The sequence below is a fragment of the Puma concolor genome, chromosome B2 (genome assembly GCF_028749965.1).
Source record: "Puma concolor isolate L17-30 chromosome B2, mPumCon1.1.hap2, whole genome shotgun sequence".
Taxonomy (NCBI): domain Eukaryota; kingdom Metazoa; phylum Chordata; class Mammalia; order Carnivora; family Felidae; genus Puma; species Puma concolor.
In genome coordinates this window covers 118,871,703-119,160,060 of record NC_141671.1, presented here as the reverse complement: position 1 = coordinate 119,160,060, position 288,358 = coordinate 118,871,703, and the positions used below count along the sequence as shown (strand labels likewise).

The window sequence follows — 288,358 nt, the reverse complement described above, 5'->3', positions numbered from 1 at the left end:
GCATTGGGGAAAAAAAATCTTACACTGACAACTCTTGTAAGGCTGAAAAATGTTTAGCACAATGAAGACAATAGAACTGAGTTTTTTTTAGAAAACATATTTTTCTCATAAATCATTTGTAAATGACTGTGTAAATGCTTCTAAAGCAACTTGAAGCTTATTGTGACTTGCTAAAGTGCCAAAGTTTTGTATAAATCTGGCTCTGTCTTACCTGATATTAGATGCACCAGACGGCCTTTACAGCAATCTCAGCCCGAGTGTCAGCTTACTGACATGCTGTGTACTAAAAAAATGACAAAGCTAGTAAGGCATACAGATAAGCACTACCATGTGTTTTTCTTAAAATCATGCTTTAGTTATCGTCCCCACTGATTTTAATTTTGTTTAGGTGAGAGAGAAAAATGGCCAGCAAATAAAACACCCTCTCAGCATCAGGTGTGCACCCACCTCATACCCATGGCACGGAGCATTTGTAGTCTCAGAACTACTGTCCCCATTCGATTTAGACTTGCTCTTGAACACCCTTCCCTGATCCCTTGGAAAGCTGGCGCTTCTCTGTAGAACTTGCTAGCTGCTTTACGGACAGTATTCCGTATCTTCATTAAATTACAATTAGGTCATTTTTATTCCTTTTTTTTTTTTTTGAGTGCAGTTTATAAAAATGAAAGAATTTGGAACAGTTTTGCATACACCAAAGCACCTCAGATTATTTCTCAAGTGTTTTTGGTTGGGTAAAATCTCAAACTCATCTTGCCAAGTGCCCTTTTCTCCATGACTTCCAAATCCATGCAAATTCAGGGAAAATTTAATCCGTATGTTTCTGATTCATTCACTCTTAACTCATCATATTGTTGTTTTCAAAAAACAATTTTATATCCAAGAAACCCTAGGGGCAGTTTTTAGTATAATCTGTTCTTAGTCAAATTTTTCCCCAGTTGGAAGATGGAAGTTGTGCATTTTCAAGTATTAAGCATTGAACTTTAACTTCCTCCCACCCCCATTTTAACTTCAAATTATTCACGTAAGAGGTAAGTTCCAGTCAGAATATGGAGAATGTGAAATGCCTGCACATTTCTGCCAGCAGCTGCCTTGCCAGGACCGAGGCTGACTCAGCCCGAGCCTGCTGAACAAAGCCAAGTGCGCCCCTTAATCGCCCTCAGCGCTCTCAGGTCTCAGGCAAACTTCCCTCCGCTGAGTCACCGTTAAAAAAAGTTGCACTTGTGGATCTGAATCTGCCATTTTGCAAAAAGTACAGGCTGATGCACTTCTGAACTGTTTTGGAACAATGGAGTATCACACTTCGTGACCATTAGCTTTGAAAGGAGGTGGGGAGCCTGTCTATAGTTCCCTGCATCTACCATAATATTGTTTGTCTACTCTTTTATACATCATTTTAGGGTCATCAAATCACATTACAGAGGATTTCAGATTTCTTGCAAAAAGACAAAAATACGTAAAGATGCTGAACACATTAACAAGTAAATAACAAATACATGTTTATGCATTGGCTTCTAGTTGAAGCAATCTGGTTGGCATTTTCTCAAGGGAGTTATTTAAATTTTAAATGGAACAACATCTCATTTAGATTTCTGCAAATATGCTAGGGCACAGAAGTAATTTATATGTACATGAAACTCTTCACTGGAGCACCTGGGTACTTGACAATAATTAAAATACAAAGTAGACTTATTAACTTTCCTTTCAAACTTTCTACCCTTTGGCTTCTTCACAGGGAGGGAGAGGACATTTCTAAGGTAGATTGTCAAGTACGTAGAGGTCCTTTTTCCTACCTCCACAAAATGCCTGACTGCAATTTGCCGCTGAATCTCTTTCCGTTGCATCCTTCAAAAGTTATGTGTGGCTCTTCCCTTCTACATTTATTGTCTATTTTCAGAACGAGTGTTTTTATTTCTTAAACTTTCAGTCCCTTTTATTCCAGCTGCCAGAGACTGAACACTTATTTCACTTTAATGCTAGCGATATAATTAAGGAAACAGATGATAGAGAGCATAAAAATGATGGAAGGGGCTGTAAATCAGAAATTCCCCCAACATAGTTTCACCAATGGCCTGGGTGTGGATAATTCCCATATTTATGCCATTGGCCCCAGACCCCCCATCCTCACCTTCATCGTCACTGTCTTTGAGTACGTGATTTAAAGCCATGGTTCTCCAAATGTGGTTACCAGAAATGCAAGGGCTGAGTCTGTCCCAGACCTACTGAATCAGAAACTCCTTCAATCTGTGCTGCAACAGAGCCTTCAGGGGATTCCCACGCCCCCTGAAATTTGCCCTGGCCCCAAACGTAATGTGTTCACTCTGCCAGTTTGCTTCTTATTTCCAACTTTCCTTAACCTTACCCTTCTTTTAATTTTTTTTAAATCAATTTATTTATTTTGAGAAAGACAGAAACAGCCCAAGTGGGAGAGGGGCAGAGAGGGGGGCGGACAGAGCATCCCAAATAGGCTCTGCTCTGTTAGCTCAGAGCCCAATGCAGCTCAAACTCACAAACCATGAGATCATGACCTGAGCAGAAATCAAGAGTCTGGCACTCAACCAGCTGAGCCACCCAGGCGCCTCTAACCTCACTATTCTTATCAACAGCTTGGCAAACACCTTAGTTTGTTGTCAAAATCTGGAGGCCATTTTTCCTCTTCATCATTTTGCCTTCTTCCTCAGTGCCTCGCAAGAAGACTGGCCCATTTTGTCACCGAGGTGTTTTTAAACATCAAATCCTCCTCATTCACTCTAGGTCCACAGAAACTCAAGTCCCAAGCCTTTTTCCAATAAGCCAACTGTTATCCTCTCCATAGTGCTTCATGCCATACTACCATTAGAATAATTTTCCTTCGATGCTAGTTTTTACCTGTCTTGCTGCTGCTCAAAAACAGCACTATTTTATTTTGAACCCAAATCCAATTCTCTGCCTTGTCCTTTGTAGCCTCCAGGGATCAGCATTTCTCTGCTGCCTCGGGTTCATTCCTCCTTCTCTAACAAAGCAGTTCTCATTGGCTCACTTTCATTACCTTCATATTTTCTGTTTGTCTTGGTTGGAATGCCCTCCCTCTCCTTCTATAGCCTCTTCCGATTGAAAACCCAATTCACATTCTCCGACTCAGGACTCTAACTTTATCCTTCAGTATTTATATTAACTCTGTGATCACTGTACTGAGTTTGCTTTAAGTCCTAGGTTTCTTTCCCAGGCTTTATTTCAAGTTGATACAATGTATCGACTCTATAGATTTTTTTTTTTTCCCACCTGTATCTTCCTAATGTCCTTCCACTCTGTAATGCCATTTCAGGCCAGATCTGTGGTCAACTGACTTAAAAGTAGGTCAAGTGACATACTGAGACTCTAGTGTCTACGTTTACAGTTACTAGTAGCCCTGGCTTAGGTTTATGTGAGAGAGTATGAAAATTACTGTCTGATTGGGGTTTGGATATACATAACTACTCGCCCCTCCAACTATTTTTTTATTCTGTGCTGTAACCGTTTAGAGGTGCTGTCCCTTATTGTGACTTTACCTTTCAAGACATAGTTTATTACCCAGTAAATCTGAAACAATGAAATCAGTGTGTACTTATACGTACATACATATATCTTCTCTTTAACATAGACCCAAACCTAAAGGAAACTCCATTAAGGCTATAAACAGAAAAAAAATTTACCTCAACTCTGATTGGTATTTCGGCTCCCTGAAATAGAGTCTTTTTGTTCCTAATATTTTTTTTTCTGATTTAGTGATATCCTATAGAGTATTTTAATTTCAAAAAGGCACTGAACAACAGATGTGGTAGAAGGCCATGAAAGGGAGAAATGGGTTAGAGAAAATCAGTCGAACTAAAAATACACAGCACCAGGCTTCCAGAGCAAAGCCGGCTATAATGGAAGGAACAGAAAGCATTAATGGGAACCAGTTTCATTTCATTCGGGCACGGAGAGCAAAGGAATTTTATTTTTTTACTTCTTATGGATAATCAGACTACGTTAACACAGCATATTCATCTTTATAATTTCATTTAACATTATATGTGGAGTTGTATCATCAATAGCAATCTTCAGATTTTTTTTAAATATTTTATTTTTAAGTCGTCTCTACACCAAATGTGGGGCTTGAACTCACAAACGTGAATCAAGAGTCACATTTCATACTGAATGAGCCAGCCAGGCGCCCCTCAATCTTCAGCTTCTTATTATTAAATTGGTACACGTCCAGAATTTGTTATCTATGAACCCTAAATCTAAAAGCTCTGAAAACTATTTTTAAAACTCTTACGGTGGTAGAATATTACCTGCCCTGAATCAATTTGGTGTCAAAACCTTACATAAACCAACATAAAATTATTTACGGTTTTTGTTTATCCCACTTGGGGTGAATTTTCATACCTTTAGCTGTTCAAACAAAATCTGTGAATACAGAGTGAAGTCCTAGACCCCTCGGACGTATGATGCAACATATTATATGGATCCTATTATCTGTTTAAAATTTAAAATTTTCTGAATTTGGAAACATATCTGGCCTGGAAGATTTAGGATCGTGGACCTGAACTCATTTTCTCCTCTGACTTTATCAGGAAGCAGTTCTAAATTATGTACTATTGTCTTGAAAATATCTATTTAATACCCTGAAGTTTCTGAATGTCTCTACTATGAAACAAATAGCTAAGCTGGGTTTCGAGAAAGAACTCTGAGTACAAGTTACACGAAGGGACTGAAAATACTTTAAAACATGATAAAACGCCAAGGGGCACAAGTCAGAATACAGGAATGTGAAGAGATTTCCACATTTCATTCCTTAACTTCCATATGGATGTGCTGAATGAAAGGTATACACACGTACACCTACAATAGGTACATGTGCATATATTGTATCAATCTAATGGCGAACTTGGCTGTCGCCTGGGTGTGTGTCTGTCATACTCTACTCTCACAAGAGATTATAGTTGTAGCTAAAATAAAAGATATTTATTGTTGTAGAAGCAGCTACCCACACATACACACAGTCTCCACACAATATACTTCACTGGCCCCCTAAGTTTTCCAGTGTAAGTATAGAAAACTAGTGCTTTTCAATATTTTATCCAGTGGAGTGGTTATCATGAAATTCGTGTTGGCTCCCCAGGTGTGATGCCAGCTTCCTGAGAGGATCGGTTTGTTGTGACTACAGAGCTGAATAATTATGACAGAGTATGTATTGCACACAAAACTTGTCTTTTGGGTACGTGTTGGGAAACGTGTTGGAAAGCACAGGTCCTTTGCTCTGCACTGGGCTGTGACTCCCAGAGAGCTCTCCCTGGATTTTTTTTTTTTTTTTTTTTTTTTTTTTTTTTTGCAGGGTTGGGGGAGTGGGGGAGAAAGGCTGGCTCACTGCTGTCACAGACAGGGCAAGGCTCAGGATTCAAACAGTCCAACATTTACTGAGGGTTCCCGGTGGGTAGCGGAGGGGCGAGCTGTTACAAAGTTACTAGCAGGCAGGAGGGTCTGTCCTCTACAAGAACTCACAATGGAAACAGAGATGCAGGGCAGCTGCCTACTAAAAGGATTATCAAAGTCCTATTAATACAAGAGCATTGATAATATTATCAATAACCATCATGAGAGTCAAATTTTAAACATTTCCATAAGAAAACCCCCGAACCCTGGGTTTGCTAAAGACGATCTTTTCCCCCTTTCCCAGAGCTGTGCTCTGATGTATGGGGGTATGCATTACAGAATGTGATCAATAAGAGGTTATGAAGGTGCTGTACTAGCAAAAGGACTACAGAAACAAGGGAATTGCCATCTACACGTTGGAAGTTGGTGCCAATCAAAAGATGTGATGAAGTGTGGTAAGTGAAGGACTGGTTCTGGAGCCCTGGGGCACAGAGAGATACAGAGTTCTGGTACTGAATGCATCCTGGCAATTCGTGGAAACATTTCACTCTCTGTGTAAAGGCCTTTATTTTAGAGCATGAGGATCACTCTCTTTCCCAACCCCAAATCAGAATTTTTATATTGCTTTGCCGTGATGTGAAGGGTCTAATGATTTCTTTCCTCGGCAGGCGGAAGCTCCTGCGGGGGGAAGAAAGAACAGGCCATGCTTCAACATGAATGCCAGTAGCATCCTTTGGAGACAGTCTCAGGACCTCCTAACTGAAAATCCATGTTTCTAATTTAAGTATGAGCCCATAATTACTCATACAGCCAGGGAGAGTTTCAAATCCCTGCCCATTTGCCGTGCTGTCTAAAAACAATCAACTCATCTTTCAAACTTGACCAAACTACAAATGGAATGAGAACTCGGTCGTCTAATAAGGTTGTTCATCCCGGCGCTCAGCAGCTTACGTGTGGCTCACAGATGGCTTCTGTCTCATTCTGTGTAATCCAATCATCCTGCACTACTGTGTCTCACACTTAGTCTTCAGGAGTAATTGGGAAGCTCACAGCGACAATTGTCTCTCCTTCCAGATGTTGTCAATAGAAAGAGAGTGTCTGTCACCACCGCTCTGACTAGGATGTGTCCATGGCTCTCCAGACCAGAGTTGCTGCAAGCAAGGTAAAGAGGAATGACTTCTTCGCATTGGCTTTCAGTTACTGCCTAGCACGGGTGTAAGCAAATATGTTCTATAAATGGCCTCTCTGTCAGCAGGCGACTTGTTTCACTTTTGGCTGGGAACTATGCAGAAAACATTCTGCGGCAATGCTTGCGTCCTGTGGTAATGGTGGCAATCTAGAGACACCCATGCCCAAGAGAAGATTCTAAAACATTCAGAGAATGGTTGTTTAGGAGAGACCGTTTCACCTTCTAGTGTTAACACCTGCACCTCTGCTATCGGTTTCTGAAATCATGACAGTTTGGCCTTGCTCTGTTTTTGGCAGGGGATGGCTTTCATTTCTCCCACTTCTAAAAGATGTGCAAGATTTTAAAGGAAAAGTATTGAAACATTTTAAGCTGTAGGTTTGTTAGTTTCTTTTTCCCTTGAGGCTAGTGTTAATAGTTGTGTTTTATTTCAGTATAAAAATACCCCTTTAAAAAAATCAAAGCACCTAAAACAAGGAAATATGCAAAGCCTCAAAGCAGCTGTGTAAATTCACACAGGCTTTGGGCCTATAAAGATCTAGCCTTAAGGGAATGACACTCTGGAAAGTCAGATTTTTACTTAAAAATTAAATTATGTTTTATGAATTAGTGCTACATTCGTTTTAGTAAAATATCAGCACTGTGTGTATTTCCTCAAGCTTTTTCTGCTCACTGCCATCATCACAACGTACATCATCAGTTAGAAATGTTAAGTATGGCAACAGCTAAGAAAAATTTTCTAGGTCAGTGAAAATATTATCTCAGGGAAAATATTTTTTTAAAACTTATTTTTAAGAGCATTTCAAACTATTCATAATTTATATATAGTTTGGGGATTGAACAAGCAATAATAACTTTTACTGGAGAGAAAAAAATTAAAAGGTAATATCCTTTTCCTTAAGTAGCTTACATAAAGAATGGGGACTCTATATTTAGTCTGGGCTTACACACACACACACACACACACAGAGACACACACACACACACACTCCTTCCAGGGTAAATATTCAGGTAATTGCTACAGGTCTTCCTTTTTTATAATCCCAGAGCTTTAGGTGTTAGAATCCCAGCTATAGAACATTAGGCCAACAGTGAATACATTCAAAATAGGTGAGTTGTTGAAAATCTGGTCTCATGATACATGCCTGTAAGTTATGAGTTAACTTTCCTTAAGTCCTTGTTCATTGTCAATATCATCATCACAGGAACTATTCAAATGCTCATAAATTAATACTAATGGCAAAAGTGACCTTTATCCAAAGAGAATTTCAAGACTTAACAAACATTTATTGAGTGTATGCAATGTGCCAGCCATTGGAATAATTAAATCCCCCCTGTCTCTATACTTTAAATGAGAGAAAAGCTGACTCAAGGGAAAGAGCCATGGCCAAAGGCCATTTAATTAATTTGCTGTCTGGGGAACTAGCACAGGAACTGGGAAGAAAGCCCAGGTATGAGGACTGCTAAATTGTTGTTCAGAATACAATGTATTGTTATTCAGAACTCCAGTAGGATACACATTTCATAACTACACTGAACTAATGTAAAGTTACAATTGTAAAACAAACACTGAATTTAAAAATCTCAGGGACACACCACATTCCTGTGTGTGGTTATTGACATGACCTAGAGAGTTTCATCCATGCAGACACTTTCAGAGGGAACCACTATCTGAAGGCTGGACTGTGCTCCGTGGTACTACAGGCTAGAGAGATGTATTTCATGATTGCTCTGGAATTGCCCAAAGAACTGAGAAGTAAGCTTTCATGTGGGGAGTAATAGGGCAAGGTATTATCTGTGGAGCACATATAGTACTTAATGCTAGGAGTTTTACACGTGTTCTGAATACAAAACCCCTATGAGATTTTACCTATATTTTATAGATGAGTAAAACCAAACACAGAGTAATTGGCCAATGTCATAGCCTTGCCAGTGAGAAACTGGAAAAGAAACCCTAGTGTCTCTCACCCTGGAGCCTACATGTTTTACGAATAGACTATGGTTCATACTGAAGTGAAATTTTGTTATTATTTTTACTGCTCTTCCCTCATCATTATTCAAAACATATTTATCGCATACTTACCACAAACTAAGCAATAGCTTTGTGGCTGGAGAATTAAACATGATTAAATTTGTGTCTCTCTCCTGGAAAGTCTGGAGAAAAGGGAACCTCTATAAATAAGTATGCTACAAACAATGTGATCGGATCTGTAAGACATATACACAAGGCTATGGATGCAGAAGAAATAAGAAAGGATTGATTCTGTCCTACAGTAGGAGATGGAGTGGTAATAATGATACTTGAGCTAGACCTTGAAGAATACACATATATTTTCTCTGTAGTCAAGAGTAAAGCTCTTCTAGTTAATGGGAGCATTCTGCTTTGCAAAATCACATAAGGGCTCCCAGTTTTCATAGAATAAATAGAGCAAGTTATTATAAACGGACTAGACCCAGAATTCCCATAGGGGACTTCTATACTCCAAAGATCATACATTCCTAATGCTACTTAAGATATTTCTGAGTAGAGAAAAAAAAGAAAAGCCACAGATATTTTTATGAAATAATAATTACATTGTCATCTAAACCTTATAAAGATAGCAAAAGAAATAAACTACAGCTCAATCTTACTTATGGAAATAAAAGTGAAAAGCAAAATAACATACATTAAGACCAAATAATATTTATTCTAAAAATGTGAGGGTGGTTCAATATTGGGTAATCTACTAACATAATTTATCTTGTTTATAAAACTAAGTAGGAAATTGTAGAATCATCTTCATAGATGCTGAAATGGCCTTTGACAAAAGTTAACAATGATTCCTGATTAAAACATTGAATAAAATAGGAAGTGATTATTTCTTTAGTGATAATATATATCTATAACAACATACACACAAACACAAACATTGCAATCCTAAATCCAGTATATTTCTTTCTTTAAAAATTTTTTTTAAACATTTATTCATTTTTGAGAGACAGAGCATGAGTAGGGGAGGGGCAGAGAGAGACAGGGAGACACAGAATCTGAAGCAAGCCCGAACTCATGGACTGCGAGATCATGACCTGAGCTGAAGTCAGATGCTTAACAGAATGAGCCACCCAGGCACCCTCAAGCCCGTATATTTCTTGATAGAGAATGTTAGAAGCATTCACAATAAGGCCAAGAACAAGGCAAGTATACTCACCAACTCCACCATTATTTGAAAATAAATTAGAGGTACTAGCCAATGCAATCAGACTACAATAAACAATGAAGCCATAAGAATTGGAGTAGAAGAGGGGCGCCTGGGTGGCTCAGTCGGTTAAGCGTCCGACTTCAGCTCAGGTCATGTTCTCACGGTCCATGAGTTCGAGCCCCGCGTCGGGCTCTGTGCTGACAGCTCAGAGCCTGGAGCCTGTTTCAGATTCTGTGTCTCCCTCTCTCTGACCCTCCCCTGTTTATGCTCTGTCTCTCTCTGTCTCAAAAATAAATAAAGGTTAAAAAAAATTAAAAAAAAAAAGAATTGGAGTAGAAGAAGTGAAACTATATTTACAGGTGATATTATTGTGTATTTGGGCAATCCAAGAGAATCAATAAAAACACTAACATAATTTTTAAAAACGATTCTGGGGGCCCCTGGGTGGCTCAGTTGGTTGGGCCAATGACTTCGGCTCAGGTCATGATCTTGCAGTTTGTGAGTTCGAGCCCCACATCGTGCTCTGTGCTGACAGCTCAGAGCCTGGAGCCTACTTCGGATTCTATGTCTCCCCCTCTCTCTGCCCCTACCCTGCTCATGCTCTGTGTCTCTCTGTCTCTCAATAATAAATAAGTGTTTAAAAAAAAAAAAGATTCTGTAAAGTGATAGAATGTTAAATTAAAAACAAAACCCAGAAATCTTTATGTACATAAACAATACCACTTAGATGGTACCATAAGATAAATCTTTGGTAACATTAGTGGCAAAAGCAGGATTATTTTAAGAATAAATTTCGGGGTGCCCAGGTGGCTCAGTCGCTTAGGCGTCTGACTTCGGCTCAGGTCCTGATCTCGCGGCTCATGAGTTCGAGTCCCGCGTCAGCTCTGTGCTGACTGCTCAGAGTCTGGAGCCTGCTTCAGATTCTATGTCTCTGTCTCTCTCTCTCTGCCCCTCCCCTGCTCATGCTCTGTCTCTCCTGTCTGTCAAAAATAAATAAACATTAAAAAAATAAATAAATTTAAAAGGGGCACTTGGGTGGCTCAGTCGGTTAAGCATCTGATGTTGGCTCAGGTCACAATCTCACGGTTGGTGAGTTTGAGCCCCTTGTCAGGCTCTGTGCTGACAGCTCGGAGCCTGGAGCCGACTTCAGATTCTGTGTCTTCCTCTCTCTCTGCTTCTTCCCCGTTCATGCTCTGTCTCTTTCTCTCTCTCAAAAATAAAATAGACATTGCAACAGGAAGTGTGTAAAATGTGTTATGAGGAAAAATTAAAATACTTTTGAAAGATACAAAAGCAAATTTGAATGAATTTGGAAATTTTTTTGTTTTGGTTTTTGGATAGCAGGAGTAAACATTATAAAGCCATCATTTATTCCCATCTTAATAATAAATTTAATATTATCCCAATAAAAATAACATAAAGTTGTTTTATAGAGCTATTTAAGTACATTTTGAAGTTTATTTAGAAACAAACATAAAACATAGTTATGAGACCTCTAACAAAGAACAATGAGGGGTGCCTATATTAAAACATACTATAAAGCTTCTATAATTAAAACAGTGTTACATTTATCTATGAATAGACAGAAAGTCAGGGAAATCAATGGAAGTGAATAGAAAGCTCACAAATAGATAAAAATGCATATAGAAATATAGTATAAAAAAAGCGAGTGTCTCACTGGCATGTCAGGCTGTGACAGAAAGCAAGGATGTACGAAGAAAATGATGACTATATGTAAAAAGAACATAGGAGGTATAGTGTAGGTGCTCAAATCGGTCAAATTTGGGACAATTTTAGCATCAACAAGAATCATGATTATTAATGTGTTGTAACATATGGAAAATAAAAAAACACTACAAGTTACCAAAAATAGATGAATAAATGATATATACATAAGTTCAAGGTAAGAAGGGAGATCTCTAGGGGTGCCTGGATGGTTCAGTTGGTTAGGCGTCTGACTTCGGCTCAGGTCATGATCCCAGGGTTTGTGAGTTCAAGCCCCACGTGGGTTTCTGTGCTGATAGCTCAGAGACTAGAGCCTGCTTCCAATTCTGTGTCTCCCTCTCTCTCCCCCCGTTTGTGCTCTGTCTCTCTCTCTCTCAAATATAAATAAACATTAAAAAAAAGTTTAAAAAGAAGGGAGAGCTCTATGAAAGAATGTGCACTAATATGTAGAAGAAAAAATAAAATGAGAAAATTACTATTTTACAACACCAATGTAAGTAATTGATTCAGACAAGGTATATCGCTGGATGCTAAAGCCAATAAATACAAAGTTTTAGGGGAACAGAACATTCACATAATCTCAAGCATCACTCCACAGATTACTTATTAGTTACAAAGGATAAAGACTACAATTAAAACAGAGACATCAGCAGGCATCATCTTTACCAAGTGATCAAACTGATGAGACAAAATAGTATAATGTGTCTCCTCATGAGGTACAATGGAAATATACAATATTACATATGTAGAATTCTTCCCCAAAGATTCTAATCAGAAGGAAACCATCAGACCAATCTAGGGTATGGCACGGAAGAAGTATGACAACCAAATGTAATGTGAAAATGTATTTGTTTGTTTTTAATTGTTCATTTATTTATTTTGAGAGAGAGAGAGAGAGCAAGTGTGCGTGGATATGCAAGCAGGGGAGTGCAGAGAGAGAGAGAGAGAGAGAGAGAGAGAGAAAATCCCAAGCAGACTCCATACTCAGCAAGGAGCCGGACACGAGACTTGATCTTATGATCATGAGATCATACCCTGAGCTGAAATCAAGAATTGGACACTTAACCAACCAAGCCACCCAGGTGCCCCTGGAATGTGAAAATTTAATTGATTCTAAGTTTTGGGGACAACTGGAGAAATTTGAATATGGATTCTGTATAAATAATATTGTGTATCCATTAAACTTTCTTGTGTATGATAATAATTGTGTAATTATATAGGAAATGTCCTTACTGTTTTGAGAGTTCAGGGAAAAAAATACCTAAATTCACCGACAATTTTGTTTCCACTTTCTGTGCTTGAGAAATATGTTATAATTTTCACATTGCCTTTTTACGGTTTACCTGCTTGACTTTTTCTTGCAAAGGCTGTAGTTAAATTTTAAGTTATTTAAATGGGGCAAAACCTAACATAAAAAGATCTCTTTTGAAAGTGTATGTTTTATGTAAAATACAAAATACTCTGGTATAATGTATTGTGAGATACGTGTGCATAGATTAAGCTTAATCTACACTCCAGTAGCTGCTGGTTAGCATCTGGAGTATCCTTGTCAGGAGACTACAGTTGAAAAGATTCTCAGGCAGTTGAAAAGCTATTAGTGAAACCTATGCCAGAGACTTTGTCAATGAGCGTAAGAAAGAAATTATAGTTTTTACTGATGGAATGAGTAGTGTTCAAAATAGGCAAAAAAAAAAAAAAAAAAAAATTGAACAGGCCTCACTATTCTTACATGAATGAGATATCAGAATCTGGGAAGGTCAACCACCTAAATACCATCACAGGAGCACCCAAGATCTAGAGCCCATATTCTTGTGTTGCCCCCCGTCCCACAACTCTACCTGCACCCCACCACACCCCCAACACACACACACTTCATGAAGAAATCTGTCAACTGATCTGGCCAAGATGGCTGACCCTGCCTTGAGGATATCATTGTGACATCCTCAGAGTAAACCTGGCAAACACCAAGTATTTGTCAAAGTGCTGGGAGACAGAGAGTGCAAACTCCCTATGTTTTCAAAAACAGGTTGTATAAGTGTTTTGGTGTTTGTCTGCTAATACATTTTTGTATATTTGGCGTGGGGTTAAGAATGACTTACTATGATTCTAGCATATGACATAGAAACCTGGTCTTTTCTCTTTCATTAAAAATTTATAAAATACAGAAAAAGTAGAAGGAAATGCCATGATTTTAGCATCTAAAGACAAACACTCTTAAGACATTTATGTTTCCTTTCAGATTTATAGTTTTTAGATACTGCATTAAGGGTATGGGAGAGAGATGGAAAGCCCCCACTTACTTCTTGTCTCTGGAAACTACAGGGGTTGACAAAAAGAACCTACAGCTCTGGATAGCAGTTTAACTTACATTTGTGAGAATAATGGATTGTGGGTGATTTCACTTTTTTTGTGCTTCATGTTTTTACGTTTTCCAAAATTTCCTCAGTGATGATTCAGTTCACAGATTTGTGTATACTTTTATCTTTTGTACTGAATACTTTGGGGGCTGAATTAATGACTGTGCATTATTTTAGTAAAAGCTGGAATTTAGAAAATCAAAGAGGCAACTGGGGTCCTAGAGTATTTTAGACCCTTTTGAACTTTAGAGATTGGAGAAGAAAGAGTGGAGACCTGCACTGACCAAAAACTGTTAACCACTACCTGAAAACAAGAGAATCTGTCTCATCTTCTCCCACCTCCCAGAACCACCCTCATCCTCATAACCTACGCTATCATATTAGTTTTAATAGAGACAAGTATCTGAACTTGTTTTCTACATGTTTGTCTTACAAACAGTCTTAGTTTAACAGCAGCAAATAAGCCAGAAGCCTTCTCTTTCTGAGAAGTATTCTGGGTACTGACCCTTACCTCAACCCTATTTGTGGGGTGCCTTTTACATAGGTCACCATGCTTTGTGTGAGGCGCATTCTATCATTAGACATCCCTGGCACTTTAGAAAAGTTCATTTGACTGAAAGACAGCCACCTATGGTCCAGTCAGCTGTCTACTAGCCCCTGTTAATAGCACTGTATCCACCCTGGAGGCCATATACCAGGTAGTGACTGGTTTATCTAACCAGGTTCTCTTTTTGTGTGTGAGAGAGTTCATTAACTGGGAGAAGACTTGAAAGAAGAAACAGAGAAACAGAGACCAGAAGAGGTTAGTCATCACGTGGAAGATTGTCGCAGTGTTGTTGGGTCTCCAGTGCCACCGTGTACTTAACTACTGAGTTGTGGCTCCTGAATGGTGGCTAAACAGCTAAATAGCTGCTGAGTCCATTTTCTAATTGATTCAGACATTATTCCAATAATCATCATTATGAAGCTTTTCTGTTCCCTTCAACTAGAGAAAGAGCCTAATGGACATATTGAAGTTTGAGATATAATTTAGAGTACTAATTCTACAAATAATATTTTTTATCACTTGTAGCATCTGCCATTGCTGTAGATATGATGACTAGGTTGATGGTTTCTTTAGTTCTTATAAAGGGGATGGGGACACTATCTCCCCCATAGGATTCTATGTGCTCATAGTTAGACTTGGAAATATCCTTCAAGATCAGAGATTCTTAGCCAGGGATCCATGCATGGATTTTAGCAGTCCTGTGAAAACCCTGAAATTGCACACAATGCCTTGTGTATTTGTGAGCATATCTATTTTTCTGCATAGTCCATACTTCGCATGAGACATTCAACAAAATAATGAGCCCCTAAGGGTTAAAAACACCATTGTTTTATTTTACACATAAAAACATTACTCAGAGTAACTTGCCTACAATCATACAAGATGTGATAGCTAGAAACTAGGTCTCTCTCTTTCATTACAAATTTATAAAATACAGAAAAAAAGGGGGAGAAATCACCAATGATTGCACCATGTAAAGATAGACACCTTTAAGACTTTTCTATTTCCTACCAGAATTTAGGTTCAGATCACACTTTTGAAAACTACATATTGATTTATTGCTTCCTATTACACTTGTACTAAATTCTACTCACACCAGCAGTCTAGAACAATGTCTTTTATGTTCACCAGAACAAATAAATCTTCTAAAGATATATATATATATGTATATATATATATATATATATATGTATGTGTGTGTACATATATACGTATACATGTACACATATATACGTATATATACACACACATATATACACATATATATGTATATATATCTTGCCTATAGGAGAACAATGGTATCTTACTGTTGTTTCAGTGTGCATTTCTTTATTATGAGTGAAGTAAAAGATTATATTTGTTCATTCTAGTTGGAATTCTGTCTCTCATCCATCTTGTCCATTTTGCTCAGGAATCCAGTTTTCCCAGCTGTCCATCCAATTCCCATTTAGACATTCTACCTGAGGAGGAAACGATAGGAGAAACCTACCTTCTGTTTATCACATGGACTTGTTCCTGTGTCCTCAGTAGATCTTTGCATTGCAATCATCTGAGAGGTTTGTTAAAATGCAGATACCCAGGCTCTACCCAATATCTAGAGAATCTTAATATCTAGATATGGAGTATGAGGATTTTGCACTCTTCACATGCAAACACTTGGTATTTCTTAAGAATAATAAAATTTGAATAGCATTTAAAGGGCATGTGGGCTGACACTGAATATGAAGAGTGTGGACCATTATGATTCTCACTAACAACAGCCCTCTATCATTGTGAATCCTAGGTTATCTCCCTTCTGAGGTAGTCTTGCCCTCATAATCAGAACTGCAAAGTTTATGTTTTGACTTGGAGTTAATAAACTTGATATAAAATTGCAACTTTTCCATTGATCAGCTTTGTGCATATCACTTCATTTCTCCCAACCTCTGTTTCTTCATTTGAAAAGAGGTGATTACAATCTTAGCTCAATTATAGTGTTTAGTTTGAAGTATGAGATAATCTTTACAGGTATACTTTAAATGGTCATGTAAATATTAGATATATTTACTTGTTCTAATTGTTTACTGTGTGATACTTTTGTTTGTCTCACTTCCTTTGTCATCCCAGCAAGTCTGAAATAGCTTTGGGCACAGTGTCAACACTCAATAACTATCTGGTGATTGATTATTATCTTATCGTTCAGCGAAGATTACTTTTATATGAGGTGGTGTTCCATGTGGCCTGGGCTCTGATCTGTCATAATTGTTACTCCTTAACACATGTGCAGGTTGAAAATCAGCCATGATTCTCTCACTCCTAAAACTGTAATGAGTGAGTCAACTCATATTCACTGAGAGCCCACCTGTGGCAGGAACCAGGCCAGCCACTGTGAATACCTTATTGAGCATAAAGGACGTGTCCCAGTCCTCCTCTAGGTAAAATGGGGTGTCATAGAACAGTTAGACCCCATATCTTTTAGCCAATTGCTTGAAGAAATACCACAAAATATGTGGAAAGTATCCTTCTGGGGCTGTTATGAAATGGTACAAGAAAATTCAAAAGACGAATGAAGACTAGGATGAAAGGTAGCTACTGACTCCAGAAGGATGGAATGAATATGAACTTCTCCTTTTTGAATTATGCCCAGAGTTAGAAGGTGGAGGAAGGACGGTAAAAGTATCCTCCAGACTGAGAAGGCTCTTTGAGACTGCCAAATGAAGCAAGCCACTCCATACCATTTTCACAGAGTTTTACTCAGGGTAACTTACTGACCGTGGGGATCAGGTGGGTAATGATCCACACGCTATGCAGCCAGGTCCAGACCTTAACCCACAGATTTTGTGGAGGAAAGGGTATAGTTATCTAAAGTGGGCAGATCCAACAAGCCTTCCCGCATTCTGGTCAGAGCATACGTTAACCTCCAAGGCGCCTGGAACACATAGCCCCAGGGGAGGGCACGAACAAGATGCAGGACCAAAGATGGAGTCAGTATTGTTAACACTCCTGGACCCAGTCAAACCAGTTTGGAAACTGGAAAGAAGGTTGAATGATTTATGTAGCTGGAGCACTCAGTCTGCACTAAAGCTCTGAGATCTCAGAGACACACCTGCATATAGTAGTTCTGGTCTGGGGGATTCTGAAATCTCAAACTAAAATAATTTTATTCCTTTCTAGAAGGTATAGTTGTTCCTTAAATTCAACGCGTTAAGAAAGGCTTTGTTGTTTAGGGCAGTAGAAGGAAAACTGGCATCACAATGCTTTTCATCAAAAAAGATGATTGTGAAGGTCACGTTTAGCAGACGGTTTTTTTGAAAGCAACTTACAAAGTATTTGCCATATCCTAAATTTGCACATGTTCCAGACTTGTGCAGATATATTCTACTCTCAAAATAGTCCTGCAATTATGCACAAATAAAACAACATGGGAGCTTTTTAATAAAGAAATTGCATTTATAATGATCTTGTATTTGCATATGATAAACCTCTAATCATTATAACACTGTGAAATATCAACAATAATGCTTTAACATCATCAAATATCCAGTCAAGTTCAAATAGCCAAATGTCATAAATGTCATATTTTTTTCACACTCTATTTGGTTCAGGATCCAAATATGTTTTTTTAAAGAGTAGTAAAGGGGCGCCTGGGGGCTAAGTTGGTTAAGTGTCCGACTTCTGCTCTGGTCATGATCTCGTAGTTCGTGAGTTCGAGCCCCTCGTCAGGCTCTGTGCTGACAGCTCAGAGCCTGGAACCTGCTTCAGCTTCTGTGTCTCCCTCTCTCCTTCTGCCCCTTCTCCACTCGTGCTCTGCCTCTCTCTCTCTCCCAAAAATAAATAAACATTAAAAAAATAAACTAACTAAATAAAAATTATTTAAATTTTAATATTAACATAGAAATAATAGTTTTGTGTTTGTATATTAGTATAGGGACCATATATTATTTTCTTTAATTTTTTTAAATGTTTTATTTATTTTTGAGACAGATAGAGAGAGAACATGAGCAGGGGAGGGGCAGAGAGAGAGGGAGACACAGAATCCAAAGCAGGCTCCAGGCTCTGAGCTGTCAGCACAGAGCCCAACACGGAGCTCGAGCTCACAAACCGCAACATCATGACCTGAGCCAAAGTCAGATGCTCAACCGACCAAGCCACCCAGATGCCCCAGGGACCATATGTTATTTATCTTATTTTGGATTGAATTGAAACAAAGCGATCATCTAGAAATATTTCAACTAGAGGCTATTAATGCTCAAATTAAAAGACAAACAAATTGATATTAATATATAGAATAAAGAGTAAAGCAAACTCAAAGACACATGACCCTTAAGAAAATTACAAGGCTGCAGAAGCATCAATGTTGTTGCCTACCACATCAGCAGATTCTTACCTCAACATTTGGGAAAGAATCCAACCAACTTAAATGTGGACACATTATTTGGACCTTCGACTCAGGCAAAGTTTTCACATGTTCTCATAACCGCTAAATAATCTCTACAAATGAGGGCTTTTTACTACTTCCATATTGATTCTACCACTTGGAAGACACTACTAGCTGCCTACATTGTAGCAGACCCCACTCCCCCTTTTTCCTTCTTTGTTAATAATTGCTAATAATTTTTATTTTATTACAGCAGTAGGTGCCAATCCCCAGAGGCAAAGTCTCAGTGTTCTAAACCTACCATGGTAAACCCCTTTACTCTTTGCCTGTGCTCGTTCAGGAAGTGACCACATGACCCCAAGTGGTGGTTAATGAGAGAGACATAATGGGACATCTGATGGGGGTTTCTAGAAAATATTTTTATTCCCTAATAAAATAAAGAATAAAGAGAGCTATGAGAAGAAGGTCTCATCCTTTTCATTATTCCCTTATAAAGGATTGTGTCAGCTTACATGAAACCACAAAGCCATGCAGGTCTTAAAGAAAATTGAGGTGCTAAGGGTACAAACTTGCAGCTAATCGTGAGTCCTAGAACTCTAAAGCACAGAATAGAGAGTATAGACAACAATATTGTATTACAATCACCAACTTGCTGACAGACTAGATCTTAAATGTTCCAACCACAAAAAAGAAATGATAATCATGTGACATGATGAAATGCTAACTATAGCTGCAATGCCACTTATAGTACAATATACAAATGTATCAAATCAACATGTTGCACAACTTAAATTTACAAATGTACCAAACATATTTCAGTTAAAAATAATAAAATCCAAAAATAAATGAATAAATAAAAGAATGGGGATAGGAGGAGATTAAGGATCATGAGGGAGGGGAGATTAGGCAACAAGGAGTGGGAGATACTGAAGGGCAAAAAGGGAGGAGAATGACGGGCAGAGGGAGAAGAGGCTTGGGCTAGGGGAAGTCGACAGGGAAAGAGTAGGGGGGAAATGCTAGGCATGGTATGAGTGTGGGCAGGCGGAGGGCATGGGACCCTGAAGGTGCTAGAACCCTTAAGTACTGATTTCTTGTGGTTCTCTTAGGCCAGACAATCCACCCATTTTTAGGTAGTTGAAAGAAGGAAGTTCTTGGTAAGCCCATAAAGATGGTCCAGTTAGCAAATTGGTTGTGGTGTGCTGGGCGCTAACTCTCTTCTCTTCTTGTCTCTAGCAGAGGGCTCCTCTGTGCCCAGGCCAATTAAAAGATTTGGTAGATTTGGTGAATTGGTGATTCAGAGAAGATGAATAATGCTCAAGTGTTATAAGAGTTGACCAAACAAGAAGACTTTTAAAAAGATTCAAAAGGGAAAAAGACAAACTAGAAAATTTCCATGTGAAATGCTGACATTTTTATTATATTCACAAGAATATATTTCAAAAGATTAATAGGGAGGTTCAGACATTTTCAATTGTTTATTGGCTTTTTAAATGTTTATTCATGTGAACTGCCTATTTATATTCGTTGTCCATTTTTCTCTTGGTTTGTTTGTTTGTTTTTTTTAATTTGTGTGTGTTTATGTATTATGGGTATCATTTTTTTGCTCTTAATATATATTGCAGATATTTTCTTCCACTTTATTTCTTGGCATTTAAGCCTTTAGTCCATTTCCAGTTTATTTTGGTGTCTGGTACGAGACTGGGATCTAATGGGATTTTTCTGTCTAGAAGTTAGACAATTTTCACAACACTGTTGAATAATCCATCTGGTCCCCATTAATCTGCAATGCTTCCTTGGTAAGTCTCATATGTGGTAGAGGCCATTTCAGGCCCCTCTCTGGTGCTTAGTCAATTGCTCTGTAAATTCTTGCACACAGGCTTAATTATTATTGTGCGATTATGTACTTTTTTGTTCACACTTTTCAAATTTTCTTAGCTGTTCTCATATTTTGACTATTATGATAGCTGAGATTTAAAATCATTTTGTCAGGGGCTTCTGGGTGGCTCAATCAGTTAAGCCTCCGACTTCAGCTCAGGTCATGATCTTACGGCTTATAAGTTTAAGCCCCGCATGGGGCTCTGTGCTGACAGCTCAGAGCCTGGAGCCTGCTTCGGATTCTGTGTCTCCCTCAATGTCTGCCCCTCCTCCGCTCTCTCTCTCTCTCTCTCAAAAATAAACATTAAAAAATTAAAAAAATAAAATCATTTTGTCAAATGAAACTATGAATGTTGGCATGAAGGAAGTATGTTATGGTAGATGGAAGGTAAGTGCTATGGATTTTTTTGTACTGCATTAATCCTTGGGGCAAATGTGGACCATGTCAGCCTTTCCAGTCCGAAAAACTTTCATTGTGGACTTTGAAGTCCTTCCCACCCGTGGGTCTCCAAGCAAAACAAAGGTAGCCAACACTATCTAGTGGTCATTCATCGTCTTTTGTTTGTCAGACTCGTTACCGACAACCGTGTGAAAAAGCCCAGGCTCTTGGACATCACGCCTCTGTTCTCCGCAGGTTGTTTTGCAGAATCTCCTTATATGTGTCATTCTCTTCTACACTGTGTACTACGCGGTTCTGGGCATGTGCTGCATGATGCTCAAGTAAGTAGCGCGTTTCCTTCAAACAGAATGAAAAAGCTGAGATTGAATATGAAAGGAGTTTATATTTAATTCTTGACATGTCTTTATGGAAGAGAGGATACAACTTAAATATGGTGTATTTTCATGCCATTCTTAAGCAAAAATAAGCAAATGTGCCATCTTCCAAAATGATCAAAGCACAATCTTGAAATGATGTGGATAGATAGGGCCAGACAGGACTGTCCCCCTTACTTCTTTGGAAGATGGTCATGGAAAGAAAATGAAGCTATTACTCCCTGGGCTGGTATTGAATCAGAGCAGTTTGAATGAGAAGGGAATTTAGAGATAATCTACATCAAATTTAAATATTCTGATATATACTGAAATATCTCTTGGACTCAAGTCAGGAGACCTAAATTCTAGCCCAGGTTCTTACTAACTTTCTGAAATATCTTAACTAAGCCATAGAACTTCTCTTATTTTAATTGTCTTCATTTGTCAAGTGGAAGTAATTGATCAAAAGAAGGTTATTATGAGGACAAAGTAAAACGTGTATTTTTAATGCTATTTCTATGTAAGTGGGAGGCAATTTTTTCAGGTAATTTTTTTAGTCTCGCTGTGATTTAATTTTGTCTCTACAGATTTAGGTTGCCAATACATTGACTGCCTTGAAATACATTACGTAGATTTACAAATAATTTCTAAGAAGCTGAGTGTTTATACAGTTTAATTTTATTGTGCAAGCAAGGAGTTAGGACCCTTTGATTTCAATATGCAAATGAGTACCCAAAAATAATTATACCAACTTCTGCAATGGGAATAATGCTATTCAGCACGCTTGGAGGCAAACCCACCGAGGAAGCATCTGCTGCTCTAACAGGGTCTCAGCTGTTGCTGGGACTGGAGATGGTGAGGCCATGCCTGGAACAGGCAGGAGCTGAGAATCTTTAGGGCTCTCTGAGCCTCATTTCAAGGATTTGTAGTTAATGTGAGTCAGAGGACAGGAATTTTAAGTTCTTGGGCCTTAAAGCTCCAGGAGGCAGCTAACTGATTGACCAGCTGCACACAACTACAAACAGGCACAGTAGAGGGGGTATATTTATAGACTCCAATTTTACAACAGGAAGAGGTCTCAGAGATTAACCTTTTCAGTTTACAGATGAGACACTGACGTTTGGCTCCAAATGGAACTGACTTGCCCAGATTCACAGTTTCACAGCACCATCAGGATTAGAACCCGGGTCTTGTGTGTTTCCATGCCTATGCTTTTGACACAGAATTAGATTCTCCTCCCATATTTGATGTCAAAGACCACCAAGATTACAGCGAAGACCCAAAATACAATGAAGTCCACTTGGTGGACAAAGTGCACTTAATTGGACAAATAAGACAATATGGATAAAAAGATTATTTGGTTGCCATGCAGGTCAGCCAGCTTCTAAATGTCCCACACATGGTAAAGCTAATGCATTATGTTGTATGTGAAGAGCGATATTCAAGGCCTTGATGTACGAAGCTGTGAACTGCCTCCTCCAGGGTAAACTATTTTCATTTGTAACATCTTCAGGGTGTATGAGTTGGATGTCCTGGCACCATTTGATTTCAAAACGAACCCCTCATGGCTCAACACAAATTATAAAGGTAATTGGTTTTAATTTCCAATCTTTGTCAATTAGTGAATCAAATGCCTCCAAAAATCAAAAATAGTTGTTGTTTCATAAAAATTTATAAAATATCAGGCTTTCCTCTCAGCCATCTGTATCTTATATCTGACTTAAGAAATTAATGTAGAAAAAATGCCATCACAAATTTTAAAGTGGCTATTCCTTAAAGATGGGATGGGATGGAATGGTGGAATAATTGAAAAGAATTACTATATGAATTTCTATTTGGTAATTTTATAGGTAAATTTTTTGTGCATTAAATATTTTTCAAAGGAAAGGAAGAATGATTTCATATGTTGATGTAAAAATGCTCATGAGATGTGGCATGGAAAATGAAGACAATAGTGTTTGTGTAGTGTAATTATTCATTTTTGTAGAACAGAGTAAAATACATGGTGTCAGTGGTAAGAAATCTGGAGAATTATGCAACAAACTGTTATCTCCCAGCTGGGATGACAGAGGACTTTCATTTTCTGCTTTGTACATTTCTGCTTAGTTTGATTTTTCTTCCCAAGATAGGAAAAAAGGAGGGGGGGGGAATGTTATGAAAGAGTATACTAAGGAAAAATTTATCTTTTTAAATTAATCATTTTTGTTGAAAAAGTAATTATTAATTAATACCTGCTATACTCATCACCCATATATATGTTAATAATAACAGCTATTTATATTGAATATATGTCAAACATACTTATTTGGTGGGTATTCGAGGTAAGTTTGTCTCATCTTTAGAAAAAGAAGATTTTAATGTTATTTCCATTATAAAATAATACACATAAATTAATGAAAGCTTATAAAATACCTACAAGTAGCAAGGAGAAAAACAGAAATTCAATCACAAACTTACATTCAAAATATAATCATTCTTAGCATTCTGTTAAATTTCTTCCTACTTTTTTTTTTTTTTTAAGTGAATTGTGGATTCTTTAAACATTACAATTCTTTAGAAAACCACTGGACGTGGTTTGTTTGGAACCAATATGCAAATATACAAAAATTGCCTGAAGCCAAAGAAACCTGGTTTTGAATATGACTTGTACAGGAAACTTGGTCAGTTAAAATTACTGCATTCAAGAAGAAAAGCTTTAGAACAACTTCCTCAAATGGGTAACCTTGTTTGGTGCTATTATGGATTCAAGTTTGGATAGACAAAGAATAAGTTAGGAAAAAGAGGCTTTCATTCTAATGAGACACAAGAGGTCTAACATTCTATTTTAACCTTCTCTTTATGCACTTCCCTATTGAACACAGAATTCACTTGTTTTCTATCAAAACTGTCCACAGTTGTTATCGTCACAGTAAAGAGTTAAGTAGGGGCTGTGTATGTGTTTTGGGGAGGGGATTTAAAACTCAACTGTTACTATTTAATTCTTGCCTTTGGGTCAGTCAATGAAAGATAGGAATGACACAGCTTATTGGAAAGGCTGTGTTTTTACATAGCAGAGATTAGTGAAAATCCCCAGGATGCCTGGCACGGTTTATATCGCTCTTTCCCCTCACAAAACACTAACATTTGTACAAAGATATCAATAAAACCTTAGCCTATTAGATCTTTAATTTTGGGCTTGGGGAGATAACTGCCATAACTCTTCAAAGTTGTTACTTTGAGAATTTAGACTAATCTCAGAGATAAAGTATAAGAGTAATCTCAGAGCCTTGGGCATGTATCTAGGGTCAAGTTTCTTGTCTGTTTCAATGATTTTGTCACCCAGGAGAGTCGCTTTAGCAAGGACACTGGAAAGTTTAAGTCTAGTTAAAACATTTTGATTACTAATAGCTTTCCTTTACATAGCAGAGAATAGGTTGCAAATTGCTTTCATTTTAAGTTAACATCCTCCCAACATTTTTTTTTTTTTGAGGTAGATAAGATAGCACTCCATTTCCCAATTATAGAGAAAGACTGACCCAGAGGTTAAAATTGTGCTCAAGGTTTTATAACTAAGCTATGAGGCAAGACTGTAACATTGGTATCCTGATTTTAAATTGTGTACTGCTTCTTTTACATCATGCTTTCTTTCATTTCATAAACAAAGCATAAGTCTTTTTTATCAACATATGCAAATATAGCTTGTTCAAGACAAAAATCAATGTCTCCAAGCAGCTGCAAGTTAACCTATAAAATCTGTAAATGCTGATAACGGAGGCATCTCTATTTCCCTATAATAATCTGGGGGCTCTATGAGCCACTAACAGAGGCAGCTGTGGAAATGTGGTAGAAAGACGTGGAGTCACTGTGACACAGCAATGCACTTCCTTCCACAACCTTGATTGTAGGGAATAGGACATACTGAACTGAACCTCATTCCCGTATGATAAAAAGGAGCTGGTGTGAATTCTCCATTCAACTTCTGAAACCTGTTAAGTTAAATTAAATAAAATCGAAGAGGAATAAGTGGAAGGCCTTTAAAAAGGATGGCAATTGGGACCTGCTTACTTGGTCGGTGTTTTGCTTGCCCATGAAACAATCACTGGCTCGTTGGTTAATAAATGACTTCTGCACGATAGCATATCATGTGATTATTTAACCCTTTGTTTTGAAAAATAGAGAGTTTGCCTGTCTGGATTCATTGATTCCTGAATTATAAGAACGTATAATCAATTGCTGTGTTTTGTTTTGTCTTGTTTTGTTTTCAAAAATAGAAAGGTAATTTTTATGGAAAGTGATACCATTGCAAAGGGACCTTGACGTGTGTCACGTATATTTGTCACATGCATTTGATGGATCTCTCCTTTGAAACCACTTTAAAGATCCATACCAAAGACAAAAGGCAAAGGTTGACCCTTCACACATTCAAGGCTCTTAGAGATTTGTGGTCCTGACCTATAAATAATGAGCTCTTTATACATGTTCAGGGAAAGCACTCCAAGACAATTGGGTGGATTTAGAAGAGTGCCTCCATCCACATGAGCCATTTATGAGGCTTCCTTTCATCCATGGTTATCAGTTATGTGTCCCAAATGACTATCTGGGCATGCCATTTTATTATAAAGACACAAAGGAATTCATTTCCAAGTTAGGCAATGATTGGTACCAAAGAAATGTTATAAATCAATGAACTCTTATGTTTCTTTTTTTCATTTCCTAAAACTGAGAACTGAATTTCTCATTAGTTTCTAATATATCTTAAATGGAGATTTGCAATCCAACTGTAGATCAGCAGGTATTGATTCCATTGTAACCTTCCTTTATTGTATTTTACCTTTTAAAATGGTAAGTACAAAGAAGTACAAAAGAGATACTGTTATTTTTCTATTAAGTCTGAGGATTATTAAGAAATAGAATATGTTAACAAGTTCTTATCCAAAGTTGAGGATTGTTAAAAGATGGGATATTTTAAAAATTCTTGCCAAAATGTCTTCACAGACATTGTTGTAATGGTCCTATTACTAATTGTGTTTCAGAGTTGTTAGTTCCTCTAGTTCCAAATAATTATATTCTCCATTCCATTTGCAGTCCTTTTAATCTCAACACAGGTTACCTACTTGGTGTGTGGATTGCTTTTCGTTCTGGTTGTAGAAGAATGGGTCTGGGATTATGCTATTTCAGTAACCATTCTTCATGTTGCCATCACTTCAACTGGTAAGCAAGATAAAATAAATAAATGTTAAATCTGATGTTGTACCTAAATTGATTCATAAGAGTAGAACTTTGTTATATGCATATTGCCCTCTGATGGCTAACTAATAAAACTGGTTAGAGTTCTTTATTCCTTCCCACACTACTCCTCCCCACCAAGTTCTCTTACCACTTCCTGGGAAAGATTTTGATTGGCTACACCTTCTAATTCAAAATGGTACTGAAATGTAGATAGATGTGTCCTATTCTCCTCTCATGTTCAATTTGCCAACAGCTTGTACAGGCTTTGCCTCTGTTTGGAATACTTTTGCTCCAAAACCCTCCCTTGAGGCAGAAATTGACCAAATCCTGGGACCTGGGACCTGAGGAAACTCATACTGGTAGGCTGGCAAACTTCCCAACAGTAGTTAATTTACCAAGAATACTAGGTTCTTAAACTAAAGGGTTTTATTTCTACCTGTGATCTTTGGAGTCAAAAGAAAATGGATTAAATTCCAATCCTACCTTTTTAAGAAGTGTATGGTCTTAAGGAAAGTCACAACATCATTCACATTAGTTGTCTCCTGTGTAGATGGGGGAGACCCAGTGACATGTCAATGAGAATGAGAAATTTTCTGACTAGTGTCTAAGCATATATTTATTCAGTAAATGACAGTTCAAACATTCTTTCCTCTAGCCATTCAAAATGTACTCTTCTATTGTAACTTTTCTCCCTTCCTGTCTTCCATTGAAAAAAAGAAATACTAGTCAAGGTATGCGTGGTAATCAACCACAAGTTATAATTCAAAGTTATTATTTATTAGCAACTTAAATCACTCTTATATTTTCAGTGCTGTGGTCTATTAATGGTTTAATCAGTCTCCATCTTAAACAATTTCCAAATGAATTGCTACACCCCAGCATCACTATTATTAGAGAATGCTGGTATATCAATATCCTTGTCCCCTGGCATACACCCTCCCTTAGTAACTTTTGGAACCCCTGAACCCCATAACTCAAATTCTCTCTCTTACTTTGGGGACTAAGTTCAAATGGAAGACAGTCATAGGATATTTGCAAACGGGCTCTGGAGCATAGACTGGCTCAATCTTCAAGGCTGAGATAGGCAACAGGTTCTAGACCCAGAAAAGTTACAAGTTAATTGTCTGACACATGGCACAAAGAAAGTGCTTAACAAATATTGCTGAGTAGAATTGAGCTCAGAGCGAAGTGGCTCAGAACTCCAGGGTAAGTCAGGTTTTAAGGATGGTCTTAGGATCATCTCTGTTGCATAACACTCGAATCAACTCATAATCAAATCAACACTCAATCAATTCAAAACATCATTCCTAGAAGAGGAGTTTCAGGTATCTGATTTCACAAATGACTTTCTAGACTACGAATTAAATACAGCTTTGGGGATACCCAATTTTATGAATGTGGATAAAACTTCTCTTTGTTATGTGGATATGATCTGACCAAACAAGTATTCCTTCGTTGACTAAAAAGAAAAATAACATATATTTTAAAAATGAACAACATCCTTTTTTTCTTTCTTTTGCAGTTATGTTGGAATTCCCCTTGACATCACATTGGTGGGCTGCTTTAGGTATATACATATGATACCATATGTTATACACATGTGTGTATGTATTAGGTACAACATAAATATTTATATATACAGTGGGGGGCATCAAAATATTTTTTGTGTGGGTCAGGTAATTGGACCAGAAGACTGCTCAGAGTCTCCATCTTTCTAAAATTACATAGAGTAAAACACTGGATATAGATTTATGACATATTCTTTTGGTTCTCTTTCAATATGAATGACATTACTATTTTCATAGTAGCATTATTTCATCTATTTTTTTTTCTTCCCACAAATCAAACAACTGAATTAATCAATTGTGTATCTAGTAAGAAAATTAGCCAATTTACAGTGGACTTTTCTAAAGCTTTTCCTTTAGCTTAAGCCATGTATGGACCACAAAAATTTTTACCTTTCCTCTTTTCAGTAAGTTTGGCAATAGTTTTATCTAAATATTGTCATGCTTAATAGTGGAAAATAGAAATGCAGCATTTTACTACATTGTTTTCCCCAAAGCCAAGTTATCTGTTTATAGTATCAGTATTATTTATATTACTCATTAGCTCCCTTCACTAGAATTTAAATTTTCCACTTCCCTTACATCTCCATAAGCCTTAGTGTGTATTCTTCTCTAATATTGTTCAGTACATACAGAACACACATGAGAAAGTACTGAAATTTTATTTTGCATGAGGCTTTCAAAAAATGCACATTTTTAATAAATCAGAAAGAAAATCCCGAAAGACATGCTATAATTAGAAATGCTCTTATCTCTCCATGAAAAACAAGAACTTATCTCTTGGATTTTATTTGCAATACCACAAAATTTACTTTATTTAAAGCCCTAGGCATTTCAGTCACAGAGCAAATGCCACCTGATGACAGAGGAAGTCTGTTGGTGAACTGGAATGGCCAATAGAATTGCTAAAATAGTTGGGTCACTATTTCAGTTTTAAGAACTAGGGTTGGTTTACTCAGAGAATGGTGGCCAAATGACGTTTGAGGTAACCTTCTTCTGTTTGCGTTGAGTTAAAAATTTTAGATATAAATGAAATGTGGCTACACAGCTTGGAAATTCTATCTCATGGTCCCGCGCTAGATGTGTGTCTGAGTGAGGAAGTTGTCCAGTCCTGCTGAGCCTCTGATCCCCTAAGGGCTCTCACCTCTGGGAACTTTACCTTTCATGGGAGTTACACTGTTACCGGCATCCAAGGAATCACAGATTTATGGAAGCCCTGTTAGGCTGGATTAATATTAAAACAAAACAAAACAAAACACAAGAATCGCCGGGCCAATGAAATCAGAGCTAAAGGCATTTTCGTATAACCGAATAGCGCAGGTAGGTAGACTTCTGTTTTCAAAATCTCTTCTATGCTAAGAAATATTTTCCAAGTTAGAAGAGAGCATATCTTCCATTTATAATTAGAGAGGAAATACCTTATAAAATATTTTTAAATAACAACAACACAAACAAATGGCAGGTCTGAAGAGCTACAAGAATTGAGAATTGTGAAATCCCTGGCATGTGCTTTGACTTCATTGTCTTTGAATTTCTGAGTTTTAAGAGCTCCTTACTATTAATTTGACACAACCACGCATCTATTCCCTGAAGGAAGTTTTGAATTTCAACAATTTATCAGCACAGAATATATACCTACTGTCTCTTAGCTGAATCTATAAACTACCCTATTTCAAATGCTATGTCAGTTTCAGGAACATTATTTTAGTCATGACAATTGTTCTTATTCATAATCTCACCAATGAATTATTCATTATTGGTAGTTAACCAAAACTTCCCTTTCATTACTTGCAGGATCCGGCTTAATTTCAATGATATGTGGAGGCCAGGCTTTCGCATACTGTTTGTTCAAAGACAACTTTATCTATCCAGATCTGGATGAGTTTTAACAAAACAGCTGAATTAATTCGCCTCAGACTTTCTGCATTATTACATACATTGTGTCAGAGCTAAATTGTAGTTTTTTGGTTCACACCTTATATTCAAGGTTGAATGTATTCTAGATACTTTATAACTATGAAAAGAAAAGGAGAAGTTAATGGAGAGCAGAAGACTCCTAGTAAGATATTCATGAGCAGAATGTTGCAAATTCATAAAATGCAGTATTTACCAAAAAATGTTCCATAGGACACTAGTTTCAAAATATGTTAATAGTGCCATGCAAGGAAAAAAAAAGTTGCATGTTTAAGTATATTTGTAGAATCTTGGGTTTATGTAAAATATGTTTATTTTAGGACTTCTCAGAATCTTTAACATACTATTGAGAACAAGACGTGTCTAAGTAGTAGTATGCATTATGCACTGTTTCTCAGACATATTTGAGTAGGGACACACTTTATTTCTGAGACACAGAGAGAGAGACAGAGCACAAGTGGGGGAGGGGGAGAGAAAGAGGGAGACACAGAATCTGAAGCAGGCTCCAGACTCTGAGCTGTCAGCACAGAGCCCGATGGGGGGCTTGAACCCATGAACCGTGAGATCGTGACCTGAGCCAAAGTCGGAGGCTTAACTGACTGAGTCACCCAGGCACCCTGGGGACACACTAGAAAACGCTGATGTATCGTGTGGGTGTGGAAATTATAATATAGAAGAGAGTGGAGTTAAAACTACTACAAATCCCTATAAGCTGAATTAAATTCTATTACTGTCCCACAGTATTTGTTTTTGTGATAGAGCATTTCTTGTAAAATTATTGCCTTTTAAAAAATATCAGTGTCTATTTCTTTCCTTAGACTATGTTCTTTTAATATAGTGCTCCTCAAAATTTTGTATGCATTTGAATCACCTGGAAATCTTATCACAATGCCGATTTGGGTTTGGAAGGGCTGCGATGGAGCCTAAAATTCTGTATTTCTAACAATTCCGAGAAAATGACTGTGCTGTTGGTTCATGGGCCACAGTTTGAGTAGCAAGGTACAAGTGGTTGGGAGCAGATATTTTTAGAGGGTATATAGCTCTGTGCTGCCAGTCCTATGTTGTCGTTTTTTTTTTTTTTATATCATTGTTATGCAATGTTTGTTGAATTGGATTAATACTGAGACTAGTTAAATTTATATAATTGTCTTAAATATTTACCACTGGTAAATGTAGATTAAAGTCTCTTTTGATATAAAATAAGTGCATACCATGGTTACAGCTAAAATATAAATATAAGGAAAAGGATAGGAAAGTAACATATACCACTTCCCCTCCATCCACGTATTCCCACACACAAACATTTTGGGCAACAATTAGAAACTAAGTTAAACCAGCTCTAGAATTGTTTCCTAGATGACTCTTTTTTACTCTAAAAATCAAATTCTTCCATAAAGGTTTGCATTTAACCACTAAGAAATGTCATGCTAATTATATGTATTCATACATACACAAAAACTACACTGTGTTGATCAGTTACTGGTTAGATAATTCAAGCTTCTCATGCACATACAAGCACAAAAGTATTCCTACTTTCTTCCTTGCTTCTTTCTCACATTTACTTATTTCCACGAACTTTTGCCTTCCATCCATTATTCTCATTCTTTCCATTAATTTCCTCCAAAATATTTAGTCATGGAATTAGCAAAATATGTAATTCATCGAAATCAGTCAAAGGATTGTGAATTCCAATTATTAATAAAGATTTTTCTTTCATCTCTAAAAGAAGGCAGCATAAGGTAGCTATGAACGGGTCAGCATTATGATCTTTGATTCTCCAAATAAAACCCTACTGAAGCACCCAGAAAAGAGTGTTTGGTTATATATATAACAAAACTCAATCCTGCTCTACAAAAAATACAAATATCAAACAAACCGTGAATGAGAAAGTCTGCCCCTATAGAAACTCACACATGGAAGAAATTTACGGAAACATTAAAGCTGCCTAAATAAATTTGATAATTAAAAAAAGATTTGGTTGATTAAGTACTTTTTAATATATTGAGAATTAAGTTACACTAGTAAATTAGAATAACAATCTCTCCAGACTCAGAAGACCATAATATCTTATCATTCTGTAGTGTAGCTTAATTAGCATGTTTATTTCTAGGATTAGGAATCCATCTGCTCAGGTAATTACTATTGTGTGAATCCTCTTTATTTTTTTCTCCTGATCACAAGAATAATCTGTGATTTTCTTCTCTTACTCATTAAAATGATTATCATTATCTATTTGATGACACCACTTGACACACAAAAATTAAAAATACAATTACAGTACATATTTTAGCTTAAAATATTATATATCAGATATATCAACTAAATAGTTACTTTAACTTTTATTGCTTTAAATTGCATATAAACTAAAAGACCAAGAATTGTGCCCACTTAATGTACTTTTCCAGTGTCCCTTACAGAATCATAAGAAGATGGAACCCTATCCAGTATTTGGATGCATATTTTTCAGGACTGAAATTATGTACCCATTTAAAAAAAAAAAAACACTAATATTTTTACATCATGACCTTTCCATAAATGGCCTTTATTTATTTTTTTCAGGTTTTGTTTTGGTTTTGTTTTTTTTGAGAGCAAAAGCGAGAGCATGGGTGGGGCAGAGGGAGAAGGAGAGAGACAATCTTAAGCAGTCTCCACACCCAGGATAGAGCCCTACATGGGGCTCAATCTCACAAACTGTGAGATCATGCCCTGAGGCGAAATCAAGTGTTCAACTTAGCCACCCAGAAGGCCCTCCATAAATGTCCTGTTAAGTTATTATACCATTGTGACATAATGCAAATCAATTTGCATATTCCTTTAATAATGTTTTACTTAAAATAATTTTTTCCCAAATGAATGAATAATATCTTTACTTTTACTGACAATGATCTCAAAAAAAAATATATATATATATATACACACACACACATATATATATATATATATATATATATATATATATATATAGACTACTTTCATAGCTCTAGTATAAAGATTAGACACCTATATAAAATTTAATGGGCTTTATTAAGCCAATGTACCACAGTCGGTGAATTGATCATTTCAAAAGCTGTTTGGTATCACTGTAACATTGTAGGGATTATTCTACAGAAATGTGAACAAATAGGAGTGCCTGGGTGGCTTAGTTGGTTAAGTGTCTGACTTCAGCTCAGGTCATGATCTCTCAGTTCGTGAGTTCGAGCCCCACATCGGGCTCTGTGCTGACAGCTCAGAGCCTGGAGCTTGCTTCGGATTCTGTGGCTCCCTCTCTCTCTCTCTCTGCCCCTCCCCCACTCATGCTCTGTCTCTTTCTGTCTCAAAAATAAATAAATGTTAAAAAAAAGAACTTTTTTTAAAAAAAGAAAGAAATGTGAACATATACACTATGAGATAGAGAATTTTATGGCAAACATCCTGAGGAAAAACAAAGGCATTTCCTAAAGCTGTTGTTCCATAAACTTCAGAAACCTGAATACTAGGTAAATAAATCTATAACAACAGCATCTGTAGATATAGTTGTGGTAAAAATCTCTGAAAAGGGAGGGAATACAAATTTAGTTCAAATGAAAACAATGTAATTCATCTACAGAAATTTTCTACTGCAGAAAATGGCCACATAAAAGATGTAAAAATTTGAGAATGTTTCACATTTTTAATAGAGGACAATAAAGTTAAAACTTTCCCAAGTGTTATGCCTTACTTACCTTAGCGGTTTCTTTTAGATTTTCTTTTAGAAAATCCATTTAGGATCCATTTAGATGCTGGTCGTTCAGTAACAAGAGGACCAAATCATCTTTAAAAACAGAGTTAATAATTGGGGTGCCTGGGTGGCTCAGTTGGTTAAGCATCAAACTCAATTTCGGCTCAGGTCATGATCTCCTGGTTCAGGAGATCAAGCCCTGCTTCCGACTCTGCACTGAGAGTGCAGAGCCTGCTTGGGATTCTCTCTCTCTTCCACTCTCCCTACTCCTCCCCTGCTCATGCTCTTTCTCACTCTCTTTCAAAATAAATAAAGAAACATTAAAAAAAATAAAAAGAGTTAATTACCAACTGACTCTCTTCATGATGAAGAATATTCACTCTTTCCCACATGCCCAATAATTCAAACAGGAAGGAATTAAAAATATTACCCCAATAATTATCTTAAATGAACCCTGCACAAAGTATCAGTTTGTTAATTTAGCCAGTATTTTCAAAGCTGGCATCATAGTTATTTAAAACTGAGCCCATATCGCTTACTATTCCTGTATATCTCTTATATATTAACACTCATAAAAATCATCAGAGTAATATATTATTCATCATTCAAAATAGGAAAATATAAAAGGTTTGAAGAAGAAAATAAAAATAATTCATAATCTCGATACAGTATTTGTGTGTTTGTATGTGAGTTATGTGTGTGAAAACACAACTGAATAAAAACTTATATAGTCATTTCTTTATTATCGTTGCTTAAGTCCCTTGTAATTCTTTCTCATATTATGTAAATAGATAGACTTCACTTGCATTCACAGATACTTCTTTAAAATGGGCCACTTGGGGCGCCTGGGTCAGTTAAGTGTTTGACTTCGGCTCAGGTCATGATCTCACAGTTCATGCATTCAAGCCCCACATAGGGCTCTGTGCTGACAACTCAGAGTCTGGAGCCTGCTTCGGATTCTGTGTGTGTGTGTGTCTCTCTCTCTCTCTGCTCTCCCCACACTCATACTCTGTCTCTCTGTCTCTCTCTCAAAAAAGTCAATAAACATTTAAAAATTAAAAAAAAAAGGACCACTAAGCAGTGAAATTATTTGGTCATATGGTATGAATGTCTTTGAATTATTGAAAAAGATTTCCAAATTGCCTTTCAGAAAGCTTGAACCTATTCATTCTTCCACTAAAAGTCTGAAAGTCCCTATTTTACTATACTCCTCCAACATAAAAACTGTCATTTTTACACTATTAATATGCATGATATATTTACAATGCATATAACTCCTCAGTTATTACAACAAAATGATTTATATAATTGAGACCTAAATTAAGACTGTCTAATTTAGAGAATTTAATTTCATCCTATTTCTGGAGTAGCCCTTTAACAACAAACATAGATCAAGTGCCTACCGCGTACAGGACACCAGTTGCCCAGCCATCGATCCTTTCATTTAACCAGTGAGCAAATGTTTTGCTATGTTCTGGAGCGATCACGCTTGGCACTAGAAATGTTCAAATGCATCACAGGTAAAGCAACCTACTTTGCACTTGTTGTGTCTTTGACTGTCGTTGGGTAGATGATAGGACATAAAAGGAGAAGAGATTTAAGCTATTTGATGGCAGGGATATGGTTTGTCCGATGTCATAGAGCCAGCTCGTAGAACAGTGTTTGGACCATGGCAGGCATATCATGTGCACATAAATATTTGTTAAATGAGGAGAAAAAACATTTTTTCTTGTTTCTTTTTCCTTGCTTAGAAGCAGTCAACTACAGTCCATCAAATTAGTTGCATGTTGGAAGACTCTGGGAACGTGTCAAACACTGGCACACCTGGGGAGGGATTGATTGTTGTACTGACCCAGCCAAAGTCTTTAGTGTCAAAGGGAAAATACATGTACAGATTGCCCTTGGAGAAAGAAGATATCCAGTAGCAAGGAAATAAAGTGTTTAAGCTGAACATAATTGGACACATTGTACCTTCACCAATGTTAGAACAGACTCAGAACAAACATTTTCAACTCCCAAGGTATTGGTGAGTAACGTTTATTTTACACAAGATTTTGGGGGAAGATGGAAAAGAGGCTTGTTTTGCACTCATCACAGCACACTTAACTCGTCTCCTTGTTAGACATCCTGGCTCTCCTCCCTACCTGCTGCCAATGACCAGGTCTCTATTTTCTTCCTCACCTTGTCTCCCCAAAGGCTCTAAAAATGTTCTGAATGTTCCAAGCCGATCAGGTTCTGAACACAGATAATATATATCACAATAAATTCCGTATTGTTACTTAAAGAACAACTGTTCTTTGTTCTCCTGACATGTCCCTACAAGTTATTACTTAAACTATCCCAACTGACTTTGCAGAATATTCACCTCATCAAAAGACATCTAATCTCTTCTCAGGGCCAAATTTTGCCTCTGGAAAGGAAATGCTCCATGTATGTCTTAGAGTTGTTCTGCCTAACAAATTTCTGCAATGGCAAACATTTCCATTTCCATGTTCTATGAACATTTCTAGATCTGCGCTGCCCTGTACAGTAGCCACTAGCTACATGTGGCTATTGCTATATTCATAGCAATTTAAGAATTGAATTGTTGATTTAATTTTAATTATTTTAAAAGTAAACTAGTGGTTGCTGTACTGGGCAATGTAGATGTGGAGGCTCACCTTCCCATTTACAAAGTAAAAATAGTACCATCTGCAGATACTATATCTCCCAGTCACGTTGAGTTTTAGGCTACTATGAAGGGTAGAAAGACCCATTCACAAAAAGACCATTAAAGATAAAAGACACGCTTCCCTCCATGGTCATCACTAGATGGGATACCCTCGATTCTTTGAAAATTAGCTGTTTGACTGCCCTGGGAAACCAGAGGATTTAAAAGGCCATCAGTTGCATAGTAACAGATGGAGATGTACAAACTGGACACTGTCTTGGTGTGGGGGGAGATTTTGTTCTCTGCCACGGCCTGGCATGAACACACCAGCACCTGAACAATCTTGAAGTGGCTTATGAAACAGTCATTTTCCACCGTATACTACATTCTTCGAGGACTGTCAAAGGAGCAACGCCTAAGCAGGAATAGGAATGGAGCCCAGTCCAGTTTCCTGAAACTCAGGATGAACCAAAGGAAAAAGTGTATAGAAAACCCAGAGATTGTCATCCAGGCCAGTAGGCACAAAGACCGTGTGTACATTGTTCAGTAATGTATAATGTATTGGTGTCTTTATTCTCTTTCATATTAAAAATGTAACTTCTATCTTGGAGCTATGAATGAAATTTATTTTTTATTCTTTCATATGTCTCGTATCAACAATTCTTAAATGTGGAACTCAGCTGGCCATGCTTTTTAAAAAAAATCACAGAAATTTGTAATCTGGAAACCTAGCTTCTCTTTGCCTTCCCTTTAAAGTCCTCTTGATGTAGGGGCACCTGGGTGGCTCAGGTAAACGTCTGATTCTTGATTTTGGCTTGGGTCATAGTTTCACGGTCCGTGAGTTTGAGCCCCACATCAGGCTCTGCAGCGTCCTTGTGGAGCCTGCTTGGAATTCTCTCTCTCTCCCTCTCTCTCTCTCTCTCTCTCTCTCTCTTCCTGCCCCTCCCCCCATCTCAGAATAAACAAAAAAATAAAATTTTAGGGGCGCCTGGGTGGCGCAGTCGGTTAAGCGTCCGACTTCAGCCAGGTCACGATCTCGCGGTCCGTGAGTTCGAGCCCCGCGTCAGGCTCTGGGCTGATGGCTCGGAGCCTGGAGCCTGTTTCCGATTCTGTGTCTCCCTCTCTCTCTGCCCCTCCCCCGTTCATGCTCTCTCTCTGTCCCAAAAATAAATAAAAAACGTTGAAAAAAAAAATTTAAAAAAATAAAAAAAATAAATAAATAAAATAAAATTTTAAAGTCCTCTTGATCTTGCCCTGGATAACTAATACCATGTTTCAGATTGTGAGGAGCACTTCAGTGGTAGTGTATTACAAACTATCAGCTTCCAGTTGGATTAATGGAGTCAAGGAAAAAGCTGCATAGGAATTGGATGAGGGAGCGAGTATCCCATTATGTAACTGTATGTACCTATTATGGCTTTCACCACTGTGTATCACTCTGTATCTCGAATGGATTAAGAACCTAAGTTAGCTTTGAGAACAATTTAGGTTTTAACTGGTGGTTTCCAAAAGAGAATGCCAAATGTATTTGATCTCATTGTAATAACTACCCTCTTGGCTTTCTCCAAAAATGTTTTATAACATTTTCTTAATTTGCTGCTCTTCATTTTCTTTAGAGTTGATATTTTCAGTCTTTTGCTGGACACTGAAAATAATTTTAGCCAATCATGACTTAAATGCGACCTATCAAGTTGGATTTGCAATTTATTTTCTAGCAATTCAAAATAGTCAGCAGATCTTCTAATGAGGGTGCCAGCGGTACCTGGTTGTAAATTATAGGCAGCCCTTTCTCGGATACTGCTATAATAAGAGGACTAAGAAGCTATAGAATGAGGGTTGGCATTAGGCAGAACAATTAGTATTTGGTGCCTTTAAAAACTCAACGGAGCGCCTGGGTGGCGCAGTCGGTTAAGCGTCCGACTTCAGCCAGGTCACGATCTCGCGGTCCGTGAGTTCAAGCCCCGCGTCGGGCTCTGGGCTGATGGCTCAGAGCCTGGAGCCTGTTTCCGATTCTGTGTCTCCCTCTCTCTCTGCCCCTCCCCTGTTCATGCTCTGTCTCTCTCTGTCCCAAAAATAAATAAACGTTGAAAAAAAAAAAAATTAAAAAAAAAAAAAAAAAAAAACTTCTCAAAAACACTGAGCTTTTTCTGATTACCAAAGTTTGGTACAATATGTTAAGCACTGCAAACAACATATCATTGTTGTTGGTGCACTTGACACAGGTACTTGTTTATAGACAGATACAAAGACCAAAGTGGCGTTTCTGACCTTTCTGTTATCCTTCCATTGTGGAATTGTTATATTTATTTGATCCAGTGAGTTGATCACTGCTCTCCTCTTCTTTTTCCCATCCTTCTGTACCAAGTTTTTGGGCGAGATTATTCCTTTGCAAGTAGATTATTGCCTGCTTCAGGTCTTGGCAAATGCCAGGAAGTTTTGTGCCAAAGCCAGCAGATCTCAGCCACCAGGAAAACTTCCAGTCATAAAGGAAGATATTATTAGCATCAAGAGCGGGGCTTCGAACCAGCTGCCTTTGACAGACCAGGTTGACAAAGATCGTGGGAAGATTTGACACAAATCCAATTGTCTTTCAGATCAATGCCTTCACTTTATCTAGAATGGGCAGTCATCCTAAGTGTTTCTGCAGGTATAAGGCCTCCTGAAGGCCTTGGCTTGCCTGTCTGTCTCAGTACCATAAAAGAGATAATCTAACTCCCCCCTTCAGATCACCCTAGGTCTTAGCCCTGGGTATTATTTGAAGTGAAGTAACGACCCCAAGAATTGAGTGAAAAGCTTTTCATTTTTAGGAGCCACAAGCTCCATTATAACCATTGAAAGAATATAGCAAGGTTGTGGGAAACAAGATAAACATACAAAAATTTACAGTATCTCTCTCCAATAGCCAAGTAGAAAATATCTCAAATAAAGATCTTATTTAAAATAGCAATAAAATCTTAAGTTATCAGGAATAAAACTAAAGAATTATGTGTGGAAAACTTGTAAAACTATGTTGAAGCACATTAAAAAGGCACTGAATAGTTGAACAGGTGTCCATGAACTGGGAGATGTAATATCATAAAGAAGTCAATTTTCTCCAAGTTAATTTCTAAAACCAAGGGTTTTTTTTCAAATAATATTCCCAGTGAGATTTTCAATGAAATTGATCAAACTGATTCTAAAATTCACATAAAAGAGCAGAAGTCCAAGAATCACCTAGATAATTTTGAAAGGAAGTTCAAGAAAAGCAATTGCTGGGCAGGGGAGGAGCCAAGATGGCAGAACAGCATGGAAGCTTTTTGTGTGTCTCGCGTCCATGAAATACAGGCAGCCCAACACTAAGCCATCCTACACACCTAGAAAACTGACTGGAGGATTAACACAATCATCTGCACAACCTGAATCACAGAATTCAGCAGGTACACAGCGCGGAGAGGTGAACTCGGGGAGCGAGAAGGTGCAGGAAGGGAGGTGCTTTTGTGAGCGGAGAGAGGATGCAGATGGGGTACGGGGAGAACACGGGAAAATCACCCCTCCCCAAAAGCAGCTGGAGAGAAAGTAGAAAATTGGAAACAGCCACAGGGACTGAACTAAAAAGGGAGAAAGGAGAAAGGAGAGGGTTTAAATTCCATTAAGACTGTAAACAAGGGGAGCACAAAGGCTGCAACTCCACAGCTCGATACCTGGCGGTGCTCTGGTGGGAAGGCCGAATCCCCAGGAACAGAGTAGGGTCCAGGAGGTTCTCGGGCCACATGGAGAAAGCGGTTCCACTGCGGGAAGGAAATTTGGTAGAGACTGTTGAAGCCACCTGGTCTCAGCCGACCCCAGGGGACGGCCACACTCACTGGTGCTGGAACAGGGTCGTTGAGGGTGGGGCCTGGTGCCAGATGTGTGTTGTGATTTTCCATAATCCCTGAAGCGCTGCTTCTACACTATCTAGTGAACTTTTTCTGGGACAGGCTGGCACCTGGCCACAGTCTCAGGGCACCCGCAGCAACAGGGTCCAGCAAGCGTTCCTGGGTGCAGCTGACATTCGGCCATTGCTCATACAGCCATTGCTCGGTGAGACCCTCCCGCAGAGGGGTGTATTGGGTCAAAGCCGCAGTCCGTCAGAAGTAAGGGGCCGGGGAAAACAGCCGCATCTGAGACAAAACTCGAGAGAGAGGTACTGCCTGGGGCCTGGTCACGGAGAGTGAAAGAGCAGGGAGTAGATGAAAGCTGAAGACAGAGGACGGGTGCGCGATTGCTGATCCGGGAGAAGAGACTGGGAGAGCTGGGTGGCGCCATGCTAACCAGTTCCGCGCATGCGCATAAGCACCTAGGAGCGCTGCAACAATACACCCCAATAGGCTAGCAGCACCATCTAGTGGAGAGCAGAGCTGTTACACTGAGCCCCGCCCAACTGGGCCAACTTCGCTCTTCAAGAACACCAGCCTCACCACCGGCTTAATTTATGGACTATAAAGAGCTACATAGACTGACTTCTAGGGGAAAATGAAACAATTTCAGTCCTACTTCAATCTATTAGCAGGTTCATCTATTCAATTTTTTTGCTTTATTTTTTCTTTTTCCTTTTTCTCTTTTACAATTCTTTTTCTTGAATACAGAAAGAAAAAATTTTTGTTTTCAATTTTTATTAAAAAATATCTTTAATTTTTATTACTATATTTTTTACTTCTGTGTAAATTTTTTCAAATTCAACTTTACTTCCATCATTTTATTTTAGCCTACTTCAGTGTACTCACCTTTTCAAAAAATTTCCTTTTTTTTCTTTCTTTCTATTTTTGTCTCTTTTTCATTTCTTTTTCTTGAATGCAGAAAGAGAAAAACTTCATTTTTACTTTCAATCTCTTTTTAAAATATTTTTATTTAATTTTTTCTACTATATTATTTACTTTTATGTAAATTTTTTCAAACTCTATCTTACTCCCATAATTTTATTTTAGTCCATTACAGTATATTCACTTTTTCAAATTTTCAAATGATTTCTTTTTTCTTTTTTCTTTCTTTTTTAATCTTTTTTATCTTTTTCATTTCTTTTCTTTTTTCTTAAATACAGAAAATGAAAAAACTCAATTATTTTTAATTTTTATTAAAAATATTTTTCTTTAATTTTTTCCACTATATTTTTTACTTTTTTGAATATTTTTCCAAATTCTATTTTACCCCCATCATTTCATTTTAGTTTCAAACGATTCCCCACCCCCCTTTTTTTTCTCTAATCTGTCAAACCACTTTCAACACCCAGACTAAAATACACCTAGGATCTAGCATCATCTATTCGATTTTTGGGTGTGTGTGTTTTTAATTTTTAATTTTAATATTTTTTTAATCTTAATTTTTTTTAATTTCAATTTTTCTACCTCATTAATTCCTTTTCTCCGTTTAAAATGACAAAACAAAGGAATTCACCCTAAAAGAAAGAGCATGAAGAAATGACAGCCAGGGATTTAACCAACACAGATACAAGAAAGATGTCTGAACCAGAATTTAGAATCATGATAATAAGAATACTAGCTGGAGTCGAAAATAGATTAGAATCCCTTTCTGCAGAGATAAAAGAAATAAAAAATAGAATGAAATTAAAAATGCTATAACTGAGCTGCAATCATGGATGGATGCAGCAGTGGCAAGGATGGACGAGGCAAAACAGAGAATCAGTGATATAGAGGACAAACTTATAGAGAATAACGAAGCAGAAAAAAAGAGGGAGATTAAGGCAAAAGAGCATGATTTAAGAATTAGAGAAATCATGGGGCGCCTGGGTGGCGCAGTCGGTTAAGCGTCCGACTTCAGCCAGGTCACGATCTCCCGGTCTGTGAGTTCGAGCCCCGCGTCGGGCTCTGGGCTGATGGCTCAGAGCCTGGAGCCTGTTTCTGATTCTGTGTCTCCCTCTCTCTCTGCCCCTCCCCCATTCATGCTCTGTCTCTCTCTGTCCCAAAAAAATAAATAAACGTTAAAAAAAAAAAATTAAAAAAAAAAAAAAGAATTAGAGAAATCAATGACTCATTAAAAAGGAACAACATCAGAATCACAGGGGTCCCAGAGGAGGAAGAGAGAGAAATAGGAGTAGGAGGGTTATGTGAGCAAATCATAGCAGAATTTTCCTAACCTGGGGAAAGACACAGACATCAAAATCCAGGAATCACAGAGGACCCCCATTAGACTCAACAAAAACCGACCATCAACAAAGCATATCATAGTCAAATTCACAAAATACTCAGGCAAGGAAAGAATCATGAAAGCAGCAAGAGAAAAAAAGTCCTTAACCTACAAGGGAACACAGATCAGGTTTGCAGCAGACCTATCCACAGAAACTTGGCAGGCCAGAAAGGAGGGGCGGGATATATTCAGTGTGCTGAATCAGAAAAATATGCAGCCAAGAATTCTTTATCCAGAAAAGCTGTCCTTCAAAATAGAAGGAGAGATAAAAAGTTTCCCAGACAAACAAAAATTAAAGAGGTTTGTGACCACTAAACCAGCCCTGCAAGAAATTTTAAGGGGGACTCTCCGAGGGGAGAAAAGATGAAAAAATATATATATAAATAAATAAATACCAAAACAACAAAAGATTAGAAAGCACCAGAGAACACCACCAGAAACTCCAACTCTACAAGCATCATAATGGCAATAAATTCATATCTTTCAGTACTCACTCTAAATGTCAATGGACTCAGTGCTCCAATCAAAAGACATAGGGTAACAGAATGGATAAGAAAACAAGATCCATCTATATGCTGTTTACAAGAGACCCCCTTTAGACCTAAAGACACCTTCAGGGGTGCCTGGGTGGCTCAGTCGGTAAACGTCCAACTTCAGCTCAGGTCATGATCTCATGGTTCATGAGTTCGAGCCCTGCATCAGGCTCTGTGCTAACAGCTCAGAGCCTGGAGTCTGCTTCAGATTCTGTGTCTCCCTCTCTCTCTGCTCCTCCCCCACTCACACTCTGTCTCTCAAAAATAAATAAACATTTTTTAAAAATTTAAAAGAAAAGACACCTTCAGATTGAAAATAAGGGGATGGAGAACCATCTCTCATGCTAATGGTCAACAAAAGAAAGCCAGCATAGCCATACTTATATCAGACAATCTAGACTTTAAAAGAAAGACTGTATCAAGAGATGCAGAAGGGCATTATATCATAATCAAGGGGTCTATAGACCAAGAAGACCTAACAATTGTAAACATTTATGTGCCAAATGTGGAAGAACCCAAATATATAAGTCAATTGATCACAAACATAAAGAAACTCGTCAATAGTAAATACCATAATAGTAAGAGACTTCAACACCCCACTCACAACAATGGACAGATCATCTAATCAAAAAATCAACAAGGAAACAATGGCTTTGAATAACACACTGAACCAGATGAACTTAACAGATATATTCAGAACATTTCATCCTAAAGCAGCAGAATATACATTCTTCTCCAGCGCACATGGAACATTCTCCAGAATAGATATACTTGGACACAAATCAGCCCTAAGTAAGTACAAAAAGATCGAGATCATACCATGCATATTTTCAGACCACAACACTATGAAACTCGAAATCAACCACAAGAAAAAATTTGGAAAGGTAACAAATACTTGGAGACTACAGAACATCCTACTAAAGAATGAATGGACTAACCAAGCAGTTAAAGAGGAAATTAAAAAGTATATGGAAGTCAATGAAAATGATAACACCACAACCCAAAACCTCTGGGACGCAGCAAAGGCGATCATAAGAGGAAAGTATATAGCAATCCAAGCCTTACTAAAGAAGGAAGAAAGATCTCAGATACACAACCTAACCTTACATCTTAAGGAGCTGGAAAAAGAACAGCAAATAAAACCCAAAACCAGCAGAAGACAGGAAATAACAAAGATTAGAGCAGAAATTAGTGCTATCGAAACCAAAAAAACAGTAGAACAGATCAATGAAACCAGAAGCTGGTTTTTTGAAACAATTAACAAAATTGATAAACCACTAGCCAGTTTGATCAAAAAGAAAAAAGAAAGGACCCAAATAAATAAAATCAAGAATGAAAGAGGAGAGATCACAACCAATACAACAGAAATAAAAACAATAATAACAGAACATTATGACCAATTATATGCCAATAAAATGGGTAATCTGGAAGAAATGGACAAATTCCTAGAAACATATACACTACCAAAACTGAAACAGGAAGAAATAGAAAATTTGAACAGACCCATAACCAGTAAGGAAATCTAATTAGTAATCAAAAATCTGCCAAAAAACAAGAGTCCAGGGCCAGATGGCTTTCCAGGGGAATTCTACCAAACATTTAAGGAAGAGTTAACACCTATTCTCTTGAAGGTGTTCCAAAAACTAGAAATGGAAGGAAAACTTCCAAACTCTTTCTATGAATCCAGCATTACCTTGATTCCAAAACCAGACAGAGGCCCAACAAAATATGAGAACCATAGACCGATTTCCCTGATGAACATGGATGCAAAAATCCTCAACAAGATATTAGCCAACCGGCTCCAACAACCGATCTCCAACCAAGTGAGATTTATGCCTGGGATGCAGGGCTGGTTCAATATCCAAAAAACAATTAACGTGATTCATCACATCAATAAAAGAAAGGACAAGAACCATATGATCCTCTCAATACATGCAGAGAAAGCATTTGACAAAATACAGCATCCTTTCTTCATAAAAACCCTCAAGAAAGTAGGGATAGAAGGAATATACCTCAAGATCATAAAAGCCATATATGAACAACCCAATGCTAATATCATCCTCAATGGGGAAACACTGAGAGCTTTCCCCCTAAGGTCAGGAAGAAGACAGGGATGTCCACTTTTGCTACTGTTATTCAACATAGTATTGGAAGTCTTAGCCTCAGCAATCAAACACACACACACACACACACACACACACACACACACAGGCATCCAAATTGGCCAGGAGGAGATCAAACTTTCACTCTTTGCAGATGACATGATACTTTTGAGAAAATCCAAAAGATTCCACCAAAAAACTGCTAGAACTGATCTATGAGTTCAGCAAAGTTGCAGGATATAAAATCAATGCACAGAAATCAGTTGCATTCCTATATACCAATAATGAAGCAGCAGAAAGAGAAATCAAGGAATCGATCCCATTTACAGTTGCACCAAAAACCATAAAATACCTAGGAATAAATCTAACCAAAAAGGTGAAAAATCTATACATTGAAAACCATAGAAAGCTTATGAAAGAAATTGAAGAAGACCCCCCCAAAAATTGAAAAATATTCCATGCTCCTGGATACAAAGAACAAATATTGTTAAAATGTCAATACTACCCACAGCAGTCTACATATTCAATGCAATCCATATCAAAATAACACCAGCATTCTTCACAGAGCTAGAACATACAATCCTAAAATTTGTGTGGAACCAGAAAAGACCTTGAATAGCCAAAGCAATCTGGAAAAAGAAAACCAAAGCAGGAGGCAACACAATCCCAGACTTTAAGCTATACTACAAAGCTGTAATCATCAAGACAGTATGGTACTGGTACAAGAACAGACACTCAGATCAATGGAACAGAATAGAGAACCCAGAAATGGACCTACAAACGTATGGCCAACTAATCTTTGACCAAGCAGGAAAGAATATCCAATGGTATAAAGACAGACTCTTCAGCAAATGGTGCTGGGAAAACTGGACAGCAACATGCAGAAGAATGAACCTGGACCAATTTTTTACACCATACACAAAAATAAACTAAAAATGGATGAAAGACCTCAATGTAAGACAGGAATCCATCAAAATCCTCGAGGAGAAAGCAGGCAAAAACCTCTTTGATGTTGGCCGCAGCAGCTTCTTAACACATCTCTGGAGGCAAGGGAAACAAAAGCAAAAATGAACTACTGGGACCTCATCAAAATAAAAAGCTTCTGCACAGAGAAGGAAACAATCAGCAAAACTAAAAGGCAACCGACAGAATGGGAGAAAATATTTGCAAATGACATATCAGATACATGGTTAGTATCCAAAATCTATAAAGAATATATCAAACTCAACACCCAAAAAACAAATAATCCAGTGAAGAAATGGGCAAAAGACATGAATAGACACTTCTCTGAGGAAGACATCCAGATGGCCAACCGACACATGATAAAACGCTCAACATCACTCATCATCAGGGAAATACAAATCAAAACCACAATGAGATACCACTTACACCTGTCAGAATGGCTCACATTAACAACTCAGGCAACAACAGATGTTGGCAAGGATGTGGAGAAAGAGGATCTCTTTCGCATTGTTGGTGGCAATGCAAGCTGGTGCAGCCACTCTGGAAAACAGTATGGAGGTTCCTCAAAAAACAAAAAATAGAACTACCCTACGACCCAGCAATTGAACTAGTAGGCATTTATCCACGGGATACAGGTGTGCTCTTTCAAAGGGACACATGCAACCCCATGTTTATAGCAGCACTATCAACAAAGTATGGAAAGAGCCCAAACGTCCATCGATGGATGAATGGATAAAGAAAATGTGGTATACACACACACACACACACACACACACACACACACAACGGAATATTCCTCAGCCATCAAAAAGAATGAAATCTTGCCATTTGCAACTACATGGATGGAACTGGAGGGTATTATGCTAAGTGAAATTAGTCAGTCAGAGAAAGACAAAAATCATATGACTTCACTCATATGAGGACTTTAAGAGACAAAACAGATGAACATAAGGGAAGGGAAACAAAAATAATATAAAAACAGGGAGGGGGACAAAACAGAGAGACTCATAAATATGGAGAACAAACTGAGGGTTACTGGAGGGGTTGTGGGGGGGGGATGGGCTAAATGGGTAAAGGGCATTAAGGAATCTACTCCTGAAATCATTGTTTCACTATATTCTAACTAATTTGGATGTAAATTAAAAAAAAATAAATAATTAAATTAAAAAAACTTAATTGGAGGCTTAGAAAATAAAACACATTTGAAAGGAGCTTGAAAAAAAAAAAAGAAAAGGAATTGCTACACCTGATACCAAAATTTGCTATTAGGCTATAGTAATCAAAACTTTCATTTTGGGTTTGGAACACTTAAATAGATCAATGAGGCAAAATAAATTATGTATAAACCCAAGCAAGTTCTGGACTTACTGTAAAAGAGAAATATATGATAAATTAGTGGAAGAAATACATACCATTCCATGCATGATTTTCCATTTAGAAAAATACATAAACTAGGCTTCTTCTTTAAATCATAAAAAAAATCCAAGTTTCAAAAAATTAAATAATACTTTATAATAAGAAGAAAAATCAAGACCAAAAAGAACAAAGGCATCACAACCAAAGTTAAAAGATAAAAAAATACATTGTGAAGTTACTTGCATATAAATACAAAGGAATACTACACTGAATATAGAAAGCATTTGTACATTTGAGGAAGAAAATACAAGTAACTCAACAGAAAAATGAACAGAGAATATAAGCTGGAAATCAAGAAAAAGAAAAGAAAGCCAATATACCTTTGAGAAGATGTCCAACCACATTAGAAATGAAGAAAAATTAATTTAAAAGTTACAAAACATAACTTTTTACTAAATGAATAAGTGCCTAAAATAAAAAGTTGACACAATCAAGGTATATTTGCAATTTTACTCGAGGTGGCCAAATGGAACATCAAAGTCAATTAGCACTTCCATTAGCAATACATAAGAGTGACTGTGCCCCCACATCCTGGCCAACACTTATTCCTCTCCTTTTTCCTGTTAATTGTACCCCATGGAGAATGACGCTGAGGGCCTGCACAAGACATCACACATGTTTAATTGAAGTTCTTTAATGACTAAATTTATAAGGTTGATGAAAATAGGATTTTCAAATGGAAATACTTGGTGACTGGACTTATGAACCTATGTCTCAGGCAGTCCATTTCAAAGAGCATTTCTAATGTTGCCTGTGAATCTAAAGTTAATAATGACTGATCAAACTATTATAATAAAAAGACAATTTGCAGAGGTCTGTCAAAATTTGAAAACTTACTAATGTTATAAACTCACTGAAGATTCTAATCCTTAGGAATTTCCATTCCAAGTGTAGCTTCAAAATATATTATGGCACAAAAGAGATAGATTATATATCATATTGTTTAAGATAAACATAGGTGAAATTCATTATCATCGTTATGTGATTTTTTTTTTTTTTTTTTTTTTTTGCTTTGAGGACAAATGTGCTGTTGACCAATGTACTTGGTGTTATGAAGTCAGGCCTTAACATATTACAATTTTTACAGCATGTATTTGTATAAATGAAATATGATGTTTAAAGACTTGGGTATTTTTTTTATCATTTATAAAATCCAAACTGAATCTTATTTGATAATTTTATGAAAGCTTAAATTAAAATGTTCATTTTCCTTTTCTCTGCTCCTATTTATACACTAAAAAGAGCTAGGGGTGCTTGGATGGCTCATTAAGTGGCCGACTCTTGATCTTGGCTCAGGTCATGATCTCATGGTTTGTGGGTTTGAGCCCTGCATCAGGCTCTGTGCTGACAATGCAGAGCCTGCTTGGGATTCTGTCTCTCCCTCTCTCTGCCCCTCCTCAGCTCTCTCTCTCTCTCTCTCTCTCAAAATAAATAAATAAACTTAAAAATAAAGAAAAAGTTGGATAAGTGGTGCAAAGTTTTGGCTTTGTCATTTGGACTGGAATGTGAATTCATTTTCATGGTTATCAACTGATACTTTTCCTACAAATGAGTCCTCCTGGTCACAAAGGAAATTGTCCTTTATTGACTTACATGTTTGAAAAGTCTAAAACTATGCTGGCTTTAGGTAAGGTTTAAAATCGTAGCTCAAGATTTACTTTATTGTTCTCTGTTTTCTAATCTGCTTCCTTGTAGATGCTCCATTCTTGGCACATTCCACCTCATGTTTCCTATTTGGTTGCTTCTCTTCCTTGTTAGACACAATGGGAAAAAGCAAGGATGTTTCTTTCCCAGAAGTCTCTGGTCTTCTTGGTTCACATTGAGTCCTGAGCCAATCACTGTGACCAGAATAATGGGATGTGTTGTTGGCATAAGACAATCTGAGCTCACCTTTGTCTGGAGAGTAGGGGATGTCAGCTTCTCTTGAAACCCATGAGCTACTTGATGGAAATTGAATACAAGAATGAAGATTGGTTTCTGTAAATAAGAAGTATAAACATCAAATGTGTAGCCTACCTATCAAAGGGAGCTACAGTTTCATTGTAAATATAAGAAAAACATAAATGAAACAATGAATGGACTATATGGTATCCTATAAAACAATACTACACATTGGTAATACTTGTTTAATTACAAAATGCACAATAATAGAGTAACAGAAGGAAGTACCAAAAAACACACAAAGTTCTACTCTGGTTTTGATTGATCAAAAAATGCCCCAAATATTTATCAAACACCCACTCTGTGCCAGGACCTGTGCTAGACTCTGTCACTTACTCATAAAGTTTTTGCCTTCTCTGACCTTAAGACTGAGATAACACCCACACCACCTCCCACTTAGAATCAAAGAAACTAATATAGGTAAAAGTGTCAACTGTTATATCTCTACTATATATCATAAAATCAGTAAATTTTACAATCATAAGCTTCGATGCCTTTACTTATGCTCTTTCTTTCACCTGGAATATTTACTTCTTAGTTCAATAAAATCCTATTTCTCATTCAAAACCTAACTAAGAGATACTTTCTATGAGATCTTCTTAAGTATCCATCTCTTTCCCAACGGAGGCAGATTCAATTTACCCATTCTGCATTACACTTTATTCTTACCCATGTAATAATTATCATATGGCTAGTGATGTGCTATTTGTAAAGCATATCCAAGTTCATCAACTGAACTGATTTCATAACTCCTTGGAAGGAAATATTATAATGGATCTCATTTTGTGCTAGAGAGCTGAAAATCACTACCAAACCTTCAGAGATCACATAGTCCCAATGCTCCACTGTTATATGTTACTGAGCATTGAAAATGAAGGAAAACATTCCAATTTTTTATGAAGCAAGTATAACATTAACAATTAACCCTGAGAGGGACAGTACAGAAAGAGAAAATTGTAACCTAATAAGACTTATGAATATTGATGCAAAAGTTGTAAATATTAGCAAAAAGAATTCAATGCCACATTAAAAAAATTCAACACAACCAAGTAAAACTTATCTCGAGAATATAAGGTTATTTCAAATTAGAGAATTTATTAGTAGAATATGCCATTTAAGAATGTTTAAGAAGAAAAAATTGTATAATTATCTCCAAAGTTATTAGAAAAAAGAGCTCTTGAAAAACATCATCTTTTCCTGAGAAAAATAGTCAAAGTATAGGAATTCATAAATACTTTCTTAAGATGACAAAATATACATTCCTTACTCCCAAAGCCAGCATCTTACTTAATGGGAAACACTAAAGAAGAGGAACAAAATAAACACTTCCATCAACACTGTGCCAGCATTGTTAGTCAAGCAATTAGATGAAAATAATCAGAAGCATAAGAATTGGAGAAGAAATAAAATTTTCTCTATTTGCAGATGTTATGATCTTATACCAGAAAACCCTACACAGCTAATGATAAACTCAGATAATCAAAGAACTTAGTAATGTAGCAGGCTATAAAATTAACATATATAAATCAATAACAATTATTTATAAAAATGATAATCAGCTAGAGAACACATTGTTAGAGAAAATCTCATTCACATTAACAACAAGAAGATAAAGCACATTGGAATAGATATAACAGTACATGTTCAAAACCTGCATGAGCAAAACTTTAAACACTCCTGAAAAACACAAATGTAGACTTAAACAAGTGGAAAACATTCCTATTCTTGGATAGGAAAGCTAACCATCATGGAAATGTCAGTCCCCTATGCAAATTTATAAATTGAGCTCAATCTCAATAAAATACATCCATAAACTTCATGTATAAACAGAACCCTGCAAGATATTAAACTAATTAGTGACCGGAATTGCTTCAGATTTGCTTTCCCACTCCCCCAGAAACACAGGTTAGTAATTCTGAAATTACTTTTTATATATTCTATTGTTTGAATATACATATATATACGTATATATGTATACATATATACATGTGTATACATATGTATATATGTCTTCTTCTCTCTCTGCCCCTCCCCCACTCATGCTGTCTCTGTCTCTCAAAAATAAATAAACATTAAAAAAAAATTTTTTTAAATAGAAAGGACACAGGAGCCTAACTGAAGGGGCTCCCACTGTCAAAATCCAGGACAATTTGACTATCAAAATAAAGATAGTAAATTTAAGGATTATACACTATTAACAAAATAAGATTTCATGAGTAAAATCAACAAACAAACAAGCAAGAAACTGGGTAAAAGGGTAAACTCTTCCTACAGATCCTCATAAATCTAGAAAGATTGATGGAATTTTTAATTGTCATTTTCCAGCCATTATAATAATAATTGATTCATGTAGTTTAAGGAGTAATAGATATTCCCACAAGATCTTTAATTGCAAAGGGTAAAATATCACAGTAGAGAAAACTGGCAGATACCACATTAGACAAATGATCCCAGTTAACACTGCTAGTAATGGGACTAATCAACAGCATGTACTTTCTTTATGATGCGCTAGGAAGAACCCAGCATCATTTCTGTGACATTCCTGCCACAAATGAATAATCTGGATCTAATCATAAGGATTATATTTTTTTTTAATTTTTTTTAATGTTTATTATTGAGAGAGAGAGAGAGAGCATGCGCAGGGGAGGGGCAGAGAGAGGAGAAGACACAGAATCCGAAGCAGGCTTCAGGCTCCAAACCATCAGCACAGAGCCCGATGCGGGGCTCGAACCCACAGACTGTGAGATCATGACCTGAGCTGAAGTCGGAGGCTTAACCACTGAGCCACCCTGGTGCCCCTTAAGGATTATATTTTAAGGGTACAAGAGACAACCCCAAAGTTCAGGTACGTGCTACAAAATAATGGGGCTGTAGTTTTCAAAAATGCCAATTTCATAACATTCAAAGAAACACTCAAAAAATTTCCAGGTTAAAGGAGATTTAAAAGACATGATGTGGGCAATTTGTCAGAAAAAGAAACAAAAGGGATATAAATTGAAAAGGGACGAGTGAAATCGTTACTATTTCTGGAGACATGATTGTATATCTAGAAAACCCTAAAGATTTCACACAAAAAAATGTTAGAACTAATTAGTGAATTCAGTAAAGTTGCAAGGTACAAAACCCTGTTGTATTTTTAGACACTAATAATAAACCATCAGAAAGAAAAATTAAGAAAACAATTTCCTTTATAATTGTATCAAAAAGGATAAAATACCTGGGATGTTTGGGTGGCTCAGTCTGGTAAGCATCCAACTCTTGGTTTTGGCTCAGGTCATGATCTCACGGTTAATGAGATGGAGTCCTGGGTCAGGCTGCACTGGCAGTGCGGAGCCTGCTTGGGATCCTCTCTGTCCTTCTTTGTCTGCCTTTCCCCTGCTCATGCTTTTTCTCTCTCAAAATAAATAAATGAACTTAAAAAAAAAGCAAAAATACCTAGGAATAAACTTAACCAAGTTGGTGAAAGACCTGTACATGGAAAGACCAGTACACTACAAGACAATGATGAAAGAATTTGAAGAAGACATACATAAATGGAAAGACATACCATTCTTATAATTTGAAAGAATTAATATTATTAAAATGTCGGTATTACCCAAAGAAATCTACAGATTCAATGTAATTCCTATCAAAATTCCAATTGTATTTTCAGAGAAATATAACAACGTAAATTTTTATGGAACCACAGATCTCAGATATCCAAAGCAATCCTGAGAAAAAAGAACAAAGCATCATGCTCTCCAGTTTTAAACTATACTAAAAAGCTGTAGTAATTTAAACAGTATTGTATTGGCATAAAAATAGACACATAGATTCATGGAACAGAATAGAGAGCCCAGAAATAAACCCATGCATATACGGTCAGTTAATGTACCACAAAGGAGCCAAGAATACACAACAGGAAAAGGACTGTCTCTTTAACAAATGCTTTTGGGAAAACTGGACAGCCACACGCAAAAGAATGAAACTGGGCCACTATCTTACACTATACACAAAAATTAACTCAAAATGGGTTAAAGACTTGAATGTAAGACCTAAAACCATAAAACTCCTAGAAGAAAACATAGGTGGTAATCTCATTGACATTGGTCTTAGTGATATTTTGTTGGATCTAACTCCAGAAGCAATGGCAACAAAAGTGAGAATAAACAAATGGACTACATCAAACTAAAAAGCTTCTTCACAGAAAAGGAAACCATATACAAAATAAAAAGGCAACCTACTGAATGGGAAAAGATATCTGTAAATCACATATTCAACAAAGGGTTAATAACCAAACTATATGAAGAACTCATACAATTCAATATGAAAACAACAACAACAACAACACTCTGTTTTTAAAAAAAAATGGGAAGAGGATTTGGACAGACATTTTTCCAAAGAAGACATAGAGACAGCCAAGAAACACATGAAAAAATGCTCAATATCACGAATCGTTAGGGAACAGCAAATCAAAACCACCGTGAGACATCACCTCACACCTAGAATGGCTATTATCAAAAAGACAAGAAGTAAAAAAGTGTTGGCAAGGTTGTGGAGAAAAGGGAACTTTTGCGTATTGTGTAATATACGAATGTAAATTAATGTGGCCACTATGTAAAACAGTATGGAGGCTCCTCAAAAAATTAAAAATAGAAATAACATATGGTCCAGCAATATCTACTTCTGGAGTATTTATCTGAAAAAAAATAAAATACTAATTTGAGAAATTTATGCACTCTGTGTTTATTGCAGCATCATTTGCAATAGCCAAGCAATCCAAGTGTCCATTGGCAGATGAATGAGGAAAGACATGGAAGACGTATACGATAAAATATTACTCAACTATAAAAAAGAATGAGATCTTTCCATGTATGACAGTATGGATGGACTTGAGGTTACTATGCTAAGTTAAATAAGTCAAAGAAAGACAAATACTGTATGACTTCACTTATATCTAGAATCTAGAAAACAAGACAAATGAGCAAACAAAACAAAACCTATACATACAGAGAACAGATTGGTTGTTGCTAGAAGGGAGGAGAGTTGAGGGGTGAAGGAGATCAAGAGGTACAAACTTCCAGTTATAAAATAAGTCATGGAGATGTAATGTACAACATGGAACTATAGTCAATAATATTGTATCACAGGGGCACCTGAGTGCCTCAGTCGGTTAAGCGTCCGACTTCAGCTCAGGCCATGATCTCACAGTTTGTGAGTTCGAGCCCCATGTCTGGCTCTGTGCTGACAGCTTGGAGCCTGGAGTCTGTTTAGAATTCTGTGTCTCCCTCACTCTCTGCCCCTCCCCCACTCACGCTTTGTCCCTGTCTTTCTCTCCCTCAAGCATAAATAATAAACATCTAAATAATAATAATAATATTGTAAATAATACACATTAAAAAATAATAATATTGAAAGTTTCTAAGTAAATAAATCTTAACAGATCTCATCACAAGTAAAAATGTTGTAAATGTGTGTGGTGACAGATGAGAGAGTTAATGTGGTGAACATCTCACCATATATACAAATGGTGAATCACTATGTTGTACACGCAAAACTACTATCATGTTACATTTCAAAAATATTTTATTTTGTTTAAATAAATAAAAGAGATGATATAGGATTTTCTTTTGCTATCAAGAACATTATTGGGACAATTAACAAAATCTCAATAAAGTCTGTACAGTACACAATACTATTGTTTCAATGTTAATTTCCTGATTTTGATCATTGTGCCATAATTAAAGAAGTCCTTGTTTGAAAACAAACAAATAAAACAAAAGAACTTCTTGTTTCTAGAAAATATTCACTGAATAATTTATGGGAAAGAGGACATTGTATCTGCCACTTATTCTTAAATGTTTCAGGAAAAAAATTGATATGTATGGTGTGTGCATGCTCAAGTATGCACAGAGATTGAGAAAAAAAATAAAGCAACTAGAAACTGTTAACGTTTGGGGAATCTAGATGAAGGGTATATGGAAATGCTTTGTACTATTTTTGCAGCTTTTCTGTGAATCTGATATGTTAAAATAGAGAAAAATATGGGGCACCTGGCTGGCTCAGTTAGTGGAGCGTGTGACTCTTGATCTCAAGGCTGTGAATTCGAGCCCCACGTTGGGTGTAGAGATCACTTAAAAATAAAATCTTAAAAAAATATAGAGAAAAATAAAAAAAGGAAAGAGAGATGGAGAATCAGAATTTAAGTGACTTATCTAAGGTCACGCAAAAGCAGCAGAGGGTTGTCTGGGGCTCAGACTCTTGCACTTTCCACCATACTTGTCTCTGTGTCTCTGGGATGATATTTCTGTACTGTAGTGTCACGTTTGGGAGAAGGAATGATCTGGGCTAGCAGCTGGATTAATTCCTAGAGAACTTGCTTGAATACCCTGTGAGTCACACTGGGATTCTAAGGCATCTGGCACAGGGGGCAGGAGTGTGGCCAGTGCCAGAGACAGTCTTGGAAGCTTACTTTGGCCACAAGAGCATGTCTAGCTGTTCAAAATACAATGTCTAATGCAAGTATTCCATTTCGAGTATTGATCATTATTGGCAAGTCACTCCTTAGTGTTTTCATTAGTCCTGTTCGGTCCTATCCAAAAATTTCTTATAATTTAGGTACGCGGAAATCATTCTCTAATATTTGAAGATATGCCTATATTTTCTCTTTCTGAACACATAAATGCACCCATCTTTTCTTCCTGTCTTTCTCTTACCGTGAGATTCCTCCTCCCATCTGTGTTCTGCATTTCATCTCTACCCACCAGCACTGAGCTCCCAGTCACTTTTCAGCCTATTGCAATCATCATCCTACTGGAACTATTCTCATGACGCCTAAGACCTTCTCCAGTAGTACAATCAAGAGACAGTTTTAGCAACGATTTTGCTTAAGCCCTGCATGGCATTGCACTGGCACAGCTGACCACTTCCTCACACTTGGCTGACTTTCCTTCCCCCTCCCTGGCAACTCCTCTTAGCCTCTTGGTGGGCTCCTCTTCCTCCATTTCTTGCTTAAGATTTGCTTTCCTCAGGGTCCTGCCCTAAACCTTCTTCCCATTCCATACATTCTCACTCTGAGATTTTATTTATTCCCTTCACTTTGTTTAACACTTAACAAGAATAAGCTAGTAAGTCATAAATCTCTCTGTCTCTCCCAAATTACTTTCTGGGGTTCCAGATCTATTTATGCACCTGTTTGCTAGAGCTCTCCAAGAAGAAACCTTACTGGTCCTCAAATTCAGCACTTGTAGGATAGAAGTCTCCTGTGTTCCTTCACAAGCCAGGAATCTGGGTTTCTTTTTGGAATTCTCTCTCTTCTTGTCATATCCTCCACATATCCACTCATCACCAGGCCCTGTCAAGCATGTGATCTAAATATCTCAGGTCATTCTTGTAGGTCTACGTCCACCACCATTATGGCTCTTGCCTTGATGCCTGCAATAGCCTCCAATATTACTCCTTCTCGTCTGTCCCCCACATTCTGGCCCAGAGTAACTCTTCTAAATTCAAATAGATTTCCATCCTAGACCTACTAGGGTGGCTCTGCCTGCACAAGAGATTGACATGGACATACCTCTCTAGGAACAACAAGGCTCCTCAAGAGTTTCAACCTCATTTCCTTCCATTTTTCCATGGCATTCTATGCCAAAATTCCTCTAGTTTTCCAAAGTTACCCTTCTCTTACTTCTGTGTCTTTAAAAATTGCTGTTCCTTCTACCATAATGATTCTCCACATGCCATGTCTCTTGTCTTTACTCCACCTCTTCCTCTGCAACAATACAGGCTTATCCTTTGCCTGGGTAACACTGCTCGGTCTTAACTTGAATGTATAGCTTCCTTATATCAGACTACTGACAGTACCTCTTCTATGCATGCACACAGCACCCTAGTCTTTCCTCATCAAAGCATTTGTCACAGTACATTAGAATTGGCTACTTTCATTACTATCCTATACCCTGTGAGGCAGGAATAAGTCTCTTATTTAGCGCTGTGTCCTAGAGTCCAGCACAGTAGCTACTCTAAAATACATGCCAATACGTACTTACACATTCAAAACTACATGTTTTTTTTAAAAAAATATATGATTTATATATACATTCTGGACTCACAAAGAAAAGCTTAATTTTCTTTTTTTTTTTTTAATTTTAATGTTTATTTTTGAGAGAGACAGACAGAGTGTGAGCTGGGGAGGAGCAGAGAGAGGGAGACACAGAATCCAAAACAGGCTCCAGGCTCTGAGCTATCAGCACAGAGCCTGACGTGGGGCTTGAACCCACGAAGCACGAGATCATGACCTGAGCCGAAGTCAGACACTTAACCAACTGAGCCACCCAGACACCCCAGCTTGTTTAATTTTCTAAGGGAGTAGTTTTTATTTTTTTTTTTTAATTTTTTTTTTCAACGTTTATTTATTTTTAGGACAGAGAGAGACAGAGCATGAACGGGGGAGGGGCAGAGAGAGAGGGAGACACAGAATCGGAAACAGGCTCCAGGCTCTGAGCCATCAGCCCAGAGCCTGACGCGGGGCTCGAACTCACGGACCGCGAGATCGTGACCTGGCTGAAGTCGGACGCTTAACCGACTGCGCCACCCAGGCGCCCTCTTTTTTTTTTTTTTTTTTTTTTTTTTGTTTCTGCTTTGGTTTTTTTATTTATTTTTTTAATTTTTTTAAAATTTTATTATTATTTTTTTATTTTTTTCTAAGGGAGTAGTTTTTAATCTGCTTCTTGGAACACTGGGGATATCATGGAGATGCTTAGGGGTTATGCCAGTGGGAGGACAGGCAAAGTGGAGTGGCCAGCCCAAGTTTCTACTGCTTTGTGTACTAAAGGATTTTGCTCGGTTTTCTAAAGCTTTCATATATTCCAACACGGCAAGTTCTCACATAGCTGAATCTTCATCTGGGATACATGAATGGTGTATTAGTTTCCTATTGTCACTGTAACAAATTACCATAAACAGTGGTTTAACACAACACAAATTCATTGGGGATATCAAAAGTCTAAGGCAAGTCTCATTGGGCTAAAGTCAATGATGAGGGTGCTGTCATGTTGGGAACTACTGTTCTGCTTACCATAGATAGGCTTCCTCCTAACATGTGCATACATCTACATTTTCTTGAAAGCACATCAGAAAGACAGAGGTCCACGTTTTTCCAAAATGACCAAAAAGGGTCACGAACCCTGCTAAAACATAAACCATATCCCCAGTATATTTAATTTTAAAGGGTCTATTTTAACAACTTTTTTACATACACGTTTTCAGGACCATATCCAAATGCATAAAATACCAACAAAGTAAATTAGTGCAACCTTTTTGGGAAGGTAGTTCAGCAAAAGACATTTAAGTAAAAAAACACACATAGACTAATTCAGAAATTCCACTGCTAGGACTTTTCCTTACAGACATAATTGCAAAAACAAAAAAAAAAAAAACTGCAAAAGAAGATCAGTTATATGACTTAAGAGTTCATTTATAGACTGGAACATGACACAGTTATTATAGAGAATGAGGGTGATGTATAGGTGTGTGAGGAGAAAGACATTCAAGATAAAATATTAAGTGATAAAAGTACAAGATAGGGTTTAAAGTCTGATCTCTCTGTGTAGTTTTAGAACGGACGGTATATAGGCTGGTTCCCAAGCCAATTTGGGGGCAGGACACATGAGAAACTATTAATGGAGTGGGGGGCGGCAGAGGCAAGGAAAGATTATTTTATGCTTCTCTGCCATCTACATTTTCTATTGTGAGTAGATACGACTTTTATTTTATTTATTTACTTTTTAAATATTTATTTTTAGAGAGAGAGCATGTTAGTGCAAGCAGGTGCAAGTGGGAGAGGGGCACAGAGAGAGGGAGAGAGAGAATCCCAAGCAGCCTCTCCACTATCAGCACAGAGCCCAACATGAGACTCCATCTCACCAATCATGAGATCCCATGACCGGAGCCGAAACCGAGAGTCAGATGCTTAATCGACTGAGCCACCCAAGCGCCCTATACTACTTTATTTTGTAAAAGAAGGTCAGACGCAGTTCACAGAGCTCTAAGCACTTTACACAGATCATTTTATTCAATTCTCAAGACTGTATGAGACAGAAACATTATTATACCCACTTGCAGATGAGCAAATTCAGGCCTATGAAGGTTAAGCTAATGTTCAATGTCACACAAATTGAGGTCTATTGGACCTTCAACCAGTACTCTCAACTGTTGCTGCTCTTTTTTTTCTTGCTTCTATTCTTTCATGTTAAACTAAAAATCCTAATAAATATTATCACACATGTTTTAATACTGGTAAAAATGTTCTCACTTGTCAAAACCAAAAGCATCCTTTCCCTGAACATGTTGTAAATCCAAACAGAAATTACTATATCACAAAGACCCCAAATTTTTGAGGCTTAATGTGTTCAAGATGTGAAGAATATTTTTAAATTTTTAATGAGGAGTATTACTCAAAATGACAGCACAGATAAACATTCATAAGGAGAACAATAAAAAGAAATAAAGGGGAGGGGAAATGTAAACATGGAGAAGAAGGGAAGGAATGAGAAGAAAATTTATGAGATTGTGCTAACTCTGGTGATTTACGGCTTTAAGAAAATGCTTTACAAAAGTAGTCTAGGCTATCATTTCTGACAGCTGTAATTTTTTTCCATTATTGGCACTAAAGAAATACTCTATTTCCATTACAGATAGGCTGAGGTTGGGGTATTTTTCAATGAGCGGATGATACCACTAAGTCACATCTAGCATGCTCTGTTGCAATTGCTTCCCACATACTTTTTCTTTTTTAGGGAAAATAATAACAAAAATAAATAAGCAACTCATTGCCACTCCAAATTTGTATATAATCTAAAACTAATTTGCCCAAACCTTTTCCAGGTGAAAACTGTAATGAGTCCTTGTCAACTTTATTCAGCGTTTCGTGAAGGTTCTGATGTGAGCCCGTGATTGTGAGATCATTTTACGTGCATCGTTCCTTTTCCGATTCCTTTTACCCTAGCTGAATCTCTCAGGTTAATTTGCTTGCATTGTTGCTTTCAAAATGCTCCCAGTGTGGTTTTAAGGGTGGTTATCAGGTAGTTCTCTTGAATCCCTCGGTTAAATTAATGTGGTTAAGTTAATAGATTCTGATTTAATAACGGTTGATCAGTCTCTAGTCCAAGGCTAATTACTAAACTGTCTGTGGAAATAGTGCAAATGGAGACCCATAAACATTTAAACATTAAAACCAAGCTATCAAACTGTTAAACACCATATGTTTATTCCCTATCTTGACAAAAATGTCTTAACAATGAAGTTCTTTAAAATACGTAAAACATGGGGGTGCCTGGGTGGCTGGGTAGGTTAAGTGTCTGACTTCTGCTCAGGTCATGATCTCAAGGCTCCTGAGTTCCAGCCTCGCGTCGGGCTGTCTGATTATGTGTCTCCCTCTTTCTCTGTTTCTCCCCCGCTCACACTCTGTCTCTCTCTCTCTCTCTCAAAAATAAACATTAAAAATTTTTTAATATGTAAAACATGACTTTTATATAATAAAGGGGAGCAAACTTTCAAGAAAATGTAATTTTATTATTGTACAAGTTTGGATACTTTGTTGACTGCTGGTGATGTTTGAGTAACAAAATGAAGACACTTGATTATTCATAAATTATATAAGTATTCTATATAATTTACTTGTTGCTTTCATCGCAGGAAAAAATACTTATGGTTATTAAAATTAGGATTTTATCATAATTTGTGTTCTATTAACAGCAATGTCATATCAGGTCACTGTACTCTGACACCATTTTTAATCAAATTTCTCAGCTGAGTAATAGCATATAAAATTATTAATGAAATGTGCAATCTATATGCTTGGGAATGAAATGCAAATTTTACAAAATTTAAATATTATTAAAGAAACTTTTATGAAGTATTTTATTTTTATCACAGAAGTATCTCAATTAAGTAGTGATATTTACTATCTCATAAAATTGCAGGCATGTCATTTGATTTGTTCAAGTTGTTTATCTAATAAAAATAATTTTAGCTCATTTATATTGTTTTGTTCAATAATTAAATCTGTCTTTAATAAATAATTTATGATGTCCTGTTTGCAGATTTTATGTGGGTCGTCTCAATATAAAGTTCATTTTTGTTGTTTCCAGTTTTTAAAAACTTAAGCAAGCTGTCTCTTTGAACATTTTCTGGTTCTTTGTGCTTTTCAGCTTTTCCCCCTGAGCTCTACTTTTGTATTTTATATTTCTACTATGATCTCAGCATGAACTCATTCTCACTAACCTAAAGGATTAAGAAATAAAATGCAATTATATTCAAAGTGAACTTAATTTCAATGTATTTTCATTAAAAGTGTAAAATAAAATTTTATCTGTTTTCAAAAATGTTATGTTCTGAAATATTTAGAACATTTAGAAATATTTATTTATGTATTTATTTATTTATATAAAAATTAAAATGCAGAACAAACCATAACATTGATACACATTTTGGTGTAAATTATTTAAATGAATCTGAAGTGATTTATATTTGGGAAAATTAATAAACTCTCATTAAACACTTTCACAAAAACAATTTTTTTTTTTTGCAATTCCAGCATTTAACACCCATCTAGTCATCATTTAGAAAATTTAGGGGCACCTGGGTGGCTCAGTCGGTTAAGTGTCTGACTTCAGCTCAGGTCATGATCTCGCCATCTGTGAGTTTGAGCCTCGCATCAGGCTCCGTGCTGACAGCTCAGAGCCTGGAGCCTGCTTCGGATTCTGTGTCTCCCTCTCTGCCCCTCCCCTACTCATGCTCTGTCTGTCTCTGTCTCAGAAAAATGAATAAATGTTTAAAAAAAATTTTTTTAATTAAAAAAAGTTTAGATTATGTTTTACTCATAAGTAGATGTAGATGTATACACTCACAAATATAAGAGTGATACAAACTGTTAAACATCACAAACTGCTGCCTTGGTGCCGTGTGCAGCAATGAATTGCAGATAAACGTAATGAACGTGGAAGACCAGGAAAGGAAGAACATGGAGTTTTCATACCACTTCTTTTATCTGAGAGGAAGGATTGAACAAACGGGTTAATCTGTCTTTTCTGTTTCCTAAGTGCTTCCACATCCCAAATCTCGTGCTCAGAAGCAGTGCCAGCAACACAACGCACAAACTTTGATGGCATTCAGTGGCATCAACATTTGTCTAGAGGATGTAAAAAAAAAAAAAAAAAAAAAAAAAAAAAAAAAAAAAAAAAAAAAAAAAAAAAGAGAGACGCGAAGTGTTTGCCCGAGGATGGAAAGTGTTAGTCCCCAGAGCAGATGTTTAGGATTCTGCGTTCTGCCATTGTCAGCACTGAGTGCTGCTCCGATCCCAAGTGCCAGAAGTGACCTTGCCCTCTTTCACAGAAGTTCGTGATATGAGGGGCCCTCTGAAGTGTGAAGTTCAAGTTCCAGGGGAGATTGGTTGGGAATCCTGTTCTCATGGTGTGACCCAGTCATGGCTGTGTTTCCCCAATGCCTTCGTCAGACTGCTTTCCCCAGAGGTATACTAATTAGTCACCCAGTTTTTAGGACGAAATGCAATGACGAGTGTAGCTCTTCCATGATGAAAAGAGCCTGAAGTAACTGGATTTACATATGTTTCTGATCCCAGACATCGTGCTTTTCTATTATGATGCAGCCGGCTGTCTGCCATTTTCTGCTGAGAGATCTTGGGCAAGCTAGCAATTCTCTGACTCTTGATTTCTTCAGCCACAAAATGGGTTCAAGAAAACTACTTTCTAGAGTTGTTATAAAAGATTAAATGAGTTGACGAATCATAAAATAAATTGTTCATTGCCTAATACATAGCTATTTTCATTGTTCCTGGTGTAAAATTTACCCCTCCACTCTCTATCCCACTGTTTAACCAAATAAGCTCCATCAGTTCTTTCTGACATACCCTCAGATGAAAAAATACATAAGTTGTTTTCTAAAGAAAAATTGCATGCCCAAAAAAGCCACTCTGCTTCCCCCAAACTATAGAAAACAGTGACTGCCATTCTAGGTCAACACTGGACAACAGCTTTCCCCCTCTCCCTGCCCCCATCTTTGCTGCCCTCCCTCCTCTCCCCCTCACCCCCCCCCCCACACTGCTGGAGCAACTTCTTCAACCTGCAGAGCCTACTTCTTTAAATTCATGGATGCAACCTATCTAGGCCCAAACCCCCCCAATGATCCTGCCAACTGGTCTTGTTAGCCCAGTAACTATTTTAGATCTTGTCTACCTGGGTCTAATATTCCACCCCTCCTTATTCTCAGCAGCTAACCCTGCCTTATGTAACAGAGAAAATAAACCATAAGATAGGAACTCTCCCAACCAAACCTATAAAATCAACTTCATTGTACCCATCCATGTCTCCACCTTCTCACTTCTTACCTCAGTGCCCCTTTCTACTTGTGCTCCTGACCATGCTTCTCCTGATGCTCATGGATCTCTCATCCTAAATTATTAGATTCCTTTACTTCAATTTCTCTCTTTTCATTAGGTCTTTCCCATCAGTATATAATTATATTCATTCTTCTCTTTTCTTAAAACCAAAAACAACAAAAAGAAATACTCCATAGACCTGTCACCGTTAGCATCTATGTTAACTCTCTTTTACAAATCTACTACTTGAATGAGTTGTCCTATTCATTGCCTGAATGTCTCCATCTTGGACACATTCCTCAAGCCATTTCCAGCAGGTTCCACTTTACCAAAACTGCTCTCACCAATATTGCCTTCAATGTCAGCCCATGGTGCCCAAAACCAATTTTTCAACATGTTGATTGACCTGGGCAGCATTTAACACTATCGATCCCTCTCTGCTTCTCAAAACACTGTCTTCTTGTGACTCTCATGGAATGACCTTTCCTTTTTTTTTTTTTATCTATTTACCCAGCAGTGTCTTCTCTGTTGCTCCTGAGAGCTCCTCCTCTACTTGGCTCCAAGGCTTGCAGGGTGATCTTCTAGATACTGTTTCTACCTACTCCTCCTATTCTCACACAGCAATTGCCCCATGGCAAGACACTGTCAGGGGCAACCCAAACCATCATAGGAAGAAAAATTATCAGCTCACAAACATGGGAAATTCAAAGGATGAAACTTAGCTCTGTTCAGGAGGGCGACTAGTGATCACAAGAAACTGTCCTATTTTTTCTGTCCTTTATCCCTGTTTCCATAATGTTGTCTTCATTCTTAGCCAGGCTTTCTCCCTTAACAGCCAAGAGAGCCACTGGCAGCTCCAGATTTGCATGGCCCAGGATTCTAGAAGGTAAGAGACCAACATTCTTCTGGTATTTGTTCCCACTTTTCCCAAGAAGGTCTGATAAACTCACTTTGGTTCACATGCTCACCCTGAACCAAGCACTGTGGCCAGAGTGATGGGGTACTTAGAGAGTCAGTCTGGGTCCCACCCCTGAGGTAGGAGTAGGGCAGAGTGAATCCCAGCCAGGACACCTGAGTGTCCCCACAGGTCTTCTGAGTAAGGGAAAGAGATGCTGGTCAAGAAAACAAAATACACGTCCATGTCCTCATTTATCATTTTTTGTCAGTAATTTTCCTGCCTCAATTTCTGTTTTTTTCTTAAAAAAATTTGTTTAATGTTTATTTTTGAGAGAGACAGAGCATGAGCAGGGGAGGGACAGAGAGAGAGGGAGACACAGAATCCAAAGCAGACTCCAGGCTCTAAGGTGTCAGCACAGAGCCCAATGTGGGGCTCGAATTCACGAACTGTGAAATCATGACCTGAGCTGAAGTCAGAGGCTTAACTGACTGAGCCACCCAAGCGCCCCTTTCTTTCTTTCTTACTTCTGTTGTCTGTATCTTTCATATCAGATATGCTAACACTTGCTCTTCTGTATGTATTGGTGAGAGAAGAATGATTAGAACCTCTGCGTCCATGCACAGAGCTTGGGAAAGGAGAGCTTCACTGGCCTGTGATCTGACTAAGCCATTTAGTGGTGGAGCCTCTGGTGATGGTATTTTGGGGACTTATCCTGGGACCAGGAAGCTTTCCTGAAGGACACCGTTGCACCTCCTGCCTTGTGAACAACGGCCTCGACTTCAGCACTTCGGAGTGGAGAATAATGTCACCAGATCTCAGGATGCAGCCTCCTTAACATTTTCTTTCTTTCTTTCTTCCTTCCTTTTTTTTTTTTTTTAATTTGTAACGTTTATTTATATTTGAAGGACAGAGAGATAGGGCATGAGTGGGGGAGGGGTAGAGAGAGAGGGAGACACAGAAACCGAAGCAGGCTCCAGGCTCTGAGCTGTCAGCACAGAGCACTATGCGGGGCTCGAACTCACTGACCGCGATATCGTGACCTGAGCCGAAGTGGACGCTCAACCGACTGAGCCACCCCGGCGCCCCTCCTGACATTTTCCGATTGGCTGGTTTGTAGCCAGTCACCCCTTATCCTCAGCTGTGCCTAGGTGTCTCCAGTCCAGAAACCTCTCCAGGGAACAAGCCTCACTGTTTCTCTGGGGGGGGGGGGGGGGGGGGATGGGGGGTGGTGATCAGAGACAGGCGCCCAGTCTTGATCCCAAGGAGTGGTCTGACTGCTTCTTAAACAGAGGACACAAGGGTCCTCCAGTGTGCTTAATGAGCAAATGCTGCTTGTGATTAGGAAAAATATGGCAAAGGGCTAGCCCCAACTGGGAGGGGCAACCCTGAGGAGAACCTACAAATGAGTCAAGACAAAATCGTGGCACCGACATGTAAAGGTGCCAACATTCTGAGTAGAGAGAGATGAAACTGACTGAGAAACAGAGGGGCAAAGTTACAGAATGAACGGCATGGTAACTATGGAGGCACAGAATGTAATAAAACCGAAGATGCAGAATGGATGAAGTATTTGCATTCCGCTGAAGGAGGGTCATATATCACCTTTGTAGGGGGTGTTGTGACAGTTATAGATTGTATATGTAGCCTGTTTTTCATTTTAGGTTTTTAATAAATGGTAGTATTATATCATTTTTAGTTAAGATATTACCCCATTCACATTAAAAAAAAAACAAAAAAAACAAAACCAGGTATATTTTTAGATTACAACCAAGAAGAACCATCTGGAAAGTATTTAGGAAGGGAGATATATGCTCCTGCAAATAGATACCAGTAAAACATTTTAGCAGGAACCCATGGTCATCTGTATCTGAAATGACTCATGGTGCTTTCTTTCGTACCTGCTGTATCTCCACTGCAGATTCAGACACCCGTTAGGGAAAGTCTAGTTAGCTTGGCTCTTGGTACCCAACTTAAAAGGGTAGTTCCTTACATGATAATAATAAAATATTGATAATAATGTACAACTCAATGTTCCATACATAGATTCACACCTAAAAAAGGTAACGTCAATAAAATGTACCCCAAAATGCTATAACTGTGGGCTTTTTCTTAAATGGTAATCCTTTTAATTACTAGAAATTGAGTCATCTCATGTCAGTGTTTTAGTGCTTTCTTTACAAGTCGCATTCTAGGTAATAGTTCTCAAGGGACTGAAATGAACGTGCCTCAAATGCCTTTGTGAAATTCACGCTCCTCTGACATTACAGTGATGTTAGATGGAATAAAAACACCCTAAATTGTTTTGTAAGCTATGTATAACCCCCATCTCTGAAGTCTCTGCCTCAGTGCAGGGAAATTCTTGACTGAGGACCTTAGGCTACTCCAGTTTTGAGGACAATTTGTCTTTGGAATCATAGTAATAAAAGCAATGGTTGTTATTTTTTTTACAACTCTATCATGACAGTCCAATGCCCTATATATTTTAGTACATACCACTTTATTGAAATAATTATCTCTTCACTTGGAGAAGTTTTTTTAAAAAATCTGTTAATGAATAGAGAAATTTGCTAATTTTGTAAGTGTTCAGAAATCAGTTATAATACTTATGTTCTCATTTCAGCCAAACAAAAATGATGGAAAAGAAACCAGATTACATACTTATGAAACAAAAAGAAATAAAAGCAGGTCATGGTGACGTTGAGGGCCAGTATATTATATCCTTTCTTGACTGAGCTATTCATCTATGTTTAAGTTCTACTAATTTAAAAATTAATTCAATTTTATTGATGAAAATAATTGTGTTCTACTGAATTTTATGAGTACTTAATGCATTTATTATACATTTCTGATTTTTATACAAACACCAGTAGACTTTTTTTTAAATGTTTTTTTATTTTTATTTTTTGAGAGAGAGAGAGCACGCAAGTCAGGGAGGGGCAGGGAGGGCAGGGACAGGGGATCAGAAGCAGACTCCGCACTGTCAGCACAGAGCCCGACGTGGGGCTCGAACTCACAAACTGTGAGATCCTGACTGAGCCAAAGTCGGATGCTCAACCGACTGAGCCACCCAGGCTCCCCTACCAGTGGACATTTAATACCATGCTGAAGTCTGCCAGATTTTCCCAGAACATTCTATTTCATCAAAAAATAAAAGAAACAGCAGTGGCTTAAAATGAAGAATTTTTTGGTGTATATAAATGACAACAAACAAACAAAAACAAACAAAAATAAATGATATTCTTTATAGAATGTGATAATGTAAGTGATAGTAAAATACTTATTACTTATACCAGAAATGTCAGAGGAAGAAATTGACACTTTTATTCTGTTTTGTTTGTTTTTAGTTTGGTAATGTGGTGACATTGAGTTTTGAATAATAAACCAAATTTGCATTTCAGGGATGAACTCAACTTGGGTCATGATGGCTTTTTTAAATATTGCTGGATTCTTTTAGCAAGTATTCTGGTAATGTTCCTGAGTCTACATTCATAAGGGATATTAGAATGTAGTCTTCTTTTTTAGTAGTGTCTTTGTCTAATTTTACTATGAGGATAATGATGGTACCATAAAATGAGTTGGAAAGCATTCCCCCTCTTTTAATTCTTGAAGTGTTTGTGTATAATTGACATTATTTATATCTTAAATGCCTGATGAAACTCATCAAAGAAACCTCTGAGCTTGGAGTTTTCTTTATGGGGACATTTTCAACTATGAATTTTATTTCTTCAACACCTATTAAGGCTTTTCATGTAATTTAATTCATGTTTTCTTGAGTAGGTTTTGTTAGCTTGTGTCTTTCAAAGAACACATTTCAAAGAACAAAGAACTTCATCTTGGTTGTCAAATTTATTGGCAGTCTATTTTCCATATTATTTCCCTACTCCCTTTTTTAAAAACATTTTTAATGTTTATTTTTGACAGAGAGACAGACAGACAGACAGACAGAGCATGAGTTGGGAAGGGGCAGAGAGAGGAAGACACAGAATCTGAAGCAGGCTCCAGGCTCTGAACTGTCAGCTCTGAACCCAGTGAGGGACTCAGGGGAACCCATGAATCATGAGATCATGATCTGAGCTGAGGTTGGATACCCAACTGACTGAGCCACCCAGGCACCCCCTTTTTTTCCTTAAAAAAATTTTTTAATGTTTATTTTTGAGAGAGAGAACTTACTGCCTTTTTAATATCTGTAGCATGTGTAATGGTGTCTTCTCTCTCATTCTTAATATGGTAATTTGTGTCATCTCTATTTTCCTAAACAATGCATCTACAAGTTTATCAATTCTATTGATCTTTTTAAACATGATGGTTTCATTGATTTCCTGTATCATCTTCATTTTTATTATATTGGTTTCTGCTTTTATCTGTATTATTTGTTTACTTTTTTTATTTTAGGTTTAATTTGTTTTTCTGTTTCTAGTTTCTTAAGGTGGAAGTTTAAGTAATTGGTTTGAGATCTTTCTTTTCTTCTCCTATAAACACGTAATGTTCTGAGGTTTCTTCTAAGCACTCCTTTTGCTACATTGTATAAATGTTGATTTTAATTTTTACTCTGTTCAAAATATTTTATTATTTTTCTTGTGATGTCTTTTTTGTACCATGGATTACTAGAATTTTAGAAGTGTGTTTTTAAATTCTACCAGTGTCTTTTGAGTTATTGATTTCCAGTTTAACACCTCTGAGTTTTGACACCATAATTTGTATAATTTCAATCTTTTAAAGTGTATTGAAATTTGTTATTTGGTCCAGAATGTGGTCTATTTTGGTGACTGTCCCATTTGCCCTTGAAAAGAATGTGTATTCTATTTGTTGGGGGTAGTGGGCTGATAGCATTGTTCGAGTGTTCTGTATCCTTATGACTATCTATGTACTCTATCAATTATAGAGAGAGAAGTATAGTCTTTGTTTTGTCTATTTTTTCTTTGAGGTTTATCAATTTTTGTTTTATGTAATTGAATTTAAAGTTCTGTATTTAGATGAATGTATCAAGACTTTTTATATGTTCTTAATGGGCATATAAATGTTTATCTTTATCAATAAGAAATGTCCTTCTTTATCCTTGGTAATATTCCATGTTCTGAAATCTATGTAGGAGAAAAATATCTATTCTAACATTCTTCTGAATAATGTTAGTCTGATATATTCCTCTTCATCAATTAACTTTTCACCTGTTAGAAGTGTCATTTGTCTTTATATTTAAAGCAAGTTTTTCTTGAACTCAGCATCTAATTGTCCTGTTTTTTATTTAAATAATCTCTGCTTTTTAATGGAGTGTTAGGCCATTTACATTTAATGAAATTGTCAATACGTTGGTTTAAATCTACCATATTGCCATTCATTTTCTATTTGTCTTATCTGATCTTTGTTTCTTTTTACCTCTTTTCCTGCCTTATTGTTTAATAATTTTCAAGATTTCATTTTATCTTTTCTATTTATTAGCACTAAAATATTTTAAAGTCTTTGTTCTAGAGTTTACAACATAAGGATTCAATTTGTCCCAGTATACCGCCAAATAACACTTTACTATAGTATCCTTCCATCTTGCCTTATTAGCCTTTGTTGGAAACTGTTGTTGCATACATTTTACCTCTACATATATTATTAATCCCACAATATGCTATCTTTTGCTTTAGACCATTAATTACCTTTCAGATTTATTTTTAATGGTGAAATATGTTTTATATTTACCCACACTTTTACAATTTCTGGTGCTCTTCATTTCTTTGTATAGATCCAAATTTCTATCTGGTCTTATTCTCCTTCTACCTGAAGAATGTCCTTTAACATTTTTTTTTTTTTTTTGTAGTGAAGTTCTACAGGCAACTTCTCTTAGCTTTTGCTTGTCTAAAATAGACATTACCTTATATTTGAATGGTATTGTTTTGGTTTTTAAAAAATATTTATTTACTTATTTTGGGAGAGAGAAGGAAAGAGAGAGCGAGTGGGGGAGGGGCAGAGAGAGGGTAAGAGAGAATCCCAAGTAGGCCCCTCACTGTCAGCACAGTGTCTGATGTGGGGCTCCATCTCATGACCACGAGATTATGACCTGAGCCAAAATCAAGAATCAGATGCTTACCCGACAGCCACCCAGGAGCCCCTGACTGCTATATTCTTTGAATAAAGAATTCTAGGGTGACAGTATAATTTTTCCCTCTGCACTTCAAGATGTCCCTTCATCATCTTCTGGTTTACATTGTTTTCAGACAAGAAGTCTGTAAAATTGCTGTCATTCCTCTGTATGGAAGATGACTTTTTTCCTCTGGCTGCTTTTAAGATTTTCTCATTCTCACTGGTTCTCAGCAATTTGACTACAATACGACATGTAATTTTTGTTTGTTTTTTCTACTTGGAGTTTGTTAGATTTCTTAGATTTGCAGATTTATAGTTTTCATCAAATTTGGAAATTTTTGTTGCCTTTTTTTATTTCTCTTGCTCTTTCTGGGACTCCAATTACGTATATGGTAGACTGATAATTTTCTTCATGTCACTGTGCTCTGTTTATTATTTTCTGTCTTTTATCTCTGTACTTCATTCTACTCACCCTCCCCCCTTCCCCAGTACTTCATTTTTTTTTTTTTTCCTGGTTTAGGATGAGTCTTTATTTTATTTTTTTATTTTTTGCACAGAACATTTTATTTTTTTATTTTTATTTTTTTCAATATATGAAATTTATTGTCAAATTGGTTTCCATACAACACCCAGTGCTCATCCCAAAAGGTGCCCTCCTCAATACCCATCACCCACCCTCCCTTCCCTCCCACCCCCCATCAACCCTCAGTTTGTTCTCAGTTTTTAAGAGTCTCTTATGCTTTGGCTCTCTTCCACTGTAACCTCTTTTTTTTTTTTTCCCTTCCCCTCCCCTATGGGTTTCTGTTAAGTTTCTCAGGATCCACATAAGAGTGAAAACATATGGTATCTGTCTTTCTCTGTATGGCTTATTTCACTTAGCATAACACTCTCCAGTTCCTTCCACGTTGCTACAAAGGGCCATATTTCATTCTTTTCATTGCCACGTAGTACTCCATTGTGTATATAAACCACAATTTCTTTACCCATTCATCAGTTGATGGACATCCAGTACTTCATTTTGGATAGATTCTGTAACTAGGTCTTCTACTTCACTAATCTTTTATCTTTGCAAAGTCAAGTATGCTGTTCATTCCCTCCACTGTATTTTTAATTCAGAGATTGTGTTTTTCATCTTTAGGAATATCATTCTTTTAACACTTTCAATTTCCCTTTTCAGCATGATCGTACTTTCTTTTACATATTTGAGCATTTGTATCATGTTTGCAACAATGCCTCAATATTTTCTGCAAATTCTGTCATCTCTGTCATTTATTTTCTATTTCTGGTGACTGACTTTTCTCAGTCTTCACTTTTTCCTTCTTTCCTCACTGACTTTTGAGAGAATGCTGAATGTTATGAATTTTATATTGTTGGCTGCTGGATTTTCTTGTATTTTTAAAATACTATTTGATTAGTTTCTGGAAAGCAGTCAAGTTTCCTTTAGATTAGCTTATTCCTTGTGGGATTTATTTTTAAGCTCTTTTAAGTTGGGTCTAGAGTAGTCTTTACTATTAGGAACAATTTTGCTCTACTTCAAAGACGTGGCCCTTCTAGTCTCATGTTTTTAATGCACTGTCTCCACTCTGATTTAGACTGTATGTGAGCTCTGAGAATTGTCTGTCTTTCAAATTCTCAGTAATCACTCTTTTCTTGAAAGCTATTTTTGTCTGGCCTTATGGAGAATTCCCCCTATGTATGAACATTTTGGTATTCAAAGAAAGATTCAAGGGTTCCCTATTGTAGATTTCTGAAGATTTCTCTCTGTGTACCTCCCTTCTTCGGGTAATCTGTCCCATGAATTCTATTTGATTCATCCTCTTAGACCATCAACCTTGGTCTACCCAACACAGAATAATTGTCAGACTTTATTAGGTTTCCCCTACCTATGCTGCAGAGAATTACCTCTGGGCAGAAAGTATAGATGATGGTAGATTTAACATCAATTTTTTCACTTCAGAATTTACAGTCCTGTGTTGGCAGTTTTCCAATGTTTGAAAATAGTTTTCCTTATAATTTTTGACTATTTAGATACTTATGGCTGGAAGTTATTTTTGGCTATATTACTCCCTCATGGAAGAAACAGAATTCCACATATTCATTATTCATATTATTATTGTATTCTTTTGTATTGATGTTGGAGGAGCTGATGCAGAAAAAAATTTTCTGCTATAAATTATCAAGCTTTTAATATCTTTGTATATAATGCATCTCCTTGGGGGCAGGATATGAGTGTGAAGGTAGGAGGTGAAGTCTGTCATATAATTGAGCCTATGGTTTCTCAAGGGAAATAATCATTACTGGATTATCTTTCTGTTCACAGAGTAATAATAATACTTTGCAAATAATTGGCTCCCCAACACTATTGGCCAATGAGCAAAGGAAGAAAGGAATGAATGGATGAAAATGGAAGAATATATAATCAGAGATAGGATTCTTTTTCAAATAATATAAATACATTTTTTTTAAATTTTTTTTTCAACGTTTATTTATTTTTGGGACAGAGAGAGACAGAGCATGAACGGGCGAGGGGCAGAGAGAGAGGGAGACACAGAATCGGAAACAGGCTCCAGGCTCTGAGCCATCAGCCCAGAGCCCGACGCGGAGCTCGAACTCACGGACCGCGAGATCGTGACCTGGCTGAAGTCGGACGCTTAACCGACTGCGCCACCCAGGTGCCCCTATAAATACATTTTTAAGATCTTGTTACATATTGCTCTTTTGCTCTTTGAAAAAATGGCAGCCATTTATATTACATCAGTCATAAAAGCATTTACTCATTTTTTTACAGGTCTGCCAACATGTAGCTAAATCATTTTTATGATTCTAAGAACTGATGAACAGCAAACATCCAGAACCATTAATTTGCACACTAGACCTTCAAACGTCTATGCCAATTTTCTTCCTAGAATTAGGATCTCTTAATACAAAATTTTGCCTGAAAAGAGTTTTTCAAGTTATTTACACAATTATCCCTTGTCAATCATTTCTGTATTCACAGTTTTATTTCAAAGATATCAGTAGCAAAATTCTAGATTACTATTATGTTTATTAACCTAATATCAGCATTTTAGTCTTTTAACATGAACCATTTATTAGCCGTATTGTATAATTTTGTCCTGATCTGAAGTTATTAAAAATATCTCCAAAATTAATATCAAGATATTTTGAAGAGTTTGAAAGATGTGAGCAAATCAATGTATTTTAATATAATGTAAAAAAAGACTTCCTGAAAATTAGGGTAGTAAAGGGGCATCTGGGTGGCTCAGTTGGTTAAGCGTCCGACTTCAGCTCAGATCATGATCTTGTGGTTTGTGAGTTCGAGCCCTGTGTCAGGCTCTGTGCTGACAGCTCAGAGCCTGGAGCCTGCTTCAGATTCTGTGTCTCCCCCTCTCTCTGTCCCTCCCATGCTCATGCTCTGTCTCTCTATGTCTCTCAATAATAAATAAATGTTTAAAAAAAAATTTTTTTTAAATAAGTATGTTTAAATGATTAAGATATTATAAACTAAACAAATAAGAACATGAGAAAACTAGAAGTCACTGAAAATTGCCTGGCAAATTTTATATAAAAAAAGGGGTTTGTAGAAAAGAAATAGTCACTAGAATTGAACAATTACTAAACGTATTAAACATAAGATTTATGAATACAGAAAGAGATTTAGCAAATTGGTAGATTCTACTGAGAAAACTATCCCAAAAGCAACACAGTTAAAGAGATAATGTGAAAGAGCAGTGAACAGACAAAAGATAGAAGGAGAAAATGTAACATTTGTGTACTGGTATTCCATGAGAAGACAGTATAGAGAATAAAAGATAGGCAAATTTTTGAATAATATATGTGTAGAAGTTTTCCAAATTTAATGTAGATAGGAATCCATGGTTTGTAACTCAAACAAGTAATCAGTAAGATAACATCACTACATACTTAACACAAACTCCTACATGTCAGAAACAAAAAGAAGATTTTAGGCAATGAAGCACAAAAACCAGACATATAAACAGCATCAACAGAAGCAAAAAGTGGAATAATATATTCAAAATGTTCAGAGAAAAATAACTGAGACGCTAGATTTAATCTATTATTCAAGTGGAGGTCAAAATGAAGGACTATTAAGATAAATAAAACCCAAGAGAATTTACTGTTAACAAAAGTTGCTGAATGAATTATTAAGGAAAGTGCTGCAGAAAGAACGGTAATTGCAGAACGCAATGAGATGCAAGAAGGAAGAAAATAACTTTTTTACATATGGGTAAATCTTAAAAAGAGGGGATTGAATGTATAAAACAAAAATGGAATTTGATGACCAATTATTCGTGGCTATAAAAACAAGGTGATATGAACATCCTGGACAATATTAGCAGGTAAGACAGGTGGTGGATCATTAAAGTTAAATTATTCTTTAGGAAGAGAAAGCAGAGTAATATTTAAAAATATTTTTAAGCTTTATTTTTTAATTTACAAGATGTAAATTCACTCTATTTGCTGTACAGTTCTGAGCTTTGACAAATGCATAGTGTCATTTAGTGACACCGCCATCAAGATACAGAACAGCTCCATGTCTCAAAAAATTGCATTGAGCACGTCCTTTGTAGATAATCCCTCTCCCTACTCCTAACTGCTGACAACCACTGATCTGTTCGCCATCCCTGTAGTTTTGCCCTTTCCAGACGACCATACACATGGGATCATGCAGAATGCACTCTGCTGGGTCTGGCTTATTTCACTTAACATGTGCAGTTGAACTTCATCCACAGGGTTGCATACCTCACAATTCTCATCTGTTTTATTCCTGAGTAGTAGTCTGTCCAACAATTCCAATATCTCATCCTCTCAGGGTTGGCATCCAATGATTATCTCTTATGTATTTTTCCTTTATGTATCCTTTATGTATTTTCCTTTATGTATCTTTTCCTGGTGTCTTTTATAAAATTTGTATTGGATTATGGGCATTTGGAATATTATGCTGTGAGAGTCTGGGTTCTCTTAAAATCCTGTGGGCAATGTTGACTGGAATTGGTCAATATTAGATCGAAGGCTCTGTTGCAATCTGTGGGCTGTGGTTGTGCTGTTAGTTCAATTTTCAGACGTATGCTATACTATGGGGTCTGCTCTATGCACAAAGCACTCATGGTCCAGCCTGGAAATTGGGCACTGTTTTGTATCACAGTTCAGTTCTCTGAGACTTTGCTGTGCTTCTTTTTATCTGTTTTGTATATAGACAGATCAGGTGTGAGTTTGGTTTGTGTCAAATTACACACATAATTAGGGAGTCCCATTTCCCAGCGCTCTCATTTCAGGGATTCCCCTGCCTTCTCAGCATCTAAGACCCCCTTTTCTCAGTTCTTCTGGCCAGAAAAAAAAAAAAAAAAAAATTGGTCTAAGCTTTTACTAAGATAATCCTGTTTGTTTTTCTTTTTATCTTTTAACCTACTAATGGGATTAAACATATTTTGTGTTATTGACCGCTTTTTGCATGCATTCAATGAATTCCACTTGGTTATGTTACACCACTAATGTTCTGTTAAATTCTGTATGTTAATATTTTCTATAGGATTTTTGCACTTTCTTTCTTTCTCTCTCTCTCTCTCTCTCCCCTCCACACACATTGCTGTGGGCTGAATTGTATGCCCCCCCCCATTCATATGTTGAAGTTCTAACCCCCAATATGATGGTATTTGGAGATAGAGCTTTTGGGAAGTAAGTGGGTTTAAATGAGGTCATGAGGGTGGGGCCCCCATAATGAGATTGGTGGCCTTACCAGAAGGGACACCAAAGAACTTACTCTCTCCACCATCTGTCTCCACCGTATGAAAACACAGCAAGAAGGTGGCTATCTGCAAGTCAGCAAGAGGGGTCTCCCCAGAACCTGACCATGCTGGTACCCTGATCTCTGACTTCCAGCCTCCAGTTGGTTAAACCATCCAGTCTATGGTACTTTGTTATAGTAGCCTGAGCTGATCAATATACATCCTATTGATTGTATTTCTCTGGAGAACCCTGACAAATGCAGAAAACTTTCTTCTTCCCCTATGCTCTGAGACAATTTAAATAACATTGAAATTCTTTGTACCCTGAAAGTTATCTGATTGCTGAGTTTCTTATGTAGCTGTTCATCTGTTAGGTTTTCTATCTTTCTGGGATCAATTATTATTTTTTAATATTTCTAAAAAATCATCTACTTCAAGTTTTCACATTTGTTTGCATAGTGTAAACTATTTGCCATATAATATCTTATGCTTCTTTTTTCAATTGTGGTTATTTCTGTCTTTTTCCTTCAAACTGAATGTATCAGAGTGAGACTTCAAAACAATTTCAAATTGCATCTCTGTCCCTAATAGTTAATATCTTTGGTGTACCCTTGGGTAACATTTTTCAAATATTAATGAATGACCTTACAGCACCCCTCCCCCATATTGGTGTACTTTTCATTGTTGTTAAATAACTTTTGTCTTTCAACTTACATTTTGTACCTCTGCTCTTGGTCTATTTCTTTAGACATTTCTGATTTTTTAAATTTATTTTTTTAATGTGCTTATTTATTTCTTGGCACATTACTACCAATTTATTTTGTAAAGGTGAATGGTTTATATTTTTTTAGTGGCCTATATATTAATTTAATGGAACATGGTAACAGGAACTGTGAAGGCTGGACTCAATTCTCTGTCTAACGATTAAACATATTTAGAATAGTTAACATTATTTTTTAGTTAATAAGCTAATAATATAGAATTTAAGTATTCAACATGTTTCTAAACTGAGATTTATTTATTTATTTTATTATTTAAAAAAAATTTTTTTTTAACGTTTATTTTTGAGACAGAGAGAGACAGAGCACGAACAGGGGAGGGGCAGAGAGAGAGGGAGACACAGAATCTGAAACAGGCTCCAGGCTCTGAGCTGTCAGCACAGAGCCCGACGCGGGGCTCGAACTCACGGACCGTGAGATCATGACCTGAGCTGAAGTCGGACGCTTAACCGACCGAGCCACCCAGGCGCCCCTAAACTGAGAAGTATTTAAAACCAAGCAACAGTTTTAATGATATCACAATAAAGATCTTTGTGTAGTAGAGACTGCTAACTTTCTTTCTCTCTCACCTTCCCTTGGAAAACAAACCTCCCTCCAGTTAGAGGCTACATTTCCCATCCTACCTTGTAGAGAGTCGTGACCACATAACTATGTTCTAGCCAATGGAAGTCAGTGGAAGTGCAACATCAACATTCTCTCTCTCCAAGGGAATTATTTATCCTCTACTTTCCTTCCTTCCTCCTTTATGTGTCCTAGAACCAAGAGGTGCTGCTCAAAACAATATGAGCACAATGCATCTTTGTTCAGATTTTTTTAAAAAATGACTGCTCTGGGAAAGTAAAGATGTCCTTGCTTTGCCATTGAATTGATTAAAAACACTCTCCCTAAGATGATTTATAAAAAGGTGCCCTTTTGGATTGACTAATGAAAAACAGTTGCTGTTTCTCTCAATTTTCCCTAAGCTAGTGTGACAGCAGAGCATGGTCTGACTTTTGCCAATGAGCCACCTTCTACATTGGACAAGACGGTACCCGAGGGAATGGTCAAGCAACAAGAAAGAAGGAATCTGAATCCTGGAAGACTTTATGGAGCAGGGTCTACTCCATGAGAAAGAAACTGATTGATATCTTTTTTGAGCCATTGTATTTTGGGCTTCCATTATTGTAGTAGCTAAGTCTATACCTTAGTTATACTTCGGTTCCTATTCTATAGGAGTCACTGATTTAATACTTCGATATTGACTAAATAAATTCATCTCTTTATTCAATTTCCAAACTCATCGAGTGCAGATATCTTCAATGTAAGACAAAATTCAGTCTTTTAATTAGATCATCACAAAAAATGGATCTTGCTGACGCATACTTCTGTACAATGAACTTTTGTTATATATGCGAATAGTTTTAATTATATTTTTCCATGTTACTAGAGTCTATATAAGGAGGACATCATTTAGCTTACTAGTATAATTGCTTTTATCATTTTCTCAGTAAATTTGCACATAGAATAATTTGCCTCTAAAAAGAAGAAAGAGGTTTCTTTCCCTCTAGTGAATCATGGAAGATTTCCAGACAGTCAACCCTGACCAAAATTCTTAGGGACTACAAAAATCCCATTTTTAGAAAATAGTGACTTTACAGGTGTGTATTGTGTCAATTACCACCATTTCCAGTTTCCAAACAACGAAAGTAATGGTCTCCCTTCATGCCAACCAAATTTGGGCAGGCCTAGTGCTTGTCAGACCAAGTGAGTCTTTTAGTTCAGGGTGCAGTATTTCTATATGCAGCACCACATTTTCACAAATGTTTGTTAAACACATAGCATTAGCCAGGTACTATGCCACACATAAATTATAAAAATTATCCTTACCTTGCGACACTTACCTATCAGCTGTTTGTAGAAGAGATAAATGAATAAAGAGATAATTTCAATGTAAAGCAGTGATTTTGATAAAAGCACAGTACCAGTCAGTTATTAATTTATTGCCTTTGTGCTCCCAATCCACCTTCATTGCCTGCTTGTGACACGGAAACATTGGTCTCTTGCTAGCTGTTATGCTTTGTCAGTAGAGGGTGCTGGAGGGACACTGCAAGAGGGAGAGAGGTCCCTTCCTGGTTCAAGTGTGCATTCCAGCATTCTTGTGCTTGCTGTGTTGGGCTGGCATGTAGGACACTCAGTGGAGGTCACTTCTAGAGAGTTTCAACAGCATCGCCGTAAATATCTTTGTAGTAAGTTCCCAAAGTACTTCCATAGACTTTCCATCAGTAAGAATGGCAGTACCTCCCAGGCAGGTGGCAGGTAGTTCTGCAGGCTTTCCAGGGGGCAGGGCAGTTCAGTGGCATCTCCCCGTCTCCAGGTATCAGCCTCTGCATGAGTTCTGCAGTCTCTCCAGCTGGCCTCACATCAGCAAGTTCAATGGCACACCCTCACTGGCAGATTCAGGCAGGCTCTGTGGGTGCTCAGAGACTTCAACAGTACTTCTTGAAGGTGACTTCCTGGCGGTTTTCTGGTAAGTCCAGCCGGTATCTGCTTGGCTTTGCAACCAGTTCAACAGCAGCCTCTGGAGGCAGCCTCTCAGCAAAACTCAGCAGTAGCACAGTGGGCAATGTCCTGGTAACTAGCCTTAGCCCATTGGCACTGCTGCAGGAAACTTCCAGTTTGTGAGTCCCAGCCCCTACAGTTCATTCCCACCGGCCTCAGCTTGCGGATTGTGGACAGACTCTGGCCTGGGAAACCCAGCAAACCTCTCCAGCATCCAGTGAGCAGGAGCTATCCCAAAGAGGGCTGGATCCCAGGCTTGGGGAAGGCTTCCTTCCTTGAGTACCCCCCTCAGCCTTGGAGTTGAAGGGAAGAAGACCTTCCTTTACCCTTCTGGCTGGACTTATTAATGTTTATTTTATTTTTGAGAGAGTGAGAGACTGAGCATGGGCAGGGGAGGGGCAGAGAGAGAAGAAGACACAGAATCTGAAGCAGGCTCTAGGCTCTGAGCTGTCAGCACAGAGCCTGATAAGGGACTTGAACTCATGAACCTCGAGATCATGACCTGAGCTGAAGTCGGACACTCAACCGACTGAGCCACCCAGGCGTCCCCCTTCTAGCTGGACTCAGAATGAAATTGACATGAGACAGATAAACGGGAGAAAATCAAATTTAATAGGCGTACATATGTAGAATCCACACACACATGAAATTCCAAAGACAATGAGGCAAAAGGAAGCTTATAAGAGATAAGGAGAGGGGTAGAGATCTGGGAATACAAAGGGGAGAAAGCTCATCAGCAAGAAGGTGAAAGGCGATGTTTGGAAAAACAAGGTTGTCCTATTATGCAGATAAGTCCCTTAGGTAAGGAGGAGCCTCTGTTAATAGCTCTTTTCCGGGTACAGGCTCTCGGGTCCTAAGTAAATGTAGGCAATTGATGGGGAAGCAGAGGGCTTTTCTTGCATTTGCTGGGTTTTGATTACTTTTAACTCAAAATAATCGTATTTTTTTTTTAAGTTTATTTATTTATTTTAAGAGAGAGAGCAAGCAAGCATGCTAGCAAGGAAGGGGCAGAGAGAGAAGGAAAGAGAGAATTCTAAGCAGGCTCTGTGCTATCAGTAATCTCACAAACCCTGAGATCATGAACTAAGCTGAACTCAAGAGTCAGAGGCTTAACCAGCTGAGCCACTCAGGTGCAGCTTAACTCAAAATAATCTTTATGTCAAAGTGACCCATCTTGGGGTAGCCTGCCCTGAGTCCCTGCAGGGTATTCTTTACAGTTCTCTTTATTCCCTTTTAATAGTTTTCTTTGGAAATACAAAATAATTTTTCATATTAAGCCGTCTCTTTTCAAATTACTGTGAGGTTTTTGTCTCCTTACTGGAACCTGACTTAATAAGCACTATTATTAATTATCATCATCATCATCTTAACCATAAATTGGTTGTCCCTAAATTAACAATGATACATAGAACACTATTTATATGGAGTATAATGATATGCCAATATACCCATATTTACATGTTTTCCCTCTTTGCGTAATAAGGTATACCTTAAGTAATCACTATTTTTCTAACCTCTTTTTCCCACTTAGAGAATCACTTCTAACTTATTTTTATCTGAAAAGTTTACCTGAAAGATCCATTCTCATATCATCTAAAAATGAATGCTGAGGAAATAGTACAAAGTGTAGCATACTAGAGAAATTTATTTTCCTAGTCAAGAAGCGAAGTGCATTATAAATTTAACCCAAAAGTTCAGTAATCCACTGGCCTTGAGGATTGAGTTTGTGAAAAATGGGGGTATTAATCAGCCCATACTCAACTTCACTGCCTCATGGACACTGAAGGTTCTGAACAGAACTTCTGTGGGGAGACTCAGAAACCAATAGGAGTTTAGTAGCCAGTGGAGTGAGACCGTTAATTCCTTTTAAAAAATATTAATCATGGAATAGTATTTTATAGCTTCTGGAAGCAAGTTCTCATGGACTTTTGGGGGGGCATTGTCCCTATAGTTCTGTAGGGAGTTATGAATACAGAAGCTTGAGGCCACATATTCTAGAATTCAGCTTGAGTAACACAGTAACATTCAGCTGGGGCCCTACTATGTGAAACGTACAATGGGACAAAGATGGACCCATTTGCTGGGTTATAAACTCCTTAAGGAGTTTATAATCTAGTAAGACTCATACAGATGACAAATAGAATACAGGACAAGACCGAATGAGTGATCAATGAGAAGCATGGCAGCCATGGGAAAGTGCCTCCTACCCTCCGCTGCACAAAGCATAGATGACGAAGACCATAGCCCTTGATAGTCGTACAGCATTTTTTGGTGAAGCCACACATCCCACAGGCTTCTCCTAGGCAAAGGTGGCATTGATACTAAAGCATCTCATTTCTGGGAGAAGCTGGACTCCTCTATGGACGATTTTGGCTTTAGGATTCATCAACGGGCCTCACTGAACTTTCCTTAGAACTGCACCCATCCAGCTTCCTTCCTCACTTCTCTCTCCTTCACTCTGGGTCAGACTTGATTGTAATCTGAAGGCTCCCAGCCTTACCCAGCTCCCTCCCCCTTTTTTTCCCAGACATTTTTTTTAAATAAAGTTGTTGCATATTTAATCCCACCTTGGCTCAGCTGCTGGGAGGATCCAAGTTTACACACAGAGGTACACACAACATGTATGAAAATATTAATTCTGAACATTCATTTCAGAGAAAAGTATCTTTTAATCTGGACCTGGAAGGAAGAGTTGGATTTTAGTAGCAGAAAATGCAGGATGAAAGCAGACTGGGTTATGAGAGAGCAAATGACATGATTAGAGCAAGTAGCCCAGCATGGCCAAAATGTAAAATGCATAGCAGAATATAATGGGAAACAAATGTACAAACACAGAGGGGCCAGGAGAAAGTTCTCAAATGCTATGCTAAGAAATTTAGCTATTTCTTAATCACTTTAGCATTTTGAATAGGAAATTGAAATAAAAGCTTATCTCAGACCGGAGGCTTTCGACTGCCAGGAAAACCCAGTGTAAAGCGCCTTTAAACAGATTTTATTGGCTCCCATTCCAAGAGGTGAGGTAAGGTAGGCATTTGGGTAGGTGGATTAATTTAATGACATTCATCAAAGACCTGGGTTTTCCATCTGCTTTTCACTTTGTGCAATGTTGACAAGGCTGATCTTTTCAAGGTAGAAAGATGGTTCCTCATAGCATTAGGGGCTGGGTGCTTACCTGTTTAAAAAGGAGATATTAGGGGCGCCTGGGTGACTCATTCGGTTGGATGTCTGACTTCGGCTCAGGTCATGTTGTCAAGGTTCGTGGTTGGAGCCCTGCATCGGGCTCTGCTGACAGCTCAGGGCCTGGAGCCCGCTTCGGATTCTGAGTCTCCCTCTCTCTGGCCCTCCCCCGCTCACGCTCTGTCTCACTCTCTCTCTCAAAAATAAATAAACATTAAAAAAATAATAATAATAAATAAAAAGGAGATATTAGTGGATTTCCATAATTCTCACTTATGAGAAAAGAAGAACCTTCCTGATGTCTGTTGCAAACTTGCCTAGGCTCTTCATGAGTTAAAATTGAGTCACATACCCATCCCTTAACCAAAGAATGGTCAAGCTGTGGAAAATTAGACCAATCGGACCAGTCAACATATTATTGAGCAAATGGACTATTCGATGAATGAATAATCATCATTGGGCATCTGCTAGGAGAAAGTTGGGAGGACTCTCCCAAGGCAAGCAACAAAGTTCACTGTTAACGATAAAGAAATTTTAGGAAGAGATTTCAAACTCCAGGGGCAGTTTGGAAAAAGAAGAGAGAAAGAAAAAAAGAAGAGAGAAAGAAAAAAAAGAGAGAAAGAGATGAAAATAGAGGTGCCAGTTGGAAAACTTTTGAGAACCAGATTCACTGCACTATGATGAAGAGCAAAAAGAAAAAAAAAAAATGTAGGAGGTTAATGAGGGAGATGATATAAAGAATCTTTGCTACGAAATAAAATGTGTGTGTCCATAGAACCCATGGTAATGGTAGACGTGCCCCTACCTCTATTCCTATTTGGGGTAGAGAAACAGTCCAGACAGCTTGACCCTAGTTATCTGTATTTATCAGGTCTGCACAAACAGGCCTACTTCTTCCTTTCAGCTATGAAATCTTTGATTTAATTGAAAACAATTATTTTTCCTTCTGGAATCACTGCTAGGAAATGTCCCTAAATTAACCCCACCACTTTTGTAATTGACCACTTCAATTAGAAGGACTCCCTACGGTGCCTCAATTAATATGAAAACATATGAAAACCAGTGATTGTGCAAACCTATACAGTTGTATAGATGCAAAAGCCAGCATTGTCTCGGGTCTTAAAGAATTCACAGCTGGTGGTAGTTGAGGCACGATTTAGCAATTCAGAAAGTATGGTTAAAAGAGTATGCACTGGTGAGGCCCAGCAGAGGGGAGCCAGGAAAGGTTCTGGACTCCAGAGGCACTCATAGGCACAAGAGTCTTAACTGGAGAATAGAAGGTCAGGGGATGGAAAATCCAGGGAGGAGGGAGAGGATTTTCCTGCTTATGTGATTGGATCAATGGGCCAGGGCAACACCTGGCTGAGGATTCAAGAAACACCGGACTCCCAGCTCACTCATGTTTTCTGTATGGATTTTCACAGGCCAGCTTTCAGCCATGAATGCCTCTTGGATTCACCCTTCACAGACTTGGCAGAAATGACTGGCTAGATGTTTTTCAAAACAATTTTGTTATCTGCAAGCCATGTAGTCGGTGTCCCTGGTTTCAACAGTAGCAGAGAGAACATGCCCTGAGTTTGGCTCAGCTTGCCAAAGAGTATCTTAGAGGGCTGGAAAGAGAAGAAAGAGGGACACACACACAAAACAACACGAAAATGAAAATCATATTTAAAAAAAATTTGCTTATCATTGGACACCTATATGACAAAAATTTAGTGTACTCCTATTTTCTTTTTTTTCTTTAAAAAAATTTTTTTAATGTTTATTTTTGAGACAGAGAGTGAACAGGGGAGGGGCAGAGAGAGAGGGAGACACAGAATCTGAAACAGGCTCCAGGCTCTGAGCTGTCAGCACAGAGCCCGACTCGGGGCTCGAACTCACAGACCGTGAGATCATGACCTGAGCCGAAGTCAGACGCTTAACCGACCGAGCCACCCAGGCGCCCCTGTACTCCTATTTTCAAATACTTGGCTAGCCTAAAACAAAAAGCTGATAAGGTCAATAGTTCATACCAAGTTCAAGAACTTCAGCCTTCCCGTGTTATTTACAGATTTTACAGATTATCTAACCCACAATTCATTCTCACGCAAGCATTTATGGAGCACTTGTCATTTACCAAGCCCTGATAAATGATTTGGGTTTACAGTCATGAATAAACAACATTCCCTGCTGAATCTTGCCATCTGAAAGATTTAAAAATCAAAATGTAAGTTATAATATAAATTAACGTTTAAATCTCAAAAATTTCACGCTTTATAAAATACGTTTAACTAAAAGTCACTGTCTTTAGGCAGATTTCACTTATGTAGATATCAACTGATTGATTCATGACACATTGCTTAGACTTTCAAATATAGGCAATTCCATACCGAATCTTGAGTGCTAGTAACTTTCTAGGATTAGCATCCTTTCGCAGCTTACACTACATACTTGACCCCGCAGACAACTTAATTGTGCAGGGAGTGTTAAAGACTAAACAACAATCGATAGCTTCCAAACATCTCTATCAACCTATCAATAATATTTGTTCACTGCAATGCAATGCATCGTCTCGTCTTTCTTCTCTTCTTTTTCTTTTTTTGGTTGGGGGGCGGGGGAGGGTATCGGGAGAAGGTCATCTCCACGCTCAAAAAATCACCTCCACTGGATCTGACCCTCCGCACGCTTCTCCATTCTACCCCTTTTCTCAAATCAAGAGAAGTCACCGGTCGGAAGGCCCTCGTGGAGCCGAGGGAAGCCGAGCATGCTCAGTAGCTGGGGCCGCTTCCGGAGCTCCCCGCGAGCTTGGGCTTGCACTAGGCTCCGGGAAGCGCCGGGCTGTGCCGCATCTGGTCCTCGTTCCTGGAAAGCTCCGCTCCGCCCTGTAACGTGCGGCTTTAGGATCGTCAGCTGTGGCCGCGCAGCCCCGGGCTCCCCGGGAGGCACTCCGCCTGCTCCGCGCCGGGCTCGTGCTCAGCCGCCCGGTGTGCACGCTTATGCCGGGTGCTTCTGGCAGCTGCCGGATGATGGAGCAGAAATGACAGGCTTGTCGGTAACCGTGAAGGGCGAGCGGGAGCCACTTGCCTTCGGAGCCAGAGAGAGGAGGTGTGTCACGGGAGAAAGGGCCCTGGGAAGATTCTTGCAGCGGCTCCAACCTTCGCTTCCTTCTTCACTTCTTGCCACTCTGGCATTCCCGGCTCTTGACCTGGGAAGGATGGTTACGGTAGTCACGAAGCTGGTGCACCGCTTTCACTTCAGGTAAAGAAAACCCCATTTGCATGCTTTTCTCTTTTCCGTGCTTTTGCTAGCTCTGAAATCCACAGCCAGGAAAGATCTTGTAATTATTAGCCTTGTTCTCACACTGCAAGTTTGCTTTTAACGAAGACTGAGAAACAGGACTTTCTGTGTGATTTTAAAAAGCCTTTCAGGAGGACGTTGAAATAAGAATTGGTGTTCTTTATTACCTCTGTTATTCTTAACCGTGACCCTGACTTGCTTGGTAAAATTTAGGTCTCTATTTACAAGACGAGGTTTAAAAAAAAAAAAAAAGATTCTTTGCATATTCTAGGGAACGGTACTTTATGCCATATAGGCAAATGGATATAATTGGCAGCTTTTTCAAAATGATTATGATTTCACTTACGGCCAAGGGAGAATAATATTAAAATTCACCACAACCTTGCTCAGCATTGAACTTCAGCTGACTAGAAAGGAAACATTCATACTATAGTTATCTGGTTATTTGTAAAAACAAATGTTCAGGGTTTACTCCTGAGAAATCAACAGGAGTCCACGAATTTAAAGAAAAATAAAAAAAAAAAATTAACACCCTTCATATCCTGTGGGTATTGATCAGGCTAACTTCTTCACAGAAGCATCAGTTATAAAGTAAAGAAACACATAAATTAACTTTGCGGCTGCAAATGAATTATTTTTGATGAAAACTGGACTCACCATCTTCAGATGGATCTTCATGTAAAAGAAAAAAGAGGCTTTCAGAACATAAACAGATTCAATTACTATTAATTCCGCTGGAGGTTTTGAGAGAAGGGATCACTTTTCCAAGTAAACCCCAACTTAATAAGCAATAGTAGGTCTATAAGTATTCCCTAACGTTTAGCGATTGTAATCAAATGGGGCAGAAAAATGTTTTCTTGTCTGACATTAGATTTCTCTATTTCCTCTTTAAAGATAAGTTTATTAGTAACAATTCATTTAAAACAGCATATTATTTCTCTAAGACAGCATAGGACTTTTTTCTTATCAAAACTGAAACAAAAAAAAAATACACATCTTGCAGCGATCGAGGAAAAAATAGACAAGGAAATACTTCATGTGAATACTTGACTGAAAAAAAGTTAAAATTCCAGGACAGATCATTGCTAAGGCCTTCTTTTTATTTTCTTTCTTTATTTTGGGAGGGTTTGATGTTTAGTCATTAATTTGTACATTCCAGTATGATTAACATAGTGTTATATTAGTTTCAGGTGTACAGTATAATGACTCAACACTTCTATACGTTGGTTGGTCATCACAATAAGTGAACTCTTCATCCCCTTCACCTATTTCACCCATCCCCCCCTGCCCCCCCCAAGGCTTCTCTTTAATAGGTGTTGTGATGCATTCCCTTGGGGATCCATTAACTATGAACAAGTGAACAGCATCTAGTAAGAAAGGGTGAGGGATCAAGTTTGCCCAAAGGTAAAAATTCCTATTTCTAGTGTATTTTGCAGGGACTAGAACCAACAGTCTTGAGTTCAGCAGGCTTTGTTCTACAGAAGGGACAAAGTTCTTTAAAGTTGGATTACTAGCCTGGGAACTGGGAGAAATCCATTCCTTTCCTCCCTTTTCTGGTGTAAATATCCTGGCTCTTTACATTCAGAGCACCCCAAGTTCTGAACTCTCAGCTGATCTGTGGCAAGACAAAAGCTGCCTTTCCACCCGCCCCCCCCCCCCCCCCCCCCCCGCTCAGAGGTTAATAGTCTGGCCTCTGACCTTTACCTGTTCACCCTAGCTGACACCAACCCAGGTGTCCCTCAGTGGAATTAACATAAGAAGCACCCTTTTCAGAAGCTCCCAAAGACCCAGAATTTTACTGAGAAAAACCGTCTTCTGAGGCCTGCCTCTGCTTCTTGTTCTTGAACTCTTTCTGTGGAATGGTTTCTTTCTTTCTTTCTTTTTTTTTTTTTTTTAAGATGTTATTTTTAATCTCTTCACCTAACGGGAGCTCGAACTCACAGCCGCGAGATCAAGAGTCCGCACGCTCTACTGACTGAGCCCACCAGAGGCTCTTGGAATGGTTTCTGAGAGGTGCTTTTTTTTTTTTTTTTTTCTTAGCTAATTAGTAGTGATCATTTCTGTTTTAGTTGGACATAGAATTTGTTCTAATACTAAGAGCTGCTGTCAGCAATCGCCCAGAATGGTGTCTTAATTATCAGTTGGAAGAAGAAAACAGGAGAAAAAGTTATCGCACATGTGGATGTTAGGTAGTAGGTAGCCCTTCTGTTTCCTTCTCCTTCTCCTCTCCCCCAATATCCACTTATGACACATGATGAGTCCAGTGAAAGTCATGATGTTTCCCGTTTGAGGAGGTGAGAACGGGGGTGAGGCCATCTCATCCTTTCATGTCCATCACTAACTTGTACCCGCTGTTATTGTTAAGTGTCTCGTCCGTATCAGACAGAGGATTGGTGAGATGTCACAAACTCCCTTATAGTTTGTGAAGCAAACACTTGAAATATAGCGAATTTCATTTTTCCTCTTAATCAAATAGTACTAGAAGTTCAGTCCTAATATGTATGTATTTCCTGTCTTTTGCTTCATTAAAGAAGAACTTATGTCTGCTGCTTTGTTTCTGCCACTGTTTTGGAGATAGGCTCAAGTAGCGTTTAAGATTTGAACCCAGTTCAGCTGCAGTATGTTTAGACGAGGATAAATCCCACATATTTTCAATAGAGGAGCCACATAATCAGAGATGTTTTCATTTTAATAATTGTATAGAACTTTCTCAGCTGTCCTTCTCATCAGATTTTTTTGTAGCAGTCTAAAAAGAGCTAATCAACTCTCTTTGTATAGCATGAAAGGTGTTAGTCTTAGTCACTGATTGCTTTTGATTTAATAATTGAGTTTTTCATTATTTAGGACAACTCTTAGCTTTGGTTTTAGCAATTCAAGCAAAGGATAACTGTAACTGTACAGAACTAGAAATACTCGAGTATTAAGTGGAGTCTAGGCAAGAAGCCAGACATCAGACTAGCTCCAGAGTTGATATATTTATGTCCAGAATTCCAGGGATTCTGGGTCTTCTTCAAGGGCATACTCAGCTTTTACTCCAACCAGCAACTTATAGATTGTCACTGCTAGGAATTTAACTTGGGAATACAAACCCATCCTCAGGTTTGAGGATAAGCCCCGTGTTGTTTTTCTGTGACCTTGTTTTCTGCTGAATACCTCAGCAATGGGAGGATAAGAGAACAAATCAAGGTTGAATCTGAATCTCTGCATGGTTTGAAACATACCAGTGTGTATTTTCCACTCCCTCCTCCATCTTTAATTTTCTCATGTTATTTATGTTTGAATGTCTTGGTTATATGACATGTAAAAAAAAAAAAAAAAAAAAAGTAAGCTGTTGTAGGATTAACCTGGTGAATCTCTAAGAGACCTTCAGTTCCAAGCAGTCCTTCAGTAAAAGCATACAAAGGAACAGCCCTCATTAAATTCTCATTTTCTGCTTCTACTTCAGCATATCACACAGTCTGGTAATGGTGATGCCCTCGTGTGCTGCGAAAGAACATGCACCGTCTTTATCACTTCCTCAAACACAACATAAAATAAACTTGAAGGCAACGTTCAGGTAAAATCTTGCCAGCTGATCACCCCCACCACCTGCCAAAAGTTCCATTGTGCATCTGTATGACAAGCTCTGTTGTGATCCTCAGGATGGACCTTTGAAATAAGGTTCCTGCTCTCAAAGGGCTTATAGCATGGGAGAGATTGGTGGTTCAAATGGGGAAGGAGCCCATGAGTGAAATAACAGCAGGTCCTTGTAAGTGTTGTGAACAGCAGACCAAGAAATTGTATGGAGTGTGACTTCTGGTGGAGCACACAGGGAAGCCCTCTCTCTGAAGAGATAACATTTGATCTGGGATCAGTATGGGATTGAAGTCTGGGGACCTGTTCCTGGTTGCTTGGTTTGTTCTAGAGGCAGATATAAAGCAGTGTGGCTGGGTGGAGAAGGTTGGGGGGGGGGGGTTGGGTAGGGACTTAGAGACCAGTGTAGGGGGAGGGGTAAATTAGGAGATAAGATCAGAGAGACAGGCCAGGCCCTGCTCTTTGGGTCTTGTAGAGACTGAGATAGAGAATGTATGGACAGGCCCAAGCACAAGAGCACGGGGAAGGGCAGAGGGAGAGAGAGAATCTCAAGCAGGCTCTCCATTCAGACTCTGGCTAGAGCCTGCCTGGAGGCCAGATCCCATGACCTGAGCTCCACTGACTGTGCCACCCAGGTGCTCTGAGACTAAATTTTTTAAATGCAATGAACCTACTGGAGCACTTTACGGTTTAAAGGAGCATCATGGCTGCTCAATGGAGAAGGCACCATAGGGCCAGAGAGAAAGCTGGGAGATGTGTTGCAGACAGAAGATGTCTCTAACTTGAACTAAGGAGGTGTGGAGGCTGTGGAAGCTGGCATGTATAGACTTTCTTCAAATTATATTTCATTTCTTATTACAGAAGTAATATATTTCTGTTACAGAAAACCTATACCATTGATAAGTCCCCAAAGATATTGAATCCTAATCCTACCACCTAGACATAATCACTGTAATGTTTTTGGTATCTGTCTTATAGAAAACTTAGAAAATACAGGGACCTCTTCCCCAAAGACATGAAATATGCCACAATCTTACCATTCAATTTTACATATAATATTTTTGTTATCTATCGTGTGAATCCTTCTTGAAGCCAGTATATTATTTTTAGGAAACTAGTTTATTCTGGATGTTCTGATAAAACCTCTTAAATAAACTAGAAAATGTCTGCCCTAAGTCTGGTTGACAAAATTAGTTTATGTGCCATAGAATCACTCCCTTCTTTATTCATTAAATATTTTACTGTACCCCAGACACTGGGACTCAGTGATCTGTGGTGAATGCTGTCTTCATAAACCATCCCTTCCCATATCCCAAATCAATACCACAGACATTCCTTGGGGTTAGGAAAGCCAAATTTGACCTTTTGACCTTAGATGTAAATTGTGCCATTCGCTGTCCCCGCTTTTGAGAAAACATGGGCACTAGAACTCTTTGGCTGTTTCTGGAATCTTTTCACTCGAGGTAGCCCAGTAAGAAACTAAGCTTGTAGGGCTGGTCTGCCCTGGCCTGAACCAAGGGTTATTTGGAGCGGAGAGGACCAAAGATTTATTTTTTTTCTAGGTTTTTGCTCCGAGGCCTTCACCTTCCAGAGGTACTTATTGGTAAGGGAGAAGTCGGGCGCTTCCTAAAAATGTGACCATTCCACCTCTTACTCTGGGTTCAAAATGCATTACATTTTACAGGTGTGTCCTCTCTTGATTACTGTTAAAAATTTTAGCATTATGGGGCAGCTGGGTTGCTCAGCTGGTTGAGTGTGTGACCGGCTCAGGTCATGATCTCAGGGTTTTGGGGTTCGAGCCTGCATCAGGCTCTGTGCTGACTGGTCGCTCAGAGCCTGGAGCCTGGATTCTGTGTGTGTCTCTCTCTGTCCCTCCTCCGTTCACACTCTGTCTCTCTCTGGAAATAAATAAAACATTAAATGTATTACCAGTTTGCACTGTGTTCTCAAGCTTTCAGAGTGGTTTCATATAAGGTACTCTATTAAACATTTGAGACTGTATCTTTCCCCAACTGTCTGAAGTTCAATTTATTCACAACAGAATAGGGTCTGTCTTTGTATTCCAAACTTGCTTGATTCTCCTGCTTTATCCCCTGACTCAGGTAAGAGTCTTAACTGTTGTTGGTTTTTTTGTTTATTTTGAGAGAGAGAGAGAGAGAGAGAGAGAGAGAATATCCCAAGCAGGCTCCATGCTATCAACACAGAGCTCCATTGTAGGGCTCGATCTCCATGAACCATGAGATCATGACCTGAGCCTAAATCAAAAAAGCTTAACAGACTGAGCCATCCAGATGCCCCAAGAGTCTTACCTGTTCTGAAGTCTCCTAAATGAGAAAGGGGAGAACCTTACCTTAGCTTTTTCTTCCTTATTCTTTCCTAATTAAGGAAAGAATATCCATGCAAGTTCAGAAAAGCCTCTCAATTTTTTTTCTCCCATCTATTCTACTGGTCACTGTTTAGGTTCAGTCAACTTCTTTCATCGGGTCTGTTAAGCATCCTCCTGCAATACTTCTCTATTTGGGCTACAGCCAGAGTGATCCATTGGGGCTTTTTAAGTGTTTGATCATGACTGTTTCCAGGTTGCAGGATACAATGCCATATGTTTGGATAATCTCTGAATTTCTCAGATGTAAGGTACATCTCCTTTGCCTTCATTTTTTATCCCCCCCCCCCACTTTTTTTTCTCACTGTTTCACCCTATGGTCCAGCTTTGTTGATCTTTGTTTCCTGAAAGTGTTAATCTTGAACTTTATGCCTCTACACCTGCTGTTTTCTCTACCTGGAATATCTTTCTTCTTGTTCTCCAAGTGGCATAGTCTTATTCATTCCTGGAGATCCAGATCTAGTGTTATTTATTTCTTAGCTTCTTCAGGGAGTGCCAGTCATCCCTTCTATATTCCCAGAACAGTTTGATCCATTTGAAAGCATTTTTTTAGTGACCACTCAAATAATGGCAACTTATTCTTTTCATGGCATTGTACACTATTTATTATGTGCCTTCCATGTGCCTCATACTGTATTAATTCCTGAAGATACAAGGATGAATAAAATATAGACTTGCCCTCTATGAATGTACAGCCTAAACAGAAAGAACCCTACAAAGAGAGAAGCCATGATGGGTCATTGTTACTGTTGTTACAGAGTTTGGCCTGTCTTTGGACCAGGCTTCTTTCCTCAGCCCTATGGGCTCTCTTAAGCAATTAGTTTGCTTAATCCTGAAACCATGAGCTGAGGTCCATGAATTAATGGGTCAGTTGGTATAATTTACTGGAATAAAACCATCATGATCGGAACAACAATATAGTATCAGATGTCTCACTGATGTTATTTTTACATTCTAATATCCCTCTACTGATAATCCTATCAGATATATTTTTTCACTCTATGCATTGGGAATATTTTTTTTTAATGGGCTTTTCTTTTTATCATTTAAAAACATTTTTTAAAATGTTTATTTTAGAGAGAGACAGAGACAGTACAAGCAGGAGAGAGAGAGACACATAGAATCTGAAGCAGGCTTCAGGTTCTGAGCTGTCAGCACAGAGCCCGACGCGGGGTTTGAACTCGTGAACTGCAAGATCATGAGCCAAAGTCAGACGATCAGCTGACTGAGCCACTCAGGTGCCCCTCTTTTTATCACTTTTAAATTCAAGACAACACTGAGAAGGTTGTTATAGACATTTCTCCTGTACTCCCTGCCCCCACACATGCACAGCCTCCCCCTTTATCAGCATCCCTCACCAGAGAAGTAAATTTATTACAGTTGTTGAACCTAACACTGACACATCATCATCATCACCCAGAGCCCGTAGTTTACTTTAGGGTTCACTCTTAGTTTTGTACGTTCTGTGGGTTTGGACAAATACATAATGCATCTATCCCCCATTATAGTATCATACGGAGTAGTTTTACTTCCCTAAAAATCCTCTATGTGTGCTCTATTAATTTATCTACCTTCTCCCCTACCCCCTGACAACACTGATCTTTTTACTGTCTCCATTGTGCTGCCTTTTCCAGAATGTCTTAGAGTTAGAATCCCACAGTGTATAGTCTTTTCAGATTGGCTTCATTCATTTAGTAACATGCATTTGTTTTCCCTTTGCCTTTTCATGACATAATAGCTCATTCTTTGGAATGCTGAATAACATTTCATTGTCTGGCTGTATCACAGTGCATTGTTTCTAATTTTCATTTTTTCTTCTGTCGGACTTGGGTTTATGGGGGTAGGGCTTTGATGTTTGGTTCCAGGCACATGGAATGCACTAACTCTGTGAATAAATCCTAAGGGAATAAATGAGACACAATGCTTTTTCTTTTTCTTCTTTATAGTTTGCTGTCCTTCACCTGGAAGCAGCTTCCAGACTGGATAAGTTTGTGCTCATGGGAGAATGTACATTCATGGGTTGGGATGGCATGTTTCATTCCTCTACCCTACCCTCCCCAACTAGCCTGCCATTGGTTCTTAAACTCCGAGGTCAGCAAACTATAGCCCTTGGGCCAAATTTGGCCTAACACCTGTTTTTGTAAATAAAGTTTCATTGGAACACAGCCACACCCATCATTTGTGCATTGTAAATGGCAGAGTTGGGTGGCCATGACAGAGACCATATGGCCTGCTGGACTGAAAACATTTACTCTCTGGGCCTTTATAGCAACCGTTTGCTGACCTCTGTCCTAACCCAGGGAAGGAGCCAGAGACTGAGCTCAAGGTGGCCAAAGTGATTGCTTACAGAAACGTGTCCAAAGTAGCAGCTGTTAGGTCCTTTCAGGGAGAAATAAATTTCTAAGGTTTATTTTGATTTGCGTGTTGAATACAGAAACTATAAAAGAAAATCTGGTGAAAGGTCTGGTTGCTTTGTTTTGGTAATTACAAGACAAATGAATTTGACCTAACTCATTTTTGAATTAAACAGCTATTCTCCAACTTTAACACAAATCAGAATCACCTGGAGGGCTCGTTAAAGTGCAGCCTGCTGCCCCTCCTCCACTGAGGTTCGAATTTGGTGGGTCTGCGGGGTGATCCAGAAGCTGCAATCCAAACAGCTTGCCAGATTTTGCTCCTGATGCTGGTCTGGGGGCCACACTTTGAGAACCATTAGTTTAGAACGATGGCTCTGAGACTTGGCTGTGTCTCAGCATCACCTCGTAAATTTAAAAACAATTTATTAAAAAAAAAAAATGCTTGGGTCTTGCCCTAGACTTGCCAAGTCAGAATCCCCAGCATTGGTCTGTAACTTAAAAAGAATGATTCTGAAGAAAACTCAGTTGTCATGCTTTTGAAACTATCATATGGGCTTTGCTGAGTGAGGTATGTAGAAGATGTTTTGACTAATAAGTTTGAAATAATCATTAGATACAGATTGCATTACATTTCGGTTTTCAGGAAAACTCTAAGCTGGAATCTTGTTCAGTGCACGTATGTTACATTTCTCAGCGGACTTCAAAAAAAAAAACAAAACAAAAAACCAAAAAAACCAGTCCAAAAAGTACACTGTGTTCAATTTGGCGGAAATTTTTTTCTTTTCCTTAGCAAACTTGACATGTTCGTTTGTACACTTTTTTCCCCACTGTGTAAAATTAATTTGAAATCCGTCCTTGATGAGTTCCCTTTCTTCTTTTCTTGAAAGTGAGGGTTCCTTTTGAACAGCGTGAATAGCTCCTACTCCATCCCCCTTCCGTGGTTTCACGATAGCAAGTTTAAATGTACGAGTGCCTGCCAGAAATGGCACGAGAGGTCTTCTTGCCTGCTTCTTCCTCCCTGCGTGCAGGGAGAAGACATTCCTTAACGTGGGTAGGTGTTTTTAAAGCAATACCAGGCCCTGTTGCTCTGTATGTGCTTTTGCTTGGAGAACTTGTCTCCTTTCTTCCATGATTTCAGCAGGCTATAAAGCTGTTCATTTTAATTTTGTTGATTGCTATTTGTAATGTTCTGAAGCTGAGTATTCTGTCAGAATGCAAATAAGGCAAAGCAACCGTGAAATAGTAAATGTAGAAGAACCAAATCGTTGGCACTTTGGCAGCTAATGTAGTAACCTCAACCATCATTAGCTACACAAAGAACTCTTACGCTCTGTGTTTATGAAGGGCAAGCATTTTGGTCATGTTTTGGTCTGTACTTCCCGTCCCACCCCCCACCCCCAACCTTGGCCTTCAAAAGATAGGAATAAATACCAACATTTGGGTTTATAGACCCCCAGACCCATAAACAAAACAGTCATCAATGTCTTAAACTACATAATTCTATATTATGAAATCATGAGGATTGCTAACATGAAAATGTCAGAACATGAGTTTGACAAATGGCTTAAGAAGAATAATGTTCTAAAGTATGGAAGAGCTCATTTATTTAGTGCATTTGGATTAATTCAAGTTTCAGGCTGACTGTCTTGAGTGAAAATTTTCACATGTATTTGTTTATTTATTTATTGCATTTCCTTAGAAGATTAGAAAGGATATTAGCAAGCTATTGTGAGTTAAGTGGAAATGAAGACTCCTTTCCTTTTCATGAACTCATGGATATACCTTGCTATGCCTCTGTCATCTCTACAAAGAAGAGCTTTTATTCCTAAGGATCAATTTTTACACCTTCTAGAAAGCAGTAGCACCCAGGAAACCCCCAAAGTAATGGAGAACAGTAATTCATTATTCTGGGATTGCTATTATTTTAAGCTCCTTCCTTGGCAGTGTTAGGACTGGTTATTCAACTAGAAGAATCAATTGAAATGGAGACACTTTCTTAATGATCAGTATCTTTTGGTTACCTTGTCACTTTTTGCCTGTTTGAACTTCATTTCTCAGGTGGGAATGTTCTAAATTACTCCCTTATACATGGGCAAGCCCCTAGGCATAGCTGCGGGCTCTCCTTTTGAGAGCAAAAACGAAGTACTTCCTGTTGGTTTTTGCATTGCTCTTACGAATGCTCTTTTTAGGTCTGTGGGTTTCCAAAGTGAATATGTTTTGCCCATGTTCAGATGGGACCTATGCTGGGTTTAATGCTCTTCTGTCACTGTCTTGAAATGCTTAATACTTTTTGAACCAGAGGCCCTGCATTTTCATTTTGTACCAGACCCCATAGGACTATCATCAGTCCTGCCCTCAGGAACTACAATCTTACTCATTTTTAGTTCCCTACGGATTCGTAGCATGGTGCCTGACTCACAGATGAGTGAATGAATGAGAGCTCCCATTGTTCTGAGAGCACAATGACATAGTTATTGTTGCTTTTTGAATTGCTCGTAGGAGTGTGGTTTAGGTCAGTTAGTGGGTTCCCAAAATGAATATTCTTCAGATACAGTGAAGTGGATGCTTGAGTGGTTGGGTAAAAGCAGTAGTGAGCAAAGTTTTAAAGAATACAGTTTCTCTCTCTTCACTTCAATTTTCCTGAATCAAAATTTTCTGAGACTAAAGATTAGGAATCTGTGACTTACAAAGCTCCTTAGGTACTCTTGTGCCTGTGCTCGGACTATGGTCTTCTCCCATCGAGCTCTGGAAGGTCTGTAGGTCTGTTCTGCCATGGATGTGGGTTTCTGGTTTGTCTAGGTTGTCGAATTAAAAAAGGGCCTGATTCAAATGACATCAAGTGAAATTTAGGAGACAACAGGGCATAGCCAGGCTAAGAATTAGCACCACACACCCAGGTCCCTAATGATACTTAATGATAACCAACAAGGCTACCATTTGTCTGATTGTTTATGCCTTTGTTGGAGGGGATCTGATACTTTGTGCAGCTTATGCTCACCAACTCCCAAAGCAAGAGGTGAGGGTTGGCCTTATAAACCATGCCATAGCATAAAGTGCCTGTAGCCACTGCCCTCTCCTTGGGCTTAGCAACATGAGATCTACTTCCAAGTGGAAGTAACTAGAGGGCAATGGAGTACGGAGAGGCCCAATGGTCAGCCTAGTGCCTTTGTGTGCGATTTGGTTGTGGGCCTTCTACTACAGATTTGAGGGGGTTTGGGGTGGAACAGAGAAGGTCTAAAGGTAGCTGTGGATTGGATGTAGGCTGTCTATTGGATATAGGCTTGTCATTTAGAAAGCAGTGACTCAGTGCGGGAGTATATCTTACCCAAGTCATATGTCAGAATGGTGGAGATTATATGTATCCCTTAATGAAAGATGGTGCTTCTAAGATGCAAGTCTGTCAACCCATAAAGAACTTTGTAACTCTAAACATGGTGGAAATGAACAAAGTTCATGTTGCTGAATGAGAGCATCTAGTCTATAAGAAACACCTCAGAAAGAAGTTTCCAGAGGAGAGGTGGAACCATCTGGAAGTGTCTTTTGACCAGAAGGAAAGCTGTGTCCCTCAAGTGTAAGTGTCCTCAGAGCTCAGGAGCAGGCGGCTAACAGCTCACCACTAAATCATTCCTGGCTGTCCTTGGCTATGAAGAGTTTTCAGATTAAGACATACTTGTTAACCAAGGCAGGAGATTGCTTCTAGGGGGTGGAGCTATAGAAAGGACAACAACTGGGGCACCTGGGTGACTCTGTCAGTTGAGCGTCTGACTCTTGATTTTAGTTCAGGTCACGATCTCATGATGTGTGGGATCGAACCCTGCATCAGGCTCGGTGCTGAGCATGAAGCCTGCTTGGGATTCCCTCTCCCTCACTCCCTGTCTCTTCCCCCCCCCCCCATGCCCAGTCTCTGTCTCTCTCCCCCTTCCCCCTCCACCTCTCCCCCTCCCTCCTTCCCTCTCTCTCCCTCCCCCACTCATGCACACGCATGCAGCATGCTCTCTCAAAATAAATAAACATTTTTAAAAACACACCTAACAGCAAAGGGTTAGGGATAAGAAAAATATTTAGAAGCAGAAGGTCATTGTTTAACCACTCGCTTGATTTCATTCATTACTCAGTAACTATGTTTTGATCACCTTTAATGTGTCAGGCACTAGTAGGCACCAGGATACAGGAGTGAGAAGACAGCATAATTCCTGATTGGGGGTGGGGAACCTGAATTTTGATGGGAAAGAGGCACAATGAATGAACATGTCAGGGTTATGAGTGCTGTGAAGAGGTTGCAAACAGCCTTCTATGACAGATAATAGAGCTCACAGCGGTTGCTCAGGGATGGGGAGGAGTCTTCTTTATATAAATACGATTGCTACAGTAACATGTTAATTTGTCATGGGCTCAGTTCCCTTCTCTTGGAAACCACCACCAATTTCACATGTTTGGCCAGGCCATTGAACAGAGGTTGCTGTATAGGCTGATTTCTGGGGGATGAGAGTGAGTTTGGCACTGTCTATAGTTGCATCAGTACTATCATAGCAAGTAGCCCCTTTCCAGTTATTGAATATGTATTCACTGAGTGTTAAAGAGCGTATGGTTTCGGGGCTCCTGGCTGACTCAATAGGTAGAGCATGTGACTCTTGATCTTGGGGTTGTGAGTTCAAGCCTCACTTTGGGTGTAGAGCGTCCTTAAAAAGAGAATGTAAAGTTTCACTAATAAATATTGCTTTCTTTTTATTATAAATGTTTGGCTGACTTGACAAAAGTGAAAAACAAAATGGCCCACAGGTAATGTTTTCTTCTGCTAATGTTCAGGTTGACTTGTGGCAGATTTCCCCATTGTTTTGTGTTTACCTAAATAAAGAAATTGAGATTGGCTGATGAGTAAACAATTGAAGAGGTGACATTGTTAACATTAAATATTTAAATATTATAAAATAAGAATATGTGGGGTAAGTCAACCATCAAGTTTTAGGATATTATGTATTAGGATATTATATATATATAAAAATTTTATATATATATAATTTTTTTTATTCATTTATTTTGAAGGGGGAAGCAAGTGGGGGAGGGGCATAGAGAGAAAGGGAGAGAGAGAGAATTCCAAGCAGGCTCTGTGCTGTCAGTGCAGAACCCTATTTGGGGGCTTGATTCCAGTGAACTGTGAGATCATGACTTGAGCCAGAATCAAGAGTCGGACGCTTAATTGACTGAGCCGTGCTGATGCCCCTGTGTTTTCCTGACAGATGTAATACATTGTAGATTTTAACAAGTTAGACCATGTGGGATGATTGGTGTTTTTTTAATTCTAGGCTTGTAGAAAATTTGTGCATTATTAAAATGACCAAGTACAGAGTTAATATGCTATATGCATAAGAACAGATATCCTTATACCTTTTGAATTCTGAATGAGATAATACCAAATTTAAACTGTTGTTTTACTGATAAAGATAATTTATAACTTTTAGAGCAGCAATTAATTAGAGAATGCAACAGAAATATGAGTAGGGACGCCGGGGTGGCTCAGTTGGTTAAGTGTGGGATTCTTGATTTCGGCTCAAGTCATGATCTCAGAGTTCTGAGATCAAGCCCCACATTGGTCTCCACGCTGACAGAATGGAGCCTGTTTGGGATATTCTGTCTCTTTGTCTCTCTCTCTTATTCTCTCTCTCTGTCTCTCTCTCTCTCTGCCTCTCTCCCGCTCTCTATCTCTCCCCCATCAAATAAATAAATTTAAAAGAAAAAATCATGAGTGGATGTATTTTTAAATTTTAAATGAATAAATTTCTAGATTTACCAGCCAGATTTATAAAGTAAAAATATTGGCTTTAAATTCTAGTATTTTCAGGATCTTGGATCTAATCACTCTCATTTTATATGTAAGGAAAATAGCTTCTGTAGAGAAACTAAACAATTTGCTTTAAGATCTGGAGATTATTTCACTTTGAAGTACTTGCAGGGAGTGGTTTCAACCATTTTAGTGGAAAGGCTGTTTTACATACTAAACATTCCTGGATTGGGATTCTGGTTGTCTTTTTTTTTTTGTCTTGTTTTTCATACATACTAGCTCTGTAAACGTGTGTAAATTACTTAATTTCTCTAAGGCTTTAGTTCCTCATCAGTGCAGTCTGGAAAATGGTTATGCCCTTCCCCCTGAAAGCGTGGTCCCAGGGATTAAGTGAGAAAAGAACCACGAGCACTTAGTGTGGTATTGAGCAGAGAGAAAGAAATCAGGGAAAATTATTGTGAAACTAAAATCCTTCTATCAAACAGATCTTTGTTTTGACATTTTTGAGAAGACATTTAAGAAGATGACATTTTTAAACGTTATAAATTAGAAACCCCTAAAATATAGAACTTTTCCTACTTATTTCAGATGAAGGAAATCCACCTCTATACTGTAGGAATCTCTTTCTTGAGAATTTAGGTTTAGTTCAATTATCAGTTCTACAACAATTATTAGCACTTGTACCAAGTAAATGACTTGTTTTGTTTCGCTTTAAATTGCCGCTTTAGACTTAACAGAAGTTCTTAACAGAAATTCTATAGTGTTTGCTGTGTGCTTGGTACATGTGGCAACACATTAATCTTCACAAAAAGCCAATGTGCTAGGTATGATCATCATCCCTATATGACAGATGTTGAAACCTCACTGCAGAGAGGTCAAGGGGAAAGTCTGAGGTCATGTGGCTGATAGGCGAGGGTGGAGTGTGAGATCTACCTGAGCACGAGATCCCCTTCTTACTCGTTACACCATACTGACTACACCACAGGAGGAGGATTGCTGGTCGAGGGGAAGGATACTCCAGTTACTGTACAGATCCTTATTTGATTTGCCCAGATGGGTGCTGAACCAACCAAATACTGGCTTCTGAGAACCCCGTTTTATAGGGATACTCCTACCATATTAAAAATGGCTGCCACTAATGGACTACTCCCATGAATCATAGACTCTAATAGAGACTTCACCCGTTTTTCTTTCTCCATAATAGCTCTCTGAGATAGATATGATGATGATGGCGGTGATGGGTAGGATGATGTACATTTTACAGATGATGGAACTGAGTGAAGGGTATAACCTTCCCCAATCAGACTTACTTGTCTCACTGCAAAGCCACTATGATACTCAGGTTTCTATACTGAATAATGTGTCTATCTCAGTTCTGTGACACGGAAACTGTTAATAAATGTGATGATGAACAGTAAATAAAGGAAGTCAACGGAGCATTATGGAGAATGTCCGTCACTAGTCTAGAATAGAATAGAATCCCATGTATATCAGCAATTATCTGTGTTTCACCTCCATAAAGCAGTGAGTGCTTCATACAAAAAATGAGGGCAAAGGCTTTGGACATGCGGTCTGTATCCATACTAAGGCTTTCATCTCCGCAAGGATGAGAATGTAGCTGAATATTCCCTTACGTAACACTAGATGGCGCATGAGAACAAAAGAGATAGAAGACATTTATAGGACACATGCAACCCTTATTTGTAATTGCGGTAGAATTTATTTTCTGAAGTGGATCGTGGCGGATTTCAGGCTACTGATAACTAACAGGAACACCTGGCCTGATATTTTGCCAGAATAAAACTGTGCCTTATCTCCAGTTTGGAGTAGAATTTTGGTAAGTCTAATAGAAAGCCATTCTTTATTTTTGCCAGAATATTACCAAACCCATCTGGCATAATTTTGATTAAGTAACTCTACCCCTACTGTAGCAAAATTAAACTGAATATCTGAAAAAGGTGGTATAGTCAAGGAACACTCCTATGAGCTCTATAAAATGAATTTCTATGCTATTTTGGAAATTATAATGTATGTTATCAGAAACACAGGCTTGTGACATTATGTAAGGCACAAAGAAAATTAAAAGGGTACATAATTATTTCTAGAGATATTTTTTAGGTCATGAAACTTCTAGACTTTGGGCCCTATTAACTCAATTTATTTGTATTTTCAACTATTACTAAATTATTAGTCTGGATATTAAACTACTATTACCGAGTTTTTTCATTTCTCTTTCGATCATCCGTGCTTTCATTGAGGAGTTACAGAGCCTCATAAGGCAGAATAAAACAAAAGGGAGAAAACAGGAAAGAGACTGCAAGGGTAAGGACAATGAAGTATTCAGGTTAGATGCTGTAATGCAACCCAGGTCAATATGATTTCACCACATTTTCTGAATGTCTCTGAAGAAGTGAAAAATAATGGTGGACAGAAGGATTAGCTTAAGCCTTGTACCTTCAAATAAAACATCTGGGGTGTGCCCAAGTGGCTCAGACAGTTGAGCGTTTGGCTCTTAATTTCAGTTCAGGTCATGATCCCAGGGTTGTGGGATCGAGCCCCACATTGGGCTTCAGGCTGAGCATAGAGCCTGCTTAAGATTCTCTGTCTCTCTTCCTCCCCCCACTCCCCGCTTGCGTGCTCTCTTTCTCTCTAAAATAAAACAAAACAAAAATCATATGGAAGGGATACACTAGCCTATGTTAATTTTAAAAATAGCTTTCCTGGAAAGAAGAAAAATAGCCTTAAGGGAGTGCTTCAAGAGTGTCTTTGCTTTTCACACTGCATGGACCATTAAGGGCTAAGCACTCGGAGTAAGGTTGGTCTAGTTATTCTGAAGCATGTTTAAGAGTTAATTTACTGGGGCACCTGGGTGGCTCAGTCGGTTAAGCGTCAAACTTCGGCTCAGGTCATGATCTCACAGTTCATGGGTTCGAGCCCTGCATTGGGCTCTGTGCTGTCACCTCAGAGCCTGGATTCTGCTTCAGATTCTGTGTCCCTCTCTCTCTCTCTCTGCCCCTCCCCCACTTTCACTTGGTCGGTCTCTCTCTGTCTCAAAAATAAACATTAAAAAAATTTTTTTTAAAAGAGTTAACTTATTGAGTACTTATTATGTGCCTAATGTTTGCTACTGTTTATTTGTGTTATCTCCTTTAATTTTTTCAACAGTTCCATGAGGGAGATTCAGTTATTATACCCACTTTATAGATGAGAAAACTGAGTCTTAAGGGGGGTAAAGTATCAAGGGTCACATGGCTACAGAATTGGAGGAAGCAGGTCTATCTGATTCTTAATGTCCAACTTTAAACCATGTTGATATGGTCTTCTTGGAGATTTGTATCATTTGAGTGCCAGACTTAGGCCGTGTTGTGGATTAATTGGAATATTTTTTAGACATTCTCTCAATGCTGTCCTATTTCTTCCTCTGTTATACTCCAGTGTCCTTACCTCCCACCTTAGTGGCCCACTCTTTCTCAGAGAACTTTGGGCTCTATAGGTCACTTTATAACAAACCAAACCAACTTCATCGTATTGTGACCTCTAACCGGTAACCTAGTATTTGAACCCAGGTTCTAGTGTTACTAGCCAGATAAAGTAGACTTTTGGTGTTTGGAGGCTGCTTTCTTGGACTTGAGCACACTTTACCTCATCCAACTCCAAAGTTGAATGCAACTCATCACCTAGAGATGATTGAGCTAATCTTAATTACCCTCATTTTGAGAGGGTGCGACAAATGTCAAAAATTTCGGGAAGAAAAAGGTGTTTTGTTTAGGCTCTCGGGCCATCCAGTGAATGGCAGCAGGCGTTCCCACCTACGTGTTGGCCTTGTCTCTAAGAAAGTTATTCATAAGCTAATTTTTATTTTTTTAGTAACTTAGGCGAATGGGTAAAAGATTATTATGAAATATGTTATTTTGGCACACGCTCAAGTGAGGCCCCGGAGAACAGGATGTGGTTATTGTATGCTAAGTCTGTTTGCGGCTAGCCAGGTGAAATCCACTCTGTCCCTTAACCTTGGTAGCCTCAGAACCTCCGTCTGTAAGACGTGAAGTGGACCTTGATGAGCACTGACATCTGTCCAAGCTCTAACCTTCTAGGATTTATTATTATTATTTTTTTTAGGTTTCACACATAAAGAGAGTAACCAAATGTAGGGCATGGAATTTTAATCACAGCCCCAAATTATTTCAGGACGGTGTTGTTATAATTAATATTCAAAAGTTCTTAGAGATACTTAGATGAAAGCTCAAAAGGAAAGATGATCATGGGTTAGAAAATTCAATGAGTAATTAATTGGAAATGACTGAGGCTCTTCCCCCTGCTTCACGAGCACAGGAATAGCAGAAGCAGTAAAAGCGACTTAGATTCTTCCTGGCACGCCTGAAAGAGCCAAAGGAAATTTCTGATGTGATTTAGCATGCTTCGTTTTCTCTCCTTGTTAATTATTGTGAAATAGAATCTGCTTAATATCTAAGAGTACTTCTAACCTTGTTTGTGATTCTGAGTAGCCTAATAACATCCTTTGCCAACAGAATCAACAAGCCACAAATTTCATTTTGCATAGAAGTTGGTGTCGTACTTCAGATCTCCTCCTTCCTCAGTTCTGTATTTCTTTACTGTACCTGTAGGATCTCACTCATAGGAGAATTTTTTTTTTTAATTTTTTTTTCAACGTTTATTTATTTTTGGGACAGAGAGAGACAGAGCATGAACGGGGGAGGGGCAGAGAGAGAGGGAGACACAGAATCGGAAACAGGCTCCAGGCTCCGAGCCATCAGCCCAGAGCCCGACGCGGGGCTCGAACTCACGGACCGCGAGATCGTGACCTGGCTGAAGTCGGACGCTTAACCGACTGCGCCACCCAGGCGCCCCTTTAGGAGAATTCTTAAAAAAAAAATGGAATTCATAGAAACAGAACAGATGGGCATTCCTGGAGGGTGGGGGAAATGGGTACAAAATGTATAAACATCCAGGTATAAGATAAATAAGATAAATCTTGGGATGTAGTTTACAGCATGGTGACTATAGTTAATAATACCGCATGGCCAGTTGAAAGTTGCTAAGAGTCCATCCTTAAAGTTCTTATCACAAGAAAAAAAAATCATAACTATGCAAGGTGATGAATGTTAACTATATTTGTGGTAACGACTTCACAATGTATACATATATCAAAATCATATTGTGTACCTTAAACCAATGCAACATAATATATCGATTACATCTCAGTGAAATGGGGGAAAAAGAGCAGATGTTTGGTTAGTCTTGTAGCAGAGTGGTCTTTTTTTCCTAATGGCGATGCCGGAGAATGATAACAAAAATTCATAATTAGTTCCAATAGAAGTTTAGAGTAGGAAAAAAAAAAAGTTTAAAGTAGAGAAGAAGCATTGTTATAGGTTGGGTCAGTGGGCTCCAAAGTAGAAAGTAGAATTGGAAGAGATTATTAGACTGGAAGAGATCTTAGAAGTTCTTTGTTCATCCTTCTTCCTTTCCACATGTAAGGGAACTAAGGAGAGAAGTTCAGGGATGGGTCCATGCTCATATGACACGTTAGTATTAGAGCCGGGACTAGAATCTAGGACTCATGGCCCCCAACTTCAGAATTCCTCCTCCACATCACATTGCCTGTTTTTGCAGTAATTTTTTTTAAGATTTTATTTTTAAGTAATCTCTATACCCAACATGGGGCTTGAACTCAAACCCCAAGGTCAAGAGTTGCATGCTCTACCAACTGAACTAGCCAGGTGCCCCTACAGTAATTTGATATAGAGAAGAAAAATGGAAAGCAGATAATTTGCAAACTAAGCCTACTGAACGAGTTGATTTTTGTGTTTGACTTCATTTGGCACTGACACTCAAAGTTCTGGTTTTGTGCATTACAGAGTGTATGTAGCATCTAAATCTATTTCAGGAGAAAAGGTATGTGGAATTAGCCATATTTTCTTCCCGGTGAGAAATAATTGTATTGTTAGATGGGCTTAGAGTACATACTTGGTTTTTATTTTAATATTTTTTTAACGTTTATTTATGTTTGAGACAGAGAGAGACAGAGCATGAACGGGGGAGGGTCAGAGAGAGAGGGAGACACAGAATCTGAAACAGGCTCCAGGCTCTGAGCTGTCAGCACAGAGCCCGCTCAGAGCCCGAGGCGGGGCTTGAACTCATGGACCGCAAGATCATGACCTGAGCCGAAGTCGGACATTCAACCGACTGAGCCACCCAGGCGCCCCCATACTTGTTTTTTTTAAAGTTCATTTATTCATTTATTTATTTTTTACTGATCTCTGCACCCAACATGCGACTTGAACTTCTGCATCCTTCCGACTGAGCCAGCCAGGCATGCTTAGGATACATACTTTTGACACCAATATTAAATGTAGCAATAGCTTCTAATGATACATTTGTGTGGTGTAAATGAAAGTAAAACTAAATGGATGATGAAGACAGGATGAAGACAGCCATGAAGCAAGACATGCCTCATCAGTGTCTGTCAAGACTCTTGCATAAGCCAAAGATAGCTGCACAGAGAGGCACTCTGATTTCTACCGCCAGGAACCTCTTAATGAAACAGCTTCTGTTATAGTCTGGTATGAACGAAAGAACGATGTTGGGAAGGTTTCCTCTGGGTCATGATCCTTTTAGCTCAGAGTGGGTAGATGTGTTTTTGCAGTGGACCTGAAAACCTGTGCCAGCCTGCAGTAGCTCAAGCGTATTCTATTTTTACTTCTCTTGGGAAAATTTAGGGACAAACAGCTCTGGATCAGGGCCAAGGTGATGCAAATTAAAACTTATGTGGAATCTACTCCTAAGTTAGATTTTGATTAACTGAGCTATTAGTAAAAATAGAGGATTGGGGGATTTATCTCCCTGTCTTGGACGCACTGTACTGCTCTCATCTGGAATCCAGAGGGTCCAGATCTGTCCAAGTTCCAGTTTTACCACTTATATCTGTAGACACACAAGTGTGATACTTTCCTGCGAACCTGAATTCCCCCTATATATGTTAATCTTAAGTAAAGTACCCGATTCACTCCATGCATGTAAAATGGTAATTGCTATTTAACCGGTCTAATAAATAGAAAAGAAAAAATACTATGAGGAAGGTGGTTTTTTTTTTTTTTTTAAGCAGCACTGGAATTTAATGATCGAGATTTATTGGAAAAGGGAAAATATGTTAGAAAAAGAGCGTTCAAGAGTACATGAATGTTCACTTCCCAAGAACTCCGAAGAATTGCTAGAATATTACAGAGTAAGAAGAGCTGGATTCTTCTCTCTCGTCCCAGATCTTATTGAACTATTAGTTATTTTAATCCATGTTAATTACCATAGTGTTATTAGCTTCAGGTATACAATGTCATGATTAAAATTCTATACATTTCTCAGTGCTCATCAGGATAAGTGTACTTTTCATTCCCTTTATCTATTTCCTCCTTGGCTCTCCCCCTTTCCCGCTGGCAATCACCAGTTCTCTATATTTAAAGAACCTGTTTTTTTGGTTTGTCTCTTTTTTTTTTCTTTGTTCATTTATTTCTTAAATTCTACCTATGAGTGAAATCATACAGTATTTGTCTTCCTCTACAAAGTTATAATGTCTCTTTTAGAATTCATTCCTTATTTCATTTTTTTTCTTTTAAGTGAACTTTAAAAAAAATTAAGGCTTGCCTAGAATTTTTTTTTTTTCTCTTGTGTACTTGGGAATGCACCATTGGAATTTAAAGCCCTTGCAATTAACATATTCCTCTCTGTTGTTGCCTATCTGTCGGGATGCCAGAGGCTAATGCATTACTCTTAGAAATAAACTGTAACGCGTAACACACATTTTGCTTGAATGAAGCAAATGGCTCAGAGTTAAATACTGAAAATCCACCAAAAGGCAAGCCAGCATGGAAAGTATAAGCAGGCCTATGAGAGATATACACACAAACACAGATATGTGTGTATGTGTGTGTGCGTATATATGTGTGTGTATATACACACACACATATATATGTGTGTGTGTGTGTGTATATATATATATATATATATATATATATATATATATATATAGTCAATGTCAGAAAGTGTGGAGCTAATAAGACTGAGTGTTGCTGGCTGAGAATGTAAGAGATTTGAAACCACAGGTCCCTTGGTTCCTGGAAGAATGAAGTTTTCGGTTATGGGAAAAGGATGATAGAGGTTGTTCACTTTAGTTTTTCCCTTCTTGTGTAAGAGTAGGTTAGCAAGGACCAAAGGCGATTTTCATTCAATGTGTAGTTATTGATTCTCTTCCCTAAAATTAGTCTTACGATCTCTTCTCTCTTTTTGTAATAGTAAAAAAAAAAAAAAAAAAAAAGAAAAATTTTCTTGTGATTATGTAAAATGCTCATTATAAAAATGTTTAAACATAAAGAAATGTTTGAAAGCTAACATTACCCCAGGATAACTACCATTAGTAGTTTAAGGACCGTCCTTTCATGATTCTTTTTATATATGATTGTTATTTATTGTGTAAGTTTTGCTCAGTCTTTTTTCCCCACCATCTCTCTCCCATGACTGCTTTCAAAACCATGCAAAAACAGGAAATCCATATTTACAACCTGGTATGCGGTCATATAGAAACAAATGGGCAAGATGTATTGTGAGGTATATTTTATAGGAATAAGGATCTTATAATAGTAGAGCTTAAAAGCTCTTCTGAGGGGCGCCTGAGTGGATCAGTCGGTTAAGCGTCCGACTTCGCCTCAGGTCATGATCTCATGGTTTGTGAGTTCAAGCCCTGCGTCAGGCTGTGGGCTGACAGCTCGGAGCCTGGAGCCTGTTTCAGATTCTGTGTCTCCCTCTGTCTGCCCCTTCGGCTGCTTGCACTCTGTCTCTTGCACTGTCTCAAAAATAAATAAACATTAAAAAAAAAATTAAAAAAAAAATAAAAGCTCTTCTGAGTATAGAATTCTAGATTTTTTATACATTTCCCTCTAATTTTATCAAAAAAAATTTTTAATGTGTATTTATTTCTGAGACAGAGACAGAGAATGAGTGGGGGAGGGGCAGAGAGAGAGGGAGACACAGAATCGGAAGCAGGCTCCAGGCTGTCAGCACAGAGCCCGACGTGGGGCTCGAACTCACGGACCGCGAGATCATGACCTGAGCTGAAGTTGGTCGCTCAACCAACTGAGCCACCCAGTTAACCCCTTCCCTCTAATTTTCTATACTTGTTTCACTCTCCCCTATTTCAATAGCATTTTTCTTGGCATCCTGCCTTTGTAAAGGATTCCCAAGGTATTCAACTTGGCTTTCATAAAAACAATTCTTTCTGAACCTACCCTTCATCAGTTTGAATGATATATAATTAAATTCCTTAATTAAAATAACAGGTCCAAGTAGTCTGAATAGCTTACTGACTCTTGGTAATCATATATAACTCAAATAGTAGCGGAGAGCTTCACCAACTCAGACAGAAGCCTGCAGGTTTCTAGCATTCTGCTTTTGCCAGTAGGCTGTACGTGGGGTTGGGAGAAGTATTGCGTACATTTTTGGCATCTGTTAAGATGGTAGAGATTATACATGTTCTGTGAGCTCTCGGCTGTCACCCCTGTGGTATTATTCAGAGGCTCTTTTACGTTTGTGATTATATGAAGAAAGCTAAAAGCTTTGTTGGGAATGACCAAACTTCTTTTTTTTTTTTTTCAACGTTTATTTATTTTTGGGACAGAGAGAGACAGAGCATGAACGGGGGAGGGGCAGAGAGAGAGGGAGACACAGAATCGGAAACAGGCTCCAGGCTCTGAGCCATCGGCCCAGAGCCTGACGCAGGGCTCGAACTCACGGACCGCGAGATCGTGACCTGGCTGAAGTCGGACGCTTAACCGACTGCGCCACCCAGGCGCCCTGAGAATAACCAAACTTCTGTTCACTAATTTTGTATACTTTAATACACACTGTTAATTAAATATATTAATCGTATAAATTATATATAATTAACAATTATATATAATTAACAATTATATATAAACTATATATAATTAATAATTATATATTAATTATAATAATTATATATTAATTATATATATTAATTAGTGTATTTAATTAATACACACTGTTCTGATACCAGTTCCCAGTTTGTCTTCCTTGATATTTTGATGATAAACCTTATTCAGTATGTCACACATTATACTCCTATTGAATCTCCTACACGCTTCACATTTTGTTAAGACGGTATAGTCTTTCCCCTGGTATATGCCACTTCCAGAATAGGAGTCCTTAGAGACAAGCCTGAGTCTTTGGCTGTGCAAATATGTCTCTTCTCCCACCTGCCAAAGTGGCTTGGGGCATTACTGAAAACAACTTCACTCTCGTTATTTTACCGGTCATCCGGTCTAGAAGTTACAGTTAGAGTGGTAGGCCAGGGGTCCCAGTGTCTTGAATTGGGTCATCCAGAAGGTAGGCTGATTTACTGTCGTGAGTCTGGCAGCAGTCAATGTTTGGGGGAAGTTGACCAAGTTGTGAGGGACAGGCTAAGGACCATAGCCCAGGCCGACAAACTGTCAGCTCCGAGAAATCAACAGGTGAGTCAACAACTCAGGTTTAGAATCCTATGTATAGAGAGAGGGTCATGGCACTTGGCAAAGAAATGCAAAGGGAGAAGGATAGAAGATGTGTTTAAGGAGAGTCTCTGTGGTCAGCATCTAAACCCGAGGCCTTAGCCATAGATCAAGTAGCAGGGATATAATGGCATTCGGTACTTGAGTCCTTTGCGGAAACCTTTGTCCCCATAATGAGTGAAAGGGCATGAAAGGCCGTGCAGCATTAACAAATGTTCCTCTCATTGGTTCCTTAAGTACCTTTTTGGTCCAGCCTTAAAAGTGCTCAGAAGCAACAAGTGGAAATGAGAGGTGATGATGATGTTCGGTTAGTGTCTGTGGAACTCAACTGTTTGTTAACGTTAGTTGCTCAGTGGCATGAAGGGGAAGAAGCTGATGGCCACTTGGCTATACCTTCTACATGAACTGGTTTCTTCCAATTTATGATTCTGGATTATCAATCTACAAAAAGTTAGGGGGAAAACAATTCATGAAATCAGAGTAGCCTATAGCAGATTGTGGGGATAAAGACTCAAAGTACAGTAATTCTTGACCTTAGTTTCAATAAAAATAAAGTGACAGAATATACTAATCTTATTGTCTCCTGCCAAATCATGTAAGTAAATGGATAATACTTTTTTTTTTCTGTGCCCTTTCACATTTGATTAAGAAAATGATAGCAACAAAGTATGAACAGAGAAAATGTTAGAATTGTTTGTGTTTTACAAAGTTGTTCATTGCAGGGGTGCCTGGGTGGCTCAGTCGGTTGGTTTGGCATCTGGCTTCAGCTATGTCACGCATCTCACGGTTGGTGGGTTCGAGCCCTGTGTCAGGCTCTGTGCTGACAGCTCAGAGCCTGGAGTCTGCTTCGGATTCTGTGTCTCCCCCTCTGTCCCTCCCTGGCTCACGCTCTGTCTGTCTGTCTCTCTGTCTCTCAAAAATAAACATCAAAAAAAATTAAAAAAAGACAAAGTTGTTGATGCTATTTACCTGCTATGCTTTAACCGTTTCGAGGAAAGTGTCTAGTGTTGGCACATTTTATGAGCTTAATTGTATTTCTTCATTGATCACTTTTCATTATATACATGTTACCTTACTTATAAGGGAAGCCTGGAAAACCTTAGTTAAGCCAATTTAAAAAGTGCTTTATTTTTAAGGATGGCAAAAGTAAAAGTACCAGATGGGTCTGATCTGTGTATTTCCAAGTCCTATGAATGATGGATTAAAGTTTCAATGTAGTTGATTTTTCCACATATCTTATAAATACTGGAGCTTTTGATTAAGGCTCTGAAATAAAGAAGCAGCTTGCCTATAAAGTTACTACAGATTATTCTAAAACAAACCAGAAGTGTTGTCTCCTTTGAAGAAAATTTATGAGTAAATGCCTTGGGACCTGTTATTACAAGCATGTCCTGGATCAAAGTAGTCTAGGAACCCCTCTACTGGAAGATCTTTTGGAATAGACTTATGAGAAGCATAAAAATCTCTTGCATAGACAGTTCGTATGCAGTATTAGAATGTGTTTTATTGTAAAACTAGTTAACTTTATAATCACATGTGAGCCGTACGCTGTCCCTTGCAATTTACATGGTACTAATGGGGTTGTCATTCGTAGTGGTGCTCCTTTATTTTCTCTACTTAGGGGCTCTTTGTGTTTTAATTGCATATGGAAGCATCTATCTTTGTGTAACTTTTTCACTTGTGGTTTTGTTTGTCGTTGTTACTCTCAGTTTTGTTTTCAATTTCAGCTCAGCAGATTTTAATATTGCTGGTCTATCCAAAAAATTGTTGTTGTTGTTTTTTTTAAATGTAGCTATGGTATTACTGTGTTTCTCCTTCCAACAATCAGGAAAAAAAAAAAAACTTTTAAATACTTCGTTTCCATTTGCTTTTTGAAAATTTTGACAAATTACATAGAATATAAAATTGATGGCCTTTTTTTTAAACCATTTTTAAGCATATAGTTTAGTGGCATTAAGACCATTTGCATTCCGAGTGGATAACAGAGGGATCTAGAGCCATTCAGAAATATACTTTTGGTAGGAATTCTGTCACCAATTAGTTGATGAACTAAGAATATGGGTACGTCGATCTAAGAGCTGTTTCATTTTGATTGCTGTCTGTGAAAAGAGATCGTATCATCATTTACTATTCAGCTACCATTCATTTAACTAATATTTGTTAAGGACCTCTTATCTGCCAGTCTCCCTTAGTAAAAGACAAACAGGGAAAGGTCCTGCTACGGAGGGATCTCAATTAGCCTTGTGAAGAAAAGCAGTTATAATCTATTGCGGAAGGGTCTGCAATGATGCAAATTGCACTGTGTGATGGAAGCCCAGAGGAAGCTTTGCCCTTGCCTTCCTGGTGGGGCAGGTTGCTGAGCAATTCAGATTTTCCTTTAATGTGAAAGCTGAATAGGTGTTCACCAGCTAACGGGGCTGAAGGAAGGTAGTATGTCCATTCTGTGAAAATGGCGTGTACCAAGGAATGTGTCTGCAGGGAGTGCAGTGGCCTTGCTGTAGTGCAGGCTGGGGTGTCTGGAAGAACATGGAAGTGATGGTATAGAAGGCTGATGGGGATCGTCGTGATTGAGCCAATAACGCTGGTGTTCCCAAGGTGTGGCTTCAGTTTGAGATGCTCTTAGATGTTACCTGAGTTGAGAGTGGAGGAGAGCGTCTTAGGTAGCCCAATGAGTTTAGGAAATGTTTAGTAAAAAAGGTTTTTGTTTTCTGCTGTAGGAGTTCTGAGAGTGTCACTCTACTCTGCGAATCCTGATTTTCGTAGGGTAAGACATGGCGTAGCCTGTTTCCCAAATACACGGACCACAGATTGCCTGACCTCTCTCCCACCCCTGACTGGGAAATGCTGCTGCTGCAGCTGGGGGCCAATGGGACCCATGAAAACACTCTGTTCTTAAGACTGAGTCTGTTTTCACCCCACTTTCTCTGTAAGGTTGGTTATGGACTCTTTACATAGTGAAAATTTCCAAAACCAGTGACTAAAATCAAGGATCCTCAAAACCAAAAAAGTCTCACCCCACTTAGTGTATTTTTTATGTTTCTTTTTTTTTTTTAAGTTTTATTTCTTTTGAGAGAGAGAGAGAGAGTATGAGAGGGGAGGGCCGGAGAGAGAGAGGGAGAGAGAGAATCCGAAGCAGGCTCCACATTGTCAGCCAAGAGCCTGACACGGGGCTTGAACATCTGAACCATGAGATCATGACCTGAGCTGAAATCAAGAATCAGACGTTTAACTGACTGAGCACCCACGTGCCCAAATTTAGTGTATTTTTAAAAATGTGATTGAAATTTATTTTGTGTCTCCAAGATCCTTATTCCCTTTATTTATTGTGAAAAGCTCTGCATAAATCCTGTTCCAATTGCGTTTCTTGTTTTGTTTGTTTTTTTAATGAGAGATGAATTGATTAGAATGGAATATTTTCAGTGTGAAAGGGATCCCAGAATTTATGGTTAGAAATTCCTTGTTAACTTGCACATAGCCCATGGCAGAACAAATAATTTATTTAGCCAACATAAAAAGAAAATAATCTCTGTGGTAGGATTAAGGATAATTAATTTTCTTTATGCTTATTTGGAATTTCTAATATTTTCTACAATGAACATTTACTGCTTGTGTATTAAGGAAATGTACTAATAATGACATTAAGCTGTAATAAAAATAGGAAATCAACAAGAAGTGCCTCTGAAAGATTGCCATTCAAGTTACATGACTAGCTGTGTATTTTAGTCTGGTCACAAGAAGTTTAAAATCACAATGTATTATTCATTTTTCTTTATCACATAGTTTGGTTTACTGCTCTGTCTTCAGTGCATAGACTAGTGCCTGGTAGATTTTCTTGTAAATGCTGCAGATTTGTTTCCTTTCACTTCTGAGGTGTAATTTGCCAATGGCAAAATGTAAGCATGTTAAGTCATCATATATTGATGAATGTATACCAATACATACACCTGTGTAACCATCAACCCAGATCAAGATAAATGCTTCATCACAAAATGTGCCCTGTGCTCTTTTCAGTCAAATCCTGCCCACACCCCCGCTATTCTGATTTCAGTCACCACAGATTATTTTTGTCTCTTTATGAACTACATTCAAAATGAAATACATGTATGCCTTTTGTCCTTTTTTTTTTTTTTTTTTTTGGTCTGGCTTTTGAGATTCACCTGTATTGTTTCATGTTTCAAAAGCTAAAAAAAATGATTGTATGAAAATACCACAGTTTGTCCATTTTCCTGTAATTAGGCATTTGGATGGTTTCTAGGTTTTGTATAATATAAATAAAATCAGGAACTCCTTGAGATTTAGATAATTCATGAAAGCAATAGGACAATAAAAAGGAAATATCAGAGGCAATTTTTTTTTTCATCTACTCAATTGATCTCTAAAGAAAGAAGAACTTTTAGGGGCGCCTGAGTGGCTCAGTTGGTTAAGCATCTGACTTCAGCTCAGGTCATGATCTCCCAGTTCTTGAGTTAGAGCCCTGCGTCGGGCTCTGTGCTGACAGCTCAGAACCTGGAGTCTGTTTCAGATTCTGTGTCTCCCTCTTTCTCTGCCCCTTTTCCACTCATGCTCTGTCTCTCTCTCTCTCAAAAATAAATAAACATTAACACATTTTTTTGGAAAAAAAGAATGAAAAACTTTTAGAAGGTAAGGCTTTTTGGATACATCACTAATTATATAATTTCAGCATTCGTATTGCATGTAATACAAAAATGAGTAAAGCTTTATATAAGTTTATTATCTAGTAATATAGATAAGGCTAGTATACCAATATTCATAATGCCAAACATAATATGATAAATGCAGCGATAGAAATATATTGGTATAAGATTGAGGGAGGGAAACAGTCCTATTTCTTAAAAAATGAGTATATCATTTACTAAAATAGTGAAGTTAGGGTAAAAACGATGCTTGAAAGATGGGGGAAGATTATGCATTTGTTTTTATTATAAACTGAAGAATGAGAAACAGTAAAAGTGAGGGGGGGGGGAGAGAAAACATAACGAGAATTGAAAAAGCAGTAGTTAATGAGCTAGGAATGAGAACACCATTGTAGCACCTTCTGGAAGATACGACCATTTGAAACAGAGGTTCTTAGCATAATATGGTCCAGAAACATGAACCTCTTCATGTACAGAATTCAAGATGCCTGTGAATTTGGACAGAAAAAAATTACAAGTTTACTTTTTTACTAATGTCTCTTTGAACTTGAGCATTGTCTTTATTTTTTTTTTTGTGATTTTTAAAATGTTTGTTTATTTTTGAGAAAGAGAGCAAGTGGGGGAGAGTGGAGAGAGAGAGGGAGACACAGAATCTGAAGTAGGCTCCAGGCTCTGAGCACAGAACCCGATGTGGAGTTCGAACTCCCGAACCGTGAGATTATGACCTGATCGGAAGTCGGAGGCTTAATGTACTGAGCCACCCAGGCGCCCCGAGCATTGCCTTTAAATAAGAATGTAGGCAATGAATCACAAGTATTAACAGAACTTTACTTTGTCACTAATAGATACCACATATATTTTCATCTCATCTAACGGTTGGTGCAGAGGATCTTGAAGAGTTATTTGTGCTTGTCACTAGTTGGAAATTATGGAGGCTATAAAAACCACAAAGACATCTTGTTATTGAAGGCACTAATACCGAAACAATTGTGTTACAATATCACAAGTACTTTTTAAGATTGAAAATTAATGTTAAATTTTTAAATTATGTAATTTAAAAGTGAATGAATGAATGAATTAAAGCAGCATGGAGCCTGCTTGGGATTCTCTCTCTCTCCCTCTCTCCCTCCCTCTCTCTCTCTCTCTCTCTCTCTCTCTCTCTCTGCCCCTTCCCTGCTCATGCTTGCGTGTTCTCTCTCTCTCTCTCTCTCTCTCAAAATAAATAAACTTAGAAAAATTATCATTAAAGTATTGTTGACATACAATGTTAGTTTCAGGTGTATGACAGAGTAGTTGGACAGTTTTATATATTATGTGATGTTCATCATGATAAGCTTAGTTACCATACATCATTACAATGTCATTGACTTTATTCCCTATACTGTACTTTTCATTCCTGTGACTTGCTTATTTTATAACTGAAAGGTTGTACCTCTTAATCTCCTTGGCCCATTCCTACCCCCAACCCCCAGCAGCCACCAACTTGTTCTCTGTATTTATGAATTTCCGTTTTGTTCGTTTTGTTTTATTTTTTAGATTCCATATATAAGTGAAATCGTATGGTATATTTATTCCTCTGTCTGACTTATTTCACTTATTAGCACATTACCTGCTAGGTCCATCCATGTTGTTGCAAATGGCAAGACCTCATTGTTTTTTTTATGGCTGAGTAATATTCCTGTGTGTGTGTGTGTGTGTGTGTGTGTGTGTGTGTGTGTGTGTATACACACTACATCTTTATCCCTTCATCTCTCAGTGGACATTTAGGTTGCTTCTATATTTCAGCAATTTTAAATAATGCTGTGATAAGCATAAGTGTGTATATGTCTTTTGGAATTAGTGTTTTGTTTTTTTTTTTTTTTTGTTTTTGAGGAGAGTGGTAAATATCCAGTAGTGGAATTTAAAACATTCTTAAAAATATTTTGAAGTTTGTATGTATGTATGTATGTATTTATGAATGGGTAGCGGGGAGAGCAGAGAAAGAGGGAGACAGAAAATCCCAAGCAGGGTCTGCACTGTCAGCACAGTCAGCACAGAGCCTGATGCAGGGCTCGAACCCATGAACTGTGAAATCATGACCTGAGCCAAAACCAAGAGTCAGACACTTAACTGAGCCACCCAGGTACCCCGGAATTTTTAAGTTTTTGAGGAACCTCCGCACTGTTTTCCACAGTGGGTGCACCAGTTTACATTCTCATCAACACTTGTTATTTCCCGTCTTTTCGACACTAGCCTTTCTAACTACTATGAGGTAATGTGGTTTTGATTTGCATTTCCTTGATGATGAGTTATGTTGAGCATCTTTGCATGCGTCTGTTGGCCATCTGGATGTCTTCTTTGGACAAATGTCTGTTCAGGTCCTCTCCTCATTTTTAAACCAGATTTTTTTGTTGTTGAATTACGGAAGTTCTTTATATTAACACCTGATTGGATATGTCATTTGCAAATATCTTCTTCCATTCAATAGGTTGCCTTTTCATTTTGTTTATTGTTTACTTTGCTGTGCAAAAGCTTTTTATTCTGGTGTAGTCCCACTACTTTATTTTTGCTTTTATTTTCTTTGCCTGAAGAGACCTGTCTGTAAAAAATGTTGCTAAGACCAATGTCCAAGAGATTACTGCTTATGTTTTCTTAGTGGAATTTTATGGTTTCAGGTGTGACATTTGGATCATTAAACCATTTTGGGGTAATTTTTGTGTGTGGGGTAAGTGTTCCAGCTTCTTTTTTTTTCCATGTAGCTGACTAGTTTGTCTTTTCTCTGTTGCATATTCTGCCTTCTTTGTCATAGCTTAAGTGACCATATAAGCATGGGTTTATATCTGGGCTCTCTACCCTGTTTCATTGATCAGTCTATTTCTGTGCTAGGACCACAGTGTTTTGATTATTACAGCTTTGTAGTAAATCTTAAAATCTGGGATTGTGGTATGTCCAGTTTTGTTCTTTTTTTCTCAAGATTGCTTTGACTATTTGGGGTCTCCTGTGGTTCTGTACTCATTTTAGGATTATTTCTTCTTGTTCTGTAAATAATACTAGTGGTATTTCTTTTTCAAAATATTTATTTTGAGAGAGAGCATGTGAGAGCAAGCATGAGTGGGGGGGGGGTGGCGGGCAGAGAGACACAGGGAGAAGGAGAATCTTAAGCAGGCTGCAAGCTCAGTATGGAGCCTGACCTGGCGGTGGGGGCAGGTGGCTGGACTCACATACCATGAAATCCTGACTTGAGTTGAAATCAAGAGTCAGACACTTAACTGACTGAGCCATGCCCCAGTACTAATGGTATTTTTTTTAGGAATTGCATTGAATCTGTAGATTGTTTTGGGTAGTATGGACATTTTAACAGTGTTAATTCTTCCAGTTAACGAGCATTGTCTATCTTTCCATTTGTTTGTGTTGTCTTCATCAGGGTCTTATAGTTTTCGGAGTATAGATCTTTCACCTCCTTGGTTAAATTTATTTCTAAGCATTTTATTCTTTGGGGTGTAATTGTAACTGGGATTGTTTTTAATTTTCTTTCTGGTACTTTGCTATTAGTATATATAAACAACAAATTTCTTTTTTGCTATGTATTCATTTATTTTTCAATTTCCAGTATAACTAACATACAGTATTATATTTTAGGTTCATAATATAGTGACTCAGCAATTCTATACATTACTCAGTGCTCATTACAGTAAGTGTACTTTTAATCCCCTTCACCTATTTCACCCATCCTACCACTCACCTCCCCTCTGGTAATCACCAGTTTGTTTTCTATATTTAAGATCATTTTTATCTCCTTTTTTCTTCGTTTGTTTTGCTTCTTAAATTTGACATGTGAGTGAAATCATATGGTATTTGTCTTTCTCTGACTTGTTTCACTTAGCTTTATATTCTCTAGATCCATCCATGTTGTTGCAAAGAATGTTTCATTCTTTTTTATGGATAAATAATATTCCTGTGTGTGTGTGTGTGTGTGTGTGTGTGTGTGTGTGTGTGTGTGTACACATCTTTTTATCCATTCATCTATCAATGGATATTTGGGTTGTTTTCATATTTTGGCTATTGTAAATAATGCTATAATAAACATAGTGGTGCATATATCTTTTTGAATTGGTGCTTTCATATTCTTTAGGTAAATACCCAGTAGTGAAATTACTGGACCATATAGTAACTCCATTTTTAATTTATTGAGGTATCTCCATACTCTTCCACAGTGGCTGTACCATTTTGCATTCCCACCAACATAGCATGAGGGATACCTTTTCTCCACATCCTCACCAACAGTTATTTCTTGTGTTTTTGATTGTAGCCATTCTGATAGGTGTGAGGTGATCTCTCATTGTGGTTTTGATTTGCATTTCCCTGATGATGAATGATGTTGAACATCTTTTCATGTGTCTGTCTTTGGAGAAATGTCTGTTCATGTCTTTTGCCCATTTTTAATTGGATTATTTGTTTTGGTGTTGACTTGCATAAGGTCTTTATAAATTGTGGATATTAACCCTTTCTCAAATAGGTCATTTAAATATCTTCTCCCATTCAGTAGGTTGTTTTGTGCCTTTTTTTTTTTTTTTAATTATTTCCTTTGCCGTGCAGAAGGTTTTCATTTTGATGCAGTCTCAATAGTTTATTTTTGGTTTTGTTTCTCTTGCCTCAGGAGGCATTTCTAGAAAAAAGTTGTGATGGCCGATGTCAGAGAAATTACTTCTGCTCTCTTCTAGGATTTTTATGGTTTCAGGTCTCACATTTAGGTCTCTAATCCATTTTGAATTTATTTTTGTGTGTAAGAAAGTGGTCCAGTTTCATTCTTTTGCTGTCCAGTTTTCCCAACACCATTTGTTGAAGAGACTCTTGCCCATTGCATATTCTTTTTTTATTAAAAATTTTTTTAATGCTTATTTTTGAGAGAGAGCGAGAGCGCGAGCGTGAGTGGGGGAGGGGCAGAGAGAAAGGGAGAGCTGTCAACACAGAGCCTGACACAGGGCTTGAACCCACAAACTGAAAGATTCTGACCTGAGCTGAAGTCAGATGCTTAACTGACTGAGCTACCCAGACGCCCCATTCCCATTGCATATTCTTTCTTCCGTTGTCAAAGATTAACTGACCATATAAGCATGGGTTTATTTCTGGGCTCTCTATTCTGTTCTATTGATCTATGTGCCTATTTTTGTTCCAGTAGCATACTGTTTTGATTACTACAGCTTTGTGGTATATCTTGAAATCCGGGATTGTGATACCTCCAGTTTTGCTCTTCTTTTTTTTATTTTTAAATTTTTTTTTAACATTTATTTATTTTTGAGACAGAGAGAGACAGAGCATGAATGGGGGAGGGGCAGAGAGAGAGGGAGACAGAGAATTGGAAGCAGGCTCCGGGTTCCGAGCCATCAGCCCAGAGCCCGACGCGGGGCTCGAACTCACGGACCGCGAGATCGTGACCCGAGCTGAAGTCGGACACTCAACCAACTGAGCCACCCAGGCACCCCTGCTCTTCTTTTTTTAAGATTGCTTTTGCTATTCAGGGTCTTTTGTGTTTCCATATGGAATTTATGATAATATGTTCGATTTATGTGAAAAATGAAAAATGCCGTTGGCATTTATTTTGATAGATTGTATTAAATCTGTAGAATGCATTGGGTAGTGTCAACATTTTAACAATATTTGTTCTCCCAATCTATGAGCATAGATTATCTTTCCATTTATGTCATCTTCAGTTTCTTTCATCAGTGTTTTATAGTTTTCAGAGTACAGGTCTCTCACCTCCTTGGTTAAGTTTATTCCTAGGTATTTTTGGTGCATTTGAGATTATTTTTTATTTTTAATATCCCTCTCTGTTACTTCATTATTAGTGTATAGGAATGCAGCAGATTTCTGTATATTGATTTTACATCCTCCAAGCTTACTGAATTCCTTTATCAGTTCTAGTAGTTTTTTGGTGGAGTCTTTACTGTTTTCTGTATATAGTACCATGTCATCTGCAAATAGTAAAAGTTTAACTTTTTCCTTACCAATTTGGATGCCTTTTTTTTTTTTTTCTTGTCTGATTGCTGTAGCTAAGACATCCAGTACTATGTTGAATAAAAGTGAGAGTGGACACCCTCATCTTGTTCCTGATCTTAGGGGAAAAGCTCTCAGTTTTTTACCATTGGGTATGATGTTAGCTGGTAGTTTTTCTATATAAGTTTATTTACTTATTTTGCCAGAGAGAGAGCATGAGTGAGCAGATGAGGGGCAAAAGGGGAGAGAGAATCCCAGGTAGGCTCCATGCTGTCAGCTTGAACCATGCTCATGAACCATGAGATCATGACCTGAGCCAAAACCAAGAGTTTGGCACTCAACCAACTGAGCCACCCAGGCTACCCATCCATATGTGGCCTTTATTATGTTGAGGAATGTTTCTTCTAAATCCGATTGGTTGAGGGTTATTATCGTGAATGGATGTTGTACTTTGTCAAATGCTTTTTCTGCATCTATTGAAATGATCATATGGTTTGTATCCTTTCTCTCGTTGATGTGATATATCACATTGATTTGCAAATATTGAACCACCCTTGTACCCCAGGAATAAATCCCACTTGGTTGTGGTTAATGATTTTTTTTTCAACATATTGTTGGCTTTGGTTTACTAATATTTTGCTGAGGATTTTTGCATACGTTCATCAGAGATACTGACCTGTAGCTATCTTTTTTGTAGTGTCTTTATCTGATTTTGGTATCAGGGTAATGCTGGTCTCACAGAATGAATTTGGAAGCTTTCTTTCCTCTTCTATTTTTCTTGGAATAGAGAAGAATAGGTATTAATGTTTTAAATGTTTGGTGGACTTTACCATCTGGTCTTGGACTTTTGTTTTTTGGGAGTTTTTTGATTACTGATTGAATTTGGTAATCGGTCTGTTCAAATTTTCTGTTTCTTCCTGGTTCATTTCAGAGGTTATATGTTTTTGGGGATTTATCCATCTTTTCTAGTTTGTTCAATTTTTTGGCATATAATTTTTCATAATATTCTCATAATCTTTTGTATTTCTGTGATGTTACTCCCCCCTCTCCTTTTTTTGGTGGAAAATTCTCTAATTCTTCTTTTGTTTTAAGTTATTTTCAGAGAGAGAGAGACAGAGTGAGAGTGAGTGAGCAGGGTGGGGGCAGAGAGAGAGGAAGAAAGAGAATCCCAAGCAGGCCCTGTGCTGTCGGTGCAGAGCCCAGTGTGAGGCTCAATCCCACAACTGTGACATCATGACCTGAGCTGAAATCAAGGGTTGGATGCTTAACCAACTGAGCTATCTGGGCACCCCAAATTCTCTAATTCTTTGATAAATTTGTGGCACATAATTTTTTGGTGTATGTTAAATTACTTTCTTTATTGCAAATTGTAATGAAATATTTCCTTGATTATGAAACATAATCAATTAGAGAAAATATGATTGAGTTAATGCATTTTTTTAAAGTTTTTATTTAAGTTCTAGTTAAAATGTATAATGTTGGTTTTAGGAGTAGAATTTAATGATTTGTCATTTACATAAAACATCCAGTGCTCATCACAGTATGCCCTCCTTAATACACATTGCCCATGCAGCCCATCCCCTGCCCAACTCTCTTCCAGCAGCCCTCAGTTCTCTATATTTTTTTTATTTTTATTTTTTTTTAACATTTATATATTTTTTAGAGACAGAGACAGAGCATGAGCAGGGGAGGGGCAGAGAGAGAGAGGGAGACACAGAATCCAAAGCAGGCTCCAGGCTCCGAGGCATCGGCACAGAGCCTGATGCGGGGCTCGAACTCACGAACTGCGAGATGAGCTGAAGTCAGACACTTAACCCAACTGAGCCACCCAGGCGCCCCTGTTCTCTGTATTTTAAGAGTCTTTTATGGTTTATCTCTTTTTTCTCCCCCCTTTCCCTATGTTCATCTGTTTTGTTTCTTAATTTCCACATGAGTGAAATCATATGGTATTTGTCCTTGAGTGACTTATTTTGCTTAGCATAATACACTCTAGCTCCATCCATGTTGTTGCAAATGGCAAGATTTCATTCTTTTTGATAGTTGAGTAATATTGCATTGTGTACACACACACACACACACACACACACACACACACACACACACACACACATCTTTATCCATTCTTCAGTCAATGGACATTTGGACTTTTTCCATAATTTGGCTATTGTTGATAATGCTGCTATAAATATTGGGGTGCATGTGCCTCTTCGAATCAGTAGTTTTGTATCCTTTGGGTAAATACCTAGTAGTGCAGTTGCTGGGTCATAGGGTAGTTCTATTTTTGAGGAACCTCTCCATACTGTTTTCCAGAGTGGCTGTACCAGTTTGCATTCCCAACAGCAGTGTAAGAGGGGTCCCCTTTCTACACATTATTGCTAACATCTGTTGTTTCCTCTGTTATTCAACATCACTCATCAGGGAAACACAAATCCAAACCATGATGAGATAACACCTCACACCTGTCAGAATTGCCAATCTATTTATTTTTTAAGTTTGTTTATTTTCAGAGACAGAGTGAGCAGGGAAGAGGCAGAGAGAGAGAGAGAGAGAGAGAGAGAGAGAATATCCCAAGCAGGCTCTGCACTGTCAGTACTGAGCCCAGTGCAGGGCTTGAACTCATGAACCATGAGATCATGACCTGAGCTGAAACCAAGAGTTGGAGGCTTAACCAACTTAGCTACCCAGGCTCCCCTCCTCTTTCATTTCTGATTTTGAGTTCTTTCTCTGTCTCTGTCTCTGTCTCTCTTTTAATGAGCTGGCTAAAGGTTTATCCATTTTGTTAATGTTTTCAAAGAACCAGCTCCTGGTTTCACTGATCTATTTTTTTTAGTTTCTATTTTGATTATTTCTGCTCTAATCTTCATTATTTCTTTCCTTCTACTGGCTCTGGGTTTTTGTTTTTGTTTTTCCCTTCTTTAGGAGTAAGGTTAGGTTGTTTGAATTTTTTTTTTTTTGCATCTTGAGTAGCCCCATGTTGCTATAAACTTCCTTCTAAGAGTTGCTTTTGCTGCATCACAAAGATTTTGGACCATTGGGTTTTTAGTTTCATTTGTCTCCGTGTATTTTTTGATTTCCTGGTTGATTTCTTGGTTGACCCATTTGTTGTCTAGTAGCATGTTAATTAACCTCCATGCATTTGTGCTCTTTCTCGATTTTTTCTTGTTCAGAGTGTTGTGGTTGGAAAAGATGCATGGCTTCAATCTTTGAATTTGTTGAGACTTATTTTTGTGGCCTAATATGTAATCTATTCTGGAGAACGTTCCATGTGCACTTGAAAAGAACGTATATTCTGCTGTTTTATGATGGAATGTTTTGAATATATCTGTTAGATCCATCTGGTCCAATGTGTTATCCAAAGCCATTGTTTCCTTGTTGATTTTCTGTGTGGATGATCTATCCATTGATGTACATGGGGGGCGTTAAGGTCCCGTACCATTATTGTATTACTATTGAATACTTCCTTTATTGTTGGTTATTAGCTACTTTATGTATTTGGGTGTTTTCATGTTTGGTGCATGAATATTTAGAATTGTTATATCTTCTTGTTGGATTATTTCAATATGTGTGTCCTTCTTTGTCTCTTGTTACAGTTATTTTAAAGTCTCTTTTACCTGATTAAGTATTGCTACCCAGGCTTTCTTTTCACTGCCATTTGCATCATAAATGCTTTTCCCTGTCTGTAAGTCTGCATGTGTCTTTAGGTCTGAAGTGAGTCTCTTATAGGTAGCACATAGGTGGGGTCTTGCTTTTTTATCTATTCCATCACCCTCTGTCTTTGATGGGAATGTTTAGTCCATTTACATTCAAAGTGATTATTGGTAGGTATGTACTTCATATCATTTTGTGACTACTTTCATGATTGTTACTTTCTTCTCTTGCTCTCTTCTCTCACAGTTTGCTGGTTTTCTTGAATGATATACATGGGTTCCTTTCTCTTTATTTTTTGCATATTTATTACTGGTTTTTGAATTGTGGTTACTGTTAGGTTTATATGTACCATCGTATGCAGGTAGCAGTCTATATTAAGTTGATGGTCACTTAAGTTTGAACCCATTCTAAAAGCATTTAATTTCTACTCACTCCTCCCTCCCCCATATTTTAGGTATATGATATTATGCTTTACGTGTGTGTGTGTGTGTGTGTGTGTGTGTGTGTGTGTGTATTTGTGAGTCCCTTGATTGATTTCTGTAGATATGCTTTATTGCTTTTGTGCTTCCTACTTTTCTTACTTTTGCTTATGGTCTTTCCACTCAAAAAGTTCCTTTTAACATTTCTTTAAGGTTCATTTAGTAGTGATGACTTTTATTTGTTTGGGAAACTCTTTATTTTTCTATTATGAATGATATTCTTTCTGGATAGAATATTTTTGATTGCAGTTTTTTTTTTTTTTTTTCCTCTCAGCACTTTGAGTAGATCCTGCCACTTTCCCCTGGCCTGCAAAGTTTCTGATGAAAAATATGCCAATAGCCTTGTGAGATTTCTCCTGTATGTAACTGTTTTCTCATGCTACTTTTAAAATTCTGTCTTTATCACTGCTTTTTGCCATTTTTATTTGTTTTTTTATCTTGAATAAAAATTCAATTTTATTTGAATATAAACAAAAAATAAATGTTTATTTTTGAGAGAGAAAGAGTGGGGGAAGGGCAGAGAGAGAGAGAAGAGATAGAGGATCCAAAGCAGGCTCTGTGCTAACAGCAGAGAGTGCGAGGCTCAAACTTCTGAACCATGAGATTATGACCTGAGCCGAAGTTGGACACTTAACTGCTTGAGCCACCCAGGTGCCCTGTCTTTTTGCCATTTTAATTACTGTGTATCTTGGTGTGGACTTCCTTGGGTTGATTGTACTGGGGGCTCTCTGTGCCTCCTGGATCTAGATGTCTGTTTCCTTTACTCAAATTTTTTTTATAGAGTTTTTAGGGTTTTCCATATTTATTCAGTATGTCATCTGAAAATAGTGACAGCTTTACTCCTTCCTTACCAATTTGAACGCCTCTTACGTCTTGTCTGATTGCTGTGGGTAAGAACTCCAGTACTGTGTTGAATATAAATGGTGAGAGTGGGCATCCTTGTCTTGTTCCTGATCTTAGAGGAAAAGCTCTCAGTTTTTTACCATTGAGTGTGATGTTTGTTTGGGTTTTTCATATATGATCTTTATTATGTTTAGCTATGTTCCCTCTAAATGTACTGTGTTGAGGGTTTGTTTTTTTTTAATCATGAATGGATTTAGAATTCTGTTTTATGTGTTTTCTGCATCTATTGAGATGATATTTTGGTTCTTGTAATTTGTTAATGTGATGAATCACATTGATTTTGTATATCCTTGCATCCTTGGAATAAATTCCACTTGATCATGGTGAATGATCCTTTTAATATATTGTTGAATTCAATTTGCTAATATTGTGTTGAAGCTTTTTGTATCTATTTCATCAGGGATATTGGCCCATAGTTTTCTTTTTTGTAGTGTCTTTATCAGATTTTGATATCAGAGTAATGCTGGCCTCATAGAATGAATTTGGAAGTTTTCCTTCCTTTTCTATGTTTTGGAATGATTTGAAAAGAATAGGTACTAACTCTTCTTTAAAAATTTGGTATAATTGATCTGTGAAACCATCGGGTCCTGGACTTTTGTTTTTTGGGAGTTTTTGGATTACTGATTCAGTTTCATTGCTGGTAATTAGTCTGTTCAAGTTTCTACTTCTTCCTGTTTTAGTTTTGGTAGGTTATTTGTGTCTAGGAATTTATCTATTTCCTCTATGTTGTCCATTTTGTTGGCATATAATTTTTTGTGGTAGTATCTTATAGTCCTTTATTTTTTTCCAATTTCTGGCTAAAGGCTTATGAATTTTATCTTTTCATAGAACCAGCTCTTGGTTTCATTGGCCTTTCTTATTTTATTTATTTATCTATCTATCTATCTATCTATCTATTTATATTTTATCCTTTATTTCTTCTCTGATCTTTATTATTTCCTTCTTTTATGAACTTTGGGCTTTATTTTCCTAGCTCCTTTAATTGTAAGGTTATATTTTATGTAACTTCTTAAGGTAGGTCTATTCTGCTGTAAACTTTCCTCTTAGAACTGCTTTAGCTATATCCCCCAAATTTATTTAACATTTAGTTAACTACATTTTAAAGAAATTTCACTTGTTAGCCTATTTATTAATGTGTTTAAAAGCATTATTCTGAGATAATGCCCACAGATATCACTAGACTGACAATTGGTTCAGGGCACAGTGTTTGAGAACCATAGACTCTTGTGGGAACTTGGGCTATTTAAGAGCCTGATTTACTCTGAGTAACACTCATGGAAGGCTGAAGTAAAGATCAGAATGCCAGCTCATTAATTTGCAATAAGAAATAACTGCCACATAAAATTTACAGAACTATAATGAGAAATGCACAAGTCTATAACCATAGTGGGGATTTTAACATATCTCTGTAACTAATAGAACAAGCAGTGAGATTTAAAAAAAAAAAACACATAAACACAGTAAACATGTAGAAAATTTGAACAGTATGACTAGCAAACCTGATTTAATATATAGATCCCAGCAACTGCAGCATAGACTCTTTCAGGATATGCAAAACATTAAAATTGACTCTATGTTGGGTCAAGCACAATTCCCTAAAATTTCAGAGGATTAAAACCCTGCACTGTATGTTCTGTGATCACGGTATAAATAAGCTGGAAATCAACAATAACAACAGCAAAAATACTGGAAAAACTCCTTATGATTGGAAATAAATACACTAAATAATTCTCGGATCTAATCTAAAATTAGATAATATTTTGCACTGAATGATAGAAAATACTATGTATTGTTTATTTGTGAGTTGCAGTTAAACCTAAGCCCTGTTTAGAAGGAAATGTATAGCTTGATATGCATTATGTTAGAAGAAATTCTGAAAATCAGTGAGCTAAGTATCTAATGTGAGAAACTAGAAAAAGACTAGCAAATTTAGTCTAAAGACATAGAAGACAAAATAAAAATAATATAAATTAACTACACAAAAATAAGGTAAAATAAAGAGCAATCTTATATCCTAAAGTCGATTTTTTGAAAGGACAGATGAAATGTATAACTTCTTTGTGATACTCAGATTAAGAAAAAAGATGGCACAAAAACCAATATCTAGGAAAAAACATGATATAATGATACATCTTGAAGACATTAGGTAAGGGGATATTGTGAACAACATTCCATAAAGGGATATCTGAACAACTTTATATAAATATACTTGAAAATGTAGTTGGAATAAATTTCTGGTAAGTTTAATGTAAGAAAAGGAACCTAAGAAGAAATAGATCCCTAGAGTCTCCCTATAACTATTAGGTAGGTTGAATTTGTGATTAAAACCTTCACACAAGGGATGCCAGCCTGGCTGAGTCGGTAGAACAGGTGACTCTTGATCTTGGGATTGCAAGTCTGAGCCCCATGATGAGCATAAAGCTTACTTAAATAAACAAAACAAAAACCTTCACTCAAAGAACACCCTTGGCCCAGATAGCTTCAGTGAGAATTTTACAAAAACACTTAAGAAAGATGAATAGTTTTCAAACTCTTTGAGATAGAAGAAAAGGAATGTTCAACGTTTTTTTATGGGATCAGAAGAACTTTGATAATAAATGCTTAGAAGGTTATTATAAAAAAAAAAAAAACTAATATGATAATCAGTTATTTGCTGTGTTTGTGAAATTCCACTTAAGTTCATGTAATAGTTTTCTGCAGCTGTAACACATTACAGTAAATTTAGCAGCTTAAAACAAATGAATTATGTTATAGTTTTAAGGTTAGAAATCCAATACTGGGAGCATCTGCCTGGCTCAGTCGATGGAGCATGTGACTCTTGATCTCAGGGTCATGAGCTCAAGCCCCGTGTTTGGTGTGGAGCCTACTTATTGGAAAAAAAAAAAAAGCCAATACTGTTCTCACTGGGCTAAAAATCATTGTGTTAGTAGGGCTGCATTTCTTTTTGGAAGTTCTGGGGAGAATCTTTGCTTTTTCTAGCTTGTAGAGGTCTGCCTGCGCTCCTTGGCTCTTGGCCCCCTTCCCCCATCTTTAGAGCCAACAATAGCAGTTGAATTCTTATCCTATTGTGTCATTCTGACCTCCTGTTATGTCTCCTCCTTCCACTTCTATGGACCTTTCTAATTACAGTGGGCCAACCTAGACAATTTAGGAAGCACTCTCTATTTTTAAGGTCAACTGATTAGCAACGTTTAATTCCACTTGTAGCCTTAATTTTTCTTGGCTATGTAATGTAGCATATTCATAGATTTCAAGGATTAGACTTGGGACATCTTTGAGGGGAGGGCATTATTCTGCCTATCACATCATATATTGCTATCTTACTTGTGATACTAGATACAAAAGTCCTTAATGAAATGCTAGCACACCAAATTTGGCGACCTATGAAGAGGATAATTTGTAAAAACAAAATTGGGCTTATTCTAGAATGGTAACATTGGTTTAACATTAAAAAATTCAATCATTATAATTTACCACATTAACAGAAAAAAGGAGAAAATTGTTTGTTCTGATTCAACTCTTTTATGATTATAAAAGCTTCTCCACCTAAGAAACTAAGATTCAAAAGGCAACACCAGGTGTTGGCAATGGTGTGAACAGTAGGAACTCTGCTAGACTGCTGAGAGAATGTATGGTTATGCCCCTTTTGGAGAACTGTTTGGCATGATCTACTAATGTTGAAGGTATGCATACCTATCACTTAGTTCTACTCCTGGGTAAATACCTCAACTGAAATGTGTTCATAAGTGTACCAAGAGACATACAAGTATTTTCATAACACATTATTTGTATGGGTAAAAACTGGAAACAGCCTTAATGTCTATTCACAGTATACTGGATAAAGTTTGTTCTATCCATGCAATGGAATGCTATACATCAGTGAAAACAAATAAGCTATAGTTACTTGAAAACTGTGAATGAAGGGTACCTGAGTGACTTAGTTGAGCATCCGACTCTTGATTTCAGCTCAGGTCATGATGTCACAGTTCGTGAGTTTGAACCCCAAGTTGGGCTCTGTGTTGATAGCACAGAGCTTGCTTGGGACTGACTCTTTCTCTCAAAAATAAATAAACATTAAAAAAAAAAAAAGGAAAATGTGAATGAATCTTATGAGCATAAATTATAAACAAAGCCAGGCAGTAAAGAATAAATGTATCTTTATACTCCTAAAAAGTTCAAAAAAGAGGTAAAACTGAATCATGGTTTTAGGATGTATGCTTAGGTGGTAATTCTCAAGAAAAAAATTATCATAGAAATTCATAGCAGGGGGTAGTGAAGAAAAGAAGAGACCTAGAAAGGGCACAAGGTTTCTAGGGGCTGGGTGTGTCCTATTTTTTTTTTAATTTTTTTAAATGTTTAGTTTTGAGAGAGAAAGAGACATGAGCAGGGGAGGGGCAGAGAGAGAGGGAGACACAGAATCTGAAGTAGGCTTCAGGCTGTGAACTGTCAGCACAGAGCCCGATGTGGGGCTTGAACTCATGAGCCTTGAGATCATGACATGAGCTGAAGTTGGACACTTAACTGACTGAGCCACCCAGTCACCCCTGGGGTAGTGGTTTCTTAACTGGGGTAATGGTTACTTGAGTGTTCTTATTGTGACAAATCCCAGAGGTATATATTTCTTTTTCTCAAAGTTTATTTATTTTTGAGAGAGAGAAAGTGTGAGCAGGGGAGGTACAGAGAGAGAGAAAGAGAGGGAATCACAAGCAGGCTCCACACTGACACGTGGGCTCGAACCCACCAACCTCAAGATCATGACCTAAGCTGAGGTGGGATGTTCAACTGACTGAGCCCCCCCAGGGATTCCTCTATTTCTGTTTGTGAATTTTTTATGTGTATTATATTTGCCTTGTCACAAGGATAGAGTATTTAGATGTGGCCAATCGATAACTGTAAAGCAAGGTCAGTTAGAAACCATGTTACTGACATGTTACTAGGGACCAGTAGTGACATAGATCTGGGATATACACTATTTAGCACAAATGAGAAATTCTTAAGAATTTGTTTCGATTAGCACAGTGTCTCCTAAGTAGACCAACGTGAGAAGTCATGGCATAAGAACAAAAGGTACTAGATGCATTAGACTTGACAGGTTTCTCTCAACAACGAGGTCTAGCAAGCTTCCGCATCCAGTTGGTAAGCCTCTTGCCTTCCTGGATGTCTTTTGGAGAGATAGTGCCTTTCGTGCAGTTTACTGCCATTTTCATGCATCTGTCTGCTCTGTCTTGCCCAAACCTCTCCTCCCTCACCCTTTTGATCTTTCTTTACATATGTTCATTCAGTAAGATGATAAACTTATTTCACTGGCATGATGCTAGCATCCTGAGAATCGGTCAGTCTTTCAGATTACTTCGGTTCAGTAGACCCAGGGCTTCTCATTGCACTTATTTTTAAAAGTTCTTTGGGAGAGACACCTGGTTGGTTCAGTCCATAGAACATGTGACTCTTGATCTCAGGGTCCTGAGTTCAAGCCCCACATTGGGTATGGAACCCACCTGGAAAAAAAAAAGTTCTTTGGGGATACTTCTCCGTATTCTCCATAGACTGACAACATGGGCATATTTAAAATTCAGATGTTGAAGAGATGCCCACTGAGAGACATCCAGCAGGTAGCAGAATTCAAGACTGGCATATTTAAATGGAGAGACTGAGAAATCAAGACTGCAAATCATCTCCATAGAAGTGATAATTTAATTTTTAGAGTAGAGAGTGGCTATATAACATGGATTTTCTATCAGTCTCTTAATTTTTTTTAAGCCATAACCTCAGTTTGATAGGAAAATAAATTTGTCATCTAAAACTTTGGAGAATGAATTGTTTCAAAAAATTCTATCAACATGAAGATTTTTTGTTGATTATGAATGTTTTAAAACATTTTTCATTAGCACTATCAAATTATACTTAAACTAATTCAAATTACTGAAATATTTTACCATTTAGGGGATTCGGAATTTGACATTGAACTTTCTTTTCTTTTCTTTTCTTTTTTTTTTTTTTTTTTTGAAAGACACTGCGTTGGGGCATCTGGCTGGCTCAGTCCATGGCACATGCGACTCTTGATGTTGGGGTTGTGAGTTCAAGCCCCACTTCAGGTGTAAAGATTACTTAAAAATAAAATTTAAAAAAAGATACTGCCTTGAATTTGGGGGGACAAATAACAGTTAAAAGGTACACAGTTAAAAGGTAATTTTAGAGTTTTATATTATAATAGCTGAATTCAGATTCTACTTTTGGTTCTATTTTACCATTTTTAGGAAATAAAAGACTATTGCTAAAATGTAGATGTATTCAACATTGAATAAGTTTGACATCTGTATTTCCATTTACATATTCTCTAATTCTGAGATTCTCCATTCCGTTTTATTCTGGAACAGTGCCAGAAAAGTCCATACATTCTAGACAGTCTTTGTGTAATCCCATTTATTCTAGTTCTGCCGTTTAGATCAACACGAAATTCACTCTCTGTTCAATATACTTTCAAATATTTGGAGTTACAGAATTTGAGTAAAAGAAACTTTAGCAACCATCCCAACTCTTGTAGATGACAGAACAGTCATGTAGTGAAGTGATATTTACCTAAAGTCATATTCCCAGGTGGTGGCTGCAGTGGCACCAGAGCCACATCCTCCACCAGAGTGATTGGGTCCCTGTCTCTTACACTACAGTCACCATAGCAACCTGCAAGAGGTGTTAGACTTTCATGTAGGACAGACCTACAGAGAGGTTTTACTTTCCCTATTTGTCAGTTTGTGATCTTGGGTATTTCTAATTTTTTTTAACGTTTGTTTATTTTTGAGAGAGAGAGAAAGAGAGAGAGACAGAGCATGAGCAGGGGAGGGGCAGAGAGAGAGGGAGACACAGAATCTGAAGCAGGCTCCAGGCTCTGAGCTGTCAGCACAGAGCCCGACACAGGGCTCAAACCCGTCGACCATGAGATGCTGACCTGAGCCAAAGTAGGACACTTAACCGACTGAGCCACCCAGGCGTCCCACGGGTGAGAATTTCTAATCATCCGTTTCTTTGTAAAATGGAGTACCTCATATGGTAGCTGTAAGGATTAAATGAGATAATGCATATAAACTATTTAGCACAATGCCTGGTCTATAATATATATTCAATAAGTGTTTGCTATTATTATTTCTGAATATTTTTTCCTTTTAAGAACAAACATGTCTACTTCCTTTTTCTTATGTCATTTTGGGATTTTTATACTATCCCAATCATCATCTCTAGATACACATTTTTCTTTAAGTGTGGTTTTAGGACTTAAAAAAATACAGTTTATTTAGCTTGGGGACATAGCATGATATATCTATCTTCAAGCTATTGGCAATGATCATAAAGATTTTTTGAACAATGAAAATTGTAGCTCACTTGTAAAATTCTCAATGGAATCACCTACATTTACTAGTGTATGTTATTCCCCTATTTGCCTTTCTCTTTGCCTTCTTCCCAGAGCCCTCATAAAGGAAAACAAACACATCATTCTATGGTGGTGGCAGGGATGGAGAGAAGAAAACATACAGCCATGCAAGCATTAATGCCCTGAGAAATTGAATAAAAAGAATCAAGAGGGGTGTCTGGCTGGCTCATTTGGTAGAGCATGTGACTCTTGACCTCAGGGTCATGAGTTCAAGCCCCACGTTGGATGTGGAGTCTACTTAAAAAAAAATTAAAAAAAAATCATAGAAGAAACATTTGTCAAATTCCTTTAGGTATACTTATTGGTAAAACCGTTAGTCATGATTTGCTTTCTAATTCTGGACAGGTTACTTTCCAGATTTGTCTGTATATCTCATTATATGCACTGCTTTCAGTGTCAATATTTTGATTGGTGGTAAATACTAGTTATAACTATATCTTCCAATTATAGCAGTATTAAATGAATGTGCGAAATGGTTATTAAATAATGTGATTCCTCCCAAAACTTCTAAGCAAAATTTCATCTGAGGATAACGATTTTATGTAGGCATGATTTTGTGTACTTTCAGAGTGGTGTTTGGAGATTGTAATTCTCGTTTTTCCATTTGACTCCAGAACATAAAGCTGCCCCTTAAATTTGTCCCCCAAAGATGGTGATCACTGTAGTATGATAAACCATGTAGATGGGAGTTCACATGCTTCCTCAGAGCATAGGGTCTCTCTGAGATGTCCAGTTAATCATTTCTCCCTATGATGTTACTTTGGGCCGGGCCCTTCTGGGCTTCCAAGATAGAGGAGGAGTTCAAAGCCTGATGGGAAGTAACTCATAGCCTCCAAACAGCCTCATTTGGAATAGGCCCACTCCATAGTCCTCACTGCTTATAGGTTTTGTTTCCCAAATCTGACCTTGAACTACTTGAGGCGATGTGGGTGAATATTCTTCATGCTTTGTTGTATCATTATTCTTCTGGACTGATGGTTGGAGAGCAAGTACCACTTCTGGTGGCTTAACTGTGCAACATCTGATAAGCCATCTGAACTTTATTTTCCTGTTCTTGAACCCGGGACGACTGTACTTCCCTTAGAGGCTGCGTAGCCTAGTCTTTAAATATATTACTATGGGTCAAAGTGCCTGGGTTTGAGCGCTGTTCTGTTACTTAAGAGATCTGTGTGATTTTAGGCAAATTGTTCCCCCGCCTCAGAAGAGAGATTAAAGATACCAGTTATCTCAGACCATTATATGAAGATTAAGTTGATTAACATATGTGAAGTTAGACCATTGCCTGGAATGCAGCACTCAAACATTCTGTGCATTGTTATTTTCAGAGATAATCCCTCTCGGAGACAGATGAGATGGTAGATGAGAAAGGGGCTCTGCATTCAGAAACTTTATATTGGCGTTTGGCAACTAGATAGTGAGCTCCTTGAGGCTGGGAGCCAGGCTGCATGTGTCCTACAGTGCAGGTGGCCATGAGTAGATGGATACGCAGGTGAGTGTTTCCTAAATGGACCAGATAATTTACCCAACCCTCCTTATTTCAATTTTCTTACTAAAGGACTAAGTGAAATTCTAAGTAAAATTTCATTTTTTCCCCCGATTTCCTGGAATTGCTTTTATTGATGACTCTCACAGTATGGTCATTCTAATGCCTTACTTTGACTAATCATTGGTAGGTCTCCCAAATTCATCTGGCTTGTCTCTTCTCAACTTGTGAAGTATCATGAAGGCTTTGTGACTCTAGGCATTGAGTTGTAACTGTTTCTTAAGCCTCAACTCCTCCGAATTTTCTATATAGTAGGAGATCACTTGGATGTGTACCACCGCAGAGAAGAAACATGGAATAGTGGGAGGAAAAGCTGAAGACTGAGCCGTGGAATCTGAAGTCAGTTGTTTGTCTTACAGTCATGGTGTTGATACTTAGATCCGCCACATGGTTGGGGCTCATTAGATGTAATAATATATCTAAAGCATCTTGCACAAAGTGGACACACTAAATATTCGTTCCCTTCCCCTGTAGAAGATAACCTGATGTCATCCAAACTTGCTTTGTTAATGATGGAGAATTTGTTTACATTTGTCCAGAGTTACCAAGCTGGTTTTGCTGCAGAGGGAAGATTTTGTCTTTCAGCCAGCAGGTGGCAACCAAATTAAAGCTAACAGTTCACCTCATGATGGTAACTGGTAAAAATAGTGCCTTATCATGCTAATGCCTGATGGAAATGACAGGTGGATGAAAAACCTTTAGCTCTGAAGTGGAATCACCCCTGGCGAAGGTATTTTTAACACTAAGACCCAGATACAGATTAGTTTCTTTAAGGCTGCTTTCATTTCAGAACCAGCGTATCATGGCCATACATCTTTTTAGACGTTTGTCAGAGGAATCATTGAGATTTATGTAACATTGTGTTTAAAATAATGAATCTATTCACTTGATTTGGCAGTTTAAAAAGCAGAGTGAAAAAAGTCATCGGTTGATGAAATAGAGTGGTTACAAAAATACTATTTCATTTTCTCTTCAGTCAGGTTGTATGTGATTTTGTTTGGTTTGACCTCTGTGGATTTGTGATTTTTAAACAAGTACCCTTTTTAACTAAAAAGACTTTAAAAGGTATAAGGGAGACAGAATCCTTTGTAAACGCCTTGAGTCTTAAGGTTCTTTTTTTTTTTTTAATCCATAAAGTGGGGATAATCTCATGTACTGTTGTAAAAAATTAAGTAGATGATGTATGAAAAGCACTTAGTATGTCGTGGCACACAGTAAGCAAACAGAATAAATGGTACTATTTAGAGGATTTATATTCTCCCAGAATCTCTAAAGGTGGGAGGGACCTGAGGGCCTGTGTTCCCTAACTCCTTCATTATACTAGATCCCCTGAAGCCACTGTTCTTTTTTAACACTGATCCCCTTGGATTAATCATTCGCTCTGGCTGGTATAGAACATGGCCATCGAGGATTGGCTGCCCCTTTTCTAGGGACTGTGGGCAGCGTAGTGGGAATGGTGGATGCTGTGATAGTTGCATTTTTAGGAGAGGTCAGGATCAAACCACGGTCTCCTGATACGTGCTGCTGCTGTGCTCGGAGATAAAATTAACTCTATGTAGGAAGATGAACCCTAATACTCGCTTTTTTTTGTTGTTGTTCAAATCAGGTCCCTGCTATGCTACCTTTCTCTCAACAGCAAGACCATCTAGGCATTGTATTTGGTATGTGTTCAGCATCCTGTTGTCAGGAATGGCTAATAGTCACCACCACCACCACCCACCCATGTTTCAGACAAAAGAGTTAGCGGCACTCACTTTGCTAAAGCTGCTACCCTACTCACTTTACTAAAGCTGGCTCCCTTGAATGATCTGCATTTTCTTACAAAGGCCTTTCAAGGAGCAGGAGGCTAGAGGAGCAAACTACCCCCCCCCCCATTTTGCCTGCATCAGTCTTGGCCATCCAGTGTCTCTAGAGGTCAGGGAGGTTTTCGTCCTTGAGAGACAGAGAGAGACAGAGCATGAGCAGGGGAGGGGCAGAGAGAGAGGGAGACACAGAATCCCAAGCAGACTCCAGGCTCTGAGCTGTCAGCACGGAGCCCGACGCGGAGCTCAGACTCCTGGGCCGTGAGATCATGACCTGAGCTGAAGTCAGACGCTTAACCAACGGAGCCACCCAGGAGCCCTGAGAGGTCAGGGAGTTTTGGACGCTGCCTTGAATCTGTTGGGAACAGTCACCATCACATCTGCATAACCTGCCAGTGTGGGAGTGTGAGCCATCATACCATCATGCAGTGATAGGCCACAGACCTGTCAGGTTGGGGCTGGAAGGAGAACAGAGGTCCCCATGTGCCACGGAACCCTTCATTTCACAAGTCAGAAAAGTCAGCAAGACACGACGGGGCTTTCACATCCCAAATACCTGCAATGGTTCCTCCGTCCTTTCTTATGCCAGCACTTTACACGTGGCAAAATAATACGTTAGTTGTCTCCATTCTAGTTGGAAATGTTCAAACCCAACCGAACTATAAATGATAGTGGTTCAGAGCTGAAAGCAAGGGGTTTACGTATGCTGCGCCCTGCCATGCACTTGTGTATAGTCAGCAGCAGGCCTGTTGCCTCCTTTTCTGATCCCTTTCCCATCTCAAGGTTCTCCTGCAGTCAGGTCTCTGTTAAACTAATGGGGCTTGGATCTATCACATTTCCTGGGACTGAAAATCACACCAAGACCACCAGGGGATCAGGGTCAAGTAAAAGAAAATCTAAAACCTAAAGGGATGTTTCAAGTCTAAGTAGAAGAGAAATTTGGGTCGTAGCATACAGTAACCTCCTCAGCGATGCTCTGCTCATACCAAGCGGTCGCTGCCCCTCACCCCTGTAAGCCCGAGGAAAGGATCCTGATTACAGGACTGTTTCTCAGCCAGACGCATGAGGCAAGGATGCATGAAGGGTTTCTGGCCCTGGAATAATTTCAAGTAGCTAAGTTAATAACAACTCTAATGTCTAGGATTTATAAAGCAAAGGTCTTCTAAAATTAGATACTTGTAATTTATAATTAGGTTTAATTATAGTTGTTGATTAGTGATGCCGGTAGTAGTTTAACGCTGTGCTGTGGGGAATTACAGACTTTGTGTTCTCTCCATGCATTTTTATCATGTTTCCTGAAGCTCAGGAAGATAAAGACCAGTTGAGACTATTGACAAATTAGTCAATTGTAGTGTGATAGTGATTCTGGTTTCTTAGGAGAGGGAAGGTAAAAAGATGGTGAAGGATAGAGTGAAAATGAGGGTTTGTCCCTCCTGTGTCACAGTGCATAGTTGGTGTTGCTTCACAGGTGATACAGGGTTGTGTTAACACAGTTCAGTAGAAGAGCCTATTCTTACCACCAACTTCCGGCATTTATCTTATCAGCCAAGAAACTTCTAGCAGGGATCCAAATCTACAGCATTTCTCTATTATGCTATTCTCAAGGTTCGCACTGATTGTATCCACCCATCTGTGGGGAAGCCAGACTCTTGAGGCTTTTACTCATGAACTTGGCCAGATCAGTGGCTTTAACATGGGTACTTCAGCTTATCCAGTCAGTAAATACTAATGAGTGACTATGTCCAAATATTGAGAGAACCTCAAGAACCATATAATCATACAGGGTGTGTATGTGTGTGTGTATGAATGAATGAGAGAAGGGCAGGGACTTGTCAGGAATATAAATAACTTTGGTGGAACAGGGTGAGTAGTAGACTCGAGGGCCAGCCATCTTTTTGGGAGCATGTGCCTGGTGAAATGATCATACACTGCAGTGTTGGTCCAACTTCGGTAATTCAGCCTTTCTATAGAATGTCCAAACGAGATCTAAGTTAATAACTTGTTCTTCCCTGTCAGAAATAAAGGCTTTTGCTTTAAAAAAAAAATGTTTGGGGCGCCTGGGTGGCGCAGTCGGTTAAGCGTCCGACTTCAGCCAGGTCACGATCTCGCGGTCCGTGAGTTCGAGCCCCGCGTCGGGCTCTGGGCTGATGGCTCAGAGCCTGGAGCCTGTTTCCGATTCTGTGTCTCCCTCTCTCTCTGCCCCTCCCCCGTTCATGCTCTGTCTCTCTCTGTCCCAAAAATAAATAAATGTTGAAAAAAAAATTAAAAAAAAAAATGTTTATTTTTGAGACTGTGCAAACGGGGGGGGGGGGGGGGGAGGATCTGAAGCAGGCTCTGCTCTGACAGCAGTGAGCCTGATGTGGGGCTTGAACTCATGAACTATGAGATTATGACCTGAGCCAAAGCCAGATGCTCAACCAACTGAGCCACCCAGGAGCCCCAAGGCTTTTGCTTTTTAAAATACTAGGCTGTAAGGGGCACCTGAGTGGCTTAATCAGTTGAGAGACTTTTGATTTCCGCTCAGGTCATGATCTGATGGATTGTGAGGTCAGGCTCCGTGCTGAGTGTGGAGCCTGCTTGGGATTCTCTCCCCCCACCTCTCTCTACTCCTCCCCTGCTTGCACCTGTGGTCTCTCTCTCTCAAAATAAATAATAAAATATTTTAAAAAGTAATGTAAAATGCTAGGCTACATATATGTCTTAGCAGTATACATTTAACTAAAATGTCTGCAAGAACAGCCTCAAATCCCTGTTCGAGGGGGACAGGGTGCAGAGAGAAAAAGAAGGCAAGCAAGTAGCAAGTGCTCTGCTGCATAGCTGACCCTAATCCAAGGGCATTCAGTTATTGGGACCAACGATTACCTCTGTAAGAGTAAGTCACCTTGGGAGCAATCCTTTGTTATGAACCCAGGATTCTTTATTATGAGGTTCCAGTGACTCTGTTATAACGTTACACATGTGAAGTTGAGAAATATTAATAGCTTAACTTTCCCTTGAAAGGATAAGACTAGCTCACTGCAGAGAGACTGTGTAGAGCACTTGTGTGATTAAAATATGGATCCATGGTATTTCTTTTGTCAAATGAAAATAAGTACGAGGGTTGGAAGACTTAATCGTGTTAGGAATATTATACCTGTAATACTATGTTCAGCTTCTAGTAACTTGTGCTCCCAGTTTCCCTTAATGACGCAGCAATGCTCAAACCAACGAAACACAAATCTTCTTGAGATCAGAACTTCTAACTGCACCCAAATATTCCTTTTGACAGATGCCATGAGCAACATGCCTTAGTAAAAAGGCTGTAATGATTGATCTGAAGTCCGGAGACCCGGGTTCAAATGTGAGCCCCATTGATTCTGTCTCTTCATAAATTGCTTAATCTTTCTGACTAATCTTTCTGTTTTCTCATTTGTCAAACAGAAGCAAAGAACTGAGGATATCTGAGAGTATACAAATGAAATAGCACAGAGCAGCATATAATTGGCATTTAATAAATGCATTTTTTTTTCAATTGAGGATCTAAGAATTTGGGCCCATTAGCTTTTTGTGAGTTCATTATTTCATTCTTCAGTTTATGACTACCAAGGAATACAGTGCCTGGGACAAATAAGTGCATGTCAAAAGTATTTGCTGAATGAATAAACTGATGAGTGGCCAAGGAATACATCCTCCTAGAACAATAAACAAATGAACTGACATTTATGCCATGAGTGGTATTCTAGAGCCAATCTCGTGACCCTCACATTAATCCAGGAAATGAAGAATTAAGAGAGAATTTCACAACTATCAAAAGGTATTTAGGAATTTCTCTTTTATTAATACATTTAAAATTTACCATATCAATTAACGGGACAGGTAGGTGGCTTTGGTGTTGACCAATGCATGTTTGTATCTGAAATCTATCAGACTATAATAAGTTCGCTGGCTGGTGTGAAACAGAACTATGAAAGGAAGTAAGCCATGTCCTTACCAAGTGACCCCAGATGGTTTCTGGGACTTCCTTGGGTGGGTGGGTGGCGGCTCCTGTGCACTCCTAGAGAACCCAGAATCTCATCCAGTAGGATTGACTCAGCAGAAATGCAGAAATAGTAGTCAGCTGAAGGACAGTCCCAAAGTCTTTCCAGGACCCCCAAAGCCAAGCCAGGGAATGTGATGGGTATAGGTGTGGATGTGTGAAGTCTGGAAGATGCCCCATTGTAAGGACTTTTCTGTCACTCTAGAAGGCCATGAGCCTTTTTAAAGATAAACAGATAACCACATAAACCTAGAGAGGGGTTTCCATATTAAAGTTGGGAGCTTTGCATCTCAAATTGGCTATTTTCAGATAGGTGAGAAGGTAACTACTTGCAAGTAACTTAGCCTTTGTGTTCTCCATGAAGAACCTGAGGACTTTTTTCGTCCCTGAAGGAGCAGACTTCCCATGCTTTGGATTCCGGCCTGCATTTACAATCTTCTATTGCCATACCCTGAGCACTTGCTTGATTGCTAATTTTTTTAAATAAATATTTAATTTTGAGAGAGAGCCAGTGGGGGAGGGACATGGAGAGGAGTATAGAGGATCCGAAGCAGACCCTGCGCTGACAGGCTGACAGCAGTGAGCCCAGTGTGGGGCTGGAACTCAGGAACCACGAGATCATGACCTGAGTTGAAGTCTGACGCTAAACTGACTGAGCCACCCAGGCGCCCCAGTTGATTGCTATTTTTTGATAACGTTACTATTTTCTGGTAACATGTTTGGTAATTTGTTATTTTTTTGGTGACAAGTCTTTGAGGGTTGAGCCCTACTGAGTGCTCAGCACACAGTAGTTAAATATATAAATCAATGACTGAATAAATGAATATACCTGTATCACTTATTAAAGATTTGAAATGCCTGGCAAATCTTTAATGAACCAAATTTGTGACCTTTTAGTGAAATTAAAAAAATTGGTTCTACTTGATTATTATATTTCTATATTTCATTCATTCTGAGATGTGTATTTATTTCATTAACATTCAAACATCTCTGAAACTGGGATGCAACTTATAAAATTATTAGCAGCATTTTTATTAACCAGTGGTTTGCAAACTAATGGATGGTGAGTGTAAAAAGGGGTTGGTAAACTATAATGTATGGTAAACTATAATATATATATATCTCACCTTCATAATGCATATGCTGCTTTATATAAGGATAGGATAATGGGGAAAGCATGGCTTTTACATCAGAGGAATTTTATTGTCAATCCTGGCTCTGCCCTTTTTTTTTTTTTTTTTTTTCTTAATCTGAGCAAAGAGCTTGCCCTAACATTCATGTTTGGGTTGCAATGTTCTCATTTGGAGGACAGGAATAAAGCCTTCATATTAGGGTTCTACACTAAAGATAATTCAATGAACACATTTAATTGAATGCCTTTCCTTTTTTTTTTTCCTCTCCCTCTTCCATCAGCCTATTTGTACCTTAGAACAGCTCTATCAGGTAGGGATATATGTAATTTCCATGTTCCAGGTTTAGAAACAGAGGCTTAGCAGCATGAGTGAGTTAAGAGAAAGACCTCCCCAGAGCCTTTGATTTTCCATTATTCCCCTCGCTCTATTAAGGCTTCTCACAGGTAGCGACTGACATAGGTGAGAGCTTAGCTACTCTTTTGTTGATAAATTTCTGTAGGCAGCCTGTGTAACAATTTTACACAACACCTTAATAACAATGTCGCACACGACATCCTTTTTGGAAAGGAATTTACCTCTTGCCCTCATCCTGTAAACAAGGATGGGTCTCTATTTAAGGAAGAGGAAAAGGAAGAGGGAAAAGGATATTATATCACCTGGCCTAGCATTTTTGGGAGCAGATGTTTTCCTTGTCTCATTGTTCACAGAAAATTCAAGATGGCATAAACCAAATGTTCAAAAATACTGTGATTCATGAATCAATTCATAGTATTCTTTTGTTTGGGTAGAACAAAATGATGCAGACGGATTGAAATTAAGGATCAATCCTAAAACCTCAGGGCTAGGTGCAGAACCAAAAAAGCAAGCTATCATTTCTGTCCTGTGATAGACCAACCTCCAGTGGATGTTAGGCCTCCAGGCCTAATCCAGGGTGGAGTCACAGAGGAGCTGTGGAAATTGCTTTTGTATTTTCTCGATTTTGCCTGAAAATTTTCACTTATGGGATTTTTTTTTTCCTTTGCCTCGGCATTTCTTTTTCCTATTTGGTGTTCCCATTTTTAATTAGGTTGCAAATGGATCAAATAACAAGCAAACAGGCTTATTTCAGTAATAAAACATCAAACTCAAATGTAGAGGGGATGACTGGGTGCCTGTTGATTGAAACTGCAGTCAGGTTTCTGAATGAGCCTGGTCTGCCTCCAGACTGAGCAGGGCTGGCTGGCCGATTAAGGCAGTGCTCTGAGGCATCTCAAAGCTTAGGGTCCCTGTATGGAAGACGGGGGTGGGGGTGGGGGGGGGGTGGATTGAGAGAAATGGAGTTTAAACTTAATAGGTGCTCCATAAATTCACCTTTCTCATCTTCCTTCTTCCCTTCCTTTTCATCCCTTTTATCCTGGTTACAAATATTTATTGTCTGAAACAGTTTTGAGCTTACTGGATCTAAGTGGACTCCTGGGGTGGGAGATCAGGATCCCCGAGAAAGGAGTAAATGGTACACTCATCAGCGAGGCAGGCGCAGGAAGAGCCTCCTGGGACTACCAATTCTCTTGGGGAGGGCTGGCTAGGAATCCTAAACTCTTTGTTAACCTACCCTCCTCTCCTGGTGCTTCACGACCCACTGAATAACGCTTGAGCCCTTCCCACCGTGGGAACACATCAGTGCCTGTCCTTGGGTTGTTTTCAACTACGTGGTAGACCTCTACGTTCATCCGGATTAGAGATGGCGGGGTAACTTCGGACTCCTCCGTCCTCTGTTCCCGCCTCCACACGTCTACCAGGCCTTTAAAGATTCTATTGTGGGGGCGCCTGGGTGGCTCAGTCGGTTAAGCCGTTAAGCGTCCGACTTCAGCTCAGGTCGCGATCTCGCGGTCCGTGACTTCGAGGCCCGCGTCGGGCTCTGGGCTGATGGCTCGGAGCCTGGAGCCTGTTTCCGATTCTGTGTCTCCCTCTCTCTCTGCTCCTCCCCCGTTCATGCTCTGTCTCTCTCTCTGTCTCAAAAATAAATAAACGTTAAAAAAAAAAAAAAAAGATTCTATTGTGCAGTGTCTGTGCGCACGGCCTCTGCTGCGCGGGTTGCGAGCATAGATGAAGATCACCCAGGGCTGCCGCCGCTGTGATTTTACAGGAATATTACAGCACCTCCTCGTTGATACGGTCTAAACACAGACCTCCCTTCTCCATCTTTTCCCTGCCATCAATGCTATTTAGAGCCACCGCAGTGTTCTTTCTCCTAGTAGAGTTGATTATGCTCCTCTCTTGCTCAGTAGTCGGATTATTCCTTGCTGTTTGTGGAATATAGACTAACTACTTACAAGGCACTAGGAGTCCTTAAACACCTGGCACGGATTTCCGTGTGTTTAGGTTGGTTCTCCCTATCCTGTCTCCCCCTCCCTATTTTGCATTCCGCATAGCGCTTTGGCTGCGCACGCGCTTTGACTTGGTGGAAGCAGTTGGAGTCTCACCTGCTTTGGTCTTCATGCTTGTGGAAAGTCCCGCTCTCCCCGCCCTAATTCAAGGCCTAATGGGTTGTTACTACTTGATGTGTATTTGCTAGCATCTTCTCTAACTGTGAAATGATCAACGTTTCATGCAGAAAGCTTGGGGGAAAATCACACATGCGCCTTACTTTGGCTGCACCCTCTTACTTGAAATCTTAATAGATCTTGGAATTCTCTACCTCCTTTTCATTGTCCCGGTTGTTCCCTTAGCATTTGTGTGTGCGTGTGTGTTTACTTTCGCATTTATTATATAATGCTTCATATTATAAATACACATATATTTGTTCATCCTAACTAAAAATAACCTCCTGGGGTTGGGTTGGATTGGATCTGACTCACCTACCTGCACCTCCCTCAGGTTATCTGTTTGAAGTGAGCCAGTGGCCATGCAATATAACCCCACGTGTGACTTCAGCAGTGAAACCACGGGCTGTTGGAGAGAATATTGCTGGTTTAGAGGCAGGCCTCCTCATGTTCTTCAGAGTACCCAGCAGGCCTCTCCTGGTGCTTTGTACCTGCCTTTTGGACATTCGAGGAATCTCCAAAGGGCTCATTTTGTGCCTGTAGGTCACATCAAGGTGGTAGAATGTTTGGTCTGGATGACAATCCTTGCAAGTATTTTTGTTATGTTTGGCGACTCTATCAAGTTTCTCTCTCTATCCCTCTACCGTGTGAATGCTCATAATGCATGCAGTACTGAAAAGGCCGTCTCTTGAAAGAAATCCATTCCTAGAGGGCTCTGCCCATTTCTCTTTGTTTTCTCTCAGTGATTTATTCATGTGTTCACACAGCTTTATTTTGATGATCTTTGCAGGTAAGACACGTACTACTTTTCACAGGGGCAGACTCACAGTAAGGAAAATTCCGGTGTAGGTCTCATTTTCACGACCAAAAAATGTGGCTCTACTGCCTGGATTTGAATCCTTGCTAATTTCTAGTGAGATACATTTCCAGAACATCAGCGTGTGATTTAAACCCAAGACTCGGAAAGTTCTATTCCCCTTCTGGCAACATTTTTAAAAACCTAATTTCGTTTAAGAGGAAGAGGCAATGTGATCGAACGTGTATGTGGGAATTCTGAAAGCGTCCTCTACCTTTGTCACTCTGAGGTGCTTTTCTTCCTGCTCTTCTCTCTCTCGTGCCAATTTGTGATTACAAAAGCCATTCTTTACGGAGATTTCTAGTCTACAGTGTTTATGGGTATTTGATGTGGAGGGGTGATGGTTGTAAGAACTTGTATTATGCCCATGGTTCCTTATCCTTACCTGCACGAATGTGACATCTGCTATGAAACATACAATTTTATTATTGGGAAAGGAAAATATGTGTCTCCCAGACTTTTAAAGAAAAATACAAAAATATAGTTAGTGGGGAGACTGGTTGATGGAAAATAATATATTTTCTACCCTAAGTAGTGAAATTCGAATTTTTTCACTATTTGAATCGTAGAGAATCTTACGGTTTTTTTTTTTTTTTTCTGGGAGGTGGGGTGGAGTGGAGTATAGGAAAGAAATTTTGAAGACATTCTTACAGTAGACACTTTGAGCCAGTGACTGTGTGCTGAGGCAGCCTCTGAACTTGAGCAATGTGAACCACAAGGAAGTATTCTGGTGCCAGGACGCAGTGATTTCCTCAAATCTTGGAGTCCTGGCATCTGCCTGACCAGCTTTTGCATAACCTTTCTTGCCTTAGAACAGCTGCTTCTGTAAAAGAAGTCCTTTGGATGAGATACAGATAACCTTTAGACCCTATTAACCTTATAATTTGGAGTTTTAAAATTTCAGGAGACCACGGTTCTCATGACTATAGTTCTGTTCTTTGAGCTTTTGTAACAAGCCAGCTAGCCAAATTGTTAAATAGAATGAAGACAAACGAACTCCTGGAAGTAATAAGGAAATATTTCAGGAGCACAGTGTGGGCCTAGGATATTATGTAAGGAGATCTTTGTCGATTAGAGTGAGGTATGGGTCATTGGGGTGAAAATCCTTTATAGTAATGGTTCTCCATTTTTTTTTCTGGACACATATTGAAAATCTGTGGAAACTTACTCTAGTTCGGAATAAACAGGATAAACAATTATACCCGGGGCACCCGGGTGGCTCAGTTGGTTAAGCGTCTGACTTTTGATTTCAGCTCAGTTCATGATCTCACAGTTCTTGAGTTTGAGCCCCGTGTGGGGCTCTGCTCTATCAGCACAGAACCTGCTTGGGATTCTCTCTCGCTCTCTCTCGCTCTCTCTCGCTCTCTCTCGCTCTCTCTCGCTCTCTCTCGCTCTCTCTCTCTCTTCTGCCCCTTCCCACCTCTTTCTGCCCCTACCCTGTTTGCGTGCACTCTCCCTCTCTCAAATGTTAAAAAAACAAACAATTATACTCAAAATTTTCAATAAAATTTACTTATTTCACTGGAAATTTATTCTTTCATAGAGAAATTTCTAATGAAAACAGTAAATTGTAACCAGTGAAGCAAATAGATTATACCCAATGGAGTGAGTATATTATACTAAAATTTTGCAGAGACTGAACATTTTATTTTCATGATTCTTTATTGTAAAACAAGTGAAGTTAATAGAATTTTGGGAAATAAAAGTGTTGCCACCATGTCAAATACTCAGATTGATTTTCAAAAATGTTAAAAATCCGTGTCTCAAACTGAGGAAATATGGTGCACATTTTTTTAAACCAGGAACTGTGACTTATTTGAAAAAAATATTAATGATTACTTCCCAAAAAGAATCCAAAAATGAAACCCCACATGGTCAAACAGGAAACATAATAAATTCCTCCCAAGATAAATTTAATAAAAGGCTGTTTTTCCACACACCAATGTTCATATTTTCTTTTGTTATAATTATTTTTATTTCATTTTGAAATTCCTGAAAATGCTGATTCCCAGAGGTATGTAGTGGTAGCTGTGGAGAATTTTAGAATTCATGTAACTTCCTAGACACAGGCCTATCTGGAATCTTCTAAGACCCTCAGTTGAAGTCATGTTAGGAAGTCAAGGACTGTCACTCTCCCATTATCTGAGTAGAAGCAGACTTGAAAAAGGATTCTGCTGAGATTTTGCATGCAGGTGAAAAGCTGTAGACCCTCTCTGCACAAGCATTCAATTATGGCATTCAAAAATCTGTCTAGTTTTTTAATTTTCCAAGCTCTTCTAGCATGATGGCTGCTTGTCTAAAACAACTCTGCTTATTCATCTTTAAAAGTGAAAAGATTTAGGGGTGCCTGGGTGGCTCAGTTGATTAAGTGTCCAACTTCAGGTCATGATCTCACAGTCCATGAGTTCGAGCCCCGCATCGGGCTCTGTGCTGATAGCTCAGAGCCTGGAGCCTGCTTTGGAGTGTGCGTGTGTGTGTGTGTGTGTGTGTGTGTGTGTGTCTGCTCCTCCCGACTCGTGCTCTGTCTCTCAAAAATAAGCCTTTAAAAATTTTTGAAAAAAATGAAAAGATTTAGGGGTGTTGGTGTGGCTCAGTCGGTTAAGTGTTTGACTTTTGGTTTTAGCCCAGGTCATGATCTTAGGGCTTCATGGGTTCGAGCCCCACATCAGGCTCTGCACTGACAGTGTGGAGCCTGCTTGGGATTCTCTCTCCCCCCACCCTCTCTCCCCCTCCCCTGCTTGTGCTGTGTCTCAAAATAAATAAACTTAAAAAAAAATGAGAAGATCTACTCCTTTAACTGACCAGGTATAATTATTATTAAATGAGCCAAACTCCCTGATTAAATGCCCCTTTGAAATTATTTTGAGGGTTATTTTTTTTCTCTTAAAAAGTAAAACTTCTCCAGAAAATAGAATTAGACATGTGTCAACATCCTCTGGAAAACTGGGCAAGCTCTGTAACCAAAAACATACTGATATTTTTCTATTCTTGCTTCGCACCCCTTTCTGAAAAGTTAGTGACTGAGGCCCAAACTCGCATCACGATGAAACTTGCATGCTTCTAGAGTGGTTGTTTTTACCACCAGTGTGCGCATTTGCAGAGACCATGTAAATCTAATTTCTATCATGACATGTGAATCTAATTGTTTCACCACAGAAGCAAAACCCAGGGGTGTTGCTTGAACATCCTAGGCGCTCCATCTGGAAGTAGGGTACAGGGCCCGTTGGTTGGTTTTTCCAGTAAAATTATGCTTCGTCATTCTTGAAGTCATTTCTAGCATTAGCAATTTCCCAAAGGACTCACAAAACAGAAATTCTTCTTTGATGACATTTCTTTGTGCTGTTTTATCAAGTATTTTGGTCAAGAAAAATAGTGTAACTATTCCAGGAACTACTCTAAAACATTAGAAGAACCACCTTCATTCTGGAGTGGATAACCACCGTTTTTCCCCCCAGTACAACTACAGCTGCCATTTCCTTGTTTTTCTCCAAGCCACAAATCAAGTCAGCCCTTCCCTTAGATTTTCAGCTTCATCAAGTCTTCCGCAGTTTTTTACTTTACAAGGAAATAAGTGTTCTTCATAATTTACTTCAGGAGGGCTTTTGTGTTAAAGCAAATCTGGGTATTGATGCAGTTCCAGATGTTTCAAATGGAGTCTTTATTCATAATCAAAAGACTACCTTTCTAGAACATACCTCCTCCCGCCAAAGAGTGCACTTCAGTCTCCCCAACTTCATACTTTCAGTTGGAGGTATTTGCAACATGGGTCTCATTGTATTCAGCCACAAAGAGAAAAGCAAAAGAAAAGTTAGGTTCATTACCCTTTCTTGGCTAATTTCCACTTCTGGCTAGTTTTGAAATGAAGTGGCTTTATCATGCAGCCAAATGAAGTTAAGCTTTCTGAGTCTTGTTCTTGCAAGGCCCCTTCCAAAGCCCTGCATCTAACAAATTCTGTGAGTGCCAGGTCTGTAAACTTAGATCTGTCTTTGCCTAATATTAAAAGAAAAAAAAAAAGATGTTTGTAATCACAATGACTAGAGTAGTTTTCTTTGATTTCTATCAGTAGAAACAATTTTAGATAAGATGGTATTATACCCGTGACCTCATAGTCCTATGTATACTAAGCCATGCTCCCCCAGTAATTTGACACAGAAAAGTTTCAGAGTGCCAGAAAAGAAAACTATTGAGTTTGTGCCTGTCTGAACTTCTGTAGCATTGCATTTACATCAATATTCCGTTGGGTTAAACAGTTGAGATTTGCCGTAGCTTCTTTTACCTCATTAATTATTCACGGGGGTGTTTTCATAGACAAGAGAGAGTTGGTTCTAGGACAGGTGTGACCTTTACAGTGTTTAAGAGCTCAGTCTCAGCGGTTATATGAAGCCAGGTTTACATGTTCTGTTCTGCTGCCTCCTGGCTGTGTGACCTCATGTTCCTTTTCTCTAAAGTGGGCATAATTATAATATCCATCTCTCATAGTTTTTAAGACCATTAAATGAGACGGGGTATATCGTGTCTTGCCAAGAGTGAGCGCTCAAACATTAGCTATTATTACTTATTGGTAATAAACTCGTTAACTGTGAGAGCTTTTCTCTGTAGATGTTTACCAAGAAGCCTAAATTAGCCTCTGGCAATAGCAGTTACAAATTATCCCAGGGATGGCTAATATTTTCTCCCTGGAAGAGCAGTGTAGAATAACTTTGAGAATATAGAGTGTTTTAGAGCTGTCCAGAGAGAGGCACAAGGCTTGCTAGCGCCCCCCATCCCCACCCCTCCTCGCCCCAGAGGCAGAATTAATAAAAACAAATGCAATTTTTAAGGAAGTAGATTTAGATTCTGCACAGGCAGGAATTTTCTGTAACGATTCCCCCGTACAGAACTCCCTTGCTTACAAGCTCACAAGAATGATTCATACACAACTTTGGTCAAATATCAGCTAGGGGAGATTGGTACACTCTCCTCATTGATGCTACCGATGTAAATCTAGTTTTTATCACTTCTGTGAAACTTCAACTTCACAGGAGGTTAATTTATTCAAGTTCTTATTATATTATTGTAAATTGCATTTTACTTGGCCAATTGAAAGGTCAGTTTTCACATGACCTTGTGTCTGAATACAGGTTTTCTGCACTCCTGCAGGATTTGAGTACACACATTTCTCCTTCGTTAAGTGCATTTAGAGCAATAGAAACTGATTGAGAAAAAATCGATAAATGTATGGAAACTCTTTCAGTTTTAATTCAGTACTACAAAATAGGCTCTTAAGCCAAATATAAAAACGAGTCAGTAAATCCTCTGATGTTACAAACACTGAATATAATTTTTTTTCATTATTTCTGAACATGATTGTCAAATTGCCACAGGCTGCAGTACTGTCTCCACCCTATTTTTAACCTATTTGGGTACATAAATTATAGCTTCCTTTTTCTCCCTCTGTCATCTAGTGTGTACCATTTAAAGGGAGTGAATCAAATGAGTGTCTAAACTGTCTTGATGTTATTAATTACTTGGTAAGATGTTTCATAACAGGAAGTTGTTTGGCATGCAGTCAATAGCCTGGAATATTAACATCTTCAAGGACATTAGGTTCTCAGCGTTTGTTTAAAGTGATGGCGCAAGGGAGTAAAACAGTATTCTTTTTTCATAAACTGTCTCTCTAGCAGGAAGGGTGATGTGGTATAAGGGAGGACTCTAGTTAAATCTTGGTAAGATTTAGGGTGTGAAATAAGAACAGCATTTCAAGGGAGCATATCAGGAGTAAGATTTGTTTCTGTGATGGTCATAAGAAAATTGTGGAAATAATTTTTTACCTACGTGAACCTCTATTTGAGGTAGCGCACAGTTGTACCACTCTCTGCCCGTGACAAGCAACGTCGTCACATTGGTAACAACAGGGCTTAGTGACAGAAAAGGAGGAGCCGAGAGGATTTCCATGTACCTGGACGTGAAATTAACGGGATTCAAGTTGTGTGTACATCAATTTGTGCCACATTTCCTGCCTCACAAAAATTTCAGAAGGCCTGGTTGTTGTGAACCCAAAGATTATGCCAAACTTAAAAAATAATTATATTTTAATCTGCATACTGTAATTTTATTTGTAATTAAACAAGGGAAGAGAGTATAATTAGGCAAAGATACAACTTAATCATCATTTCGGTTAAAACTGGGTAAAATTTCTATTGTGAATTATCTCACGAGAGTTGGCAGTGTTCATGGCCATCAGTGGGTATGTGTGACACAGCTGAGGATACAGCAAAGGAAGAAAGAAAAGATAGAAAAGCGAAGAAGATAAAAAGGAGGTCCAAAAAATTAAGCGCAAGGGAGGGGTGGGATGGCAAGGAAAACAGAAGAAGAGCATTTCTAAAAGATAGAGTGGATGCTCTACTACCAATATGTATTTTTTAAGTTTATTTATTTATTTGGAAAGAGAAAGAGAGCAAGTGTGAGTAGGGGAGGGGAGAGAGAGAATCCCAAGCAGGCTCTGCACTGTCGGTGCCTAGCCCCACATGGGGCTCGATCCCACGGAGTGTGAGATCATGACCTGAGCTGAAATCAAGAGTAGGATGCTTAACCCACTGAGCCACCCAGGGGCCCTTACCACCAGTAATTGTAGAAGGTAGTGATTTCTATATTTTTGCATTTGGGAGCAGACACATTAAAAAAAGGGGGTGACTGTGGGGAGCATTCATCATTTTTAGATTATGTACTATATTCTTAGCTTATATTTTATATACATAAGGACATTACAAAGACAAAACTTCTATATTCCAGTTGACTTACCTTTTGCCTCTTTTCCTGTATTTTTCATTTTCCCTGACACGGTGAATGGGTCATCATACGTTCACACTGCTATGTGCATTGGAATCAACTGTTTACTAAAGCTTTAATCAAAAGTGGTAATTTTAATCTTTCTAAGGACACATAAAATTAAAGGCCCACTATGTGGAAGGATCCAGTTAGATGTGGAAGAAAGAGAAAGGAATGATGGTGGGACCAGAGGGAAGGGGAGGTCTGGGAGGTGAGAGAGAAAGGCTTGTTTGGGTAAGGTAGCGAGACAGTTTAGCGGTCCATTCAGGAGTTTGGAACTGGTTCTATTAGCTGTGGAGAGCCAATGGACATTTTAAAGCAAGGAGAGACATTATCAGGCATGTGCTTGGATGTGATTTTACAGTTAAGCCTTGAACAACTCCGCAGGGGTGTGTGTTTAGGGGCAATGAGCCCCCACCCCCACTCTTGCAGTTAGAAATCCATGCATAACTTTGACTCCTCTAAAACTTCTGCCGGCCTACTGTTGACTGGAAGCCTCACCAATAACATAGTTAATATATATTTTATATGTTCTATGTATTATGTTATTCTATTCTTACAATAAAGTAAGCTAGGGAAAATAAAATGAAGGAAATCATAAGGAAGAGTCAACTACAATAAAAAAGACTAAAAACACCATAAGGAAAATATTTACTGTACTGTATTTATTTAAAAAAAAAAAAAAAACAAAAACAACCTGGCAAGTGGACCCGTGCAGTTCAAACCTGTGTTGTTCAAGGGTCAACTGTAATGTGCAAAATGATTCAGAAGAGAAGGCAAAGAAGGAGCTGAAAGGGCTGTTGTAATATTGGAACTAAGACCTAAGTATAGGGTCTGAAAGGGACTCTGGCAACGTCTAGAAAGACGACAGCAGGTAGAGCCTATGGAGGTAGAAATGCAGAGGTTGAACAAATACTTGTGGAGGGTGAGGGGTGCAGCTATAATCTCTCTCTCTCTTTAAAGTTTATTGATTTCCTTAGAGAACAAACAAGCGGGGAGGATCAGAGAGAGGGAGAGAGAATCCCAAACACGCTCCAAATTGTCAGCCTGGAGCCCAATGCAGGGCTTGAACCTACAAACCATGAGATCATGACCTAAGCTGAAATCTAAAGTCAGACACTTAACAGACTGAACTACCCAGGTACCCCTATTATCTCCCTTTTTTGGGGAAGACTTCTGTAAATGAGAGTTCACTGTAGACACAGAAGAGAGGATTGAAAAATGTAGAACACTTTAAGAGTGTGTAAGCATGAATGAAGTACTTATTTTTCATGATCATTTTATTTTTTAAATAAATTTTTATACAATTTTTAATATGATTTTTATATGATTTTCAAAATAAAATTTTTAAATGATTTTTTTTTGAGAGAGGGAGAGAAACAAGAGTGGGCGAGGGTCAGAGAGAGGAGAAAGACCATCCCAAGCAGACTTCCTGTTGTCAGCGCAGATCCTGATGTGGGTCTCGAACTCATGAACTCTGAGATCATGACCTGATCGGAAATCAAGTCAGTCCCTTAACCATCTGAGCCACCCAGGTGCCCCTCATGATCACTTTAAATAATGAAAAAGTGTAAGCAGTCTGTTTATAGAGCAATGAAGTAAAAAAAAAAAAAAAAAACTTATGAGGAATTTTAGATACATAAACAGATCATCACAATCAACAAAAACCACTTCAATTCGGACTACTAAGTATATAGAAGAGAGTAGAAATCCTTTTTGGAGGGGGAGAAAGAACACAGAAACATCCTTTGTAATTTTCAGAACTTTTGAGCTCGTTTCCTAATCTACAAGATTAAAAGCAGCATGCTGGTTGAAAAGAACAGAATTTAGTCTAGAATTCTGTTCAAATGCAGCTTCTGGCACAGAACACATGTGTTCTCTTAGCCAAGAGAACTTACTTACCCCAACCCCTCAGCTTTACTTCTCTTAAATTTTGTAAAATGCGGGTGATAATGATGCCTGTCTTGTAGGGTGTGTGTGTGTGTGTGTAAGAATTGAAATGAATTGAAGAGATAATACATGTGAAACAGTTGTCACAGAGAGGGTCTGGGATATGGTAGGTGCTCAACAAATGGTAAGTACTTCTTTTATTCTCAGCAGTAACATGTAACTGAGTATTGGTAGATCTCTTTCTAGTACCGAAGGGTGGTTTGACAAAATCAAGAGGTAAATTTCGCATTGGCTTTTACGTTGAAAGAAGATGGCATTCTGGGATACACATTTTATGAGGACTTTTTAAGCCAGACACATGAGATAGAGGTTTTCTTGTTACCGGTATTGCACACTTTTGCTCCAGGTGCATTGGGTTTTGCTATGGTTAATTTCAACGTTGAACGTGAAGGGGTTAAGAAATGCCCTTACTCATGTTACATGAAGCAGCAGAAATTATCAGATGGAAACAGGAATTGGGAAGGAAAAAAAAAAACAAACTGTAGTAACACATTGTTTTCTGACGGCTTGTACTTACATGGATGAGAAAAGTCCACAACCTGGTAGTTTAATCAGATCAGAATAATTCAGGGAAGGGAGCAGTAAAAGTTAAAGCGTAGCCCCTCTGCTCTTCCTTAACTAAAGCCACTCGAACTGGAATTGCCCAGGGTTGAAACAATACTCTGAGTCACGGCTCTTCTCATTGGAGAGCCAGTCAGCGCTTCACTGGCGAGGCCCCGCCCCTCCCGTGTGAATCACCAGCCCCGGCCGGGCCTCGAGAGGAGGAGCCGGCCAATGCTAATGAGCAGAGCTGCCCAGAGGAACTTCATTCCCCTTCTCCGTGTCAGGATCCGAGAAATTATGCCCCTTCTGTCACCATGAGCTGGCTGTCCAGTTCCCAGGGAGTTGTCCTAACTGCCTACCACCCCAGCGGCAAGGACCAGGCCGTGGGGGGGAACCATGGCAAGGTTGGTGAGGAAGCCACCCCAAGGTAAGCCCCTGGCATTCGAAAGCCCGAGAGCAAAACAAAAACCCCTTACCTGCTCCAGGAAAAAAGAAAAAAAAAAAGTGACAGGGAAGTTGGGGGGGGGGGGCGGGTAGGAACAGCGTCAAGCACACGTCGAACCTAACCTCCTGCACCCGCAAAAGTGTTTGGCAGGGGTTTTGTTACTTTGCGTTTATTTCACCTATTCCGCGTCTGAGATAGCCCCCACCATTACTGGTAAAGATGGATGGGAAGGAACATGGGGATATGGCTGTCAGGCTTGTTGCTTAGCAGGTGCATTTGCAAATGTGGAAAGATCAAATGACTATATTTGTAACACTTCCTATGAGATGAAATTCTTGAATGGGCGCAGGGCACAGCCGCTGGAACTGCTAGTTGGAAAGTGTGCCAAGAAGCAGGGAGGCTGTTCATTGTACAATCTGTTGTTGTTAGAGCTCCCCCCCCTCCCCGCCCCTTCCCAGCTCCTCGCAGAAAGCAAACTTCTTCGGCAAAAAGCCCAAGACACTGGCCTGTGGCAGTATGTTTCCCATTCTTTTGTGTATGCGTGTGCATGGGGTAGAGCTTTCAAAAAGGAGTCCTTATCAGGAGGTTAGTACTCTGGGGCCAGAGTGAAATGTGGTTAATGTTAAATCACTTTATAGGCAGAAAGGGCAAATGTTCTATAGACCACTGAGGCACAGAGTAACCTTTCTCTCTGTGTACTTTGTTCTGATTTTTCAAGGGCTTTTTTTTTTTTTTAATCTTCTTTCCCTTAATGACCTTCTTACTAGCCAAACATTTTTACCTTTAGTCATAGATATAAATTGTAAATATTGGCTTAGAAGCTTGCAAAAAACAAATGCTTAACCTAAATTAGTAGCATAATGTAAATTAGTTATCAGGAAGCATATTTCCTCCTTCATGTTTAATGTGACAATAAAACCTTCTTTGCTCTTATATGACTTATGCTTATGCCTTAAGCTGAAATAATGCCTTCTTTCATTTGTTTTAAAAATCCTCAAATGTGGAGGAGGGGAATAAAAATCAAAGGAATGGCTGTAGTACTCTATTCAATTCTGAAGCTGACCAGAACTTTTCCTCACATAGCAACTGCACTATGTAGTATTCTATTGAATAAATTCATTTCCAGAGATAAAAGGGAATTGCTACTTGTGTTTTAGATGTGTTATTATATTATTTTAAGTATATTCTGTGACCTATCATTAAACATTTTCGATTTGTCTGTAGTTCACTGATGTATTGGTAACCTTTTAGCAGTAAGCAGCCTGTAACACACTAGCCTCATGTTGTCCTTAACTTGGGAGTACACATCAGGGTTGTGCAAACCGGGTAAGTTCTCCAGTGACTACTCTGGGGTGACTTGGGGATCTGAACTGAATCTTGGATCTTGATCGTGAGAGTGGAAAGAACCTTAGGGACATTGAGTCCAAACCTCTCATTTTCACGTTGAGGACTCAAACCCCAGGAATTATTAGGGTGTTGCAAGACCTGTGGTTCCAGACCTTGGCCAGGGGGCGGCATATTCTGATTTGGAGACTTTATTCTATATTTGCAGTTTTGCAGCCTGTTGTTGGTGGCCTGTACTTGAGTGGGTTGAGAGAATAAAAGGACAGATCACTCCCAATCTATGCTAAAGCAGGATCAAAAGGTGCTAAGACAGTAGGTTGCCAGGGGACCAGGTCTTTCCCCCACGTGCTTCCCCTGCTGGCTGCCATATTGCCCATACTGGTTCCAAATTCTTTCTCACCACTAAATTAGAGTCCTAGAGACAGTTTTTTTTTTTCTTTTTTTTAGTAGGCTCCATGCCCAGTGTGGGGCTTGAACTCATGACCCTGACATCAAGAGTCTCATGCTTTACCGACTGTGCTGGGTGGTTCTTTATATTGATTGGGGAAGATGGGAGCCCTGATTTGAGGGCTGGGAAGAAAGGCAGGAAGGAGGGAGAAAGGACAGTCCTTAATGGATTTTATCATTAAGTATGGAATAATTTAACTTAGTGTTACTTTGGGAGCCACCCTCTTTAGCCTAGAAGGGTTGAGATACTACAGGTGGGGTGGCAGAGGGTTGGATGGAGGGAGGTGTGATGGGGTCAGGAGAGACCCCCTAAAGATGGTGGTGGGGGAGGAGGTACAAAGGGTGTTTGCTTTGGTTGGGTTGGTCACCTGGTGCTTTAAGCACTGGGAAGCTGCTCTCAGTGCAAGGCTGATGGTTGATGCTTATTTTAAAAAGCTGTTTAAATGCAAACCAAACCAAAACAGAACTTAAAAAGGGGAAAAGTTAGGCTCTGTTCTCTCCCACCCATTTAACAATTGGTGGCGGGAGCACTGAAGTCTAACTTGGCTTATTGCAAGGTTATGTCTTTTCCAAAGAATACGCACTTTCAACTGTTTAATCAAATGTCCAATAAGATGAACTCCTATGTTGTTTGAAAAGTATAAAGGGCAATGTGTATGATTTAGAATATTTATAGAATGTGTTTGATTTTTAGTTTTGCTTAAGTCCTTTTTTTTTTTACTTTTATTTTGGTCTTTGGAGAAGCTAGGGTAGTAGGGAATTAATATTTTTGTAAGTGATCTGCTAGTGTAAAATTCCTTCCATTCCATTCCATTATCCTTCTTTATCAGAACACATTCACTGGATGACTCATTAAGGAGTTCCTCCTCCTTCTGGTTAGAGTCTCTCAAATATTTACCGAATCCTGATTTCAATTTTTTGAACTACGTCTTCCTTAAAACATTGGGATTTGAAGAGACATGCGAACGTTAGTTGTGCTGACTGACTTATACACAAATATTTCCAAAGGAAACCGCTTTTTAGGACTAGCTATATTTATGAGTATTTACTTGTTAATTTTCAAGCAGGTTTCGTAATGTTTGCTTTAGCAAAGCAAATTTTTCAAAGAATACTGCATTTTGTCTATTTTTACTATTCTCCCTTGACTTTTTTTCTTTTTTTTTTTAATGTTTATTTTTGAGACAGGACAAGTGGGGGAGGGGCGGGGGGGGCAGAGGATCTGAAGAGGACCCTCTGCTGACAGTAGCAAGCCTGACGTGGGGCTCCAACTCGCCAGCTGGAATATCATGACCTGAGCCGAAGTCAGATGTTCAACCAACTGGGCCACCCAGCGAGTGGCTTTTTAAGAAAAGCTTCTGTTTGTTTTATATCAGTTTTTGTCAATATTCGGTAAATGTTAATGTCAAATGGTATTTTCTTTATTGGAACTTTTAACTCTAGTTGACTTTTGAGATATGTTTATGTCTTCCTTGAGCAGATGTATGGCACTCATCATGGAATGTCTTGTTTTGTTGACACCATTTGCAGGCCATTGGTGTTGGGCAAGTGGAACCAAGGGGCACTATGTCATGGTGACAGAGACTCTGAAACTCTGGGCTCTCGGAACAACTTGCCTGGGTTTGCATCCCGACTCTCCCACTCGTTAGCAGTGTGGCCCTGGGAGGGGTTGTTTAACTCTCTACTTGCAAATTAAATTTAATGGTACTCACTTCATTGGGAGGATTAAGTGGGCTGATGCCTGTAAAGCTCACATTTCGTCATGTGTTAAGAAACCTGGATGTGATTTATGTGATTAACTAAAATTGGCATAACTGAAAATGAACCATAATGTGAAAAGTTTAGGCCTTTGACGTCTGAAAGACCTTGGAAATGTCCTTTTGATCTGGAGCAACATTTATGATTTGAGCTAGTGACAGCTGCTTTTAGTGAACCTGCCTTGGGGCATTGATGGGCCACACTGAGGTCTGCAAACGCGGACCTTTGTGGCAAGATGGAATGTGGGTGGGTCCTCTTTTGGCAGCTGGACTCCTTGCAGTCCCTAACATCCCCCCTCCTCCTTTAAGAACTGCCCAGTGTGCCAAATGGAAGGGGGTGGCCATCTTTATATGCTTTGTTTAATCCTAAACATTTTCAAATCCTACCCATCTCTTGGCTCTATAAAGTTATGTCAAAAGCATAACCATTTGGTCACTCAGTCATTCTGCGTGTAATTACTAAGCTCACTGTATGTCAGGCAGGTGTTCAGGCTACAGTGGAGAGGAAGACAGATAAGCACCTGCCTGAGGGGATGGGGTGCAGGGAGGGTGCACAGGGTAGAAAGTGAAGGCCTGAGCAGGAGCCTTGCTGATATCTGGGGACAAGAATTAGAGGAAGAGCTTTCAAGGCAGAGCAGGGTGGGGAGTATGGGAGCCAGAAGCCTAGAGTAAGCCCTAGAGCAAGCACCAGAGGGGCAAAGAGTGAGCTCTGTGTGGCTGGAGTGCTTGGGAATGAGTAGAGATGAGGAGAAGAAAACAAGACAGGACTGGTAGATCGGATTGTTTTGTAGCCCACCTGAGGAATTTAACTTGAGGGAAGCCAGCGAGTAAGGAGGATTTTGTACTCTGGAGGAACAGAGCATATTTTGGTTTCAAAGAGCCTCTCTGGCTGTTGTATACATGTTGGACTATGGAAATAAGCACACTACGCAGGAGGGTAAGGTAATGGTGGCTTTGGCCGAGGTCTCAGTTGTTTGGGTAGTGGGGGGGGTGTGGAGAGTGGTGAAATATTTTGAAGGTAGGAATTTTTGGATTTCCTGAGGGTTTGGGTGTATGAACCAGTGGGAATAAAGATGGTTGCAAGATTTGGCCTATGCAACTCCGTTTATTTAGTTGGGGAAGGCTTCCAGAGTGAAAGAAGGATCGGCCGGGCAAGATCCGATACTCAGTTTTGGACGTAGAACTTGGAAGTGTCTTTTTCAAAGAAGCATTAAGGGAAGGACATGTTGGCTTTCTTGATGAGTTCAGAATTTTTATGTAAGTCCATGACATTAAAAAAAAATTATGTACTATTATCATGAATAGAAATTTTTCCCTCTGAATTTGTGTATTAGCTGAGATTATGTGTATTTTTTGGTGAAGAAAAGGATAGTAAAGAGTTTTTAATAATGCAGTTATGTAATAAGTGAAGTAACATTTCTTCTTATTATTCCCAACCTTTGCTTTAAAGACATTCTAAGTTTGCAGGATTTAGGGATAAATGAATGCATTCTTTTTAAATGTTTGTTTATTTTGAGAGAGAGAGAGAGGGAGAAAAGGAGGGAGGGAGATATGTGTGTGCTTGGGGGGTGGGGAGCAGAGAGAAGGAGAGAGAGAATCCCAAGCAGGCCCCACACTGTCAGCACAGAGCCTGATGCAGGGCTCAGTCCCATGAGCCATGAGACCATGACCTGAGCCAAAGTCGAGTCTGATGCTTAACTAACTGAGCCACCCAGGTGCCCCTGGACCAAATGCATTTTTAACCTATCTAAATGGATAACTTCTTCTAGATACATCTAGTCCTCCATTTCAGGACATGAGTCCTTTCTGAAAACTTCTTTACCGTGTAGTTTAGAAGCCTTATCCACAATTTTCTCTTGAGTCGTTAAAAGACACACCCAGTACTCCAACTGGGCAAGTCTCGCCTTTATTTAGAGTTGTGTGATACTTGCCTTTTAACTGCCCTCATCTGAGAAGTCGGTGATTTCTGTGGGCCTGTTTCGAGTTATCTTCATGGAACTAATATTAGGTTTATGCTTTTCAAATATGGGAATTTATAAATCTCAGGAACTGCTCCCTCCACCACTTGCAAAACTCAAAACAAAACAAACAAACCTCTGAAGCCTGCTATAAAAAACCTTTTGTTTTCGATGATACTATCCACCTGTGCCTGCTGACTTTTGTCTCTTTTCTAAGTGGGGCTTGTGCTTGTTTAAAGGTTTATGTTCTTTTTATGTTTTAAGTTCTTGCTTTTTGTTGCAATTTTAAGAGCGTTGCTCTGAAATGAACTCACAAAATTTATGCATTTAAGGATACACTTGATTGCTACCAGATTGCATGCCAATTATGCATTAGTAGTTTTTGATAACTGGACCTCCAAATTGAATTATTTTTTTCTCTTATTTTTAAATTCTTTGTTAGTTGCGTGCCTAATATCATTGACAAATTAGAAAAAACACCCATGTCGTAGAGGCTGAGCCTGCATTTGTCCGGAATGGACAATTTGTCCAGAATGGTCCTGAAATTATGAGGTCTCACTTCCTTTGTCTGCCTTCTCTCTCTTCTCTCCCCTGCCTCTTCATTCAGGTCTGTCCAAGGGTCCTGAAAAGACTTTCTACTTGTCAGTCGCTTGAGGCTTCAGACTGTTGCTTGGTGGTGTTGGCAGTGGGGAGGGGGGAGGGTAGCAGCTTGATCTCCATGCTTCGTTTGGGGAAGAAGGTGTGTAGGGTTAGTGTGATGCCATTCCTCTCCTGTACTCTCTCCTCTGGATGATTTCTGTCCTGACCTAAATCTTTCATTTCAAATACCCTGAGATGAAATTGCTGTGAAGTTTTAGTTGCTGTTGGTATTTAATGACTTCTTTGCTCTTGATAAGAGAGAAAGAATGAGACTCTTCACCTGAGGGGAGCAGGAATGGATAAAAGTGTTGGGAGTGGATTAGGGTAGATGGGGCACGAGGGATCCTGCCTGGATAATCTGGAAGACACATTCTTTTGACTTCTGTGTTTGTCGTGTGAGCAGGCCGAGTTTATCCCTTTTTTGCAAGAAGTAAACAGAAACCATGGAGACTGGTGTGGCCAATTACCACATCTGGAGTCTCTTCCAAACTCATGTGCACTAAGTGTCTGAATTTCTCTGCTGAAAGTGTGTGAAAAGCCGTCTCCTTTACTCATGCTGTTTGGGGGTGGTTTTGGCAGAGAAGGGTTCAGTGTCCTTAGGGAAAATGAGGTTTATTGCAGGCAGCTGGGTCCTGGGGAGAAGAGGCATTGCTGGTCTTTTTCCCCTCAGTGATGGGTCGTACAGCAATCTACTCTCCCTCTACTGACATTCTTTATTCTTTTCTGTTGGCTGGCTTTATAATCTTATCATTTTAAACTGGAGCTTGGCTCTCAGGGAACCTGGGTGGCTCAGTCAGTTGAGTATCTGACTTTGACTTTGGCTCAGGTCATGATCTCACAGTTGGTGGGTTCAAGTCCCATATGGGGCTCTGTGCTGTCAGGGTGGATCCTGCTTCGGATCCTCTGCCCCTCCCCGGCTCGTGCGTGAGCGCATGTGTGCATGCACTCTCTCTCTCTCAGAAATAAATAAGAGACATTAAAAAAAATCTCCACAATAAAAAGTAAGCTCAAGCTGGGCTCTTAATGGATGCCCCAGCCTTGTTGCCCTCTATCCCCTTGTATCTTGTAGGAAACCGACCCATCTCTCTGTTTCCTAATTTCAGAGTTTTGAAAGGGGATCTGATTTACCCAGTTAATCTGGAGCTGCCCCAGGAAGCCTATGATTTGACCTCTTGGGGGTCTTTTTAGTGGAGCAGATTCTGTGGGTAGGGCAGACCCCTCAAAGGGATGTGGCATCTTTTTAAGCTGTTGAGTACATCCCACCTTTATCTGTTTCATCATCTATGAAATGGGTGTAATCATGCTCTGTGTGCTTCACAAGGTTAATTGTAAAGACGAAATATATGGCTTTTGAGAGTTTAAAAAAACATACAGATGAGTATTATTATAAAGCCTTTTCAGTACAGTATCTTAAACTGTCCTCAGACATTTCACTTAAGTAGAATTGTCAGCTTGAGCTTTTGGTTGAATTTGCATTTTCCTTTTTTTGCTGTGTACTAAAATGTAAGTTTTTTGAACTTTGAGACCTTGCCTTTTTTTTTTTTTTTTTTTTGGTTTCTTACACCTAGGCCTTAAAGTACCTCAGGCAGGTAATGAAAGTTTTAATGAATGAATGAGTGTGAGAGGGAATAGGGTGTAGTGATTACACACACAGACTTTGGAGCTACACTATCCGGGTCAGAATCCTGGCTCTGTCATTTAATAGCTCTGTGACCTTGAGCAAGGGCCAAGGTCAAAGGGCCTCAGTTTTTTTCTTTTCCTTCTGCAAACAGGGGGAAAAAATACCTAACTCAAGGGTTGTTAGGAGGATTGACTCAGTTAATATATGTGACATATTTAGAAGAGTGTTTGACTAAAAACACAAGTTTTCTGTGATGATGTAGGCAGTCGAAGTTTCACCTGTTGGTGAATTAATTTGGAAGTACTTTTTTTTTAAATTTTTATTTTTTATTTATTTTGAGAGAGAACGTGAGCAGGAGAGGGTCAAAGAGAGAGAGGGGGAGAGAGAGAGAGAGAGAAATTTCCAAGCAGGCTCTGCACTGCCAATGCAGAGCCTGATGCATGGCTCCAACCCATGAACCCTGAGATCATGACCTCAGCCGAAACCAAGAGTCAGATGCTTAACTGACTGAGCCACCCAGGCTCTCTGAAAGCATTTTTGAGATTGATTTGTAAGTGGCTTGGCAAAAAGGAATATTTGCTTTAATACACAGGCAGTATAACTTCTTGATTTTAAAAATAGTTGTGGAATAAATTATAAAAATATCTCCAATTATATTAATTTTAATAACTACTAAGAATACCAAAAAAAATAAAAAAGCTTAAAAAGGATTTAAAGGTAATGAACCCTTATTAGGCTCTGGTAACTGTTTTGAGTAGGTTTTTTTTTTCTTTTTTTTTTAGTGTTTCCTCATTTTTGAGAGAGAGAGAGAGAGAGAGAAAGAGAAAGTGAGTAGGGGACGGCAGAGAGACAGAGGAAGATACAGAATCAGAAGCAGGCTTCAGGCTCTGAGCTTTCAGCACAGAGCCCGCCATGGGGCTTGAACTCACAGACCATAAGATCATGACATTAGCTGAAGTCAGAAGCTTAACTGACTGAACCACCCAGGCACCCCTGTTTTGAGTAGTTTTTTATAGTTTGGGGAGATGGAAATTTCTAAATCATTTGTAACTCTTAATATGTGAAACCATTTCATGTAGGGCAAGGAAGTGTTGCTCATGTTGCTTGAAGAGCGGCTTGATTGCTATATGACTATTAACTAACGTATTTGAGGAAAGGATACTTTTTCCTTTTCTTTCCCCTTAAAATATACGTATGTACTTTATGAACAACTTTTGATTTCATAACCAAGAAGTGATGTTTCATGGAGCAGAGCTCTCTTGAGGGTAGGATATCCAGGGACAGATCTGGGGGGCTGTGTTCCCTCACCCAATTCCCCCTGAACTCTGTGCCCTGTCTCGTTTAGTGCACACGTTTGAAAACCGTACTGCTGATTTTTCTCTAAATCTGTATCCTATAAATGCCTCCCGGGTCCTGGGCCCCAGGCTAGAGAGTCTGTCCTCTTAGGCAGTTCTCAAACCCCTCTCTGCACCTGCATTTCAATTTGCCAAAGACTCTGCAGCTCCTGCTTGCAAAAAGCTCACAAGAGCAGGCTGTTTTACTTCCACCTCTAAGGACCTGGGACTTTTTGGTGGAAGGAGAAGTCCTAGAGGAAGAGATGAGGTGGTGAACTGGCGTGGGTGGGGGGTGGTGCGGGGGACGAATGGATGCCATATAGAAAGGCAGAAGCTGTTTTCCATTGGGAAAACTATAGCATAAATGGTGTTTACATTCCATACAGCTACAAATTTTCCAATTGTGCCGTTTTATGGTTTAATAGGTGTCTTTTCACTAGGCACACAACTCAAAGCACTGTTTATTTGCAGTACTGTTGCTATGGGTAAACGTGTTCTGCGCTCCCAACAACAGGTTCCCAAATACGTTTTTCAAGCTCAAAATCTTCAAGTAAGTTGGAGGTTATTGTTCAGTTGTTTCTTTGTTGCCTCTCAGGACCCTCGTGCATTGATAAGCGGAGGTGCTAGGGTTTTTTTGTTTGTTTGTTTGTTTCCTGCCTGTAGTTTTACCCTGCTGTACAGTGTGGCTCCCAAAGCACACAGGAGCTGTGCACATCCCGGCAACCGTGCCCTTTCCACATCCCCTAGTCATGTGCCTGCCTTCCATTACGGATTATGCACTTGTTTAGATTTGTCATTTCTTTTGGAAGAGTTGGGAAGATGGAAATTGATACATGTTCTTGTGATCCTCGTTGAGTCAGATGAGAAGAAAATGTCATGAATTAAGTGGGAAATGGTTTCACGTCATGCTGCGGAGCAACTGGAACTTCGTGGAAGGTTATTGAACTCTCATTAGCAAGTGGTTTTGATTTGGGTGGTTTGGCTGTAGACATCTGGTTTAACTCTGAATGCTAGTATCTGTCAGATACCATCCATATTTTGAGGAAAATAATAGGAATTATAGGTTACTGATGAGCAGCATAAAATTGAAAGTTTACATAGAAAGAATTGGGTGAATAAAGGCATTAGGATATGTTAATGTGGAATATATATCTTAAATTTTAAATTATTTAAAAAATCTTAATAGGTATTTTAACTAAAACTGTGAAGGTCTTTTTTTTGGTGGGGAGGGGATGTAAATGATAAGCCTAGAATAAGTATAAGAATTTCTGCTTTGAAAGAGCTTGCCGTATTCTTCAAATGGGTTCTAAAACAATTTTCTTTCAGTATCATATTTAGGAGGAAGTCATGGCCTGAGGCATAAAATTTAAAATAATTTATCGTTGAATAATTGAGATTTGGTTTGAGTAAGAAAAGGTAAATTGGCAACTGCAAGTCGTAAGGAACTTTGGCTATTTATAGGTGGTCTAGAAACATGTAACTCGATCGACTTATTCTATAATTAATGTTTTTACTAGAGTTACGAAGCGTGTTTGTTATTTCTCTCTGATCCAAATAATACACTAAAAGTTGCAGCTCATCAGCTGATAGAAGTTACTGGGGTCGAGGTAGAAGTAAATTTATATAGTGTTTTATTTTTTTGAAGCAAATTCCTGTTAATTTTTTTAATTTCTTATTGAAAATGAGTATATGTATGTTTTAGTATTTGCTAAAATTATTTTGAATTATAGCACTTTTGAGTCATTCTCTATTATAGTAATCATACGATATTGTCACACTGGATGTATTTAGGTAATTATATAAGTGTTAATCCTTTGCTCCCCAGTTTTTAGATAAAGGTTTATCTACTTGATAGAGAGATGGCAGGTTATATAATAAATGAAGGGAATGACTGGAAAGTGCAGGTCTCAGAAAAATGTGGGTTTCTGTAGAGAATTTAACTAGAATTTAAAAAATACTGAGTGAGTCCCCCTAAAATCCTGCCTGTAGGTTGGATCTGACTCAGGCACCACTGGTTTGTGACCTCAATCCTGAAGGTCAAGGTGGTCATTTCAATGATCGCTTGCTCTGTAATGTACCACTCCAAATTGTAGTGGCTTAAAATGATACTTTTCTTTCATGATCCTGGAACATCATAATCAAGTTCTTTCTTGGGGTCTATCCAGTGAGATGGGCCGAGGGTGGGGTCACCAGAGGCTTCTCCAACAGGTTTGGCACCTGGCCTGGTGGGTCATCTCTTTTCATGCAGCTTCCCTACATGACTAGCGTGGGCTTCCTCCTGGCGTGGTGGTAGCAAGATAGACTTCTTATGCTCTTGCTGGTTTACCTGGAGTGAGCCTTCCAGGAAGTCAAGTGGAACCTGCCAGCTTCTTAGGACCTAACCTCAGAAATTACTTAGTGCCACATGACCATATACTGACCAGCTAATCCTAGGCCAGCTCAGATTTATTCCCCCCATTCTCAGTGGAGGGAATGGCTTGCACACAGTGAGGCCGTCTTTGGCACTAAACTACTCTGTTATCATTCCAGTCTCTATCTGGCCCTACCTGCCTTTCTGGTCTTCTTGCCTGCTGCTCTTCTACAGAAATCTCTGTTCCCTGGAACTTGACTTTAACATTCTACACTAGCATATACACATTCTCTGTGCACTTATCCCTGTGCCTTGCTCTGTTAGGTAAGTTTATTTTAGAGAATATTTTCTATTCGTACAGACTGCGACGGCCTTTAAGCGGGGCCTTAATTTTCCACTCTACCAAACACTAGATGGATGCGGCACCATATATATAGGAATTCAGCTATATTTGTGAACTGATTGATTTTTGGTACTTGGGAAGGGTCAGATTTGATCGTGTGCAGGACAGTTGATTATAGGACCTTTTCTTCTTTCCACCAAAAGAAAATCCTTGATTCTCAAAAATGATTTTCAAAAAAGGATCTAAATTCGAGTTGGATTTTAGGCACAAGCGGATTTGAACTTGAGAAGAACACAGTGCTGAGAAAAGGGCAGCCCCTTGTAAAGAACATGTTCTCCCTTTCATAGCACCAAAGTTGCCAGTTTGGTTACATCCTGTGGTATGTTCTCTGAGGGACTGTTGGGCACAGGTGTAGTATCTTGGAGTATATGATATTTTTGAGACCACAGAGTACATATGGAAAGCATCCCAGAGGCTATGTAGAAATTAATTGCTAGTGTTCGAGACACTTTTTTTTTCTCCTCTCGGTATGTTACATTTAGCCATCCAATAACTCCTATCATTGAGCCTTAACATACCAAAGCAGCATCACTGTCGGATTCCCTTTCCTGTTGAGAAACTTTTGCTTTATTCTGTGTATTACTAAACAGTCTTTGCTCTTGCCGTACTCTCTTCAAAGCAAGGAGGAAGATAAAGTGGCTAGGGCACCCTCTGAGCTCTGGAGGGTGTGGGAGTGTTTTTTCTCTAACAGAAGGAATTTTTTTTTAAACATACTTTAAGACTAGACTATGTTACATACATATATGTTCATTAATTTATTTAAGTAATCTCTACACCCAACATGGGGCTTGAACTTAATGAACCTGAAATCAAGAGTCACATGCTCTTGAGCCAGCCAGACATTCCTTGTGAAATACTTTGTATTTTTACAACTCAGGGCTGCTATTGTTTTTGTGAGAACTTATTGCATAAATTTAAATCATTTGTCTATAGAAATGATGGTAATGTTTTATTTTTCAGATCACCGAATTCCTAAGATTTTAGGATCCTTTGGAGAAATACATTTTCACCAACTTTTCTGTCCCTATAGTGTAGATCGAAGTTATATCATCTCCATTTTTCAGGCAAAAGAAAGAGACTAATCCCTTTTCAGCTTATTTTGCAGCTTGGAACTTGCAAACAGAGTCCATGTTAGGTGTCTTTAAAATGAAAAGCCTGTTCTAATAGTTTTGTTTTTTTTTTTTTTACACATTACAGTAGAGACTAATAATACTTTGTTAATCTTCTTAAAGCAAAATTTCTTCAATAAAAAAAGCCAAAGTGTTAGATCTCTCTCTGTTTCCCAAATTGTGTATGGAATACTGACATTAGGTGTTCCATTTTTTTCTTCTTTTTCTTCCTTCCCTTCCTTCCCTTTCTTTCGAGCACCAGCATACGAGTGAGGGGCACAAAATCAAGAGTAGAGCACCCAACTGACTGAGCCACCCAGGCACCTTTAGATGTTCCAATTAAAAAGGGTTTATGGTAATAATATTTGGTGTAAGCAAAGTTTACCATAGGACATCCTGTAGCATATAATGTCTTAGCATGTATTATGATTTCCTAAAAAAGTTTTAGCAAGAAGTATATTCCAAATTTATTTGACCTAGGAGCTCCCTTTTGCACAACAGTTAACACCAGTGATCCAGGGAACACGGTTTGTGAAATTTCAAAATATTGCTAACTCATTATATGTGAAAAATGCTAAAAATTGTCTACTTTGGAATTAGTAACATATTTTGGGCTTTTCTGTAGTAGTAGGAGGAGAGGGTTTTGTTTTTTTTGTTTTTTTTTAAATCACCCTTCTTCTGCTGGCCACAGTTTATTTTATTACCACAGTCCTGTCCTGGATAATCTGCCCTTGGTGAACATGTTTCCATAGTAAAAATGTTTCTCGTTTTTTAATACCTGAGCTTCACAGAATACAAGTCTTTCAATATTACATTTTTAGTTTTTTATTTTTTATTTTTTTAATTTATTTTGAGAGAGAGAGAGAGAGAGAGAGAGAGAGAGAGAGAGTGTGAGCCAGGGGCAGGGCAGAGAGACAGAGAATCCCAAACAGGCTCAGCACTGTCAGCACAGAGCCTGATTTGAGGCTTGAACCCAAGAAAGATTGAAATCATGACCTGAGCCAAAATCAAGAGTCAGACACTCAACCAGCTGAGCCACCCAAGCACCCCTAGTTTATATTTTTATAGGGACAATTTGTATGTATGCCTCCAAACTCATTATGACATTTTAAACACAAATGTCAGGGAAATATTTCGAGTTACATTAAAAAATATTTTTTAAGAGTATTAAAAACAATTTTTTTAATGTTTATTCATCTTTGAGAGACAGAGAGACAGAGCATGAGCGGGGAAGGGTCAGAGAGAGGGAGACACAGAATCTGAAGCAGACTCCAGGCTCTGAGTTGTCAGCACAGAGCCCAACGCGGGGCTTGAACTCATGAACCTTTAGATCATGATCTGAGCTGCAGTCAGATGCTTAACCTACTGAGCCACCCAGGCTTCCCTCTAGTTACAATTTTAGTATGATGTGGATATCTTGAAACACACACCCAGTGTCAGCTAAGAGGATATGTGCGATGTCACTGCCTGGGAACCACACTTCATCTTACTGGTCATTTGATCTTTGTTGAACAGCGTTTTGCATTTAACATGATAGTTTGTTAATTACGTATTAGAGTTTTGCTGTGTGTTACGTTTTAGAAAACCCATTGAGGGTCCTGGATGGACCCTCATATGTTGCTTTCCATTCAAAATATGAGGACAGTCTCAGTGTTTTCTTGTGGAACGTTGGCTTTTGGGTAAGGGTTCCTACCATTGAGTTAGAGAAGCTGTCTTAATTCATTTAATCCTCATGACAACAAAGCAGTCCGTGGTATCAGCCTCAGTTCACACATGAGGAGATCAAGGCACGGAGTAGTGAAGTCATGTAGTTGAGGTCCTATAGCTGGTAAGTGGTGGCACTGGGATTTGGACCTGGGCAGTCTGCTGTCCAGGTCTTCACCGCAAGTCCATCCATAGAAACGATTTGTTTCCAACTTTTGCAAACTGAATGTGGTTTCTAGAAGTATATACATTCCAACAGAATACTAGATTAGAAGTTTTGTGCATGTTTAGAATAAAAACTCTTCTCTTGTTGGTATCGAGATGAGGTTATACCAACCTGGATTCTAAGCAATTCGCTGGTAATAAAATAGGCACTTTGGGAGATCATTTGAAATACTTTCTGGCCCTAAGATAGCCTTTACCGCAGTGAAGAAGTAAATAGTTTCACTAAATTCTTCCATTTAGTAAATAATTTTGTGTGGCTTTGAGGTGTCTCCTGGCATTTTGTGGTCGGCTATTCATGTAACTGGGGCAAATTAAATCACAGAGGAAAAGAAAAACAAATATTTATTGAGTACTCTCTACGTGCAAAGCCCTTTAAAACGGAATTGGCTTAATCCTCATAAGGTGAGAATTCTTATCCTTGCCTTAAAAAAGAAAAAGCTCATGTACGTGGAATAACTAGTCTCAGATCACACAGCTTATAATATAGACCAATTCTGATGTGAAGCTTTGTCATTGTCTTTCTACTGAAAGGCATAGAGTAAGTGCAGTTATCATTTTTCTTCCTTTAAGGCATGTGTGTCTGAATGGCAGTGAGACCTCCATTCACAGGAAGGATGTGTTCTGTGATAGACCTTGATCTGGATCTTTCAAAGCAGCAGTCTGGGCATGCCAGAGACGCGGTGGGGGGCATAGGAGCTGATGGGGAAGGGAAGGTTCCTGTAGATAGAGTAGAGGAGAAAGTCCCGACGTAGGGCTTCTTTTCTCTCTCCGTCAGTAGGCATTTATAAACTTCAAACTGTCTTCAAATGCATTGAAAATCTCCCGGAAGCAGCAGGACACGGTAACAAGATAGGGCTTTAAAACACCACCACTCCCACGACCATCGCCACTGTCGTTGCCATTAGGTGGTTGAATTTTTCTACAGAAGCTGAATAATCAGTTTTCCTTAGCCCTGCAGATAGGACAGTAAGACAGCTGTGAGTCTCTCTTGTCTGTAGGCCTTCCCCAACCATCTAGATCGTCTTAGTACCCTTTCTGTTGCATGAGAACTTTCCACTGAAATCCAAATGAGCATTCTCTTTAGCTGTGAAAATGTGGAATTTGCACAGTTGCTAAGAAACGACTCATTTTCACTTACCCAAATCACTCAAATACTTCAAGGGGCCGCAAGGACATTAAAGCCTGGACCTACCACAGACTGAAAAGTCTCAAAATAAAATGTCCTATTTGGTGTTTCAAGAACACTTTTGATTCAATTACTGAAGATATTTAAGAAGGTGGTGAGTGAGGGTTGGTTGTCTGGGGAGTATATGCTTGTAAGTCTCTTTTAACCATGGACATTTTTCATAGCAAATAGATTTTCTTAGTTTATAACTAGTAATCAAACAATCACCTCACCACAGCTCTTTCTGGAGCTTCTCACTTGTAGGCCGAGTAATTTGAAACTTGTCAGAAAGCTGAAGGTTGGGGACTGCCTTATTCTTGGTCCTAAACCTAGACCTGTTTTATAAATAGCTGATTTCCAGGCCAAGGTGTCCCTGCATGACAGGTTCCCATAAATGTCCCGCTGCCACAAATTGCTAATCTTCGCAAAAACAGAATTCTGTGTTCACTCGGAATGCTCCTGCTGTCCTAGGATGCCGTCCCTGTGTCACTTTACCACGGAGAGTTCTTTGGGGGATGTCTGCGTGCTTTCCTATTTGTCTCCTAATGCTCTGTGCCTTTTTAAGCTCCTTGGCATCATATCCTTTCTCTGTACCCAGCCGAATGGGTTGCATGAAATGGTCTTCCATAACTGCCAGTGTGCAGACCCAGTGCAGGAAGGACAGGGTGGGGTGAGAAAGATGTCAGTTGTGTCTGCACGGTGGAGCAGCCTTGAGAAGGAGGCCTGCTGGGGCAAGCTTAGCTCCCTGGATTAACTTGCCTCCCTGGGGATGAGGAAGGAAGAAGTAAGCATGCGTTTTGTAAAGAGTAAAACATTTCATGATGTACAGAATTAACAACAAAAAAAAGTCTTGGCGGCCCAGCCCCCCTGTGTGGCCAGTGGGTCCAGTGGTCTCAGTCTAGGGAAGAGGGGTGGGCCCTGGGCTTTAGGGCCGAAAACAAAAAACTAGGCAGAGGCCTGGAAGAGGAGAGCAGTTGTGCAAGTGAGGGACAGTGGCTGCTGTCACCACAGAGTGTCAGGTAGTGTCTGCTCTGAGACGGCCTGTGGCCAAGTCCAGGTGGCTGTGAGAGGAGGCTGTGCCTGGGGCCCCTCTGGCAGTGGAGGTGGCCTGTAGGAGCGTCCAAGGACCCAGAACCCAGGAAGGCCACTGTGGGCTGCCCAGCAGTGGAAGCATCAGGCTGGCGGGCATAGTAGTTACTGGAGCTCTTGGCTACAGGGAGGCAGCCCTTTGGGGGCCTGAAAACAGAGTGTGGGCGGGACATGATGTGGATGAGCTATTTGCCAGAGACCATTTGCTTGCTGCCATTGTGGGGTAGTTCACATCCCCTCAATTAGGCTTCCGGAATATGTGGCCAGGGAAACACCTGTTGGGAAATATACATTCTTTTACTTTTTAATTAATAGCACTAAAACGAAAAACAGCTCTTATAAGATTTTGTTCTGTGAGACCTTGGCCAGTGAGTTTTAAAGCTTGGAGAAAGCCAGTCTTCAGATTTCCACCTGAAATCCCAATAATCTAAGCACCTTGAAGGAATTATTGAAAGAGTGAATTTCATTAGGAGCAACTAGCTTACTGAGCAAAATGTTAAAGTTCATAGAATTCATTGTAGATCTGAGAGAGGTGGTCTCATGGAGGTAGCTAAAGCAAAGGGGCTGCCTGATTCAACGTCTCCCTGCCCCCCATCCCTGTCCCCTGGCTCTTTAAGTGAAGTCCTCAGGCTTCTGAGGGCCTCAAGCTGATAAGAGCTGGGGCCAAAGTCTGTGTAGCCCTTTATCAACTGGGGTAGGGAAAGTGTTAGTGTATTTGTGCTGCAGGTGACCGTTTCTGGGTCATTCGCTGCCTTCCCTCCCTCTCACTGCTTCTCCCCCCATCCCACTTTTCATTACTGGACTAATGTAATGATTGAATAGCCTTTAGATTGGGAAGATTTTGTGCAGTCCTATAACATGCCTTACATTATTTGTCCAAGAACAGCTTAAACGGAGCCCAACACACAGAGGATAAAAATGCAGTAACGATTGTTACACTGTGTTTTGCATACCACTGGTCTCTTTTTTCAATAGCTCAAAAGTAGTTTATATTGAACAAATGATGTAATTCACTGAAGTGAATTACAGTTTCAGAGATTTTAAGGAAACTTCCAAATGTTGTGAAAGCATAGAAGATTGATTCGATCCCTAATGAATCTTCTAAACTGTGACATGTGTGAAGTCCATGAAATCATAGTAGGAAATGTCTTCCTCCTTTTTGAGAGGAATAGTAAATGCTACAAACCTATGGTAATGCTGAGCTATAGATATGTATCCTTTTTTTCCGTGAATCAATATTTTCAAAGTGAATTTACACTATTTCATGTTTTATTTGCATTATATCTCAGATAAAAAGTAACCAAGGACAGTAATATTATTTGTTTGACAATGAACCTTATCTATAGATTCTAAAATTGTACTTGTAATGTAAATAACCAAGTGTTTTTTCACTACCTGAAATGTCATGATGTTTTATTATATTTGGAACATGAATCATTATATATTTAGGGAATTTTTATGATGTATATAGGGATAGAGGACTTGAGACTCGGATAAAAATTTACCATTTTGGCTTAAGCCATATCAGATTTTTAAGACTTTTCTATTTTAAGTATGTACAGCCTTTGTAGGAATATGTGTGATAAGCCTGAATTGAGATGAGGAGTGTTTTATTCATTTCAATGGCATGTACCACTTTAGACGTTGCACATATGTGATGATAATATTCACACTCTATGAATAAGTCATAGGGCTTATTTTCACTTATAATTTCCAGGCAGATCATTTCATATATACACATACATATGGATTTACATGGACAGGAGATTTGTATTGATATCTTGATGAATAAAATGTTACAAGTGAACTGTTGAGCCAGAGCAATCATGTTTTCTGGTTATCAGCATTAGTTTCATAATTTAAATTTTTGTATGGATTGACTGATTGTAAGCTCTAGACCCAATGTGGGGCTTGAACTCATGACCCTGAAATCAAGAGTCACATGCTTTACCAGACTAAGCCAATCAGTTTCTGTAATTATTTAAAAAACAGAAATTAACTAGTTGTCTTTTATTTAATGTTTATTTTTGAGAGAGAGCATGTGCACGAGTGGGGGAGGGGCAAAGTGAGAGAGGGAGACACAGAACCCAAAGCAGGCTTCAGGCTCCAGGCTCCGAGCTGTTAGCACAGAGCCTGATGCGGGGCTCGAGCCCATGAATTGTGAGATCATGACCTGAGCCAACGTCAGACACTCAACTGACTGAGCCACCCAGGCGCCCCAACTAAACTTCTTTGAAAATTAAATGACGAGTTGACTTAAGTGGCCAAACCTCTTTGTAGTTTCAGAATTCAAAATGGAAATTTGAAGGCTTGGATGCGGGGGGTGAGGGATGTATAGAAAGAATTGGTTTTCCAGTGATTCTGTTTTCACAAGTCCCCATGAGAAGCCAAAGGAAAGATGTGTGATTTTTCCAAGTGTTGTGAGAGAGGACTAGGAAGATATCTATACGTTTGTGTTTTGCCTTCACCCTTGCAGTGATTTCTGAAACTATCCCAAAAGGATATATACCGCAAAATAATGTGCACGTGGAGTATCCTTCCTGCGCATCTTTCCCGGAAGTCCTCTGGTGAAGTTTTCAAATGCACAAACATCATCTGCCCATTTCTCCTTCCTTGGGGAGGGTGGCGGGGGGTGTCTCCCATCCTCATCTGAGAGGAGACTCCTTCCCTGGCCCCTGTCAGGTTTCTCCTTCTTGTCTTTCAGGCCAGAGATGGAAAAGTTTTGTTCCCATGCTGCTAAGGAGGCCTCAGAGGCCTGGCAGTGAGAGAGAATCCCAAGCAGGTTCCACACTATCACCACAGAGCTCAATGTGGAGCTTGAACTCATGACCCGTGAGGTCATGACCTGAGCTAAAACCAAGAGTTGGACACTTAACTGACTGAGCCACCCAGGCACCCCTAGACAATATTTAGAAGCAATGCACTTAGAATCTATCTACTGAATCCCCAAAAGATGGAATCATCATCACTGGCAGTGGCTACATTTGTTTTCATTACCCAGTGTAGCAGTTGTTAATGATGGGCATCTTTAAAAAGCAAACACAAAAATGGTGGTATCGTAACTCCTTGGTTTGTTGAACAGGTGCTTTGTGTTCTGTCTTAGGCTACATATATGCCGTGATATTTAGAGGCAAACCCCTGTTTCTACTAAGGATGATCGAGCTGTATCACGTATCTGTGACAGGACAAGTTACGATCGCTATTATAGAGGTTAAAAAACAAACAAACAAACAAAAAAACAACCCAACCCTGTTAGGGGTATTTTCAGAGGAAGGACATCTTACATTCATCTAGGAGGATCAGAGCAAGTTTCAAGTTTCATCTTGTTAGAGTGGTTTAGGTTGGATTTGGTTTCCGGGGGTGGCGGGGGAGAGAAGGTAAATGCATTCTGAGGAGAGGGAGGTTCATGTAGGCCGAGGGCAGACTGCCCCAAGATGGGCCACTTTGGCATAATCCAAACCCGGCAGATGCCAGAACAGCTCTCTGGCCTTCCCCTTCAACAGCCTAAACTTACATAGGAAAGGAGAGTCTGTACCTGGAAGAGAGCTATTAACAGAGGCTCCCCATTACCTCAGGAACCATCTGCATAATAGGACTACCTTGTTTTTCCAAACATCTCCTTTTACCTTCCTGCTAATGAGCTTTCTCCCTTTGTATCCTCAGCCTCCTACTCCTCTCCCTAGCTCTTATAAGCTTTCAGTTGCCTCATTGGCTTCAGAATTACATGCCTGTGTGGATTCCCTATGCACCTATTAAATTTGATTTTCTCCTGTTAATCTGTCTCATGTCAGTTTGATTCTAAGTTCAGCTGGATTCTAAGTTCACAGGGCAGAGGAAGTCCATCTTCCTCTGTGACGTTCAGATGGAGGTTAATTCTATAAGGATTCTAATTTGTTTAGAGAACAGGATGCTGGAGAGAGGAAGAATGGAAAGCTGGAAGGGGAGGTTGAGGCCAACTGTGGCAAGCCTTAAAGCTCAACCTTGACTGAAGAATTGGATTTTCTTTCATTCAGGGTTCGCTCGTAGCCTTCCCACTTTTCAGAATACCCAAGTGCCTCGTCATGGATCCTTGGATCTACTGCTCTAAGACAGAGTTAATGTAATGGCATTGTGGTGAAAAGTGGGAGCTCGGGATCGTGAGACAACCTGGCTTCCCATCTGGAATCCATCACTTACTACTAATGTGACTTTGGACAAGTTGCTGACTTCTCTGCCTCAGCAGTTGTATGAAGATTAAATTAGGTAAAGCACATTGAGCTCCTTGCAAATGAGAGAAGAAACATGCTTGGTCCATGCTGAACTTTTACGCTGAGATCGTCTCCCACATCTGTCCTAGTATGAATATAGCTCACAATATATCTGTGAAAGAATCAGATCTACACCAAATGTGATGAGATAGAGAGATGGTCAACACAGGTAAAGATGCAGGTTAGAAGAAAGGATGGCTTTTTTTTTCTCTATCTCTTTTTCTTTTTGGTATGAAATGTAAGTAGGTGCCTATAAGTTCATTTCCTGTAGTGAAGACTGCCTTCCTAGAACAAAGACGCTTGTCTACCGCCTTCCCACGCTTAGAAAAGAGAATGAAAGAAGGGTCCTCAGGCCAGGCCTACTCTGGTGAGCTCTAAGCCTGTCCTTGGGGTGTGTTGATGACTACTATTAAGTACTTGAGGAGAGGAAAGAGATTGTGCCTTGTTAGTGCCGGGTGGCAGGGCAACACTTTCTGGACTCTATGGAAGTGAGGTTTCAGCCACAAGCTCAGTCAGTAGACCCTCAGACCTTTCCATGTCCAGGGTTAACATTTGTAGTTTCTACCATTTGCAGTGATTTGGAAGGTGGGAAGCCGTGGTAGTTGACGATTTTGCTGAGCCCCATGCACTAGAGTTGCAAGTGTCCTGCAGGCATGGAATGTAGAAGCTGGTCTCTAAAAGTGAGCATGATACCTCCATAGCACTTGCAGCCGGTTGACATCTTGAAGTGGTGAAACCATGTGCTTATAAAAAACGTGTTTTCCTTTCCTCCCCCTCCCCTTCCCTTTCCCCTTCCCCTTCCTTTCCAACAGATCTCCATGAAATACTCTTTGTGATATTGGTCCTTGGTAGTGTCAGGCTTTAGGTTAAATAATTTATGTATTGAGCTGAAATTTCTTGGACTTTATGATTAAGATGGCTGAAGTATGGTCAATCCACGTACTTCTGATTTATGTGAAATATGATGGCAGACCGTGGTGATCCACTATGAACGTCTATGGATGTGTTAGTGGTGTTTTGGATTGCTCCCAGTGTGCTAAGAGCCCTATAATTAAACTTAAAGTAGGTGGACACGTTGTGTGTATATGTGGGCCCGTGAAACTTGCAAACTAACACAAAACCTTCTAACCTATTTTATTGACTTACTTATTTATTTATTTTACTTATTATTTATTTATTTAAATGTCTATTTTTGAGAGAGATTGCGAGCAAGCATGCCAGGGGAAAGGCGGAGAGAGAGGGAGACAGAAGATCAGAAACAGGCTCTGTGCTGACAGCAGAGAGCCTGATGTAGGCCATGCTTGAACTTACGATCCCTGAGATCATGACCTGAGGAAGTCAGATGCTTAATCGACTGAGCCACTCAGGCGGCCCAGCCTTCTAACATTTTTAGTTATGAAATTCCAAAAATTCTACCGACAAAATAGCATTTTATTTAGAGAAAATTTGGAAAAATAAAAGTGCAATGAACAGCATAAAGGTCACTTATACCAGTACTCTTGAGCTAGGCATTGTTGAATTTAACTTTCCCTCCGTATTTTTTTTCTTATAGGCACATTCCTAGACATCTGTCTCAAAGCAACAGTTTGTATCATTAATACATGATTGTTCTCCCAGTTAAATTTTAACCAGGGTGTAGAATGCAGACTATTTCACACATGCATTCTTGCTGGAGAAACCACAGACGTGAACTATTTATAGTGGTTCTTAGCTATCTTATGCATCATTTCCTCTCTTACTTCCTCTGTGCCACTGGCAGTCCTGTGGCCTGCCTTTTCTCTGCTCGTGACATCTGAGTCATCACTGACATCTCTGTCCCCAGGCCTGCTCAAGGAGCCCGCTAGTGAGCTTTGTTATTTTTTCAAAACCCTCAAATTTCTCAGATCTGTACTTTATTTTTCAGCTGCTCCAACCCGAATCTGTACTTCAACTGTCTCATGCTGTCAATGTCTGTTTCTTGGCCTCTAGCTTTTTCACTTCTCATTCCACACTTTAAAGAGGCATTTTCTTGGGGCACCTGGATGGCTCCGTTGGTTGAGCATCTGACTTCCGCTCAGGTCATGATCTCACTGTTACTGGGTTCAAGCCCTGCATCAGGCTCTGCTCTGACAGCACAGAGCTTGCTTGGGATTCTCTCTCTACCTACCCCCCCCTACCCCTACCCCACCCAGGTGGGCGTGCATGCGCGCTCTCTCTCAAAAAAAAAAAAAAAATCGTTTTCTCGCAAGTGTTTCCTCAGCATCCCATTCTGAGCAAAACCCCTCCCATGGTATTACTCTCCAGTTCTCCCTGCATCCTGTTTAAGATTCTTGCTGGTGTCCTCCTTTACCTCATGTGCTGCAGGCAGAGGTACACCTTGGTTCCATGTTAGTGAGTTGTCAAAGGTGAACTGGGCTGGCCCTAGTGAAAATGGTGAAGTAGGGAAAGTCTTTGTCATCCACGGACTCTGTTCTTCATTAAGTTTTTGAGCCCTCAGGATTCTTCTCTCTTCCCGTTTGCTATTTGGTATCTTTCTGGCTCTATGATTCACACTTCTTTTTTTTCTTCTTTTTCTTCTTTTTTTTTAAGTTTATTTATTCTGAGAGAGAAAGAGAGAACGAGAAGGGGAGAGGCAGAGAGAGAGAGAGAGAGAACAAGCAGGGGAGGGGCAGATAGAGTGAGGGAGAGAGAATCCCAAGCATGTTCTGCACTGTCAGCACGGAGCCCGACCTGGTACTCGATCTCATGAACTGTGAAGTCATGACCTGAGCTGAAACCAAGTGTCAGCACTTAACCGACTGAACCCTGCAGATGCCCCTCTAATTCATACTTCTAATCAAATCTGAAAGGCGTTGATATTGGTGGCTTATACTTAAATGAATTGCAATCACATTCTTTTATGTGATCGAGTGTCTGCTGAAACGAAGCTAGTGCAAATAGATATATAGCTTTTTATAGCTTTTTATTTTAAAAAATGTTGCTATTTAGCAAAGAAAATATTTGCAACTCTTCATTGATTTCCTCCACCTCAAATTAATTTTTTTCTGGAGTATGTAAGTCTGGGAATAACTACTTTAAACCATAGAAGTAGAAAAGGAAAGGAGAGACAGAGGCAGGAGAGAGAGACACAACAGCCAATAGGAAATAATAATACTATCAAGCTATGTCCTTTGATAAAAATGGGATATAATGAGTATGTTTTTCTTTGATAAAAATGCATTATTTGAGTGAGTTTTTCAAAAAGCTACATTTTCTTTTGTGTTTTATTGTGTAGTCCCTTGTTTCTTCTGAGCTACCTGTATACATTTCTTGTATCCGCCTAGAGTATTAACCATGAAAGCATTGAACACGTTGTTTTCTTTACTCACCCCTGAATCTCCTAATGTGAGGCATCTTTTGTACAATCAATAAATGATTGCTGATTATATGACAGTGTTTTGGGGCATAATCATCTTTCATTGTGTCTCTAGAGCGTTTAATGTATTACCAAATGTGAAAGAATTTAACTCTCTAACACTAATGTCAGCAATCTGTGTTTCAACAACCATCCATGGATAATGGCACCCGATTGTCCAGGAGATTTCACATGCACCCTGTGTTGGTGCAGATACGGTTGATTCCTCTTGTGCTGCTGCTTGGCTCTAAGACTTCATCTTTTGCCTTGCCCTCTGGGCCAGAAAGGGAAGTAGCCCAAGGCCATGTGGAAGTGAGACAAGGGTCCTTCAGTGGGCATCAGGATACTGGCCTGGTAAAGAGAAATTGTACAGGTTGTTTTATGTTCCCAAGCTGGAGTTATCTCTTGGGTGGCCCTGGCGTGCCTTCGTATTTACATCCGCGTTGTCCTTGCCTTGGTTCAACCCAAACTGGGGAGGAGTGGGGAGGGAAAGAAGGACTCCAGTGATCCTTCCTCTTAAAAATTGTACGATTCTGTAATTACAGTGTATACTATTGGCACAGTTGTTGCATCTTAAATTGAGTAAGTCACAGTTCTGTGAGAGAATACAGCTTGTTCGCTGCAGCAGAAGGGTATCACGTGGTGGGATAGCGGAGGGGAGACAGTACACGTTAGGTAGGTGTCGGCAACATCTGCTACCTGGGGCAAGCCCATGCATGAGGACAAGGGAAGATTATGTAACCCATGAGACTGTTCACCATATTCTTGGAACCACGAAAGTGAAATCTAATGTTTTTTGTCTTTGGACTGTCCCATAGTGCTTGCCCTACATCAGATAACCTTTGAGTAATGTGTGGATTTTAGTTTACTATTCATTTTGCATTTGCTTTCTTGTTGCTGTATTCTAAGCCAATGCAACAATGAAATGTTGTTCTGTTTATGAAAGCAAAAAATGTTAATAGTTTCAGTAAGATGGAAATATATTTATAATGGCATCATAACATCTGAGGTGGTATTTTTATTCTTGCTTGAGAGGCTAGGAATTGAATTTATATGCTGGTACAGGTCTGGAGAAGGGAGAAAGTAGATGGAGCTTGTATACAGGCAATCATTGATTCATGCTGAATATTTTATACTGGAATGTTCTCATTTTTAGGGGACAACCTTGCGTATTAACAATATTAAGGAATACTTAATAATATTAAGGAATTCTGAACAAGAATTTTAGCTAAGGATCGCTGGCTTAGTGGATTCTAGAATAGCAGCATTTCTCCACATCTGGGTGATGAGATAATGAGGCAAAGTGGGAATAAAATGGTCTATGTTATGGTTCTAGTCAAATGGTTTGGTCAGGAAAGCAAAGATGTGACCTAGCTGAATTGTAACTGCTGAAGTACCAAAGGCATAATGGCTCCTCAGTGATTTGACTGGAAATCTTATTTTTTTTTTTTCTCCTGGAAATCTTGAGGTTTCTCTCTACCACTCTTCTTGTCCATATGATTTTGACCTTTGACTTTTCTTTTTCTTTTTAAAGTAATCTCTACCCCCAGCATGGGGCTCAAACTCATGACCCTGAGATGAAGAGTTGCATGCTCTGCCCACTGAGCCGGGCACCCCTGGTCTTAGACCTCTTAAGGATCTGTACCCAAGACTTTTGTAATTCTAGAAAAGTGACTATAACTGGAATGCCTCCAGTGTGAATGTCATGTCAGTTTTCCAATTCCAGAGACTGGAAAAGTTCTAGCTGCAGAGTTCCTCAAGAACAGGTTTCCCTATGGTCCGAGAGACTCTGGAGAACCAGGCCTGTGTTGGGCTGCGTTGCTAAACTTTTTTTGGGCTCTTTCTCCCCATAAATTAATAGAGTGAAAAAACCAGCCAGAGTCCTGAAATGGGTTGTAAGAGCTGTTTTGCAAAGATACTTGAGGTTATGACTAAGGAGGGAGGAAAGAGAAAAATAGTAAATATTACTTTTATTTTGTATGGCTCTTTCCCATCTCATTTAATTAAATTCCCATAAACACATGAATGTAGCAGAGGAGCAGACAGCCTTGCTTTTGGGGACCTATGTCGAAGTAGGTAAACTCTTCTGATGTGTTTGGAGCAGAACACTCACTGTAAATGCTCTGGTTTAGTCGAGTTGGCTTTTTCCCCCCATTATCCATTTTCTCTCTTCGTCTTTCTGTGTGGGTGTGGCAGTCTGATAATGGCTGCTGAAGATTTAAGGCCCTAATTCGCAGAATCTGTGAATGTTATCTTATTAGGAAAAAAAGGTCTTTGGAGATGCAATTAATTTAAGGATTTTGAGATGGAAGATTACCCTGGATTATCCAGTTGGGCCCCAGATGCAATCACGATTATCCTTATGAGAGACAGAGGGAGACTTTGCAGACCCACGCAGAAGGCATGTGAAAATGGAAGCAGAAAATGAAGTCGTGCCGCGTGCGTCTAGAGCTAGGGGATGCTGGTACCAACAGATCCAGAGGCTCCTCCTAGAGGGTCTGGATACCAGTGATTTTGAGTTTGCCTCTTCTCTAGAATTATGAGAGAATAAATTTTAAGCCACCAAGTTTGTAGTAATGTGCAGCCACGTGGAACTAATACCGCAGGGAAAAGAAATAAAAATGAAATGGAAAGCAACTCGGTCAGGAGGACTATATACCATTCAATTTAGTTTCCAGAAAGAATCTCCTTTTATTTGCTTGTGCTCAACACTCATAATGCAAGCCTGGTCTCATTTTTTAATTCTGATCATCACGTTAACTTTTCAAAAGCAACACTCTGACTGTGTCACTCATGCTTTTCTGTATTCCCAACGTGACTATAAATTTGGGATCCTCCTGGGCTTGTTCCTAATTGGATCCACATTGCTTGGCACATAGTAGGTTCTTAGTAAATATATTCCAGATGAGTACATGCTTACATATGAGTATCTCCCTCATCAGGGCTCCAGTCTGCTTTTCCAGCTATATTTCTCACTATTCCTTTTTATGTTCTTGCCGGGAAAAAAAGAATCAAGTTGGTGAAATATAAATAATGAATGATAACTAGAGTTTTCCCTATGAATAATAACTGTCCAGATGACAGATGGCACTGGAATAGACTGATTGTATAGTATTAATTGGAACATTTTGTTACATCTTTAGAAGAAAGAGGCAAATTAGGGCAAATCAAATCTATATTAAAGATTTACTTTTAAATGTACTTTAAAGTGTGTCTTTAGGATTAGTATAGATAAAATCCAAATGTATTCTATGCCTGCAGCATTCTACAGAAGCAGTTGACACTCAGAATAATGTCAGTGAGGCACTGTTCTTTCAAAGATAGGATGGTTTTGAATGAAAACTTTTTAAAACATTTAAAAAATAAGCACTGAAACCAAAGGAGTGTATATTAAAATGATTGTAGTAGGTTGAAATTAAGAATTCACTTGGTGGGATGCTGGGGTGGCTCAGTCAGTTGAGCATCCCACTCTTGATTTCAGCTCAGGTCAGGATCTCATGGTTGTGAGATCGAGCCCCAAGTTGGACTCCACGCTGGGCATGGAGTCTGCTTAAGATATTCATTCATTCATTCATTCATTCATTCATTCATTCATTCATATTCTCTTTCTCTCCCTCTCCCCTCCCTCTCTCCCTCCACCCTTTCCCCCTCCCCCTCCCCCCTTTCCCCCTCCCCCTCCCCCTCTCCCCCTCCCCCTCCCCCTCTCCCCCCCACCCTGTGCTGCCCCGCCCCCACTTATGTGCACACCGCCTCTCTCCAAAAAACAAACAAACAAAAAAAGAGTTGGTGAATCGGAAACAATTCCTTCCATCTAAAAGCAGTTTTCTGCTTATGAGTTGCTGAATTTTGTACTCAGGACAATATCCTAAGACAACCCTAGTGAACATGATGATTGATTTCATTTCCCCAACTTGTGAAAAATTTGAGCACTTAGGAATGTTTTAAAATGGGAAATGAATACACATGAATCTTACAGCTGGATTCAAAGTTTTAATGTAAATAAGTTTAAAATTCCAAAACTCAAGCCATACTCCAAACTAATTAAATCTCAATTCCTCGATAGGTCAGTGGCATCAGAAGTTGTTTTGTTTTGTTTTTGTTTTTTTTTGCTTTTGTTTGTTTTTTTTTTGAAAGCTCCCTCTGTGATTCCAATGTGCAGACCAATTTGAAAACCATTGTACCATACCATTGTCACACCAAAGATAATTACGGTCTAATATGCAATACAGGTTAAAGAAATTTCCAGTGTTTCCCTGGGTGCCTTTTATAGCTGTTTTGTTTTCTAAACTACAGTGTATTTGATACACAAAGACAGGTTTTTGTCTGTTCTGTTCGCTGCAGTATCCCTAGTGCCTGGAAGAGAGACTAGTGCAGAGGAGGTAATCAAGAAACATTTGTAGATTGCATGAGCTTAATCAGTGGCCCTTGCATTTTGCCGAGTGCATTGGATATGTCTGAGCAGTGTCTTTACCTATACAATTTTTCTTGCGCACAAATGTGTCATCCTGGATTTAGAAAAAACTGAATGGAGAATTGCAACTTTCTAGGCGATGACACCTTTAGGTTCAAAAATGTGTTCAGAGAAGTAAGGTGGAATTTTATTTCATGTTTTGTGTAAACATTGCTGGGAGACTGAAAGGAGCCTACCCATATGGATCCCTGGGGTTCAGTGGGGCCCAGTTTGATACCCCTCCCCCACGGTGAGCCTAGTGTTCTCCTAGGCACATAATTGCCCTTTCATCATTTTCTTACAACCACAGACTTGATTCTACTTTATGGAATTGTGAAACATAATGGGTAAACAAAATATGGATGTTACTCATACACAAATTTTAAGTTACTGCTATCTTATTTTTAAAGTTTATTATTTATTTTGAGAGAAAGAGAATGAGCACGAGGCGGGGGAGGTGCAGAGAGGGATAGAGAATCCCCAGCAGGCTCCCAACTGTCAGTGCAGAGCCAGACACGGGGCTGGAACCTAGGACCATGAGATCATGACCTGAGCCGAAATCAAGAGTTGGATGCCTAACCAACTGAGCCACCCAGGCACCCCTAAGTTACTGCTATCTTGTATTCCCTTTTCCCTTCACACATTAAAATTACTTCTAGCTTTGATGGTGGTAGTATTTCTATGTGTGAAGCTTCAATCCTGGCTGATGGTGGAGGTGGTGAGGTGGGGAGCAAAGGTTTTTACAAGGACAAGGAAACCATGGCCATAGAAGAAGCAACTCGTGAATGGCCTTGGTAAGACAACAGAAGGTTGGGAATGTGTGTCCTGGGAAAGAGCCAGTGAGCCTTTCAGGGTACTCTTATTAGTGACAAAATTCTGAAAAATATTTTAACCATTGTTTTTTTTTTGTTTGTCATCGAGTGTTCTCCAAACATTCATTCAATTTTAGGACAGCTTTAGGAGTTTGAGGAATAGCATAGGTAAGTCTGATCTTATGAAGCAGCAGGCTCTATATACTTTGAGACAGTGTCTTATTCCTTTTAGAGCCAGAATTTTAAGTGGTTATGATTCATGAAAGTAAGAGTTCACCAAACTGGCCGAAACTAGCTACTCATAATCTTGAGTGAGTTATGATTTTTTTTTTTTTTTTTTATGAACAACAAAAATAGGTGGTGAAGAATGTACCAGTAATGAAACTGGACCTTTGCCCTAGGACCCTGACAATCTCTTTACAGTTTCAGATCTGGCCTTGTGATTTGCTTATCTAGGTTCAGCGATATAAAATTTCAACGGTATTGTCCCTGAATATGGGATTTTCCTTTTTTTTTAAATGCACAAGTGGTTCTTCATTTGTTTTCGGGTAAATCACTGTTTCTTAAATAGTTTTCAAGGATAATACTTTTACCTTGTAATCATGGCGACTGTCTTTTCCCTTAACTCTTTCTTTCATACATGAGGAGGCCGGTTGGGAGAGGTAAAATGGCTGTTGAAGGTCACCCACAGCCAGCTGGTTATGGAACCAGGAACAGAACCTACACTTGCTGATAAATACTTTATGGCTGTTCAAGGTTGCTCACACACAGCTGGTGATGGAAAGAACGGAACCTGGAATCCCTGATGAATGTTGTTCAGTGAAGTGTCTGCTGCATGCATCTTATTTTCCAGGCATTTTAACAAGTATTACTGCAACACTCTAATACTGAGATCCTGCAAAGTGTAGTCGTTATGCTGAACTCCATAGATGGGTAGAGTGTTATTGTTCCATCTTCATAAAAAGTGGCAAAGGAATGTTTTTAGCATGAACTCTGGCTTTGGAGATGCGAAGGGTATGAGAGCTCATAAGCTACCAATGGGGCGTGATGAGCAGGTTTATGGCATGCACACCCCTTTCTAGAGAGTCTCTGGTTGATTTGGGATAGTTTGGTGGTTTCACATACTTGGGAAGATTCAGTGGCCACCATAAGCCATATTTGATGGATTACCCAATGATGAAGGTTCTAGTGGTGGTATTTGACCTGTTGGCCCCTCTGCAGCTCATGGGGGGGGGGGACATTTAGCTTTTACAAGTGGTCAGGAAGCAAAAACATCCGTCCTTACCACCTTCATATGGAAGAAGACCTTGACTATACTTGCCACAGCTTTATTTCTTTCCCGTCTACCGCGGGAATGATGACGGGCTGTGTCAGATGTGAGGCAGCTTGGCCTCATCTGCTCTCCCCATTCTCTCCCACTCTTCTTACCATTCAACAGCCTCTTCTGGAGCCAGGAAAGAATTGGAGTCTGACGCTTGCCATACTGCATCAAGTGCTGGACCTCAGTGATACTAACCAGGGTTGTTTGTTTGTTTGTTTGTTTTTTGCGTGGATCTGCTTTATACTCTTTGCAGAAATGAGAGCTGCCATTTAACATGATCTCTGGCCACTTATTGGTCAGTCTTTAGATGGAATACAATTGGGCCTTCGGTGGTGGGCAAGCACAAGCAGAGTGGAGTGGAGGAGGGTGGTGTGGGCAGCTGTTGGTTGAACTTGGAGTGAGAGTTGGTCTGGCTTTGGGAGCTATCTGATTGGCAGCACAGGGAGTCCTAGGGACATGGGGAGGGGGATTGATTACCAGTATCACGCAAGGAACAAGGGGTGGGGAAAATACAAGTCTCTGTTTCTTATTCCTTGTTCTTATACTCTAATTCCTTATTCTTTTTTTTTTTTTAATTTTTTTTTTTCAACATTTATTTATTTTTTGGGACAGAGAGAGACAGAGCATGAACAGGGGAGGGGCAGAGAGAGAGGGAGACACAGAATCAGAAACAGGCTCCAGGCTCTGAGCCATCAGCCGGGGCTCTCGAACTCACGGACCGCGAGATAGTGACCTGGCTGAAGTCGGACGCTTAACCGACTGCGCCACCCAGGCGCCCCTCTAATTCCTTATTCTTATACTCAGGATAAGTATTCCTGAAATACTTTCTCATGTCTCTTAGGGCTAGGAACCAACACTGCATCCTTGGTTTATAGATCCATTTATACAAAGCAAGGCAAAGAGCAGGTGGCTGTGATGTCAGAGATGCCCCTGAGAGAAAGGCCAGTCATCTTAGATGTCTATGGTAAACATGTGCATGGATTTTTCCACATTATGGCACCAGGTAGTGGAACACTGAAGCTGCTCCAAAATCCACCGTCATTGTGGATGTAGAAAATGAGTTCTCGGGTTATGTAGCCAGTTAGTGTTAGACTGAACTAACCTTCACATTGCCACTCAGCCCTTTTAATTAGAGGTTGTGATGCGAAGGGGTTAGCCACCTGAAGGAGCCAAAGGTGCTGTGCCAAATCCAGATCTCCTACTTAGGGTGCAACCTTGTCAAGTTATTTAACCACCTTGTCCTTCTGTTTCTCACCTGGCACATCAGAAGAGTCAGGTTCTCCTCCCTGTGAGGAGGAAATGCAAAGACACCCGTGCAAATGTTTAACTGGGTTCCTGGAGGCTGATAAGGGCAAGCTACTGGTATCACTATTATTGTTACTCGCTCCTGGTTCTCTTGCTCTTTTACCAGCAATTTTGTCAACATTTAAACAATGAAAAGTAGAAGTGACACCTTATGAGAATAAAACTTATGCATTATTTATAGGTTCACTTGGCCACACTTAATAGGAGATGATGCGCTGATGTTATAAATAAGAGTCAGAGTTCAGCTCTCATGAGAGGCCAACTCTGTATGTATGGATTTAAGAAAAATATATTTTCTTCATTGAGGCGTGAAACAGAAACATGTCTATTTTGTAATTTTCTAGAACCATAGGGTTTTGAAACTTAAGTAAATACTGTTTCATATTTGCCACTCCCTTGATTTACAAGGAAAGAAGTAGGCCAGAGAGGTAAGTGATGTATTCAAGATTACCTAGTTAATAATAGAGCCAGGCAGGCAGCCTGTGGCCTCACTTCTTTGTGTCACAGACCTGTGTTACAGATTTTCACGAGTATCACCTACCTGGCCAACATCTGACATTAGTTTGCTTCAATATTGGATGGTTGTAATAATGAGAGTTTCACTGAACACTTTTCATGCAGATAAAAATGGTTAGTTGAAATTTTTAGAGAGTGTATAAAATACTTCAGTAGGGTGTATTTCCTTAGTGATGGAGAGATTAAAAGCTTGAAGCAGAGTTGGGAAGAAGCTAAAATCAGATCAGTGACTAAAACCTCTTTGAGAGAGAGGGGTGGATGTGTGTGTGTATGAATTACTCTGTGGGTCTAGAGATTAAGAAAATGAAATGTGAGCCAGTGTCTTTGAAACCTTTCCCTGTTTTGTCATTCAGCTGAGTGGCTTTGGGAGAATATCACTTTCCCTTTCCACGATTTGATTGTGTTTACAATAGAGCATAAAATAACTTCAAAGGATAGAAGTTCTTCAAAGGATAGAAACATCAGATATTTAAGGCTGATGAAATGCACCTAGTATAGTAATATTTGCCTGCAGGTCTGAAATGAGTTGGCATTCTGGGGTTTGGCTGTGCTTTTCTTCAGATACCAGTAAAAAGAGTGAACTTATGGTACGTCAGTTTTAAAAAAGCAAATAAATAGTGTAAGAAGCTTTTGAAAAAAATGGAAATAATCTAGTCATTAGAGGCATTTATCAACCTAAATGGTTGCGGGCTGAGAAATTCCAAGGAGGCAGGACCCATGTGCTTAAAGCTTGTGAATCATTGCTGACTAATTAACAGTAGTTGAGGCATGCAAACCACACTTCAGAACTTTAAGAAACGATTTCGGATTAAATATTGTGATTTTCTTTACTTCATCCTTCCTATGTAGTTATAAAATAAAGAGGAGAAACAAATGTAAAATAAACCTGGTTTGAAACAAAATGCTATAAAACCAAAAAAAAAAAAAAAAAAGCTTCACTTGGGATATTCATTTGGTTACTCCATTTAGGGTTTTTTGGCATGGCTATATTATCTTTGAAAGCAAACTGGGGGTGGTTTTCGACTTAAAACATTGAAATGAAGGAAGATAGGAACTGGATATTTGCATTAAATTTCCATGTAGTATGAAAATATGTAGCAAATAAAAACCTTTCCATTTTAAGTATCCAATGAATGACAGTACGAAGCATAGTAGAATTATCTTTCTAAAATTTATCCAAAGGCATGTTTTTAAACAAAAAGTTTTTTCTGATTTATTTATTTTTTTTGGAAGGCCCGTGTATGTTATGGAATTACTCATTGGTATATTTGAAACAAACTGGGCAGGAAGGCAGAGAGAATGGAGTTACAGTCTTTTTGAAAACCACGAGAGACTTGTTTCTTCACCTCCCTGGATCCTCGTTCCTTCATCTGAAAAATAAAATGATTTGACTAGGTCATCTAAAGATTTCTTTCATCTCTGTAAATCTGTCATTAATAATTTGAGAATTCAGAGATCAATATGGGTCAAGAGCTTGAAAGCTTCATCGAGGATATTAACAGGAACCAGATTTTGAAGGAAATCTGAAACTTGCTTTTTCAGAAAGGGGCATTTCACTTGGACATAGAGCTTGAACAGAGAGACATTATTGGCAGGGGCATCCTCATAACTTATTGCCTGATTATTGTAAAAGCAAATTGTTGACTCTGTACGTGGATTAAGTCAGGGATTATTACTTCAGTAGATTTGGGGCAGCCATTGAAAGAAATTTTCAGGCAGCCAGGAGGAACTACTTTGAATAGAGTGGTATTGAAGCTGATGAATGTGAAGTATCACAGGTCTGCTTAGGCACGGAATTTAACATGCTTTACATTTTTGTGAAGTAAGGACTAAGGAAGAAGCCGGCAGTGGAGCATTGAAGTAAGACTCAGGGCACATCTGATGGGCTGTGCAGAGGGAGCTGTGTTGAATGAGTTCTCCTGGGTGCTGAGAGGTGAGGAGGGCGGACAGAAACTGACATAATGAGCTGGCTGAGAACTGGAAGGTCCCAGAGACTGTAAGAAGGTTGGCTGTGCTTCAAGATGGGGAACACTGAATTAGAAATCTTTGTGATTTGAGTTAATAAGGCTCAGGCTGTGACCATGTTAATGAGACTTGATGTGCAATGGGGACAAGTCAGCATACACAATTAGGGGAGAATGCGTGAGGTGTGGGGGCAGGATGACACAGATGTTTAAATTCCAAGGGCGATGATTGCAGAGGGCAGGGGTGAAAAATCTGAGCCAGGAGCAGGAGAAAGAAAGAGGGGAGGGGAAGAAGTGTGTGTGTGTGTGTGTGTGTGTGTGTGTGTGTGTGTGTGTGTGTGTGTTGATTATGAGACTTGTTTCTGAAACCAGCTGTGTCATTGTCAGTAACCTGCTGTGAGTGTAATCACTTATCCTCGCAGGGCCTCTGTGTGCTAAAAGGCAAAATGAGGGTGAACAGAGTTGAACTGTGTCTGTACTTCTCAGTGGGGGCGGTATTGCCCTCTAAAGGGCATTTTGGAAATTTGTGGGGCTGTTTTATGGCATCTCATTCATTGTTTGCAGGGCAGGCTGCACTTGTGTGAGACATCCTACCGTTCCACGACAGTCCTGCCAAACTAAGAATTGTCTGGGGTCCTTCACGACTTTAGAATAACCCATTTGGCATTCCTGAAGAATGTCCTGTGAAAATGTTTCCTTTCTGCTTATCTTAATTCAGGGTTTTAATTCCATGCACTACCGATCCCTGCGACCTCTTATTTTGTATTTTCTTATGAGGAATGTTTTCTGATCTTGGTTTTTTCCCCAAATCTAAACTCATTCTTTATATGTAGATATAAGCAGTTGATACTTCCTTATGTGTTTTAGTATGCAAACATCCACATACTGAAATGCATAATATTTTGAATTATTTTCCTGAATATTATGATATGTGTATGCCTATACATACATATCTTATTAAAATGATATGGAGATAAATGATCAGAATTTCACTTCAGTATGGTAAAGGTGGAGATGATAAAATATATGTTCTCTTCATAGCAAGTGTGTTAAGGTCAAGAACCACTTAATCAGAGAATCTTCAAGGTTTCTAACTTCTGACATCTCTTAAAATACTGCAGCTCTGTGAATGTTATTGTTTGAAGAGGTAAGTTTTCTATACTGGGAAATGTTGAAAACTGACTGCATCAGGATGGGAATTGAGTGGAAAGCAGCCACTCCTTGTGAATCCAGGAAGGCCTGAAGAGGCTGAGATCTATCTGGAGGGGAAACACATGATGGGTCCTTGGGGAGAGCATGTTTCCTGCTGATGTAGGCAGATGGGGTGAGAGGGAGAAGAGTGTGGGTTTGGCAGCCCATGGAGGAGGAGAGCAGAGTGGGGACGGCATTAAAAACTAGGAGTTATGACTTCACGCTCTTTTTTTTTTTTTTTTTTTTTTTTTTTAGCTGCGTCTGGATGATTTTCCTTTTGATATGAAGTAGGTAGTTTAAGAAGTTTTTCAAATAATTTAGCTACCCGCCAATGTGTATCCCTTTCTTCTGGAAGTTTATTTTTTATACATTATGACAGGGTAGCATCAGTCATCATTAGCGTGAAGGTCCTCTACCAGAGTGCAGGAAGAAAGTTACCCATGATACGCGATTTTCCTTTCTGTTTCAATAAGCCCACTCTTGCCACTTCAGTTTTAAATTGGAGAATTTCTCTATCTTGTGCTTGTAAGTTGGTATAATATATTAAAGAAAACCTAAAATATTAAAACTACGAGTGACTATAGATACCTGCCATAAGAAAAAGTATAAATGTCAAAATAATGAAACATCCTTTAAAATACAGTGTGGGATTTTCTTAGGTTTATTTACTTTTTATTTTATTTTTATTTTATCTTTTTATTAAAACATTTTTTTAATATTTATTTTTGAGAGAGAGAGAACATGAACATGAGCAGGAGAGGGACAGAAAGAGAGAGGGAGACACAGAATCTGAAGCAGGCTGTAGGCCCTGAGCTATCAGCAAAGAGCCCAGCATAGGGCTCGAACTCAAAAACTGCGAGATCATGACCTGAGCCAAAGTCAGATGCCTTAACTGACTGAGCCAGCCAGGTGCGCCTTAATTTATTTTTTTAAAGTTTGATTCCAGTATCACTAACCTGTGTTGCAATATAGTGATTCAGGAATGCTTTATATTACTCGTTGCTCATCAAGATAAGTGTGCTCTTAACCCCCTTCACATATTTCGTCCACACTCCAACCCCCCCCAAACCCCTCCTCCCCTCTTCTCTGGTAACCATTAGTTCTCTGTAGTTAAGAGTCTGGGGTTTTGTTTTGTTTTGTTTTTTTGGTTTGTCTTTTTCCCCCTTTTGTTTCTTAAATTCCACATATGCGTGAAATCATATAGTAATTTATCTTTTTCTGATGGCGTATTTTGCTTAGTATTATATTTTTTTGCTTGCAATTCTCCTTGTCATTGCAAATGGCAGGATTTTGTTCTTATGGCTGAATCATATTCCTAAATGTGTGTGTATATATATATATATACATATATATATATGCACACATGTACATATATACATGTATACATATATGCACACATATATACATATATACACACATGCATATATACATATATATGTACATATACATATATACATATATACATACATGTACACATACCACATCTTTATCCATTTATCTACCAATGGAAACTTGGGCTGCTTCCATAGCTTGGCTATTATAAATAATGCTGCAGTAAACATAGGAGTACATATATCCTTTGGAGTTAGTGTTCTCTTATTCTTTGGATCTATACCCAGTGGCCCAATGCTGGATTGTAGTGGATTTAAGGAGATTCTAACAAAAACTGTTTCAGTCCAGAAAAAGTTGTTTTATGTAAGCATAAGTGCTTGAGAAAAATTGGACAAAGTTTGAAAGGATGGATAGATTTAAAATCAAATGAAAAGGAAGCAATTGTTAATATAACTTCTGTTTGCATTGTGTAATGGGGCTGGGGCCCCAAAATTATGGTGAGATATTGCGTACACTGAGCATAGCTTTTATAACATTGCTCACTCTAGAAAATTGAGTTAAATTGAAAACACAAAGTAAAAAAAAATAAAACAGTAAATTGCCTATAATGCCAGTGACTGAAGATAGTTGTATTAACATTTTGGTGCATATTATTTAATCACTTTTTTTTCTGTTTCTCTTTACAAAAAGAGCTGGTTAAATGTAAAGCACTGTGGATGGCGTACTAAGTTCACAAAGGAGAGTAAAGGCATTGACTCTGCTCTCTAGGAGCAGACGACTTTAACCATAGCCCCTCTCGTGATGGCTTTATTTCTCTGGACTTGAGATGCTCACACTATTGTTTCCCTTTTGAATCATGACCTTGGTTTATTGGGTATCTATTCTGTGGTATTTGGCCCTTTGCAAATTTTATTTCCAGTCCTCATAAGCCATGCACAATAGATATTTTTCTTTTTTATTTTCTCAAAATTAAAAAAAAAAAAAAAAAGATGTTTATTTTGAGAGAGAGTGTGTGCGCGAGTGAGGGAGATGCAGAGAGGGAGCGCGAATTCCAAGCAAGCTCTGCACTCCATCCCACAACCCTGAGATCCTGACCTGAGCCTAATAGAGTTGGAGGTTTAACCCACTGAGCCACCCAGGCTCCCCGGTGGGTATTTTTATTTAATTTTACAAATAAGGAAAGGGATGCTCCAAGAAGTTAGACAGTTTGCCCAAGGCACTCTGTGCAGTGAGTGACAGTGTTGTTGGGACTGAAGCCTGCACCTGTCCCTGTAGGACCAGACTGTCAGGACAGGGATCCCATCAGAATCTGGGATTGTATCATACACTCATGGTGGACGTCAGGGAAAGCAAGGAGGGTGTGGAACAGGATGGGGACTGTGCAGATGAGGCGCTTGGGGAAGGGAATGTGCCTGGGTCAGGCGGGCTCGGCAAGTGCTTTTGGACAGAGTAGGGTCTTTGAAGGCAGAAGTAGGTGGAGTCCAGATGGGGAAAAAAGCAGGGCAGGGCTCCCAGGGTCTTGAACAGCAGACCAAAGGGTCTGGAGACTGAATGAGCCAGATGGCTCCTGTACTGACTTGTTCTCAGAGTTTACAAAGAGAATTTGGAGATGCTGAGACTTGTTGAAACTAAAATGTTTTTCCGTATTTTTTTTGGTGACTGTTTGGAGAAACCGATGTTTTGAAGGTGAATGGTTGAGAATACTACACTGATACTGCACACATGATCTATCATGCAGTGATGACTTTGTTCAGTAACAAAAGGTTGTTCTGAAATAAATCATGGCTCAAAGCAGTGGGTTGCTATAATATCCTGGCTGGAAAAAGCCAGCCCCTACCTCTAGAAAGGGGCTATTTGAATGAAGAAAAATGAAGCAATACCAAATAAACTTGTTATATAATTTCAAAAGGGTAGTAGGTAGTGACTAGGGGCCTTTAAATGTCTGTGGTATCTATAAGTTGCAGCCTTGCTCGAATTCCCGTGGGGGGGGGGTGGGGGTTGAAAGACTGAGGGAGAAGAGAAATGGAAACTGCTCTTAGCCTCTTTCCTCATTTTCTGTTTGTCCTTCTTTTTTTTTTTTAAATTTTTTTTTTCTTTTTCAACGTTTTATTTATTTTTGAGACAGAGAGAGACAGAGCATGAATGGGGGAGGGGCAGAGAGAGAGGGAGACACAGAATCGGAAACAGGCTCCGGGCTCTGAGCCATCAGCCCAGAGCCTGACGCGGGGCTCGAACTCCCGGACCGCGAGATCGTGACCTGGCTGAAGTCGGACGCTTAACCGACTGCGCCACCCAGGCGCCCCTGTTTGTCCTTCTTTTTGATAGACGTGCATGTCCTTTTTTCCCCTTGGTGAAAAGGATACCAACGATGCTTCTCTTGCTTTTCCATTGTTCCGTTGTCTCCCCACCCTTCTGGCTTCTTGTTTTTCAACTCTTTTGAGCACACATATTTCAGGATGCCTGGTAACCTTCCTCCTCTTGGCCGGGAGCCCAGTCAGACATTATCAGCCTCCAGTCCTTGGCCAGGAGCCTGCTGGGAACCACTGAGGTTCTTGTCAGTTTCTCTTTGCCCTTCACGTATATATTGCCTTCTGCTTGGCAGATCCTGACCTGAGGATAATAGCCAATACTGTGCAAGCCACTCTGGATCTCAATAAATGTTTCCTGAATGAGTTTATTACTCACTGGGGGAAGGGAACCCTTTCATGGAAGACTTCCTCTTTAGGTATCTGTGGATCCAAATATATATATATTTTTTCTTTTTCTGTAGGCTCCTGGTTGATGCCTGACTCAGTATAGTAGGTTTTGGTTATTTTAAGTTTGTAAGTCCTCTGTGCAGAAGGCATTTATAAAAGACATAGGGTACATCTGGCTTAAGGGCCAAATAGGGGTTGTAGTTCAATTTTATTTAGCCCTGTAAAGTATTAAGAGATGTCACAGTTCTGAAGATGTCACCATGATTTTTGCAAACATTGAACAATAGTGCCCACAAGATGGGGATGTTATTCCATGGGAAGGAAAGAAAAAAAATTGTTTTTTCTTGGTAAAATTGGGGCAGTGTGTGATTCCCCACTTTTTTTAGAGTGGGAAGATAGTGGTTTTTTAAAATCTGAAAATGAGTAAAAATTATTTTATAAAATGATTACAATTTGTGAGTGCTTCAATATTTTGTGAAATTGACACTGATTACTTTCTCCATTCTATATGGGAGTTTGAATCTATTGTTCTGAAGAATATTTGCATATGAATTGGGTATTTGGCCCTCAATATAAAAACTATGCTTCATCTCAAAATTTGTTTTAAGTTTATTTCTTTTGAGAGAGAGAGAGAGGGAGAGAGAGAGCAAGTGCATGCACATAAGCCAGGGTAGGGGCAGAGAGAGGAGAGAAGAGAGAGAATCCCAGGGAGGCTCCACGCTCTCAGCACAGAGCCCGATGTAGGGCTCGAACTCATGAGCCTTGAGATCATGACCTGAGCTGAAGGCAGATGCTTAACCAGCTGAGACACCCAGGGGCCCTGTTCACCCCAGATTTAAGGGAGGAGGTATTAAGCATGGCAACGAACAGGAAATAGACTTCTAACAGGTATGGGAGAAAATGATGGTGTTCCCTGTCAACAAGGAGTTATAACCTCATTTGTGTGTTGAGATATACACACACGAAATGACTAGTGAACCAGCTAGTGTTATTTATAACCACATGTACATTTGTTTCTAATCTCTACCTTGTGTATTCCCGAAAGGATTTGTGTCTGTTTATATATGAGTATTTATAGCCAGGGTGTAAATCAGTTTATAATGAGGTACCTTGTAAGAGAATTAGCTGGGGGAGGGAAGAAGCAGGTACCGAAATCAGGTTGGAAGCCTTCCCAGAGCAGTGAGCCTCCGGGATGGGATTGAAACGCATGGGGAGTGCAGGGGGCTTTCTTAGGGAGAGAAGAAGCATGAGCAAACCAGTGGATGATCAAAAGGGGGTTCAGTGAGAATATAATAGTGGGGTGTGACTTGAACACCTGGCATTCTTTTGGCTGCTCAACATTAGAGCATCCATTCTGATTTGGGGAATTCCTTTCTGAGCTCTGCTGGGAAGCTGGGCTCTCCTTTCACTAAAAAATAGGACAGGGTCTCATGCAGCAGGCACTGCTGGTGTGAGCTGCATCGCCTCCTGTTCCACACTGTCCCTTGGCCACTCCGTGGCCACTGAGGCATTATTTGTGTCTGCTGGACAATCTGAGAGCCCTTTCCCGTAGGGTTTTCATAAAATTCTCTTCTACTTAGAGTTGATGTCCGTAACTTGCAATCAAAAACTCCGATAGAAATAAATACATGTTATTGAGCCCTGTTCTTGAAGCCAAGAAAGTTTTGTGCATTTTGTGGACATAAGCTCATTTGACTCTCTCTCTGACTCTGTAAAGAGGTAGTGTTTGCTGTTGGGCCTCAATCCACAGGTGAAAAGAAATTGGGATTCAGGGAGGCTAAGTCACGTGCCCAAGGTCGTACAGGTAGCAAACAGCTGGGATGTGGTCCAGGCTTTTCTGATAAGGAGACTGTGATCTTAACCTCTACACTCCACCACTTACCCTCCAAGGAGAGCAGATCATAAATATTCACTACCTGTATGTATTTGGGAATGTACTTTATTACGAAAGGATTTTTCTGAAAACACAGTTGAGGAACGATTTGGCTCTTTCACTTGGCTATCATAAAGTAGGATTTAATAGATTGTCATTGGTTAAACATGGAATTAGAAGTGAGACTTTCTCACCCTTGGCCTGCTTTGCTTTAATATGTTTGGCGCTGATACAAAGGCAGACAGCAGATCCTGAAGACTATGCCTTTTTTAGAGGGGGAAGAGATGGGGGAGGAAAGGAGCTTATCACTGCTCTGTCAGTTCTGCTTGTCACCTTGTTAAATTTCAATAACTCCTGGGTATTTTGTCTGGAACAACCTGTCCCCGAATACCATCACAGCTAAACCTCCCCTACCCCTGACTCCATTCAGGTCTCTGCTCAGGCATCTCATCAGAGAGGTCTTCTATTCCTGTCTCTTCCCGTTGGATTCGACCTCTCCTCCCCTTCCCTCTTAACCCGCTTAATTTATTTGTATAGCATTTCCCACCACCTGACAGGTTATAAATATTGTTTCTTTTCTGTTTCCTTACTACTAGAATGTAAGCTTTGTGAAGCATGGACTTTGTTTTCTTCTCTGTGGAATTTTCAGCTCTCAGAAGGCTCCTACTACATAGTTGATGATCAATAAATCATTTTGAGTGAATGAACGAATGGGAGGAGATTGAGGTTCTGAGAATTTAGATAACTTGCCTGAGATATCATGGAAAATGATGGAATCAGGTATTAAACTGTAGGTGACCCTTAAAATCTCTCATGTTCCCCGCTCCCCCCCCTTCCCCTTTACTGATGTCCCTCTGTCTGGGAAAATTCATACATTTGTACACGATTAAAGACATCTCTCCCAGGATTTTTTTAGTTGTGGGGGGAGGGGAGTCTTAAGTAGTCAGTCCAACTTTCCTATTTTACAAATAAGGAAATAACCATGATTCATTGAGGTTAGGTGACTTGATCAAAGCAATACTGCTCTTTACTGATGGAGGAAGGACCAGAATCACGATAACCAATCTCCCAGTTCATCTCCACCTGACCCTGTTGGATTCACTTTCTTGTTGATAGAATGAATGAACCCTATTTTGATGCAGAATTCATACATCAGTCATCAGTGATGGCTTTGAAAGAGTGGGGTCATGTTATATCAGTGCCTTAATATTAATGCAGTAAAGCAGAGGCTGAAAATCAGATGCCCACAGGGACCAGCAGATAGCATAACATTCAGGGTGGGAGCATGGGTGGGAACTACGGCAAAGGGGCAGGATATCCCCTGATCAAAGGGGCCAGCCCCACAGCACCCGATGCCCTGCCCAGAGAAACACGTTACAAGAGAGAGATGTAGTAAACGAATCTAAAAATGTTCGAAACACCCTGCTGCCCAAACAGAATATTTCTGCTAGCTAGCTAGAGCCTGAAGCCTCCCAGTTTGTGATTGCTGAAGTTTTAGCATTAAGAGCTTTTTTTCTTTCCAAAGGAGTAAGTTTCAATAAGCGGGAATACGTTGGAGAATATGTGAAGTGGTTAGTTGTTCTTTAGACCAGCCAAAGGATCAGTGGGTTGGGCTGTCAAAGTTCACAGAGGGAAAATAAGTATCAATAAAAGGGTATTTATTGCCTGTCTTTATTGCCCTGGTGATAAAGTTGAAGAGTAATGTGTTTTCTCTGTCATAATACCATCTGTCCTAATGGAAGGTACTTGGTTATGCTATTTACTGACTGAGGATCAGGAAGCCTTCTTAGAGATTTGGCACAGCTATTAACTACCTGTATGTCATTGGGCAAATCACACAGTTTTTCTCTGCTCTGCCATATTCATGTTTGAAAACTTAAGGGCTGGATTTCATGCAGGGCCTAGGAAAGAAAGGATGCAGAGGATTTCATGCAGAAGTTCAACTAGGTTCTTTATCTCTGTCTCTTTAAAAACAAAACAAAACAAAACAAGAAACCTGTGTTAGGGGTTGGATTGTTTGAACGTATCATCTGTGTCTTTAAGCACATTGATAATTACAGTAGATTTGCTACTGTTCCTCTCCTGTGCCATCTGTGAAACTCAGAGAGTTGAGAATTATTTGACCTAGTGATCTCTAGGGTCATTTCAGCTCCAAATTCCACTCAGTTTGAATTACCATTTTTGAGGACAGATTTCAAAGGCTTTTATCACATAGAGACTAAGAGCCCAAGAACATGGGTCCTGGGACCACATGGCTTGGAGTGCATCCTGGCTTTCTTGGTCATGTTGATTTATTTCCCTGAGTTTCAGTTTCCTCATCTATAAAATGGGAACAATCATAGTGACCCCCTCATAGTCTTACCGTTGTGATCACTGTTCCCGGCAAATTATCCAACACTGCTTTTCTTCTTCTAATGGAGCGACTGCAATGCGGATAGTGAAAATTTAATTAACATTTACCTTTAAAATACAGCATGAGAATTTTCTCCCTTTCCTTCGCAGATTTGGGCCTTTTCAGTTTCTTTTTAGGAAGTGAGTGTGTTGGAATTGAAAGTTGGCAGGGTTAGTGTGCCACTGGTACTTAAATGGTCCCAACTGATGAAGGTGCCAGCGGTCAAGACCAGTGGATCTTCTATAAACATGGATGTCCGTTGTAGGTGTCCTGATGTAACTAAAGAGCTACCTTTTGGCTATGTGCCTGGGTAGGTGTGCCTGTGTGAACCCTTGCACCGTGAAACAAAAGGCTTTACATGTGGATTTGGTATTACCTGAAGGAGGCCGTCTGATGCAATTCGACTGTGGAGAGAAGAGTTTACTATATGAGAAGATGCCCGGGTGGCCTTCCTGCACGAACGTGAAGGACATTTGCTCTGGAAGAACACAACACCTCTTCAGATCCATACTGGAACATAATTTAAAGCAAGAGGATGACAATAGATAAATTCCTCCCACTTCAAAGGGAAGAGTCTGGTGCACACGGAGTGTTTGTTCCAAGGATCCGAGAAGCGGGCGTTGTGCCCTCCTGGGCCCTTCAGGCTGGGCTGCTGTTGCCACTTGAAAGAGCAGCCTGTCCTTGTCTGCCACACTTTCATCTTCTGCCACGTTTGTATCCATGGGCACTGTCACCCACGTGAAGGCACAGCTTGCTATTCCCGGCTTGGCTTCTGTGACCTGCAGTAAAGCCAAATTAAAACAAAAAAAATTTTTTTTAAGGCTTTGACATGGGATGGTAATTGCATGCAGTGGCTTTTAATCATTTGGCATTCACAAGAAGCATTCAGGGGGGCCGAGGCCTCAGGGAGCAGCAGCTCGCACGGGTCTTGGGAGGAGCTCTTGGTTGCAAGGCCTTGGCATTCTGGGTGTGTGTGTGGCAACACCAGGCAGCAACGTCAGTGTCACCTGGGCAACAGAGCACACAGAAGACAGCTTGGTGGACTGGAAATCAGCTCTGCCCAGCTGTTGGAATCTGCACAGAACTTCAGGAAAGTTGTTTTCTGGGTAAGATGTTGGGATGAGGTAGTTGGGATGGGCTGAGGGTGGGGAACGGAACATTCTTCACGCTGGTGTCAGGGAGTGTTTGGAGGCGACAAATGAGTTTCACCTTCCCACCAATTTAAACCGTAGGCAGGTCACAGGTGGAGATCTCCTGAGAGGAGAATGTCTTGTTCTCAAGCCCCCTCATTATCCAGCCGAGGGGACAGGCCCGGCCTGGTGTGGTGGGGCCTGGGGAGGCCGGCCTGGCTTCCCAGCCTCCTGAGTGTCTGACTCGCTCTGGTTGCCTCTGCCTCAGCAGGCAATCATGGCCCCAGAGTTTCTATTTGATTCTGCCTCCACTCACATCAGATATATTGGTGAACAAATTTGTTCAGCATTTTAGAATACTAGGGGACATTAATATGACTTTTGCTTAATCATAAGTAGTTCTTCATAGCTTTAGTGGGGATTCACCATTGTGGTTCTTTCATTATTTTTAAAGGTTTTGTTTCCTTTTTCTTCTTCGTGAAGGTTCAGTTTTTATTAAATGGCCTTAAGAAGAGAGAACCATGTTTGCCTTTATGATTATTTTAATTCCGAACATGTGACCTCCTCAGCCCGCAGCTTCTTTTATCCTATTTAAAGTGGTCTGCCTTCTGTAAGCTCTCTTTCACCCCTGTCGTTTTAAGTCGCATATACGGTGCTGACTTCTAAAATCAAACTCCCTTCGGTCAGTGGTCAACACCTCTTTCGTGAGCTCCTGATCTATGTTTTCAGATGTTCCCGCAGTTCTTGTCTAACTCGATTGTGCACAGACATCACCTGGGCATTTGGCTGAACTGCAGGTTGGGATTCAGCAAGTCTGGAGCGGGGTCTGAAAGTCCGCCTTCCTGAGAAGCTTGATGCTGGTGCTGCTGGCTCAGGGAACATGCTTTGTACCCAAAGGTCATGAACGTATGGAGGCAAAGACAGGTGAATCTCCTAGAAGATAGGGGTGGGCCTTAGGGATCTCGATGTCACCCAAGGGTCTCTAAGATATTTCAGATTTAGTATGTCCAAACGGAACTGCTCACATTCTCTGTCAAGCCTGCCCTTTGCCCTGTAATCCCTCTGCCGGTGAGTGGCAACCTTCCACCTGCCTATCGAAGAACAAACGATGCAGTTATCTTGGTTTCTTCTGTTTCCGTCATCCACTTTATATAACTTGGAGTCTGTTTGGGGGAGAGTTTCCCAACTTTTTCCTTTCACTTCTGTTTCTACCCATGCCTTCTGGATTCAGATCCTTACCGTCTCTCAGGGATCCCCTGACTCTAGAGCATCATGGCACCCGGCTGTCTCTGTAGTGTACTTATTTATTTATTTTTTAAATTTATTTTTGAGAGAGAGAAAGCGTGAGGGAGAGACAGAGACGGAGGGGGGAGGGAAGGATCCGAAGTGGGTTCTGCACTGACAACAAAGAGCCCGATGCGGGGCTTGAACTCAAGAACCGCAAGATCATGACCTGAGCCGAAGTCGGATGCTCGACCAACTGAGCCACCCAGGTGCCCCTCTCTGTAGTTTAGTTCTTAAACTTCATTTCCTCCTGATTTGGTAGTGACATTTGCTTATTTAGACACCTTCCGCTATTGCATCCCACGTGTCTCAATATGGCAAGCAAGGTCCAGCACAATTTGGCTGTGCCCTTTTTGCTTCCCCTCCCCCAATGCCTAACACGCCACCCCCACCTCCAACTGGTTGCACCTCCCTGGAAGTCAGTGCAGTCTGTCCACATCCGTCTACTCCATTTCCCAAGCTCACTTCTATTGCTTTGTTCATACGGTTGCCACTCCCTTGAATGCCTTTCTTGTCATCATCTGGCTGGCAGAGTACCATTTAGCCTTTAAGATCCAGCTCCCATCACTTTCCTGTGAAGCCTTTACCAAGTCACCAGCCTGGAGCTTGTGACTTCCCCAGTCTGTGCTTCCATAGCACTTTCAGTCGTTTCGCAGTTCCCATTGCTTGAGTCTTTGTTGCCTGCTAAATTCGAGATCTGCCTTTCTGAAATAGGTCTGAATTCTATAGGTTCGCATAGTGTGGAGTAAAGTAGTTTTTCACTAAATTTTTTCTAAGTCCAGGACAAGGTGAATATTCTGTAGACAAACAGGCACTAGCATGTTGGAAGTAGGAGGGAGTGATGTGATTTGTATACATTGAGCTGTACAAAGAGGACCTGCCTACTGCCTCATTCATTCGGTAGCTGCCCTGTCAGTAAGGTAGCCACCAGCCACCCGAGACTACTGAGCACTTGAAATGTGGCGAGTCCAAGGATGAATGCAAAATGGAAGTTACCGGATTTTAAAGACTTAGAATGAAAAAAAAAGAGTAAAAGATCTCATGAATAATTTTAATATTGATTACCTGTTGTAGTGATAATATTTTGGGTATATTAGGTTAAATGAAGTATACTATTACACTTACCTTGTTCTTTTTACTTTTCTAATGGGGCCTCTAGAAAATATTAAAATACTTTTGTGGCTTGCCTTTTATTTCAGTTGGATAGCAATGTTGTCGCATTCGAAATAATACAGAAAGGTTTCCTACCACCCTCCAATTGTGCTTTCTAAGATTCAGACAAGTATTTAATGTTTAGGGGCAGGTTTTGAATCATTACGAGTTATTTAGTTAAAAATAAAATCACTCAGGGGCACCTGGCTGGCTCAGTTGGTAGAGCATGTGACTCTTGATCTTGGGGTCGTGAGTTCGAGCCCCACATTGCGCATAGAACTTACTTTAAAAAAAATAAAATCATTTATTTGAAAATACTACCACTAAATTCACATTTTCAAGTTGTAGTCTTTCAAGAGTGTTTTGTTTTTTGTTTTTTTGTGGGTTTTTTTTTTTGATTCTTTTTAAAAATTTTTTTTTTCAACGTTTATTTATTTTTGGGACAGAGAGAGACAGAGCATGAACGGGGGAGGGGCAGAGAGAGAGGGAGACACAGAATCGGAAACAGGCTCCAGGCTCCGAGCCATCAGCCCAGAGCCCGACGCGGGGCTCGAACTCACGGACCGCGAGATCGTGACCTGGCTGAAGTCGGACGCTTAACCGACTGCGCCACCCAGGCGCCCCTTTTTTTTTTTATTCTTTACTGAACCACCAAACTAAATCTTAGGGACTTTACTATAATTCATCTATATATTAATGTCACCTATCCATAAAAACTCAAATGCTAACTTTTTTTTTAAAACCATTGTCCATGGAGTGATGAGAAATGGAAAGTGATAAATTCTATTATACAATTTGCAATCCATGTCTTCAACTCTACTGCCTGCATAGTTTCTCACTACTCAGCTGGATCAAAATCATATACATTGCCTACCATCATTAAACCCTTCTGCCTAATTAATTTTTCAGTGTTTAAAGCTTAAGGATTCTATACAAGTTTTTTTAAAACTTGAGATGCCTAAGGCAGTTGTTTTTCTAATTTTCTGTAGTCATTAAGTTTATTTCAAGAGAGAGAGAAGGAGGGAAAGAATTTCAAACAGGCTCTGTGCTGAAGCATGGGGCCCTTCATAGGACTTAATCCCATGAACATGAAATCATGACCTGAGCTGAAATTGAGAGTTGGATGCTCAACCAACTGAGCCACCCGGGCACCCCCCTCCAGTGCTTTTAAAAAACAAACAAACAAAAAAAAACGTTTTATTTTTGAGAGGGAGAGAGAGTGAGAGCGTGAGCAGGGGAGGGGCAGAGAGAGGGGGAGGCAGGGAATCCGAAGCAGGCTCCAGGCTCTGAGCTCTCGGCACAGAGCTTGATGTGGCGCTTGAAACCACGAACTATGAGATCGTGACCTGAGCTGAAGTCGGACGCTTAACCGACTGAGCCACCCAGGTGCCCTAGCGCATTTTTAAAAAATGTTTTATTTTTGAGAGGGAGGAAGGGAGGGAGGGAGGGAGAGAAGGGCAGGCAGAGAGACACAGAGTCTGAAGCAGGCTCCAGGCTCTGAACTGTCAGCACAGGGCCCAGTGACATGGGCTCGAATTCGCAAACCGTGAGATCGTGACCTAAGCCGAAGTTGGACACTTAACCAGCTGAGCCACCCAGGCATCCCTGCCTCCAGTGCATCCTTAGGTGGGTCCCAAATTAAATCAAGTGAAGCTTCTATGGTTGAGGGGTAAGTGGGGCACCAAGAAATCCCCCACTACCGTAGTTTCCCCTTCTTTGGAAAATGAAACACTAAGTCAAAGTGGCAGGTTCCGTTAAAGCATTATATGTGAAAAATCAGTGCGAACAGATTAGGGTTATATAATTTTTAAAATTGGAAGAGACTTGAGATGTTCTTATTCATATTGTAGAGTGAATTATCTGTCATGTTTACACAAAGAACAACAGAGCTGGAGATACCAACTTCTGTCTTCCAGTAGAATCTTCTTTACTAAACCACCCTGTGATAATAACCTAAGAAATACTCTTTCTTGGGACATTAATATGGCCTAGGAGTGATGACAGCACTTCAGGTGAGAGTTAAGAACCTGTTGGATGGACATAAGGCGAAGGGGTGTGTGTGTGTGTGTGTGTGTGTGTAGAGAGGGAGATATGTATATATATGTATATCTCTCTTCACACACTCACACATGCACACTACGATTCATGGAGCCGTAGCCCAAAGCAAGGGTTGGGTGAATGCTTAGGAGGTAGCCAATGAATGTGTTTCTCTTCTCTACTCTCTTCATAGCTTATTGCAATTCACTGATTAGGGTTTAAAATGGCACAATGAATTATGCAAAAGCTGTTTCTGCAGGAGGGGCTGTCTTGCAGCCTAATGCAGCACAGATGGAAGATCTTCCTTTAATCATTGTTCTCACAATACTTGGAAGCTTTTTGAGGAATAAGCAGTCAGAAGTGGAAGTGAATGGCCTTCAACAGTAAATGAATTCCTTCTGCAGAGAGGAACTGAAATGTATTTATGATGCAGATGGTTGCCCTGTGTTTGAATGCTCATCCTTGTCATCTGATATTCATGCTTAGAAGCAGAATGTGTCCTGAAATACTTGGGTTTTAGATGGTTCCACTGGAGAAATTACTTCTGCTCAGGCTGGCCCAACATGTATTATTATTTCTCTTCAAAAATGGTTGCGAGTATTTAAATGCCAATTCGCTCCAATCATGAAAATATGCAAATTACCTTTCTCTCTCTCTCTCTCTCTCTCTCTCTCTCTCTCTCTGATCCTTAGTTACTACTAAAGAGACTGAATTAGTTAGCATTCCCTTACTTTTATTAGCATAATATTAATGCAAATGATCAGCAAAGGCTTTTTCAAAAAGAAAGCAGAACCATGGAAAGCAATTAATAACAGTGCTCACTTGCCTCAGTGAGGAAGGAAAAAACATTTATGATTAGGTTTCTAACTTTGGTATCTATGCCAAGGACCACCCACATGAGCCTAAAAAGGTTCTTGTTTCTAAAATCAACATCAGCTCGGAGGTGTCAGCTGCAGGGCAAAAGCCAACTGAAAAAGGCCCAAAGGGAAAATTTCGGAAGGTGATATGCAGTTACCTGTGGGTAGTTCATGATGACTCAGGTGCTCTTAAGCATGTGTGCTATATGGTATATTTCTAAGCCATTGCTTTGTAAACTATAGGCGGAAAAAGTAAAGGAATGATACTCATTGGCCACTTCAGTGTATACAGTAAAGGACTGAAAACCATTCCCAACAAAGGGGTTAATATAAAGAGGACACTGATTAATTCTTTATTTGCTCAGAGGAAATGGGCTTACATTAGAGGGAAGTAAAGTTGAATCAAATAACAGGAAGACATGGTTGGCTCTGGGGAGAACTTTATAAAATTAGAATGAGGTATATAGCAAGAGACTGGAATCTCCCTGCTTACCTACTCTTACTGTGCTGCAAATGTTTCTTACAGTTTCTGGCATCTGTGTTGGCCTTTGTTTAACTGGAAGTGAGCTCTGCGACACCTCCTTGCTGAACCACTCATAGCATGAGGCCAGTGCTGCCTTGTATTGTTCATTTTCTATAGGCCTTACCTCCGCTGTTAGAAGGGATCAGAGGTGAAGTCCTATGTTTCTTTAGACAGCAACATATATAGCGCCTTGCAGTTAATGAAGAGTATTTGTTGAATGGATGTGTAGATCACAACGTTGTGATCTGTTTATTGTTAAGCAAGGCCCAAGCTCTGGAGCATCGTTCCACCAAAACAGTGGAGTATAGTGCACCCGGATGGCTCAGTCCGTCGAGCATCCGACTTGGGCTCAGGTCATGATATCATGGTTTGTGAGTTCAAGCCCTGCGTTGGGCTCTGTGCCGACAGCTCGGAGCCTGCAGCCTGCTTTGGATTCTGTTGTCTCCAGCCATCTCTACCCCTCCCCCGCATTCCCTCCCTCTTTCTCTCCTTCTCTCTCTCCAAAATAAACATTAAAAAATATTAAAAACAAAACATTGAAGTATTGACTTCATGTCACTTCCACTTTTTTTTTTAAGTTACCTGCTCTACTACTTGAAATGGAAAATAGACTTCATTATGTGGATTAATTTCATTATTAAGTCACAATCACAGTTATTTTTAAAAATAAAACTGGGGCGCCTGGGTGGCGCAGTCGGTTAAGCGTCCGACTTCAGCCAGGTCACGATCTCGCGGTCCGGGAGTTCGAGCCCCACGTCAGGCTCTGGGCTGATGGCTCAGAGCCTGGAGCCTGTTTCCGATTCTGTGTCTCCCTCTCTCTCTGCCCCTCCCCTGTTCATGCTCTGTCTCTCTCTGTCCCAAAAATAAATAAATGTTGAAAAAAAAAAATTAAAAATAAAACTTAAAATACAGAACTCTGATTCTGACTGACATCTGTAATGAAGGAAGACCAATGAATAAGTGTAGGCATTGTTGTTCAGTGAGACTTTTTATTCATAAAGTTATTGGATGAAGAAATTCACATTCTTGTATGAGAGTGGTTGGCATATGCTCAGAGTTTTGCAAGTATTTCTTATAAAAGTTATGCATGTTACTTTATAAACCCTGCTTCAGCAAATAACTGGAGTCTTTTATGAGGTGGGAACCCTTAATAGTTGGCCCTCCAACATCTGAATTAAAAAAATGAAAAGGAAACAAAGAACAGAAAACAGTTCTCAGTCTTGGATTTTTACTGTAACGTATCTGACCACGTAGGTCTTTCTGAAGACTTACCCTGGCAAGATAGGAAGGGAAGTTAATCTTTGATGCCATCATTCATCCTGATGGTTTTGGTGTATACAGAACAAATACTGCTTTCTGCCCTAGTGGGCACAACACCCTCTTAATCCTTTCATATCCTCCTCGTAGAGCTTACTCGTACTCTGTCGTGGTCTCTGGAGGCTCTGTTCTGCGTTCAGTAGCCCATTGGCTAATCTCTTCCACAGTGTTAGCTTCGTGAGACCATAGTTCTTTCTTCTACCTCTCTTTTCTGGCGGGAGTATCATTGGTACCAGACCTGGCTGGGATGTGAGGTCCTGGGAGCCTTGGCCAGGGCAGAACGCAGAGCTCATGGAGGTGATCCAGGCAGGTGACCTTTTGGGAAAAAATAGAAATCAATCAGTCTGGGCTGTTTCTTTGAAAGGAGAACCCAAGTCTAGAGCAATGAGGAAAGTAGAGGAGAGCGAGAGGGACGGCAATGCAAGAGTAGAGGTGGCAGTCCTTGAGCTGAACATCGATTTAGTATCAACTTTCTACAGAGTGCCAATAGCCTTGGCCGTGGCTAGGGAAGGAACTCTCAAGGGCATTAACTTGTGAACTTCTTGGTCTGTTTCAGATTCCCACAGGGAATGGCAATGGGGACCCAGATGCCATATTGCTTTCAGTTAAGTGGGAATTTGGCTGCTCTGCGTATGCAACAAGTGAACAGTAGGCTAGCATAAGCCTGGTGATGAGTGGGAGACTCAGGATTCTTCTTAAGACAGGAATTAAACTAGGGCAGGTTCATATTCTTCCAGTTTGGCAGATTTAATCTTCCCAGAATTTTATGTGCCTGTGGGTGGCATTTACCAGAGCTCAGTGTGCCCGCAATACTGCTAGATGATGTGGTAATGCTAATGAATAGCTTTAGTTATGTTTTCTTACTAAATTAGTTTTTTCTTTACCTCCTGCATTTCCTCTGCTCAGCCCCTGAAGGTTCCATAAAACCCTTACCCATCATGCCTCATGGTCACATTAGGTCTCACTGCCCCCTGCACTCTGTTCCTGAATTCTAAACAGAGCTCAGTGGCTTTTACTGAAAACATTTATTTTCGTGGGATTTTTGTTTTCTTTTGTTTTCCTTCCAATGTTAGACTTAAAGTACCCACTCCAAGCAGTATTTAACGATTAGAAACGGTCTTTAGTCGCCCATGTTATTTCTCATGTATCTTTCAGGCTACCTGCACTCCCGTGTCTTGGGTTGGGTCAGCTGAGATTTTAAAGCATACTAAGACAACAGGGGACTTAGATAATCTCATTTAAAGAGGAAAAAATGGCCCTGTAATATTCACATATCCTACTTTGTAACTGATTGCCAAGGACATGTGGTGAAAACATGGATGAATTGTTTCTGAGCTCGGCTAAATCATTTGATTAGGTGGAAATTATCCCCCCCCCCCCCAATCTACTCAGCAGAGCTGACTTTTAGCACCTGGCTTATAAAAATACTTCCTGGCCTTCAGTATTACAGGTGGAAAATTATGGTATTTGAGGGTCATTTGGAGCTATCCATAAAATTCTACTTTGTAGCCTAAGTGAAGCAGATTTCTTTTTTCTTAGCCAAGTAGTTGTCATTTTGTTGCTACTGTTTTCAGTTGTTTTATTACTATTCTTCAGTATTATTTTGAAATAATGTGTAAATATCCTCTGCCTCTTTATGTAGCATTAACACAGGTATCTTTTCCCTTTTAATGTTTTCTTCCAATGTTTGTCGGCTTTCTTTTGCTGGCTGGTGAAGGTTGGTTTTATACTTCTACAGCCCCACTGAGATGATTTCTCCATCTTATTTCAATAAATAGTCCCAAAGAAGAGTTTAATAATAATGCCCACATCTCTTCCAGAATATGCCCATGTCTTTGTCTTTAGTTATTATCAGAAGGTTTTTTTTTTCCGACTATGCCTTGTGTCCATGTTTTTATTAACATAGGAAAGTTGATGCTAATATGTATATAAAAGTTTTATGAAGGGCAAGAGGTTTGCCCGTAGGCAATAAGTAAAACCAGTATTATATTCAGTACTATTCCAACGTGTTAAATTAAAAAATATTAACGTTGAGGCACCTGGGTGGCTGAGTTGGTTAAGCGTCTGAGTTCAGCTCGGGTCGTGATCTCATGGTTCGTGAGTTCAAGCCCTGCGTTGGGCTCTGTGCTGAGAGCTCAGAGCCTGGAGCCTCCTTTGGATTCCGTGTCTTCCTCTCTCTCCATCCCTCCCACACTCACACTCAGTCTCTCAAAAATAAAAATAAACATTAAAAATTTTTTCAAAAAAATATTAATATTCAGGGGCGCATGAATGACTCAGTTGAGCTACCGACTCTTGATCTCAGCTCAGGTCATGATCCCAGGGTTGTGGGCTTGAGCCCTGTGTCAGGCTCTGCACTCACTGTGGAGCCTGCTTAAGATTCTCTCTTCCCCAACCCCCCACTTCCCTCTTCCCTCCTGGCTCATGCTCACTCGCGCTCTCTCTCTCTCTCTCTCTCTCTCTCTCTCTCTCTCTCTCAAAAAAAAATTAATGTTCATAGTTTGGTATTATATCAACAAATGTTTTGTTAGTAGCTATATGATGGCAGGCATTATGAATCAATACTCTGTGAACTGGAGGAGGATTTTGGAAAAGTTGTAATTTATTACCTTATAGTCAGAATGAAATCTCTCCTGGATCACAGATTCTGAAGTATATTGTTAAATTTTATATGGAGGGTTGTACATTGGTGTAAATTTATGTGTTTGTATTAATGTATGTTTAAGGAACTCTGGTAAACTGTAATGATGAAATTCTGGTCTAATAGAAGGCTTGATAGGGAGCTTCTGAATGACAAGTCCAAGATCATCAGGGAAGATGGGGAGACTTTTGGTTTTCATTAGTGAATCTTCATTTCACCTCTGGAAATGCATAGATACCTTGAGAGGAGCACAGCTTTGAAACAGGCAAAACCATTGATTTGTTAAGAGCAATAAAAATATAATGGAGAAAAGGTTGGTGAACACCTGGGAGGCTGATAACTACTGTTGAAACCATGTGACTGCTGTGAAGTAAGAACCAGGTATTAGCAGTGGTGAGGAAGCTGGACTCCATCTCTGGAAAGAGCAGCCTTACTAATGGGCCGGTGAATGGGTTTCAGCCAAACCCATGAAGACTGTGAGAGACAGAGCAGGTGAAAGGGAGGGATCCCAGGATGGGCTGTGGAGGTGACTTCAAATTATGTTTGCATCTACAGAAATGTTTAGGGAGTGGTGGGGGCGGGGAGGGGGGGACATGAGCGGAGGTGAGCAGATCCAAGTGGTAGTCAGAGAGGAAGTGAAGTTCTTTGTGAGAAAGCATTGGTGAACCCCACATGGCCTGAAGCACATTTGGGCTAACGCAGAGGCCCGAGGCCTATGCTGCAGGGCTGTCTGGGCCACAAGTTTAGTGAGGAACTGGAAAATTCCACCCGTACCTGGTGTTGGTGGCATTTATAATCTATCTCATGATGAATGTTTGAGCAGCTTGGTTGAACAGACATCTCTGAGAAGGTGCCCAACATATAGTAGGCACTGAACAAATATTTTAAAATTCATTTGAGAGATTGAGTTGACAGGACGGAAGCAGGGAATGTGAGCTTAACAAAACCCAAGCCAGTGTTTGTTTATGACTTGATATTAGGTGTAATCTAACATGAAATCAGCTCTTTGTTTTGTAACCTCTATTTCCTCACAAGGAAGGCTACTTTCAGACTACACTCAAGAGTGAGATGCATACAATAATTACTTAGTAATTGCCTTTTTAAGGTTTCCTGATGACTAATTTCTTTACTGTCTACTTTTCATGTTCCTGTCTTACTCCTTTGTAAGTTTTGTGCAGTTAAATAAAAATCACCTTAGGAATTAAAAGGAAGTTGTTGTGGAGGCAACAATAATTGAACAATTTTAAATTAATAATTGAAGAATTTACAAGCATCTTCTATGGCAAGCAGTTTGCTGAACTCAAGGATACCCAGATGAAAAAAACAAAACACAGGATATTGCCTTAAGGGACACAAAAGGTAGCATCACAGTGCAGGATGTGGTAAGGGCTGTGGGGAACCTGAAGAAGCAGGGGAATGCTTTTATTCCACCCCCCACGGAGAGAGGTATCAAGATGTGAAATTGAGTAACAACAACTAGAAAACAGGTCCAACTGGAGAGCCTATGGCCAGAGTGCAAAGAAGCTGCTGGTGTCTAATCTCCAGGTGGCTCTACAGCTAACCGGAACAAGGAAAGGGAAGAGTCCCTAAATAGAAATGCGTCCGACGGAAACACGTATCAGGTGGATGTGGGCCATGGGGATGGATAATTGAATGAAATGTATATGCAAAGCTCAGTTTGATATGCTTTGGGCCATTGTTCCGAGATCTTGACATTTTATGTCAAAGCCCCACAGCAAATCCCTCTACCCTTGTCTTTGGAAGACGATTTTGGCTTTGAGGCCCCGTGGCTCCCTTTTGGTTACTTGTGCCTCTAAGTGAGGGGGAAGCAGGGCCTCCCGAGAGAAGTTTGGGGAGCTCAGGAACCAGGAGAATCTCACTTCTACTCAGAACGAGGGTCTAAAAGTGGAAAGGCTGTAACCCTAGCCCATAATTTTCCCTGGGTGTACCTGCCTGTGTCTGTAGATAGAAACAAAGGACGTTTTTTCCAGTATACCTTGGTTGCCTCCTGACTTTCCCACATGTTTTTGTCCTGTGCCTTCCCTACTTTCTGTCAGACCTGCTGGTGTTAGCTGCCTCTATCCCTGCTCTTTCAGTGTTATTCGCATGTAAGTTGCTTTGCCATAGTTTTCTGTAAAAGTGATAAAGCCGGGTTTTCAAAACCAACTCCTGACAGTGTCACTGAGGGGGCTGCTCCTCTCAGTATCGCTTAGGCAGTGTTGTGTAAGTGGAAGATCATCCGTTCAGTTGCTCATTGATTTGCTGTATGTCAAAATGGGACGGAAGTTCAGTGAAGACTAATGTGCTGTACAAATACTGACTTTTATTTTTAAAGAGATAAAATGCTGAAAGAAATAATGCTTAATTTTTATCCGCCCCCCCCCCCATGAAAGGGACAGTGTATACGAAGAGGAAAAGTAAATTTACTTGAAATGTGAAATATAACTGCATATATTTTTAAAACTGTAGCAGTTAGGGGCGCACGGGTGACTCAGTTGGATAAGCGTCTGACTTTGGTTCAGGTCACGATCTCATGGTTCGTGGGCTCAAGCCCCGCGTCAGGCTCTGTGCTGACAGCTCAGGGCCTGGAGCCTGCTTTGGATTCTGTGTCTCCCTCTCTCTCTGCCCCTCCCGACTCATGCTCTGTCTCTCAAAAATAAATAAACGTTAAAAAAAAAAACAACAACAACCAAAAACTGTAGCAGTTGGGTCAAATAGAAAAGATAAGGGATCCCTTTTCCTGGGTTCTCAAAGCTGCCTGGATGTGGGGAGAGGCCGGTGTGGTGTTGCTTTCTCATCTACTTCTTGCTGCCTTCGGCATTGTCCCTGTTCGTTCTTCCTGGATGTCAGCACCGCTTCTAATAATTACTGCTTTCAGCTAAACAATAGGCTTCCGAGAGAAAAAAAATGACTTGGGTCATTCGTAGCCTGTGCTTTTCATACTCATTCAAATTCAGTGTATTCTGATGGACGGGGCCATTACAGAGCATTAATAGTGGCACCATCTCATGATGGCAGTGATTACTTCTTTAATGTCACTGCCCAAGTGAAAGAAAAATCCACACAGCAGAAAACACGTTTTCTGTTTTTGGTTTTTTTTTTTTTTTTTTTTTTTTTTTTTTTTTTTTTTAACACAGAGATAATATATGGGGAGAAGCAGAGTGAGTTAAAACCATTTTTGAAAATTTCCAAGTTCTTCAAAGAAAGTGTTTCAAAAACAGGTACATGTGAAGTCATGTCTCAGAGTGACACAAAGAATATTTTAGAAAATGCCTTGGAAAAGATGTATCATGCATTTTAAAGAGAGATGGTTTGATTGTTAAAAGGTATTTTTCTCTAGATAAGTATACTGGTCATTTAAAAACGTTAATTATAGGCTGTGTCAACATGATCACTTTGGGTTTTGCTATGTGTGGTACAAACTGAGAAAGAGTGTCTGATGCAAAGGAAAAAAAAGTAAATTCTAACCTTTCTAGTCTATTTGGTGTAATAAGACGACTGCAGAAGAAAAGAGGGCACTAATCTTGGTTCTACCATCACTTTGCTGGGTGACTTGAGGGAGAATTTAACCCTGGGGCCTCATTACCTCATTTAGAAAATGATGGGATAGATTTAAATACCTAGGATCCAATACTGTTCTAAAGTTCATGCTTCAATAACTATGGCTTTATCTAAAATATACTTGGTCATTATGTTTGATGGTAAGTTATGCTGTAAGAACCTTTTCTTGGGGGGGGGTGCATTAAAAACAGAACAAGAAGCGAAACAAAAATAAACCATATTCCTCTGTTTTGTATCTCCCAAACTAGTCACTTCTTTTTAAAATATCTATTTATTTTGATAGAGAGTGGGGGGGAGGGGCAGGGAGAGAGAAAGAGGGGAGAGAGAGAATCCTGAGCAGGCTCCACACTGCCAGAGCGGAGCCCAATGCGGGGCTTGAACTCATGAACCGTGAGATCATGACCTGAGCAGAAATCAGGAGTCTGACTCTTAACCGACTGAGCTCCCCCAGGCTCTCCCCAACCTAGTCACTTCTTTCTGCGCATTGAAATGAACGTTGGGATAAGGAACATGAAAGAAAGTATAACTCTTTTGGGGAAGATATTGTAAGAAAACAAACAAATCCGAATCCTAGCATCAGAAGACTTCAAGAAAGCAGACTTTGGGCCACAGAAGTGCCTCTTGGAAGGGACAGAACAGCAAACAGACTGATGAGTGCAACAACAGGAGTATTGATGTGGGGGGGGGGAGTGGACAGAAAGTAGAGATCGGACCAGGTAGTTAAATATGAGTTCAAAGAAACATCCTAGTTGCAAATAAATTTGCCCTGAGATGGTTGAGGGAGAGGAGAGGTAAGGATGACCAAGGAGTGATAAGGAAAATACACATTTTCAAATACACTGGCCCAAAGGAAAGCTTAGAATTCCTGCCCCTTTGTCCATGATAAATAAAAGCAAATGATGAAAGACATTGGCAAGGTAGAGGATTTTAAATGACGTTCTATTCTTTGTCATTGAGATATAAATTAAATATGGGTATATCACTGGAATGAGTCCCAGTTTTGATGAAAGGCTGTGAAACTAAACTAAAATAAACAAAGAAGTAGGTCAAGAGTCACCAGGAAAGCATGGCTGTTTCTTTCAGTAAGGCTTTCTGGAGCGTTGCCCGCAGAATTGAAAAGTGCATTTTGAGACCCATTAGGTGGTGCTTTTGAGAAATACTGAAACAGCGGTTTTCAGAGTGTGGTCCTGGAATACCCGGTGGGGGCAGGGTGGGGTCCCAAGACCCTTTTAGGGATCTCGGAGATCGTAATTGTTTTCGTAATAACACAAAGATGCTATTGGCCTTTTTCAATCTCATTCTCTCATGAGAACACAGTGAAGTTTCCCAGAGACTACATGATGTGCAATATCACAAAAGATTGAATGCAGAAGCAGATGTGAAAATCCAGATGCCTTCTTTTAAGCCAGACATTAAAGACAGTTTCAGAAAATGTAAAACAATGCTACTCATCTCACTACTTTTTTTTTTTTTTTTTTTGGTATGGACAATAGGGCTTACCCTCCCCCAGAGTTATTTATGTTAAGATGTCAATTATTCTCGTTAAATGAATTAGTATTTTTTCCCAATTTTAATAGCTAATAGGTATATCAATAGATATAACCTATATAGGCAAAAGCTCTTTGGGGGTCCTTGAAATTTTTAAGTGTATAAAGAGACCAGAATGCTCAAGAATGGCCCTCCGAGAGGATAAGTAATTTTTCTAAACATTAGAAGAGGGCAAAGGTGACCTTATTAAATTATGGGAGGGGCAGTTATTTATAGTCAGCAGTTTTACAGTGACCAGTGATACTAAGTTCCACACCCTCTTCATGGTTACCCAGGAGGGATTTCAGGAGGAGAATTCTCCCTTGATAACTCACAACAAAACATTCAAGGTTATTGGTATTCCTCCCATTTTGTAGGTAGGAAATGTTAGGGCTAGATAAGTCATGTGATTTTCCAGAATCCTAGAGGTAGTTATTACCCCCAGTTCCATATATTTGCATGTAATTTCTCTGACTGCATTGGTACTAGAATGAGTCATCAGTCAACTTGCTTTCATTCGTCTAGCAGACCACAGCCTAAACGCATGGCACCATCCACCTCCCTGTGAAGAACAAGTTGTGTCAGACCAATTTAACGTTCTTTATGACAAAGTAAATAAGAGGCCTGAATGATCTAATTACATTTGAAATTCACTGACCAGGGGAAAAAACATCACAGAAACATAGGATAAAATATACCTGGGAAAAATAGAACGAAACAAAGCCCCGCTTTTTTTTTTTTTCTTAGAAACACAGCATAAGAACATGCTAGCAAGAGGGAAAGAAAGGACATTCCATAAAGGCCCGTAAGGGTCTCTTAAGTTACTATTTGCTGATCGTGTTAGCGCCCATGAAAAAAAGACATGGCGACGATGCTGTGACACGTGCGAGAGCATGAGGTTGCAACCAGCTGGAAGCCACTTCTATCAGAGGACACTGTCTAGATCTGTTGGTGGCTTTAGCTGGAAAAAGTGAGGAATGTGAGCATTTTTGAAGAGTGGCCCTGGGATGATTGACACATAGGATTCTGGAGGGTAAGTGAGGAAGAACAATTGTTTGCCAGTAAGTCAGGTGGAAGTGATGGGTAGTTGCCTGTGGTACAAACCGTGTGTTCCTTTGATTTTAGCACCATGTGTTACCTTGGGTCTTTTGGAAATATAAAATATTTCTGCTCTGCACTTCATTATGTCTAGCAGATGTTACTTTATGTTCTTGAACCCAGTTTGCACAATGAACATGACATGGTATCAGATAACATAGTCCTGAAAACCAAAGAGAGGAAACTAGTTACCTGGCCTCTTACCAGGACAGTTTTAAGAAGGGCCACACTTTCAGCCATTGTCTGTATGGAGTTCAAATGTAGAGTGTACTAAGAAAAGAAGTGCCATGACGCATTTATTGACATAAACTGTAACTTAAAAAATGTTCCCCTACATTTTTAGAGAAAATGTAACCTACCTGGCATGCTAAGAAGGGTACCACTGAATGGTTTCCTCCTTCTCCTCCCCATCCTCTAATGTTTAAAAAAGAAAATGTTTTCTTCTAACATTTACCAATGATTTGAAAAAGGAAAAAAAACAAAAAAAAAACCTCTCCATTTCATGGGACTCCACATTGTCGAGTTGTGGTAAAAAACATATTCAGCTTTGAATCTTATTAAAGTAAAAATACTGAGTCTATTCATTAGCACTAGGTGATTAGATTTTTGCTTTATGCATGTTTTGAAAGCAGGGCTTGATATAGAAGGTATATTTACGTAACAATGCTGTTGCTCAATGCCCTTGCATTTTTCTGCCCATGCTATCTTAATGGAAATTTACTGGAAAATTCTTGCCAGAATAAATACATTCTTTCAGAAGTGAAAAGCTTAATGTACTTTTAGTTCAACTGCACCTCTTTTCTGTGAGCAGATAAACCAAATTATTTGGCATTAGTCATTACACATCACACATTCCACAGTATGTATTGTAGTCTCCCGTGGAACTAAGTGGTGCAGGAGATAGGAATAAGGTAGCGGATCTCATGTTATAATGAGAGAGAAAACAAAAACAAGGATAGGGCATCTACATATTTGACATGAAACAAACCAAACATGAATTTGGCAGACATCCTGTAAATGATTTTTAACTATCCTGGTAAAGCAGGATTATATAACAGGACTTGGGGATAGGTTGAGCTGCTTGGGGATAGGTTGAAGTAAAAATTTATTTTTTTTTGTTTTTAAGAGAGCGATAGCTTTCACGTTCACATTTTAATTAAAGAATCAGGAGTGGAGACTCTAAAATGAGAACACTGAAGGTATGGCCACTGGGGCAAGGAAAGGGGACCAGGATGGGATGCAGGGATGTAAACAGGACGATTAGGGCAGGGAGGGAGGAAGTGCCCCTTGAATTAAGGGGTGGGGGAGGCAAACAATGGACAATGGAGACTGGAGGAAAGAGGTTCACACAACTATGTCCAGACTTCCTCCTGTTGGCCCTAGTCCTAATGCCCACCCATCACCGCTCCAGACTTGATACTGGGGAGATATTCGAGTGATTGTTCATTCATTACTGACATTATTAAAATGCATAATCAAGTCAGAACCATCTTCAAAGGCATAAAACTGGCCTGTTAGCATATTACAGTTAAGTAGTCAGTTCTATTGTATTTGTTTGTAGCAACAGGAAATTAAGTGTTTTGACTTTCTAAGAAACCAGTTGGAATTAAACTGCTAGGTAGAACTGATCAGAGTTTAGTGACCGTCTCCCTTATGTACTATTAAATCCTACTGTTGTAAATAATTATGGGAAAGGCCACTTTAAATGTGAAAATATTCACCTACTATTAAATAATTTTGTTTTATGGTTCTTTTTAATTTCATATGTGAAGTAAGAAAACCAATGTAGCAAAGTATTACTTCCTAACATTCTCTTGGGAGCTAAAGGAGCAATTTGAAATTAGAATAACAAAACGCTAGTTCACCAATTATTGTTCCCACGTAAATTATATCTTCAAAAAATTTTTGAATATAAAGAGGAAGCACCATACCTTTAAAAACTTCCTTTTTAAAGTAATTAGGGTTTTCCCCCCTGTAGCTCAATATAAAAAATTATAAAACAAAAGTTAGTATTTCTATTATATATGGGATATATATACACTTACTTATTATCAGGTCTTTTAATTCACTTTTAGTATCAGGTGGGATGTGACTTATAATGAAAAAAACGTAGTTAACTTGGAAGTTATAAAAATACCTTTAGTCAATTTATCCTTTTCTTGGTAGATAATATTTGAGATGAATGTTGAAGAGATAACTCCTAGCTATTCACCATTGCCAATAAATGATTTTTTCCCCCAACAAATAAAGTTTCAGTGTATTTTAAACCACAGATCGGCCAAAGGTACATCTATAAGTGAAATTTGAAAGTGGCTTTCTATAGTAGAATGTAACAGCAAACTTAGTATGTCATTCATCTGTTGGCTTTGGTTTCAACAATAAAAAAGGAAATTCATATGGTATGTCATGTATTGCAGATACTTGCTCTATAATGGCTGAGTTTTGTTTGCAGATATAAATAACAAATATGAAATACTGTATAGAATTGAATCTCAATAGCCTGTAGTCAAGATTCAACCTGTTGCTTTCTGAGAAAAAAGTTTTAGGTTAGAAAGGAGTCTTAAAATAATTTACATGAAATGGAAATGGAAAAATGGTTTATTCTATTGTTGTTTGTTCTTTGCATACTTTTTCATAGAGAATGAAACTGCTCTACAGGCATATTAAAATTACTGGAATCTCAAGGTAAATAGCTTCAAAATATATATCTCTTTGGTTTTACTAAGGGGAACTTAAAGAGTTTCAAAATTCTTCAGTCAGTGCTCTGATGTTTTAGAAATTATACTACTTCCTCATCTGTTAAAATGAACCATGTTTTCTTTTGAATTTATAGTCGCAAATATGGCCAGTACACTATGAACCAGGAAGTCACCAAAGTTTCGGAAAAACCTCCATATGACCGATCAAGTTCTCAGGATTCTTTGGATGAACTATCTATGGAGGACTATTGGACCGAACTAGAAAATATCAAGAAATCTAGTGAGAACAGACAAGATCAAGAGGTGGTGGTCGTCAAAGAGCCTGATGGTAATGACTAACTGAATAAAACTCTTGTTTGTGTATGTATTTATGAGAGATGGATACAGGAGAATGTAGAAGGAGAATAACAACAGCAACAAAAATTAAAGCTAGGACAGCCAAAATAAGATAATGCCAGTTGGCCTTTCAACTTGAAAAATTACTTGTTTGTAGCAGATTTATGGATGCAGCTGCCAAATTTAAATGGCAAGAACACATTCACTTAGTCTGAGATACGGCTGGAATCTTGTTGACTAGGCTTACGGCATCAGACATTCCTGGGATTAGACTTGATCTTTGAAAGGATCTAAACTTCCTTTCTCTGATATTTTAGCTACACGGTCCTTTTTTCTCTAGTGAGATTAGATGCTTGTGGAAAGCTCACTATTTGCAGTGATCCTGTTTTTCCATTGGTCAGTCAGCTTGAGTTATTTTGATGTTCTTTATTTTATTGATTCACAATTTTCCATATTCTACCTAGTTTTGCCTTTTGGAAGAGCAGAACAAGCCTGTTCTGTTTTTACAGGATAGCCTTTCAAGTAATTGAGGATGATTATCTTGTACCTCACCAAATCCTTCTAGAAGGAAAAAAAAAAAAAAAAGATTTACATACACCAGTCCTTCAGGTGATTTTCAGACCTTTCTCCGTGTCGGTCATCTTATCTTCAAAGTATAGTACACCTGATTGGATATAATGCTGCAGGCTTAGCCAACTAACCTGAGGGTATGGGTTTGGACAATGTATGATGGCATTGGTGTTTTTAGCTTCCATATTGACTTCTTTCTTTTGTTGGTTTGTAATTTCTCTCCACTTTCTTTCCAGCCATGTTTCCCATAATCTCCACTCCTATATTTGATATTCTAGAAGAAACATACACTTTTTTTTCCTCTTAAAATTCATGCTGTTTCTTTCAATCTCATGGAATCAAGCAGTCACCAAGGTTTTGATGACCAGGTCTGGCATCTTTTATAATAGCTCTCTTTCTATGCCTTGTGCCATCCATAAGTTTCTAAGTTTGTTTTTGGGGTGTCAGTTGATGCGGGTGCCAAAAAAGTAAGAGACAGTTAGTGCCTTCTGACCCACTCACAATGATCTCCTTTTCAACAGGATTTCTTAAGTCAGTGACTTAGCACTGAGTTGTTTAAGCAGCTGAATCTACCTACAGAGGTTTTTCTTTCCCCTTTGCTATAACATTGCTTGGAAAACCTACCAATAATACTTTAAAAAGAAAAATTGGAGACTTTTCTTTTGTTTTGTTAATGTTAGTTTATTTTTGAAGGAAAGAGGCACAGAGCATGAGCGGGGGAGGTGTAGAGAGAGAGGGAGACACAGAATCTGAAGCAGTCTCCAGGCTCTGAGCTGTCAGAACAGAGCCCAAGGCGGGGCTCAAATTCACAGACCGAGAGATCATGAACTGAGCTAAAGTTGGACGCTTAACTGACTGAGCCACCCAGGCGCCCCTGGAGATTTTTCTTAATTTAACATTTCTCAGATTTGTAAAATGATAACTCATTTTTGTTTTTGTGTTTTTGTTTGAGCTCTCTTTCATTTTACTCTCATTCTTTCTCACTTCACCAGTAAGGTTGAGCTTATTTGTGTTAATCAGTGGATCCCCCAACTTTTCTGTCTCCGTGTTTCAAGATGGAAGCAGCATATCAGTGGTCTGCTGAATAAGGAGAAAATATTCCACAGAAAATAGTAGTCAAGCCTGATATATAGCTGTGTGTCATTATCTATTTCATAAATTTCCAAGATGAAAATGAATTTGCAGGTAGTTGTTCATAAGGTCATCATGAAGAAGAATTGAGAATGTTTCTACATGCCCGTGCCTTTTCTTTAACTTTAAATTGTTTTGACTTTTACCTCTAACTTTTAATGGACCAAGTGACACTGTATTTGAATCTTGTTTACTTATCATGTCGAGACCAGCTTTTTTCCCCTGCCAAATTGTTTTTATACATGTGTACTGAGTTCTGCATTAATGGCATTAATAATAATGGCTGGCTTTTTATGTCAGTGAACAGTTTTTATTGCCTGGCAATACGCAATACCTGGCACTACATTCTGTTTCTTGAAACCAAGGATGTTGACACTTGATTTCTGCCCTCAAGGAGTTCATAGGATGTAGAAGGGTAGATGGGCTGTCATAGAGCTTTGCAAAGCTCTTCCCATGTAGCTAGCGTTCTCTCATTTGGTTATGAGGCAGCCAGGACTGCTGTGCTTTAGGTGACAGATGAGAAAACAGAGTTGACTTGAAGCTATGTGACTTGTCCAAAGGGACGTGGCTACCAAGGTGGAGAAATGGAGTGTAGATGAAGGTCTTTCGTCTCTCAAGTCGTTGGTCTTTCATTTTCCTCTATAAACTTAGCCCTGGGAGGGAATCTATTCTACTTCTCTTTCTGTTTTGTTTTTTTTTTTTTTTGTAATTTTTATATATCTTAATACTGTTTACTTTCTGCTTTCAGCGTTTTGAATTGATTATTAGGTAATTAGTTTCGTATCATCTTTTTTATCCCCTTAAAATAGTGTTTCTTTTTTAATTTGCAAAAAAAAAAAATCTGATGTGCTTACTAGGGGGATTAAAACCTTAAATTTAAAATTGCTTGGTTCCTGATGTCTGGATGCTCTCCTTCTTTGCTATACTCCATGTCAGCTACAGCGAACAGAAAAAAAACAGCCTTTCCATCAATTAGTGTTGGACTCTGGGGCAGTGCTGAATTTAAGCCAAGAAACGGGCTTTAATGGATATCCCCAGCATTGCCTTCCTTCTGTAACTTGATGGAAGTAAGTTATCTTTTCATTGCTTGCTCATCTCTGGAAAGAGAACAGTAGTATCCTCCTCTGGTTAATCTGCAGAGAAGTGATAGAGGTTAATCACATGTGAAGTCATTTAAAATTTTTAATTGAGTATATATGAAATGGATCTAAAATTTGATATCTTTGTGGCTGAAGTTGATGGCAGTTGTCCAAGTTTCAGATAATGATTCTTAGTGCTGTGGTTTGATTTCGGTGGAAGAATGTCAGTAAGCGTGTTTGAGGAGCTTAAAAAATGTAAAAGTTATCATATTTTGTGACCTTAAATGCCATTTTTCTCTACCGTCTTAGAGGGAGAACTGGAAGAAGAGTGGCTTAAGGAGGCTGGTTTGTCCAATCTCTTTGGAGAGTCGGCTGGAGATCCCCAAGAAAGCATGGTGTTTTTGTCAACACTGACCCGGACCCAGGCAGCAGCTGTTCAAAAACGGGTAGAGACGGTCTCCCAGACCTTGAGGAAAAAAAACAAACAGTACCAGATTCCTGACGTCAGAGACATATTTGCTCAACAGACAGAGTCCAAAGAAAAAGTAGGTTTTCTTTTTTGATGTTAAAACAAAGGAATAATTGCTTTGAATTGACTGACCCAATCCAGTTTCATTCAAATCATTACAAACTTAGGGAGTGCGTATATGCTAGGCATGAAGGCTCTGTGCTGGCAGTGATCAAGAGAGACCTGGTCCTTGTCCTTCTAGGAGTCATACTGCTGGGGCAGAAAATTGTAAACAAGTTAACATTCAGTGCGAAAATCCTTGTGTTAGGTGTCCTTGCAGCATCAGGAATAGCCCTGACCCCTCAGACAATGTGACTGCCAGTTGTTACTTACAGAAAAGTAGGAGGTAAGGGATTCTTCCTTATCTATTAACTCTTGCAGGAATATGTGCTTTTCCCCAGCCTCATTTGGGGATGAATTGAAGTGGAGGGTGAGGGAGCTAACTGCAGTGTGATTAGAAAGCAAGACCCCTGAAACATGAAATAACTTCCTCTTTGTATCTAGTGCTTAACACAACACCCAGCACACAGATTTGAGTAAATGTCTGTCAAGCTGATGAATTTATTATGCAAGCTGTTGGAATCTGGGTGAGAATGTGGGACTGATGAATGAAGAGCTATCAGGGGAGGCATGGGGACCGTGAGAGACCTCTGTGGCCTCGAGCAGCAGCCCATTGGGGGGCTGTTTTTCACTCATCCAGAAGGACCTAAGGAGCTTGCACAAGTGACAAGTTAATATCATCTATTCCTTAATCAGGAAAATCTTGCTTTATAAAAAGAAAAAAAGTCACCTGAGCTAAATGATGTTCTTAGGGTTAAAGCTGATTTACACTCTGGATTATTTTTAGGTGTCACCGAATAGTCCTGGTCTTAGAAGACCCAGGGGGGTTGTCGGAATGAAGACACACGAAAGGAATCTCGAACACTGACGATAATAGTAATAATTGGTGCCACCACTGCTGAACACTTACTGTGCTAACTACTTTCCTTCTTTCATTTAATCCTTACAGCTTGTCCTGTGAGTGAGGTACTACCATTTCCATTCCGTGGCTGAGGCTCATAGGCTTTAAGTAACTTGCTCAATGTCCCGTAGATAGTAAACCCAAATTGGTGTGGCTTCGAAGCATGTGCTTTTAACTGCTACGTATCCTGCTGTATTTGGGTTTCCGTATATGATTCTGTTATCAAGTAACCCGAACATGAGATTCTATTTATACTACAAATAAAGGGTAAAAAAAAAAAATCCTACGATTCTAAACAAAAACAGGTACCTTGTAGTTATGGTATCTTTCTGTCACGTAGAGAGGTTTTTTTTGTTTGTTTTGTTTTGTTTTGTTTTTTGTTTCGCTTTTTGTAGACATTTTATTCTCCCAAGACATCCTTAACAGTTCCGATTGTTACTCTATTTGCCTGGACAATTGTGGATCAAGTCCAGTCTGTTTGGTAGGAGTTTTGGGGGCACTGGATTGTTCCAGGCAGGTCCCTTGCTGCTGTGAGGCAGTTAAACACTTGCTTACCACCCACTGGTTATTTGGGACAGCCACTGGAGTTGAAGGACTGGACTAGGTTTCCAGCTGTAGGAAAATGAGTGGTAAGGAAATACGGTATTATGATATTTCCTTCCCAATTAAAGAACCCTCCCTAGGGGAGTTAAGAGGAAATAAAAAGGGGGAGGGGGAAAGAATGGGTTCTAAGTAAAATATATGTTCTGTGGGATTCCTGCCAGTCTCCCAAGAGGATGTTGCTACTTGGTGCCGGAAGCAGCATATTCCCAGCAAATTCCTGGTAATATCGAAGCCACATGGTTTGAGTCCATAGTAATTGGTGGGTTGTATCATCTGATGGCATCATTAAGAGAGAAATAGCACAAGTAAATTAAAATAATGTTAACTTGCTTACACGGCATGCCTTTAATTGAAACACTGCCACCCATTAGAAATATGTCCCCCCTTCCTCAAGGAAACATGGCCCCGCCATCTTCACTTGCAATTCTTCTGTTCTCATAGAAGTACAAATTCAGCCCTTCCATTTTAAATGCTTCCTCATGAAGCCCTTGCTGACACTAGGAAATAGAATACAGAAATGAATACCATCTGCACTGTTATCTTCACTTGCTAAGGAAAACAATTCTGACCACATGCTCCAAAATATGTGTTCATATGTAAGATTAGAATTATTCGCTGTGTTCATTGTGCTGTGGAGGGCTAACCTTCTGTAGGCTTGTTGGCGAAGAAAGGAGGAGGGTATTTGCTCTATCCTGAGGGGGACTGGAGTAGCGTCGTGACCCTTCTAGCCCTTGTGCGCTAGTCACTATACACTGTCCTGAGTACCTCTGACCTCTAAGAGGTGCACCAGTGGCTGCTACGTATCTGCCCTAGCGCTTTCCTAGACTCTTCTTAGATAGCAGGTGAAGGGGAGAAGATCTTCGTGGCTATCAGCCTGAGGCGAAATGTGTTTGAAAGGACTACAGAGGCTACCTTATCTGAACAGAGATGCAAATCCAACAGAATGGTTATTTTAAAAATGATTCGTTCAGATACACCTTTGTGTATGATTGATCTAGACTCCCCTCCTGATTCCTGAATTCCTTCTGAAGCTTTAATTGGAAGGAAGAAGTAGTACTCCCTGGCCACACTTCGCGGTGAAGGGAGCCAGCCATGTTCGACGGTGTCTATAAACCCTCGGAGGACTACAGCCTTCTGGCGTCACTGCCCTAATCCCTACGAAAAACCGTTCCTTTGACTATCTGAGCTCGTATTATATTTAGTTTCGGTAATTTAGTTTTAATTTACCTCACATTTATTACTAGCTTTTTTTTTTTTAATTTGAACAATTTCTATTGTCACCTACATGTCAACTTGTAATTTTGTTTTCTAACAGTGTTATCAGAATATAATTCATACACCATCTAATTCATCCTTTTAAAGTCTACAATTCAGTGATTTTTGGGATATTCACAGATTTACAACCATCACCGCAGTCATTTATAACACATTTTCATTATCCCCCAAAGAAAGCCCATTTAACAATCATTCCTATATTCCCCTCCTTACCCCTAGCAACCACTAATCTACTTGTGTCTCTATGATTTGCCTTTTCTGAACATTTCTTTGGTAAGCATAGCTTGTAACTGGTTCCTTTTACTTTTTCAGGGTTCATTCACGTTGTAGCCTGTATCAGTACTCAAGTTCTTTTTATTGCTGAATTATATTTCATTGTGTGGATGGATCACACTGTTTATCTACTCCTCTGTCACTGGATATTATCAGCTTTTTTTTTTTTTTCGTTATGAGTTTGCCTTTTCCCTTCAACTAAGTAGTGGTGTGCTTGATGACAAGGACGCTCTTCGTGTTTTTCATATTCCCTATGGGGTTTAGTATTGTGTCCTACAAGTTGGTAAGTGGGTAATCAAATATTTGTTGGATGATTGCTTGTTGATTGTAACCGCAGTACTTTTTTTCTGTGGTTGTTGTAGTTCTGAGTATGTTTCCTATACTCTAAAGGTTAGTAATGGAATTATTTACAATACCATTTCTCTGGTTGTGAGTTGGAGATGACTAAATGGCCCACTTTCTATCTTTAGGCTCCAGATGGCACTGAATCACAGTCAGTCAGAACAAATGAAAACAAATATCAAGGAAAAGATGGTATGTTGGACCTGTTCTCTTGTATTTTCCTATTGATTAGCATAACAAACAGATATAACCTTTTAAAATATTCACCTTCAAATTCTAGTAAACAAATTTTATTAAAATGCTAATATATAAAGTGCCCACGTACGTAATTACATAAGGCTGAGAATATAGCGCCCATTGATTTTTTTTTTTTTTAAATGTTAGTGTATCTCTGTTCTACATCTCTGTGCATAATCCGTTTTCCTGAATGCTTACCATGTGCCAGGTACCTTGTGAAGATGTTTACCTAATTTATTATTCTCAAGAACTTTGTGTAGTCTGTTCTTGACCCATTTTACAGATGACAGAACTGATGTTTGCAAATGTGAAGTCACTTTCCCAAGGCCATACGGCTAGTCAGTGGAGCCAATGAACTTGGGGTCCTGTTCTGAAATCATAAATTCTCAATTCATAAATGGATTCCTTTTCAGAAAGTTTATAAAGACTTAAAAGTTAGGATTTTGGGGGGGCAGTTCATTATAATCCTCTCCTATTCCTACTTTTTCTCTTCTATACCTGTTATTTCAGAAATGGATTAGAATTCCATGGCATGGATGAAAATAAATGGTAAGCTTCATTGGCGCTTAATCAGGGAAGAATTTATAGCTTTTTTCACTTATTTGCAAAAAGAAAAAAATATTCTAAGTTAAGCTTAAACATTTAATCCTTACCGGGTTGTTTAAAAACTTTAACAGAGGTGGTCTGTGGCTGCCAGATTCCAGCCCAGGGACTTATCCTTTTGTTTTGTTTATGTTTTTAAGAGTGTTAATGCCACTAATAGTGTTGTATTTGGACTGGAAGCAGTAGGGGAGGAGTATCAGGTAGACTGTGGAGGACTGGGAAGTGTTCCCAACCTCATCACAATCAGGTCAGTCCCAGATTATAAGGGATATTTTGGAGTCTTGGAACAGCCAGTATCTCCATTTTTCTTTCCGTACTTTTCTCAGAACTTCTGTCCTGTGCCCCTGCCTTTCAAAATAAATGAATAGGTAAATAAGTGTGTGCATGTGAGTGTGGATGGCCACATACATGTCTATATATTTATATCTGTAAAAGCACTTGCTGTTACGTGGAAATTTCTTTGGTTCTATTTTTTTTAAATATCAGAATGATATTACCAAGTGTTTCCCCAAGTCTGTGTACCAGTAAACACTGAAGGGGCAAGCAAGCTAGAAATAGCTGGTGCTGGCCTGTCAGGGTGCTAGGTCATTGAGAGAGACATATGAACCTTTTAGGCCAATGCTGAGGATGCTTTGGGGAAGGGGGACTGGCCGTTGCTCAATGAACACTGAGGAAAACATTGTCTTTTCTTGATGGGTTCCCCCCTCACCAGAGGTGGTGATGTAGGCTATATAAACAGAAGTTCTGGAGGGCAAGTTCATTATATGAGTACTTCCCACCTTGCTTGCAGCAGCTGAGTAAAATGTGACCGACTTGCCTGAATTACAACTACTTTTGCTGGAATAGAGCCTCTGATATGTAATGTCATATGTGTAGCACCGTGTCACTGAGTATGTACCACTCCACCTGTTGTGAGCAATGCCACATTCTTTCAATAGACAGTAAATTAACCAGTTTTATGTAAACCTTGAAAGGTTCAGAATGAAATGCATGGAAAACATTGTCTGGAGTGTGAAAGTGGACCTCTTTCTGTTTGAAATCTGAAGGTGTGAGTGACATTTTCTATTTTAAATGTTTTCCCATACTTGGGCTTTTCTTGATGTTCAACGAAAGATATTTATCCTAAATGAAAAAGTCATGAAGTCTTAATGTTGCAAGAGTTGTCCCATTTCAAATTAATCTGCTAATTATTATTCTTTTCATCAAATTATACAAGGCCCGTTGTTTTTATACATACACTTAGAAATTTTAATAATATCCAAATAACTTTAAAACTTTCATGTTAATATGCATATTTACTTATTTTCTCTTGATGACCATGCAGGAAGGAAAAGTCTCTTTAAAAATAAAGGCACTTTGGGATATTTTGAACAATTGAAAAACTTGAAGGAGTTTTGTCAAATACTTATAAGCCAGTGCTATTGTTCACTTTAACAACCAAAGGAGAATAAGGAAATTATACTATTTACACTTTAGGACTTTAAGAGTCAAAAGGTTTATCTCTGAATTCTCTGTTAACTTTTCTAAGAGTAAGTCATTGATTCATAGATGCTTTTAACTAGCTGATTAACTATCCATTTCTTGTAGCGATGTCTCTGTCACCCCGAAACTGTTTCTCCTACTGTCTACCATAACTTGATCTACCGTTTGATCTCTTAGGCTTTTAAATTTTTTTTTTTTTTCAACGTTTATTTATTTTTGGGACAGAGAGAGACAGAGCATGAACGGGGGAGGGGCAGAGAGAGAGGGAGACACAGAATCGGAAACAGGCTCCAGGCTCTGAGCCATCAGCCCAGAGCCCGACGCGGGGCTCGAACTCATGGACCGCGAGATAGTGACCTGGCTGAAGTCGGACGCCTAACCGACTGCGCCACCCAGGCGCCCCTCTCTTAGGCTTTTATATTCATTTCTTTTATTTTTGCCACATTTTGGAGCAAATTCATATAGTTTGAATATATTGCAATTTAATTATAATTTCTCCCCTCAGTTTTGAAATCAGAGAACTGTGTGTGTGTGTGTGTGTGTGTGTGTGTGTGTGTGTGTGTGAGGCAGTGGTGTTCGTTGTAACTCTTACATGGGGGTGGTGAGGAGAAAAAAAAGGGGGGGTAGTTGTAAAATTCTTGTCTGTACACACTCTGCTTCTGGAAAGGTAGCTTCTAATTTAAGAAAATGGCTAATCATTTTTTCCCCCCTCTCCAAATGGTTTCCTAGGAAACCAATATACATATTCACAGTAAAACATACAATAGTGTAAACCAGCGGGAGAAGAAAACTAAAATTGTACTTTGGCCATTTCAGTTAATACTTTAAAAATTAATTGTAAAAAGGTCTAGTTACTCTAATTAAAAAATTGTCACAAGCTGTTGGAACGACAACACAAATAATACGTAAATGTGCCATAGGTAGCAGCAGATAATTACCATCGAAGAGCTTCAGATTTATTCTTAGTTTTGGAATTGGCCTAGGGCAGTGTTTACTGCCTTTTTTTAACTGGGAGATGCTACCATGTTCACCTCTGTAGTTTGCAAGGCCCAGTGCAAACTGAAGATGTGACTTCTTGTTCAGATTCCAAGGCAGTAACAGTCGAGCATTAAACCCAGCAGGGGGTGCGTCTGAACACAGAGTCCTGTGACTGCGGATCACACTCCTAGAAGCCTCCCCCGCTTATCAAACAGAAGTAATGAGGCTAGATTCGTGTTTATTCCTAATTTTCCATTGGGTGAAGCAAACTTTTTTTTTTAATTTAAATGACTACAAATAGAGTTTTCTGAAGGCAGTAGTTTTAATAACAGGCATAATATGTAAGTGGCATGCCTTTGTTAAAATTTTAAATCAACTTTACCTTCTGTTGCCTTGTGGTGTTAATATATAAGCATGTAAATGCAGCGTGTAAGTTTATTTTGTAATTCAGAGCTGTCTGCTATGAATTAAAAGTCTGCAATGAAAAAAATAACAGTAATCCTGTCATTGGTTCCAAGGTTTTTATAATGTGAGTTGTGTTTAAACCAAAAACTTACCAAATAGTCTAATTTAGAACTATCTTCCCCAAAGCTTTGAAGCTGGTGTTTTCAGCAAAGAGGTTTTCGAATGTAAATTCTTTCCTAGAGGATTAACAACAGACAAAAAAAAATTGTTAAACTATGATACACCCTTGAAATGTTGATACAAATATACAGAATTTTTTTTGACAGGGTTTATAGTTGTGAGAACCTTCCTAGTCTTTGATATAATTGGGTGCAAAATCTGTTAGTTCATGTACCAGGTACTTCTAGAGCTGACTCCTACTGTGGTAAGTTTTTGGTACCAACTCTTATTCTGGAATTCTTACTCTGATAGGTAGGTAACATTCCAGAAAGGAAAGGAGGGGTGTTGAAGAGATTTCTTCCAGGAATCTATTCCACTGTTAGAAAGTGAAATGGTGTATCACTAGTTCTAAGAGAGAGTAAAAGTAACCTCTTTTCACCCCCTCCCCACTTTTTGTTTTTGCTTTTAATCTCCCAGTGTAAAAAACAACAACAAAAAACCATTCAAGTCTACTGAATTTTTGTGAGGCTTTTCATTCAGAGTTTGAGATCATCCATCAATTTTGGAATTTGACCTGGTCTAAGAATTGTGACCTCCAACAAAGATTCCACAATTGAACTATGGACTCTAGTCTTCACCTTCCCTATACCCTCCATGCACCATTGGTAGGATTCTTTGCATATACGTTTTGCCTTTAAAATATCCATTAATTACTGACTATAGTAAATAGTACTTCCTCCAGAGGTTTGTATACAGTTGATATAAAGACGTAAAAAAAAGAAATAAAGAAAAAACATTAATTGAGTCATTCTTTTCCCAGACCAGGCATCTAGTCTAGTTGTTGGTGAAAAAGAGCTGATCCCACTGGTCCCTGAGGAGGCACCTGCCTCTGAAACAGACATCAACCTGGAGGTATCATTTGCAGAGCAAGCAGTCAATCAGAAGGAGAGTTCCAAGGAGAAGCCCCAGAAGAGCAGAGGCGATGATGCTCCATTACTTGTACGTAGTGCACTATTCAGATTTCACTAAATAGAAGAGTATATTTTTCACCAGCTTTTTATTTTGGAAATTTCAGACCCATAGAGAAGTTGGAAGAATAGTACAGCAAACAGCCCTACAGGATTCATGTAGATCCATTTGACAGTTAACATTTCACAAACTTTGCTTTTCCTCTTTCTACATTATCTATTTATGTGTTGTGCTCTCGGCTGTGCGCTTGCTTTTTTTTTTTTTTTTAAAGTAAGCTCTTTGCATGAACAAATCAGGAGACTATAGATGCTGGCGAGGATGTGGAGAAACGGGAACCCTCTTGCACTGTTGGTGGGAATGCAAATTGGTGCAGCCGCTCTGGAAAGCAGTGTGGAGGTTCCTCAGAAAATTAAAAATAGACCTACCCTATGACCCAGCAATAGCACTGTTAGGAATTTATCCAAGGGACACAGGAGTACTGATGCATAGGGGCACTTGTACCCCAATGTTCATAGCAGCACTCTCAACAATAGCCAAATTATGGAAAGAGCCTAAATGTCCATCAACTGATGAATGGATAAAGAAATTGTGGTTTATATACACTATGGAATACTACGTGGCAATGAGAAAAAATGAAATATGGCCTTTTGTAGCAACGTGGATGGAACTGGAGAGTGTGATGCTAAGTGAAATAAGCCATACAGAGAAAGACAGATACCATATGGTTTCACTCTTATGTGGATCCTGAGAAACTTGACAGGAACCCATGGGGGAGGGGAAGGAAAAAAAAAAAAAAAGAGGTTAGAGTGGGAGAGAGCCAAAGCATAAGAGACTGTTGAGAACTGAGAGCAAACTGAGGGTTGAGGGGGGTGGGAGGGAGGAGAGGGTGGGTGATGGGTATTGAGGAGGGCACCTTTTGGGATGAGCACTGGGTGTTGTATGGAAACCAATTTGACAATAAATTTCATATATAAATAAAAAAAAATAAAAGTAGGCAATGCAAAATAAAAAAAAATAATAATAATAAAGTAAGCTCTTTGCCCAACGTGGGGCTTGAACTCATGACCCCGAGATCAAGAGTTGCATGCTTGGCCCACTGACCCAGCTAGGCACCACCCCCCCACTTTGTTTTAGCTTAACAAAGACCTACAAAACAACACAGCTATAGTACTTAAGTTGAACACTAAAGCAATAATTGTATTTCATAACAGTCATATTAAAATGTTTCCAGTTGCCATAATATTGTCCTTTATAGCTTCTTCCTTCCCTACCCCCATCTGGAATTTGAGTAAGAGTTGTACATTGCATTTGATATCATATCATTTGGTTTCCTTGAATGTAGATCACATCCCCTGCTTTTTCTTTAATATTTTTGAAGAGTCCAAATCAAATTTCTGACTTTGTCTGTTCCTCATGACTGGATTCAAGTTAAACATTTTTGCCCAAACTACTGCAAAGATGAGGTTTATGTCTCTGATTGCATCAGCAAAAGAGGGGCATGCTGTCACACGGCCCCTTTATTGGTGATGGAAGTTTGATCACCTAGTTAAGAAGATGTTCACCAGATCTCCGTATTAAGATACCTTTTCCTGTATGCAGTTAGTACTAATTTGTTATGCTTGGGACTGGGTGAGTATCCCATTTGTCAGTAACAACCGATCGCCCACCAGTTTCCCCATGCATTTGTAATCCTTGCCTGAAACAATAATTAAACTAGCGTTTGAGAAATGGTGATTTTCTAATTTTTTAATTCCATATTGATTGGTTGGCAATCTTGTGTAACACTTTCTCTCCCTTTTCTCTCTTTGTTTTTGAATATCACTATGGACTGATGGCTTCCTTTTTTTTTTTTTTTTTTTTAATTCATTGTTAAATAATCATTGTGTATTTCCTTTAATGTTCAAATATACCTAAATTTGACCAGTGGGAGCCCTTCAGGCTGGTTCCTATGTCATTTTAACATGCCCTCATTTCTTTTACTTCTTTGCTTTCTAGGATGAGATAGATGTTCCAGGCTTACTTTGTACTTTCCTTCCCTTGGACTTGAAAGACTCCGTTTCTTCAAGGAGCCCTGATTTCTTTTAGTAGCAGATAGTATTTAGAAATTAAGCTTCATGTATTGAGTGTTCTTGTTGTTACTGAATGTCTTATATTTTTAAAAATAAATGTAGTTATTTACTTTGTAGAAATTCACACCTGCAAAAGTTAAAAAAAAAAATACGATGAACTTCCCATTACTTCCCTACTAGCCCCAACATTCATTAACCCATGGCTAATCCTGACCTATCCATACCCCCAACCAGTGCTCCATGTGTGTTATTTTGAAACACATCTCTTAATGTTTTGTCATCAATAAATATTTCAATATGTAGTTCTAAAAAATCGCGGGGTTTTTATAAACATGTCCATATTACCATTACTGTACCTAAAAAATGCTAACAGTTCTTAATTTCAAATATCCAGTAAGTGTTCAAATTTCAAATTGTATCAGACATTTCATGATTGTTTTTTCAAATGTATTTGATTCCGGATCCAGTTAGGTTTATGCATTGCAGTTGGTTGATATGTCTTTTAAGATTTTTAATCCCTCCCTCTCTCTCCATTCATTATTCTCCTTCTTTCTCACTATCCTTTCTTCCTTCCCTTTCTCCCTCAAAATTTATTTGTTGAAGAAACCTGGTTATTAAGTTACAGAGAATTTTCCCCCTCCAATTTCTCATGTTCTTCTTGTTCTTGTAAATTATTTGATGATAGACTTAACAGATTCAGGTTTTTTTTTTTTTTTTGATCAAGATTACTTCATATGTGATCATATATCAAGAGACAAAATATCTAGTCTTTCTCTTTTTGTGAAATCAGCAGCTGCGGCTAACCAGTGCTTGGATCCATTAGTTTATTAATGGTTACGGGATGATGTTTTCATTTCTTCTTTTATTCATTTATTAACTTGAATACTTTTTTAAGAAAAACTTTCTAAAATGATTCCTTTTAATTGACCAGTTGTCATTTTTTTTTGTTCCTTAGCACCTTTCACTAGTGACCAATTAATGTGTTGTATTTTAATTTTCTTCTAAAAAATAGAATTTAACTCCTAGATGTAGTCCTATATGACATGACCCTGGACAAAATTTCCCCTGCGTATGTGATATATTTTCTGCTTTAGGCCTAGAATTTTCTGTTACCTGCAAGAAACCCTGGGTCTGTTTAGTAGAAGTACACTTTTGTAAGTATGATCAGGACACCAGGACCGTTCCTTTCTGTGGGTTGGTCATTGCTTCAAGCCTGTTCAGAGGCCAGAAGTGCATGTGGATCTTCTTTCTTCCATGCCAAGAATAGTCGTTCTCAGGATACAGCAGGTGATATAATTAGAACACATATAATTACTTGTTTGTTTTATCCTCAGTTAATGCACAGCGTTCTCAGAATAACAATGGTAACGCTGCTATTAACAATATGATTACTAGGAAACAGTTTAAACTTGTTTTTCTTCTCTTCAGTTGTTTGTATCCTTGAGATATATCCCAAAAGGACTGTAATGATAAAATTACTGTGCTTTAGGTTACAAAGGATAGTTATTCTCCATATGGTTAAGCCACCAACTGCACACTTGGTTAAGTAAATGGTTTCATTTTATTTTCAATTTTTAGGGATTGCTTTTTTGAAATGTAATTTCGTTTTGTAAGCATGTAAAATATTTACGTGGTCCAGAAGTCAAATTTAAAAACAAGTTGTATTAAAAGTCTGGCTTCTGTCTCTGAGCCGTCATTCTATTCTCTCTGTCCCCTTACAGGTAAATTTACCTTCTAAGTAAATTCTTTTTTATTTTAACTTTATGGTTTAACCTTCTGTTCTCAGATAAATGGTAGCCCACTATACACACTTTTCTCAACCCTGAATTTTTGTTATTTTTGACTTAGCATTATATTCTGGAAATCACTCCATAGTAACATAGAGAAATGTTTCTCATTCTTTTTTTATAGCTATATCCTACTCCATTGTGAAGATGCATCAAAATCTATTCAACCTTTTCCCTAATGGTGGACATCTAAGTTGTTTCCAGGCTTTATCATATATTTGTAAGAATCTGTTTTTATACCTGATGGGAAAAGTAAAGGAGGACGTATCCTTTGGCTTAAAGAGATGACCTATACTCCCAGACTGTCAGTGTAGTGGGCAGTCCATATCTCAACAGATGGAAGGGGTTTTAAGTGAAACACCGTAGAGTCTAATTTAAAAAAAAATGAAGACACTGTTGACTTCTAAGCTGTTCATTCAGAAGTGGAATAGAATATAAATTAATAGCTACTTTAGAGACTTAAAAACAAAACTTCCTTTCTTGTTTCATTCTCTGCTTAACATTTCTGCTTACCTACCCTCTTGATTTTATTCATGTTGTACCCCAAGCTTAAAATGACCTTCCTATTTGGGCCTCCTTGTTGTTCCCTGTTTACCAAGAAAGTCTTAACTCATCCTTTGGGGTCTAGTTCGGTCTCTAACTTTATTATTAAGTCCTTCCTGGTTGTGAATTTACATTAGATACAATGTATAAAATAATCCTTTAAGCTGTAAAGATGCCATGCTTTTGATAATTATTGTCAATGTAATCTGGTATTTATCTATGCATATATGCATCTGTTCATCTCTATACCCATTTATCCATATGTCTTATAGAAGGCATGGGCATGTAAGCCTTTCACGAGTCCTCAGCATGGTTGATGGAATGAATATTTATATTCATCACTCTGAGGCAGGTGTCTAAGAAGATAAACCTTAAATACCATTTCTACTCCATGCTCCCCTGCTTCTGTAAATAAGCAGTAAGCTTTATGTAATACATTGTTCTGTGTTGACTTCCATTTTTTAATTCATTTTTCTTACAATGTTGGGTATAGTCTTTGTTAATTCTTTATGATCTCTCACAGCAGATTCAGATTTCTCCTCTTAAATTTGTAGATCAGGTTTTATAACCTCTCATGGGCTTCAGTTTGAAAATGTAGCTACTACTTTGTTTTGTGTACCCACTGTATCTCAGAAAATATGCTCTGTAATTTATCAAATGATCTCATGATGTAGATGTTACAATTCCTGTTTTTCATACAAGGAAATAGTAAATTATATATGGCATGCAAAGGCTTGGCTTCAGGGACTCAATTTTTGAAGCTCAAGTTTTTCCTGGAAGGACCATGTCAACTCCACTTTATGTGCCCTGAAGGTCTATATGTATTTAATTTAGGTGTGAGTTTAAGTGGCTCTGTATTGGTGCTGGTGACAACTTGTTCAGGGTAGCTTGGGATATTTTATCAATAAGATTCTGGCTGGTGGGGTCCATCATGTACAATAGAAATTTAATAATACTCCTTCAGCGTACTTTGGAGACTAAACATTAAGGATTCTGAAATATGGAAGATCCGTAGTTTTAAAAGTGTAACTGTGGTAAAGCCTCTATTCTAAATGCATGCCTATATTTAGTTCTTAGGTCTTTATTCAGTGTCCTTTGGATTCTTATTGAATTATGACCTTGATTGTCTGGTAACACAGCTCCGTGCATACTAAATACCAAAAACTAGGCATGGAGGCCCACCTTGGCAGTTTGCTGGAGAATGGAACAACTCTGGAGGACATCGAAGAGGTGTTGTTTCAGGATTGAATGAGGACACTGAAAGCCAAAGCAGACACACTTGTCCACAATGCAAAAATAGGTGTTTAGGGTTATAGTCCTGAATTGTCAAGAAAAGGTTAAATTACGGCTATTTGGTCTCCATTTAAAAAATTGAAGAAATATTGGAATGCCTGGGTGGCTCAGTCTGATTTTGGCTTGGATCATGGTCTCACAGTTTGTGAGTTAAAACTCTGTGTTGGGCTCTGTGCTGACTGTGCGGAGCCTGGAGCCTGCTTTGAATTCTGTGTCCCCCCTCTCTCTCTGCCCTTCCCCTGCTCACAGTCTGCCTGCCTCTCTCTCTCTCTCTCTCTCTCTCTCTCTCTCTTGCAAAAACAAACATTAAAAAAAATGAAAAATTGAGGAAATATAAAAAACTAAATTTGAAAGTTCATTTGTCTAGACAAATATTCATCCTCTGAAAATGACAATGAAATGCTGTAATAAAATCACATTTTATACATGGAAAAATCTTCGTTAAGAAATGTATTTCCTAGCAGACCAGGAAAAAAAAAAAGTCATCTGTGGAAATTGACCAGGTAAGAATAGATTCTCTTGCTTTCCAAGTTGAAGGTAGAAGTGACTTGATGTATTAAAGTCAAGTCCATCAAAGTCCATCTTTACTGATGGAGTGCCTAAGGAGCCCTTTGTATTGTGAGGTCTGCAAAAGAGGGGTGCGGTCGGGGAGAGCTACCTGATTAATTTATAGTAACACATGAGAACCAGTGACCTTATCATTTTTGAGAAATTTTATTTCACTTCATTCTTGAAGCACATTTTTCAAAAGGCAAAGAGCTTTTCTTTTGCTGAAATTGCGTTGCCTTCTCTTAGCCAGCGAACTGAACCATCCAGTCTATTAACTAAACAAAAATGACAGGGGACTTCATAAATATTTAAAGCTGCTGCTATGAATTAAACATTGGGATGAAGAACTAACTCCTTTCATTAAAGCACAATGATAAATAAATAAATAAATACATAAATAAATAAATAAAAGCAAGTTCATGACATATATTGCTAGGTAAATCAAATGTTTGAACTAATAATATTTCAGGTTTCTCTAAACATTTACCTTGGCTAGTTCTTTAAATAATTAAATTACATGTGTTTGGCTTATTAGATCAATAGCTACTGATTTAAAGGAAACGTTTAGAACTGAATAAAAAGAATAAATGGTTGGTAGATCAGATTGTTTCAGCCCTTCAGAAAACAATGCAATTAGCAGAACTCTGGGGCCAGGCCTGAAGAAAATGTGACAAGTTTTGTGTGATTTTGTGAAGCTCAGTACAAATCACAGGACAGCGAGGGAGCATCCAGCCAGTGGCCCTGAACCTCACTGACCTCGATTCTGTGCTTTTCTCCCTGTAGGGTGTGTGTCTCAATTCATTGAACAGACTGGGACAGGACCCCTGCAGTGTGCCAGGCCTATGGTAGAGTAGGGATACGGAAATGAGTCTGTATGAGCCCTTGAGGGGCTCACAGTCCTATAACAGTACCGATCCACCTAGATTCCTCCCCACATGCTCTGGTGGACAGAGAAAATGGAGCAGAACAGAATGGTTATTACTGCATTTAGAATCTAGAAGATCTGAACTTGCATCCTTCTTTTGCACGGGCTTTGTGGCCATATTTAGTCTCAAGTCCCCACCTAGAATATGCTGTAATAATTCCTACCTATTGGGACTTTTTGCAGAATAGGATCAAAAAACCATTTATCAAATAAGAGTATTAGCCTTATCATGTTTTCTCTTACCTTACAGTAATAGTTAGGCAAAAAGGAAAGGCACAAAATCTTGAATTTATTGAAAAAGCTGTAGGAAAGAAATGTAGTGATAATGCAACACTTTTTGAGTCTTTACTTGGGCCATTTGATCCTCACTACAGCCTTGTAAGGTAGGTTCTGTTGTTCCCATCTTACAGATGAAGTGGCTGAGGTGACACAGAGGTGATGTAATTTGCCAGAGGTCACATAGCTAGTAAGTGATGGACACAAGATTGTCCACCTGTGGTTTGGCCTCACGTTCTCAGCTCCCATGCACTGCACCGTTAACACTTACGCTGGAAATTCACTTAGACTATATATTTAATGATGTCTACTGCTGTTTTATTTCATATTCTCATAAAGAACTATTGAAAGTTCTCTCTTGGAGTTGAGTTTGCTTGAAAGGAATTAGCTGCTCAATTCCAAAAGTTGTAGGTTTGAGGAAATGCTTTAAGACAGTGAAACTTCAACATTTTGGTCTTATAACCTTTTTAGGCTCTTAAAAAGTACTGAGGGACTTCAAAAAGCTTTTGTTTCACTAGTCAGGAAGGATGTTGGTATTGAGGACAATAACTACCATGACTTCCAGCGCTTTGACAAAACCTCAGATACGTGGCCTTCTGGCTAAGAATCTGTGATTTCCTATTGTTGGAGCATTTGTTGGCTCCCTGAACTTTGCAGCTACTTAGAAGTATGCTGTGGCTGAACCAAGACAGAAGGCATACACATAGTTCTACAGAAATTATGGTTTCATGAAAGATTTTGAGGAGATGAGGATGGCCGTAAGTGATTTTGGAATGTGAAGAATTTCTTTGGATTGAGTTCCATGGAAGTTTGTCGCTAACCTCTGTTCTTGGCCTATGAAACGTGAATACATAGACTAAGGAATCATTTTTCTTGATAAGTAAACAACAAATACTATGAGAGTAGTGATTTTGTCTATATCAGTTATTATACCTATGGATATTTACCAAATTAGAAATTAAAATTGAGACATTTGGAAATTATTAATCCACTTTACAGTATTACAGTTACCATAAATAACATTTTTATGAAAAATCATCGTATTTTCTAAAACAAATTATTTTTTAAAAGATTTTCTTTAAAGTTTGAGAGAGAGCACACGTGTGCAAGTGTGGGAGGGGCAGAGAGAAGGGGGGAGAGAGAGAGAGAGAGAGAGAGAGAGAGAATATCCCAAGCAGGTTCTGCACTGTTAGTGCAGAGCTTGATGTGGGGCTCGAACTCACAAACCACAAGATCATGGCCTGAGCTGAAGTGGGACGTTTACTCTACTGAGCCACCCAGTCACCCCCTGAAACAAATTATTAAGAAGTGTGCCATGGTTTTACATTTTATCCACTCCAGTGTTTCACTGTAGTAGAAGTCAGTTGGGCCTCACCTCTATATCTGTGTTCAGTCTGTTGCACCAACACCTGTCTTACACCTTTGGCAAACTCCACTGAATAATCATAAGGGAATGGGAGTGGAAAAGGCAAGTAATGCCTTAGTATTACTCATTAAATAGTTTTGACCTCATAGGTGCCTTGAAAGAGTATTTGGTAACTTCCTGGTTCCCTGGACCTTACTTTGAGAACTGCTGCTTTAAGACCTGTCTTTTGCACTAGTTTTTAGACCATGAAGTGTTAATAACATGGTACAAAAATTAGCAAAGTAAAGGGAATAAAAGGGAATAGTTGAACATCCTTGTCCGTTAAATGAGGAAGTGAAGAATAAACCCTAAAGATATAATCTTTATAACCTTTTTTTATCAAACCATCAAAGAATGATCATAGTTTTTAGTAATCCGTAAATACAGTAGGAATAAAATTTGTCTTAAATATGTTAGCAAAATTCATGTTTTTACTTTGTGCTTTCTTATATTTAATGCATTTAATATTAAAAGTGGCTGAATAGGTCGTAGATAATATTTGGGAAAGGCAGGAAACAACAAAACACCACTTACTTGCCTGTGATAGTAGTATCTCTAAGTCTCAGTTGATTTATTCAGTGGTGAAGGTAATAATGATAGGGACAATATAAAGGTGCTTGGGAAGTGCCAGGCATTTAAACGTCACTACAGCCCACTGAACTAGGTGGCCTTCTTCCCCTCCTTCTCTCCTTTTCCCCTCTACCTGTTCTCTTTTTCTTCCTCTCCCCTCTACCTATGTCCTCCTCCTTCGTCCTGCCTCCTCTCCCCTCCTCCTCCCCACTGTCCTCCCCTTCTGCCGTTCTCAGAAACCGTGGTTAAGCAGTTGCCAGATTGTTAGTGGCTAGTCAGTAGCTAGATGAGTGGTAGTCATTCTGGCTTTAACGTCCATGCTGTTAGTATCCCTTCTGCTCTCCCTGTCACCCCAGTGCTCTACAGCCCTTCTGTACCTACCTTATCTGGGTTTTTATGACAATATTTTAATATGTATTATAAATATTATTTATTTCACATCATTATACCTATAATACACATGACAGAATGTAGGTAAAGGGTACCTCGTACATTGTAAGCACTCACTCATGGCTCTATCCTCTTTTTCTTCCTCCTCCTCCTACTCATGGTTGGTCTTCTAATCTTCCTTGGTTCTTAAAAGTCAATAACTAGAGTTCTTTTTCAGTTTTACCATCTCTTTTGTCCTCTTTGCCACGAGGATTAGTACTCCTAGTACATAGTCTGGTCGCATCGTCTGTCATACCTCACATACTGACTCGCTATAGGTTTGAGGACCATCCTCATGACAAGATGGCTCTTCATCCTGACTATAGAAATTCTGCCATAGCTTTCATTGTCACTACTTTGAGTATAGCTTCTTTGTACAGTTACAGTTTAGTCGTCTTTGACTAAAAGGGTTAGATATTATAAACCTTTATTAATGGTACTTATTTTAGAATTTCAGACTGCCAAAAGACAAAACGGGTACCACCAAGATTGGTGACCTGGCACCCCAGGACATGAAGAAGGTTTGCCATTTAGCCCTAATTGAGCTGACTGCCCTCTACGATGTATTGGGTGTTGAACTGAAGCAACAAAAAGCTGTGAAAGTCAAAACAAAAGGTAATTTTGAAATAAAGAACAGTTAGATTTACTTCAGAAGTAGCAAAGATGACCTTTTGAGTGGTATTCTTAGAGGGGGAAACACCTACAAAGTAAACTGACACTTGAATACATCCGAAGTTCAGATTCTAAAACGTTGTTTTCAAAAATCTTGAAACTTGATAAACCTACACCGTTCTCCCGGACTATAGAAAATAAAGAGGTAATAAAATACTTAATTACCTTTGAAGGAAATCCTAAGTTAAGGAATCTTTCCGCAAATGTTCTTTCCTTTGAAAATAGTATGTTTAAAAAGTACATTGGGTACATAAACTACTTTATTTCCAAAATCAGATCTTGAAAAATAACTTGAAGGTAGTTGATCGATTGCTTTTGCTTATTTTTTGATGGGAAATACATAGGGTGGTTAGTAGCCTCTTTGCTCATTTACATTCTACTTTTAACTATTTTGCAAAAAACATTCTTCACTTAATATTAAGAAAATAATGCCATTGTGGCCATAACACCACCAAACTATACTCATCGTGGATATGTGTTTTTCTTTTGTAAGCAACTTGCTTTACCCATTATATAAACAGACTTTATTTTTTATGATATGATAGAGAACAGACATCTTCTCAATTCTTGGTCTGGAAATCCAGATAATTCTCTATTGACAAAGTTTAACTGTTTAGGAATCTCTGACCTCTTCTTTAAGTGCTCCCTTAAAGAGATACCAAGAATTAGGATTATTGAGTTACTATGGTAACATTAATAAAGACACGTATTTCCCTGATTTAAGTTTTAGAGGCAGTTTCTCTGTAGGAATGAAGTATATCTACCCTCAAGGTCCTTTCTCCCATGCTGGGCCCCAGAAGACCTCATTCTGTGCTCAGTTCCTCTGAGTGTTTTAGCTTAAGGCTTGAGATGGTGAATTTCTGAGTTAAATGGTGCTTCTGATTTTCCACAAGTCCATTATAGATAATGAAAGACTTTAGATGTTTTTTCAGAAACTTGTCACAAAGCCTTTTCCAACTATAAAATAGAAATATAATTTAAATAGCTGTGACTCAGTACTCAGGACTTTTAAAATGGCTTAGAGAGGCTTTTTTATGTTTGAGAATTGCTTTCTAACAGAGAGAGAAATAATAAGCCATTCTCATTAAGAGCGTTAACTATTAACAGAATAGATTTTCTTTCTGTTTCTTAAATATTTTTGTATCTTATCTAATAGATTTATCTCCCAAACTGGACTCCTGACATTTTTGAATATTACATTTTTTCTTAATTCCTAAACTAGAAATTATTTTTTGGGTTACTGGTATTCTTTTGAGTGGCATCTCTATAGAGAGTCAGTTTTCAGTGTCCTCATTCCACAGTACAACCCCCACCCCCTTGTTCACAAATGATTTATATCTCCCCTGATGATGTGTGTCACACTTCTGTGCTAACTGTACATTCAGTGATGGGGGTGGGGTAGGAGGTGCTAGGCAGAAGTTATGCTCACACCAGACTGAATGCATATGATTTTAATTTAGAAAAATTATAAATTGTTGCCTTTCATTTCGTGGGGAGTTATTCCCAAATATATAAAACTATGAATTTCAATTTAAGACTACCAAATATCTATATTTTCCAAAGAAAAACATTTGTAGAACAAGATCATAATGTTGGCTGATTTCTCAAAAAGCAAGAATTTATATTTTTCTGTATTGTAGGATGTTAGATGTCAATTAAGTATGAAAGAGATGAGTAACGTTTGCTTTAACCAGAACTTTTGATTACCTTTAGTAAATTATTTGCATATTTTGCATACTCCTATAGCACTATTTCTCTTACCTGGCAGTTTACACTTTTCTAATTATTATTATTATTTTTTTAATGTTTATCTATTTTGAGAGAGAAAGAGAACACGTGTGCACATGCGTGCCCGAGTAGGGGAGGGGTGGAGAGAGAGGGAGAGAGTCCCAAGCAGGCTGTGTGCTGTCAGCGTGAGGCTGTCACAGGGCTCAATCTCCTGAACCGCGAGATCATAACCTGAGCCGAAATCAAGAGTCGGATGCTTAACACACTGACCCACCCAGGCATCCCTATAGCTTTCTAATTATTTTGATGATTATTTGCAATCATTTGCTTAGTTGTCTTTCCTTGTTAGATTCCTATATAAGACAGGGTCAAGATTTTCTTATTGAGATGTGTATACATAATGGCTAGGTACTGTCATTCACTTAGAAGTTCTCAATAAATAGTTGTGTGTTTGAATGACTACATCAGAAGTCTGTTGACATAATATTTTTGCATTAATATTTTGTAGATTGACGGAAATTAAGAAATTTTATTTTTTGTTGCAGATTCTGGTCTTTTTTGTGTTCCATTGACAGTATTGTTAGAACAAGATCAGAGGAAAGTACCAGGAACTCGAATACCCTTGATATTTCAAAAAGTAAGTAAGCCTAGATGGGTCAGCATAGAGAGAACATACTTGAACTAATAGAAGTTTTTTTCCTTGGCATTCATAATATTATAATCTCATTTTCCAATTGATGTGCTCTTTTATTTTGTACTTTGATTTTTCTATTCAGGAAACAAATTTGTTTCAAGGGCTCATAATTTTTATTTCATGGTGATGTTTTCTGTGTTATTACTATAACTGTGATTACCTGGCATCATTTTCCTGTCTTATATTAGCTAGCTTGGTATAATTGAGATTTCAATTCTATAATACACAGGAGTGGGAACTGCTTATAAGTTTCTAGGGAATTGTATCCTCATGAATATTTCATGCCTGTATGTATTTCCCAAGCTTTCCTATTTACAGTGAGGATGTCCAATTTAATTTACTAGTGCCTACTTCCAAAGTAGGCAAAGAAACCATAAAGTAGAATTAGAAAGTGATTGCTAAACTATCAAGTCACTGGTGTGATCCACGCTCAATTATTCATAAGGGGAGGATCTATGGCAATATAAAAATTTCAGTCTAATCTCTGAGCCATCATTGTTCAGAAACCTAGATTCTAGGTGATAAAAGCCAGGAATGCTACAGCGAGGAAGGTAGGTCAGATCAGTTAGGGACTACCCAAGCTGTAGATTTTTTCCAGCACATCACAATTTCTGAAAGCTCTGGGGAGAGCAAGAGTGGCAGTGGGAACTTTCACAATTGGCTGGCTCAACAAACTCATTCAGTAGTAAAGCTTAGTCTCCTTGGCACGGATTCTTCTGCTCTTCCAAACCAGTCATTAGCAGTCTTAGCTAGTAACCTCTGATTGCATTATTCCTCATGTTCACCATTACACCCAAACCTGTAGCTCATTGTTTCTCCTAATGATCTTTGCTCCACGCCGTGTGTTCTACTCATCAGCCTCTGCCAGTCCCTGCCTGTAGACCTTGTATCTGTGTGGATAGTTGTCAACCGTGCCTGTGATTAGCTGGAGATGCTAACAAATGTGGGCCATGTATTCACATCAGTTTAAGTAAAAGGTGCACGTTACCACCACAGATGACTGTATGGAGCAAGGATCTCAGCAGCATCCTTTCCAAGTGGATATGGGTTCTCCAGAGAAACAGAACCGATAAGGTGTTGTGTGTGTATGCATGTTTGTACAGAGAGATTTCTTTTAAAGAATTGGCTTATGCCATTGTGGGAACGGCACATCTGAAATAGAGCAGTCCAGAGTCTGGAAACTTGGCCAGAGGTGATAATGGCAGCGTTGAGCCCAAAACCTGCAGGTTGGAAACTCCTGTAGGCTTTCCATGTTGTAGTCTTGAGGCAGGATTGCCTCTTCTTTGGGAAACCTCAGTCTTTACTGCTGAGTCTGCCAACTGATTGGATGAAGCCCACCCACGTTATGTAGAGTCATTTGCTTTACTCAGAATGTACTGATTTAAGTGTTAATTACATCGTAAAAAATACCTTCACAGTAACATCTAGGCTGGTGTTTGACCAAATAACCAATGATGAGTCACGCTGGACTTTTATCAAATTCACCATCATACTAGTGAAGAGTAAGCTTTGGTCCCCACAGAAATTCGGAAATTGTCTCCTGATCAGGCTGAGGATTGAATGCAGTCCCCTGTGATTTTCTCTTGGAATTGTTTTCTCATTTATTATTTTACATTTCTGTCACTCATTTCAACATTCTGAAGACTCAGGCTTCCAACCAGTTTGAAGTTGTTAGATAATAGCCTTAAAGTCTTTTTGTTCACATAAAAAATAAGGGTATAAAGAGTTTACTCTTGGATGGGGCACCTGGGTGGCGCAGTTGGTTAAGCGTCCGACTTCGGCCTGGTCACGATCTCGCGGTCCGTGAGTTCGAGCCCCGCGTCGGGCTCTGGGCTGAATGCTCAGAGCCTGGAGCCTGTTTCCGATTCTGTGTCTCCCTCTCTCTCTGCCCCTCCCCCGTTCATGCTCTGTCTCTCTCTGTCCCAAAAAATAAATAAAAAACGTTGAAAAAAAATTTAAAAAAAAAAAAGAGTTTACTCTTGGATAAAACTCCTCTACTTGCGTCCCCTCTGAATTATAAGCACAAAAAATACAGTCATCTGTCACTGAAAAATATTTTTTGAGTGATCAACTCTCACCCCAATTAGGTATTTCCTCCATTTTGTACAAAGGAAAGAATTGGAAGTCACTGATTTGCAAAAAAAGATTTATCAATTTTTAGAGGATTATACTTTTTTATTTATTAAGAATTATACCCCCAAAAGGGCTTTAACAAAGCTTAGCTAATATCTGTGAATCATATCTGTTGTTTTCTTGTTAGTTTTGTTTTGTTTTTGCTCAGACACGTTGTTTAAACTGTAGTCTCAGAAAGAGTTAGGGAAATAGAAATATTCTTAATTTTTATCTATAGAAAAATTCTGACAAACTGGCAAATTCTCACTGTCACAGGAATCTGCCAAATCAAAGATACTTTGTGTCAAAAACTTCTGACTTCATTTTCAATTCATAAATTTGTGTAAGTATGTAATCTCTCTTGGGAAATAGTATGAACATTATTGATAAATTATGTAATGTCTCTTGTAGGATAAATTACTAAAAAGCAGCCTGATTAAAATATAGATCAATATAGTTATTTTTCATTTTTAAGTCTTGAAAGTAAAAGTGCTATAGAATATTATTTATATTTTGATAATGCTATATAATGTGGTAGCTAAAAAGTTATTTTTAAAAAAACGTTTAATGTTTATTTTTGAGAGAGAGAGCGTGAGCAGGAAAGGGGCAGAGAGAGAAGAAGACACAGAATTCTAAGCAGGCTGCAAGCTCTGAGCTGTCAGCATGGAGCCCGACGCGAGGCTCGAGCTCACAAAGTGTGAGATCATGACCTGAGCTGAAGTCGGATGCTTAACTGACTGAGCACCCAGGTGCCCCATAAAAATGTTACTTTTAAAGAGAGAAATATGAAGAAAACACATGGCATTCTTTGAGGCAATATATATGCATATCTCTATTGAATGCTGCTCTTTCACATTAGAGAATAATGAAAAGAACTTAAATATAAAAATTTAAGACTTACTGTCAATTATTTAGAAATTATCCATTTTTCCTGTGTATTTAATGAAAACGGAAGGCATATATTACTGCTAGGAACTAATTTGCTGTAGCAGCTAGCACAGAATTTTATTTTTTGCCACTAGAACATTTTAAACATTTTAGAAGATGAAATAAAAATGAAAATTGCTTGAACAGTGAATAAATTTTGCATGGTCTTATTTGATAAATTTGGTTTTAAATCCTTTATTGAATAATGCCCTTCTCATCTGAGATAATTCATGTAAAGGTTTGCTGTGGGTTTACTATCTAACGTAATTGAAAAATGTGATCTTGGAAAACATTCCAGTTGAATTTTTAAAAATCGTGTACTGCTTTGACTGGTCAAGGATGGTTCTTTCTTCAGCTGCTAATAAATCCTTAGGAGAATTTCGAGACTACCCTTTGCTTTATTCTTACCTGACTCCCCCAAGATCAGTGCATTCTTTGGCCATAATCCAGGGATAGAAGAAGTGAGGTCATTAAAGAAAAATTACCTCTCTTCCAGTGTCTACACAGTACAATATATCTGATTTCAGGACATCTAGACAAAGGTCAGGAGACCTCATTTTATGATACCATGCTTTGCTCCTAGTAGACATTTGTATAAGCAAGGGAGAAGCAGTAAGTTTCGTGCAGTTTATAGAGCCTTGGTAAATCATTAAAGGAGATTTCTCTGGGGGAAAAAAAAAAGATAAAAATTTACATTCTTTGGCACTCTGGAAGATTTTATTTATGTCTTAGGGTGTGCAGAGAGATTTTAGTAAGTTTGGGGATGAGTGAAGAGTAGGTTTGTCTTTTGTGAAGTTATAAGACTTGTGGAAAGGGGTGGGTGGTAGGAAGGAAAACCTGTCTGATACTAGTAATTGCCTTATATTTAACCTGAGGACAAGGAAATGGATTTCCTTAAAATAGCAGAGTACCCCCTATAAAGCCTTTGGGCACTGCCCAGGGAATACATATTTCAATTGGAAGATCACTCTGCCAAGAAACTAAGCACTTTTTTTTTAATCATCTTCCTAAGCTTCCAACAGTATGCCATTGTAATTTCTCCATTTGCCTTAATCTTGTAGGTTTTGGCATTATTTAAAAAAAAAAATTTGTTACTTTAATGCGTTTCTGGAGACAGACCTGTATGTATTCACTGGGTATCAGGTACTATTTAAAAACCCTATACAAGAACTGTTTTTACTTAGGTTTACCACCAAAAGCTTAAAAGCTTAAAAATGAATATTCACAAACCGTTTTTTTTTCTTCATACCATAAATAATTATTTCAAACAAACCAAAAATGAGATGTAAATGTGCAAGTACTGGAATTTCCTAGATTTATTTGATTGCAGAACATACATTTCTGGAAAAGCGGAAGAAATGGATGGTCTCAGTGGCTTTTAAACAATGAACATCTTCAGTCTCCATTTGTTTAGAGTGTGACAGCTGTTGTGTGAAATTATACACTTCTGTAATAAAGGAGAATAAAACCCAACTTTTTCTAATTTGTGAGTAAAGTTTCGGGGCTTCACTGGTTTGCAGGGTAGGGCTAGCGCCATAGCATTCAAAACTTGGTGAAACCCAGTTTGCACGTCAGCTTGCGTGTATTTATATGTGAAGCAGATCTTAAATTTGGAATTGTACCTCTCAAGAATACCCAAGTCAGAATGTTCTTCTGTTTCTACGCAGCTGATTTCTCGGATTGAAGAGGGAGGCTTGGAAACTGAAGGTCTCTTAAGAATACCCGGAGCTGCCATTAGGATCAAGGTGATCTCTGAGTTCCACCAGTGTTGTTTAATTCTGCTTTGCCATTTTATTTTTAAATACTTTAAATGTATGTTTATTTTTGAGGGGGGTGGGGAGGAGCAGAGAAAGAGGGAGACCCAGAATCCAAAGCAGGCTCCGGGCTCTAAGCTGTCAGCACAGACAGCTTTGGCCTTTTAAAAGGTAACTTGTCTTCCCCACCCCTTCTTCCCATGTATAACGATAAAACCGCTTAATTTTTTTTAGGTTTATTTATTCATATTGAGAGAGAGAGAGCTTGAGCAGCGGAGGGACAAAAAGGAAGGGAGACAGAGAATCCCAAGCAGGCTCCACGCTGTCAGCGCAGAGCCTGACTTGGGACTTGATCCCACAAACCGTAAGATCGGGACCTAAGCTGAAACCAGGGGTAGGATGCTTAACTGACTGAGCCACCCAGGTGACCCTTCACATTCAGTTTGTATTTAGTTTTCTGTTTTCTTAACATTCAGTTTATATTTGGTTTTATGTAGTCTTTGCTGATTTTTATAGGTTTTGATTTCTCTTCAGAATCACATTAGCTGTAATAATACCATGATAAATAAAGAAGCAAATAATTTTAATGTCTTTGCTGTGCAAGCCTAGAATAGGCACAAAAGCATAACAAGCAAAAAGACATGAGTAGTTTCATCCTTCTCAGGAAAAGAGAACATGATGAGTCAAAGTATCAATAGGGGGACTGGTGGTGGATTTAGTCAGCATGAGTAATAGCAATTGAAAAAAGTCAGGATGGGCGCCTGAGTGGCCCAGTCGGTTAAGCGTCCCACTTCGGCTCAGGTCTTGATCTCATGGTTTGTGGGTTCGAGCCCCGCGTCAGGCTCCTTGCTAACAGCTCAGGTTCTGTGTCTCCCTCTCTCTCTCTCCTTTCCTCCTTGTGCTCTCTGTCTCTGTCCCCCTCCCCAACTTGTGCATGCTCTCTCTCTCTCTCAAAAATGAAATAAACGTAAAAAAAAGATTAAAAAGTCAGGATGATAAACTCCAGCAGGGGAGCAGAGTAGGAGACATGACAATAGTCCCCATACAGAAGTCTTTGGGAGCTGACAGAATGAGACTCTGCCCCACTGCTATCCTGACTTTCATACTTCCTGTCTCACTGGATGCCAGGTAGCCCAAGCCTGGCTTGTGAAAGAGATGAGGTGATTCCCAGACTTGCCCTTCCTCCCTCCCCCTGTCACCTTTTCTGGCAAGGTGGCATTTTGTTCCCACTCTCTTGGGATGCTGTGTATCTTCCGCCTTTCTCCCTGTCCCCCAGCTCCTGCTCTGGGGATAAAGCATCCAGTAAATGCATGTAAAGATGGACTCACCCTGCAGATGAGGCATAGTACATCAGCGTCCCAGGGGAATTGCATTTTACAGGGGCCTCATGCTTGAAATTGTGGCTGTATCTGGGAAACGTGTCTAGGAAGAGGTTTTGGTTAGCAGCCACTAACAGTCTCCTCTCCAAAGTCAGCTTTGGCTCTCACCTGAGAAGAGCACAAGTCTTCCAGAATTTGCAAATCCAAGAGAAAACAGGATAGGGAGAAGAGAGATTTTCTCTTCGTTTCCTCAAGACCTATTCTATCGGACATTTTTAGAACTGAATCAGGGAGAAACGACTCTTGGTGGGCGCACGTGCTCTTTGCCTGTGACTGAGGCTGTGGGACTGCCAGGACTGGAATTAGTATTCATACCTTGCACGGTTCACATCATCTGCTTATTTTGATAAGCTTCCTCAATGTAGGATGCTAGTTTCGGCCTACCTGGCTCTTACTGCATAGGGTGATCTCGGTTTAATCAGATTCGAGTAACCTGATACATATACCCTGCTCACAAATTTCATTCAGCTTGTGTCCCGTGGGTTTGGTGTCTGGTTCACAGAGGTCCCTGAAACTGCTTTGGGGTCCGTGTACGTTTGATTAGGTGCCATTGGTTGTTTTTGTTTTTGTTTTTGTTTTTGTTTTACCAACAGTCAAACATGGATAGTGTGTGTGATTCTGAGATAAGTTCTGTTGAGAAGCACGTCCTCTTACAGAGAAAGAATCCCTCAGAAACAGGTAGCGTGACTTCAGATTACCCACATCGGCAAGAATACCGCTTCTCAGTTCACTAATTAGCACAATGTGATGGCCAACTCCTAAGAGTTGTAAACACATTTCCTTGAGTATAGGGTAGTGAACAGAATGCATGTTTTACATTTTTGACTGGAGGGCTGGCAGACCAGCTCTTAGAAATGTAATTTCTAAGAAGGTCAATTAAGTGGATTCATTTGACTCAACTCTTCAACCCAGCCTATTGTCACATCCCAAATTATGCAGCAGCTGGTCCATTATAAATAATTTAAAGATAATATGCAAAGTTTTTGGTTGTCTTTCTCCCCAGCCCCACCAAATTCTTTATACTCTTCTGCCTACTCTCCCCAGCCCTTCCCCCTCCCTCTCAATCCTCCCCCTCTCCTTTTTCCTCTCCCTCTTCCTTACTTCTTCTCTCCTTCCCTCCTTCCCTCCTTCCCTCCTTCCCTTCCTCTCCCTTTGCCTCTCTTTCCCCTCCTCCCCATTTCTAGGCTCACCTGTATGTATTTCACCAATTACAAAAATAAGTAGAGGGCAGAGTTGTGTTGGGAAGAGAAAGCGGACTAAATTCACCTCGCAAGAAAAATGAAGAATATTCTTTGGGAGAACAGTTTAAAATAATCAAGGACGTGACAGAAACTTGGAAGGATTTCCAACATAATAAGATTTATGCCACAGTGAAATGCATGTAGAAAATAGTGATTTTGAAACTAAATTGATTACTAATAATTTGGCAAATCTTATGGAGTCCTTGAGGTAAATGAACTTGGTATTTCTAATTTTGCATGGACTCCGACTGTTTTCCACAGCTAACAGCAGGATGGCTGTGTCACTTACGGCTTACCATAAGTAAGCCAATATACCAAGACAGGTATATTGATGTATTTTCAGGCCTCATTTGCTGTAGAATTTGGTTTTCCATTTCCCAGAGGTGACTAATCAGAGGTAGCCTTCTGCCTACAGCCCCAAGATTGATTATGTATTTTGTTATGTAATGTACTTCTAAATAATTTAAAACAGACTTGATAAAAATGAGTTTTTAAAAATTGAGTGAAAAATTAACATAAAGCCCCCCAGATGGAAAGACTATTTCCACTAATCTTTTTTTTTAATAAAAAAATGTTTTAATGTTTATTTTTGGGAAAAAGAGAGTTCATATGAATGGGAGCGGCAGAGATAACAGAGGATCCGAAGTGAGCTCCACGCTGACAGCAGAGAGCCCATTGGGGGGGCTCGAACTCCCGAACTTGCGATCATGACCTGAGCCACCCAGGCACCCCTTAACTAATCTTTTAATTAAACCTTTACTGCTTAGGGTCTGTTGCATATCCAGGAGAATGTATACCATTTTTGCATTTCGGGGGCCATGGGTATAATTTTTCATTGGAAAAGTATGCTTGGCGGAGTAGTATTTTTCTGAGTGACAGAGAAGTACTTTCAGATTCTTTCGAGAGAGTACAATCTCTTGTAAAGTGGGAAGTGGATCACACTTTCAGCAGGAAAAAAAAAATACACTTACTGTAGCTTTTTTTTTTTCTTCTTCTTCTGCCTTTCAGAATCTTTGCCAAGAACTAGAAGCAAAGTTTTATGAAGGGACGTTTAATTGGGAAAATGTCAAGCAGCATGACGCGGCCAGCCTGCTGAAGCTGTTCATCCGGGAGCTGCCCCAGCCGCTGCTGAGTGTAGAGTATCTGAAAGCCTTTCAAGCTGTCCAGAGTAAGTGCCATCTCTCTCTGGAGCAGTCCTTGTCCTGCTGCCATCCATATTAATTGTTTTAATGACACTTTGCATCCCAAAGGATGTAACCAGATATATTTGGGTAGACAAATTGACTCACTGTCAACGGATGCTTGAATGCCACACATTGTTTTCCTTTTCCTTTAGAAATACGCGTCTCTGAGTAAACGGTTAACAGAATGTTCTCTTCAGGTACAGATTAATTGCATGCCCATCAAGCAATACAACATATTTTCTCGTTAAAACCTGGAACTTCACATTTCTTTTATAATAGAACGAGTCACGTAAAATCTGATACATGTTTTTTTTCTTGCCAAGTGTTAAAAGCAACACTTACTGGAGAAGCTGTGGATTACCAGTTATCATAAAAGCACAGGGAGATGCGGCAGAGCCTGTGATTATTTCCTGAAAAATTAAGTTCTGAAATTGTCATGCAGAAACATGGAACAAATTATTTGGCTGCCTCCCTGATGGAGGGCTGCAAACACCTCCTATCTTGCTGTTTCGTGGTCTTGGGCAAGCTCCAAATTAATGTCTCAAATAGTTGTTGATTCTTTTCCAGTGAATACAGGGATCTTTTAAGGTTTATGTACTGGCATAATTATTCCATTTAGTCCTAGAGGCCATCTGTAAAGGAAAGAAGCCACCACTACGTTCTAATGGCCTTATCTTTAACTTCCAAATTGGGACACTTTCGAGAGTGAACGGGGGCCACTGTTGATGACTATGGTGAGCTCCACCAGACCTGTTCGGGGGAGGATTCCAACTTTTTTTTTTTTAATGGAGATATAATTGACCTATAACATTAGATACAACATAATGGTTTGGTATTTGTATATATCGTAAAATGGTCATTACCGTAAGTCTGATTAACATTCATCACCACGCATAGTCACAGTATATTTTTTTCTTGTGAGGAGAACTTTTAAGACCTACTCTCTTAGCAACTTGCAAATATGCAATACATTGTTATTAACTGTAGTCGCCATGCTGTACATTACATCGCAAGTTTGTGCCTACTGACACCCTTCACCTGTTTTGCCCCCTCACCACCCCTGCCTTTGGCTTGCACCAATTGTTCTTGGTATCTATGAGCTTATTTTTTTGTTTTTGTTTTGTTTGTTCTTCTAAGATTCCACCTGTAAGTGAAATCATATGGTATCTATCTTTGTCGTATTTTACTTCATATAATGTCCTAAAGGTCTGCTCATGTTGTCACAGGTGGCAAGATATTGTTCTTTTTATTTTATGGCTGAATAATTCTGTTATTTTCCAGGCTATTCCTCAAGTGTATAATATTGAGATGATTCTCATGTGTCATTTCATAACATTTCTTCAGAATTTCTAGGGGGAGACATGACCGAAATCCTCATCTGTTTAAAATATTTGTAATGGTTAAGTTATACTGTTTTGCATATATTCTTTGGAAATGGATTCAAGCACAAATTTATTCCTGAGGAACAAAATACCAAAATGACTCCAAATATCCCTGAGTATTACTTATATGGGTTAAGGGCTAATAAAAAGTGATAAATATCAATGCTAATAAGGTACCGCTTCAACTTGGTCATTGCTGATTGGTTTTTTCATTCGTTCCATGGATGTATGGTGACCACTTACTGTGTTTCGGACTCAGTTTTTCATATTCCTTTTGGAATTGATGGACTCTTCCCATGTAATGTGTTCACTCACCAGTAAAGAAACAAACTTCAGTGTTACAGATGCATCTTGACACCTTACCACAGAAGGTCCCACTTTCTGTGTCTCTTCGTTGGGGAGTGATTATCACGCAGAAGTTAAGATGATTTCCAAAGCGCTGTTGTATGTCTGCAAACATAAGGCCGCTCATCATACGATCACAGTTGGAAGTGAGCATTCCGAGGGAGAGGGAAACTCTAAAGCAGCAGCTGTTTCTCCTGATCTCTCTCAAACACACTCAAGAATGCTCACTGCTCAGTTGTTGTGTCTTACATTTCACAGTGATGTTTATGCCAAATAACTTTTTTCTTACAAAATGCAAAAAAGGAAGTAAAAAAAATGTTGGGTAAAGAAAAGAGTTTAGATTTATTTAATCTGTTTGCAGATCTTCCAACCAAGAGGCAACAACTACAGGCTTTGAACCTTCTTGTCATCCTCCTGCCCGATGCAAACAGAGACACCCTGAAGGTCAGCAGATTCATTTACATTAAATACCCCTCAGAACTGGGCGCCTGGGTGGCTCAGTTGGCTAAGCGTCCGACTTTAGCTCAGGTCATGATCTCACGATTCCATTCGTGAGTTCGAGTCCCGCTTTGGGCTCTGTGCTGACAGTTTGGAGCCTGGAGCCTGCTTCGGATTCTGTGTTTCCCTCCCTCTGCCCCTGCCCCTGCCCCGCTGGCACATTCTCTGTCTCTCTCCCCTCTTCCTCCCCCCGCCTATCCCCACCTCAAATATTAAAATTAATATCCCTCAGAACTAGGCAAAGTAATTTTTCATTATTTGTGGCAAAACAATGCGATGTTTTCATGGAAACATTGCTAGTAGTCTATGAAGAAAACACCGATTTTTTAAGGATAGATGGTGGAAGTTTTTAACTCTTTATTAATGCATTTAGTAAGTTAGTCATATTAACAGTATTATCAGGTGTTTAATTTTTGCTCTAACTCTTCTACAAAACCAATGAGTGAGGTTTCATTTTTTTTAATAGAAACATGGGTGCCTTGGGGTTTTTCCTTTTTATTTTTCTACGTTTTCCAAATTTTATTTAATGAGTGTACAGTAATTTGAAAAATGAATGTTTAAAAAGAAAGTAAGACTCATCAAGCATAACCTGTTGCCTAAAGATGTTATATTGTTTGTGGTTCTATGCAATAGAGTTTGAAATAAGTCATAATGATTTTGAAATGTTTGCTTAGCCAAAAGATAGACCAACTCAAACCACTTCTAGTTATTCCTCTAAGGACTTACCCTGAGTTTCTGATTTACATCATCATTTCAAATTGATTTGGTCTATATGATTTAATACCATTTATTATAAACATTATCAGGGGCTTTTATAATGATCAGTGGATTGTTCCACATTGATTTATTTTTGTAACAGCAAAATTTTGTAGAGCATTTGTAAAGGTTTAATTATAAACTTACAGAAGAAAGAAAAATTTTAAAATATTTTAGAAAGAGTATGTACCCCAAGTTTTGCCATTGTCTTAAAATTTGGGGGGAGGGGCACCTGGGTGGCTTAGTTGGTTGAGTGTCTGACTCTTGGTTTCAGCTCGGGTCTTACCTCGTGGTTCATGGGTTGGAGCCCCATGTTAGGTTCTGAACTCACAGTACAGAGCCTGCTTGGGATTCTCTGTCTCCTTCTCCCTGCCCCTCCCCTGCTCACTCGCTCTCCCTCTCTCTCTTTCTGTCTCTCTCAAGAATAAATAAACTTAAAAAAAATAAAGTAGAATGGGGGTAAGATCTATTAAAAAAAAGAAACTTATGTAGATGAGGGTAGAACCCATGCCCCTTTACCTCCTACATTTCTTTCTACTTAAAGTTACAAAATCGTGCCACGAAATTTCATGTCAAGAAAACAAAACCAGTAAGTAAATGTTGGAAGTTTTCCTGGACCTCATTGAGACTCCTTGAACAGAAACTAGGTGAATGATAGTTCTTTCGTGCCCATGGCATGGATGTTAATACTCAACTTTTCTGGATGGAAGAGTTTATGAGGATTACTGGGGTAAAAACCCTGCCTCTTCTACAGGAGAGCTTCCAAAGAGTTACTCCCTTTACTAAGTCGGGGAAAAAAAATCTTCTTCACTGACTGTTACATGCATAACTGAGAAGGCGGCAATGGGTGGGGTTTTGGAGACAGGGGCCGACTCCAGTAAGGGTTACATTTAAACATTGTGTGACCAGGCTTGCCGTGTACAGGTAGACTATTGCTGAGATGGGGACATCTGGCTCAGGACAGAGCAGGGACTGAGTTCCAGTCTGCTTGTAGGCCTTGGCCTGACACAGGGCGTCAACCGCCCAGGAAGAGAAACTGAACCCATCATTTTTCTTATTCACATAGAGGTACCTGTCTGTGATGGCTCTGTGAATGACCAGTATAAGGCGGGAATTGAAAAGACATGATTTAGGGCACCTGGGTGGCTCAGTCAGTTAAGCATCCGACTTCAGCTCAGGTTATGATCTCATGGTTTGTGGGTTTGAGCCCTGTGTCAAGCCCTCTGCTCAGAGCCTGGAGCCTGCTTCGGATTCTGTGCCTCCATCTCTCCGCCCCTCTGCTGCTCTCTCTCTCTCTCTCTCTCTCTCTCTCTCTCTTTCAAACATAAATAAACAGGAAAATTAAAAAAAAGACATGATTTACTTAAAATATGTCTGCATTCAAATGAGTTCAGATCATTGTGAGAGCAAACACTTATTCCAGTATGGTTGCTATCGGGCAAGGCTGGTCTTCAACTTAAGTTTGGAATTCGCCTTCAGACTCCCAGGCACACTCTTGAAAATTGTTTGAAAAAAAATGTTTCTTTTTAAAATTTTAGAATATGTTTAATTTTTGCATATAAGGTTATGGGAGTACAGTTTTGTAAATAAGGTGGGAAATACTTTTTGGGGGATAAAATGTTGGACAATGAAGGGGCACCTGGGTGGCTTAGTCGGTTAAGAATCCAGCTTCAGCTCAGGTCATGATCTCGCGGTCCATGAGTTCGAGCCCCGCGTCGGGCTCTGTGCTGACAGCTCAGAGCCTGGAGCTTGCTTCAGATTCTCTCTCTCTCTCTCTCTCTCTCTCTCTCTCTCTCTCTCTCTCTCTCTCTCTCTCTCTTCCCCTCCCCAGCTCACACTCTGTTCTCTCTGTCTCTCAAAAATGAATAAATGTTAAAAAAAAAATTGGAAAATGAAAACAAACCCAGTAAATTTAGTAATTAAGCTTTATTTAAGAGCTTAATTAGCCTTGGGGCGCCTGGGTGGCGCAGTCGGTTAAGCGTCCGACTTCAGCCAGGTCATGATCTCGCGGTCTGTGAGTTCGAGCCCCGCGTCAGGCTCTGGGCTGATGGCTCAGAGCCTGGAGCCTGTTTCCGATTCTGTGTCTCCCTCTCTCTCTGCCCCTCCCCCGTTCATGCTCTGTCTCTCTCTGTCCCAAAAATAAAATAAACGTTAAAAAAAAAAAAAAAAATTTAAGAGCTTAATTAGCCTTGATGAGTGTTTAAAACACAGATTCAAATAATAGAAACACTGAAACAAATATGCTATATGTACAAGAAAATAAACCACTTACATTTAGTTCTAAGTGAAGGAAAGCTCTATAACAAGGTAATTTCCAGAAGCTTAATGCAAACTTCCCCAATTTTCATGAGCCTCGGGCTGCTCCTTCTGTTGCCATTCAGAGAGATGGGATCCTGTGTATGACCTTTGTAGACTGTTACTATAGCACATGGAGTGGTTTGGAGGCATTACTGTGTCCCAACACCACGTCCTACTTTAAGCCTAAAGAGGTGTCTTTGGGCAAACTGCTTTTTCTGCCTTGAATTATTGTTCATTTGAATCATTGATCATAACTACTTTTGGAGGAATAATGAAAACTGATGTTATCAACAGGGCATCCATGTTAATATAATCATTGGCGTTTATTTAGTTATTTAGTCATTTAGTTAGTTTGAAGAAGTTAACTATACACATCGTCTTGCCCACTCCTGGTAGGCTGGGGAATTCGTATTCCAGTTTTACAAATAAGGCTTTAAAGGGCAGAGAGAGCAAAAGTTTACCCCAAAATCACATACGGCTAATAGCTAACTGTGCTGGGACTCAAGCTGGGTTTTCAAGGAGTAGGTCCAGTGATACTTGTGTAATACCAGACTGGTGACAGATACTTTTTTAAAAAGGGCGGTTCTTGGGGTGCCTGAGTGGCTCAGTCAGTTAAGTGACTGGCTCAGCTCATGATCTCACGATTGGTGAGTTTCAGCACGGAGCCTACTTGCGATTCCCTCTTCCTCTCTCTCTGTCCCTCCCCTGCTTGTGCTCCTTCTCTTCTGTGGCTGAGTGCTGTCTCCCTTTCTCCCTCTCTCTCTCAAAATAAATAAACTTTAAAAAATAATAATAAAAAAATAAAAAGGACAGTTCTCTTTCAGGTAAAGAGAAAATATATCTGAAGATGAAGTGCTTTCAACAAAGGCGAGGCTAACATTTTATTAATTTCATATCTACATACCCAGAAACACAACATTCTAGTATTCTAATAGTAATAGTTTGAATAATCTTATTGCATATGTGCGCTACAATTAAAGTGGTTTATTACCTAATCTCTGTAATTTATGCTCTGTAAAGAAAGAGATACACTGGTACCTGAATAATTATTCTGGTCTCTGGAACAAAATTAAAATTTTTTCCCCAAACCTCACCAATTAATCTTTTGTTCTCATTTGAGAAGGTATTGTTTCTATATAGCCTTATGCTTAGATTACAATTTAACTTTCTGAGCACTATACCAGAAATTAGATACATAAATCTTATTGCTAGGTATTGAGTCTGTGCCTTTAGTTTGTTTCAAAATTTTGAGGTCTATATAGCAGCTTTACTTGATTTAAGATCCATCTGTTAACACAGGCTTTCCCCCCCACCCCCGTCCAAATCCTGTGAGAGATGAACACAGTTTTATTGTTACTCTTTTTCCACTTTGGTACAGTTTATTTGACCCTTTACAGATAGGGACTTCAAGCTAAATATGAAAACATGAGTCTTTTAGTACTTAAGAGTTCCGAAAGGAAAGCCAAATAGACCTTCTCCAGCATTAGCTAGCTCTATGACCTCTAGCACATTACTTACATTCTCTTACACTTTGTTTGCTCATCTGTAAAATGGGGATAATTACAGCCTCTATCTCCAGTAAGGAGTAAGTGAGGTGATATCGGCGATGTGCTTAAAGCAACCTCTCCCTCACTCAGAAAACACTGAATACTTGTGTAGTTATTATTGTGATTGTTTGAGACCAAAATCAAGGATAAAGGGAAAAGAAGAACTGAAAGGAGGAGGGTGAAGTAAGCTCCTGTGGCCTCTATGGAGGGTAGGCTCAGAGGACACAGGAGTGTTGCCAACAGAGGTGGGAAGTGGGTGGCATCACCAACCCGTTGGGGTGAGAAGTTCCTTTTTATTTACACATTCAGTTTTTCAAAACTCTCTTCTCTTTTTGTCTCTCCATTCCCCCTTCTTCCATGTGACAGTCTCCATTCTTTTTAGATTTCATGTCAGCTAGCTATTGAGTACCTTAAAGCCATTCTAAGGGAATATATATATGTATTTTATTTATATATTTATATATATATATAAATATATATATAACTTATATATATATTATTTATATATGTATTATTTATATATATTTATATATAATTATTTCCATAGTTCAATATATATATAGAATATATTGAATATATATTATATTGAATATATATTGAATATATTGAATATATTGAATATATATTATATTGAATATATACATATATATATTGAATTCCTAAAGATAAAAGCGAAGCTCTTCCTGAAGCAAGTGCATCTTACTATGATATTTTAAATTGCTTTTCAGTGCTCCGTGGCTCTGGTAGGTTCTAGGTCTGATACATCTGCCTCCATTCCTCTCCCAGCTGCCTAGTTCAGATGTGTGTCCTGCCCGCCTCATTCCCCAGGGCCATAGCCCTTGGTAGAAACAAAGCACCACCTCGGACCATCCTGGAGTTCGTTACCCAAATGGAGAACTGTTGATGACAAGGCCCATTGGATGTAGCTAGTTGACTGTGGTTATGCACAACTTGTTATTTTTTAACTAAGTAAAAATCCCATATGCTACAGTGCTTTAATCTCTTATCTTCATGAGAACACAAATCTCAAAAGAGCTATTTCTGTTTTAGGCCCTGCTTGAATTTCTCCAAAGAGTTATAGACAATAGAGACAAAAATAAGATGACAACTATGAATGTAGCAATGGTCATGGCCCCAAATCTCTTCATGTGTCACGCACTGGGTTTGAAGTGCAGTGAACAGCGAGAATTTGTAATGGCAGCTGGGACAGCTAATATCATGCACTTATTGATTAAGTATCAAAAACTTCTGTGGACAGTAAGTATATCTCTTTAAGTTCTGATAATGAGTGATGATATCTAGATTCTAAAGACTTTTTATGGTTGTATTTTCCTTAAAAAGCTAACCAACAGAGGTGATTTCAAGTGCAATTAAAAAAATGTCTATACGCCTGAAATTGATAGAACACTGTAAGTTAACTACACTGAAATTTAAAAAAAAATGTCCACTTACCGAATCTCCGTTTTTAAAATGCCAGGAATGGTTCGTTATTTCAATTTGGTAACTTCTAAAATATTTTCTTTTTGCTATTGTAATTTCTGAGAATCATTTGTTCCTAGATTGTTGCTAGATAACTCTCAGCATTTATTGGTGAGTTTTTCTTTCCCTTTTAACAAGTGAGGCTGGCTAGTTATTAGAAGGGACTGCAGGTTAGCTAAGGGCTAGGTTGTTGACAGGTGGCTGCTAAAAGGACCAACCATCAAGGTGGTGGCCCTTAATGCCAGTCACCTCATGTCAGGCAGTCTCTAATTTTGGCATATGAGGCATAGAAGATAGCCACTATGACCTTGAACTTTACCAAGCCTCTTTCTGAACCTTACTTACACAATGGGAGGTAAGTTACTTCATGTGGATGCTGTGTCCTCATAGTGAATGAGAAAGAGATGCATTTTTGCATATTTCATGAAGAGTAAGTGTAAAATGGCATAGTCTTGTCAAATAGACAAAACCTTTACTTCTCTCTAAATTTAAAAAATAATTATTTCCATAGTTCAAAATTGTGCCATTTCTTTTTCCTTCCCAAACTTGATTTTATTTCTCCATAGATTCCCAAGTTTATTGTCAACCAAGTGAGAAAGCAAAATACTGAAAATCATAAAAAAGATAAAAAAGCCATGAAGAAACTGCTGAAGAAAATGGCTTATGACCGAGAAAAATATGAAAAGCAAGATAAGAGTACAAACGATGTAAGAAAAACTTGAAGATGTGTATTTATGCAGATTTCAGTATTGTTTTTACTTATCATACAAGAAAAGTGTTTCATATGTTTCTGTAGTATGACTTTCTATCTGCTTCCGGGCCTTGGTACTACTTAGAAGGTAAAGGCCTCAATAATGGCAACTGTGTTTCTACTAATGATCAGTATTAACAGTTGCTCAGGTGTTGATGACTCAGCATATGAGCTGTTAATGGGAAACAAAGGAAAAGAGCAAGACGAGAGTGTCTCAACACCCACCCACCCACACAAAGGACTCTGCAGACTCCGGTTGCCCACTGAATGTGCAATCTCTACTGAGGGAAGAGTCCCTGTTATGAATCACTGATCTTTTGTCTTCAATTTCCTCATCTGTAAAATGGGGGAAAATAACCCAGACAAACAGACCAATGGTTGGTTATGACCAGGATCCTTCCTGGACTTCAGTAAGTACTTAAAGGCCCTTAATTGGATCCCTGGAAGAATTTGGTGAGATTTATGTTGGAATGAAGAAAATTAAAATGTTCACAAAAGAAATTTCTAAATACGAGCATTTATAAACCGCTGTAAGAATATATTAAGAATTGGGTTTAAGATAAGAAAATATGCTACATGAAAACACATTGGAGAAGTGAGTTATCAAAGCTCTAACTTAAGATCATGATGTGAAAGGGTTTCTATTGTTCTGTTTAAGGTGGAGACACCCTGCACAACCAGCACCACCACTGAGGTTACTCAGTTACATGCTGACATCTTGTGGAATAATGTGGAAATGCAATTATCAGCCTTTGATTTTTTTTGGCTTTGGCCTACTTAGGGATCTAGTAATTGTGAAAAAATATATGTACGTATGTATGTGTATATATATATTCTATATTTATAGCTCTCACCACTATGAAATAACAATTTTTGGCATTAAGTATTTTTGGTCAAATTTTAAAGTATCTTTAAGAACATAAAATTTAATTAAGGGGAATTGTAAACAGTGTTCAATTTTTTTTTTTTTGTGGGCGGGGGGAAGGCTTGATCTTATAGATTAGAAAGGGTTTTTGACATTTCATTTTTGTTTAATTGAGAACATTTACTCTAACACTATTACAAATATGTGAATATCATTTTGCTTTGTAGCTCTGCTTATTCATATTAACTCAGGTGACTTCATAGCCCTGTCTTTTTTGTAAGGTGGTTATAACGTGATTCTCTGAGGTATGTTATATATCCAAGAAAGCATTTATGCTGTACCTTTTAAATAATCTTTAGGGGCACCTATGTGGCTCAGTCAGTTGAGCATCCGACTTCAGCTCAGGTCATGATCTTGCAGTTTGTGAATTTGAGCCCCACACTGGACTCACTGCTGTCAGACTGTCAGTGCAGAGCCCGCTTCAGATCCTCTGTCCCCTTCTCTCTGCCCCTTCTAAAGCTTGCGCTTTCCTAAACATAAATATTTAAAAAAAAAAAAAACTAAATCTTTAGATAAAAATTTAAAAGTTGTGTTTTGGAGATGAAACGTTTACATGATTTTGTTATTTACAAAGGATTTGTGTTAACTTGGATTTCTTTAGTTTGTTCGTTGAGTTAATTAGTTGAGAGTTGGTCTGAGAGTTATCTCTGTACTCGTTAGAAGCCATATTGTCATTTTAAGACTTAGGATTTAAATCTTCGCTTTATCATGTATTAGCTGTTAGTCTTTCTGAGTTTTTGTTTTCTGAGAAATTCAGTGGTTCTTCTAATAAAATGCCTCCTTAGTACCAAGGAAGTGGTTTACATGTTTAGGAATTTGAATTTATCCTGAGTGAAATGGGGTCATTGCAGGGTTTGAGCAAAAGCTTGAAAATCTGTGTTTTAAAATGTTCCCTTGGTGGGGGGCGGTGCATGGGTGGCTCAGTCAGTTGAGCGTCCAACCCTTGATTTTGGCTCAGGTCATGATCCTGGGGTCCTAGGATTGAGCCCCGGGGTTGGGCTATGTTTTGAGTATGGAGCCTCCTTGAGATTCTCTCTCTCTCTCTCTCTCTCTCTCTCTCTCTCTCTCTCTGTCTCTGTCTGTCTCTGCCTCCCTCTGCCTCCCTCTGCCTCCTTCTGTCCCACACCTGCTTGTACACTTTCCCTCTCTCTCTTTTTCAAATTAAAAAATCTATTTTAAAAATAATAACTAAAAAATAAATGTTCCCTTGGATGATTGTGTTGAGAATAGATTATAGGAGAGTCAACAGAGATGGGGAGAGGATCACATCTTAATCCAAGTGAGAGACCAGGATGTTAGTCCTGGAGAGGAAGTGGTCAGATTCTGTGTTTTTTGAAGTTAGATCCATTGGAATTTCTTCAAGTTGAAATGATAAGAGTTGTAGGAAAAGGAAGTAAAAGATGACTGCAAGGTTTTGGCTTGAGAAATTAGAAGGCTGGAATTGTCCTCTTGATGGGGGGATCACAGTTTTCAGTCTGGGTGTGTTGAGTGTAAGGTGTGTATTAGATAAATAAGGAGGAATGTTTGGGTGTGTTTAATGGGAAGGTTAGGGCATACTGGCCAGTGAGGTGCATGGAGAGCAGGGGCAGAAGGAAGGCCAGGATCCGTCACTAGGGGGAGCCTGCTTCTATTCTGAGGAAAGCTGTGACCACAGGAGTTACATGATTATGTGTAAATTTTAAAATAGTTGCTGTAAGGGTGCCTGGGTGGCTCAGTTGGTTGAGCGTCCGACTCTTGATTTCAGCTCAGGTCATGATCCCAGAGTCATGGGATTGAGACCCGTGTCAGGCTGTGTGCTGAGCATGGAGCCTCCTTAAGATTCCCTCCCCTCCCTTCCCCTCCCCTCCCCTCCCCTCCCTCTCTCCCTCTCTCCCTCTCCCCCTCTCCTTCTGCCCCTCTCCCCCCCACTCATGTGCACTTTCTCTCTCTAAGGTAAAAATAAATAGTTGCTGCGATGTCAGGTGAAGGAAAGATTGGAGCAGTGAAAAATGGGAGGTTAGGCAGGAGATGCCAGCTAATTTCATTGCTGATAGGAGTACATAAATTGGTAGAATTCCTCTGGAGAGCAGTTAGCATGTGGCAGAGGCCTGAAAACCATGCTCTTCATTGTATTCAGAAATTCCTTTAAAGGGAATAATAACATAGCCATGTAAATAGTTATGCTTAAGTTCATTGCCATATTCCGTATACTGACGAGAATTAGAAGTAATCCACAAGGGTGGAGATGATTGGTTACATGAGTTACGGCATATCTGTGTAATGAAATACCATGGAAATACAAGTGTATATATATGACATCAGAAGATACTCATAATATGTTGAAGAAAAGTTACAAATTCATGAATATTGCCATATTTTTAAGGGGTAGTATCATAATTTTGAATGCTTGCCAGAGATCAGGCATGGTGCAGTTTCATTGAAGAATGAGGTGCAGTTGTCTCATTTTTTACAGACAAAGTGAGGATCAGGGATCTTAAATAACTTAAGCTTATCTAAAAAGGAAATGGTAGGGCTGGAATTTGAATCCAAATCTATATATCCTTAAATCTGGGTGTCTTTACTCTTATTCTCTATTTCTTTAATATCACAGAAAAATTCTGAGAAGGATATATATCCTAGTCTAGGGCTAATGTGTAGTAATACAATGAAAATGTAATAGCGCCATTATTTATTTTTTTAAGTTTATTTATTTTGAGAGAGAGGGAGCACATGTGGGGGAGGAGCAGAGAGAGAGAGAAGGAGAAAGAGAATCCCAAGCAGGCTCTGTGCTGTCAGGGCAGAACCCAGTGTGGGCCTCAATCTCATGAACTGTGAAACCACGACCTGAACTGAGATCAAAAGTCGGAGGCTTAACCAATGAAGCCACCCAGCCACCCCTATACAGCCGCTATTAACATACGTTTAATATATAGCTTTTATCATAGTCCTCCTGGTCAATGCCAACACCCAGCAGAAGGATTGGGAGGAAGTATTAAATGTGAGCCAGAATGACCCACAAGATGTAGAAACTAATTGGATATGAGGAGTGTAGAATGAGGAGGAATCTAGAAAGACTCAGCTGATTTTACTTTGGGTAATTATATCACTGAGTTAAAGCATTAAGCAAAAGGAGCACACTGTTGATGAGGTAGTCAGTTTTTGACGTTTGTAGTTGACTTGCCGGTGTGACAGTACTTTGGCTACGTGGGCTGGAAGCTCAGAGGGCAGCCAGAGCCGGAGGTGTGCTTTTGGGATTAGCCGAGAGATTGCCGTTAAAGCCAAAGGATCCAGTATTTTAGCGGTGGGCCGTGGAAGAGGAGCTGGTAAACGAGACCAAGAAATGATAGGAAGCCAGAGAAAGTTAAGATTATAGCATCTTAGAAGCCTCACGAGGAAGAGTCAAGTAGGTAAAAGGACGTGGTTAGTAGTGCGATAGAGGCCGAGTAAGGTTAACATTGGATGGAGGTCCAGAGCGTTTTGCATTTGAAAAGTCAGTTCTGACTTTGTAGGCCGTTAAAAATCATCACTTTCTGATAGGCTTCAACTTGCAGTTGCAACTGATGTCTCACACAAATGCATGCACACATGCGCCAACCACATCCCATTCTCGAACTCGTGTCGTGAGGATATAGCTCTAGTTCTGCCAGCAGTGAGACATTAATGACAAATCATTTTCTCTCTTAATTTCTTCTATAAAATGAAGGGTAAGACCAGATTAATAGTATCTCATCCAAAGTATGTAATAAGAGCATTTGTAGTATCATTTTTTTTTTTTACAAAACCTGACTGGCTCACTCCCTGGACTCACTGAATCAGAATCTCCCAGAGCAGGACCTTGGCATGTGTATTGTACAAAAACTGTAAGTGTGATTTTTCCCCCCCATTTGGTATTTATGTGTGTGTAAACGTATATTTAATTGTTTGTTATGGAATTTTTCTTACGTGTTCATGAAAACAGCCATAAACCCATCTCCAGTGATCAAACCTATTTTTCTAATCTCGTTCCATCCTGTCTCTCACACTTCTCCTTTTTGTTTTTTTAAGGAAATCATAGGCATTCCATCATTTCACTCATAATTATCTCACATTGCATCTCTGCCTGATAAGGGTCTAGGACAGCTTGCTTTGATGAGCATCTTGTTATGAACTGCTGAATTGTGTAGGTTTCAAGTTCATTGTGGACTTAGATTTGTATGATTTTTTTCTACTGTCATTCAAGCTCAGCTTTCAAAGTAAACAGAAGCTGCATGTTTATGACAAAGAGATTCCATGAAATAAGCTGAGCTTGCTCACGTCTTCCTTCATTGGTAGAGGGAATGTTCCTTCTGTGGTTTAACTTCAGTGTTAACTCTGGATGATCTTGTGTCACACCCGTAAGTTACAGTTGAGGGACTCAAGTTTTAGAGAGCTTACGTGACTTGCTAAAAGTCCAAGATGATCTGGTAACCTTTTAATGTTTAGGATTTTGGACATGGAAAAGAAATCTGTTGCTGCACTTTCTGCCATTCTTTTCAGAAGAATCTTGGAGTTGGCAGCAGTGTGATGTAGATTCTGGGCTGTTTGTATCATGGGCCGCCCATCTTTGGTCACAAGTCTGTTTATAATTCCATTTCTGGTTTCATTTAATGGCTCTGACCCAGAGCATCATTGCAGGTATTGTTTTAAGCCTTTGCTTCAGGTCTGGAAACAGTGTCTGGATCTACTTGGGGACCCATGTGAAAAATCAAATTACAGTATGAAGCACAAAATCTTGTTTTTTTAAGATGTTTTTTGATTTTATAGTGCATAAAAATACTACATTAGAAGAGAAAAATATCAGAACTTAATTTTGTTGTAAATTAAATGCTTATTATTTCGGAAGTTATTTCAGATCCTTCTTTACAGTTCTCTGAATCTGTGAGTTGGATAAAAGTTTAAGCATTTGGATGATAAAGGCCCAATTATAATCAGGACTGAGGCAGTTCAAGATAGCAGAGGATGGCTTCCATATTTCTAACTCCAGTTAGAGTAAGGTGATGAATATGCCATTTTAGTTTAAGATACCTTGCTAAAATGTCTTTAATTTTCTAAAATATATGTTATATCTGGCCTTTTTCTTAAGAAAGCTATATTTCCAGTTTGCCCCTTTGAAGATAAAAGGGTTTTCTGTAGCATTAAAATGTCAGCTTTACATTTCACTTAGTTTTTAATGCAAAAAAAAAAATATCCATTTTAAAGATTTGACGTTGAATTTCTAATCTAGGGTAGAAAACTAAGAGCAATGCAGTGTTTATCAACATGTTATGAAGAAATATTGAAATCATTTTTTATTTAACCAAATAATAAAATCATGTTTTTTTAAAATAAACTTTAGTTCCATATATAAAACATGTGAGGACCATATATGAGATAATTTTTTTCCATTATAACAGTTTTTGCATGCATAAGAAATTATTATTTTGTAAATTGTAAAATCCTTTGTGACAAAATTTTAATGGTGTATTAGTGAAATACTGCTCTTCCTCGGTCTTGCTCTACATCACATAACTTCAGCTCACCAGAACACCAAAAATAAATACATTAAAAAAAAAAAATAAGAGTCACAGCTGTTAAGACCAAAAAATGTGAAACAGGAAAATTACAAAGATTATACTATTCACAGATTCAGTTATTATGGCTCAAGTTAAGAACAGACTGTTTGCTCTAATGATCAGGCATGTTGTGTCTATTCAAAGCTTGGCAGCTCAATGTAATTAGTATACTAATGGCTTGAGTATTTGATACAGCATGATTCTGGAGCTTAATAGTAATTGTCATACACTAGAGCTTTGGCATCATTTATTGTTTACCATCTTTAGTAAGTATCATTTGACCACACTTGTCAAGATATCTGGAAAAAAAGAAAAAGTTTCCAGAAACAACTTCTAAACTCTTCATGTTTAACCATTATATCTACTGGTTAAACACTTTTTTTTCTCCAAGGGTGAAGGGCATGGCAGATTCAAAGTGAGTCAGACTCTGAATCTGTATATCGTTGTGAGAATTTGGATGGGATGTCTTACTATAGAAACAAACACTGAAGTGTTTCTGTCCTACACACTCATGCAAGCACACATAAATACACATAGACACACACACGCCTTCCCTGCTAGAAGTTTCCGTAGTCATCAGGGAGTATGGCCAGTCAACCTAGGAAGGTGCTATGTGCCATCGTTGGCCCAATGGAAAGGTTTTCCCAGGCACTGATACTCGACTTCTATGTGAAATGAGTTGGTAGTTCCGGCAGCATTCAAGCTGATCCAAAACTGGCCTAGCTTCATCCCCTGCTCACTCAGGGAAAGGTGGGAGAAAGTGTAGTTTCACAGTGATAAGGAGTCTGTATGCATGCCACTCCCCATCTGCTGGCAAAGCCATAATACGGAGATTACCTAACATTTCACCTACACATGAGACTTCTCAAGTGCCTGAGAAGCTAGTCCGTGGTCCTCTTCCTTCCTAACTATGGGAGAGACGCTGGATTCCTGCGTCAGATGTGCTGCTCTGGGGTGTGACCCCCCCAATACCACACTGACCCCAGTGCTGTGAGTTATAAGGAAGCCTGGCTGGACTCTCTAATGCACGGTCTCTGAACTCAAGTAGAAAGCGTAGGCCACAACCACAGTATTTGAGGCCTTCAGTTTTTCATGAGGTGCCTTATGGGAAAAGTGGTGGAATCCTCAGGCAAATGCACGCAAATGTTGGTGACTCCCTGCAGGAGTAACTGACTGAAGTATTCCTTATGACACTTAATTCCTTCCTTCCTCTCTTTCCCTTCCTGTCTCTTCTCTGTAGAGGAAATACCATGTGGTACATGGAGGCAACTTTATTTTTTTTAAAGAAAATGTTCCTAAACGCTTTTTTTTTTTTTTTTTTGCTATCAAGGCAATACACATTGTTATATGTTATTTTATTCTAGAGAAATACTATAATGTTAGCATAGCATTCTCAGAACTGTTTTTGAGTGATTCATTTAATCAATAAACACTTGGGGCGCCTGGGTGGCGCAGTTGGTTAAGCGTCCGACTTCAGCCAGGTCACGATCTCGCGGTCCGTGAGTTCGAGCCCCGCGTCAGGCTCTGGGCTGATGGCTCAGAGCCTGGAGCCTGTTTCCGATTCTGTGTCTCCCTCTCTCTCTGCCCCTCCCCCGTTCATGCTCTGTCTCTCTCTGTCCCAAAAATAAATAAACGTTAAAAAAAAAAAATCAATAAACACTTGATAGTTGGCTACAGATATACAGATATGACTCAGATATGTGGCGTGTAACTAGAACACAGGTGTCATATATTAGAATTCCATTACAAAACAATTTCAGTGGAAAGAGGAGATTCTTTTTGACCCTGTAGATCATGGAAGGTTCTATGGAGTTTGATATATTTGAGTTGGGCCTTAAGAAATTGGTAGCAGAAGATATTGCAGAAGAGGAGTAAAACGTGCATGAACACAGGAAAGCCTGGGTGTTTGTAGCAAATTTGATTGGCCTTTTTTTTTTTAAATTTTTTTCAACGTTTTTTATTTATTTTTGGGACAGAGAGAGACAGAGCACGAACGGGGGAGGGGCAGAGAGAGAGGGAGACACAGAATCGGAAACAGGCTCCAGGCTCTGAGCCATCAGCCCAGAGCCCGACGCGGGGCTCGAACTCACGGACCGCGAGATCGTGACCTGGCTGAAGTCGGACGCTTAACCGACTGCGCCACCCAGGCGCCCCTGATTGGCCTTTTTAATCCAAACAATAGAATGGTGCCACAGGACCATTGTGGGTCCCACAGTGGGACCATAGTGGGGGGAAAGGCAGACAACGGAGGGAGCTTGTCCTATCTCTGAACTCTCAATGGCAATGTATTTTTCTGGATCCTTTTGCTTTCATAACTCATTCATTGTAGACCTTCTATATATAAAAACTTAATTATTATCATCTTACTTCACTTTAAATATCAGCACAGATTTGCCTGCCTTTTTGATATTTTAGGGTTGGATAAGATGTAATTCTGGGAAGTTTTTGTCACTATTATTTTTGCCAAAGAAAACCTGTATGTAAGGATATCTGACATTATGAGTCAAGCAGATTTCCTAACTTTGCTAAATCAGCATGAAGTATCTGGGTATCTGCAAACCCTAGCCTGCCACTCAAGGCCCATCATCATCATCATCATCATCATCATCATCATCATCATCGTAATAATAATGGAATCCAACCAAAATGCCAGTATTTGTTTCTCACTTGAGTGGACAAGGTGGATTAGGGTTTTATGGACACAGACTCTGTGCTTCAACTGTTGCTATTACAATTTCACTCCAACATTCATGTTGTCTGTCAGCTTCTTGTTTTCTGCTTCCTGTGAGGTAATAGGGAAGGCCAGGCCAGCAGGTAGAATGACCAGAGCAGGATACAGCCTAGAGATGAAACCCAAGGCAAAAGTTCATGTAGCATAATCCCTGAGTTAGAAGATACACCACTGATTTAATATCTGCCTTGGAAAAAAAAAAAAAAAAGGCACACTAGCCCATTAAATGCCCCATCCATTGCAAGAAGCAGCTCATTTTCCACACATGTGAAAGTAAATTGTCACAGAATCAAGGAAAAAGGTAACTTAGATTTGCGCCCTACGGGTGAGGTGGAGGTCAGAAACTAGACGAAGTTATCAGGCCAAAAATGTGCCCCAGAAATTGGAAGTCAACAGACCAAGCCAAGGGGCGAGGCTGGATGGGAGAGAAGCAGGCGTTGAGAGGTCTGGGCATGGGTTGGGATTGGGACATCCTTCAAGGATGGGGCTGAGCACATTTCCCCAGCAAGACCAGTTAAAGGCCACTAGGAACACAGTCCCTCTCCTAGCAGATTGGCGAGTGGGCAGCCCTGGAACGCACTGTCTTCCGTGGGAGGGAGTGCTCCCGTGGCCCCTCACTGAGTGGTCAGGTGACGGCAGCAGGGTTTCGCAGGTTGGCATGAGGCCCCCTGTGGTGTCTCCGCAGATGTAACAGGTGTTTGCAGCCCTTTGGGGAGCAAAGCTATGGTCTTACATAATCCCAAGCTCCTTTTTCGGTTTTAGGAGTATTGCTTCTTTTCTTTGTTATTCTGGTGCTACATTTCACTTGTTACCGCGAAGCAAGTGTAAATCTTTTGGGGGATACCTACGTTTTGTTGTAGCCTGATTCTAAAGCCATGTTATTTTTGTTGAACTTTAAAAGAAGTCACATTGGTTCCATGTGTGGTATTTCCATGCTTTATGTTGGCGGGGGTTGGGGGGAAGCAATTCAAGACCACGTACCTTGGGGCGCCTGGGTGGCGCAGTCGGTTAAGCGTCCGACTTCAGCCAGGTCACGATCTCGCGGTCCGTGAGTTCGAGCCCCGCGTCAGGCTCTGGGCTGATGGCTCAGAGCCTGGAGCCTGTTTCCGATTCTGTGTCTCCCTCTCTCTCTGCCCCTCCCCCGTTCATGCTCTGTCTCTCTCTGTCCCAAAAATAAATAAACGTTGAAAAAAAAAATTAAAAAAAAAAAGACCATGTACCTTAACAAAATCATTTTGTGAGCACAGAAAATACTGTCTGCTACAAGATTTGTGTCTTATTTATCTACTAAGTAAGTAGACCTAGCACAGTGCCTGGTACTCAATCAATACTTAGGAAATTTTAGTGTTTTGTTTTAAATGTTTGTTTATTTTTGAAAGAGCACAAGCAAGGGAGGGGCAGAGAGAGGGGGACAGGGGATCCAAAGCAGGCTCTGTGCTGACAGCAGAGAGCCCAATGTGGTGTTTGAACTCATGAACCGCAAGATCATGACCTAAGCTGAAATGGGGTGCTCAATTGACCAAGCCCCTCAGGTGCCCCAGTAAATTTTAGTTTAATGAAACAAGGTTTTGTAACATTTAAAGCATTATCTTTAAACATAATTTATGCATGCTGTTTGTTCTCAGGCCTGTTCATGGCATATAGTTATAAATAATAAATTGTTTATTGTAGTGGAACCATTAGAAATTAATTAAGCCTAATATGTCAGGTGTCATAGCTGATACTTTGATATGACAGTCCTCACAGTCTTTCATTATCTCACTAAACATACAGTTCTTAACATCTATAGGCAAAGGAATTAGAATTGGTCATCATCAGTTCAGAGTGTGTGTTCACAGTGGAAGCTTACTAGCCAAGAGAGGAGCAGACACAATCCAAATGTATAGGAACGCGTGTGCCATTTTTAAAAAATACTCCCAGGAACAAACATTTCTGTGAAATTTTGTCAATGCACAGGAAGATTTTTTTTAAACGCATGCATTGCAATAGCACACAAAGTAACTTCTTTCTGATTCAATTTCATAAATTGCTGCATGAAGAAGCACTCTGTAGTAGATAATACTCAGAAATCAGCACTTAATATGGCAGTAATGGTTATTGCTGTCATTCTTTACATCTTTAAAAATAATTAAGCATTACTGCATAGGCATTATAAAGTTCCCCTATCACCATTAAGAGGATATTTGAGGTTTGATGTAATTTAGCAAATTACATTATACAGTAGTTAAGGTTTTTATGTAGTGAAGTAAAATGCGTAGTAGTTAAGCACACTTCCCATATAATGCATTGTACAGAGTTACATGTTCCAGCTGCCGCCAGCTTTGTTCCAGTGTCATTATTGCTTTGCAGGCTGACATTCCTCAGGGAGTGATTCGAGTGCAAGCTCCCCATCTTTCGAAAGTTTCCATGGCAATACAGCTAACTGAAGAACTAAAAGCCAGTGATGTCCTTGCCAGGTTTCTCAGCCAAGAAAGGTAGAGGCCCGTTTTGTTTTAATCATTCCACGATATAACTCGCACGCGCGCGCTCTTTCTCTCCCTCCTGTTAAAAAAAGAAGAAGAAAAAAAGTACGGGTGATGTGAAGTGCTTCAAAATTTCATCTTCCCAGCAGAAAAGAACAGACTTGATAACGAGACCGTTGGAATGACTTGAGTTCATTTGAGGTAGTTTATGCGCAAGGGGAGCCGTCTCAGGCAGGATATCTGAGCGCGCCTGTGCCTGCCGTGGCCTTGGCACGTGAGACCCCTCAATATTCTTTCCAGAATATGTTGACTGGAGGTTAATTACTGTGTGTGGGCCATTAGGAAAATCACTAAGTAGGATACAGTGGGTTTAAAACAAACAAATAAAAAAAATACAACTTTTTCTATGACCTGTAACAAAAAGAAATGCTTAAATTCAAAAACAGAAAACAAAACAAAAAAAACAAGGTATAACGAATTGAGAGCGGATAACCAGTTCCTTGAGCTCTGGAGTCTCCAGGACATAGAGCACGCCTTCCCTTTAGGGACGACCCAGCCTCCTTTGTTCTGGGGCTCATGGGGTAGGAGGAGTCCTTTGAAAGCTATTGTCCCCCTCCGCTGATTTTAGAGCATACACTCTCTGAAACATTTTACAATACCCTTTTTTACGTTTTTGGAGGTTTAACAAGTGTATTGGGCTTTCCGTTTCCCCCTCATCTCCACTCACTGAAAATTAATTTTTTTTTTTTTTTTTTTTTTTTTTTTACAGTTCAGGGAAATCCGGGATACTGGCATCTCAGCTTATGAATTTTCTGTTTTAGCCTTCCATAGAATTTCATCTCTGCATTCTAGAGTTCAAGGGCATCAGTGAAGTCTTCTGCCAAAACCTCTCCAATGTTAATGCAATACCACAAGTATTCAATATGTCTGGGCTCTGTTTAGGGCCCTCTGCTAGATGTTGGAAGAGGTATAAAGATATATTTTAAAGTATCTTCCCTCAGGGCTTATAAATTGGGAGAAGAGATGAGCCTGTGCAGTAACAGATGGTGATGAACTAGAAGAGAGGCTTATTGGTAATATCTGGGCTTTTGGTAAGCCAGCACAAACTCCCCTCTCAACAGTACTGTGAAGTAAGCACAAATGTTACTTCTGTTTCACTGATAAGAAAACCGAGACTTTGTGAGGTCACACATTTCATAGGTGATGGTGCTGAATTCTGAAGGTGTGTTTTCGTCTCCAAAGGTTTCCCTTGAGACACTCTCCATACTCACCAGGATCTAGAAACCATCACGAATCTGGGGCCATTGGTGCAGAGTCTGGGAGTAGATGGAGTTTTAGGGGATGAAGGCACGGAGCAGTTGGAATTTTTCAGATGTCTTTGCTCCCTAAAGGGGGCATCTGCTTCATGAAATCAACCCCCTTCCTCTGCCCGTCCTCTCCCGGAGTGGGTACCTGAAGATTTGGCCACACTGCAGACAGAAGCCGCTCTTTCAGGCTAGATAGAGTTAATTTATACAGCAATTACTTTTAGGATCCAAGTGTTCAATTTAGTCTGTACTTTTGTTGCTGTGCTTGCAGATGATGCAATACATGACTATGAAGTTGCACAATATATTGAACCGTGACTTTAATATTTAAAGGATAGCATGGTAGTGGTAGGCATAGTGTTATAGAAGGCACCGGATTTGTGGCAGTTGTCCTCTGCCGATTTGGCGTTTCCGGTTGGGATGCTTTTATTAAATAATAATTTGTTGCCCCCCTCAAGTGGGGTCCATTTTTCTACCTCCTCCCTTCTCGCCATCCTGCTGCACTCACAGGAAAGTCTGGTAAACTTCTCTATCCATTGCCCACCCTCAAACCCCCAACCATTCCTCAGCTCCTTTCTTTATGCTTGGGGATACTGGAGGGACATGATCTGGATCCGAGTGCCAACTTTTCTGTTTCATTTTAAGCTAGTTTTGTAATCTCTTTTAAGTCTCAAGTTTTTCTGTGTAAAAGTAGACCGTAATAGGAGCTGGATTACAGTCCTGTGATAACGAACTAGGAGAATGGCCGTGAAGCACACAGCACGGTCTGTTTGGGTCATACAAGTGAAATTCTCAGTAGGGGTTTATATGTATTTTCTCCTGCACCACATTCCCCTCTTCTACCACCTGGATTCCACCAGTGTAGGGGCAGTTGGGAACCTTACCTTCCTCTTCTTTTTCCACCCCTACTTTCTCCGCCAAAGACAACAACACATGAATGATGTAAAGTAAATATACAGTAAATTTCACATTTACTCGCCAGTCTTGATAAAGACTGTTGCCTTTTCTTTAATTATGGATTTGTTAGCATTATGCAAAACCTTAGATTTACCAGGAAATCCAGTTGAGGTTTCTTTAAAGTGGAGCAATGCCTGACTAGGTGGTTTTTGGTTTTATGTTTTTTGGTTTTTTGGTTTTCTTATCAAGTCTCCCAAAACATTCAGCTTGGTCTTCATAGAATTAATGACTCTTTCAGTAGACTCCTAGTGTATTGGGTTACATACCATATTGTAAATAATTATTTAATTTTAAAAACAGGCATATACCAGTTTCGAAAAAAAGTGAGTTGTCTCTCGGTTAGGGTCTTAAATGTGAGCGCGTATGAAGCCCTAACTGTCTAGCATGTCACAGACAACAGAGTGGTTGGAGTTGGATAACCAAGGTGAGTCATCGGATGGTTGGTTAGGACAGCTTCTGCTGTACCGTAGTTTTCATAATGGTTTCAGTAAAAGTCAGATCTGCTTTTCCCTGCAATTCCAGGGAGTGTGTGTTTGGGGCCTTGCAAGAGCGGTTCACAAACCTTTCCGGGCACCACAGCCCGCTAGAGAGCATTTGGAAAGCAGATTCTTGGACTTGTAGACGTACAAACACCAGAGTTTCTAGAACTCCAGGTCTGAATTTTTAGCAGGCTTCTTTGGTAATTCATAGGCAGAGTTTTGAAAACCCCTGAATCTTACCAACTTTTATTATTTGAACCTGATGTTCTGGAAGAGTTTATTCTTTGAAGAGCATGAGTCTGTAAATGCATCTCTTACTTGTGAAGCCTTCATAATGAATATTTGCTTCTACTTGGAGTATATGTGAGTCCTGTACTCGGATGGCCAGCACAGGGAGGGCTATGAACCCTGCCCTATTCTTTACATTCATCTTGCATAGTATTGGAGTTGTCAGCAAAGCAAAGCAAACACATGACAAATACTGGTTGAATAAGTGCAGTGTGAAAACTAAGATGGAAACATTTCTTTTTATGGTTTGATGAGGACTTTTTGGGCCCCCATGCAAAGTAGTTGATCATGTTAATAATTGTATTGGTAGCTAAAGTGCTATGTTCCCTTTCTTTTTAATTTTACAAATTTAGATGCTGATTTATTATTTTGTCTTCAGATGTATGAGTCCATTTGTTTATTTTAATTTACAGGTGTGACATTTTTATTACCTACTTGGCACACTTAACAGATGGGAAAATACAAATGTTAGATAATTACAGTGTGTCTAAGTTATGAATTTTCCACACAAGCTAGAATTCCCCAAGCACATTAAAGTGATTTACTTGCAAGCTGTTTGATGATACAACTAATCAGTTTGTTTTGTCCCTAATAGTGGGATTGCCCAGACTCTTAAGAAAGGGGAAGTTTTTTTGTATGAAATCGGAGGAAATATTGGTAAGCACATTTTGTTTCTCTTTGTATCGCATATGCGGATTCGACATTGCCCATGCTTCTTATTTATACATTTGGGGGAAAAAAAGAAATTAGAAGTTAAATATAGTGCACCGTAGATAGCTGATGAATAGTGTGGATTTTTTCAGTGGTCTGACTCTTCTCTACAGGCTCTATTTGAGCTTCTCTGTGCAAATGCCCATCTAATGTTGAACCTCAGCAAGGACAAATTCCCTTAAAATAGTAGCAACTTCTAGAATGATAATGAAGTTTTTCAGAACTTCTTTCCTTTTTATATGCTTACATCACATCTTAATAAAGGAAGTAGCTGTGCTTGTTTAAAGCCAGGATTACATTTTTGTTATGGCTCAGTCCTGGGTATTTTTAGTGAAAGCACAAGTTATTTTTGCCATTGTTGATTGCCTACTAAATAATACACACACAAACGCACATACGCAGATATATACACATACGAATACAGACACGCTGGTAATTTAGGAAATCAAAATAGAATAAGTGGATTAATTTTGACTGTGCTTTATATTTTACATGCTCCTTTTCAGTTATCAGTGGGTTGTACTCCTCTCTATGAAGATGTAAAATATCCTTTTTTTTTTCTCTTTATTTTAGCCCTTGAAAATGATACAGGTGAAACTGTTAACAAATACTAAATGAAATGGTGTTTAATTCAAAATAATAATTGAAAATATTTTAAGATAAGTTTTGTGGAATTTTTTTCTGGGACGTAAAAATGTTGGTCAATATTGAAAATTTAATGTGGGAGTATGGAGACTCACTCTTAAAATTTAAATAAACAGCAACTCTGTCAGAAGCCTGGAACTGTTAACTCTATTAGCAAGGATTATTTAAATATTTATATATTTAATCTTTTTACTATTCGATATTGAGAATGAAGTGTTGTTTCTTAGGTAGATCGCAAACTATTGCCACTCTTTTTTTTTTTTTTTTAATTTTTTTTTTTCAACGTTTATTTATTTTTGGGACAGAGAGAGACAGAGCATGAACGGGGGAGGGGCAGAGAGAGAGGGAGACACAGAATCGGAAACAGGCTCCAGGCTCTGAGCCATCAGCCCAGAGCCCGACGCGGGGCTCGAACTCACGGACCGCAAGATCGTGACCTGGCTGAAGTCGGACGCTTAACCGACTGCGCCACCCAGGCGCCCCCTATTGCCACTCTTAATAACGGTGAATAAGCTTTTGGTGAACCAAAGCCCCTCACACAAAGTATTTTCAACTTCCTAAATTAATTTGAAAAACTTTCCCTTAGAGAAAGACTACTATGTTGACTTTTTCAATATTTTGGCCAAGTCTTACAATATTATGGGAGATGGGAAAGGATGAGTGATATTTTGAAGTCTAAGATTTTAGAGTTAAACCACGAGGAAGAAGTTTAAAATCGCACCCCAGTTCTGTACCGTATTCAACTGATACAATAAAGTCTCTTTGCTAGGAGAACGCTGCCTCGATGAGGACACTTACATGAAGGACCTGTATCAGCTCAACCCCAACGCAGAGTGGGTTATAAAGTCAAAGCCATCATAGGAGACTGAAGCTGCAAACACCCGCGAGCACTTCCTTGGTATACTTGCTGGGTCAAGAGTGGAAATAAAAGAAATGGCAGGACTCTTTGTTCAAATGTACCCGACTACTGAATAATGACACTCTGAAGCCTTAAAAAGTTAGATATTTGTGCTGCCGCCGGAATTATGTTCATTATTAATAATATGATGGGCACCCAAGTATCTCTGGAGTGAGAGGAAGGGGAGTTAATTAGCTTGGAGACCATTCTGCTATGTGAAAGGTGCCCAGATGTGACCACTTGTTTTATGTGAAACCGTCCTGTCCTCCCTCTCACTTGTTTTCTCCTAAAATCATACGCCTAGTAATCTGTGCTCTTTCTCCTTTTTCTCCTCCTCTTGTCTGCCTTCCCTCAACTCCGGTTTGCTTTTTAACCAAAAAGATCACAAATACCAGATATCTGGCAAGTCGTGAAGACAATACATCTTAAAAGAGACGGACTTCAACAGGATTCCTGTCACTATCCCATGTTAATAGTCCGCTCTCTGAATCATTTGTTCAAACAATAACATCCCACTTCTTCCTGCTGTATCACATGAAGTGATTTGCGTGGTTTTCAGTTCATCTGACGTATGTGCACAGAACCGTATCCACTATCAAGAAAATAAGCCTGTCAGAAACTGCCAATTATTACTGAACTATTCAATGTTTATATACTAAGAATGATTAAAATCTATCCATGTCGAATAACTGGATTATGGATAACAGTGAAAGCCAGATCACCTCATGTATGCTGTATTCTTCTAACTGAAATTTATGAAGTTCTAGCTGGCTTTACCTATTGTCATATTAGTATAAATATGCATGATAGTATAATCCAGTAATGGTTGAGAATATATTCTACTGAAAGAGGGATTTTTCTAACTCATAAATAAGGCTGCAGGAAGAATTATTTTTTCTGAGTATGACACAGTCATAAGAACAAGCTCTTGTTTGTGTACTCACTTTAGATAATCAGAGTAAATTTATTAAAAATGCTGTGGAAAGTACTATTCCCAGGGATTTTAGTGCACAAACCATATTGTGACAGTAGATGAGCCTCTGAACTGTAAATAAGAGGAACGAAGTGAGAGATGTTCAATATTTTATGAGTTTAGAGTGTAGTAAATAAAAGGTGATGTAAATGAGTGTTGCACAGACTGTGTTTATGATACTTTTAGTAGTATTTTAGGGACAATTACACATTCTCAGAAGCTCTTGATGTCACTCCAATTAGGAGGGAAAATGCTGTTAATGAGAACAGTCATAAATTTTTAGCATGTTGTTATAAGAACATAAGCCTGTGGATCTGATCACTTCAATAACACTGTGGTGATTTGTGCCATTGCTTTTTTATTTAAAAGATTTTTATAATTAAATGCATTTTTCTAAATTATCTTCTCTTGGCATTATTTTAATCCTGTATGTTTATGAATGTGCTGTATTGTTGTTTATATTTTTATTTTTGCTAAAAGCCACTTCTTTTACGCTCCTCTTTCTCCTGCGTCATTTTTTAAGTGGGAAGACATGCGGAAGATCTAAAATGGTTTCCTGCCTTTTTTCCTTGAGCACTTGCGTTCTTTGGGATTTTTTTAAAAGCATGTTATATTTATTCTGTTTCTGATTTTGACAGTATATATTAATTTCTCAAAATGTCTTATTAATAGAGTTTAAGTTATTGAAAGAAATTGATGATATAAACTCAAATAAGTGTTTAAGACATTTTAGGGAGTGCACAACTTCAAAAAAAAAAAAAAAGAGTGAATATAGTCATTAGATAAATGGCTGCTTAAAGCCTATGTCAGCTTTTTACCACATTTACTATTCCCCTGGTATATGTGGGGGTGGGGAGGGAAACACAAGAGGCTTTTGGTAAGGAAAAGAATACCAGATCTTGGTAAGTATATATGAAGATGCCATTTCATTTCGAGTCCTTGGACCTCATGGTACGTGTTCATTGATATTGAACAACATCCTTTAAGATATTGACGAAGAAAGATGTCTGTCTATACTTCTAAAGAGGAGAAACTTAGTATAGAGCCTCAAATATAAATGCCCTGGAATTAACCCAGATATTTTTTCTATAGTGTTTTTTTCTTCCCCCTAGTGAACTTTAAGTCTTGTGGTACATTAGTTTTTGTTTGTATGTGAGGGACAATAAAAACAGCAAATATATTTTTTATGAATCTCAAACATCTTAATTCTTAGTTGCGGTTGAAAAGTTGAAGATCTGGTGTTTATAGACTTGTTGCCCTGTTAATATTTCAAAGAGGTTTCCTGTTTTCTGAAGTGGATCATTGTCATTTTTTTTTTTTTTTTACAAGTACACAGTCTTTGCTTATTGCTCTATAGAATTCAATGTAGACTCCTTGCTATCGCTCTTTGGGAAAACCAGTTTATTTTACTGACTTCATGAAAGTTTTCATTATCATCTTTTCCTAATTTTTGTTAAACTGGATTTCATTTTCTGCCTCCTTGTACTGATTTCTCTCCTTCTTGATCAGTAGGTGGCAGTATTGGTCAGGGATTCCTTTGCATCTAAACAATGGGCAGTTTTAAAAGTGAACCTGAGTTATAGGTAAGTGGTTAAGACTCAGTGCCAGGCATTTACAAGGCAATTGGGTGAGAACACCATGGATCTTTCACTTTAATCACTGATTTTGGAAAATTATAAATAATAATTAATTTCAGAGTTTCTGTGTTCCACTTATTATTCTGTTTTATTCTTAACCTGTTGAGTAGGAAGGGAGAGAGGTGAGGGGGAGGGGGGTTTTCTGAACCAAGGTGAGACCTTTTGACAATGTCTGTTTCAAGCAGAAGGATCAGGACAAGAGGAAAGACCATGAACCAGGAAAATAAAAAGGAAGTCTAAGGAGGCCTAATGATTTCTGTCTTTAGCATATATGTGGTTTGTTTTTTCATTCAATAAATATGTACTGGGCATCTACATATGTGCCTGGCATGTTCTACCCCTGAGATACATCAGTGGACAAAATAATAAATTAAATAAAAATAAGTATAATTTTCTAATATTTTGAAAGGATTTAAGTGCAACGGACCCAGAAAAGAGATGAACAGGGTAAGTGGGATGAAGGGTGAAGTGATAGGTTCACTGTAGTAGTAAATAGGTTTTCATTGAATATCTAATAACTGAACAAAAGCTTGAAGGAAGTCAGAAACTTGCCATGTATGTATCTGGGAGAAGAGCATTCTGGATAGAGGGAATAATTAGAACAAAGTCCCCAAAGCAGTGGTGCACTTGGTTTACCAAAGGTTAGCAAGGGTACCAGCAGGGCTGGAGTGGAGTGAAACAGGTAAAACTAACAGGTGGAATCCAACACTGGGACAGGGATGGGGAATGAGATCATGGCCTTGTACTAGGACAACTATAATTCATTGTTTAAGACATCTTTGAGAGAGAAACAGGGCACTGTTGGTGTGAGCGGTAACTGTGGAGTGATAAGACGTGGTCAGATTCTGGATATAGTTTTCAAGTTCGAGCCCATAGCATTTCTGGTATGAGAGAAGGAGAATGCATTTTTTGTTAAGACTAATCACAGGGCGCCTGGGTGGCTCAGTCAGGTAAGTGTCTGACTTTGGCTCAGATCATGACCTCGCAGTCTGGGAGTTTGAGCCCCGCGTCAGGCTCTGTGCTGACAGCTCAGAGCCTGGAGCCTGCTTCAAGTTCTGTGTCTCCCTCTGTCTCTGTCCCTCCGCCTCTCATGCTTAATGTCAATCGCTCTCTCTCTCTCTCTCTCTCTCTCAAAAAATAAACATTAAAAAAATAAGAAGACTTGACTTTTGACTTGACTAATTGGAAGTATGAATCTTCCAACACCAGAAATTGGAAAGGTGAAGGTAAATCAGGTATTCTGAGTAGTTAGGAAGTCAGGAGCTCCATTGTGAGTGTGTTGATTTCAAGTGCCTATTGGACATCCGTGTGACAATGTCAAATAGGCAGCTATCTGTGCAGATGTTCGGGAGAGCGGTCTGGGCTGTGATCAGTGGCACATACGTGACTTTTAACTTTAACCATGAGCTTCCATGAGATCACCAAAGGAATAAATGTGGATCTGGTACAGAAAATCACCAAGAGATGAGCTTTGGAGATGCCTGATGTTAGAGGTTAGGATGAAGAGAAAGAACCAGCAAAAGAGATTGAAGAGAAGTGACTTTTGGGATAATGACATTGTGAGGTGCCAGAAGTCAAGTGAAGACAGGCAATCAAAGAGAAGAGAGTAACTGTCATGTCCGATCCCACTTACAACTCACATGAGCTCAAGGCCAGGAATTGACCCCTGGGTTTACTATGTGGAGGTCATTGCTGACTTATAGGTAAAGTGAGCCGTTTAGGTAAAGTGACAGGGATGGAAGACAGATTATTGCCAGGTTAAGAGAGAGTGAGAGAAAAATCCAAGTGTGAGTATTCGGTGACTCCTAGAAATTCTGCTATGCAAGGGAACAAATAAATGAGGTTTCAGCTAGCAGAAGGAGGAGGAGTACAGAGAGCCTTAGCCTTGAATACTGGGCTAAGTAGTTTTTGGAATTTATGCAATTATGTAATATATTAAGAGGTGAGATGGGTGCTGGAGCCCGACTACCCGGATTACCTAATGTGACCTAAGACAAACCACTTAGGCCTCATTTTCTACTTTGCATAACGAGAATATCAGGGATGCTTCTTGGCAGCCTACTAGAATCAATTTATAAAAGGACTCAGCAGTGTATCTGCCTGATAATATTCAATAAACTTGACTGTTATTAGTATTCTGAGCACTATTATCAGGTACAGTATTCCTTCTCTCTCATTCAGGGTTGTTGGTTTCAATGCCATATTACTTTTCTACCTGGAAATCACTGACTGTAACTCTTCCTTAGGGGATCTGTGGCACTGTAAAGGGCACAGGACTCCTTCCATTCCAAGTTTTCTCTACTTCAAAGTCAACTCCATTTTAAATATGATTTGTTTCATTTATAGTAAGTGATGGAATTCTCTTCTGCAACTCAGACCAGGAGGTCCAGGGAGAAAACAAACTCCGATCCAGTTCCTTATCCTGCCTGATGCATTGTTTGCTCGAAGGATAATCCTAAGCCTCTTCAGTTGGTGTTAACTGCTCCGGCTGATGAAGGTCCCACTCCATTGTCTTGTTTTTTCCGAGTTTTTTGATTTCTCAAATCTTACATTTAACAAGTACAGCAATAGTAATTTTTCTTCCGTTTCAGTTGGCCTCACATCTTAGAACTTGGACTTGGCATCCAGCTTCTTTTTCACTTCTAACCTAAGAACTACATGGGGTAACTTGACTCTGGTAGAAAGGGTTTCATATGAAACATTAGAATCCCCCTCACTCCATATAGTTATTTCTTAAACTCCTGAAGATTTCTTTGAAGGGTTTCATGAGCTATTTTCACACATAGTTGCATACTGTGTAAGGGAAACAGATTGGTTGCCAGAAAAGCTGCTTCTATGGTATTTCCAACTAAAACCAATATGCACTGATTTTGTCAAAAGTAAGCTTTTTATCTTGAGATTTCAAGCCTTGGTTTCTCAACCAAAGGAACTCAGGTAAGCTTCAGAGAAAGCAGTCCACTCTTCACTGTCTTTGCTCCTTTTTTGATGTTCACCCTTCCTTGCACCTGAGCAGCTCAGTTCTTCTCTTGTTGTATCTCCTATGATCTTTACAAAATGGTGGCCTTCGTGTGCTCTCTGCCTTAAGTCACATTCCCCTCCAGCCAGGGCCAGGGTGAAGAAGGTAGTTACCTTGGACAGGAAGTCAAAGAGAGTGGCCCAGTTCTGAATAGTAGATCAGTTAAATTTTTCTTTCTTTCACCTGACTTGTTACAAGAGGAAGTGATTTGATCATTGTGTGTGTATGCCTTTAAAACTCTTCATTTCAATGTGAGAACTCCTGAGGCATCTTAGCTTTGGTTGTTTATATCACCCAGTTGTATTAGGCGAGAGAAAATTCTGAGGACAAGAAGAATTAACTGTTGAGAGATTATGTATCACCTTTTGTCCAAGAGTCTGGAAACACATTCTAGGACATGACTTGTTCATCCTTAAGCTTGTCTTCATGTTAAAGATGGGGAAGGGATAATTCTTTATTAAGAAATTATTGAGGCATTATTAAATAATGCCTTACAACATACTGTGAGTTCCTTAGAAAATGTTGTTATAAGGAATACTTTGAAGGTTCACAAAATGGGGCACCTAGGTGGCTCAGTCGGTTAAGTGTCTGACTTTGGCCTTGGTCATGATCTCGCTGTTCCTGAGTTCAAGGCCCGTGTTGGGTTCTGTGCTGACAGCTCAGAACCTGGAGCCTGTTTCAGATTCTGTGTCTCCTCCCTCTCTCTCTCTCTCTCTCTCTCTCTCTCTCTCTCTCTCTCTCCTCTCCTCTCCTCTCCCCTCCCCTCTCCTCTCCTCTCTCTCTCCCCCTCTCCCTGCTTCCCTCTCTCCCTCTCTCTTTGCCCTTCCCCCACTTGTGCTCTGTTTTTTTTTTTTTTATTTTTTTTATAATTTTTTTTTCAATTTTTTTAATTTATTTTTGGGACAGAGAGAGACAGAGCATGAACGGGGGAGGGGCAGAGAGAGAGAGAGACACAGAATCGGAAACAGGCTCCAGGCTCCGAGCCATCAGCCCAGAGCCTGACGCGGGGCTCGAACTCACGGACCGCGAGATCGTGACCTGGCTGAAGTCGGATGCCCAACCGACTGTGCCACCCAGGCGCCCCTGTTTTTTAAAAATAAACATTAAAAAAAAATTTTTTTTAAAGGTTCAGGAAAAAAACATGGCTGTTTGTTCCTTGTTTCCTCCTTTCCAAACATTTTAGTGCTTGCTGAGTGCTGCAAACCACAAACTGTGGTTTATATTTTGGTGATGTAAAAATCAATCATCTGATACATTTCCACAGAACACTAGATTTAGATTTGCGAATACCATTAATATGGGCTGGTGATGGGGAATGTATTCTCAGCAAATGGACTGTGATTGGAGGGAGACAGAAATGGGTGCAGCTAATGATAGATTAAAATTTAGTGGGAGTCTAGAGGAAGAGGCTGTTGATAGGGTAATTGTTAAAGGAGGCTGTGGTATTTAAGCTGGAAGCCCAGTTTGAATACCACAGACTAGACCAGGCCAGAAAGGATGAGACTTAGAATGAAAATAAGTGACCATGAGTTATATTGCCGTTCCAGCATTGGGGTCCAGAGGACTTGATGATTCTATTGGATGGAGAGGACTGAGGGAGGTGTTAAAGACTCCTGGGAGAAGATGATGATGTTTTCCATTGCACCCCAGAATGGGAAGTACTGGTTTAGGATGAAGTGATTGGGGGAAGTGAGAAGGGAGTGTTATGAGTCTGGTAGGGGGAGACAATGAGGATTTGTTGAACTTGAGATGTATGAAAAGCCTGAACAGTTAGAAATGAGATTTCTTTTGGGGCACCTGGGTGGCTCAGTCGGTTAAGCGTCCGACTTCAGCTCAGGTCATGATCCCACATTCCGTGGGTTCGAGCCCCACGTCAGGCTCTGTGCTATCAGTTCAGAGCCTGGAGCCTGCTTTGGATTCTGTGTCTCCCTCTCTCTCTGCCCCTCCGCTATTCACGCTCTCTGTCTCTCAAAAAATGAATAAGTGGTAAAAAAAAAAAAAAAAAAAAAAAAAAAAAATTTAAAAAGAGATCTCCTTTAAGAAAGATTTCTTTGAAAGGTGGATATTTAGAAAATATTTGCTTGGAGGTGATGGTTAAAGCCACTGGAACAGAAAGAATCATCCCCGAGCATGTGGAGGCAAGAGAAGGCTCAGAACAACTTTGTGGTAGCCTGCTACTTAAGGGATGCATAAAAGAAGAGATGCTTTGGAAGGAGCGGTTCAGACCAGAAGAGTAAAAGTCATACGTGTCTGGGAAGATCACAGATTTGGCAAGTAAGAAATGGTCACCTCTGTCAAATAATTGAGAGAAGTGAACCAGACGAAGGCTGAGCAGTAACCATTGAAGCTGAAGTTTACACGTTCAGGGCTGACCTTCTAGAGAGCAAGTTGTTTTGGAGTGATGGGAACCGAGGCCTAGTGTGGCAGGCCAAGATGTACATAGGAACTAGAAGCTATGAATTTAGTTGGGAGTGTTGGGGAGAGGCAGAAGGAATGAGGTTTATCGCGGTTTTCCTTTTTTTTCTCTTTGATATCTTACAAGGGGTGTGGGGGGGAACTTGATCATAAGATAGTTTTCACACATAATTCCTAATACCTGATATTATTTGTATATCTTTAATTGGTTAATTCAAGAGCATCTTGACTCCTGTTATCTAAAATAGTACTCAAGGGGCGCCTGGGTGGCGCAGTCGGTTAAGCGTCCGACTTCAGCCAGGTCACGATCTCACCGTCCGTGAGTTCGAGCCCCGCGTCGGGCTCTGGGCTGATGGCTCAGAGCCTGGAGCCTGTTTCCGATTCTGTGTCTCCCTCTCTCTCTGCCCCTCGCCCGTTCATGCTCTGTCTCTCTCTGTCCCAAAAATAAATAAACGTTGAAAAAAAAATTTAAAAAAAAAATAGTACTCAAAATAATTGAGTAAACAAATTTTTTTAAATGTTTGTTTTTGAGACAGAGCATGAATGGTGGCGGTGTGGGGTATGCAAAGAAAGAGGGAGACAGAATCCAAGCAGGGTCCAGGCTCTAAGTTGTCAGCACAGAGCCCCACATGGGGCTAAAACTCATAAATCCTGAGATCATGACCTGAGCCAAAGTCAGAAACTCAACTGACTGAGGCACCCCAATAAT

At 39.2% G+C, this 288,358-nt stretch overlaps 2 protein-coding genes across 4 annotated transcripts; both read left to right on the top strand.

Moving 5' to 3' along the window:
• The first annotated feature begins 6,332 nt into the window (after nt 1-6,332).
• Nucleotides 6,333-30,774, top strand: TMEM244 (transmembrane protein 244). The gene is made up of 6 exons (XM_086707807.1): nt 6,333-6,535; nt 21,234-21,319; nt 22,866-22,939; nt 26,417-26,542; nt 28,083-28,127; nt 29,920-30,774. Exons 1-6 carry the CDS (start codon nt 6,503-6,505, stop codon nt 30,012-30,014), a joined length of 459 nt encoding a protein of 152 aa, XP_086563933.1. The 5' UTR covers nt 6,333-6,502; the 3' UTR covers nt 30,015-30,774.
• Nucleotides 30,775-85,982: 55,208 nt separating this feature from the next.
• ARHGAP18 (Rho GTPase activating protein 18) lies at nt 85,983-280,982 on the top strand. 3 transcript variants are annotated; one of them, XM_086707806.1, is made up of 16 exons: nt 155,550-155,694; nt 200,437-201,432; nt 220,287-220,480; nt 223,578-223,813; nt 227,359-227,422; nt 231,915-232,093; nt 242,359-242,524; nt 244,855-244,946; nt 249,710-249,787; nt 253,425-253,584; nt 255,689-255,771; nt 261,477-261,683; nt 262,472-262,612; nt 274,211-274,335; nt 277,950-278,011; nt 279,480-280,982. In XM_086707806.1, the coding sequence occupies exons 3-16, from the start codon at nt 220,309-220,311 to the stop codon at nt 279,569-279,571; spliced, it is 1,857 nt and encodes a 618-aa protein (XP_086563932.1). In that variant the 5' UTR covers nt 155,550-155,694; nt 200,437-201,432; nt 220,287-220,308; the 3' UTR covers nt 279,572-280,982. The 3 variants fall into 3 exon arrangements, with proteins under 3 accessions (XP_086563931.1, XP_025781504.1, XP_086563932.1); XM_086707805.1 differs by lacking the exons at nt 155,550-155,694; nt 200,437-201,432 and adding an exon at nt 85,983-86,313; XM_025925719.2 differs by lacking the exon at nt 200,437-201,432 and having other exon boundaries at nt 155,480-155,694.
• Nucleotides 280,983-288,358: the final 7,376 nt, after the last annotated feature.

Excerpts from the sequence above, each read along its gene's own strand:
- ARHGAP18 (XM_086707805.1), top strand. The coding sequence starts at position 86,093 with ATGACAGGCTTGTCGGTAACCGTGAAGGGCGAGCGGGAGCCACTTGCC. Across the intron at positions 249,788-253,424 it reads GAGCTGCCATTAGGATCAAG|AATCTTTGCCAAGAACTAGA; the intron begins GTGATCTCTGAG and ends TCTGCCTTTCAG. Across the intron at positions 262,613-274,210 it reads AAGATAAGAGTACAAACGAT|GCTGACATTCCTCAGGGAGT; the intron begins GTAAGAAAAACT and ends ATTGCTTTGCAG.
- TMEM244 (XM_086707807.1), top strand. The coding sequence starts at position 6,503 with ATGGCTCTCCAGACCAGAGTTGCTGCAAGCAAG. Across the intron at positions 22,940-26,416 it reads GCTCAACACAAATTATAAAG|TCCTTTTAATCTCAACACAG; the intron begins GTAATTGGTTTT and ends TTCCATTTGCAG. Across the intron at positions 26,543-28,082 it reads TGTTGCCATCACTTCAACTG|TTATGTTGGAATTCCCCTTG; the intron begins GTAAGCAAGATA and ends TTTCTTTTGCAG.